The 288,358-nt window shown below is 44.5% G+C and overlaps 6 protein-coding genes, 1 long non-coding RNA gene and 2 other non-coding genes across 21 annotated transcripts in view; 4 read left to right on the plus strand and 5 right to left on the minus strand.

Moving 5' to 3' along the window:
* Positions 1-821: 821 nt before the first annotated feature.
* Positions 822-109,541, minus strand: CPEB1 (cytoplasmic polyadenylation element binding protein 1). Of its 5 annotated transcripts, none has more exons than XM_065906113.1 (12): positions 109,403-109,541; positions 79,349-79,523; positions 25,169-25,357; positions 12,979-13,205; positions 11,415-11,667; positions 9,098-9,211; positions 8,692-8,781; positions 7,709-7,845; positions 4,451-4,649; positions 3,156-3,250; positions 2,528-2,608; positions 822-1,192 (listed from the first exon to the last, which is right to left on the minus strand). In XM_065906113.1, the coding sequence occupies exons 1-12, from the start codon at positions 109,538-109,540 to the stop codon at positions 1,082-1,084; spliced, it is 1,809 nt and encodes a 602-aa protein (XP_065762185.1). In that variant the 5' UTR covers position 109,541; the 3' UTR covers positions 822-1,081. The 5 variants fall into 5 exon arrangements, with proteins under 5 accessions (XP_065762185.1, XP_065762186.1, XP_065762184.1 ...); XM_065906114.1 differs by having other exon boundaries at positions 8,728-8,781; positions 25,169-25,360; XM_065906112.1 differs by having other exon boundaries at positions 25,169-25,360.
* A 10,901-nt stretch (positions 109,542-120,442) lies between these two features.
* AP3B2 (adaptor related protein complex 3 subunit beta 2) lies at positions 120,443-157,246 on the minus strand. 2 transcript variants are annotated; one of them, XM_065906331.1, is made up of 26 exons: positions 149,936-150,026; positions 148,376-148,451; positions 148,164-148,238; positions 147,795-147,890; positions 139,666-139,826; positions 139,357-139,423; positions 139,075-139,257; positions 138,665-138,948; positions 138,314-138,368; positions 137,899-137,970; positions 137,559-137,621; positions 137,085-137,217; positions 136,695-136,804; positions 135,407-135,583; positions 128,798-128,984; positions 127,401-127,519; positions 126,676-126,784; positions 126,181-126,304; positions 125,635-125,818; positions 125,430-125,490; positions 124,999-125,105; positions 124,570-124,798; positions 124,057-124,141; positions 123,753-123,850; positions 120,797-120,935; positions 120,443-120,694 (listed from the first exon to the last, which is right to left on the minus strand). In XM_065906331.1, the coding sequence occupies exons 2-26, from the start codon at positions 148,430-148,432 to the stop codon at positions 120,544-120,546; spliced, it is 3,126 nt and encodes a 1,041-aa protein (XP_065762403.1). In that variant the 5' UTR covers positions 148,433-148,451; positions 149,936-150,026; the 3' UTR covers positions 120,443-120,543. The 2 variants fall into 2 exon arrangements, with proteins under 2 accessions (XP_065762403.1, XP_065762404.1); XM_065906332.1 differs by lacking the exons at positions 120,443-120,694; positions 120,797-120,935; positions 123,753-123,850; ... (18 more) ...; positions 139,666-139,826; positions 149,936-150,026 and adding exons at positions 147,082-147,129; positions 157,134-157,246.
* An 81-nt stretch (positions 157,247-157,327) lies between these two features.
* LOC136147488 (uncharacterized) lies at positions 157,328-159,884 on the minus strand. 2 transcript variants are annotated; one of them, XM_065906897.1, is made up of 3 exons: positions 159,486-159,884; positions 158,943-159,232; positions 157,328-158,034 (listed from the first exon to the last, which is right to left on the minus strand). In XM_065906897.1, the coding sequence occupies exons 1-3, from the start codon at positions 159,763-159,765 to the stop codon at positions 158,002-158,004; spliced, it is 603 nt and encodes a 200-aa protein (XP_065762969.1). In that variant the 5' UTR covers positions 159,766-159,884; the 3' UTR covers positions 157,328-158,001. The 2 variants fall into 2 exon arrangements, with proteins under 2 accessions (XP_065762969.1, XP_065762967.1); XM_065906895.1 differs by lacking the exon at positions 157,328-158,034 and having other exon boundaries at positions 158,823-159,232.
* A 26,687-nt stretch (positions 159,885-186,571) lies between these two features.
* LOC136147371 (uncharacterized) lies at positions 186,572-189,974 on the plus strand. Of its 2 annotated transcripts, none has more exons than XR_010659175.1 (3): positions 186,572-186,635; positions 187,565-187,719; positions 189,873-189,974. It is a non-coding gene; the product is annotated as an uncharacterized lncRNA (long non-coding RNA). The 2 variants fall into 2 exon arrangements; XR_010659176.1 differs by having other exon boundaries at positions 186,574-186,630.
* On the plus strand, positions 188,938-189,065 carry LOC136147700 (small Cajal body-specific RNA 15). Its single transcript, XR_010659354.1, has one exon. It is a non-coding gene; the product is annotated as a small Cajal body-specific RNA 15 (non-coding RNA).
* A 1,716-nt stretch (positions 189,975-191,690) lies between the features above and the next one.
* Positions 191,691-233,137, minus strand: FSD2 (fibronectin type III and SPRY domain containing 2). 5 transcript variants are annotated; one of them, XM_065906752.1, is made up of 15 exons: positions 232,829-233,137; positions 228,510-228,712; positions 227,189-227,374; positions 212,490-213,195; positions 212,248-212,343; positions 210,374-210,604; positions 209,155-209,177; positions 207,747-207,868; positions 204,733-204,888; positions 202,076-202,210; positions 201,195-201,345; positions 199,006-199,139; positions 197,782-197,914; positions 194,776-194,952; positions 191,691-192,627 (listed from the first exon to the last, which is right to left on the minus strand). In XM_065906752.1, the coding sequence occupies exons 4-15, from the start codon at positions 213,123-213,125 to the stop codon at positions 192,375-192,377; spliced, it is 2,247 nt and encodes a 748-aa protein (XP_065762824.1). In that variant the 5' UTR covers positions 213,126-213,195; positions 227,189-227,374; positions 228,510-228,712; positions 232,829-233,137; the 3' UTR covers positions 191,691-192,374. The 5 variants fall into 5 exon arrangements, with proteins under 5 accessions (XP_065762824.1, XP_065762825.1, XP_065762823.1 ...); XM_065906753.1 differs by lacking the exon at positions 232,829-233,137 and adding an exon at positions 231,610-231,754 and having other exon boundaries at positions 227,189-227,333; XM_065906751.1 differs by lacking the exon at positions 232,829-233,137 and adding an exon at positions 231,610-231,754.
* On the plus strand, positions 231,969-251,225 carry WHAMM (WASP homolog associated with actin, golgi membranes and microtubules). The gene is made up of 10 exons (XM_065906750.1): positions 231,969-232,697; positions 235,353-235,526; positions 236,267-236,417; positions 238,294-238,463; positions 239,634-239,799; positions 242,511-242,698; positions 245,672-245,758; positions 246,000-246,095; positions 247,719-248,199; positions 250,437-251,225. Exons 1-10 carry the CDS (start codon positions 232,095-232,097, stop codon positions 250,739-250,741), a joined length of 2,421 nt encoding a protein of 806 aa, XP_065762822.1. The 5' UTR covers positions 231,969-232,094; the 3' UTR covers positions 250,742-251,225.
* Positions 240,533-240,639, plus strand: LOC136147730 (U6 spliceosomal RNA). The gene has a single exon (XR_010659376.1). It is a non-coding gene; the product is annotated as a U6 spliceosomal RNA (small nuclear RNA).
* A 13,897-nt stretch (positions 251,226-265,122) lies between the features above and the next one.
* HOMER2 (homer scaffold protein 2) overlaps positions 265,123-288,358 on the minus strand; it is a 126,097-nt gene continuing 102,861 nt past the window's right edge. For both annotated transcript variants that reach the window (XM_065906038.1, XM_065906037.1), the window contains exons 4-9: positions 279,979-280,071; positions 275,154-275,260; positions 270,978-271,134; positions 268,692-268,802; positions 267,446-267,526; positions 265,123-266,018 (exon numbers count right to left, since the gene is read on the minus strand). In XM_065906038.1, the coding sequence (XP_065762110.1) occupies positions 265,830-266,018; positions 267,446-267,526; positions 268,692-268,802; positions 270,978-271,134; positions 275,154-275,260; positions 279,979-280,071 (738 nt within the window). In that variant the 3' untranslated portion in view covers positions 265,123-265,829. The remainder of the gene's footprint in view (positions 266,019-267,445; positions 267,527-268,691; positions 268,803-270,977; positions 271,135-275,153; positions 275,261-279,978; positions 280,072-288,358) is intronic.

The raw sequence follows: 288,358 nt of genomic DNA on the forward strand, positions 1-288,358 counted from the left end.
AGTAGTTTTGTTTTTTTTAAAAAAAAAAAAAAAAAGGAAGGAAAGAAGAAAGAAAAAGTCAAGTTTTCAAATTCCAGTAGCATTTCAGTCGACCGCAACTGTTGCTTCATATGCTTCTCAAACGAAGGAAATCAGGGTAGGGTACTTGTCCCCTCTGAGAGAAAGGGCTCCTGTGAGCCTTCATCTGCCCCCACCAGAAAGCAGCCCTTTTTAGCTCAGTTACAAAAGAAAAAAGTCCTGTGACTTTGTGATTAAAAACTTCTATCAACCCTCCCCCCCCACATAAGTGCAACTTAAGAAGGTGCAATAAACCATTTTAAAACTATATACAGCAGCTGCTCAAACATCATTCATCCAGTCCAGTTTCAAATCCAAAAAAAATTTTTTTCTTGGTTGCAAATGCCTTGATTTGCAACTGTGAGAAACAGTGACCAGCAGTCCCCCAGACACAAATTTGCTGTAATGTTAAAAGCTGCCAGGAAAGAAAAAAAATCTCTTGTTCCAAACGACTTAAAAACTGTTTTAAGGAGTGTAAAAAGGAACCGGTAAAAACCCTCGAGCGTAAAATATGAAATATGATTTTGGTTTAAATGAAGAGCAAAGTCTCCTTGTTGTTTACAGTAAAAAACACCAGCTGAACACTCAGTTTATGCCGTTCAGGTGGGGGTTAAATAAATGGAAAGGCACTGTATGGCAACTGCAAGAATGAAACCAATGAGACCTGCACATCATCACCATCAGTATTGCAAGGAATGTAAAAAAGCGCTTTTAATAAATAAACCTAGGTGTAGGTGTCGTGTCAATACCTTCTGGACACGTAGTTCTTTTTTTTTTTTTTTTTTTTTGCTTTTCATCGGCAAAATGAGGAACTAAAATCTGGGAAAACTACAGAGTCGCTTGGAGGGCGAGCCAGAGGGTCCTTGCCCTGGCACACCCTCTGAAAACAAAACCCGACAAAACTCATTGTGCATTAATTAGTGCAGAAACAAAGACAGATTCAGCAAGTGCAAAGGTGACTACGATCTCCCTTGTCCTCGGGAAGCCAGCTCCCTGGTCGCCGGTGGCAGGCGCACAGGCCCCTCTAGCTGGAGTCGCGGTTCTTCTGGTTCCGCATCAGGGGGCTGTGGTGACGCAGGCCCTCCATGCTGTGCCGCCAGTGCCAGCAGCTCCGGCAGAAGTACTTGAAGCACACCTGCAAGGGGAGAGAGGAGAGGAGCCAGGCCTGGGTCAGACCCGCCGGGGGGCTGCGTGCACTGGTGTGGGCACTCCTCGTGGCCTTTGTGGGCCCCGGGGACTCCTCTCGTCCCCAACACGAGGCGTGGCTGGCTTCTACGGGTGCCTGCACTCAACTGCGCACGCTGGGCTCCTAGTATGTAGCGGCCATGCCAGCTCCCCTCCTCAGTTCTGAGCACCAGGTGCTCTTCTAGTCCCTGCCCATCCTACCTCCTGTGGGGCACGTGGGTCACACAGCCACGCACAATACAGGAGAGCGTTCAAAGACAGTGACTCCAGGCCCTAAGGCCAGGCAGCGTGGCTTCGTCGTCACACTCAGTGAGGAGCGGTGACTGCGCATGCAGACCAACATCTCATTCCCAGCCCCTCACTCCTACTGGCTGTGTAACCTCAAGCAGGCCACTAACTTCCAGATATCTGAAAATGGGGACCATCTGGGAAACACACTGATACACACAAGCCGCGAGAAGAGGCTCATCAGGCTCACACGTGATCTCAAGCTCTCCCCGGCAACCCACATTTACTTCACATCCTCCTTTTGCAGCCTCGGTTTAACTACCATCTACTCAGACTCCAAACCTGACTGACAGCTCCACTGCAAACATAGCTGCAAATACAGACACTGTGCTGGTACCTGACCAGGTCCCTAACTCCTGTCAACAGCAACACGGACGCCACTTGGAGACTTGTCACAAACAGGGAGTCTCGGGCCATGCTCCAAACCTGCTGAATCAGACTGTGAACTGGCACAGATCCTCAGGGCATGAGTACACAGACACACTACAGAGGACGACAAGCTCCGTCCAATAAATCCAGATCTGTGCTCCATCACCCAGAAGCATGCAACAAAGCTGCCAGGCTGCTTTCCACCTGCTTCTGACAACTGGGTACAAACCAGGTAGCAGCACCAAAGCAGTGCAGAGATTCAGAAGTCAACAGAGACGGATGCCTCGCCTAGGAAGAATCCACCTAAAGGGCTTAGAGCCAGAACGGCAGGACCTGGCTGGCTCACAGGTAGTGCTGGCCACACCCGCCTGGGTCCCTGTTATCCTGAAAACCACCCATGAGCAGCAGTGCCGCATTGCACAGCATGGCCCGAGGACGGGAGGCCACAGCACCAAGACAGCTCCACGGGCTTTCCCCGCAGCTCAGGGTCAGCACCACTGCTGCTTCTGCTGCGCTCTGAGACAACCACGAGGAACCTGAGACCTCCGTGCTCCATGTGACGAACCTGACACAACGTCTAACTGAGGGCAAGGGCTCTGTAAACTGCTCACGTGCCCAGGGTCCTCACCTGATCCCGACAGAAGAACGGGCCAGGCTGGGAGCTGCAGAGATGGCACACAGAGTCTTCCAGGTAAGGGTCGATCTGAACCTGCAGACAGAGGCAGAGCAGGGTCACTAGGGGCTGCTTCTCACGGGGAGCCAGAGGGGCCACAAGAGAAGGGTGGGTGTGGGTCACCTATATGAGCACAAGGTGGTTCCTATTTTAAGGGGCCCAGAGAGAAATAGGGCAGAGGACCCAGAGATCCTCAAGAGAGACGAGATCACTGCAGCAGCTTCCAGGCTGGCTGTGCACGGCATGGCGACCCCACCTTACTGCCTGGCCTTCTCGGCAAACCTGACACGGAACACTATTGCCCAGCAAAAAAAAGTGCTTGGAGGACGCAGGTCAGGATGAAGTCAGCTTAGCTCGCAATGCTGGTCAAGGACCACAGTGAGGGAAGGTGACCCCATGCTGAGGCTCTCATCCATTCTCATCAACCGAGACCAGGCCCACCTCCAACCCTGACCCTCAGGGGCGTCAGTGGAAGCCCGGCTCACAGCCAGCATGGCACCGCTCTCGTCTTGGGCCGGCCCTGAGTAGTGGCCACCCAGACCTCTCAGATGGCCCAGAGGAGGGTGCAGACCAGCTCACTCACCTTCTTGGTGAACTTGGTGGTCTTGATCTCCACAAAAGCAGCACTGACTGCTTTCAGGTAACTGCGCTGGTTGTTGAAAGTCACACGACCAGAGCCTACGGAAGACGGGAAACTCACCCTTGAGCCCAAGTCTCCCAAAGGCCGCATGTCAACACTCAGGAAAACCTGCTCCTAGATCAGCATGGTGCTGCCCAACAGAAACGTAAACGCAGGCTACTTGTGTAAATTTAACAATTCCCAGTAACCACATCTAAGGAATGTAGTGGAATGAATGAAAAGTAGGGGAATTAATTTCAGTAATATTTTCAGTAATATTTTTTCTTTAACCCAACATATCATCATTTCAACAGGTGGCATTCAACATGTTCAGCTGGTGGCACCACGTCAGACTGCAACTGCAGACCATGGTGGCACAGCCCCTCGGGAATGGCCCCTCGGGGGAGGAGAGAGACTCCTTTGTGTGGGCAAACCCACAGGCGTGGTTATTCCAGTTCAGAGCGGAAAGCCAGACACAGGCAGAGCGCAGCTGACGGCAGGCCAGGCAGGGGAGTCAGAGCAGCATCTCTGCCCAGCGCCGCCTCCGCCCCGAGGGCTCTGAGGTCCCCTCCCCAGTGTGCAGTTCCACTGCGATGCTCACACCGCGCTCCTTCCTGCCCAGACGCGCCGTGGGTGGGCAGACGGTGCATGGGGGGGGGGGAGCCGGTGTTGATCAGGAAGGCCAGGCTCTGTTCCACCTCCGAGCCCCAGCACTGAGACGATTCTGTCACGACTGGGAACCTGACCTTTCTCAGTGGCCAGGCCCCCAGACTCCCCTCCGCTAGGACAGCGTGAGCTGTGACTACACTTTGCTGCCTGGGTCACCCTGAGTCCTGCCTCAGCCTGGCTTGGTCTCTGACCCTGGACAAGACCACTTTTCAAGGCCTCTTAATAGAGGAAACCAGGCAAGTTCAGGAAAGTCCCAGCCTTTTAATAAAGTATTAGCTGTTGTCTGTCTCAGAATGGTTTGGCTGTGAATGCTGACCTTCAAACCAACATTCCTGTTTTGTTCTCACCTCCTATCACCTCCTATAGGGCTCCTATCAACTTCTTTCCCCTTCAAGGGAGGTGGGGGGAGAGGGGTGGATACAGAGAGGTCAGTACTGGTAGCATATCTAGAAAAAGATGCTATACTGCTGGTATATGCTGATGAGTAGGCCTGGGTCAGGCCTCGCCTCCACTCCCATAGGAGAGTGTCACAATCTTGGTCTACACCCTGAGGGCCGCCCAGCTGTCCCACACAGAAGTGGGACACTCACCAATGGGATACTTGTGCTTATCTGTGTCAATCCCAGCATACACCACACCACCAAATAGGTCGTTGAGAATGGCAGCCAGGGCCTCAGCGTTGAGCATCCCGTGCAGAGCACCCACGAACACCGTCCTGCTGGGGTCGAGCCTCTGGGAGGGACTCTGGACAAAGTTGCTGTCGGCCAGGACCCAGGGGATCACCTGCACCTGAAAGCACCCACAGGTGTGTCAGTTCCAGCAGGGAGCCATGGTGGGGCTCCCGCATGGGGAGGCCCGTGCTGCAGATGCGAGGTTGAGCCCCACACAGTCCCAGGCACCCTCAACCCCAGTACAGCTAGACCTGAATCTCACTGAGGCCGTGAGTCCAAAGTGGTGCAAAGACAACAAATGGTATAGTAGTAGTCACTCATCCTGAAGAATAAGAACTGTCCCGGACTATCACATTCAGGACCTTGGTACTCTGTCACAGCCTTCAACGGTGGGGTTCCAATGAAGGACCATGGACATTGATGAATACAGAGCATGGTCCCGAGTCCCTGGACAGGAAGGGCCCACAGAGAAATGACAGGACAGGAGCTTGAAGGACAGAGGGTGGGGACCCTTAAGGTATCTGCGTGGAATGGTTACTGGCCCAACATGCATATCAGAGGGCTTGGACAGGAGCAGTGGGATAGCCAGAGAGACGCAGGGTCAACGGTCACATACAGGAGGTCACTGTGGTTCAGCAGAGCAGAAAGACACCAGGGCAGGAGCAGACTGTGCCCTCTGCCTCCAAACCCCTTGAGCCTAGAACAGAATCTGGCAAAGCAGGCAGGAAGCTCCAGAATGAAGTGGGTTGACAGATGATCACTAAGTGTTCTTGGAAGATTAATCTGTGAAGTTGTTTGTTTTTTTTAAAAAAAAAAAAAAGGTCTCAAAGCAGGAAGAGATTTGAGGCAGAAAACCAGCAAGGAGGCAAAACAGTAGTACAGAGGACAGGTGATGAAGACCAGGAGAAGGTTGGGGGAGCTGGGCACAGAACAGGCCACAACCAAGAATATTCTTCTAGAGGAAAATCTGCAGAATCCAGACCCCCTGGGCATGGTGGGAAAACGAGAAGAATCAGGACTGATGGGTTGGAGACTGAGGTAACCTTGGAATGAGACCCTGGCAGAAGTTCATTACCATGGGGAGCTGATTTCACTGAAGATGCAAAAGCCCATCTTGTTTTTACCATTCCCATGGGAAAGTATCACATCCCGGGTGCCACCAAGCTTTCCAAAGTGAAAAGTGAAAGTGAAGTCGCTCAGTCGTGTCCGACTCTTTGCGACCCCACAGACTGTAGCCTACCAGGCTCCTCCATCCATCCATGGGATTTTCCAGGCAAGGACACTGGAGTGGGTTGCCATTTCCTTCTCCAGGAGATCTTCCCGACCCAGGAATCCTGTATTGTAGGCAGACGATTTACCGACTGAGTCACCAGGGAAGTCTCTTCCTTAAACATCAGAGTATAAGATCACAGGACATCCTGAAGAAAGGCCCTGTAGGATGGTGGGGCTCAAGCAGGACATGAGCCTAGAGAGGTGAGTCTCGGTCGAAGGTACGAGGAGGGCCACAAAAGTGGGTAGTTTGTCTGATTGGGAAAGAAGAGGGGGCATCGAATACCTACTACTATGGAGGGGAGATACAAAGAAGTAAGAGGGTCAGAGAGGGATGAGAACCAGGGCAGCCCACAGTCCGTGCACCCAAGAGAGACTACAGCACTGCCAGGTGATGAGGAGGCAGGAAGGTGTCTGCAGGGGCACTGGAGGGGGGGAGGGTCCATGGTGGCCTCTCAATGCGAAAGCAGTGATAGCTGTGTGAACTCCACGCAGCAAGAAAGGGGAGAAGGTGGGGAAGCTGTGGGTCCCTGCGGGCAGCCAGAGGACAAAATGCGTACGAACACCAGGAAACATCTGTAAAACCAAGAGTCAGCTCTGTAATGTGGACCTCTTACTTTAATTCAATGTGACCATCTCAGTGAAGCGGGCATCTTCCCCCTTACCCCACAGTTTTCAGTAGACTTCACTCTCTAGAGCAGCTTTAGGTTCACAACAAAACTGAGCTCAAAGTGTGGAGTTCCTATATACCCACTGCCTCCACAGCCTCTCTGACTCTCAATGCTCCGCACCGCAGTGGTACGTTTGTTCCAATCACGGAGGCTACACTGACATCATTGTCCCAACTCCACGGTTTACATCAGGGTTCACACTTGGTGTCGGTTTTCCCACTGGAACTCTATGGGGTTTTTGGCAACTGTATAATGGCATGTTGGACACGACTGGGCAACTGAACAACAACAATCTACCACCTTAATATCGTAAGACGGCACCTTCACCACCCTTACCATCCTCAAAATCTTCTACGCTTTGCATGTTCATCCTCAACCCTGTAAGTCCTGGCAACTGCAGATCTTTTTACTAATACAGGCATTTCAATTTTCCATTTTATAAATGAGGGAATGAGGTTTGAGCGATATTGACTATCTAGTCCAATATCACAAAATACACTCTAGAATCAAATTTTTAAAAGTAACACTGATTCTTGAGTTCAGAACTTTCGTTGACAAGTGATTCTCAAACACCATCCACTAGCACCACCTGGGGAACTTGGTTAAGGTGGAGATTCTCAAGCTCCAACCAAACTGACTTAGAAATCCTGAGGCAGGGTCCAAGAACATGCAGTGAGGCCCCAGGTAGGATGACTCCTTGCTTGAGACTCATGATGCTAATCGCACACAAGGCTGACACAGCAGAGATGCGGAGGGAGAGACAATCAGACGGAGAGAACCGCGTATTAAGGAAGCCCTGAATGGCAGTGCAGAAGTCACCACGCGGGGGGCGGCAGCTATAGAGGGATTTACCCACCACAGGTTGGGAGGTCAGCAGGCACAGCTCAAGGGCAGGACTAGAAGAAACAACCGTAGATGTTAAGACCAAGCAGAGCCCATCTCAAGTCTAAGAGAAGAGGTTTGGGAAGGAAGTGTTGGTTAGAATAGGAAGGAGAGTGAGAGCTGGGACACAGTCTGATTTCCATGAGCAGGAGCACACACAGACCATTAATGCCTGGAGGTGGCAGCGGCGGCTTTAATACCTCAGAGAGTGTTCGCTGCACTCACTGCGGGGCAAGAAGAGCAGCCCTCTCCCCTCAGTAGGAATTCGCGTCTGCACCTGCGTACCCACCTCCCCATGAAGCCTGCCTCCTCACAGCCAGGCCCCTGATCCAGCAAGGGCTCTGCACCAGCTCACCTCCTTGCAGCGCATCCTCCGGCTGGACATCTTGAAGTAGTACTCGCTCAGACCATCCGGGCTCAGCGGGTCATGAGAGCAAGCCTGAAGCAAGGCCCGGACAGACTTCTCCAGTTCGAAGACCAGATACACATACCCTGTTACCAGGGAAGGAGAAACTGCATTAACATCCCTTGGAGGGGGGCGCTACTCCTCAGCCGGGCATTTACGGCAGAGTGTTGTTGCTGGTTTTTTTTCCCCCCAAGAAAGATGGCGTATGGGTAAGACACATTTGTGTCCTACTTCCAATGGGGGGAGGGATGCTCACCATTTCCCATATAGTAAGGGAAGGGTGGGTGCGGCAGGACAGAGGGTCCCATCGTCACCACACAGCTCTTCACATCACAGCACAAAGCATGCTCACATCAGCAAGCCTGGCTTTCCTGGGGGAAGGAGTAACACCAGGTCTGTGGCGAGAGGGCGAAGGTACTTCTTTAAAAGCCTAGTTCGATCACTGGTTCAGTACATCAGTGAAGATGGGGCAGCATGAAAATAGCACCTGCTCCTTTCTACAGGGAGGGAATCTCATTTCAGACCAGTGAGGACTCAGACACTTGGTCCTCATTCCTGCTAACTCCAGAGGGATCTCAGAATCAGGTCAGGCGACAGCGTCACTGGGCAGGAAAGGCAAGTACAGGAAAGCTTTTCAAACACCTCGCTTTGAGAGAACAGGAACTGCTGGGGTTCAGGTTGGAGGGAGGTGTGCAAGGGCTTTTCCAGGCAGCCCCCAATGCAGTATGAGTCTGGATGGACAGGTGGAACAGTAGCTCAGAAGGAACACAGGGGCGTGCTGGGTGAGGAGAAGTGCCAAGAGCTCTGTGCTCTGGAACACCCGAACCACATTACCAGCATGCGTGTGCCATCCCAGCGTCCCCCAGTGCGATCAGGTACTGGGGAGGGAGAAAAAGCTCCTACCATGTCTGCATTACCTTTCGGCATATTACCTTTGGGAGGACACCGGGGGTGCTTGCCATCCTTACCAGGCCACTCCACACTCAAAGAGCCGAACACACGGAAGGTGTTAACCAATCCAGCTGCAGAGAGACGGAAAAGCATGGCAGACGCTGAGGCAGTTTTCTCCCCAGGAGGGCACGAGCACAGGGCCACCAGTGTCGCTTGTCCTCCTAGACAAACAACTCTGAACTGGCCCAGGTCTCCGGCGACACATGTGGGCACCAGACCCAGCAGCACTGCAGGGTCTATGAAGGCACCTCTCCCCTCACAGCTGTTCCTGTCACACCCTGGGCCCGGGCAGAGGTTCAGCTCCTGGTCTGGCCTCAAGGCCAAGTTTCATGCTCTGGAAACACAGGGCCGCCTTCAACACCTGAAGCAGAAGGACTCAGAGCTCACCTTCCGTAATGTCCCAAGGGACGCCTCCTAGGAACACCTTGCAAGAGTAGATGGGGTTCTTGTAGTTCCGGGGAGGGAGCTGGCCGCTCCACGTGCAGGTGGCTTCATTCACAGCTTTGGCAGAAGACAAAGAGAAACAGGAGTCAGAGAAGCCACAGAGGCACTACCCTTGTCCGTGGTGAACTTGCTTGTGAAGGAGAGACAGGCCACTGTCCCTAGCCTGGTTGCTGGGCGAACGTCCATGACTACTCTGAAAGGCAAGACACCAGACACCTCTCCAAACCTGCCAGCCCAGGATGGTAACCCTGATTCACCAGTTCTGTTTCTCCACTAAAACTGGGACGAATGGCAAACCACACGTGCAGGTGAAAACGATCACAACCTGAGCAATTTTCAAACATAAAACTGATACACTCGCCAGAAGACCATTCTATCTAGTCACTGCTTACAATACCAATTAATCTGAATTTAGAATCATAGGCATACCTTGGAGGCATTTCAGGGTTTTGTGCCAAATCACCACAATAAAACGAAGATTGTAATAAAGTTGATCATACAAGTTTTCTGGTTTCCCAGTGAATATAAAGGTTGTATTTATACTATACTATCGTCTATTAAGTGTGTGACCACATTATGTTTAAAAAAAACAAAACTTTATTGGCTAAAAAATGCTAATCATCATCTGACAACACAGGTCACTATAAACCTTCAATTTGTTAGGGGGAAAAAAGCAATCTTGACAGATTTGAAGTTTGGGATTGACATGTACACACTGCTCTATTTAAAATAAATAACCAGTAAGGACCTACGGTATAGTACAGGGAACTCTGCTCAATACTCCGTAATAACCTAAATGGGAAAAGAACTTGAAAAAGAATAGATACATACACCCCTAGAACTGGATCACTTTGCATACACTTGAAACTAACACAGCAGTGTTAATCAACTGTACTCCAAAAAAATTTTTTTTAAATTCAGTATTTGTAAAGTGCAATAAAGTGAAGTTCAATAAAACAAGGTACACCTGTACTTGAAAGCAAACTGGACAATTTTTCATACAACATCCTAAATGCTTCCTGGGCCAAATGAACCTTCTCTGCAAATGTTCCTATAAGGAACGTCATTCTGTTCTCCTGTCTGCTCCGTGAGCTCATCACTCACAGAAGTCAGGACACTGACAGTAAGAACCACCACCAGCAAGACAAGTATGTGGTCACAACTGCTTCAAGTCAGAACCATTCCGCACCATCTCTAGACCTATCCTTACGCTGAAGGACACACTGGGCCTTCTTGATGCCAGCACTGTAAGATAAGAGATTTTCTCCCAATCTCCCAGCTTCCCGTTTATACCAAACGGAACTCTGTCCACACCTCTTATAAAGTTTCTCTGACTCAGTTAAGAAACCCTTGAGAAAACCTTGTTGCTGTATAGAGTTGAAACTATCTTCTGTTTGGCCTGCCCTAAACTTTCTCGAGTCCCTGCTGTTCTTGGTGGCTGACCAGTCCAGCCTTCTCTCGTACCACTATTCAAGCCTGCCCTGACTCAGCCTGTGCCCCTGCAGATCAGAGACTGACCTCAGTGGGTACCAACTAGTCCTTGCCTGTGTTACTCTCCTCCTCCACAACTGGACTGCACAGCCAGTGAAATGAACCATCATTCTCATTCAGGACAATGACACAGAAGGCCACTCTCTGAAAGGCACAGGTCCAATGTGTTGCTACAGCAGGAAATTTAGGCACCATCAGCAATATTTTGTGAACAAAAACAGAAGTCAATATAATGGCCTCACCCAAAAGCATGGTAAAGTTACTTCATAGGGAAGCAATGGCAACACACATCCGTTACCTTGGAGGTGGACAAACGGACAACCCACACATCCCTTGGATACCAATCAGAAAGTCTTGGGGAAGGAGGCTCCAGTGCGGGTTGTGCCTGACATGTCTCTGAATGGGGAGGGGTGGAGGGGGGAGGCAGACAAAATTCTAGGCACCACTGCCAGGGTTTCTCTTGAAGCATCCACCCAGGCAAAGACTTAAAAGCAACAGTAGTGCATGATCTCCATGGAAGAGAACAAGTCAGAGATGGATCCAAATGCTAAGAGGCATGACCCTGTGGTTCTCGGTCATCTCGTTCCCTCTCTGCTCCGACTCAAAGACATTCCCGAGTTTGTCCCCATTAGCACTTACTCCTCAGAACAGATCATTCTGTGCAGATGCAGAGACTCCACCATGCAATCAAGTCCTCTTCTGGACAGTTCATTTGCCTGCCCCGAGAACAAGGGCTCGGGCCCCACCGTAGGTGCACGCCCACACTTACCAGCAGCTTGCCTGTGTAGCCTGGCCTCTCTCTCTATGCTGAAAGGGTCTTTGGGAGCTTCGAGGAGGTCCCAGGACGGCCACACAGAAGCTCCTGGCCATCTCTTTGATGCACTGGTTGGGGAGGGAGTAACTGCAGCCAGAGCAGCTTGCTCTTGGTCCATCCGGGACCCAACCCCCATCTTTAAAGGGTCTCTGGGGCCACCCCCTGTCAGAGACAGGAAGGGCAGGGGAGGGGAAATTCGGAGGCTTGACTAAGGAAGGAAAAAGGAAGACAGAGGTTTTTAAATGACAGGTGTTATGAAAGTAATAATTACACTATAGAGATTATGAAAAATACCATTTAGTATTTGATATATTTTTAGATTTTCTTCCTATGCATTTTTAAGAGCAGCTGCTCTTATATCATAATTTAAGAAATTTTTTTCTTCCCAATTCAGTTTTTTCCTTCATATTGCCAATCTTCATAACCATTTTCAGTTAATTTATGATATTCTTTTTAGGGAACAAGTTACACTTCACTGACCTATTCCATCTACTGCTAAACATTTAGATACTTTCCAAGTTTTCAGGATTATAAATAAAAACTTTAAGGTGTAGCTTCTTCTTATTTTGTGTCTTCTCTGGTCACAGTCCTGGACATAAGATGTCAAAATGCTTTCTACGAGGGTTCTGTGTTCTGTCAAAAGCGTGTGAGAACACAAGTTTCACTACACATTTGTGTCAAGGCTTTAAATTCTACTAATTTAAGTGGGTAAAAATATACCACATTATCAAGAAATAAACTGAAATAATTACTCAATAAAGTATCTCCTGTAAGTTGAAATACTGCCTCTATTTCCTCTTCTGTGAGTTGTCTGTCCATATCCCTTCATCAATCAACCTTTGGGGCAGGGATCTGAGAAAATTCTTTAAACAAAAATCTCAAAGTATCAATATTAAAGCTGGTTACCAGGCAGATTCCTAAGACTGAGCCCCATCTAAAGCAACAAACAGAATTAGGAGCATCTCATCTAATTCCACTTTGGGAAGTGAAGTGAAAAGTCACTCAGTCGTGTCCGACTCTTTGTGACCCCATGGACTACACAGTCCACGGAATTCTCCAGGCCTGAATACTGGAGTGTGTAGCATTTCCCTTCTCTAAGGGATCTTCCCAATCCAGGGATCGAACCCAGGTCTCCCACATTACAGGCGAATTCTTTACCAGCTGAGTCACAAGGGAAGCCCAATCTTTACAGCGGAATAAACTGCAGCCAGAGAATCAAAGGGACCTGTTTGTGGTCACCGTTTAACTTGTTAGGGAACAAATTACACTTCAGAATCCTTCCAGGACTCTCCTATTTACTCTCAAAACTGTTTCCTAACAGCTCATGCAGTAACTGGTGAAGAGGTCTCAGCTCAGGTTCCGAGTGCGCTGCTCACTGGGAGGAGTGGGGACACAGGGCACCCTTTGTTCTGCCGAGGTTCAGAAGTCCTAGTGCCTCCCATCACCCCACCTCGCAGCCCACACCCCACATGCTCAAGCTCACCTGCCCTCCCCACCAACCCCCCAGTAAGCTACATACGATCAAATCTGAGAGATGATCTGATCCCGAGCTGAAGCCACTGGTGTCCGAGTCAGAAGGGCTGCTAGAGCGAGAGTCCAGGATGGGCCGGGTGTCCAGGCGTGGTCCTCTAATGGAGGGTGCTGGAAATTTGTCCACCAAGTCAGATCCAAGCGGGTCCAGAGGCAGGAAGCTCAAGGGGGGCTTTCCCAAAACATTGCCCAGTGGGTTATGGAGCATGCTCAGTACTAGGAAGAGGGGGGGAAAAAAATCTCATGACCTCTTAGTCTTCTTCCCAGACAAGAGCTTTCCCTTTAACACCCAGAGCAAGACACACTGAGGCAGGACCACCAAAAGCCTGAGAGGACCACAGTGATGAGCACAATGAGCAGATGTACACCCAGGGTATCTAATGAGAGGCAGGAATAGGATGGCTTTCTGAAGAGCCAAGTCCCTGGGTCAGTAGCATTTGGGACACTCCGTGCCACTGGGGTGCCCTCGTGAAAGCCACTACCAATGTCTGGATACACATGCCCATGTCATCACAGGAGACACCACCAGCACAGTTACGAAGTCCAAACCATACTTCCTTGCTGCATGCCAACGTGTCTATCAGAAGAATGACCCCGCCCCTTCTTTCTAACACTATGTAGCTAAAACACAGAATTTCATGCTACGCCCCAGAAGTCCGGCAGAGCATGAGCATCTATCTCATTTGAGAGGCTCCTGTATGCAGAATTCCAGCCCATGCAGAATCTCTCCTAGACAACCCTGGACTTCAAACATTTAGGATGGAAGCAGTGACGTTGTGGTTAAGCTGCTCTGGCTGACAGCAATCCTGGCTGAGCCTGATACCACCTTCATACAGTTGCCTGCTCTGGGAAGCTCTGAGTCTCCCTTTTCTCATGGAATCTTGGGTGGAATACCAACTGCTTCGTAACATGGTCAGGAGGGGTCAGTAATTAAGATAGCAGATGGAAAGTGCTCAGCACAGCAGAGCCCAGTGCACAATAAATATTTAAATATTAAATATCAAAAAAAGAGTGAATCCGAGGCCAGGAGAGATAAGAGAGGTAAGTGGACAGCAGAAGACAGCAGCATTTTCCCACACTTGGCCCTGGGGAAAAAGGAATCCAGAACAAAGCAAAACACCCTTTAATCCACTAAAAGGGGTGGGGGGGGATGGGAGAAGGCTTTGGCCATAGTGGTACGGTGGCACTGAGGTTAGAAAGAAGCCTCCTTACTCTGATTTTTTTCAATTTCATCTGCAGAAAGGGGAAAACACTCCCCTCAAAAAGGCTATGAAGTGAAACCAAAATAATGTGTTTACGTGTGAAACTGTTCAATACACGGTGGCTATGAGTGGCTCCACCTCACAATTAGTCACTAGTGATTGAGTGAGACACAGGTCACCTAAGCTGGTTTCCTCGAGGGATACAAGTCAGTCTGAGTGTCTGGCTGGGGCTGTGGTGGGTCTTGGGAGGCATGAATAAACCTCTCCAAGCATGAAATCAAAGTGAAAGCATGCTCCCAGGGTACACCATTCACCACAGAGCATTTGTACAGGATCAGATCGGCCTGCTCCCCTCTCAGCCAACCACGCGTCCCTCTCAGATCAAGAGAGGTAGGGTATCCTTAACTTGATCCACAGAGAGAATCAAGAGAAGGCAGTGTAGCCTTTTTTTTTTTTTTTTTTTTAATGCAGGGAACGGTCTTGGATGTATTTCTTTATTTTATTGCATTTATCCTTAACGTTTAATGAAACCATCCTACCGTCCTCCAAAGCAGACATTCCAGTCTACCTTCCCGCCCGCACAGGAGAGAATCAGGGCCTCCACTTGCTGGCCAACACTCAAGAGGGCTGGAGGCCAGTCTCGTATGTGTGTGTGTTGGGGAGTTTATCACTTCATCTTTTAAGGAAACATTCTTTTAACTAGTTTCCTGAGCACAAGCACTTAACTGCATACTGAAACCAAGTGTCTCTCACGCTTGAATTCCGACACCCATCAGAAATTATCTGTCAAGTTTCTCAAATACGCCTGACAAAGCCCTGTCTCAATGACACACACAGTCCAGGCCCCTGGAACTCATGCTGAGGGGGTAGGGGGGTGGGCGATGCAAAGATTTAGTCCAGGCTCTTCCTGGGAGCTGCAAGATGTGGAAAAAACCAGACAAACAAAAAGCACTGTGAAAACAGACAGTTCTCTGACAATACAGATCACCTGTACTGGTCTTAAAAGTGGTACCACTGCCCTGAAGGGCCTCATCTTTCTTCACATTTTACGGAAACAAGTTTATGGTGGTGAATGAAGAGGTAACAATCAAATCTTAAGAGAGCTTTGAAAGCCAGGTTAGGGCGTTTCAACTTTATCCTGAGGGAGGGTGGAGACACGTGGCAGCGACTATGGGGACAGCCGAGGGGGCTGACCAGGGACCTTGGGAACATGGGGCGGGCAGCCAGCACCCGGCTGAGGCTGAAGGTCAAGTCAGACATGGGCAGCTTGCACAGGCAGTGTCAGGAAGCTGCTTACACATGGGCTGTGGGGTCTTTCCAAAGAGAATGTGGAGGAGGAAATGCGTCCATCGATGGGCTGATGGACCAGCCACAGAGAGGATGGAAGACACAGTCATGTGTCACAGGTGAACGACACTAGAGGCAAACGGAGAACCAGCAGTGGCCATGTGCTGTCGGCTACCAGGGGAGTGAGGGGCAGACAGGAGAGACAGGGGAAGGGGACCGAGAAGACTGAGTCCCGAGGATGGTGCCGTCAGCCTGTGTGATCACAGGTGGCTGAGAGGGGTGTGTGGAGGCTACACTGCTGGACGGCGTCCTTAAACGGACCCACAGTGACAAGCAGGCCTGGGGTTAAAACCTAACATGGACACTGAGCTCCTCAGAGAAGGTAAAGGACCGGGGAATGGTAAGAATAATGGAAAGAATGTCTGTGAGGGAGACGAGGCTTGGGGGAGAAGTCTCCACCCAAGAAAACAGCATCCTGAAGGGAACAACCATCCATCCATCCATCCTCCAGGGACAAACAAGATAAAGGGCAGTTTGTTGATCCCAGAAAAGGGTGGCACCGCAGAGTGCTCCAAGAGTTGTCGAGGGAAAAACGGCATGAAGCAGGATGCAGACAAATGCTTAAGGAGATGTCAGGCCCAAATGATTTGTGTCTGGAGGCACCAAGGATGACAAATATGGACTACAGTGACTGTCTTCAGCCAACATGTTAAAAAGGTGTATTTGAAAGCAATGTGCGTGCCAGTGTAAACCACATTTCTCATTCATGTTAATCTGTGTTCACGACTGTATTGATGCATCTCATAGTCACAAACCCATCCACCTCAACTAGCTTACAAATTTCTTTGACATGCTCACAAAGATATCTTGAGGCTTTGTCAAATTCCTGTGTCAAAGCTAGAGATCATGTCTGTAACACTCCAACTGGATAATAAGCCTGTCTAAGAAGAAAATGGGATGACAACCGATGATGGCTACTGATGAACTTCATTTCCTTAAGGGCTCAGAGTTCATGGTCAAATCATCTGTTGGACAATCTGGACCAGGTTCAAGGAAGCTCCAACCACTCACTCACAGCAGCTTCCACTCCCTATACATCTAGGGTATTCCAGATACTGAGTCAGGACCACTTTAGATAAATACTCTTAAGCTGAATCCTAAGAACGGGGTATTATTGCCCCATCTTAACAAAAGGAAACCAAGGCTCAAAGGCCAAGTGTTTTTTGTTTTTTTTTTAGGCCAAGTGTTTATAGTGAGTTTGTCAGGTAGTGAGTAACAGAGTGGGACCCAATCCTTTCTGATTCTTTGATTTATCCTCTGCAACACACCATTCACTACTTTTTTTTTAATACTCAGGACTTTACATCTTCTGGTCTTGACACTTCTCTTCTGTTCAAATTCCTTTAAGATCATCAACTACAGATAAGCTATCTCTGGATTCCAGAGGTCAGTACCTTGGGATCTAAATCATCCAAGTCTTAAAACTTCTCTAGGACCTTGCTGCTGTAGGAACTCATTAAAAATGTATCCTGGGCCCCACTCCAGACCTATGGAATCAGAACCTGCATTTTAACAAGATCCCCAGGAGATTTGTGTGCACATTAAAGTCTGAGAAGCGCTAATCTAGAAAAACCCGAGGCTTGCTACTTCAAGCTTCTAATCAGTTCCCCTTTACCACACCCCTAAACCTTTCCTAAGTAATTCTTTGCTTGACTTAAAAAAACTGTATTATTCGAATACAACTTTTACAGCACAACAGCAACTGACATCCAGGAGGAAAAAAGAAACCAAGGTGGCTACATATGACATGACCCAGGGAGCTTGATCTCTGAGACATCCCCTTAGCCTGCCACCCACACTATGGGGGAGATGAAAGAGGGAAAGAGGCCTAACCAGGAACAAATAAAGAATTTTAAAAAGACTGGCATGGATTGTGATAATAGTTTCAGGAAATGTGACAGCCAGGAACAAGCTGAACATTGTGAAAAACGTTCAAGACAAGAACTCCGTAAGCTCACACCCTCAAATGGAGCAAATACAAAGAGAGCCTGGGCCTAATGCTTCAGGCAGACAACTGCTAAGAGACAAGGAAGAGAAAAATGCTGTGTGGACACTACTGGGTCACTGGGCAAAACTGGAATGTGAACAATGAGAGCATGAATTTAATGAGAGTACGCTTACCAATTTTAAGTTGACTGATGTTCATAGCTTTTGTTGTATGTCAGTGTATTTTAGAACATCTCTAGTCCTTATGGTACAGAAAGAAATTATATAAAGAGACATATAAAGAGAGATAATTGCAAATGAGGTAAATGTCAACAACAGGAGAATCTAAATAAAAGAATTTCGTATAATTTTTATACTTGTGACTTTCTGTAAATTTGAAATTTCCAAACAAAAAAAAATTTTTAATGACAGGAAGGAAAACTAATCAATTCTCATTTGACTTTCTTCATCTTTTTCAAGGCAACTGATCTGACCAGAAAAGGGAAATCAAGCACAACTAACTGGGACTAGAATCCCAAAGGGAAAAATGGCAACAGAGTACCTTTAGAGCCTCTGCCTATAAGAGAAATCTTCTTTTAAACTAGCTTTTTACCTCCAACTAATAAAAATAAATGGGAAAAAAATAAACTAACTTTTTAAAGGGTCAAAAACACTTGTATAGATATTTGCAGGCACACATGGGTACAGAGTTCTGCCTTCTCTACGAAGCACACCAAGGACCATCTTTACCACTCATTCCATTAGTAACTAGTCAACAGCTGGCAGAAAGCAGGTGATCATGCTTGCTGAGCAGCACTGCCAGAAAAGCAGTACTGTATCCCCAGGAGCAGTGTGCTCACTGAAGCTATGCCCTTCCCTATAAAGGTTACTCAATTTAAGGACACAGTGCTGCCTTAGATACAATTTGGAATTAGAGGAAAAAACCTTACTTACTTCATCCTGACCCTGCCCATCACCAAAACAGAGGTTGAGAGAAGAACAGTTACATATCAAATTTGTGACAATATTCCTTCCACTAGTTTCAAATACTTTCTCCAAAGAGAATTAAACACATACAGATACAGGCTGAAGAGGGTCACTCTCCCCAGGAGCCTCACGGCCACTGAAAAAACACTTCTACACCGAGAAACAAGAAGCACGGAAGAGCCCCCACTGAACATTATACCAGCCACACAGGCAAACGGGAGGGGGCAGTGCCATCAGACAAACATGTAAGATCAGCGTGTACCAGAGTTAACACACCTAGTCCTGTCAGCACCTCCACACATCAGTTTCCTGCAAATACTAAACTGGAAGGGGCCAAGAATAGAGGAGTTTGACTAGAAGATACGAGGAAGACAAGAAAACCTATTATCAAGAGGCAAGGATTTTCTAGGGGGTTTGATATTTCCTTCCACCCACAGAAGGAGCCACGTTTCCAGAAACTGTCACTCATGGTCTGATGCTCTATGGTGGCCTGAGTGTCTTCAGCCCAATCTCACGAAGGACCTGGCCAGACAGTTCTCTTGAGCACCTACAGATCAAAGGGAGGAGAGCAGCAGAGACACTGGGCTCCTCAGGGAGCTGGCACCTCACCTCAGCCCATGAGACCACATCTCCCCTCTACAAGGATGTTCAGTGAGCAGCACTGGTTCCCACCAGCCAGGAATCGAGATGGAAGGAGCCGCCATGTCTTCCTAACTTTAAGAATAAAGTGTACCTACTGGAAAGTCACTCTCTTCAAGCCATACAACCTAAAATCCAGTGGAAGTGACAGGTCCCTTATGCTATAGGCCAATGACTGATCTCAACCTCCACTACCCATCACAGGGCAGAGTGCTTCATCAAGGTCAGATGTTGAATGTTAACCTAGATGGATTAAGGGTGGGGTAGGGAGTGTCCTCGGAGAAGGCAATGGCACCCCACTCCAGTACTCTTGCCTGGAAAATCCCACAGACAGAGGAGCCTGGTAGGCTGCGGTCCATGGGGTCACTAAGAGTCCGACACGACTGAGCGACTTCACTTTCACTTTTCACTTTCATGCATTGGAGAGGGAAATGGCAACCCACTCCAGTGTTCTTGCCTGGAGAATCCCAGGGACGGGAGAGCCTGGTGGGCTGCCATCTATGGGGTCACACAGAGTCAGACACGACTGAAGTGATGCAGCAGCAGCAGCAGGGAGTGTCCTATAGTCACCTTCCAGTGACTCTGACTTCTTTGCTCTGGCCAAGGCCAAGGACCTGATCTCTTTGCTCTGTTCCTATCCTGACCTCTACAACTTAGGGAACACGGGAAGTCTTGAGGTTTACCAGGTGCCCCCAGCCCTGGTGGCCAAGTGGATGGTGGATCCTCATTTTGCAAATGTGACTAAGGAGAACCATGTGCTCTGCTGGAGCCGAGGACCCACCCTACCCACACACTGGCAGGAATCCGCAGCAGCTATGGACGGCTCTCAGCGAAGTCACAGGGAGGAGAGGACCTGGCAGAGGGTTCCAGCTCATTAGCACTACCTCAGAGGGTACAAGAGACCAAATCAGCAGTAGTATTTTTAGACTGATTGTTAACTTTCTCCACTTTCACCCTTCTGTGCCAGCTCCTGTGGGTTTTACAGCTGAGTCACGGCTAGAGTTTTCGGAAGCCTTCCCTGAGAGCACAAAGGCATCAGAGTCTGACTGCAGTGGCAGCCAGGAAACAGGGGTCCACACTGTCAGACACCGAGCCTGAGCTCCGCTCAGAAGAGCCCATCACAGCTGCGTGCCACCTGTCTAATGGGAGAAGTCGTGAGAAACACCCAGACCCGGAACCATTATCTCTAGCCTGAGATGATGATGATGTTATTTAGTCATTCAGTCCTGTCTATAGACTCTATGTGACCCCATGGACTATACCCTGCCAGGCTCCTCTGTCCACGGGATTTCCCAGGCAAGAATACTAGAGTGGGTTGCCATTTCCTCCTCCAGGGAATCTTCCTGACCCAGGAATGCAACCCGTGTCTCCTGCATCGGCAGGAAGATTCTTTACCACTGAGCCACCTAGGAAGATCCCTAGTCTGAGACACAAGGCCACATACCTGGAAGCTTTTTTCCTGTACCAACCCTTGGTTCTAGGCTGCCTGCTCAAAATCTACCTGAATGCACAGGACAAAGGCGGGGAGAGCAGCATGCATTGCAGACATAACAGAAAGCTAAGAGAATGCTCTTTTCCTGTGACCCCAACCCTGAAACTCCACATCACACCCCAGCTCAGCCGGTGCTCTTGTGAGTGTGAACTCCATCCACCAACTCTGGATCCCCACAGGTCCAAGGTGGTACCCAACACAGCCTTTCTGCCCGTCTTAGTCACTGGACAAGTTTCATCACCTGAAGAAATGACCTGCTTGAGTCCCAGGTAAGGTCAGCAGTACCTGGTCCCTGCACCCAAGCTCCTCAAGTTCCCTCTCTGCAGGGAGGTATCCTGTTGTCAGTGCTTCTCAGGTCCCCTCCTCTCTGCACTGAAAGTTACTCCTCAGTAAACTACTTGACTCCACAGCAGAATTCATGGTCCAGAGCATGACAGAAACCTTCTGCAAGGGCACCATCATGCCCTAAAAGCTGTGGGGGCTCAGAGATACTGATGGTTTGGAACCATCTGTCCGTCAGGATGATCAACACACGTAGGAGGCAGAAGAGAGAGGGACCTTGTCTGAACTCTGCAGTTCAAACTTACCCAGAATTAACTTAGCACTCATCATTCATTCAATAAATACCTGCTAAAACACCAGGACCAGGCACTGTGCTACCTACCGGGAACAGAGCGGTGAAGAACTGCACAGTCAAGGTAGATGTGAGGAGAACTTGGCTGGGCCCAGAAGGCCATGTTCCACAGGGAAGAACCCAACCCTGTTTTGAATGTTGCCTCAGAAAGGTTATCTGGAAGCAGAGCAGCAGCAGGAACAAATTGCTGAAGACTTCCTTCTCACCTCAGGCTCAATCAGCCTGCAGACAGCGGGGAGCCTGCAAGTTCTCCAGCACAGGGAACATGCTATTCACTAGTGAGCAGCCGGGACAGAAATCAAGGAGGGTGAACAGGTTAATCCCCAAGGACTTCTAAGGAGAGTGGATGGGAACAGGACGTGTCCTTTGGCACCCTCAGACTGAGCATCTGGTCAGCCCACTGTGCTTCTGCAGAAGGCATTCGTTAGAAGCCCTTATTTCCAGGTCCCCTGAAGTAGGTTCTCAGTCACCCCACTTCCTGCTGAGTAATGCTGCATGCAAAAGAGTCACTGGGGGAAGGCAGGGAGACAAACACATCAGGTGCACAGCTGACGGGCTGAGACACAGTGTGAAGAGGGAGTCAGAACCATCTGCCTCGTGCCCTGGCCTTGGGGACCTCTGCAAAGAAGACCTCGTGGCCCAAACAACCCTGGAGTTGTACACAGAGACAACCCACTGTGAGTGTTCCTGCTCAAGAGTTTGGGCTCTGCCCACAGGAGCCAGGTAGGAGAGATAGCACAAGAGGCTTGGGATCAAAGAAACCCAGGTTCAAATTCCAGTAGCTGTGTCGCTTTTGGCATTCCACAAGCTCTGTGAGCGTTACTTCCTCATCTTTGAGATGGGAACAATAATAGTACCCATTTTACAGGACTATGAAAATATTAAAGCCCCGTGACACACTTCACATAGGAAACAGTCGCTAAATGGTGATTAGTCACTCTCCCCCCAATCCCAGGACATTAAGGATCAGGGCCTTCACGGCCCTCCTGTTCCATTACAGGACTTAAGACAGTGCAAGCAGGACATGCCACTGGGGTCACTTCCAACGTTCATCTTGCCCTCATGGGCAGGAAGGCTTCCTTCCCAGCCTGAGTTGAGGCCTCATGGGTAGGCACAGTCTGGAAGGGAGGTGCCTCACACAGCACCACACCCCAACCAATGCTGGCCTTGCAGGCACAAAGCTCAAAAACAGATTCCACCCCAGGGTCTTCCTGCAGGTCCCCCAGGCCAATGAAACCCACAAGGCAGAATGACTCCAGCCCCCGGAGACAGGTCCCCATGGGAGAATCCAATAAAATGTTGCCCCAATGCCAAAAAATTCCTTAGGGGAGAAAATGGAGCCCCTGAGCAGAGCAGCTGCCATGTTGTATTCAGTATATATCCCATTTATTTCTCCTCAACAGTCAAGGGCACTTTTAAGGGAAACAATTTTATCACTGGTGCACCTTCAGTGCCTAACATAGTGCCTGGCACACAGCCAGTGCTCAGTATGTGTTGAATGAATTTAGCCAAGATTTCTCCGGCAAGAGCCCTGCTACCTCCAACCTTGCCCCCTACATGCTGCTCAACCTCAGAGTTGTAGAAAATGGTCAGATGTGAGCCAACAGTCACATGGGGCAATATATCACCCAGCAGAGCTCAAGGAAGAAGCCTGCACCATGAGCTCCTCACAGAAACAGCAAGGTACCAGGCTGTCTGCAAGGACGACTCCCCGATTGTCCAGAGCTGCTGAAATGCCTCCTCCCTCCCTGGAGAAACCGAGTTGGCTGCTCTTCAGATGGGAAGGCAGTGTAGGCACTGGAATGTGGGCTGCATGTTCCCGCATCGCTGGCAAGGGTGCAGCTGGCTGGTGGGAGGGCTGCGTCCCACTCCAGGAGGCAGTACCCTCCCGTGGGCTTTCCAAGAAGGCCCAGGGCTCAGGGAAAGAAGAGAGATGGCCATCACCCCAGCTCCCAAGTCCAAGGATAACATGGGGATCAGGGATGGGTGGGTGTGTCCTCAGCCCTCGGAAAGGAAGACAATACCCACACTAACCCTGCCCAGGGCCATTTAAATCGTACCACTGGAATAACCTGAGTTCCCCATGGATGCTAGGGCCACAGAGTATAGGATCTCTCTGATGCAGAAAATCACATAATATTTATAACTAAAGTGGGCTTGGGATATGGGGAAGTAAATCCATCTCCACTTTAGAGACAGAGCTACGAGCACAGGCAGGTGGGCTGCTGGGGAAGCCGAGGCAACTGTGGCTGGACACAAGTTTTTTTTTTTTTTCAGCCTGATTTCAGAATGACTTTCAGGCCAACCTCTCCAAACCCCAAGTTGGCCTCCCCTGCATTTCTATGTGCTATAATACATTCCAGAAGGGCCCCTGTAGCTAAGAGAAGCCAGAGCCAAGGAAGGGCCACACCCAATGTGAGACCAGGGAAGGACGGTGCCCTGGTCACCTCCTGTGCAGTGGGCTCTTCGGTCTTCTGCTCAGTCAGCATTGAGGGTGGGGACAAGGTCAGATTCACACGCCCCCCACCCCCTGGCCGGCTTCAGGGTACCAATGTGAAACAAACTACCACGGCCTTAAAGCCGAGATATCCAGGCATAGGACACCAAGCAGTGACACCACAGTTCCCAGCCCAGGGAAAATCCTGAGTCAGCTAAAGGCTAGTACTTCTAGAAAGTCTACCTTAACCCAGAGGTAGTTACTTAAGGTAAAGCTCTTCCTCACCTGAGAGAAGGAAAAAAAAAAAAAAAAAACCCAGCCTCTACCCCCATCCCCCCAATCAAATGGGATTTACCAAAACAACTGGGCACTGAAATGCCAACAGACACAACAGTCCTAGGCTCTGCAAAGCATTCTAAAAAAAGACTTGCGCCAAACAGGGTGGAGGCCAGAGGAACCTCGCTGCCAGGTTCTGGAGCGGAGGTGGTAGCGGGGGACAGCAGGCTCCGTGAACCCCACTGTCAGCACCAATGGTAAATGGCTGCCCCCACCCTCGCTTTCCATCATTTAAAGTATCTGCTGCCAAGATGCTCCTTATTAAGGTGTAACTCACATAAAGCAAAATACTTAAGATTTTTATGTATAGTTACAGTTATTTCTTAAGTTCACATTTCTTCCTGAATGCTCCAGGATTTGCGTCTGGCCAACCCACCCCCTTGAACCATGAGAGGGAAATTAATGGGCAGTGGGGAAGTCTGAGCAGAAACAGTTAGAGGGGTTGCCAAGAAGCCCCCTTCAATCTGTCCCCATCGAATTCTTCCAGGATGACAAGCGACCCTAAGGGGAATGGCTCTTCCTTCATCCACTTGGACACCCTTAACACAAAGAAAAAGAGAAAGAAAAAAGGCCTCCATAGCTCAGAGTTACTCCACCCGGCTCACCCTGCCTACCCCCTTTTCCAGGATCAATGCTCTCAGCCTTATGTGAAGCCAATTCCAATACCCTAGGATTACCCAGCCTCACTTATGGCTAAAATTCTTCCCTCGCCATGATTCAGGGACCACCCATCCTTTACACAGAGCCCCCTAGTTTTAAAAGCCACTGGGAAACAGAATCTGGACATCCAGTCATCAGCCCCTAAAGTCCCCTCCCCCGCCTAAAAGTGTTTTGCTTCATCATCTCCAAGGCAGGCCTGGGCACTAGGGGCTTTGCTGGATCTTTTCTGCATAAGGCTATCACCTTGGGGACCCTTCTCAGGGCCACTTCAGGTACAGACTAACAACTCCAGGGAATTTATCAGGGTAAGTGGGAAAGCGGTGCCTGCCTTTACGAGCCACCATCTGTCCTGCCACACTCACAGCCAGCATTTCCATCTTTTGCAAAACAGCTCCATGTTGTATGGTGGGGGGGGGCGGTGGGGGATGCAAAGGGGAAGAGAACAACTGTTGCTGTGGATATCCTTGCTCCACACCCCATGCGCCCCCTCCCCCCGCCAGCTCATCTTCCGGCACTCACCCGAGTGTGTGCTGCTCTGGGCTGAGGAGTCTGAGTCCTGGGTGCTCCAGGGTCGGTCCCAGCCTGTGAGGTTCAGGGACTGCAGGCCAAGGCACAAGTCATTTGCATCTGGGAGGCCACGGGAAGAATCTTGCGCAGAGGTGGGGAAAAGCATCCTGCTTGTGACTGTTTCTTCTGAGTCCTGGAAGTCTGCTTTGAACAGGAAAACACCAGAAGCCCAGAGTTAAGGGCTGTTTCCCCAGGATTATCAACAATAAATAATACTAAGAATAGTTTCCTCAGGCTTGAAGACCAGACATCCAAGCTGGCCGGATGCTGCAGCCACTGCCTCTGCACTTTTGGGGGTGTTAAAGCAGGAGCGGCTGCCATACAGCCCCCTCCCCACACACACACCCCTATCCCGTCTGCATTACAGACTGGGCCAGCATGTGATCAGGCTGCTGATGCTCCCCGCTGCCAGTGACATCAGCCGGCTGAGCCGTGCAATGGAGAGCGGCATCACCCCTCAGAGAGCGGGGAGGAGCAGGGGACGGCAGGGAGGGGACTTGCCTCCCAGGGAAGAGACGGCACAACAGCCGCTGGGAACAGTCCGGGTGCGGTGCTGGTAAGTCTGGCTGCGAGGCAGCGCCCTCCGGTCTCCAGCAATGGTGGCCAAGCGGCCCGAGGCACGACTGAAGTCCTCTCTGCTGACAGCGGAGCCGAAGCTCAGGCTGCTTGGTCGGCCAGCTCTGCCCTCCTGCCCCTCCCTCCCCTCCCTCTGCTCTCCGCCCCCAAACCCAAAAACACTCTAGTCCTGGACTCTCTCCAGCTGCTTGCTCAAGCCCTGGTTTTGCAGCCCGATGCAAAGCTTCACAATTCTGCTAGCAAAAATCTGTGTGCTCCAAGTGGCCCCTGAGCCCTACCCTGACACAGCAGTGTTTACCGGCAGGGATGGGACAGGCTTCAGAAAACACAGCTCGCTCGGACCCTGGGGAACGACACCCGGTGCTCCAGGCTTGTCAGCAGCAGCTGATCACCAAGAAAGGGGTCAGTTTCAGCAGAGGGCAGGGGAGTCATTGGGCCACCCAAACGCCAGAGTAAGATCTGTCCTGACAAGGATGTGCTCAATCGCTCAGTTGTGTTCGACTCTGTGGGACCCCTTGAACTGTAGCCTGCCAGGTTCCTCTGTCCATGGGGACTCTCCAGGCAAGAATTCTGGAGTGGGTTGCCATGCCCTACTCCAGGGGATCTTCCCAACCCAGGGATTGAACCCAGGTCTCCTGCATTGCGGGCAAATTCTTTACCATCTGAGCCACCAGGGAAGTCCCCTGAGTAGGACACATACTCCCTATTCCCAAGTTCCCTCACTCCAAAAGGGTGGGCATCAATCTCATAGCAGGACCAGCTCCCCCTCCTGCAACTGCAGGCACAGACGAGGAAACACTCCCCTCACAGAGTCTGATCAGACCAAAACAGCAGAAGCGATCTCGGAGGTAGTATGTGCCTTGTCAGAAGTCCCAGGTTTGGGAGCTCACAGCCCCTGGCCCTGCTCCTCCAGAGCACACCGGCCACGGGAGGGGCTCTGGTGCCTCTGGCTACCCAGACCCTCTCTCCAGGCAGGGGAGCTGCTTGGGACCACAGCCCTATTCCCATGACCAGTCACAGCCCCAGCACCAAGTCCAGCTCTGCCCAGAGCCTCTGGGACCTCTGCCACTTCCCATCTGCCAACGTACTCCCCTATATGCGTCTCTTCCAACATGACCTCCAGTCACAAGGCCTCGTCCTTAGACAGGAGGGTACAGTTAGGGTCCCAGCTGCATGGCAGGCAGGCTGCTCACACTGAGACCAGGGACCCTGCTCGCTCCGCCATGCTACAGCGATGAGCAACCAGACATAGGAAGCATGCCCACCTGGGACCACCCCGGACAGGGTACAAGGTGGGCAGAGTGGGAGCTACTGCTGTTAGCCACAGGAACGGCTGGCCAGAGCCTCCAGAGTGTCCCTTTCTGTCCACAGGCGCTCAGGCACAGCCGAGAAGGGGAGAACGGCCAGTCTGTGAGAGGGACTCCTCCTCTTGGAGGGTTGTTTTTTTTTTTTTTAAACGAGCTTTGCTGCTGTGTCATCCATCCTCGTTATTCCTGTCTGGCTGTAGATACTCTGCCTGCTCCAAACCTGTGTCTGTCAAAACCTCTTCACCACTGCACAGGCTGAGCAAGAACCCACCCATACTGGTGCTGCCCCCACCCCAGACCATGCCCCCACCAGCTTCTCTGTCCACTCTTACCCCAAGCTTACGATATACTTTAAAAATAATCCATATGTAATAGTTATAAAACACAATGCTTCCTTTAAAAACATCCACATGTAAGTGCCCATTCCCCCTTACAAACTCTCTGTATGGTCCCTTCCACCACACCGTGAGCACACCCACATCTAGAAGCAATCATTTCTCCCATCCCCGGCTAAAATCAGGGCCTTTGTGTTTATGGGGACTCCATGCCACAGGCAGAGAGAATCTAGCCATCAACTATGCTCTTGCTACCCAAAGTCTAGCGTGGCCGACCAACAAAATCAGTATCACCAGAATCTTGTTATACAGCCTCTCAGCCCCCACCTAAGACTTATGGAATTAAACTACATCTTAATAAGATTCCCAGTTTACATTAATTCACATAAAAGTCTGAGTAGCACTGGTCTATACAACTACCACAAACTTCCAAACCCAAGCAGAAAGACTCCAGTCCTGAGCAGCAGGTCCATTAAAGGTCAGTTCAGTTCAGTCACTCAGTCGTGTCCAACTCTTTGCAACGCCATGAATCGCAGCACGCCAGGCCTCCCTGTTCATTACCAACTCCCAGAATTTACTCAAACTCATGTCCATTGAGTCGGTGATGCCATCCAACCATCTCATCCTCTGTTGTCCCCTTTTCTTCCTGCCCTCGATCTTTCCCAGCATCAGGGTCTTTTCAAATGAGTGACCATTAAAGGTCACTTAGGAACAAGTGGCTGCAAGCCATCCAGGAGCTTGGCGGTCTCAGTACAGCATACCTCTCCTTTTACTGCCAGCACTCCCACTGACACATCACCTTTACCTTTATCCAGACATTCTCCATTCCACTGTTTCTTTCAGATAAAGGCTTGCACTACCATTGTAGAATTCCTTCACTAGTTCCTCCAATTAACAGAAGACATACCTGTTAAACCTTTAGTGTGGTAGGCTAGGAAAAATTAAGTGGCTTTAAAAGTTTTATAGATCTTGCTTTACTCACAAGATCTGCCATTTCGTGATCTCAAGTCAAGTTACTAAACCTTTCTGAGCATCCTTCACCTGTAAAGTGGCAACAGCAGCTATCTCTCAGGTGTTTTGTTGAGGATTACATACAGAGTTTGGTACAGTGTCTGGCACAAAGTTTTGTATTGGTATTTTGCTTTCAGTAGGTGACCATATTATTTATCATCCAAACCAAGGCACTTCTGAGAGAGAAAGGGGGCAAATATTAATAACCCTACCAATGCAGCAAGTTCAAACACTGTCCTAGGTGGACTGGCAGGCATGATTCAGTCTTATCTGTGGCTATTTGAGTTCAGAAACATTTTACCCCCAAAGCCTCTTTTCTAATGATCCTAGCTCTACAAATTTACCCACTGTGCTCTACCCCTTCGATCTGTATTGACAGAAAGTCTGAGAAGCAAACTGTCAACATGGACGAATGCTCAGTAAGCTGAAAGGTGTGAAATTCAAAGACTGATTTTACTGAGGAAAGCCTGTCTTTGCTTCTCAAACTCACATCCGATGCTGGGCAGGAACTTGACCTCTTTTATTGGAGGATAGTCCTTGTAATCTTTAGCCAAGCACACACCAGACACTCCGAAGATACTAAAAGCTTGGAACCAGCACATGATGAGGTGAGACTACTTCTAAGGCAATCTTTGAACAAAGACTCTCAGCTTAAACACCTTCTATATCAACCCTAACCCTGCAAGTTTCCATATCAATACCTACGCAACATTTATGATTAAGTTTCTTGATTTGGTTCAGAATTTTAAAATGATCTCCCTTTGAAAATATGTTACTTTCTTCATAATCGGCCAAATTTCTTAGCAACTGAAAAACTCAAGTAAACTGACCCAAAGTCCAAAGTTTGTCACAGTCTAGAACAGAATGACTGCTGAGGATATCAAAATGCAGAGGTGACCCAAGGGCTCTAATTCTAGGGCTCAGAGTTGTATGCATGCAGGCATGCTCAGTCTTATCCAACTCTCTGCAACCCCATGGACTGTAGCCCACCAGACTCCTCTGTCCATGGAATTCTCCAGGCAAGAACACAGGTGGGTTGCCATTTCCTCCTCCAGGGGATCTTCCTGACAGAGGAATCAAACCTGGGTCTCCTTGCATTGGCAGGCAGTTTCTTTACCACTGAACCTCCTGGGAAGCCCTCCAGAGGAGTACAGCCTCACCTCTAATCTTTTCCATCCTCAGTCTAAGAACCTGTCTGTCCGCTGATGACTCCTTTGTCAACAAGACTTGGCATGACATTGCTTATGGTCCTCTGCAACTATCATTCTTGAGCATCTGGCAACTAAGGAGGTGAAACAAGGAGAGAAGAGTGACTTCAGGCCTCTATTTATGAAACCATTAGGCAGGTTCCATAGTATAAGGTCCATGGTGCTTGCAAGAAGTCAGTTGAGGCCCCCAGGATACACAAGCTGGCTTCACAGAACAGATGCCGCATGAACTGATCCTAGGGGAAAGAGGATCTAGTTCAGATGAGTTAACAGGAGAGAAGATAAGCAAGGTTAGTTTGGGCCAACCAAGCCAGGAAGAACTGAGGCAGGAAAATGAAACTGATTTCATCAATGAAACAGATGCTCAGGAGTGTAGTGAACCATCTCTTTACACTGTTAAACAATAATTAATGTGGTAAAGAGCTCAGGATGAACCAGAGATCAGAGCTAGTGAAGTGGTCAAGGGTATATGGGAAGAAAGGAAGGAGGAGGAAGACGGCATAAAAGCAGATGGATAAGGAGGGAAGAGGAGGGTTTGGGGGCAGAGAAATATGTTAAATGACTTAACAGACTACAAAGCTGCATCTACATCATGACTGTAACTATGTGAAAATGTTGTTTGTTGACAGATGTTGTTAAGGGAACACAGCTTAATGTGTGAGGGTAGCAGGCCATTCATGGATTTATCCTCCTTTAGTCATTGTACAAACAGTATCACCAAAGTGGTGTTCTCCTTTCTTTTTCCTTTTTAGACTTTCGACAAGCACACTATTACAGTCTATACAGCAACCACACTTGAACTCTTTTACAAAATCTCAGCTTCACCTCCAAATCCTGTCCCTGGGAACAGGCGAGAAGGACACTGCATCACTGGTCCCCATTAGATTTCTTCTGAATAACTGACTTTATAGTAAGCTGAGGCTAATTAAATCAATGTTTCCTGTTCTTAAAAGTTTTTTTTAAAGCTCATAAAGTGGCATTTCTAAGAATGTATTTCTAAAAAGACCATTTGAAAGACTATCCCCCAACCCTGCCACTTCTGCCAAATCAGGAAAATAGAAACGATTCTGTAAATCCATTTTGGTAACCTGAAGCGAAAGAGCCACCATGCAAGAAGTCAGACACCTGTCAATATCATGTCGACCACTGTGTGCACTGGGGCCCTTGACCACTCACGCCAGGAAGACTGCATGTGGCTCTAAGGCAGTGCTTCTCAGACTTTCAAGGGCATAGGGATGACCTGGGAATCGACAACACTGACCCTGCCTCAGTAGGTGTGGGCTGGGCCCTGGAATCTGTGTTCTTAACCTACTCCCAAGTGATGCCTACACTACTCATGTGCTGACCACACTTTGAGCAGTCCGAGTTTAAAATGGTCTTCCTACCCTATTCTCTCTCTTCCAGGTAGTTCACCTCATTCTTACTCAACACCCCTCCTCACAGTGTTCATTCTCCCCAACAGTGCCCTGACCAGTTTCCTGCTGCCTCTCTCATCAAAGCCTATCTTCAGGCTGCAGCTTACTTATTAATCTTTCCTCACACTCATCACCAAACTTTAAAGGCTAAACTTGAGTCAATCACAACCCCCTGGAAGTTCACACTTTAAGAGACAATGTGCTGTTAACCTGAGTTAATTACAGTAGTTCAGAAGATAGAGAATGCATGAAGCACAGATGCTCAAGGAAACCTTCCCTGTAATTTCGGCTTCACCCTAAGTCACATCACAGGTCAAGGTACGAGAGAAACCAGGTTCACTTTGTACTTCTGACCACAAAAGTACAATCATTGGCTTATTTTAGTCTTGACCCCACTAATAATCTTCCAATGAATTCTGCAATTTATTTCAAAACGATTTCTATAATGTTTCTGGAAACAAATACTAACAATGTTTAAATTTTAAAATGGCATACACCGTGTTCACAAAGTGGAAAGTTCAATACTATTAAAAAGCTAATTCCTACCAAATTGATTCACATATTCAATGAAACCCCAATAATATACATGCCTTCAGGTTATTCAGGGAGGAGGGCTTTTTAAACAAATGGTGCTTGAACAACCAAATATCACTGGGGGGTAGGAAATGAACCTTGATCTCCAACCCACACCATATACAAACATTAGTATGAATCAGAGAGATCTAAAAGTTTTAACTTCTTAAAACTTCTCTAAGAAAATGTAGACTATCTTTGTGAGCTTGGGTGGGGGGATGCATAACAAGGTTTCTTACGGAGGACACAGAAAGCAATCATCATCAGAGAAAGTTTTGATACACAGGACTTATGTCTGCTTAAAAATGTCTGCTCATCAAGACACCATTAAGAAAATAATTATGCAAGCTACAAAATGGTAGAAAACATCTGCAACCATACCTAACAAATAGCTAGTATCTAGAGTATATAAGAAATCTTAACAACTCAAAAGAAAAAAAAATTTTAAAAAGCACACTTAAAAGAGCCCAGAATCCTCAAAAAGGCATCTCACACACAGATACACAACTGGACAGTAAGCACCTGAAAACCGCTCAGCATTATTAGTCATCAAAGAAATGCAAATTTAACCACAATGAGATACCACTGCATACTCACCAGATGGCTAAAATTAAAACAGACTGCTCCACAGTTTGCCAACATTTGGTGTTGCCGATCAGAACTTCCATACATTATTGTATGATGGTTCAGTCGCTTTTAGAAAAGCTCTGCTGATGTTTTATACAACTAAACATATACAATTCTATGACCCAGCAATTCTACTCCAAGGTATTCAACCAAAAAAATGAAAGGGTATGTCTACAAGGAGACCTGCACATGAATAGTGACAGAAGCTTTATGCTTGATCACCAAAACCTGGAAAGAGCTCAAGTGACCATTAACAGGAAAATAAAATGTGGTGTTTATACATATATGCTAGAATATTTCTCAGCAATAAAAAGGAACAGACTACTGATGCATGCAACAACAGCCTTCCCAGGTGGTTCAGTGGTAAAGAACCGCCTGCCAATACAGGAGACATGGGTTCAATCTCTGCGCTGGGAAGATGCCCTGGAGAAGGAGATGGAACCCACTCCAGTATTCTTGCCTGGAAAATCCCATGGACAGAGGAGCCTGGCAAGCTACATTCAATGGGGTCACAAAGTGTCAGAAGAAACTGCAACTAAAACAAGATGCAACAACAGAGATGAATCTCACTACCCTGAGTGAAAAAAACCTTATGTAAAAGTACCTACAGATTATGATTCCACTTCTTTGAAGTTCTAGAAGCAGCAAAGCTAATCAACAGTGAAACAAGGTGGTGGCCTCCAAGGGAGAAAAGTGAGAGCCAATTGGGAAATGGGATAAGGAAACTTTCTGAAGTGATAGCAATGTCCATTTTGTGGGGAGTTTCATCCACACACTTGTCAGAATGCACCTAATGACACACATTCTTCTGCAAGTCTTGTGCGTGTCACTGTTTATTACTTTTACCTCCAAGAACCTCTAAACAAATACTGAACGTTAGAGTCAACATGCATACTCAAGGATCAGGAGTAAACTACACCCGTGTCTCCAATTTACTTTGAAATGCATCATAAAAGGAGATGGACTGATAAATGGCTGTGTGACTGCACATGTCACTCAGTCACGAATGACACTTTGCGACCCCATGAACTGTAGCCCACCAGGGTCCTCAGCCATGGGGTTCTCCAGGCAAGAATACTGGAGTAGGTTGCCATTTCCTCCTCTAGGAGATCCTCCCAACCCAAGGATCAAATCAGTGTCTCTTACGTCTCCTGCACTGGCAGACAGGCTCTTTACCACTAGCACCACCTGGGTTACAATAAATGGTTAGAGGGATATATAAGGACACTTAATAAATGATTAGGGGGATATATAAACAGACATGTCATAAAGCAAATATGACAAAATGTTCATTGTAGGATCTAGGTGGTAAGTATTATGGGTGCTCACTTTACGATTTATTCATCTTTTCTGTATGCATGAAAATGTTCACAATAATGGGCACAATAAAATGGTGGTGGGGGGATAAAGTTACTTTTTCTGACAAAAAGCAAATCTGAATGAAGTAATTGGTTTGATGGTAAGAACCAATTTCATTAAATCAGATTTTACAGTTGACATCTCCCATAAGCAGAACAAGTTAAAATCTATAGGCCCAAGGTGTTGACAAAACATAAAAACATAATTAAAGCAAGTGATAAGATAGAAAGCATTTTAAGGGAATTCCCTAGCAGTCCAATGGTTAGGACTCCACGCTTTCACTGCTGAGGGCCTGGGTTCAAACTCTGGTTGGGGAATTAAGATTCTGCAAGCTGCACATTACAGCCAAAAAAAATTTTTTTTGTTTGTTTTAAAATATTGTATTTGTAAAGGTGTATTTTAAATTTAACAATATTTTAATCTTCTCAATCCTTTAAGTAATCTGAGTTAAACACGGTCTCTAAGTGAAAAAATAACAATAGTCATTTGAAATCTCCATTAAGCATTTTTGGTATACTTTCCCCAAACTGAGAAATTCAATGACCGATGTCTCAAGTAACAAATCTTTTTACAAGTTAGATGGTTTCCAATTCCTTCAATAAATATGAAGGAGTGAATGGAACTGTCAGCAAGTAAATGACTAAAAATAGATAGATGACTCATTTTTTGCATATAAGTTAAGCAGTTCAAACAATTGAGTGACATTGCTCTAACAAAGCTTTCATGTCCCCTCTACTTATTTATGTGAACAAGTTTGCTCAATAGGGCACAGATCTGTAAAAACAGAAAATAGGAATGTATTTGGTGTTGAAATCCTGAGTCATTCTGGCAATAAGTGAGTCATCCAAAATTATATGAGTTATAAAAATGCCTCATTTATCTCATTAAGAAGCAGTTCCAATAAATAATTACTAAAGAAAATTTTTATCAAAAATTTTAACCTTTAGATAGTCTTAATCAATTGTCCTAGCCATCAATGGCCACAGCAATCCAAAACACTTATAAGCCTTTCAGTCACAGGAAATAATTTAAAATTTCAATTTATGTACTGCTTTTGTTGCAGAGAAGTATAACATGGTATCAACGGAAGACTGTTGATTTCATTATATGTAACATTTCATTAGTATAAAATTCTGTGGGAGAAGTAGACTAGAAATACAAATAAAGGAGAAAAGGAATAATGAGAAATTCTCTATGATTAAAGAGCTAATTTACAGGTTTCTAAACATAATAAGTATAAAAATCTCTACAAATTTTGATTCCACTAGATACCTTTTTCCAATGAAAATACAGATACAAAGTTAAACGTGCAAGGTGTACATTGTATTTTTTTAAACTTTTTTATTTAAACATTTTAACCATTTTGAAGTGTATTATTTAGAGGCATTAAGTACATTCATGTTTTTATGCACCTATTACCACTAACCATTGCCAGAACTTTTTCATATCAAAATAAAACTCTATACCCATCAAACGCTAACTCCCCACTAACCCTTCCCGAGTGCCTGATAACCATCTTCTGTCTCTAAACTCAACTATTCCAAGTACCTCCAAGAAGTGGAGTCATGCAGTATTTGTCCTTTATGTCTGGCTTATTTCACTTAGCAGAATATCAGAGTTTATCCATATTGCAGCATGTATCAAAATTTCCTTCCCTTTTAAGAAGGAATAATTTTCCATTGGATGTATATACCACATTTTGTTTATCCATTCACCTGTCCATGGACATCTGGGTTACTTCCTTCCACATTTGGCTACTGTGAACAGTGCTGCTATGACTATCAGTATACAAACAAACAGGTTTTTCCATCCTTGAGTTCACTTCTTCTACATATATATACTTAGAAGTGGAACTGCTGGATCATATGGTAATTCTATGTTTATTTTTTTTTAGGAACCACCATACTATTTACCACAACAACTATACCATTTTGCATTCTGCAAAAGCACAAGTGTTTCAATTTCTCTACATCCTTGCCAACACTTACTATTTTCTGGTTTGGCTTTTTTTGGCAGGGGTGGGGGGTGGGGGGGTGGACAATGACCACCAGAGTGGGTGATGAGAACCAGATCTCATTGAGGGATACATTGTTTTTTAAAATTGGATATATACAAGCAAGTGTTCAGACTGCTGCTGCCTAGTCCATGATTCCCCAAAGATGATGCTTTTAAAATTCTGCTACACCCCAGGCTTTTGTTGAACTGTTTTTCTTCCTATACCATCCAAGTGGTCCTAACGGCAAATGCCACCTTTCTTGCTGGTTTCTGCACCACTCATTACAGTGATGATCCACAGGTGGGCATCTGAGTCAACCTGGGTTATAGTAACCCGTCCCTGTGACTACAAGAGTCCACTCCTAGTATGGGCACAGCTCAAGACAAGCTGAGACTCCTTCCCTAAGGTTTTTCTAACTGGGTACTGGAGAGGGAGAAGCATTTCCTGACCTCATGATGCCAAAAGATGTGAATGAAGCCCCTTCCTCAGTTAACACAAAACTGTGCAGAGGGCGAAAATGAAACTCAGAGAGAGGCAGCAAAGAAACAGAATCTCGACAAAACATTGTCCTATTCTGTGAGCTTCATACCAACAGCCTCCCAACACATCCCACATTCTGCTAAAGTTAATTCTAATTAGGTGTGATCATTTGCAAATTAAGACTGCTCTGTGTAATTCAAGCCCCTCAACAAGGACTGACCAAACAAGTAATGGCTACAGGCAGGTTGAGAATCTCTGGACAAAAGTCCCTGATGGCCTGTCAGCAGCAAAAGAGCTGGAAGACCACCCGGTTAAATCTTTTTTCCCCCCTTTCTTTCTTTTTTAACTAGTGAGCAAACAAGGCTTAGACAAGGCCAAAGTGCCAAAGATGCTAAGTGGCAGAGGTGGGGTCATAATGCAGGGACCAACCTAACTTCCTGCCTCATCCCTACTCTGGGCACTTTCTCGGACTCAGGTCTACACTCACATATGCCCCAGCTCAGACTTGCTTTATCAGTAAATTATTTTCTGAAAACAAGTAATTCTAACCAACTTCAGTAGAGTTGGTTTCTTTGAGCTGATTCAGACAAATAAGCCAGCCACAGTGGAAACCTAAGCACTCGTACCTTTTTTTTCCTACATGCTATGTACTTTTTCTGTGTCATGCATCCTCCAGCCATCTTTCAAGATCTGGCACTCCTACCATCATTAAATCATTAATGGATTCTGTTCTCACCAGTTAGATTCCCATGGAGCTTTGTCCTAAACCCATCCCATCCTACCAGGAGTTCAACTCTTAACACTAGCTCCTCCCTATTCTTATTATCCTTGCCCCAATCACCTACTTATTCAGTAAAATGTCAACTTCACACTTTGGTGTTTCCAAGATTCCACTGCCATGTACATACACAGTTTTTGAAGTTGACAATTTAATTTCTTCCTGGTGGAGAACAAAAAAGAAGACTGATGACTGAAGTCTAGCTCCACCTACTTTATGGCTTCTGGTATGGAGTTTCTGAAGCAGAATGTTTTCAAGACTCCAGTCCAGAGTCCTGGAATACAGCATGCTGTCCATGTGGTATCCCCTACACTAGTTTTATGTTACACTAAAATCTAGTATAACCTAATTAGGCTTCCCTGGTGGCTCAGATGGTAAAGAATTTGCCAGCAGTGGAGGAGATGCAGGAGCTGCAGGTCAATCCCTGAGTCGGGAAGATCCCCTGGAGAAGGAAACAGCAACCCACTCCAGTATTCTTGCCTGGAGAATTCCATGGACAGAGGAGCCTGGTGGGCTACAGTCCATGGGGATGGAAAGAGTTGGACACAACTGAGTGACTAACATCTGAACACAATGAAATGTTACTTTCCCTGATGCTATGCTGGTTCAAATTTGGGGTTTGTAGAAGTTCCTTGAACATTATACCATATTAGAGACCTCTTACAGGGCCAAACAATAATAATGTTGCTCGGTCGCTCAATTGTGTCCGACTTTTTGCAACCCCATGGACTGCAGCACACCAGACTTCCCTGTCCTTCACTATCTCCTGGAATTTGCTCAAACTCGTATCCACTGAGTCGGTGATGCCATCCAACCATTTCATCCTCTATCGTCCCGTTCTCCTCCTGCCTTCGATCTTTTCCAGCATCAGGGTCTTTTCCAAATGAGTCAGTTCTTTGCATAAGGTGGCCAAAGTATTAGAGCTTCAGCATCAGTTCTTCCAATGAATATTAAGGGTTGATTTCCTTTAGGATTGACTGGTTTGATCTCCTTGCAGTCCAAGGGACTCTCAAGAGTGGCCAAAGCACGGGAGCATCGGCTTCTAGAGAATATAAAAGCTAGTGATTTTAAAAGGACAGTGTGGGACTTCCCTGGTGGTCCAGTGGTTAAGACTCCACACTTTCAACACAGAGGGCACGGGTTTGATCCCTGGTCAGAGAAGTAAGATCTCACATGCCCTGTGCTGTGCTTAGTCGCATCTGACTCTTAGTGACCCCATGGACTGCAGCCTGCCAGACTCCTCTGTCCATGGGGATTCTACACGCAAGAATACTGGAGTGGGTTGCCATTCCCTCCTTCAGGGATCTTTCCAACTCAGGGATTGAACCCAGGTCTCCCGAATTGCAGGTGGATTCTTTACCATCTGCAGAAAAAAAAAAAAAAAGTAAGAAGAATTGGGTGTTTCAAGTAAGAGAGCAAACTGGTACATTTCTGAAGGGCAACCTAACATGTGCACTTAAATGCTTTAAAAATAGCTATTTGATGAAAAAATTTTGCTTTTAGAGATTTATCCTATGTCCAAATAATCACAGATATAGGCAAATGTACTTCTACTAGTCTTTAAAGTAGACACCTATTTAAGTAAACTATCTCTAACAATTTGAAATTCTTAACTTTTTGTACTATGAACCATTTGGCAATGTGCTGAAACCTACAAACAGATACCTTCTAAGTATGATGGAAAATATGTAAAGTAGTGATAATTTCATACGGATGGATGTAAACACTTCAAGGTATGTGCAATGACTGTAAAGGAATCAGACAGGAAACGTCTGATCATCCTACTGATGGTTATTATTGCCAAAGAATTAGATCCTGCTAGTATTATTGTGACTTTGTGCACACATTTAGGAGGAAATGCTACATTTCAGTTAAACATTGGTGACAACAAATATCTAAGTTTTTATCTGCCCAAGATATCTGACTCCCTGAATTCTATCCATGGACCCAGGTTAAGAATCCCACAATGCATCAATCATACAAAGTAAAATGCTATGCAACCTTGAAAAAGAAAGTTAATGACACAGAAAGATAAAAGGAAGAGAAAGAGGCAAATTACTATATAGTACGTTCAGAAAGCTTTCTCTTTAATATGTTTTAAAAATATTAGAGAGAGGTACTAAAATAGTAACAGTAGTTGTAACTGGATAGTGGGATTACATATGATTTTTTTCCTTCTAATATATGTTTTCTTCAAAAATTTTACAGTGAACATATTACTATAGCCAGAAAAAAAGTGTAAGTTATTAAGAAGGGTGAGGTAACTCAAACTTAATATCCCTGAAATCAATTTGAAAAATTAAAAATTTCTATACAGAAGTCTATACTGAGACTTTAAATTTAATGTTAGAAGTTCAATGACAATATCAATTAGGATTAAAATCCTATTCAACTAGACTAAACCACAGAATATTAAAAACAGAAGAGAGTTTGGAGTCTACTTAGTCTAAGCCCCTTACTTCACAGTAGAAACACCCTATCTAGAACCTATTCCAGAAGCCTCAATCATTGACCTCTATACTTTCCCTCTTCCCCTTAAACTGTACTCATTTCTTCTTCAGTCAAAAAGATGGAAAAAACATCTACATTCAGAAACTGGAAAGCACACACTAAAATGGGGTTAATTCTACCTGTGATCAAGACATAACCAAGCCTTAGGCTTTTCGTGGCAAAGCCCTGATATTCCAGCAGGTGGGGATGGTACTACAAAGAACAAGCCTTTCAGAAATTAAACACTACATTCCCTACTTAATGAGAAAAAGAGCAGCCTGTGGAAAGTCTCTAGAACAATCACACAAGATGCATCTTTTCATGGCCTGAGTCTTAAGGTTGGCCCCCTCCTACTTTCCACTGCAGCGCTTCCACCTTTGTACTTCTCAAGTCCAAGTGCTGTTCTGCCCACTGTACCTGGAAGTGGCTGAGAACGTAAGAGGGCATCAGGTCAGCAGTGCTGACACAGTGAGGGTCAGACCCAGAGACGCTGGCAGCATCCAGCTCTGCTTGTTCTCCGCTCCTCTTGCTGACAGCAGGCCCTGAAGACAGAAGTGAGCAGAACTGCCACCAGGTGCAGCGGCAATCGCCTCCTCCAGAGGCCCAAATCCACAGCTGGAGGGGCCCAGCTTTCTGGAGTGCCCCGTGGGCCCCAACCGTCCACCTGTACAGGGCTTCAGGAAGTCGGCTGGTGAAACCACCCTGGTCTTTCAGCACCCCCTGTTCCTCTCTCTACTGTGTAACGAGAAGGTCCTATAACAAATCCCTTAGTTCATAATATTCATTGTGGTTCTGCCTTCTGACCATCAAGACACTGAATAGTGGGATGGAAGTCATTCCCACGGGAAACATGGCAGCCGCCGATCTCTCTTAGAGAGCCAAGGGCAGGAGCATGCCTGGGCTGCAGAGCCCCAAGGTGGAGAGGGGGAGGCTGCTCGCTGTCCTGCCAGCCTCATACACATTCTTCTGGAGCGGTCAGCGTCAACTCAGAAGCCGCTGAGCCCTTCAAAAGTAGCTGTGACAAGTGGGAAATGAATTCTAAACTTTAATTCATTGAAATTTAAGTTAAATATCTGGCAGTTCTAGTCTGTTACCAGAAAAGTTTTCAGTATGCTTCAGAACAACTTAAAGGCGTGAATCTACATTTTCAACATTATAACACCTAAATCATACTAACTATTTCTGATGAAAATGTATAGTTCAAATCAAGATGAGCTGTGAGTATAACATATAATGCATATCATGAGAATAAGTCGCATATCATTTCACAATAAACATGTGTCCAATCACTAGGCTGTACAACTAAAACTAATAGAATGTTATATCAATTATCTCAATTTTTAAAATTCCTGCATTTTGAAGACATAGTATAAAAAATCAAAAATCAAAATATCTCAATAATTTTCTATATAGAACACATGTTGATATTTTTACATTGAATAATATATATATATTAATGAAGTATAGTTGATGTATAATCTTATATAAGCTACAGGTGTGGCACATGGGTACGTGCTCAGTCACGTCCAACCCTTGGTGACCCCACAGACTGTAGCCCACCAGGCTCGTCTGTCCATGGGATTCTCCAACCAAGAATTACCGCAGTGGGTTTCCACTTCCTTCTCCACGGGGTCTTCCCAACCCAGAGATCAAACCTGTGTCTCCTACAACAGCAGGTGGAGTCTTTATCACTATTAAGGGTGTATGACACAATAATTCACAATTTTTAAAGGTTATGCTCCATTTATAATTGTTATAAAATATGGCTATGTTCCCTGTGTTGTACAATATATCCTTGTAGTTTATTTTATACATTACAGTTTGTATGTCTTAACTCCGTATCTTATCTCTCCTTCCATACACACTGGTAACCACCAGTTTGTTCAGTTGTTCTCTGCATCTGTGAACATGTTTGTTTGTTTTTTTTTAATTAGCAACCCAAATGTCCATCAACAGATGAATGGATAAAGATGTGGTGTATATGTGCGCGCATGTGCACGCACACACACACACACGCACACACACACAGGAATACTACTCAGCCATAAAAAAGAATAAAATTTTGCCATGTGCAACAACTTGGATGGACCTGGAGGGTATTATGTCAAGTGAAATAAGTCAGAGAAAGACAAATACTGTATGATATCACTTACATGTGAAATCTAAAAAATAAAAACCAATGAATATAATAAAATATATTATTAAATTTAAAAAAATACCATATGTAGAAGACACTAAACCCATTTTACAGGTACTGATTCCAAGGCTCAAAAGAAGTAAAGTAATGTGAGCAAGGTGAAGCTAACACTCAGTGTGGATATACACATTATGTTTTTAAAAAAGACAACACACAAATCGTGTAAAAAGTAAAAGATCACTTTCACGTTCCTGCAACACTTCTCCATCCTCAATTCTACAGTTTCTGAATTAACAGTTTACTCTATATTCCTCTCATAACATTTCCTATGCATTTTTGAACACCTCTATCAACACTGATACTATCCAACTTTAAGTTCTGCCAAAATAACGGGTTAAAAAATATATTTACCTATTAAAGGAGATTCTAGTCTCCTAGCTAGTCAGGCACTAGCTAGGAAACAGAAATATGGTAAATAAGGAAAATCAGCTATAGCTCCTGCCTGTATGGATTTACAATCTAGTGGTAAAGACAACCTACATAATCACAGAAGTGATAAACTATCATGTGAGCCAAGTGCAAGGAAGGAAAGAGACATGATGATATAAAAGTATTAACAGGGCCCCTGGCCTAACAGGAATGTTGGTTAAGATTTCCTTAACTACGCTTTTCAAATATCTTGCTAATCTAACTTATAACATCTCATATTAGATAGTTGAGGCATTCCCCCCACTCCAAACTGAAGAAATAAAAATAGACAGTAGCTATCAATGTAATTTCCTCTGCCCTCTTTTGAGGATGAGTTCTTACTCGGTGGCCTTTCCTCTACTTTAGCAAGCTAGCATTATTGTGTTCTGTAAGGTTAAAAACAAAATTCTAAAAATATTTTGACAACATTTTTCAAATCACTCTAGAAGATTTAAAGCACTTTAAACTATAGCACTGTCCTAGAAGCCTCTAGTTTTAAATATTAATTCCCTTTTTAAAAGGGCACATTAAATAAATTTGATCTCTCCCTCTCTGGGTTTTGGTCAAAATGAAAAGGTACTTAAGTTACATTTTGTCTAGGATAGCCAGATAGATGGTAAAAACCAAAACTCAACTGATGCATAAGAATAAACAGCACCACTTACAAGTCAGCTTGTACTTTTGTGTTTAAAGGGAAAGGAATTTAAGGATATAGTTAAAATTGATTTCACAGCTATTCTAAATTTGGATTCTCACCTGTACACACACTTTTGTACACAGGGATACAGAACTATACAGGTATGGCTTTACAATGATTTCTATTCCCAGCCATCATTAACATTTCAGTTTAAGCTGCCTTTAAGTAGTATCTCCAGTCTAAACCCACTTGAAAGCATTTTCTCCCTGAGATTTGATTCATTAGAAATAGGATAACAATGAATTAAAAACCTACATATCTTGTTTTAACTATTTAATAAAGGAAGGAACCACAGCTATCTTTAAGGTAGTTTGATTTTTCAGAGCCCAGTGTAGTTTCCAGGCCAGTAGGAAAAAGAAAGGTCTGGGGACTTTCCAGGGGGTCCTGTGCTTAACACTCCACGCTTCCAATGCAGGAGGCATGGGGTGGATCCCTGCTTGTGGAGAATCCCCACAATCCGTGATGCTCAGCCAAAAAGAAGAAGGTAAAAAAAAGGTCAGCAGGAAATTCAACAAGGAAAAATAACAAACTTACAGTGTTGGTTTTTTAAAAATTTGTATTCCACCTTAAAAGAAACAGAAGTTAAAATAAGAATTCTAGTTACCAAACCAGAAAACTAAAGGTATGGTAGTCAATGGTGCTCATTTGATAGTCACTTTGATAGTTTTCTTCTCTGCATATGTGGTGAGACAAGCATTTTCATCTGCTAGAGGGCTCATAAAAGGACAACATATCCAAAAAACATCCAAAATGTTAAAAATATTAACTGTTCAACTTAGTAATGTTATTACTAAAAAAAAATCTCTAATTAATTATACTCATAAATGCAGAGAAATATCTACCTATAAAGATGTTTGTCACAAAGGCAGATGGTGAAAAATTAATTCCTTCATAATGGAGTAGGAACTTAAAAATATTAAAATTCATACCTCAGCACACGATAAAATGAGAATGCAATAAGAGTTGGGAACAGAGAATAAACTATAGAAAGCATGATCATAATTGCATAAAAATATCCAGAAATACATAGAAACAGACTAACAGTCATCTAAACAACTGAAACAAGACTGTAGGGTACACTTGTACTTGAATTTTCCAAATTGTCTACAGCAAAGGTAAATTACAAAATCAATTCAGAAGATGATTTTAAGAATTTAAAATCTGGGTATGACTCTCTGACAAAGGAACTCACAATATAGTAAAGCAAAAACCAAAAAAAACAAAAACACAGAACATTTAAATAAAAATTAACTATCTTCTTTTAAGAAACAATTTTGTAAAACTTCTGAGATGCTCTTAAGTCTCTTTATATTCAGAACAAATTGTTAGTAGTGTAGTACTTCTGGGATTCTATTAGAATTAAATACAAAGACTTTCTTATAGGGAAGCTTTGCCACATGAAAAGTTATTAGTGGGACTTCCCTGGGGGTGCAGTAGTTAAGAAACCACCTTCCAACGCAGGGGAGACATGGTTCGATCCCTGGTCAGGGAACTAAGATCTCATATATCGCAGAGCAACTAAGCCTGCACACCACAACTAGAGAGTCTATGAACCCAAAGTCTGGGAATCCGGAGTCCATGGGGCACAACTAGGGAATCCATGCACTGTAACAAAGGATCCTGTGTGCTGCATCTGAGACCCAACACAGCCAGATAAACAGACTTCAAAAAGTTATTAGTGGGATTCCCTGGTGGTTAAGAATCTGCCTGTCAATGCAGGGGACACGGGTTCAATCCCTGGAACAGGAAGATCCCATAGGCTGTGGAGCAACTAAGTCCATGTGCTACAACTACTGAAGCCCTGACTCCCCAGAGCCTGTGCTCCACAACAAGAAAAGCCACTGCAATGAAAAGCCTGTGCATTACAACTAGAGCAGCCCCCACTCACTGCAGTTAGACAGCCCGAGCACCAGCAGAGACTCAGCAGAGCCCAAAATAAACAAGAAAGTTAACCTTTTTAAAAAAGGTTATTAGTAACAGTATGCACAACTTCATATTCTTCTTTCTTACCTAAAGTGAGAATAATCTCCTTCCTCAAATTCCCCAGCCCAGAGGTGCCTTTCAAATATTCTTTCATGCACACAAACATATAAATGAACATCTCTCTTCTTAATGTGCACAAGGCATCAAATATATTATTTCAGTTTTTTTCCCCCCAAATAATGTATTTTGGAGAGCTTCCCATATGTGCATATAGAGATTCTCTTTCTTCTTTGGTGACAAGTAGTTCATTCTATGAACATAATATTGATAATATATATAATTAATTCTCTATTGATGGACATTCAGGTTGATCCTAGTAGCTGTTATTCTTCTTCCATAAATTATAATAGGGCAATAAACATTCCTCCACATTTATTTTTACTTTCTCAGGCAAACATACTTGATAAGTACAGATACCAATAGGTTTACATTTGATAAAGCACTGACCAAATTACCCCAAAAGTCAAACCAGTCTAAATTTTCAACTACATGAGCACTATTTTTCCATGGGTTTGGCAAACTTTACTTTTTATGAATCTGACAGGTAAAAAACTAAAATATCATTGTTCAAGCTTGTGATAAGATTCCAAGACTGAATGGCAAAGGTCTACCATACCTCCTTAATTTACTTTAAAAAAATTCAGCATTCTTTCATTTATTTGTCCCCATTTTCCCTATAATTTCTATCTCATAAAATGATCCACTAAGTATGCCAGAAAAAATTTGATTCCCCCTCACAATCAGCAAGTCTTGTTAAACCGACTTCTGAAATCCACACTGAATCTGTCCGCTTACCTTGTCTGCATTATCACCAAACCAGTCCAAGTCCACACACACTTCCTGTGGCAGCCTCCTGACCCTTCTCTGCTTCATCACCTCCCATACCCTCACAGTCCTGCCACCCCTTAAATGCACCAGATTCAGGCCCATCCACCTACTCCAGGGCCTTGCTGTTCCCTCTGCTTATACTGATTTTCTCCTGGTATTAATCCAGTTTCTTCTCTACATAGCTGGCTCATCACTCAGGTCTTTAGCTGAAATGTCACATCCTTAGAGACAGGCCTTCCCTCAGTAGTACATAGGGAAATAATTTATGCAACCACTAACCCCCACCCCCATGGTAAGTCATTCCTTATCCTGTCCCCTTGTTTAGTTTCTTTTCCTATTACTTAGCATAAACCGAAATATTATGTCTCTTACTCCCCACCATACTTCTGCATTTATGTATAGTTCATACCTCTTTACAGAAGCACAGATGTTCACAATTGTATTCATAGCACCTAGCACAGTTTATTACATGTTGACTAAAAGAACTGTCTCTTCATGTGTGTCTTAACCATTTTACCAGGGTTGTTAGTCTCATTAATTCATAAGAATACTCTTAAAAAAAAAAAAAAAAGAATACTCTAAGAAAGCTAACCCTCTGTTATGTAATGCAAGTATCTTTTCTCCTTGATCAAATATTCACCCATTAAAAGCACACAATTCAAAGGTTTTTCATATTTCCACCCAGTTGTGCAATGATCACAATTAAATTTAGAACATTCTACCACCCCACAAGGAAAACCCTTCATCAGTCACTCCCTTTCTCTCCTACCTCTCCCAGCCCTGAGCAACTCATTTATCTCTTTCTGTATTAGCCTACAATGGGCATCTCATGTAAGTGGAATGACAGAACATGTGGTCTTCCTTAACTAGTTTTTTTCACTTTAGCACACTATCTATGGTTCATTCATGTTTTAGTATGAATCTGGTCTTCATTCCTTTTTACTGGCAACTATTCCACCCTATGGATATACCACACTTTGTCACACCACTCATCAACTGACATCTGAATTGCTTCCATGTTTTGGGTATTGTGTGGACTCATGTTTTCACTACTCTCAGGAACAAACTTCTGGGTCATTCAGTAACTCTATGCTTAACCTATGGAATAACTGCCACACTGTTTTTCAAAGCAGTTGTAATATTTCGCATTAGCAATGCATGACTCCAAAGAAAGACAATGCCAAAAAGTGTTCAAACTACCAAACAGTCGAGGGCAGGAAAAGAAGATGGCAGCAGAGGGTGAGATGGTTAGATTGCATCACCAACTCAATGGACATGAGTTTGAGCAAACTCCTGGAGATAGTGAAGAACAGGGAAGCCTGGAATGCAGCAGTTCAAGGGGTTGCAAAGAGTCAGACACAACTTCTTAACAGCTGAACAACAATGTATGGGAGTTCTAGCTTAACAACTTATTACCTGTCTTTTTTTCCCCTTTCTTATAGCCATCCTACTGGGTGTGAAGAAGCTCAACTGTTCAAACACTAGACAATTTCAGCCAAAAAGGATGACTGCAATGGGTCAAGACACAAACACACTAAATCCATGAGTCCTCAATGACACTGAAAAACAACTGACTGGTCAGCTTTGGAGAAGTCTGGAAAACCAGCTCAATATTTTGAAAGGAAATAGAGAAAGATAATTAAGCATTTATCTGCCTTTTCTAAGGGTCATCTTTTCAGGTTAACCAAATAGTTGATGAAAGTAAGCTTACTTTTGTAAAAGCATGTCAGCTAATAAATGAATGCATGAGAATTAGAAAATTGCTATTTGGCAACCCCTAATAAATTAGTAATGATCAATAGCTGCCAAGATCACTTTACAGAAGTATGCAGTATCCATTATGGAATATTCTTCCCATTCAGACGGCAGGCTGGTGTAAACTTATACAGTATCTGCAAACACACTTTCAGGCAATCTCCAATACAAAAACCCATTTTAAAACACAAATTATTATAATGAGAACCTATTGCACAGCACAGGGAACTCTCCTCTGTGCTCTGTGGTGACCTAAGTGGTAAGGAAATCCAAAAAGAGGGGACATATGCATATGGACAGCTGATTTGCTCTGCTGTACAACAGAAAATAACACAACACTGTAAAGCAACTATACTCCAGAAAAAAACTTTTTAAATAAAATTGAAAAAAAAAAAAAAAAAACAAATTACAAGCAGTATTGACCAAGTATTTTCAGAAAACCAACAGATTCAATGAAGCAGCAATCTTACCATAAAACATACTTGAGGAAATAAAGGATCATAAAGCCAAAAACAAGATTTTAAAATAATTATTGGGCTTCCCTTGTGGCTCAGCAGGTAAAGTATCCACCTGCAATGCGGGAGAACTGGATTCAATCCCTGGGTTGGGAAGATACCCATGAGAAAGAAAAGGCTACCCACTCCAGTATTCTGGCCTGGAGAATTCCATGGACTGCTTAGTCCATGGGGTCACAAAAAGAGACATGGTTTTTCCAGTAGTCACGTATGCATGTGAGAGTTGGACTATAAAGAAAGCTGAGCACCGAAGAACTGATGCTTTTGAACTGTGGTGTTGGAGAAGACTCTTGAGAGTCCTTTGGACTGCAAGGAGATCCAACCAGTCCATCCTAAAGAAAGTCAGTCCTGAATATTCATTGGAAGGACTTATGCTGAAGCTGAAGCTTCAATACTTCAGCCACCTGATTCGAAGAACTGACTCACTGGAAACGACCCTGATGCTGGGAAAGATTGAAGGCAGGAAAAGGGGACAACAGAGGATAAGATGGCTGGATGGTATCATTGACTTGATGGACATGAGTTTGAGCAACCTCCGGGAGTTGGTGATGGACAGGTAAGCCTAGCGTGCTGCAGTCCATGGGATCACAAAGAGTCAGACACGACTAAGAGACTGCACTGAACTCAAAGTCATTACTGTATCCCCAGAAAGATACTAGAAGATCCACTGGAGACACTGAAAGGTAACATTTGATTATGCAATAAAGCCAGTATGTGGTCTGACTGGTAGGAAAGACAGAGCAAGAGAATGTAATAGTGAGGCGGAAACACAAAGTAGTTTTCTCAGAACTATATTAAGCAGGACAATGCAGGTTGAAAAGTGAAAGAACACTGCAAACACTGCCCCTCAGGTGGACACTTCTAAGCTCTTCACTTGTGCTGTCTCACTTCTCTGGCAACTATTCACAGGAAGTACTAGTACCAGAGGACAATTAAAATAAGGGTTAGTAATTTTTAAACCATTCAAATTTAAATTGCAGTAATGACTGGCAAGTTTACTCAGACTTATCTTCATCCTAAAAGTAGAAAATCCTTTAATTAGTTAGTCATAAGTTAAAAAAAAAATCACTATAGATCTTAGAATATAGTAGAAAACTACCAGTCTAATCCTGGGGGGAAAAAAAAAGCCAAAATCCAAAAGAGAAAGCAAATTACCAGAACAGCAAAATCACTGGTCCTATGAAGGTATCTGCCCATTCAGCAAAGTTTGCTTTCGGTTCTGAGGCTTGAGGAGGCAAAGGGAGAGAAGTCAAGACCCAAAGCCTGTCCCAGCACCAAGTCTTAATAGGACACAGTATTTACTGAGCTGAGACCTGGGAGTACCTTAGGTAAAAATGAAACAGAAAGAAGTCAAGGCCCAAAACTTCTCCCAAGATACTGGAAATTTAAATCTCAAAGGTGGACTGTGGCAGCAAATGAGGCACAGTTCTGCAAAAGAAGTAAACTAGAGCATAGGACCAAAATGTCCAAAATGAAAGGGAGAAACCAAGAAGAAAAAAAAAAGGAGAGGGGGGAGAACCAAAGAGAGGATGAGAGGACAGAATGAGAAGGTTGAACACATGTTTAATCAGACGCACAGAAGAAAACAGCAAAATGAAACAGAGAAAATACATGAAGTGATATAAACTGAGTACTGAAGATACCAATCCATACATATAAGAAGCCCAAGAACTCATAAGCAAGAAAACAAAGATATCATATGTAGACTAAAGAGTGAAACAGCAGAAAAGACATAGGGAGAAGTAAAACAAACAGAATAAGAGATGGAGATGAAAAGAGATTTCAAAAAGAAAAGAGTGATTTGTCAAGAAAATCCTGAAAACCCTAAGATAAACATCTTATACAGACTGAATGAAAAATGTCAAGCAAGAATTCTATAACCAGCAAAAACAGTCTAAAAAGGAAGATGAAATGAAGACATTTTCAGGGAAAATAAAAGAGAATTCATTACCGGTATATTTACACTAAAGAAAACACAAAAGATGTTTTTCAGCCAGAAGGAGAATAAACCCACATGAAAGCACAGAAAGTCAGAAAAATAAGCATGATGAAAAAACAATATATATGAGCAAGACTAAGTAAATGATTATGTAAAATAATTCCTAATGGAATTTAAAAATACATATACAATTAAAATGCCTATTAGCAACAGCACAAAAGCTGTGGTGACAAGGTAACTGGAGTTCCATAAGGTCCTCCCATTTTCCAGAGGCAATGAAAGCACTAAATTTGTGAGATACTAAGAAGTCAAAGATATGTGATGTAATCCCTAAGGTAGCCACAAAAAGAAGAGTAAAACGATATTTAATCACAGAAAGGGTAAGTTTGAATAAAGAACACTTGATTATGCAAAAGAAAGCCACACAGAATATGAAGTACAAAGAGAAGACCCAGTAAAGGTGATAAATTCAAGCATAAAGCATACTAATAGTTTGGGCTTCACTGGTGGCTCAGACAGTAAAGAATCCACCTGCAATACAGGAGACCTGGGTTCGATCCCTGGGTTGGGAAAATCCCTTGGAGGAGGGCATGGCAACCCACTCCAGTATTCTTGCCTGGAGAATGCCCCTGGACAGAGGAACCTGGTGGGCTACAGTCCATGGGGTTGCAAAGAGACAGACACAACTGAGTGACTAAGCACAGCACATATAATAGTTCAACTACATGTTAAAAAAAAAAAAACAACCCAAACTGCAATTAAGACACCTTTTAGAAACATGAGTTAAAAACAAAAATCTCAACTGTATTGCTGCTTACCAAAGTCACGTCTTAAAAATATACAAGGTTACTGACAAGTTGAAAAATGTGAGAAAAGATATACCATGCCAGAACTAATCAAAGAAAGTTCGTGCAACTGAACAAGTATCAAACAAAATAATGCTAAGGCAAAACCATGAGAGATAAGAGGAGCATTTCACAAGTATAAAAGGGACAATCCCAGAGGAACAATTCTAAAACTTAAGTCTACAAAAATCTATAATGGGAAAAAAAAAAAAGAATCAACAAATCTAAAACAAGAAAACAGTCAAGACTACAATAAAAGCTAGCAATTTAAACACATTTCTCTTGGCAACTGACAGAATAAGATGACCAAAAATAAGGATCTATAAGATTAAACATAAAATTAACAAATTTGGCCCAGCATAAAACACAGCACCACATCAAATGTGGTCCTACACTTTCTCTACAACTGCACATAAAGCCTCTAACAAAGGGCATAAAGGAAGTCTCAACAAATTCTGAAGACCAAAATCACAAGGAAGACTTTCTATGAATACAGTAGAATTAAGCTAAAATCCCATCATAAACAGACAACAGTAAGGGACTTCCTTGGTGATCCAGTGGCTAAGACTTCGTTCCCAATGCAGAAGGCCTGGATTTGATTCCTGGCCAGAGAACTAGATACCAATAGCTGCAATTAAGAGCCTGCATGCCAAAACTGAAGAACCTGCATGCTGCAAAGACCAAAGATCCCACAGCCACAACTAAGAACCAATACAGCTAAATAAACAAACATTTTAAAAATAATTTTAAAAATAAGCATACAACAAAGTTCCAAATTTTTTATGTTAAACCACACATTTCTTTAGGGGTTAACAAGATAATCAATAGAATTTAGAAAGTGTTTTTACCTGAATGAGAATTAGAAGACATCACAAGTCATAGAATGCACTTAAACCCATGTTCAGAAGGAAATGTACAGCCTGTGGTGCTAGTATTTGAAAGATCAAAAATCGGGATGATGTCAGTGAAATGGCACAGAAAGGACCTCTTGAAAATTCCTTCCTCCATAAAAGCGGTGGCAATGTAACAGGGAAGAACAAAACCGGACTCCATGTTAGATCTGTTTCTTCCACTTTAACCTTTGGTTCCTTTTGTTACTGATACTCTCTTCACTCAAAGGATGCTGTCTGTAGCTGTAAGCATACAAAATGGCCTGCCTCAGGGAACCCTGCCCTCCACGTGATGTTAAACTAAAGTGCCTTTGTTCAGCTCACAGGGAGACACCCTGGCTTTGCCCACCTGTGAGTGCCTGCAAGAAGAAGAAATAAACACATCCCCTTCCAGAGGTTGGCTAAATTAGGAGATACTTTGCAAGACTCATGGCCTTTTTACTTTACTTCCTCCTTCCCTTCTCTGTTTCAAAGAAGAAACTGGCATCCAAACTCTAGGACTTTTAAGTCCAGTATCTTCTCAGACACCCAGCTTTCCAAATACAGTTGCTATCCCTTGCCTCAACACCTCAACTCCCGATTCCTGGCCTGTTGTGTGGCAAGAAGACTGAGCTTGGACTTGGTGACAAGAAAATCAGCAGAAACTGTCAGATGAACTTTTTCAGAACTCGGAAAATTAAACAAAGGCTTGCAGGGATCGAAAACATGATTTAAATCACAACTACAAAAGATCTGAATCCCAGTAAAAACAGCACACTTTGTGGCCTTTTAATTTGGACTATTCCCATCTCCTCCTCCCTAGCTCTCCAGCAAGCTTGAAAACCAAGAGCTCACTGTCACAGGAAAGATTATTAATAGCATCCTGGAAGCCACCAAAAGGGGCAGAACAGGATTGGAGCTCAAATCCCATTCCCAGAGGTTGTCATTACTTGATTTTTCTGGTAGTTCTGTGGAAGTTTCCATTTTTCCAGGCTGTCTTTGGAGCTCACCAAGAATGAGAAAGCTTTCTCTAGGTTAAGTTTGTCAAACAATCAAAGGCAACTGTTAAACATCTGGTGCCTCAGGTAGTAAATAACAGTTCAGGCAAACAGACTACCAATAAAGTTTACTGGGAAAAGCAGGGGAATAAGATACCCACAGGGGACTTGAAATAGCTCAACATGCTCCTGTGAAATCTGGAAGGCCCTGAGCTCTCAGTTCAATTAACTTTGAGGCTCTGCACCACCAGGGAAGTGAAGGCTACTATAGAGTCAGTAAGCTATAAGGCTCAGTGAGGAAGGCATGCTGGACCCCTTGGCAAAGACCAAGGGACTGACCAGTTCTAGGCATGTAAGGAGATTTCTGTCCAGTCATTAGCTGACCACTAAGATAACCAAAAAGATTTCAGTGGACACATAGAAAAAAAAAAACAACTTCACAGAATTAGCTGAGAAAAAGTTACTGTGTAACAACAAAGAGAACGGCAAACTCTGAGAACAGGTAATCTGATTTTCAGACTTGTCATTTAAATAATTTAGTGTCCCCCTTTCAATTCAAAAATTACAAAATATGCAAAGAAAATGTTTTTTTCTCATTTACGGGGGGTAAAAAAAAAAAAAGAGAGAGAGATGAGTTGACTTAGATTAGGCATTTCAAGTAATTAGACCAAGACTTCAATCAGCTATAATATTTTAACTATTTTTAAGTCTTTATTGAATTTGTTATAATGCTTCTGTTTTACTTTTTTTTTTTTGCCAGAGGGCATGTGACAGCTTAGCTCCCCAATCAAGGATTGAACCTGCACTCCGTGCGTCAGAAGGTGAAGTCCTAACCACTTGACCACCAGGGAAGTCCTTATTTTAACTATGTTTGAAGAGCTAAGAGAGAAAATGGCAGAAAGACTTAGTATAAGAACAATGTCTTACCTGTGAAAGGAAAATCAATATGGAGTTTGTACTGCTAAAGGAGCTCTCTACAACAGTGCCAGAAGCCACTGAGCAAGCGAGTTACACATGCCTCAGCCTAAATGGAACCTGACCTTCTGACCGTATTTTCTTAACATACGCATCCAGAACATTTGCCCATGTTTCAACTCTATATACTTACTGAACCCTCCAGACAGCCTATCCCTTAGAAGCAAATATTTCCTTTCTTGTGTCAGGGCCAATCACAATGTTTGCTAGACAATTCTGACAACCTTGTAGCCCTTATGGCTTTTGCCGTTGTCATCCCGACTACTTCTCTTCTTTGGAGCACTCTTTCAGTTTTACCTAAGTCTGTGTCTCCTAAATTGCAATTACTAAGACTCCAAGTAAACTCTTATTTTTTCTTCTGTTTTTCTTGGCAGACAAGCCAAACAGAAGACCACTAAACAAACATAAATTTTATATATATATATATATATAAATAAATATATGTGTGTGTATACACACACACACACACACACACACACACACATTATATATATAAAGAGCCAATTAGGAATTGTGGTACTATACTGACAAGTACAACAACTGAAATGAAAAATTCCCTAGTAGAGGGTCTTAGGGCTTAAACAGGCAGAGGAAAGAATCAGTGAATCTGGAGTTAAGTCCACTGAGATTATCCAGTCCGAGGAAGAGAAAGAAAAAGGAATGAAGAAAAATGAGCAGTCTCAGATACCTATGGGATACAATCTAGAAGTCCCAAAAAGAGTGGACAGAGGAAAAGGGAGAAGAAGAATATGTGAAGAAAAATGACAAAAAATATCCCAAATTTGATGAAAACCAATCGAAACATCCAAGAAATTAAATGAACAGTAGGATGAACTCACAGAGAACCTAACCTTAAGATAAAGAGAATCTTGAAATGTGCAAGAGAAAACCAACTCATCATATAGCCTCCATAAGATTAACAACTGACCTCTCATAAAAAATCATGGAGACCAGGAGACAGTAAGACAGCATAGTCACAGTGTTAAAAGAACAAACTCAACCAAGAATTCTATGACTAGAATCTTTTGAAAATAAAGATATTCCCAAATAGAACCAGAAAGAGTTTGTTGCTAGCAAACCTGCCCCTACAGAAATACTAAAGGCAGTCAGTCCTTCAGATTAAAATGAAAAGACAACCGAGACAGTTACTTTAACCCACACAAAGTAACAAAGACATCACAAAAGGCAACTACATAGGTAAATGCTAAAGACACCATAAAAGTATCTTTGTTTAAAATTTTCTCTTATTAAAAGATAACTGAATAAAACAATAATTTTAAATCTGTGTTGATAGGCATACAATGCATGTACTGTAACTTGCATGACATCAGCACAGAAGAGGGAGGGAATGCAGCAATACCGGAACCGAGTTTTTACATACAGTGCAGGGGTTAACCTTCAGATACCTTCTATTCAGCCCTCCATCTCCATGGTTCCTCCACATTGCCAGAATTCAACCAACACTGAAAAATATCTGCATGTGAATGGACCCATGCAGTTTAAACCCATGTTCAGAGTCAACTGTACTACTGAAATTAAATTATTATTAATCTGAACTAGACTGTCATGAATTCAAATGCTAGTTGTAACTTCCAAGGCAGCCATTAAGAAAATAACTCAGAGAAAATAACTCAGACCATACCATAAAAGGGCCTCCCTGATGGTCCAGTGGTTAAGAATCTGCCTTGCAATGCCAGGGACACCAGTGCAATCCCTGGTCCAGGACGATCCCAAAGCCACTGGGCAACAAGGCCTGTGCCAACTACTGAGCCTGTGGTCTGGAGTACATCAGTCGCAACTACTGAAGCCCAGGCACCACGAAGCCCATGCTTCTCAAGGAGAGAGGCCACCACAGTAAGAAGCCCATACGCTACAACTGGAGGCGGCCTCTGCTCTCTGCAACTAGAGAAAGCCCGCCTGCAGCAACAAAGTGCAGTCAAAACAAAAATACTATAAAGGACAAGGGAATTAAAATGATACACTATAAAGTATCTACTTAAAGCAGTTAATGAGGCATAGAGAAAGAAAAAAACATGATACCTGGAAAACAAACAGCGGAATGGTAAAATGTATACCCTGCTGTTGCTATTTAGTCTGAAGTTGTGTCTGACTCTCACAACCCCAGGGAAGGTTCCTCTGTCCATGGAATTTTCCAGGCAAGAATACTAGCGTGGGTTTCCATTTCCTCCTCCAGGGCATCTTCCCGACTCAGGGATCAAACCCATGTCTCCTGCTTGACAGGTGGATTCTTTACCACTAAACTACCAGGGAAGCCCTAGATGTATATCCTACTTTACTATTAATTACATTAAATGTGGACAGACTAAATTGTCCAGTTAAAAGATTTTTTTAATGGCTTTTAGAAAACCATGATCCAAATATATGCTGTGGAGACACTTCAGGTTCAAAGAAACAAACAGGTTAAAAGTAAAAAGATGGAAATACATACACATATATATCCTGCAAAGAGTAACTAAAAGAAAACTGGAGTGGCTACACTAATATTAGAGAAAATAAACCATGAGACAAAATTGTTATTAGAGACAAATAAGGACATTTTATAATGATAAAAGGGTCAATCCATCAAAAGACAGCAGTTATAAACACAGATGAACCTAAAAGCAGAACACTAAAATATATGAAGTAAAAACTGACAATAGGATAAATAGGTATTTCACAGTAATACTTGGAAACATCAATACCACAATTTCAATAGTGAAAAGGACAAGGAGATAGAAGATCAGCAGGAAAAAGAAGATGTGAACACTATGAACCAGCTAGAACAAAAGCCATCTCTAACACATTCCATCCAATAACAGCAGAAATCACAGCTTTCTTAAGTGGATACTGAACATTCTCCAAGACAGACCAAATGTAATTGCATAAAACAACAACAAATTTGAAAGGTCTCAAATCATACAAAGAATATTCTTGAACACAACAGAGTCAGCAATCTATAAAAGAAAAAAAATGGAAAATTCATGAATATATGAAAATTAAACATAGGCAGGAGCTCAAAGAAGAAATCACATGGAAAAAACAAAATGAATGAAGAAACAAAATATTAAAATTTAAGTCATATAGTGAAAGCAATACTTGGAAAGTTATAGTTATAAGTGCCTATACTAAAAAAGACCTTTAATTAATTACCTAACATTATGCCTTATGGAACTAGAAAAATAGCCAGGAAACAAACAAAACCAAAAAGCAAGCAGAAGAGACAAAGTAACAAAGGCTAAAGCAGAAATAAAGACTAGAAAAACTATAGGGAAAGTCAATAGAACCAATAGTTCCTTGAAACACTTGCAAAACTGACAAACCTTAACCTAGACTTATCATGGGGGTAAGAAAAGGATGAAGGACTCAAATTACTAAAATCAGTAGTAAAAGTGGCAACATTACTACCAACCTTAAAAGAAATAAAAAGGGATTACAGAAACTAAAAGAGGTCACTATCTCTTGTATAATTGTATGTCAAATTAGAAAACCTATGTGAAATAAATATTTACAAAGGCACAAATTACTGAAACTGATATAAAAAGAAATAGGCAATTTGAATGTATCTACAATAAGCAAACAGCCTGAACAATAATCAAAAAACTTACCACAAAGAAAAGTCCAGGGCCAACAAATGGCCTTATTGGTGAATTCAAGGCTTAAAAAGAAATTACAATGCTTCATAATTACAATTATAATTCTTCATCTTCCCACCCAAAAAAAAGGAAGAGGAGAGAATATTTAACAACTCAGTCCTCAGGTCAGTATGCCCTGATAACCAAAAGTAGACAAAGACATCACAAGAAAATCTACAGCCCTTATAACACATAAATCCTTCACAAAATGCTAGCAAAACAAATGTGGCAGCATATAAAAGGATTACACATCATGACCCAATCAGACTTCTCCCCAAAATGCAAGGCTGATTCAATACTTGAAAATTGATCAGTGAAATATACCATACTAGGACAGAAAGTAATCTCAACAGACCCATAAAAAGTATTTGACAAAATAAAACACCCTTTCCTGATTTAGAAAATTCCATAAACTAAGGACAGAAAGGAACAACCTCAACATGATATGGGGTTTTTGTAGAAGCCCTTTATCTAACCTTATACTTAATAGTCAAAGACTGAAAACTTTCCCCATGTGACTGGAATAAGACAAGAATGCCTACTTCTTATAATTTTTATTCAAAATTGCATTGAAGGTTCTAGTGAGAGCAATTGGACAGCAATCTAAAAAGACATTTAGATTGGAAAGGAAAAAATAAAACTACTTGCAGAAGACATGATCTTAGATAAAGTTCTAATGAATCCACACACACACACACACACAAAAACAATGAGAGCTAACAGTTTAGCAAAGTGGCAGGTATTAACACAACATCAATACACAATAATAGTTCTAATTTCTATACACTAGCAGCGAATAACCTGAAAATGAAATTAAGAAAAAATTTCATTTACAATAGCATTAAAAAAAAAACCTTACAAATAAAGTACAGAGACATACATAGAAAACTATAAAGCACTGTTGAAAAGAAATTAAAGATATCTCATGCTCACTGGTTGAAAGACTTACTATTAAAATAGGAATAGTCTCCGTATCAATCTACAGATCAAAGTCTCAACTATTTGTTCTGCAGAAACTAACAACCTGGTCTTAAAATTCATATGGAAATTTAAGTGACCATGAATACCTCAAGTCACCTCAGTGTTGGAAGACTTATATTTCCTAATCAAGACTGTGTGGTACTGGCTTTATCAATGGGATAGAACTGCAAGTTCAGAAATAAATCCTGATGTTTATGGTCAACTAATTTTCTACAAGAATGCCAGATCATTCAGTGGGCAAAGAATATTCTTTTCAACAAATAGTTGTTGGACAATTGAGTATCTGCATGCAAAAGAATGAAGTTTGGATGCTCATCCTACAACATTTTTAAAAATTAGCAAAAATGGATCATAAAGCTAAATGCGATAACTAAAGCTAGAAAACTTTTAGAAGACAACATAGAGATAAACCTTTGCAACACTGGATCAGCCAATGGTCTCAGATATGATACCAAAAATACTAGCAACCAAAAAGATGCAAAAATAAACGAATCAGACTTCATCAAAATTAAAATCTTTTGTGCTAGAAGAGAAGACACTATCAAGAAAGTGAAGAGAAAACCCACAAAATGGAGAAAATATTTGCAAATCATACACCTGATAAGAGTGTAACATCTAGGCTATATAAAGAACTCAAAGCTCAAGAGCAAAAAAATAAATAAATAAAATTAGCTAGGAATTTAAAGATAAATTTGTCCAAAGAAAATACAAAATAGCCAATAAGCTCAACATCATTGGAAAAATCAAAGTGACAATGAGATAACATTTCATACCTACTAGTTCAGTTCAGTCGCTCAGTCGTGTCCGACTCTTTGCGACCCCATGAACCGCAGCACGCCAGGCCTCCCTGTCCACCACCAACTCCTGGAGTTCACCCAAACCCATGTCCATCGAGTCAATGATGCCATCCAACCATCTCATCCTCTGTTGTCCCCTTCTCCTCCTGGCCCCAATCCCTCCCAGCATCAGGGTCTTTTCCAATGAGTCAGCTCTTCGTATCAGGTGGCCAAAGTATTGAAGTTTCAGCTTCAACATCAGTCGTTCCAATGAACACCCGGGACTGAACTCCTTTAGGATGGACTGGTTGAATCTCCTTGCACTCCAAGGGACTCTCAAGAGTCTTCTCCAACACCACAGTTCAAAAGCATCAATTCTTCGGTGCTCAGCTTTCTTTATAGGCCAACTCTCACATCCATACATGACCACTGGAAAAACCATGGCCTTGACTAGACGGACCTTCGTTGGCAAAGTAATGTCTCTGCTTTCTAATATGCTGTCTAGGTTGGTCATAACTTTCCTTCCAAGGAGTAAGCGCCTTTTAATTTCATTGCTGCAATCACCATCTGCAGTGATTTTGGAGCCCAGAAAAATAAAGTCAGCCACTGTTTCCCCATCTATCTGCCATAAAGTGATGGGAACAGATGCCATGATCTTAGTTTTCTGAATGTTGAGCTTTAAGCCAACTTTTTCACTCTCCTCTTTCACTTTCATCAAGAGGCTCTTTAGTTTTTCTTCACTTTCTGCCATGAGGGTGGTGTCATCTGCACATCTGAGGTTATTGATATTTCTCCCGGCAATCTTGATTCCAGCTTGGGCTTCCTCCGGTCGAGCGTTTCTCATGATGTACTCTGCATATAGTTAAATAAGTAGAGTGACAATATACAGCCTTGATGTACTCCTTTTCCTATTTGGAACCAGTCTGTTGGTCCATGTCCAGTTCTAACTGTTGCTTCTGCATATAGGTTTCTCAAGAGGCAGGTCAGGTGGTCTGGTATTCCCATCTCTTTCAGAATTTTCCACAGTTTACTGTGATCCACACAGTCAAAGCTTTTGGCATAGTCAATAAAGCAGAAATAGATGTTTTTCTGGAACTCTCTTGCTTTTTCGATGATCCACTGGATGTTGGCAATTTGATCTCTGGTTCCTCTACCTTTTCTAAAACCAGCTTGAACATCTGGAAGTTCACAGTTCACATATTGCTGAAGCCTGGCTTGGAGAATTTTAAGCATTACTTTACTAGCGTGTGAGACAAGTGTAATTGTGCGGTAATTTGAGCATTCTTTGGCATTGCCTTTCTTTGGGACTGTAATGAAAACTGACCTACTAATGGCTATAACAAAAAAGATAGTTAAAAGTACTGATGAGGATATCGAAACCCTCATACATTGCTGGTTGGAAAGTAGAATGTGGCAGCTGCTTTGGAAAACAGTTTGGCAGTTTATCACAAACTTGAACAGTGAGATACTACATGATCCAAAAACTCACTCTAGGATGTGAGGGCGATCTGGTTGCGACATCTGTCACCCCACTGATGGCCAGGGTTGATTCGGCTGATCTGGCTGGCTAAGCGGGTGTCCCCTTCCTCCCTCACTGCTTCATGTGTGTCCCTCCCGAATCTGTGCGCTCGGTTGTAAAGGGTGACCACCCCCGATAGAGGAGGACCGGTCTTCAGCCAAGGGTATACGAGTAGCTGCGCTCCCCTGCTAGAACCTCCAAACAAGCTCTCAAAAACTCACTCTAGGTATGTACCTAAGAAGACTAGAAACATATTTCCATGTAAAACTTCTGTATAAATGTTCTTAACAGTGTTATTCATGATAACCAAAACCAGAAACAACCCAAAATAGTCATTTTGATGAATGGATAAAGAAAATGTGACAAGTCCATATTATGAAATATTATTCAACCAGAATGAGGAATGATGTTCTGATTCATGGTACAACACGGATGATGTTGAAAATACTATGCTAAGTGAAAGAAGCCCAACATAAAAGACCAAATATTCCATCATTCCATACATGAAATACCCAGGGTAGGCAAATCCATTGAAATTAAAAGCAGATTAGTGGTTCCAAGGTATGGGAGAAGAGTAGATAGGAGTGACATTTAATAGGTATGGGGTCTTCTTTTTGATGTGATGAAAATGTTTTGGAACTAAGAAAGGAGTGATATGGTTTCAAAATTTTTTGAGTACACTAAAACCAATGAATTGTACATTTTAAAATGATCGAAACATTATATATGTGTCAACCATTATATATGGTATCTAAAATACCATACTCTAAGTACGTCCACTTCAAGAACTTAGAAAAACAACAATAAATAAAGCCCAAAGAAAGCAACAGGAAGAAAAGAAAAAAACTAACTGACGTAAAAATACACTAGCCTGGGGTACAAAATTCAAAGACAAAAGTTCATCTTTAAAACAATAAACTAAAAGGAAAAAAAGTACAGATTATCATTATCAAGATGTCAGTAAATATACTGGCAACAAAATGAAACAGTGATCTACTGACTGGAAGAAAGTATTTGCAAATCATATATCTGGTAAGAGGTTAATGTTCAAAATACATAGAAAATATATACAACTTAAAAGCCAAAAAAAATTTTTTTTTTAAAGAAAAAAATGGGCAGAGGACCAAAACAGACATTTTACAGAGAAGATACACAGATGGCCAAAAGGTATATGAAAAGATGCTTTACACATCACTAATCATCAGGGAAATGCAAGCCAAAACCATAATGAGTTATCGCCTCACACTTGTTAGAAGGGTTATTATCAAAAAGATAAGAAATAATGAGTGTTGGTGAGGGTGTGGAGAAAAGGAACCCCTGTGCACTGTAGTTGGGAACTGGTATAGCCGTTACAGGAAACAGTATGGAGGTTTAAAAATTAAAACTGGACATATCATATGATCTTGAAATTCTATTTCTGGTTAGTTATCTGAAGAAAATGAAAACACAACTTGAAAAGACACATGTATGCCCAGGTTCACTGCAGCATTAGTTACAAGAGCCAAAATATGAACACAACCAAAGGGCCTATCAATAGATAAATGGATAAACATAATGTAAATAGAATATTCACCAGAATATTGCTGCTGCTTAGTTGCACAGTTGTGTCCCACTCTGCGACCCATGGACTGTAGCCCACCAGGCTCCTCCATCCATGGAGATTCTCCAGGCAAAAACACTGGAGTGGGTCGCCATGCCCTCTTGCAGGGCATCATCCCAACCCAGGGGTCAAAACCAGGTCTCCCACATTGCTGGCGTATTCTTTACCGTCCGAGCCACCAAGGAAGCTCGAATATTATTCAGCTGTAAAAAAAAAAAAAAAAGAAATCTTGCCATTTGTGACAACATGCGTGGAGGGCATTATGCTAAGGGAAATAAGTCAGACAAGGACAACTATTACATGATCTCACCTTACACATGGAATCTAAAAATGAAAAAAAATATTGCCACCAACTTCACAGATACAAAGACAGATTGGAGATTGTCAGATGTGGGGTGGGAAGAAATGGGGAATGAGTGAAGAAAATCAAAAGGTATCAACTTCCAATTACAAAGAAGTCAAAGGGATGTAATGTACAGCCTGGTAACCACAGTTGGCTCAGCAGTAAACAATCTGCCTGCCAAGGAGGAGGCGTGGGTTAGATCCCTGGGTCAAGAAGATCCCCTGGAGAAGGAAATGGCAACCCACTCCGGTATTCTTGTCTGGGAAATCCCATGGACAGAGGAGCTTGGCTGGCTACAGTTCACGGGGCTGCAAAGAGTCGGACACGACTTAGCGCCTAAGCAGAGGCAGCAGCACTGCATACTTTAAAACTGCTAAGAGAACAAACCTTAACGTTCTCATCACAGGAAAAAATTCTGTAACTATGTATGAGGATATGCTACTTAGACTTACTGCGGTGATCACGTCACAATATAAATACAAATATCAAATATGTTCTATACCTAAATTTAGTAGCATTGCAAATGTCAATTATGCTTGAGTAAGTAAAAGGAAATAAAGAATACTGGTAACTTTAAAACAAAGAATGGCTATTATATATAAATTTATGCCAATGAACCTGAAATTTTAAATGTAATGGAGAAATTCCTAGAAAAACTCAACTTACCAAAACTTAAGAGAAAAAGTATATAAATAATTCTTTATCTAGTTAAAAAAAACTGAACCCATAATTTAAACCATTCCCTCAAAAAATAAAAAATAAACAAAACACTCCAGGCATAGGTTGTTTCCCCACTAAATAAAACCAAAATTTAAGGACAAGTACTGTAAACCGTACAAACTTTCTCCCAAAGAACAGGAAAAAAAGGAACTTTCTCATTTGTTTCAAGAAGCCCTGATACCAAGATATTTTAAGGAAGGAAAATTATAAGCTGATCTCTTAAATGCATTAATACAAAAATCCTAAAGACAACATTTGCAAATCAATTCCAGCAATACACTAAATAAAATATTTAATCACCAAGTTGTGTTTATTCCAAGTGTGGTTTAATGCCAAGTTGGGCTTACTTGGGTATTCTTTTCTAAATGTTATCTACACGTGTTTTGTTTTTAAATTGCTTTAAATTTTTTGGCTCTGCTGGGTCTTCATTGCAGCACGCAGGCATCTCTTGTTGCAGGTTTAGTCATCCTGCAGCACATGGGATCTGAAGTTCTCCAACAAGGGATGGAACTGCATCCCCTTCATTGAAAGGCAGATTCTCAACCACTGGACCACTAGGAATGTCCCAAACCCACACATTTTTTTTTTAGAATGAGAAAAGTCAAATGAACAGGTGCAAGAAAACCTGAAAGCATTTAACACCCAATCATGACTTTCAAAAAGCCTTCTCAGCAAATTCTAAAAATAAATTAATTTCCTTAGCCAAGGAAAAGACTATCTAAAAAACTTCAGCTAACACTTAATGGTGAAATGTTGAAGATGCCCATTCCTGTAACCCCTCCCACAAGACTGGAAACAAAACAAAAGATGCTTGTTATTGTCACTTCTATTCAACACTCTACCGCATAACCGAAGCCAGTGAAATAAGTAATGGGAAAAAAGTAGGAGGACTGGAAAGGAAGAACAAAACATTCATACTCTGCAGACAACGTATTTGTGTACACAGAAAATTCCTTAACAATCTATAAGTAAACTCTTGTTGGTGTTTAGCAAGTTTATGAAGAAACTTATCAAGTTCACTGAAGGTAACATGCAAAAAGTTTTTCTATGTACTAGAAAATAATTAGGAGACAAATTTTTAAATAATTCCATCTACAATATTATCCAAAGAGTCAACCAAGAAGGCTTCTTAAAGATTAACACAAGAAACATCCTCATTTCCTCAAAAAAGAGAAAGATTTCTGACACATGGCATGAAAATGCTAACTGAAAATTTAAAAAAATCAATTAATTGGAACCATCGTAAAATGAAGAACTTCTCCCCATCAAAAGACGACATTAGGAGACTAAAAAGATAAGCCCCAAATGCAGGTAATATTAGCAATGCATGTATCCAACAAAGGTCTCCGCCAGAATAAATACTGCCTACACATCTGACTCAGCCAGCTGAGAACAGCATCCACAACTCTGCATAACTACATGGCAGAACAGTACTTGAAGTGGCCAACAACAGCATGAACATGTTAAAACCTCAGCAGGTATTTGGAAGATACAAATTTTAAACCATGACAAGAACAGCTACATGAAAAAGAGTTGATAATTTCAGTACTTGATGCTGGTATAAAGCAGCTGGCACTAACACAACACGCCCTGCTGGTGGGAAAGTACTATAAAATACACAGCCTCTTTGGGGAAAGTTTGGAATTATCTATTAATTTTAAAGAATCTAAAACTTAGGGAGCCTGTGTGCCAGGATTCATGCCCAATAAAATAAATTCATTCCATCACTGTTTAACAGCCCCAAACTAGAAACAACCTAAATGCTGAACATCAAAACTGAAAAACTGTTAGGTATTTCATGACACTGTATACAGCCGTCAATGTTAACAAATTACAGTTGCATGCAACATGGGTGAGTTTCATAAAAGCATATAATAAAGTTCAAATTTTAGACACATTTTAGTTTTATAGGCATGGGAATAACATACATCAAGGTAAACAGAAAAATAATGGTTGCTTCTGGAGAAAGGGAAATGTTTTAGGGAAAACATGGAGGTCTTTGGGGGTTCTGGTAATGTAAGCAGTACTTATGTGGGTACTGTATAATTTATTAGTGTGTACAATGGCTTTAGCAATTTCCTAGATAAGTATGCTACCCTTAATTTAGGAAAGTCAAGCAAACCAGTCCAAAAATGAATCAAGTGAAAAATGATAATCTAAGAAACCAGTGGAAGTTACTAAAATCTAAATACATGATGCATGCATATCACACATATTAAAACTACAACTAAAATCCTAAGTGTTAGGAGGGTGCTGGGAAGACAGAAGAAGAAGAAGCACCAGGAATCTGTCTCACCAGCTAGGCAACAACTGTACTAGCTGAATCTATAAGGATGCGACTATTTCAGGACCCTGGAGTCTGTTGAAGGTTTGCAACTTCAAAGGCAAAACTCAGAAGGTAAATTGCTGTTAATTTTAGTCAATTTCAGCTCTCAGCACAGTAAAAGCCATCTATGCCCACATGTTCCTGTAACAGTTAGGACACAGTTTGTGGGAGTAAGAGTACGCAAAAAGGACCATCTCCTGCAAATACTACAATCTGTGCTCTGATCACTGACTGTTCCTTCTGATCACAAAGGTCCAGATGCAGGAAGGCAGCCATTCTTGCACCTTGCTGTTGCACTATCCAATTGCTGCAAGACCCACCGCCTCCAGCGGAAGATTAAATGGGTTGGTGCCATTCCCCCAACCTTGCCTACCACTTTCATTCTTTATTTTTCACTTTTTCTCATGGGAGCCAGATATTAAAGACTAGGGCATTCTAAAACAACTGCATGTATGGGGAAAATTAGAATGTGGCTGCATGTGCCCAGGGAAAGGCTCAATAAATACCTGAGAAGACACCTCAGGCTGATCCTTGACAGAAGCAGGCTACAATCATCAAAACAAAGCAAAACCATAAAAAAGAGCAAACTATGGGGAAGCAGGAGAATTAATTTTCCAGACTTATCATATTATTAGATTCAAACATACAGCATCCAATGAAAAAAATCACAAGGCATACAAAGAAATAGGACAGTATGGCCCATTCAAAGGAAAAAAAAAAAATCAGTAAAACTGTCCCTGAAAAAGACCTAATGGCAAATATGCCAAAGAACTTAAACAATGATCTTGAAATACTCAAAGAACTAAAGGAGAATGTAGAGAAAATCAAGAAAACAATGTGTGAAATGAACAATGGAAATGTCAATAGAGAGAGAAAACCTAGAATTTCCTGGCAGTCTGGTGGTTAGGACACTGAACTCTCATTGCCAAGGGCCCAAGTTCAATCCCTGGTTAGAGAACTCAGATCCCACAAGTTGCACAGCATGGACAAAGAAAGAGAGAGAGAGAGAGAGAGAGAGAGAGAAAGAAAGCCTACAAAAAAAAGAAAGAAAGAAATTCTGCAACTGAAAAATGCACTAACTGAAACGAAAATTTCCCTAGATAGTTTCAACAGCACATTTGACCAAGCTGAAGAATCAGTGAACCTACACATAGCACAATGAAAACTGTCAAGACTTAAGAACAGAAAGAAAAAAGATTTAAGGGATTTCCCTCACGGTCCAGTGATTAAGAATTTACCTTGCAATGCAAGGGCATGTGTTCTATTCCTGGTCTGGGAACTAAGATCCTACGTGCTGCAACTAAGCCCATGCACTCTGGAGCCTGTGCTCTGCAATGGAAGAAGCCACTGCAATGAGAAGCCCACGTACCACAACTAGAGAGTAGCCTCGACTCGCCACAACTAGAGAAAGCCCGTGCACCACAACGAAGGCCCACCACAGCCAAAAAGTAAATAAATGTTTTTTAAAAAAGATTTAAGGTAAGTAAACAGAACACCAGGGACATGTGGGACACCATCAAGTAGACTAACAAATTCATCCTGAGAAGCCCAGGAGAAGGAGGGGGTGTAGGGATGGAGGCAGAGAGAATTATCTGAAGAGATAATCGTTGGGAACTTCTGAAATTTGATTAAAATGAATATAAACAATGAAAATAGAAAAACTCCAAGTGAGGTAAACTCTAAGAGACTCACACCAAGCCACATTATAATCAAATTTTTAAGAGACAAAGACACAGAGGACCTTAAAAGGAGCAGAGAGAAGCAAATCATCACATACAAGGATCCTCAATAAGATTATCAACAGATTTCTTATCAGAAGCCATTGAGGCCAGAAAACTGAGGGCTGAGAGTCAAACTGTTAAAAGAAAAAGAATTCTCAACTGAGAATCCTGTACCCAGCAAAACTGTCCTTCAAAAGTGAGGGAGAAATCAAGATATGTCCAGATAAACAAAAGCTGAGGGAACTTGTGAACAACCTGCCCTGTAAGAAATGCTCAAAACAGCCCAGCAAGGGGAAATGAAAGGACACTGGACAGTAAACCTGAAACCACAAGAAGGAAAAAAGATCTCAATACAGGGAAATATATAGGCAATTACAAAAGTAAGCATGACTGTTAACGGTTGGTAGCTGTACCCTTTCTCTACATGATTTAAGTTAGTTAGTTAAGTTGCTCAGTCAAGTCCGACTCTTTGCGACCCAGTAGACTATAGCCCACCAGGCTCCTCCGTCCATGGGATTCTCCATGCAAGAATACTGGAATGGATTGCCATTTCCTTCTCCAGGGGATCTTCCCAACCCAGGGATCAAACCCAGGGCTCCCACATTGCAGGCAGACACTTTAACCTCTGAGCCACCAGGGAAGCCCTACATTTAAGGGAAAAAAAAAACAATGTATAAGCTAATATTACTGTAACTTTTGTTTATAACTCTCAATCTTATTGTCTACATAATTTAGGGGACTAACACATCTGCAAGAATTTTCAGTTTATCTTTTGAGGTATACACTAATATAAAGACATGATTTTATGACATCAAAAACAGAAAGGGGTGGTGACAGAGCTGCAAAAGAGCAGAAGTTTTTCTATGTTATTGAAGTTAAGCTGCTGTAAACTCAAATTATAGTCTTATAACTTTGACATTAAATGTAATCCCCGTGGCAGCCACAAAAATAGCTACAGAATTTACACACCAAAAAATTAAGAAGGAATTTAAACATGTCACTACAAAAACATCAACTAAACACAGAGGATAAGAATGCAGGAAATGAGAGACAAAAGGCTATAAGGCATATAGGAAAAATGGCAAAAGTCAGTCTTCTCCTTTGTTGTTGTTTTCCAGACACTCAGTCATGTCCGACACTTTGTGACCCCATGGACTGTAGCATGCCAGGCTTCCCCATCCTTCACCATCTCCCAGAGCTTGTTCAAACTCGTATCCATTGAGTCGGTGATGCCATCTAACCATATTGTCCTCTGATGTCCCCTTCTCCTCCTGCCTTCAATCTTTCCCAGCATCAGGGTCTTCTCTAATAGAATCAGATCTTCACATCAGGTGGCCAAAATACTGGAGCTTCACCTTTACCATCAGTCCTTCCAGTGAATATTCAGGGTTGATTTCCTTTAGAATTGTCTGGTTTGATCTCCTTGTAGACCAAGCGACTCTCTTGAGTCTTCTCCAACACCACAGTTCAAAAGCATCAATCTTTTGGCACTCAGCCTTCTTTATGGTCCAACTCTCACATCCACACATGATTACTGGAAAAACTATAGCTTTGACTCTGTGGACCTGTGTTGGCAAATTAACATCTCTCCTTTTTTATATGCTAAGTTGGTCACAGCTTTTCATCCAAGGAGCAAGCATCTTTTAATTTAAAGGCTGCAGTCACCATCTGCATTGATTTTGGAGCCCAAGAAAATTAAGTCCGTCACCATTTCCACTGTTTCCCCATCTATTTGCCATGAAGTGATGGGACTGGATGCCATGAACTCGTTTTCTGAATGTTGAGTTTTAAGCCAGCTTTTTCACTCTCCTCTGTCACTTTCACGAGGAGGCTCTTTAGTTCTTCCTCACTTTCTGTGATAAGGGTGGCAGAGATGCAGATGTGCATCTCTGAGGTTACTGATATTTCTCCCCCTGATCCTGATTTCACCTTGTGCTTCATCCAGCCCGGTATTTTGCATGATGTACTTTGCATATAAGTTAAATAAGTAGGGTGACAATATACAGCCTTGACGTACTCTTTTCCCTACTTGAAACCAGTCCATTGTTCCAGGTCTGGCTCTAATTGCTGCTTCTTGACCTGCGTGCAGGATTTGCAGGAGGCAGGTAAGGTGATCTGGTATTCTCATCTCTTTAAGAATTTTTCACAGTTTGTTGTGATCCACACAATCAAAGGCTATAACATGGTCAATGAAGCATATGTTTTTCTGGAATTCTCTTGCTTACTCTATGATCCAATGGATGTTGGCAATTTGATCTCAGTCTTCTCTTTATCAGCAATTAAATGATGTAAATGAATTAAACTCTCCAATCAAAAAACAGAGATATGCAGAATGGATAAAAACAGTTGATCCCATCGGTCTCACCTACAAGAGCCTCACTTGAGATCCAAAGACAGAAACAGAAGGAAAGTGAAAGAACATAAAAAGATATTACATATGAACAGTCATCAGAAGAGAGCAGGGGTGGCCACACTAATGGCAGACAAAACAGACTAAGTTAAGAAAAAGTTAATACAGATAAGACAAGACTTTATATGTTAATAAAGCCTTCAATATAACTACACAATATATAATTATTATCAAAATACATGAAGCAAAACCTAAGAACTAAAGGAAGAGAAATAATTCTACAATAACAGAGACTTAAATATCCCACTCAGAATACTGAATAAATAACAGAAGATATTTAAATAAGGAAGTACAGCAGCTGAACAACAAAATTAACCAATTAGATTTAACAGACATATATGGAACATTCACTGTGTGTCTGAGTTCAGTCATGTCAGACTCTGCAACCCCATGGACTGTAGCCCGCCAGGCTTCTCTTGTCCATGGAAATTTTCAGGGAAGAATACTGGAATGGGTTGCCATTTTCCTCATCCAGGGGATCTTCACCACCCAGGAATCAAAACTACTCATCTTGTGTCTCCTGCACTGGCAGATAGATTCTTCACCACTAGTGCCACCTGGAAAGCTTATGGAACACTCTACCCAACCACAAATACATGTTACCAAGTGCCTATGGGACATTTTCCATACTTGGGGCAACAAATAAAGTCTCCATAGATTTTTAAAGATATCATACAAAGTATCTTCTCTGACAACAACAGGATGGAGATAGAAATCAGTAACAAAACTGAAACTGAAAAATTCACAAAACTGTGAAAACTGAGTAACACTTTTAAACAATCAAGGGATCGAAGAGAAATGAGAAACATTCAGGGACAAATGAGAACAAAAACACAACATACAAAGACTAAAGGGCCACAGCAAAAGCAGTGCAATGAAGGAAATCTGTATCTAGAAAAGATGACATTAAAAAACAAGAAAGATCTCAAAGCAACACCCTAACTACAACTAAGACCTAATGCAGTCAAATAAGTAAATAAATGTTATTAAAATTCCTGAACAAACCCTCTTTTTTAACAGAATAGGAACAGAATGAAATTACCTTAACATAATAAACACCAAATATGTAAAACCCACAGAAAACATCATATTCAATGGTGAAAGATTGAACAGTTTTTCTCTTAAGATCAGGGACAAGACAAAGATGTCTGCTTTCACCACTTTTATTCAACATATTACTGGAAGTTTCAGTCAGAGCAATTAATTAAACAAGAAACATACAAAGCATCCAAGTTGGAAAGGAAAAAGTAAAATTATCTGTTTGAGGAGAATACACTCTTATATGCAGGAAATCCTAGTCTCCACAGAAAATGCTGTTAGAGCTAATAAATGAATTCAGCAAAGCCAGCAGATACCAAGCCAACACACCAAAATCAGCTGCATTCATATACACAATGAACAATTTGAAAAGGAAATTACAAAAACAATTCCATTTATAACAACATCAAAAAGAATAAAATACTTAGGAAGTAACAAAGAAGGTAAAAGACTTGTAAATGAAAACTACAAAACACTGCTGAAAAAAAATTAAAGATAACATAAATAAATGTAAACACATCCCACATTCATGAATTGGAAGACTTCATATTATTAAAATGTTAATGCTATTCAAAATGATTCAATGAAATCCCTATTTAAACCCCAATAATTTTTCGTAAAACAGAAAAACCCGTCCTAAAATTCATATTGAATCTCAAGTAACCTGAATAGTCAAAACAATTTTGACAAAGATCAACAAAACAGGACTCAACATTTCCTGATTTTAAAACTTACTACAAAGATATGGTAACCAAAACGGTGCAGTATTAGCATAAAGACAGACATACAGACTGAAGAGAAGGTCTGGAAATAAACCCTTGCAGACATGGTCAAATGACTTTTAACAAGAATGCCAAGACTACTGAATAGGGGAAAGAACAGCCTTCGATAAATGGTGCTTGGAGAACTGGACATCCACTTGCAGGAGAATGAAGTTGGACTCTCACCCAATGCCACTTTACTCAAAGTGGATCAACAAACAAAATATAAAACCCAAAACAATGAAACTTAGTAGAAAACATAGGACAAAATTTTCACAACACTGGGTCTGGCAATGATTTCTTGAATATGACTTCATAGGCACAAGTAACAAAAGAAAATAGACAAATGAGATTTCATGAAAATGTAAAAACTTTGTACATCAAAACACACTATTCTACAGAGTAAAAAGTCAACCTACAGAATGGGAGAAAATATTTGCAAATCAACATCCAATAGGGAATTAACATCCAGAATACAGAGAGATACTCCTAAAACTCAATGAGAAACCAAACCACTCTATTTAAAAGTGGGAAAAGGCATGAACAGATACTTCTACAAAGAAGATACAGAAATGACTGATAAGCACATGAAAATATGCTAAACATCACTAATCACAAGAGAATGCAAACCAAAATGACTATGAGATACCACCTTACACCCATTAGGATGGCTACTATCAGAAAAAAAAGAAGAGAAAAGTGTTAGTGAGGGTATGGAGAAATTGGAACCCTTAGGCTACTAGGAGATGATGACAAACAGTGCAGCCCCTGTGGAAAATAGTATGGCAATTAAAAAAACAAATTACTGTGTGACCCAGCAATTACACCTCTTGGTATATACCCCAAAAGAGTTGAAAGCAAGATCCCAAAGAAATACTTGTACACCTATGTCCATTCACAGCAGCATTACTCACAATAGGTAAAATGTGCAAGCAACCCTAGTACCCATCTGATGGACGAATGGATACGCAAAATGTGATGCGTGTGTACAACAGAGCATACTATTCAGCCTGAAAAAGGAAGAAATCTACTATATGCTACAACATGGATAGACCTTGAGGACATTATCCTAACTGAAATAAGCAAGTCACAAAAAAGACAAACATGTGTATGATTCCACATATTTGAGGTTGGTCAAAACCATAAAGACAAAGTATAATGGTGGCTGCCAACAACTAGTGGAAGGAAGCATGGGGAACTACTGCTCAATAGGTACAGAGTTTCAGTTTTACAAGATGAAGGGTTAGGCCGATAAATGGTGGTGACTTTTGCACAACTATGTGAATGTATCTAGTATCACTGATCTGGTACACACAAAAATACTTTAGATGGTAAATTTTATTTTTGCCACAATAAACAAAATCCTAGATGTTATCAACATTGAATGTGCGAACAGAATTTAAAGTAAAAAATTTTTTCTTTTGGCTACGCTGCACAGCATGTGGGATCTTAGTTCTCTGACCAGTGATTAAATCTGCACCCCCTGCAGTGGGAGTGGAGAGTCTTAACCACTGGACCACCAGGGAAGGCTCAGAAGTTCACCGTTTAAAAAGACATGACCCAGGTAAGTTTGGGGGAGAACAGATTTAAGTGTATGTATGGCTGAGTCCCTCTGCTGCCCACCTGAAATTATCACAGCATTGTTAATAAGCTATGTGTGTCCATATTAAGTCACTTCAGTTGTGTCTGACTCTGTGTGACCCTATGGATTGTAGCCTGCCAGGCTCCTCTGCTCATGGGATTCTCCAGGCAAGAATACTGGAGAGGGTTGCCATGGTCTCCTCCAGGCGATCTTCCCAACCCAGAGAGCGAACCCTGTCTTCTGCACTGACAGGTGGGTTCTTTTACAAAATAAAAAGTTTAATTAAAAAAAAAATACATCAACACAGCAATGCTCTCATGACTGCATGCTATATATACACACACCATCATAATCATATACTACCAGCATTTAGTAAGTGCAGTTACAGGCATTATTCTAGGTATTCAATACATGTATCTTATTCAAGCATCACAAAAATCCTATAAATGTGTACTATTACTACTCCTGTGTAATGAAAACTTAACCTTTAAGGTTAGAGCAAGTCAGTAGCACCGCCAGGATTTGTTCTCAAGGAACATGCATAAAGAATCTGCACTTTACTTTGTTGTAGGTTTATTATGAGATGGGCAAACTGAATATGTTTTTCTTCAAAACTATAACCTCCCCACTTAGAGAATATACATGTTTATATTTATAACACCACATAGTGGGTCAGTAACAATCTGCAACAGCCAAGAAAGATCCTGCTCCATCTGATAGAGCCAGACAGACAACAGAATATGTGAGAAGCTTTTCAGAGATGAAAACCAAGTCACTCTTAAATAAGGGTAGGATTTTTAAAGGTAGAGAACATTCAATTAAGGACCAGAACAGCATTCCTGCCATGATTTCATCTAAGTCAGCAATTTTAATTATACAACATATAGAAACACACCAGACAATATAAAGGAAAAGAACTCTGGGGCATAGTTCTGGAGACCTTTTTGGGTTGATACCACAGCATATATGCTACATGTATTCTTTTAACTACACAAAGTATTTTTTAATATAAACAAAAACTTTTGCATCTCCACATAGTCATGGATTCAGCTTGTGAAGTGTCATGTCATTCCACCCCATGACTATGTGGAAATTCAAATGTCCAAGAGGAACCAAGTATCACGAAAGACAAAGATAGAGCACTTTACAACCAAGTATCAAAATCAACTAGAAAGCTATTGTCTCTAAGACACGAGGACAGATAAACAATGGAAGAGAAAAGTCTCCAGAAACAGATGTGCACATGTAATACAGATGCTTGACTTACGAGAAAGGTGACAGGAGTACAGTGAAAAGAAATTTTTTTTCCCAACGTGGTGCTGGGTCAACTGGCTATCTATGCAGAACAAAATGAACCTTGACCTTCCACCCTACATTGTGTACAATATGAAATCTAAGACAGGTTGCAAATGTTAAGACTGAAAGGTAAAACAGTAAGTTTTTTTAAATGAAATGCAGAATATCTTCATGACTTTGGAATAGGAAAACACTTCTCAAACAGGACACAACAAAGTGTTAGCCATAACTGAAAGTTGATAAACTGCACTCCATAAAATTTAAATTATGTTACTAAAAAATACCAATTAAGAGTATAAAGACAAGTCACAGGTTTGGAGAAAAGATTTTTTATTATATATTTCAGACAAAGAACTCATAGTGTAGAATATATAAAGGAGCATACAAAAAATAGCTATAGCTAAACAGGAAAAAGGCAGGTAATTCTAAAGAAATATTAGAGTATAAGACTTGAAGAGGCACTTAAGGAAAGAGGATATGTGAAGGTCAACAAACATTATAAAGAGATGCTCAAGTTCATAAGTCATCAGGGAAACGAAACTTAAAACCACAAGAGAGATGCCACTACATACTCACCAAAACAGTCAAAGGGAAAAAAAAAAATACCAAATCTTGGTGAGGATGTGGAACTAACCCAAACCATCTGACAGTCTGAGTGTCACAACTGTAAAGTGGTGCAACTGCTGTGATCAACTGGCATGCACTAATGCTGAAATCACAGACACTCTACCAGCCAACGCTCTCCCAGGATACACCCAATAGAAATTCACCAAAACACATGTTCAGAGTAGCACTACTCAGAATAGCCCTAAATGTCTATTAACAGTAGAATAAGCTGGAATATATTCACACAACAGATTACTGTACAGCAATGGGAACAAATGATCCACAGCCACTGGCTGTGACACGGGTGAATCTCACAGCTGAAGAGCACGCATTTATAGTTCTATGTATGTAAGTTTAGAAACAGGCAGGACATACGCATTTAAAAGCACAGTGGTTTACCCTTCACTAGTTAAGAGACTGTAGAGCTGCCGGGGGCTTCTGGTCTACCATCTCTACATACAAGTGGATATACAAGACTTGTTCAGTGCGTGAAAACTCACTAAATTCACATATTTATCCTAATAAAAGTATCATACTTTTAGGTATATATCATACATACTTTTTTGTATATAGTGTTATACTCAGACTGAAAGTTAAAAATTTAACTGTTAAAGCCATATATTAAAGGTTTCAGAAAAAAAATTATTTTATGGGAAGTAAGACTTCCCAAGAGTAATTTCAGCCGTCTCCTGTTAGCTGGGACTGAATGTATTAAAATTTATTTCAGAACAGCTTTTCAGATAATTTAGTGATGATACTCACAGAATAAAAAAGGAAACCATCTCAGCCAGAAATTCAATATATCCGGCTATAATTATACACTTCTTTGGCCTTAAACTGAAAGTTGGCAGCTCATCTAGATCTGCATTGCTGGTTACCTGCCTGTGCTCAGCTGGAGACAGTGTGAGCTCTTCACTTATGATGTGTACTTTTCTGAATATGTATTACAATAAAAAATATTAATCAGCGTTTCAGTCCCACACCTTACTTGCTGTGAACTACTTTAACTTATGTATCCCTCTTCTGAGCTTCCAACTATTTTAACTAGTCCCTGAGAGGTCTCATCTCAGTGAGCTAACATGAAACTTTTCCCTCCAGACACTGCCTCAGGCCCATCCCATAGTTAAGAAGTCTCTTAATGTCATCTTAACAATTTTCACACTTGACAGACACTTAACAATAACTCAGTTCATTTATGTTTCAATCACATATCCATTTAGGCCCATTTCCTTCCCTCCTCAGAATTTTAAAGGACTAGGTGGGGAGTGGGGAAGGGCCCCTGAGGAGGCAGGCACGCTCTGTGAGGAGCTGCCTGGATGAGGGGTCCAGCTCTGACCTAACCTCCCAGCCCCACCCCACCCCCGCCCACAACAACCAGGGTCTTGGCACAATACCAGCCAGAGAACTCCAGCCTCCCTTAACGTCTCCTGAACCAGGGGAAGTCACTGTTTCCCTGTGCCTCAACTGGGGGGCATTCAGACAGCTCCAGCCTCCTCCCACCCTCCCTGCCCCACATCATCTTCTCAAGTTCTCTCTCACCTCTCCTCAGTCAAGAACAGACAAGTCTGCTGCCTTACAAGGGGTTCAACAACCTTGTGTTCCTTCTTAGAAGCAATTTCCATCTACACAAATGCTCCTCTCTGGAGACACTCCCCTCACGTGGCTTGACAGCGGGAGCAGTGCCCGCCTTGCTGTGCTCCACCAAGAGCGGGGAAAGTCACCCTGCATGCTGCCCGCCCCAAGCAGTCTTCCTAGACAGCCCAGGGAAAGGTTGAGGTGAGGTCTGTGGCCTCTTTGGAAGCCCTCAGTGAGGTATCTGGCTCCCACTCTTGGGGACTGTCACTGTACCACAGGTCATCTAACACATCTTTCACCTCAGCTTTGGACCCCAGTGTCAATCCTGAATCAACAACAAACCTACTCAATATCCAATTACACTGAAGTAACTTTCTTCTTCAAGGCTTATTTCAAATGCTGCTTCATCCAGACAGTGTTTCTTTACTCCCTAACCAACAGTCTCTCCCTCCTTGGACCTTGTTCACAGCACTTTTCCAATAACACCTTATCAACTGACTTGCAAAGTTCTGATATGACTCTCACTGCATACTATATGCAATGAAATTCAGTCACAGCTAACACAAGCCTTCTAAGTGATAAACCAAACATTTGCTCAAATGAAAAAAACAAATAGCATATAACTATTGCAAAGTTAAGTGTACCTATATGAAGAAAGTTGCACAATTAAATGTACCTATGCAAAATCCAAATATCAATGCTGAAACCCTGTGCCAAGATATACTCTTTTTTTTAACAAGTTGTTCTATTATAAAACATGTTTGTTACAGAAGAATCAGTGGGGAAAAGCACACAGAAAAAAAAATTGCCTGTTACACCTTCACTGTTACATTTACGTCTTGTCATTCCAGTCTTTATATGCATATATACATCCCTGAGACCACACTGTTTTGTACTTTGCTTTTTCACTTCAGGTACTGTGACTATCAACATTATTAAGTAGTCTACTACAAACGTATTAATAACTGCAGGACATTCCACTGTATGGCTACTTTACCTCTTGTTGTCACCAGATTGCCCCTAGTTGTAACATGGTTATAACCAATCTTGTTCTTGGGTTTCCATAATGCTGATTATCTACTTAGGTAACAAGATTACTTCTGACCAGAAGCTACAAATTCAGGTTAAAGTGCTTCATGGAAAATACACATCCAGGTTTACTTGTGCATTAACCACAAGGTGGGTTTTTCTCTGCCGCGAAAGCCTGGGAATGCTGCTCTCTGCTCCAGGCCAGCAGCCCTGCCTTACCTCTCAAGATCCAGAGCCCACACTCCGAACCAGTATCTGAGGCAGGGACAACGACAGAGCTGACCACACAGCAGGGGCTAGGTACGTGCAAAGGGCACAGAGCACCAGCTACCTTGACCAGAACCTCTCCTACAATTCCAGGAGGTCCCTTCAAGCGGCAGCACTCCGTCCTTACTGAGCATCCCCACCAGCCCCCACCAAGGGGAGCCCTGTGAGACATCTGGGGTAGGCACCATCCTGTCCTACAGCTAGAAAAAACTATCTACTTTGTCTCACTGCCCAAGGTCAACCTTACAACCCAGGTTTCCCCTATTCTTCCAGGTACTCTTCCCATTGCACTTCTTGAACCTATGCCCTGAAAAGGCCCCCCCCCATGGAGCTCAAGAAGTCTACACCTTATAGTTTGGCCAGTCAGTGACCAGAGCCTGGGTCTTACCACTGAGGCCACTGGGTGCCCTGGCCAACTGTGAACATGCACACCTCAAAGCTCCTGTTTCCCTGACCAGGAGTCCTTCCCTTACTCAGGTCGACAACCTAGCATTAGCTGAAAAGCGCTCTGATATAAACCATAAATGTTCTAGCATGTCTGAAGCAATCCAGTGAGATTTAAGTCACTGTTGACTGTCATTCTTAATGGAATATAACTCATGCAACTTTCTCAAAGAGAAAAACACACACATAGAACCAGGTAGGTTCTCTGAATCTTTCACTTGACATAAGCTTAAGAATAAGACTTAGCTCATGGCTTACTCCAATTAACAGGAAATATTATACATATACTTTTTTGGAAGTCGGAAGAGACAATACCCACCTGTATCCCTCAGTTCCCATTTTCTTCTCTCACTTTTCTCCCAGCACAATTTAATAAATAAATTTCTATGGGGCCATCTCCTTCCTAACAAATTTCCCCCTTAAACACTTACTTTAGGTTCACATGCTTCTGCATTTTTGTGGGAATTATTTTCAAGGCAAAGTTAAAGATAAATCAATTGAGTTTACAACTAGATAAACAGCAATTACCAGTCCTTGTTCTGAAAATCCCTGTTTTACCAAATATTTTCAAGGTCCATTTAAAAAATTTAAAACATGTTTGCTTTCATCTAAAATAAGTCAAAGGAGAGTCCAACAACATTCCTATAATATGTTGCAACTCCCACAAAAAGATTATGAAACACTGTTGGGACATCCAAACCTCCTTAAGAACTGTCTTCAGGAGACACTGCCCTCTCCCTCCACTGTTCCGTGGAACACCCTAAATATCAGGAAAACCAAATGCTTGGTGACTTGCACGCTTTTTAAAAGCAATTAAAATACCCAAGAACTGCACCATCCAGTACAGTAGCCACTAGTCACATGTGACTACTGAGCCCTTGAAATGTAGCTAATTCAAACTGAGCTATACTATAAATGTAAAATATACATTGAATTTTGAAGTCATAACACTTAACAAAAGAATCTCTCATTAACAGCTTTTATACGGATTATACATTGATACACTATTTGACTATGCTGGGTTACATCAACTATTAATCACTTTTCAAAATGTTTCCAATGTAGCTATAAGATAATCTACCGTAACATGTAACTCATAATTGTATATATAAAAAGTCTTGTCACCTCTGACCTACTTTTTTTCATATAATTGTTGTGTGAAAGTATTTTAATCAAAGGATATCTTCACCCCACTGGCGTCCCAATCCACAAGGCAAACAAACTACGAAAGGTGTGAAGTGCCACCTGAGATTCAAGGTCACTCCCAGACTTCACAAGGAAGCGGCCTAGAAACAGCAACGCGTGCATGTCTAGCACATCCAAGTTTTCAAATCTAAGTCACCTGGCAAATGATCATGAATTCCTCGATTTACGGGTGTAGTGCAGACTCTACTGAAATCCAGAGAATTATCCAATATGGCATTTATCCTTCGAAAGATATTGGCATTTCTACACGTGGAGAGTGCAGGTGCTTCCTGGTTGTCCCAGCAATCTTTTATCCTTCCCGCTTCTTCTTCCTAGACATAGAAAAAAGGTGTTTAGGTTTTCTATTCTCCCTGTTGATAAAGACTTCACACCTCCTTTCCTCTAGCCCAATACAAGTTAGATAAAGTAACAAAGACTTGAATTTCTTGCCTGTATACTAACATACTTAACTCTCAGCAAGGCACCCTGAGAGAACAGTAAGAGGAAAAAACACTGACATGTAAGCTATAAGAACCTTCTAACATAATGGGACTTGTATAGAAGTAGAAGGGCAGCAACATGAGCTTTAAGAACCAGACACACCTGGTTCAAATTCTGAGTTTACCTTTACAGACTATGTGGCAATAAAAGAATGAAGTACTGATACATACAATATGGGTAAACCTCAAAAACATGAGGTTAAAGAAGCCAGTCACACAAGACCACATACTATATGAGCCCAATTATATGAATGTACACAATAGGTAATCTAAAGCAGATTAACTGCCTTCAAGTGGGAAGGTGAGGAGGTGGTTAGCCAGTTGTGTCTCAAGGGTACAAGGTTTCTTTTTTCAAATGACAAAAATATTCTAAAATTAGATCATCGTGAGGGTTGCAAAATTCCATAAATATACTAAAGATCAATGAATTGTACTTTGAAAAGTGAAACTTACAATTATGTAAATTATATATTAATACAATTGTTTCAAAAGTTTGATTCTGCCATTTATTGGCAGTTACTAATCTCTGTGCTACAGTCCCCAATTGTAAAGTGGGGAGAGTACCTGCCAACCTTTTGATGGGATGTATACAGTACTCAGCATGGTGCTGGCATATGGTAGCTACTATTTTTACATTTTAAGAAATACCTACACGAAAAGACTTGGGCAGGATCAAAGTGGTACAAAAACCACCCAAAGGGTTGTTTAAATAACTGATACAATCTATGTGGTCATTAAAAGTGCCCACAACCCATGTAAGACATCACTGAATGAAAAACGGACTCACAGGTACATAAAAGTGAACTGAACCCCCACACAAGTGATTTTTGGGTGTTCTCTATCTCAGTCAATAAGACCACCATCCTCCAGGTGCCTGAGACAGAATTCTAGGTACCATTCTTCTCTATTCAATCTCCCTCACTAACCACATTCAATATGTAAGCAAAGAAATACTGGCTGACAGACTGAATATTCTAAAGGGAGTCAGACTCATCGCTTCTATCAATCCCAATTAACTTGGGGAATATACAAAAACAAACAACAAAAAAGTCCAAGTAATGAAACTAGTAGGGCTTCCCTGGTGGCTCAGTGATAAAGAATCTGCCTGCAATACAGAAGATGCAGGTTCTATTCTGGGTCAGGAAGATCTTCTGGAGTAGGAAATGGCAACTCACTACAGTATTCTTGCCTGGACAGAGGAGTCTGGCAGGCTATCGTCCACGGGGTCGCAAGGTATTGGACACTACTTAGTGACTAACAAACAACAAAAAAAGAAACTAGAACCTAAGACCCTGTAGCTGAACACGTCAAAACAAAATTTTTAAAGCCTGGTGTTATTCCGTGTAACTTATTAAAATCCAGGTGTAAGCATGAGAATGACCAGAGATATTTAAGACTATAAACTCTGCAGCATGGCCTTAAGGGAACAAATCTGAATTTCACATCATTTTCAAGCTCTTGAAAGACTGGTTGGTATTCTTCGCAAACTGTGAAGATAACCAGAACACAGTTCTGTTTCCCAAGCGCTCCAGGGAGGTGCCATTGAGAATAGTTAAATCCACTGACACAGGCCATTTTCACAACTGCAGGTTTCTAACGTTAATATTCAGCTTCACTAATGCAACTTTACAAAGGCTAAAATACAAGGATTTATAACCCATCTGCATACCTTAAGGCTACATGCTTCACTCATTCACTGTCTAACATACATTAACCAACTGCCTGCTGTCCACAGTAGCATTCTAAGGATAGGCAGATTAGACGGAGGAAAAAAAAAAGATCAAATCCAGGAACATCCACTGGAGAACAGACGTATCACTCTCCCCACGTGTACAATAGGGATAAAAGTAACAATATTATCTCAGAGGGCTTTTTGTGAATTAATACACAAAGTGATTCACACAGTACCTGGCACATAACTATGTGCCGAACAAATAAATGCTGGCTCTCAGTAGTGTTTTTATTGGGGTTAGAAGCCACCACAAGGATCCTTGAAGAAAAGAATGTACCTGCTCATTAAAAGGAGAAAAATGAACTAAAAATCTATGTCAACTATTCCTTTGAAGACCCCAAGCCCTTCCATGCCTAATTTCTGTAATCATTTGATTTCAAAAGCTTAATTAGGAATCTCTTTGGTGGCCCAGTGATTAAGAATTTGCACTTTCACTGCAGGCAATAAGGGTTTGATCTCTGGTAAGGGAACTGAGATCCTGCATGCCACCCGCATGGTGTAAATAAAAACTAAAAAACTTAATTAAAAAAGACTAAAGACATGATTAAAAAAAAAAAAAGATCAAACTGCCCAAAAGCTAGACCTACCACAGAATACAGTGATCCTTTTAAAATTCTTCAGTTACATAATTCTTAGTTTCTCATTTTTTAAACAGAAACCTTTTATCCATCCCTACCCTTAACAGGCCCATTACTCTGCATATTCTGATCAATAACTCTGATCAATTTATAGGTCTGAGTTCATATCCATGTTTTACCATAACCAAAAATGTACATTTTTCCTTGACTTTCTAGTACTGCCTGATAAGATTTCACTGCTATCTGTGGCATTTTTGCCATGAAGTGAGATCACCTGCAGCTTTTTTTGAACTTTATCTTTCACTATAGTCAGGAAAGCAAGCTTTAAAGACACATTACAGACTCAAAGGAGAACACAAACATTAATACTACTGAGAACCATGGATCAATAGGAAGGATTACTTGGCAGGGCTAGGGAAAAAAAAAAAACAACAACAGTAATTCTCTATCTTCATACCTAAAGTAACCAGAGAAAGGAAAATAAAACCCAAAGTCAGTATAAGTAAAGAAAACATTTAAGATCAGAGTAGAAATAAATGAAATAGAGACAAAGAAAATAAATAGCAAGTGTCAATGAAACTAAAAGCTAGTTCTTTGAGAAGAGAAACATTGATAAACCTTTAGCCAGACTTGTCAAAAAAAAAAAAAAAAAAGGAGGATTCAAATCAGTAAAATTAGAAATGAAAAAGGGGAAGTTACAGCTAACACCGCAGATATACAAGGAATCATAATAGACTACTACAAGCAACTATATACCAATAAAATTGACAACCTGGAAGAACTGGACAAATTCTTAGAAAGGTATAACCTCCCAAGGCTGAACCAGGAAAAAACAAAATATGAACAGATCAATCACAAGTACTGAAATTGAAACAATTATTAAAAATCTTTCAACAAACAAAAGTTGAGGACCAAATGGCTTCACAGGCAAATTCTATCAAACATTTAGAGAAAAACTAACACCTGCCTTTCTGAAACTCTTCCAAAAAACTGCAGAGGAAGGAACACTCCCAAGCTCATCCACTATCACCCTAATACCAAAACAGACAAAGATATCACAAAAAAGAAAAATTACAAACCAGTATCATTGATGAACACAGGTGCAAAAAGCCTTTACAAAATACTAGCAAAATGAATTTAACAACACATTAAAAGGATCATACAGCATGATCAAGTGGAATTTATTATCCCTGAGATACAAAGATTTTTCAATATCTGAAAATCACTGTGAAATATATCAACAAATTAAAGAATAAAAAACATGTGATCATTTCAACAGATGTAGAAAAAGCTATTGACAAAATTCAACATGCACTTATGATAAAAACTTTCCAGAAAGTGGGCTTAGAGGGAACCTACCTCAATTTAATAAAGGTCATATATGACCAACTCACAGCAAACATCATTCTCAATGGTGAAAAACTGAAAGCATTTCCTCTAAGATCAGAAACAAGACAAAGATGTCCACTCTTGCCACTATTATTCAACAAAGTTTTATAAGTCCTAGTCATGGCAGTCACAGAAGGAAAAGAAATACAATCCAAACTGGAAAAGAAGTGAAACTGTCCCTGTTTGCAGATGGTATGATACTATACATAGAAAATCCTAGAGATGATGCCAGAACACTACTAGAGCTCATCAATAAATCTGGTAAAGTTGCAGGATACACAGTTAATGCACAGAACTCTACTGCATTCCCATACACTAACAGAAGATAAGACATCAAGGAAACAACCCTATTTACCACTGCATCAAAAAGAATAAAATACCAAAGAACAGACCTGCCTAAGGAGACAAAAGATCTGTACTCTGAAAACGATAACATATGGATGGAAGAAATCAAAGATGACACAAACAGATGGGGAGATACACCACATTCTTGGAATGGAAGAATATTGTCAAAATAACTATACTACCCAAAGCAATCTATAGACTCAAGGCAAACTCCCTAACTACCAATGGCATTTTTCACAGAATGAGAACAAAAAATTTTTAAATATGTATGGACACACAAAAGATCCCAAAGGGAAAAAAAAAAAGATCCCAAAGAGCCAAAGCAATCTTAAGAAAAATGGAGCTGCAAGAATTAGGTTCCCTGACTACAAAGCTACAGTAATCAAGACAGTATGATATTGGCACAAGAACAGAAATATAGTTAAATGGAGCAGAATATAGACAAAAGCCCAGAGATAAACCCACACACCTATGGTCACCTAATCTGTGACAAAGGAGGCAAGAACATACAATGGAGAAGAGACAGTCACTTCAATAATAAGTGGTGCTGGGAAAACTGGACAGCCACACGTAAAAGAATGAAATTAAAACACTTAACACCGTACACAAAGATAAACTCAAAATGGATTAAAGACCTAATATAAGGCCAGAAATCATAAAACTCTTAGAGGAAAACACAGGCAGAACACTGACATAAATTGCAGCAAGATTCTCTTTGACCCATCTCCTAGAGAAATGGAAATAAAAACAAAAATAAACAAATGGGATCAACTTAAAAGCTTTTGCAGAGCAAAGGAAACTATAAACAAGATGAAAAAACAACCCTAAGAATGGGAGAAAATATTTGCAAACAAAGAAAAAGCATTAATTTCCAAAATAAACAAACAGCTCATGCAGCTCAATATCAAAACAACCCATTCAAAAAGTGGGGGAAGTATCTAAATAGACATTTCTTCAAGGAGACATACAGATGGTAAAAAAGCACATGAAAAGATGCTCAGCATCAATAATTATTAGAGAAACACAAATCAAAACAATATACAATGAGGTATCACCCCACACGAGTCAGGATGGCCATCAATCAAAAGATCTACAAATAATAAATGCTAGAGAGTGAATGTGTGGAGAAAAGACAACCCTTCTACACTGTTGGAGGGAATGTAAACTGCTACAACCACTATGAAGAACAGTATGGAGATTCCCAAAAAAACTAAAAATAGAGCTACAATATGATTCAGCAATCCCTCTCTAGACATATATCCAGAGACAATCTTAATTCAAAAAGACACATGCACCCCAATGTTCACTGCAGCACTATTCACAATAGCCAGGATATGGAAGCAACCTAAATGTCCATCAACAGAAGAATGGATAAAGAAGATATGGTACATATAGACAATGGAGTATTAACCCAGCCATAAAAAGAATGAAATACTGCCATTTGCAGCAACATGGATGGACCCAGAGATTGTCACCCTGAGACAAGTTAGAGGAAGACATATATCATATGATATTGCTTATATGTGAAATGCTCAAAAAAAGGGGGGGTTACAAATGTTGGTAAACAGAGACTGAGTTACAAATGTAGGAAATAAACTTATGGTTACCAGGAAGTGATTGTTGAAGGGATAAACTGGGAGACTGGGATTGTCATACCAGTTCAGTTCAGTCGCTCAGTCGTGTCCGATTCTATGTGACCCCATGAATAGCAGCACGCCAGGCCCCACTGTCCATCACATTTACTCAAACTCACGCCCATCGAGTCGGTGATGCCATCCAGCCATCTCATCCTCTGTCAGCCCCTTCTCCTCCTGCCCTCAATCCCTCCCAGCATCAGGGTCTTTTCCAATGAGTCAACTCTTCGCATGAGGTGGCCAAAGTTTTAGCTTCAGCATCAGTCCATCCAATGAACACCCAGGACTGATCTCCTTTAGGATGGACTGATTGGATCTCCTTGCAGTCCAAGGGACTCTCAAGAGTCTTCTCCAACACCACAGCTCAAAAGCATCAATTCTCCGGCACTCAGTTTTCTTCACAGTCCAACTCTCACATCCATACATGACCACTGGAAAAACCATAGCCTTGACCAGATGGACCTTTGCTGGCAAAGTAATGTCTCTGCTTTTTAATATGCTATCTAGGTTGGTCATAACTTTCCTTCCAAGGAGTAAGTGTCTTTTAACTTCATGGCTGCAGTCACCATCCGCAGTGATTTTGGAGCCCCAAAAAATAAAGTCTGACACTTTCCAATGTCTCCCCATCTATTGCCCATGAGGCGATGGGACCAGATGTCTGATCTTAGTTTTCTGAATGTTAAGCTTTAAACCAACTTTTTCACTCTCCTCTTTCACTTTCATCAAGAGGCTTCTCAGTTCCTCTTCACTCTCTGCCATAAGGGTGGTGTCATCTGCATATCTGAGGTTACTGATATTTCTCCCAGCAATCTGGATTCCAGCTTGTGCTTCTTCCAGCCCAGCGTTTCTCATGATGTACTCCGCATATAAGTTAAATAAGCAGGGTGACAATATACAGCCTTGACGTACTCCTTTTACTATATGGAACCAGTCTGTTGTTCCATGTCCAGTTCTAACTGTTGCTTCCTGACCTACATACAAGGTTTCTCAAGAGGCAGGTCAGGTGGTCTGGTACTCCCATCTCTTTCAGAATTTTCCACAGTTTCTTGTGATCCACACAGTCGAAGGCTTTGGTGTAGTCAATAAAGCAGAAATAGATGTTTTTCTGGAACTCTCTTGCTTTTTCAATGATCCATTGGATATTGGCAATTTGATCTCTGGTCACAAGCCAGATAATCACAATGGTGTGATCACTCACCTAGAGCCAGACATCCTGGAATGTGAAGTCAAGTGGGCCTTAGAAAGCATCATTACAAACAAAGCTAGTGGAGGTGATGGATTGTCATATACATACTACTATATATAAATAGACAACTAATAAGGGCTTATTGTATGGCACAGGAACTCAATACTCTGTAAAGACCAATATGGGAAAAGAATCTTAAAAACATACAACACTGCAAATCAACTACACTCCAAGAAAAATTTTTTAAAAACAGTAATTCTTACTGTTACTAGCTAAAAATGGTCTCAAGATAAAACTACTGATAGCTATATTTACTTCTATCGGGGGAAAAATGGTTCACTAGGAATTTCTACTAATAGAAGCTATTTTACGGCAGGTCACAGTTTTTGCCTCTTCAACAGAAAAGGGCTGACATCCCCATCATGAAACAGTGGCTTTCTTTCTCAATAATCCTTAACTGGAAGGGGGGATGGCAAACAGCCTACAATCTGAAAAGAGCATTTCCCTTTTCCACAAAGGAAGAATCCTCCCTCAGAACTGTGAATCACTGTTTTGAAAAGCAGAAAGAAAGCCCCTGGAACACAAACACTAAGTTTACCGCTTCAGTATCTTCTCTAGCTTCTATTGGCTCAGGTACAAAAGTGGAGTGCTACCTATTTGCAGATTTTGTGATAATGAGAAATATATAAAGTACCTGAAAACACTCAATTACTTATTAAGGACAAATGTACCCCAACTCCATCACTGTTATTCAGAAGTATTCTTTCAATTTATCCTAGTCAAGTTCACCAAGAAGCCTGCAGCACACAATTGAAGGTTTTTTGCCTTTGTGGCTTGAAACTACTCATAATACTTCAAAATCTGAACCCTCACCAGGCAGCTATGTCTATTCAAGAATAAAATCACAAAATGTTATACCTATTTGTATGCTCTTACAAATCTAGACTTGCCTTATTCGGAAATCCCCAGCCTTGCTTTCACATACCATACAACCTACAATCAACATGGTGATGAAATGGCCATTATTTTAGGTCAGAATCCTGGTTTGGTAATTGTCATAAATGAATGCCAACTTTACTATCCCTGGTTTATTTTTATTGTCTTTAATCAACAACAAAAAAATATCTACACTGCAGACCACCTCAAGACTATTACTATTAATCATCTGTTATGGAGTCTTCAAAAGCCAGGTGAAAGATTTACAGAAGACTGACTGAATGGCACGTGGTTTATCTCCTGATGGGAGTTTTAGCATGGGCTTCCATGGACAGGAATCCACGAAGGCCCCTGGCAAAACTGTTCATCCTAAAAATTTTGCTGAGAATAAAATTTTCTAATTAATCACTTATTTTTTAGTTAAAAGCCCTGGTCCTTAAGTCTCTTTAACAAATGGGGTTGAGAAAACTGGACAGCCTCATGTAAAAAAATTAAACTAGATCTCATCCTTTAACACAATACACAACAATAAGTTCAAAATGGATTAAAGGCCTAAATGTTAGACCTGACACTATAGAACTTCTACTAGAGGAAAACATAGGCAGAACACTCTGACATAAATCAAAACAGCACCTTTTTTTATTGTCTCCCAGAATAATGGAAACAAAAGTAAGCAAATGGGACCTACTAAAATCTTTTGCACAGCAAAGGAAACAATAAGCAAAACAAAAAACAACTCACGGATTGGGAGAAAATATTTGCAAATGATGTGACTGACAAGAGATTAGTCTCCAAAATTTACAAACAGCTCAAGATGCTTAACATCATCAAAGCAAACAACCCAATCAAAAAATGGGCAGAAGACCTAAACAGACATTTCTCCAAAGACGACATACAGATAGCCAAGAGGCACATGAAAAGATGTTCAACATCATTCATTATTAGAGAAACGCAGATCAAAACTACAATGAGATAGCAGCTCACACCAGTCAGAATGGCTGTCATAAAAAAATCCATAAACAATAAATGCTGGAGAGGGTGTGAAGAGAAGGGAACCTGCCTACACAGCTGGTGAAGTGTAAACTGATAGTCACTATGGAACAGTATAGATTTTTTTCCCCCAAATGTTAACTTGCATTTTTAACTTTGTTTTTTTTGGGGTTTTTTTTTCCATTTATTTTTATTAGCTGGAGGCTAATTACTTTACAGTATTGTAGTGGTTTTTGCCATACATTGACATGAATCAGCCATGGATTTACATGTGTTCCCCATCTCGATCCCCTCTCCCTATGGAACAGTATAGATTTTTAAGGTTTCTAAAGGTTCCTTAAAAAGTTAAAAGTAGAGCTACCACATGACCCTGTAATCCCACTCTTGTGCATATATCCGGAGAAAAACATGATCCAAAAGGACACATGCTCCCAATGTTCACTGCAGCACCGTTTACAACAGCCAAGATATGGAAGCAACCTAAATGTCCATTAACAGAGGAATGGCTAAAGATGATGCGGTACAGGACGTCCCTAGTGGTCCAGTGGTTAAGAATCTGCCTTGCAGTGAAGGGGACACCAGTTCAATCCCTGGTCCAGGAAGATTCCACATGCCGCAGAGCAACTAGGCCTGTGCTCCACCACTGCTGAGCCTGAGTGCCTAGAGCCTATGCTCTGTAACGAGAGAAGCCACCACACTGAGAAGCCCATGCCCTGAAACAAAGAGTAGCCCCATGTGCCACAACCAGAGAAAGCCACCATGCAGCACTGAAGACCCATCACAGCCAAAAAGTAAAAGGATTTAAGATGTGGTACATATATACAATGAAACATTACTCAACCACTAAAAAGAATGAAATAATGCCATTTGCAGTAACATGGATGGATACAGAGATTGTCATACTGAGTGAAGCACCTGAGAGGGAGAAATATCATGTGACATCCCTTGTGTGTGGGATCCAAAGAGAAATGATACAAATGAACTTACAAAACAGGAAGATACTCAAGACTCAGAAAATGAACTTGTATGGTTGTTAAGTGTTTGGGAGTGACATATACACACTGCTATATTTAAAATGGATACCCATATGACCCAGCAATACCACTTCTGGGCATACACACTGAGGAAACCAGATCTGAAAGAGACACATGCACCCCAATGTTCTTCGCAGCACTGTTTATAATAGCCAGGACATGGAAGCAGCCTAGATGCCCATCAGCAGATGAATGGATAAGGAAGCTGTGGTACATATACACCATGGAATATTACTCAGCCGTTAAAAAGAATTCATTTGAATCAGTTCTAAGGAGATGGATGAAACTGGAGGCCATTATACAGAGTGAAGTAAGCCAGAAAGATAAAGAACATTACAGCATACTAACACATATATATGGAATTTAGAAAAAGAGACAGAGATGTACAGAACAGACTTTTTGACTCTGTGGGAGAAGGCGAGGGTGGGATGTTTCGAGAGAACAGCATGTATATTATCTATAGTGAAACAGATCACCAGCCCAGGTGGGATGCATGAGACAAGTGCTCGGGCCTGGTGCACTGGGAGGACCCAGAGGAATCGGGTGGAGAGGGAGGTGGGAGGGGGATTGGGATGGGGAATACATGTAACTCCATGGCTGATTCATGTCAATGTATGACAAAACCCAAAAAATAAATTAAAAAATAAATAAATAAATAAATAAAATGGATACCCAACAAGGACCTACTGTATAGCACAGGGAACTCTGTTCAATGTTATGTCACAGCCTAGGTGGGAGGGGAATTTGGGGGAGAATGGATACATGTATATGCATGGCCAAGTCCCTTTGCTGTTTGCCTGAAACTATCACAACATTGTTAACTGGCTATACCCCAACACAAAATAAAAAGTTAAAGAAGAAAAAAAGCACTGGTTTTCCAACATTTTTTTTAACTTATTACACAGCAATAGAAAGTAATATACTTAAGATAGCCCCAAAACACTGGTTCTGAGAGGTAGTTTGGCAATCTGATTTTAGTTTTTAGTAAGTAATGATAAAGCTGAATAAAACCTCTTTAGCACTTACACTCAGTATTTTAAGGATGTCGTCTACAACAATTTGAACAACACTTACATGACCACCCACTCAGAAAAGTGTCACTCAGACTAAGATCAAGAAATGCCAGTTTCCTCTGAGGAACTGATATATCTTCTTTACATTCATTTTTTACAGGAAAATGTAAATCTAGCCAAGTTCCCATGTTTGCTTTTGTCACTGGTTACTTGAAGCCAGTTGTGGTTGAATTTCAACATGACTAGACTATTGTTAAGAAATGCTTCTCTAACTTTCTCTTTGGTTCTTGTCCATTCTTAACTGAACTTTCACCTCAAGTCTTCTGTGCAAGAATATAAGAAATAAAAATGTATTCGCTTGATCCATATGAAACTGCCAATATCCTCCCTTTTCAGACCAACAAAATAACAGCTTAGCATAGCTCAATATTTCACAAATACTAAAAGACCTGCTACATCAGATGTTGAAATTACTGAGATAAATAAAACATAATCTGGGCCCTGGGGAGAACTAGGTAAGTGGGGGGAAAGAATTTCCACAGCTAGGTAAGTGGAAATGAAGACAAGTTTGTACAAAACACTGTAGAAGAGAGGAGCATATTAAGGTATCTGGAATTATTTGACAACTCAGACTTTTAAATTGAAGAATAATGAAAAAGCAGAATTTCAATAAGCAAGTCTGAGAAAGAACATAACAGACAGGCAGAGAACAAGCACAGAGTGGATACAGATCACAGTAAATTCAAGGAAAGGAAAGGCAGGCCAGGCTGGGCAGGAAGGCTTGCCAGGAATACAGGAGAAATGGCAGCAGGTCCTTACCTGCAGGAAGAAAAACTGAATCCATCCAGAAAAATAAAGTGAGCCCATTACCAGACAAAAGACTCAAGAAACCCCTCCTCTTCATTAACGATCTCACATCCCCCTCTCTCCTCCACTGGTTCCTTCCCATCTGTCTGTTAAGTAATGCCCAAGGCGCTCCCATCTTAAAAAAACAACAACAAAAAACCACATCTGCCTTGACTTAAACACTCTCTTAAACCACTGTTTTCTTCCTTTTGCTCTACCACCTAGAAAATACGTCTATTTCTCAACCTCTTGTTCATCCTTCCTCTCAACCCACAATACCCTGCCAACATGTCCCTCTCCCCCTTCAAAAGACACCACACAACTGTGCTTACTCACTTGAGTTGCCAGATCCAACCCACACTTCAAATCTATTTCACCTGGCATCGTTGGGGATCTGATCCTCAGCTACTCTCTACTCATTTAATTCAGGAACCACTTTCTCCTTCCTGGTTCTCCCTTCACTTTTCTGATTATCCTTCGGTTTCTACAGGATGCATTTAATGCCCAATATTCCTTTTGCTCTCTAAATTCAGTCTGAAAAAGGAAATACAACAATTTCAAGGACAGGCTTATAAGAACACTAAGGAAAAATGTAATAGCAAAACTGCTCAGGAATACACAGAACACACGGTCACTATAATTGTAGCTCCTGTCACATCTGTCAAACCCTTTGCTGTATGCATTGTTAGCACTGCATTTGATAAACTGTAGGATCTTTCAAGGCCTTTATCAAAGCCAAACCCAACATACTACCTGCTAAATTTACAGGCACTCAATACAGATACCACAGAAAAGGCAAACCCATATCATACTCCTTTCATAGGTATTTTTACCACCTCCATCACAACCTCTGTAAGCTGTAATTTCTTTATTAAATGATAAGACAAGATCAAAATTGTTATTCACTCATCAATTCTTTTCACTGTTAAAGCTCTTGGCCACTCATTTCAGGATTTGTGATTTTAAGCTTGGAGCAGACACAATTCCACATGAACGAAAAACAAGGAACCCATGAACAATATGACCTGATGCCTAGGGACCCAGAAATTACAATTACTGATTTCATTCTCACACACCTGGAGCCATTCTGGGGACAGATGATAAAGAAGACAATCCCAGCTCCCAAGAAATTAGTCCAGAGGGAACATAAGCACATCAACAGGTTATATGCTACATTGTAAGCCTGGGTTTCCCAGGTGGCACTAGTCATAAAGAACCTGCCTGCCAATGCATGAGATATAAGAAACATGGGTTCGATCCCTGGTTCAGGAAGATCCCTTGGAAGAGGGCACAGGAACCCACTCCAGTAGTCATGCCTGGAGAATCCCATGGACAGAGGAGCCTGGCAGGCTACGATCCATAGGGTTGCAGAGAATCAGACATGACTGAAGTGATTTAGCATGCACATAAGCCTAATAATACATACACATAACAACTAAAAGAGTAGTAGATAGGTAGATAAAAATTCAGACTTAAATTGAAGAAAGTAGGGAAAACCACTAGACCATACAGGTATGACCTAAACCAAATCCCTTACGATTATATGGGAGAAGTGACAAACAGATTCAAGGGATTAGATCTGATAGATAGAGTGCCTGAAGAACTATGGATGGAGGTTTGTAACACTGTACAGGAGGAGATGATCAATACCATTCCCAAGAAGAAATGCAAAAAGGCAAAATGGTTGTCTGAGGAGGCCCTACAAATGGCTGAGAAAAGAGAAGTGAAAGGCAAAGGAGAAAAGGAAAGCTATATCCATCTGAATGCAGAGTTCCAAAGAACAGCAAGGAGAGATTAAAAAAAAAAAAAAGCATTCCAAAGTGATCAATGCAAAGAAATAGAGGAAAACAATAAAATGAGAAAGGCTAGAGATTTCTTCAAGAAAATTAGAGACCAAGGGAACATTTCATGCAAAGATGGGCACAATAAAGGACAGAAATGGTATGGACCTAACAGAAGCAGAAGGTATTAAGCAGAGGTGGCAAGAATACACAGAACTATACAAAAAAGGTCTTAACGACCCAGATAGTCACAATGGTGTGCCCACTCACCTAGAGCCAGACATCCTGGAATGCGAAGTCAGGTGGGCTTCAGGAAGCATCACTACAAAGCTAGTGGAGGTGATGGAACTCCAGTGGAGCTATTTCAAATCCTAAAAGATGATGCTGTGAAAGTGCTACACTTTCCAGCAAATCTGGAAAACTCAGCAGTGGCCATAGGAATGGAAAAGTTTTCAATCCAATCCCAAAGAAAGGCAATGTCAGCAAAAGTTCAAACTACTGCACAACTGCACTCATCTTACATGCTAGCAAAGTAATGCTCAAAATCCTCCAAGTCAGACTAAACAGTACATGAACTGTGAACTTCCAGATGCTCAAGCTGGATTTAGAAAAGGCCAAGAAACCAGAGATCAAATTGCCAAAGTCAGTTGGATCATAGAAAAAAACAGAAAATTCCAGAAAAACATCTACTTCTGCTTCACTGACTATCCTAAAGTTTTTGTGTGGATCAAAACAAAACTGTGGGAAATTCTTGAAGAGATGGGAATACCAGACCACCTTACCTGTCTCCTGAGAAGTCTGTATGCAGGTCAAGAAGCAACAGTTAGAAACAAACATGGGACAACGGACTGGTTCCAAATCGGGAAAGGAGTACGTCAAGGCTGTATACTGTCACCCTGCTTATTTAACTTATTAGCAGAGTACATCATGTGAAATTCCAGGCTGGATGAAACAGAAGTGAGAATCAAGATCACAGGGAGAAATATCAATAACCTCAGATATGTGGATGACACCACCCTTATGGCAGAAAGCAAAGAACTAAAGAGTCTCTTGATAAAAGTGAAAGAGGAGAGTGAAAAAGCTGGCTCAAAACTCAACATTCAAAAAAATAAGATCATGGCATCTGATCCCATCACTTCATGGCAAACAGATGGGGAAACAATGGAAACAGTGACAAACTTTATTTTCTTGGACTCCAAAATCAGTGCAGATGGTGACTGCAGACATAAAATTAAAAGACACTCGCTCCTTGAAAGAAAAGCTATGACCAACCTAGACAACGTATTAAAAAGCAGAGACATTCCTCTGCTGACAAAGGTCTGTCTAGTCAAAGCTTGTGGTTTTTCCAGTAGTCATTACAGATGTGAGAGCTGGACCATAAAAAAAGCTGAGTGCCGAAGAACTGATGCCTTTGAACTGTGGTGGTGGAGAAGACTCTTGAGAGTCCCTTGAACTGCAAGGATATCAAACCTGTCAATCTTAGAGGAAATCAACCCTGAATGTTCACTGGAAGGACTGGTGCTGAAGCTGAAGCTCCAATACTTTGTCCACCTGATGCAAAGAACTGACTCACTGGAAAAGAATCTGATGCTGGGAAAGACTGAAGGCATGAGGAGAAGGGGACAACAGAGGATGAGATGGTTGGATGGAATCACTGACTTGATGGACATGAATCTGAGCAATTTCCAGCAGTTGGTAATGGACAGGGAAGCCTGGTGTGCTGCAGTTCATGGGGTCACAAAGAGTCGGACACGACTGAGCGACTGAACTGAACTGAGGTAGATGAAAAGATTTTGTCAAACAAGCATATTGAGGATGGAGAGGGCATTCGAGACAGAGTTAACATGTACAAAGGTCAGAACTACTTAGGTGACTGGAAGTACATGACTGCTAAAATTTTAAATTCAAGGGACACTACCCCCTGACCCAGCAACGGCACGCAGTCTCCTATACGTGAGAGAAATGAATACAAATCGATGATACAAGAGTATGCACAAGAACAGTCACAACAGTTTTAGTCACTACACTCAAAATCTGAAAAGAAACAAAAACTGAAGCTCATCATGTTATGGTCCCCAAGACCACCCTAAGATTCGGTGACTCAGGAGGACAACTCACAGGACTCAGCATTTAGGTGTACTCAGCATGTATGAGGAAGGCTTACTACAGCCGGAGAACAAAGAGCAAAACCAAAGGGAAGCAGCACGTGGCGCAAAGCCTGGGATAGATACCAGGTGCAAAATTTGCAAGGGTCTTCCTCCCCAAGGGCATCACACAGTTCACACTTAATTCCCTGGCAACACACTGTGACAACACGTTTCAGTGTTGCCAACAAAAGCAGCACAGCACCCGGGGATTTTACTGAGGGCTGGTCAACAGAGGCAGCCTGTGTCTGTAACGTACCAAAATTCCAGACTCCAAGAGGAAAGCAGATATTCAACACAAACCATATTCCCTGTGCAGTTGAGGCACACTAAATCATTCTTACCAGTTCTTGGAACAGTGAGAACTCAAAATATAAGTTCCCAGACACTAGTCAAATGGCAGCCATGACGCCTGACATGTTACGTCTTTTCAGCACATCCGTGAGCTTCAGTGCAGATAAGCCGTCCACATCTGTAACACGCACTAGACGGATAACTACTCACAGCTCTAATGCAGTACTTACTATACAGGAAAGATAACTGCATCACCTCTTACAGAAACCTCACAGATACTACATTAAGTGGGGGGGGGGGGGGGGGGCCGGGGCGGGGAGCTTAACTCAAGAGTACATGCTACATGATTTCATTTATAAGAAACTGAAAAACAGCCAAAATCAACTGATGACAAAGGAAAACAGAGAAGTATTTTAATTGTGGGATGGGGTGGGGCCCTGGAGTGGAAAGGGCACAAAGGAGCCTTAAGGAGCGTTAGAAATGTTCTGTGTCTTCATCTGTGTGATACATAAAAAGAACACATAAACATGTAAAAGTTGATCAAACCATACGGTAACAGCTAATGCCTTTTACTTCAAGTATGTCATCACTCAATTTTTTTAAACATTTCTTTTTTTGAGTATTTATTTGGCAGCACCAAGTGTTAGCTGCAACACGCAAACTCTTTAGTTCCTTGACTAGGGATCAAACCCCTGCACTGGGAGTGTGGAGTCATAGCCACTGGACCACCAGGGAAGTCCCTCGCTCAATTTTCTACAAGTTCAAGGAGTTGTAGACCAGGGCTAAAACTTGGCCACTAAACTGAAGTCACACCGTCATGGACTCTGTATGCTAACTAAGGAGCTTGACCTTATTGTGTGGCAGCAGTTCTCAAAGCAAGGTCTATGGACCCACTCTTTCTGAGGTTCACCAAATCAGAAAAACATTTTGTAATTCTAAGATATCAGCTTCCTTTTTCACTACACTAACACTTGCAGTGAAGGTACAAAAGCAACAGGAGTAGATAAAACCGGCACCTTAGTAGGAATCAAAGGCAACGACAACCAACTGGAGCAGCAGTTACTGTGTTCTTTATGCTATGAACTGCCAGAGAAAGCCAGATTTATTTACAAATTTCCTTGGGTAAACAGGAAAAGTTTTATTAAATCTCAACCCTTGAGTACATGTCCTAATATCTATGAGACAAATGGACAAGAGTATAAGGCCCCTGCTTGATACTGAAGTATAATCATGGTCTCAAGAAAAAGTGTGTGTGATTTGAGTTTCAAGAAGAATTAACCTCAGAATTTCCCTGGTGGTGCAGTGGATAAAAATCTACCTGCCAATGCAAGAGACAAGGTTTAATCCCTGATCAGGAAGATTCCACATGCTACAGAGCAACTAAGCCCATGTGTCATAACTTCTGAGCCCACGAGCCACAACTATTGAGCGTGCATGCTGCAACTACTAGAGCCTGCATGCCTAGAGCCTGCGCTCTGCAACGAGAAGTCACCGCAATGAGAAGTCCACACAGAGCAACAGAGCAGCCACAGCTCACTGCAACTAGTGGAAAGTCCGTGCTCTGTGATGAAGACCCAGTGCAACCAGAAATAAATTTTTTTAAAACAGAATTTTTTTTCAATGAAACATTTTTTGTACTTGAAAATACAACTGACACACTATGGTTATCAACTTTGGGTATTTAGCAAACATTATATATCTGGAAAACAGAGTAAGCCTGTAGCCTCAAAAGATAAGTAACTGTCACTATCTGTTGCTAATGATAAAACTAGAGCCTTGGAGAAAAAATAAGAATTCTGGAAACCCTGGATTTGCCACCACTTGAACTTGACACCTTACTCAATACTTTAGAAGACTCTTCTGAGGAGACTGGTGATGCTATTAACCAGTGCGCGACATAACCACATAACTTAGTGAACCCACATTTATCAGATGATGTTACAAAATCAGGCATGAGTAGACAAGACAACCAAAGTGCAACATGGACCAATGCATTTGGATGTAACACCACATGAACAGTACATCCATATGGCTTCAGATTTCATGTTGCAACTACAGTCAATCCTTTGTATATCTGAGTTCGTCATCTGCAGATTCAACCAACCACAGAGTAAAATTATCGGGGGAAATATTCCAAAAAGTTCCAAAAGGCGAAAGCTGATTTTGCTGTGCAGTGGCAACTATTTAACTGGCATTTACATTGTATTTCCAATTATTTACGTAGTATTGGGTATTATAAGTAATCCAGAGATGATCTGGTGTAACATTTACAGGACTGCATATGTTATAGGCAAATACTATGTCATTTATGTAGAGAACTAGAGCATCTGCATTTTGGTATCCACAGTGGTCCTGGAACCAATGTCCCTTGGACCCTGAAGGATAACTCTGACCTTTAAGAAGTTACCACTTGTTGGCACCAATAACCATAATTATCTGAAAAGGGTTCTCTTCTCTTCTTCCAAAAAAGACCCACAGGACAATCCCAAAACAATTTGGAAAATGATAGTAGAAACATACATGTCAACAACTACCTTGAATGTAAATGGATTAAATGCTCCAACCAAAAGATACAGACTGGCTGAATGGATACAAAAATAACACTTGTATATATGCTACCTACAAGAGACCTACTTCGGACCTAGGAACACATACAGACTTAAACCAAGGGGGTAGAAAAAGACATAGACATTCCATGCAAATGGAAATCCAAAGAAAGTTGGAGTAGCAATATTCATATCAGATTAATAAACTTTAAAGACTGCTTCAAGACACAAGGAAGGTCACTACATTAACAGCAAGGGATCAATCCGAGAAGAAGATATAACAAATATTCATGCACTCAACATAGAAGCATCTCAATACATAAGGCAAATGCTAACAACCATAAAAGGGGAAATCAACAGTAACACAGTAACAGTGGGGGACTTTAATGCCCCACTTATATCAATGAGCAGATAATCCACTCAGAAAATAAGGAAACACAAGCTTTTTTTTTTTTTTTTTACATTTTTCTTCATTTATTTTTATTAGTTGGAGGCTAATTACTTTATAATAACACAAGCTTTAAATGACACAACAGACCAGACAGTCTTAACTGATACTTATAAGACATTCCACCTGAAAACAGCAGAATACACTTTTTTCTCAATTGCATATTGAATATTCTCCAGGATAGACCACATCTTGAGTCATAAATCAAGTCTTGGGAAACATAAGAAAACTAAAATCATATCAAGCATTTTTCCAACCACAACACTATGAGATTAGAAATCAATTACAGGGGAAAAAAATATAAAAATCACAAGCACATGGAGGCTAAACAAGACACCACTAAAAAACCAAGAGATCACTGAAGAAATCATTTCCTCTCTTACATTCCTATACACTAACCCCACAAGACCAGAAAGAGAAATTAAGCAAACAATCCCATTTACCACAACAAAAAGAATAAAATATCCAACAATAAACCTACATAAGGAGACAAAAGAGCTCTACTCAGAAAAGTACAGTAGTAAAACGCTACCTTTTTCTAGTGTAAAAAACTTTTTTTTTTACAACTACTTTTTAAACAAGTAGTTTAAAAAAACGACTAAAAGCAGAAAAGTCAAACACTGATGAAAGAAATAAAATATGACAGAAACGGATAAAGAGATATACCATGTTCTGGGACTGGAAGAATCAATATTGTCAAAATGACTATGTTAACTAAAGCAATACAGATTCAACGCAATCTCTATCAAACTACCAATGACATTTTCCCCAGAACTAGAACAAAAAACTTTACAACTTGTTAAAAAACACAAAGACCCCAAACAGCGAAAGCAATCTTGAAAAAGAAAAACAGAGCTGGCAGAATCAGCTGCCCTGATGTCAGACTCTACCATATACCACAAAGCTACACCAATCAAGACAGTATGGTACTGGCACAAAAACAGAAACACAAGGAGTGGTACAGACAGAAAGCTCAGAGACAAATCCTCACACCTACACTTACCTGATCTACAAGGAGACAAGAATATACAATGAAGACAAGACCGTCTCTTCAGCAAGTGGTGCTTAGAAAGCTGGACAGCTACATGTAAAAGAATGAAATCAGAACACTCCCCAACCATACAAAAATAAACTCAAAATGGATAAAAGACCTAAATGTAAGGCTGGACACTGTAAAATTCTTAGAGGCAAACATAGGAAAAACACTTTTTGACACAAACCTCAGCAAGATCTTTTTTGACCCACCCCCTAGAGTAATGAAAATAAAAACAAAACAAATGGGACCTAATTAAACTTAGAAGCTTCTGCACAAAAAAGAAACCACAAACAATATTAAAAGACAAGCCTCAGGATGGGAAAAAGACCCATTTGCAAATATTTGAAAATATTTGCAAACAAAGCAACTGACAAAGATTTATCTCCAAAATACAAGCAGCTCATGCAGCTCAATATTAAAACAAACAACCCAATCAAAAAGTGGGCTGAAGACCTAAACAGACATTTCTCCAGAAAAGACATGCAGACAGCCAAGAGGCACACGCAAAGATACTCAACATCACTAATTTTTAGGGAAATGCAAATCAAAACTACAATGAGTATCACCTCACACAGGTCAGAATAGTCATCATCAAAAAAATCTACAAATAACAAATGCTCAAGAAGGTGTGGAAAAAAAGGAACACTCCTACACCACTGGTAAATGTAAACTGATACACCCACTATGGAGAACAGTACTGAAGCGCCTTAAAAAAGAAAAAAGAACTAAAAATATAACTACCATAGCAAAAAGAAAGTGCTAAGTCATGTCCAACTCCTGCGATCCCATGAACTACAGCCTGCCAGGCTCCTCTGTCCATGGAATTCTCCAGGGAAGAATACTGGAGTGAGCTGCCATTTCCTTCTCCAGGGGAACTTCCCAACCCAAGAACTGAACCCAGGTCTCCCACATTGCTCTCCCTGGTGGCTCAAACGGTAAAGAGTCTGCCTGCAATGTGGGAGACCCTGGTTTGGGAAGATCCCCTGGAGAAGGAAATGGCAACCCACTCCAGTATTCTTGCCTGGAAAATTCCACGGACAGAGGAGCCTGGCAGGCTATAGTTCATGGGGTCGCAAAGAGTCGGACATGACTGAGCGACTTCACTTTCTTTCTCCCACGTTGCAGGCAGATGCTTTACCGACTAAGCTAAGTGGGAAGCTTCAAAACCACCATATGACCAAGCAATCCCACATTAGGCATGTATCCTGAGAAAACCATAATTCAAAAGACACGCATACCCCAATGTTCACTGCAGCACTATTTACAATAGCCAGGACACAGAAGCAGCCTAGATGTCTGTGTGTGAGAGTTGCTAAGTCGTGTCCGACTCTGTGCGACCCCATGGACTGTAGCCTACCAGGCTCCTCTGCCGATGGGATTCTCCAAGTTAGAATACTGGAGTAGATTGCCATTCCCTTTCCAGGGAACCTAGATGTCTATTCACAGATAAATGAAGATGTGGTATATATTTACAATGGAATATTACTCAGGCATAAAAAGGAATGAAATTGGGTCATCTGTAGACACATGGATGGATCTAGAATCTGTCATACAAAGTGAAGTAGGTCAGAAAAAGAAAAACAAATATTGTATACTAACATATACATGTGGAATCTAGAAAAATGGTACAGACGTACCTATCTGCTGAGCAAGAATAAAGATGCAGACGATGAGGACAGACATGTAGACACAGGCAGGGGAGGAGGGGAGGGCGGGACAAATTGAGAGGGTATCACTGATGCATGTAAACTACCACATGTAAAACAGACAGCTAGTGAGAAGCTGTCGTAAAGCAACAGGGAGCTCAGCTCAGTGCTCTGTGATGGCCTCCATGGGTGGTGTGGGGTGGGGAGAGGTCCAAGAGGAAGGGAATACATAAAGCTGATTCACTTCATTGTACAGCAGAAACACATTATAAAATAATTACATCCCAACAATAAGGACTTCCTTATAGCTCAAATGGTAAAGAAATCTGCCTGTGATGCAAGAGACCAGGGTTCAATCCCTGAGTTGGGAAGTTCCTCTGGAGAGGGGAATAGCAATCCCCTCCAGTATTCTTGCCTGGAGAATTCCATGGACAAAGAAACCTGGCGGGCTGCAGTCCATGGGATCACAAAGAGTCCCAACATGACTGAGAGACTAACACACATACACGCTCCAATAAAAATTAAGTAACCCTCCAAAATTTTTCCTCTTCCAACTACATACTTGTGTGAGAGTAAAATTTCCCCCTATATATCAACTAAAATGACACATGGCAACAGATTAAATACAAAGGCAGACAACAAAATTCAGCTATTACAACAGATACTAAAGAGATTAGCAAAAAATGTAGAATGCTCACTTTTCTCATTCATTTTTTTGTTTTGGGAAATATAATTGTTAACTTTGTAATAGATTTGTTATTTTTTAATGACTAGTAGGTAAATGTTTTCAGTTTAAATTTCTAATGGGTATTAGCAGATATGATCCACATGCACAAAAGCTCCTGAGGCCCTCAAAATTTTAAGAAGTGTACAAGAATCCTGAGATGAAAATGCTTGAGAACCACTGCCTTATGGAGTAGCTGATCAAATTTGCACTTTTCAAAAATCTTTTAAGAACATCTCAGAAGGAATGCAAACATCCTGAAAGGCTCAAAAAAACATCTATAAGATTTGATACGGCACAACGAACTTGGTAAAACAACAAAAAAAAAAAGTTCCAAAATAGAATGTGAGAGAGGAGAGAAGATCATAGGATGTAAGAGGTGAAGAATTTAAGAGAGGACTAAAGGGTGAGGTAGTCAGGATTGGAGGAGGAATCTGTAGGAAGAGAAGGAAAGCCAGTGAAGCTGGTTGCTGGCGGAGGCTGCTTAACCAGGAAGATGTACTGCTCTCACATCTCTGTGAATGAGAGAGAGACATGACCATGTTTGGAGACAGAGATGAATCATGTGGTAGGGACAACTGACCCAGAGGTCCCAAAGGTATCAGAGAAGACGGACACCAGGACACAAAGCTGCTCTTTGGACAGGGAGGAGGGCATTCCTTCAACAGCCAGAGAAAAGGGACAGTAAAGGAAGCTCAGTTCAACTAGAAAGGGCAACAACAGGGCCTCTAAGGCCAATCGCCCAGAGCCTTCTGACTCTTGTGTTCATCAAAAGAACAGAGCCTGTCTCAGTCTCAATACAAGACATGCTTAGCAAAACTGAAAATATGTCCTTAAGCCAATGATTAACAAGGTACTAGGACTCAAATCAGGATCCCATACCACGAATCTCCTCTTCCTTCTGCACCAAGTCAGCCTGAGAAACATGAGAGGAGGACAGGAAAAAGCAGGTCAGGGAAATGCTCTGTAACAACTCTGAAGCTGTGGGGGAGCCTCTTACAAGGACAGAGAAAGACTGTTCTCAGCTTCCTCTGAAACATTCAGAAGCTTCAACACGAAGAGAACCTCCGGAACTCAGGCAGGGCACTGGGAGCAGGAAAAGCAGCAGGACAGTGGAGCTGGCATAAGCACCTGACCGGCAGAGATAAATTCAGCCTCTTCAAGCCCAGAGATCCAAGGGAAATCTGAATTTCCTCTTAAAACTCCTGTATTTAATCAGTGACACCTCAGTAGTTACTCCGTGCAGGGATGGATAGGGGGTTAGAAAGGATACAGGGAAAGACCCTCTTATCCAGAGTTTACCATTCAGCTTGGGAGATACAACTATCCATTAAGACCCAAGAACCGAGGGTCTGAGGGATATGTCTGGGGAACAATACGGCCATTACTATGGTGTAGCTCCACAAAGAGTGGTAGCTGTGAATAGGCAGGAATAACTAAGGAGAAAGGCAGGAAAAGCAGACTGAAAATATTCATCCAAGGGAGACCTGAACTAGTGGCAGCAATGGGAATGGAGAACAGATGAAAGGATACATGGGCCAAGAGTTAGATCACATCAAGGCTTTATTATTACAAGAGCTGGGGAGAGGTTTCTGGAGGAAAACTATAGGTATTTGTTTACCTAGTATCCATCTGTACTGGGGCCTTCAGGATTAAAAGAAAAAGAAAAAGAAAAAAAAGAAAACCAAAACACCCAAACACAGTTCTTTCCCCCAAGAGGACACTAGCATCTAGTCAGAAAATAGACTCGTAATTGGAGGGGACAGAACTAGATTAGCCCCAGGAGGAGAAGAAAGGGAACAAGTTGGCTGTTTTGAGATTGTCTGCATTTAATATGCCTCACAAAAACATTCATTCAGTGGGCTAATCAGAACCATGGCTCTTGAGAACCATCAGGACTATATAGAGTTCAACCTAAAATGTGATAAGCAGTGCTACAGGAATACACCGGCCCCTGTGAAAGAGTAGAGAAATGAGCAATAGAATGAGCCACAATGAATGTGGGCTTCCGGGGGACGGGGGGCTGTAAGTGCCAAGCCAAGAAAAGATCAGACAGAAGAAGAGAAACTAGGAAAAGGAAGCCATTGAGTCTTAGGAACCAAGTGGAAGTTTTAAGTAAGATGAGATAATCAGAGACCTACATAGCAAAGGACAAGGCGAGTGAATTCCAGAAACAACACTTGTTTGGAAAGAGAGAGACCTGGGTTCCAGTTTTGGCTCTATCATCGTCTCACTGTATAAATCACCCCTTTTCATTCTCAGCTTAAATCTCCTTGTCCGTGAAAATAGTGAGACACTATCATCTGGACTTGGTGTCAACTCAGAGTTATACCAGGGAGGCAGACAGGTCTCCAACACCTCCTGAGCTTCAAAACAATTCCAAAATTACAGCTTAAAAACAAAGTCTCAGGAGAAAGGGCAGACTCAGGAGACAGATGGTGTCAGATCCAGAAGCACAAAGCCAGAATGCAGAGAGCACAGGTGTTAAGCAGTAAGAGATTAAGTGTTCAGTCAAAAGACACCAAAAAACCCCAACCTGCCCTTCAAGGTAACTGCTTTGATTCCACAAGGGGAGAGCTACTCCCATACCTCATCAAAGGAGATTACAGGCCACTGTGCTAAACCTGTCAGGATGGGACCTTTGTCAGCATATTACGCCGGCCAAGAATAAGGAAACCAGTAGCACTATTGAAGTCAAGTTACTGCCAGAATCAGCAGCTAGGTGCAACTGTGACCCATTTTTAGCACACAAATCAATCTTCAGGTCTGTCCTCTGGGAATTCTCCAGTTACTTCAAGGAAAGTCATCACAAAATGCCTTAAAAATCACGAGAGTGTTAACTCACTGTAGTCGAAAATGAAAACAGTACCCTAACCATACAGAAATACTGAAAACTAAAGCAGAATGCAGAGGCTATACATGCCTAAGCATTCTTCTGCATCACTGAAAGCAAAGCTCAACCCTACTTAGTCAGGAATATTTCCTCCACACCTGTGTTACTGAAAGCTGCATTCTACTGGGTTGGCCAAAAAGATGTTGCAGAAAAACCCAAACTTTTTGGCCAACCAATATATTAAGAAGACAAACTAATCCCTAACAAGAGCCTTTTTAAATCCCAAAAATGAAACTGAAAACTATGCCAACAATGTAAAATTAACACTCTCAAATTTGGAAATGGCTTATGGGAAATCATATAATTTTCCTATGAGAAATATGAAATGTTTATTTATCATATATACCTTCAAGTTCAATCGTTTTAGCCAGTTTACTGTAATTGAAAAATGCCTCATTTTGGCAGTCCTATCTTGAACATAAAAATTTCCAGCATTTGGAATCTGTGAGCTTACAGAGGATAACAAGCTCTCATGCAGGTATAACTAAAATCAGGCTGCAACACTGGCAGGAAAGAAAACAAAGAGCATTCCCAAAGCAACAGGTGTGGGGGGCAAAGGAGGTGCGGCCAGCAGAATGCAAATACTGAAAGGGTGCAATGAGTGCCTCCTGGTTTGATTCAAACAGAGAGGAGCAAAAATTCTTTATGTGACTTCCTCCACTTCAACCTCTAAGCCCAACCCTCTTTCCTATCCCGCATCCCCTACCCCAGGGCTTTCTGGCAAGCTCTTCCCAGAGTCCATACAGCTTAGATACTGCCCAGGAAAAGCAGATTTGCAGAACAGGATGGGATCAGCACAGCTCTTCCACAGCAAAGAAAATACCTTGCTATTTGATCTCATGATTCTCTTACTGCCTCCAACCACTAGCTACTGAAGACAGCAGCCTAAATGTGAATATCTGGGTTTGGTATGCATCTCTATCCCAAACTTTAAAGGCAGAAATACTACCCACTAATTAACCTGCCCTTTAAACAAACACATAACAACTTGAGGAAACAGTCATTTAGCTGAAAACAATGAATAAGAAATTCTGCACACTTATTATCTAGCAAATAAACACTAAAATTCCAGGGCAGATCTACTCCAGTCATCTCACCCTTCCCCTCCACCACCAGATTCACAAGAGTGAATTCATGGCTGAGTGACCTGTAAAGCTAACTAAAACAGCAGGAGGGAACAGGTAACACTTTAAAGTTTTCATCTTCCCCAAAACTTCCCAGACCACAGGTTAAAAAAGAAAATAAGTTATCTGGTTTGTACTTGAGTCTGCATTCTCACTGAAAAAATTCCCTCTGGCAAGTCTCTGAACATGGTCTTTACTTCTTTATGTTTAAATCCTTTGGGAATAAGATACAGAAATAAAGGCACATATCTTTTTACATCTGCTAGTGTGGCTTACACATTGCTAGAAGGATTCTAACTGTTGTCCAGAATGAAACCCCAGCCCCTCATTTCTGGTACAGAGCTCCTTTTATGTCCTAGGAGCTTATTCCAGATTTTACCATGCACTGCTAAAATCCTTATTAATTCTTCCTGGGAATCTAAGAGACAGGATTACGGGAATTTTACCTAAGACAGAAAAGCTAAGATTTAACACGCCCCATTCTACTTTTATAGGTCTGCAACAATCATATGATTTCACATAATGCCTTTTCTCAGAAGGAAAAAGGTGGCTGAAATTTAACTGTCCTGAAAGAGGACAGTCTTTTGTGCAGAGGACTAGGAGGGTCACCCCCACAGTGGGAGGAGCCTGACTTCTCCAGACCTCTGGCTCTCTCAGAATGGCTAAACTGCTCTGACACATATCATGGAATGATAGACACAGCACATTCCTCTTGACATCAGCACCACAGCACTAATGCTCGGAAGACCCACACTGACTTCCACAGCAACCCAGGTTCCCTCCAATGCAGTTAAAGCTCGCTCTTGCCTATGAGTGAGACCAGCCCATAGACCACTACCTTTTCCGTACAATATATACCACCAAAAACCCTCTTGAGCCCTCTAACATACTAGAATACACCCAGTATCATAGGCTGAACTACCGCACCAGAAAGACCTAGGTTCAAACAACCAGTTTTCTCACTTGGTGGCCTTGTGACTTGACTTCTAAGCCTGTTTCATCACCTGCAAAATGGGGAAGGGGAAATCTAAAAGAGACCTTTTGAGACAAAAGATCCCAAACTAGCTCTCAGGTTGAACACAACCTTCAGAGACAATGATTGATTCAGACAATGTTGTAAATTTTTTAATTGTTACATTTAAGAATTAAGAGACTGGCAGCTTAGCTAGGAAAAAACAAAAGATCCATGAACTCTGGCCCCACATTTCTGCACAGCCAACCAGCCACTGGCTCTTTACGCAAATTCTGTAGTTCAGGGGGCACTGCTCTTCTTTCTTTCCCTATACTCGTTTATGTTACCTCAGGCCCCTGTAGGGATTTGGGTCTGTAGCCCATTTTAATGATTCAAAACAAAATGAATAACTTGGGTAACCCCATGAAAATACTTACAAAGATCGCTATTATCATTAGCCTGGAGTCTTACTGCTGTGATCACCTTCCTCCACCTCCTGCCTCACAGACACTGGAGTGCATATCACAGCAAAGACAAGATCACAGAACCCTGCCTTCATCGAGTGCCTAAAGGCCCAATCTAAGCTGCTCTGTGTTTCCACGATCCCTCAGCACACGCACCAGCTCTCTAACCTCCTGCCTGCTGCACAGGCTGGCACAGCTCCCCTTCCCCAAAGGGGAGCCTGGCCAGGGAGATTTCCTAAGGCCACCCACGGGAGGACGGAAAACAAGTATTTCCACACCGTTAATACAAAGAGTGACCTACACACAGGGCAGTCAACTTCACATCCTGCTTCTAACATACTGAGCATATACTGCGGCCAGACCACTGCTCAAGCTTAGATTACATCACCGTGGCAAGAGCCAAACTCTAGAGCAAGAGGCTCTGGGAACACAGTGTCGCCCCAGGCAAGCTCGAAGAGGAGGGTTGGCCCTGAACTCTCCTGTCCCCGAGGGGGCGGGGGAGGGGGGGTGGAAGCCGACGGCCCAGAGCTCCGAGGAGCTCCAGAAGCAAAACTGCCTTCCACTCCCCTTCCACCTACGAGCAAAACTAACCAACCAGGGAAACCACCGCCAGCCCGAGGTTTCCAAGGTTTCCTTCTGCTTATTTGGATGTATTTTTGTTTTTAGCCCAGCGTGGGTCCCTAAGCTCAATCTCAACCTGAGCCTAAGGGTGCACACCCTCCTCAGGAGACACTCGCGGCCAGCTAACACATGTCACTGCTGTCACCTGGGGTGCAGACCCGAGGCGGGCGGTGCAACTGGGGCTTCCATTTCCGACCCGCTCGCCCCTCACCAGCACATGACGCTGACCAGCCGCGTACTCAGGTGCCAGCAAGAGAGCGAGGCGGCTGATCGGTAGCCAGGGAGACCAAGGGAGGCAGCTGCCAGCAAAACGCAGCGCTAAGCACAGCCCAGCCCGGCCCGCGGGGAGGCTGGGGGAGGGTGTCAGGCCTCCGCGTCCCCGCCCCCCACCCCCACCCCGGGGCTCTGAGCGCTGCTGTCCCAAGTCCTCGTGCTTCCCACCCGCCTCCCGAGGGCAACATTGTGCAAACTGGGGCAAGGCCCGCAGGGGGCTGAGCGCCACCAAAAACTAACCCGTGCACACCAAGACCTTCTCCAAAGCCCCAAGGTCGGCTTGGACTTTCTAGGTCCCGGGGGTGGCACTGAGCCACTTACAAGGACCCTGGCTTGGACCCTAGGGGGATGACGCAACAAAGTCAGGGTCGCCTTGACCGTAAACACCACCCACACGAGGAAAAAGCCAGAGAATGAGGCCACGTGGGACAACCCACGGGGAGCAAACTTTCCTGGGTCTGCGTCCCCACTCCCCCCGGGGTTCCAGGCAGGCACAGGCCTTCCTAACCCCTGACTGGCCAGGCCAAGCAAGCCGGCTGTCCCTTCAGGCAAACCCGGAACCAGAGCGGGGGGCCCGCGTCAAGCCTCCCACGCGAGTCTGGGCACCTGGTCCGGTCCAGGGCTGAGGGGAGAATAACAACGCCATGATCACTTGCACGCTTCTCCGCTACCTAGAGAGCCCGGGTTAGAGAAAACGAGGCTGGCACGGCCTAGCTTGGCTCCACGCCTGGGGCGCCTCCATATCCTGCAAGACCAGTTCCTATGCCTCCAGGACCCAGCTCACCTGCGCGGCTCCCCAGCTCCAAGCCGCGCTGCACGTGCGGGTCGACCCACCCACTGGTGCTGGACCCCACCTAGCCAACCACGCCCCAGTATTCGAGCTCCAGCCCAACGTGTGAAGCCACGTGACCTCCCGGGCCGAGGAAGCGCGTGCAGAAGGCACGAGGGGACTAATCCCTCCGCCTTAAAGGAGCCGCGCCCACTGCCGTCGTGGAGATCTCCCGTGACCCGAGGCCCAGCGCGAGGGCCTACGCCACCAGCAGCCCCGCCCCACCCTCCCCCGCTGGCCCCTGGGTACGAACGAGGCTCGCGTGGGACGTGGCGAGGCAAGTGAGCTCCCGGCGCCGGTGGCTTCGGCTCTCACGTGCGACGGCTGCGGGAGAAGGAAAAGTTCCGGGCGCGGAGGCGCCCTTGCGTCCGGTCAGCTCCCGTCTGGACATACACTCGAGGGCGACAGGAGTCTGCAGCGCAGCTCGGAGGCCTCACCGGCCGCCCCCGGAGGGCCGCGGCGCCTTTAAGCCCAAAGGCCCTGAGTCACGAGGAGGCTCCCTACCCCTCCTTCGCCACACACCCCTCCACGAGGCCCCACGCCCGCAGGCACGTGACCCGCGCCCCGCCCGGGACTCGCGCGCACGGGTGGGGGCGGGGGAGGAGGGGACCGCGGTACCGGCCGAGGCTGCGCGCGGACCGTTAGCTACCGCGGCCCTGACCGCGGCCCCGCCCAGCCCCGCCCCGGCGGGCGGCGGGCAGCTCTTACCAGTGGGAACGCCATGGGGCTGGCGTGGCCCTGCGGGACGGACGGACCGGCCGGCGGGCGGCTGACCGGCTCGGCGAGGGACGCGCAGACACGTGGGCACTATTTTTGCAGCGAGCCGCTCACAGCGCCGCACTCGCGGCAGCTTATAAAGCCCCACCGAGCCGCTCTCCCCCCCCACACCCCCCCCACGGCCGGATGCGAAGCACCTGTGTCGGCCCCGCCCGGGGCCCCGCCCCTTCCAGCGGGCCGGGCCGAGGGCTCAGCCGCCCACCCAGAGCCGGGCGCCCTGATAGGGGCGCGCTCAGCACCTCGCACCCTGCCGCCCGCCCCAGGAGTCCAGGGTCCAAGCGGAGCATGCCACTCACCTAGTGACCCTGATCACGTCCTTTCGCTCTTAGGGCCTCAGTTTATCCCTTACAGAGCGCCATTCACAAGCCCCTGCGACGGGGCGGCAACGCGCTTTGTCAATAAAGCCGTCTTTACGGTGTCCACGCTCCTTTTCTGCCAAAGAACCCCTCCTTGGAGAGAGCCTGCGCGACGCGCCTCTGCCCAACCCCACTCCCGGGTTCCAGCAGGCGCGCTCACCTAGTCCGGCTGCTTCGTTTGCTGGGCCAGGGCTGGAGTGCGCGGGCGTCCGGGGATTCCGGAAAGTTCCAAGGACATCAGGAATCCCCTTTTGGATTGTAGTTCCCTGGGAAGCCGCTTCCGACGCTTTTTCCAGACTGCGAAAGGAAAACTTACTGGAGAGCGGAGGAGGGACCCGGCGGTGGGTCAGACTGTGGTCAGGGAGGGCGTCTTTGGGGCAGGAGCGGACCCCTCGGCTGAAACCCAGGGCAGGCACGGAAACGGAGGTGGCGTTCCAGGCGGGAGGGCAGGCGAAGGCTGGGAAGGAGTGCAGAACAGAGAGGCTCCTTCTGACCAGGACAGAGGATAATGCGTGCTGATACCGCAAGAGGCAAGCCTGGGCCCAGTTCGTGAAGGGCCTTTATTTTGCAGACATCTGGGAACTATTCAAAATGGTGAACCGAGAATGATAGTGTCAGATCTTTTTTAAGATGTTACTGCAGACGTCGTAGAGGTCTGACAGTAAATGGGGAGAAATAAAGGACTGCGGTAGGGACAAAAGGGATGGGCGTTTGTTGAGCCTAAGTGTTCCACTTGTGTTACCTCAGCATCACCATCATACTATTTTGTAAAGCAGTCTGCTTAAGGTTCCTCCTGGCAGTTGGGGAGACAGGTCTGCTGTCTTCCTGGCAGGCTGATGAGGCTGGCAGGATCTAATGGATGAGAGGAGGGAGTTAAGGTCTAGCTTCTGGTGGCAGAGGATTAATGGGAGAAAGGGTAGGAACAGACGCTGGAGTAAAAGTCGGCAGGAGAACTCAGAGTGGCAATGAGAGCGGGCGGGTCTCCATCCGTAGAATGTCCCCGTGCAGAAGCTCCCCTGAGTTGCTGAGGTTCTGAGCAGAGAGGTGATGGCGGCAGGGGAGGGCAAGAGGGGACCCTGGCACCCCCTAGCCATAAACTGCTCCACTCTCTCTTCCCCTTGAGCGTTTCCCCCTCCCTCCTGAAGATGCCCCATTTCAGCTGCCCAGGAATTCCCTACTTCCTGGTTTAGTTTCCATGGAACCCTCCCACACCAGCCCCGTCTGGAGCTCTTCCTTCTCTAGGAGCAACACACCCACAAGTCCCACCCTGGCCCACAAACAGCGTAGGACAACTCAACCGAGGTGATGTATCTTGCTTGTCCTCTCAGGGAGTGCCACACCCAGATACCTACAGCACAGGAGCCAATGGAGGGTGAATGGCAGCACCAGGAAGGCCCCAGTTACATCTAAAGAGGATTAGCTGATGGATGCTGTGCAGGAATGACATCGCAGCTCAGCCAAATCTTTCAAGACAGCTGGAAAAGCAGTTTTCGTGTTTTTGGGGGGTTTTTTATGTGCAATCTTCCTAATTTTAAGTTTGGTCATTAATTCAAAGAATCAAGCCCAGTCTGTCCAGGGGCCTCACGAAGCTCATGCTTTTCTCTTCCCTGACCCAAAGCTGAGCAAGAGAAGAACCGGAAACTGGAATAGTGCCCAAGGCAACAGTACCTGGGACAGCAGGTACTATTTTAAAACTCCCATCTGTAAGAAAAGGAAGGCATCTTTCAGGGGTCTTGTAACAGAAATTTCTGCTGCATAAAATCCCTCTTCTTAAAATTTTCTGTTGCAGTAATAATGAGAATATAGTTGACCTTCACTGAGTACTTGACCTGTGCTTGGCACAGTCCCAAGTGTTTCACCTGCATTAACCCATTTAACCCATTTGCAGACAAGGAAACTGAAGCTCAGAGAAGTAACTAGCTCAAGGACTCCTAGTTTGAAGTAGAAAAGTGAGCACTCAAACCCAGGCAGTTTTCTGGCTTCAGAGCCTAAAGCTTTAACCAGGTAAGAACAAAATGTCCAGCACCCTTACATGTGTACAACCTTCTGACTGACCCCAGAGCTCAATGTAGGCAATGAAGGAAGGGGTGGGTGAGTGCACATACCCTCGTGCATCTGGTGAGTCCTGGCTCCCTGCCCTGACTTGGCCACGCTTGCAGGTTATACAGGAAGAACAGTACCCCTGACTAGATGCCTACAGTACACAGGGCAGGGTGCGGAAAGAGGCCGAGGTGGAGGTATTACATGACTTGGTCAAGTCCCCGCAGCTGGTCACTGAAGTAGCAGGAACAAACAGGCAGCATTATCCATTCTCCTAGTCAACAAATAGCCTTTGAGCCCAGCTATGCCTGGCACCATCTCTGCAGTCAAGCCCCAGATTTATAACACAGGTTTTGAGTGTAACTGTAGTTGGCTAGACTAAGTTTTAAATGCATGCACCAGGAGGGAACCTGTATTCCTTTATATGCTCAGGTGTTCAGTGCCTCCACAGCAGGCAGAGAGCTAAGAGAAGAAAAGAGATGGCAGGGAGAAAGTAACTTTCCTGGCTGGAAAAGATCAGAAGGGTGATTCCTTTAGGAATTCAAGACCACAAGGTAAAGTAAGCATATAGTGTCTACTCAGCTTTTGCCAAGCTCTGTGCAAAAGAAAGCACATTGTTTTTTTGAGCTTTTTTTCATGCCCTTTTAAGTAGAATAAAAGAAACTAGATCAGTCCCACCTTTCATCATACACAAATGGGAATTTTAAGTGGGATAAAAATGAAAATATATACAGCATTACTTGGAAATTTTTTGTTGTTCGGTTGCCAGGAAATTTTTTTAGAAAACAATATTAGGAAAACATTTTTATTACACTGGAGTACAGACAAAATTTGTGAATGTAGAACAAGCATAGGGCATAAAGGAAAATTGATAACGTTGACCACATTGAAATTAAAACCTTTAGGTTATCAAGTTTAAAACTTGAAAAGTCATACACTAGAGAAAGGTATTCACAATACATGATCTACAAAGGACTAGTTTCCAAAATATATAGGAACTTCTACAGTGAGGCAAATAGAAAAATAGACAAAAGATGGGAATGGGCCATTGACAGGAGTGGAAGCATAAATGTCCAACAAACCTATCTCAAGATGCCTGTACTCACCCACAACCAAGGAAATGCAAATGAACACAGAAGGACACCATTCCACACTCCCCAGACAGACGCAATGAAAAGACTCACTCTCCCAGTGGCAAACTCACTGCCAGTCAGGTTGTAAACTGGTTCAGCCACTTTGGTTATGGGTTTTATTTTCTACATTTTTCTTTTTTTTTTTTTCCCTGTATTTTTTAAATCGAGGGCTAACCCCATATAGAGTGCACAGAATACACAGTCTGGTATCCAGTTTGATGCTTTTTTCCTATGTATACACCCAGGTAACCACTACCCACACCAAGGCATGGACTCCTTCTAGAACCCCATAGGGTTCCATCATGCCCCTTTCCACTTCATCCCCTTCTCCTTGAGGTAACTAATCTTCCAGTCACTTTTCTCACAGATTCATTCTGCCTGTTTTAGGACTTCATCTAAACTTTTAACTTCTTTTATTCAACAAGATTCATCGATGTTGATGCAGGTAGCAGTAGTTAAGTCCCTTTTATTGCTAAGTGGTATTCCATTGTATTGATATACCATATTTGTTTCTCCATTCTCCTGGTGATTAGCAGTGTGAATTGTACTTTTATGAATGATGATACCATGAATATTCTTGATGTGAAGTACAGCTACCCTGGAAAGCAATTTGGCAATGTTAAGTTGCAGGTGTGTATGCGCTACCACCAGGAATCCCACTCCTCGGGTAACGTGTTAGATAAACTTGCCCACATGTTAAAGAGGCAGCAGTTGGGGTTAAAAATTCTGATAGGTATTATTCAAAATTGCAAAAATAAATACCTTACATACCTATCGACAGGAGAATGGATTGATAAATTGTGGTGTAGTCATACAAAATGGCAACCCACTCCAGTACTCTTGCTTGGAAAATTCCATGGACAGAGGAGCCTGGTGGGTTACACTCCGTGGGGTCGCAAGGAATCAGACGCCACTCAACAACTGAGCATGCACACACATACACAATGAAATACTGTATATAAGTAAAAGTAAATGAAATAAAGCTAATCGTATCAACATGGATGACTCATACACAACATTGAATGAAAAAAAGCAGAATGTCGAAGAATACATACTCTACGATACCATTTATATAAAATTTCTAAACAGGCAGTACACTACAGTCACAAAGTACAATATATTGTTTAGGAATATATTTATATGTAGTAAAAGTACCCCAAAATGCATGGCCTTGATAAACATAATAACATTCAGAACAGTGATTTACTCCAGGTGGGGAGGGAAGCGCTTGTGAGACAGGAATCCAGTGGGTATGTGCTGAATTGATGAGTGCTTTAGTTCTTAAACTGGGTAAGCAGACACAGATGGTTATTTTACTCTTTATACTTGAAATATAATTGTTTAAGGAGATACAGGGATGGGGACAGTTCAGGGCAGAGGTGTGCTGGTAAGTGTTGACAGTTGGCCACAGGGAGGGGAGTGATGCAGTATTCACCAATTTCTGTGGCATAAAGACCATGCATGCATGCTAAGTCGCTTCAGTCATGTCCGACTCTTTGCAACCACCATGAACTGTAGCCTGCCCGGCTCCTATGTCCAAAGGATTCTCTAGGCCAGAATACTGCAGTGGGTTGTCATACCCTTCTCTAGAGGATCTTCCCAACCCAGGGATCGAACCTGTGTCTCATGTCTCCTGCATTGGCAAGTGGGTTCTTTACCACTATCCCCACCTGGATAGTGGCTGATTTCAAACTGCCAGTGTAATACCAGCAGAGGCTCCCAAGCCAGCTCCAGCACACCACTGACACTGAACGTGGGAGAAATTTGCTCCAAAGGCCAGAGCTGGGAGCCCAGACTCGCTCTGAGGACATTTCCAAAACCCTAAGACCTGGGTCGAGGGCTAGATTGTATTCATGTACGCTGTTAAGTTACCCGGAAGCGAGGCTGGTTAGAACAACAAATACTCATTCTCACACAATTTCTGAGAGTCAAGAATCCAGGACTGAATTAGCTGGGTGTTTCTGGCTCAGGCTGTCTCCTGAGGTTGCAGTCAAGCTCTCTGCCAGAACTGCAGTCATTTGAAGCTTTGCCTGGAGCCGGATCTGCCTCCCAACTCCACCCACCCCAGACTCACTCAGTTCCTCCTTACAGGGACTGCTCCAGGGGACTGCTAAGATGGAGGTGAGGGGAGTGTCATAAGCTCATTTCCAAAATAACAGACTCTACAGCTTCTACAGTATTCTGTTGTTTACACACACCAACAGTGATGAGATGCAGGAGGGGATGACTCCAGGGGGCAAATGCCAGGAAGCAGAGATCACCAGAGGTTGGCTCACTCCTTGGTCACAGTGGAAGGAAAGCGCTGGTTGTCCTGAGATGCTTGTAAAGGGGTGAGGGGATGCCTAGGGTCTCAACGAAAGGAGAGACAGGAGAACCTGAGGGGCCCTCCCCTTCATTTTATAGCTGAGGAGACTGAAGTTGAGGGGTTTCCTGGAGCGCAGGGTCTCCGTCTGGCCTTGGTCCAAGTGAGAAGGACTATGCCTTACCTTCTCCCTGCCTTCCCTCTGCAGGTGCAAATACTGGGGTCCTGGCACATCAAGACCTCCATCAAGGTCACCTTGCCCAAGAGTTCCTTCTTCCTCAGAACTGTTTTCTCACATTCTCCCTCAGCCAAAACAAGACAACCTCCACTTATTTCCACACACCTCATCCCCTGCCACAGGGACCCCAGAAAGCGGCATATGGCATCATGTTGGCACTACCGGACACAAGTCTATGCTGGCCTTCTGGGATCCCACTGCCACTTGCAGACTGGGGTAGAACTGTTTCAGAGCTCTGTGATTGATCTCTGACTGAAATATCAACGCTGCTATCTGTTTCTTGATCTGAATACTAATTACACAGATTACTCAGTCTAGGAATAAAGTTTTGTTGTTTTTTTTTAAATAGTCCCAAAGACAGGGACACATGTCTGAGAAGATCCCAGACAGAAGCATTTTACTGAGCTGTTAGCAACCTTTATTCTCCAGGTACCACTGGGAAGTACCACTCAGGTGGACTCATGGGCAGATCTGAAAAGGGACTCAAGTTAGGGAGTCCTTGGCAGCAGATAAGAAGTGACATTCAGGGTGAAGGTGCCACTCAGGTAAGTAACCCCCAACATCCCTCACCTTCCTCCACACCATGCCGAGGCCCAGAGAACCCCCAAGCATCCTCAGTAGTCATGGGGCCATCAGGGTGGGGTTCCCAGTGGTCAGGATTAACAATGCAGGCCCCAAGTGCTCTTTCTTAGTAGACAGGTTAGTGGGACAGGGGAGAGGGGAGACAACGGGGTAGAAGAAAACAGGTTCAACCCAGCACCATCAGGTAGAAGATCTAGGAGGGTGCACATTTCTAACCCCTGTCCTGAGCCCCACCCTTCCAGGCACTGGCTCACCATCCTTCTCTTGACCCTGGGAGACAACACTGACCGGGCCATCAAAGAAGACCAGCTCATCGCCTTGAGGACGCTGGTCCATGCGCACCCTCCCCCAGCAGCTCTCCTGGCCCACCCCTGAGCTGGGACTCTCCCAGTCCACCAGGCTCTGCAGCCAGTTGCAGGCTGGTGTCATGAGACAGGACCTACTGGGCTGAGCAGTCCCTCCATGGTTCACACCACAGTCCTGGGTGGTTATCAGCCCACAACCTCTTTGCCACCACAGTGCCAAGCCCTTGTTGGCTGCTCAGATGCTTGAGGAGGAAGGAAAGACCTGAGGTGGGCCTTTCCCCGCCCCCACCCTGCTTCATGTGTAGCCACAGTAGAAGTGGGCATGATGGAGAGGGACCTGAATGTGGCTGGGGAGGCGGGGAAGAAACTGATGGTGAGGGGGACTTCCCTGGTGGTCCAGTGGTAAAGAATCTGCCTTGCAATTCAGGGGACATGGGTTTGATCCCTGGTCGGGGAACCAGCACTCCACATGCCACGGAGCAACTAAACCCCTGCATGTGCCACAACCAGAGAAGCCAAGTGGCATCTAGTGAGCCTGCGTGTGGCAACAGAAAATCCCATGTGCCACAACTAGGACCTGACACAGCCAAATAAGTATTTTAAAAAAGAAACTAGTAGTGAGGATCCTGGCTATCCAGGAGCCAGGCCTTGGGGCGGGGGTGGGTCAGAAGTCTCCTTTGCCCAGTAAAGCCAGGGGAAATTCTGGCACAGTGAGTTACAGACCCAACATCCCCTCCCTTTGATCTGAAGACTCTGCCAAAGAGGTGACTCTCAAGATGCCCAGGAAAAGGTGCTGAATTAGCCTAAGGGCTGGGGCGGGGTAAGTGCAGACCTGGGCACAGCTAGCACCCTCCCCCCACCCTCCACTCTGGGACCCTTGCTGCAGACACTGCCTTAGGGTCCCTAGATGGATCTGTCCCCCAGACATTGTGGCTAGCCAGCTACAGCTGCCTGGCCAGAAACTGCACCCATTCCTTGTACGCATTTGCCAGGGCACTGCTTTGAAGCCATCCTGGAGTGGGTTCCCATTCTCAACCCCTCATGGAGTTCATTGTCCTGTCAAGGCCTGTGGTCTGGCTCAGACCACACTCAGACCTTCTGGTTCTCACTAATGCTCTACCCGACCCTCACCACGGGCACCTTCTGCCTCGGTGCCAATCCCTGGGCTTGTGTCCATTTCCACCCCCACCCCAGTCTTCCCTGAGTTCCAACAGAGCCCTTCCTAGGCTTCTCTGTCATCCCGGGCCCCATGTGAACCACCTAGTCCTGGGCCCAGATCTCTGGCTGCCCCTCAGCGCTGTCACAGGATACATGAGATCCAGGAAGCCTGTGGCCACAGTGGCAAAGACTTGAATCAGTGACATGATACAGGATATGACAGGGATAAATAAGAATGTTCTGGGGAGAAGAGAGCCCCTTCCAGGTCCTACGTGTCTGACTTGTGTTCACCAGGGAGGCTCATCCCTCACTCAGGGATGCCCACGTGGCAGGGCCATGGGAGGTTCCGCCGTTGACCTAGAGGTTTTAGAAGACACAGGTTGGGCTGAGGGTGGGGCAGCCTAACACCCTTCCCGTCTGACTGATATTTTCTCCCTACAGACCATCCCCTAGAACAGAATGGGGCCCTTTTGCTTTCCTTGAAGGGTAGAAGACTGCTGCTTCTGCCCGTTTCCTCAGTGCCAGCCTTCCCAGCTGGGCTCCTCCTCCTCACCAGCTGCAGACCCAGACTCTCTCTGCTCACGCCCAGCTCTCCTGCCTCTCCCCTGAGACTGTCTCATGCACGAGAACCATCTTCTCAAGAAGGGTTGCTGCTGCTAACCCCACAGCCTGGGACTTGCTCCAGAGGAACCAGCACAGGGCTGTGACTAAGATTCCTGGACTCTGGGCTCTCACTTAGGGGCTGGAGACCCAGGTTCCCTTTCTACAAGGTTCTGGGAACCTGGGCTATGGGCTCCGTGAGGGATGGCAGAAGACATATGCATTCTGTGCTTCTGGTTCCTACAGAACCCACTCGGGGGCCTGCGCTGCAAAGTCCAGGTTGGTAAGGAATTCTCGGACCGTCCTTGTTCTGATTTCTTAAAAAATCGCCTCCACGTTCTTTCTCCTGTTGCGGGCAATGCTGATTTAGAGACACAGCAGGAACCAGTCCACCATTTGAGTGACCCCTGAATGGTGGATCAGTCCCGTCTCAGAACCTGCAGTGACAAAAACAGTGATCTCAGGGGGACTCTGGGGCCCCAAGGCTCTCACACAGGTAGCAGCCCCAGCTGCCCTCTGGTGCCACAGAGCCCGGCAAGTCTCCGGAGGTGGGGGCAGGGCTGTCCCCTGGCACCGCCTTTGTTCTCCTTACCTGAGAAGAGGGCCACACCGGCTCCACCCTGTCTGTCCCTAAACAGACCTGCTCAGGGCCTCTTCCCTGACAGGGCTGGGGGGTGGGGTGATCAAAGGACTGAAGTCTTGGTTATGGAGGATCAGGACTGAGGTCCTACATCTCCCAACTGTCACCAGAGTGTTTCTCCTGTAACAAAGTCCATCAAAGGGTCCTGGGACAAATGCATCCTGAGGTCAAGAGCAAATGGGGGTCACAACGCACATTAGCATAGTAAAGGTTCTGAGAAGGCCTGTGGGAAATTACCTTACTGTGTTTCAATCTGTGATTCCTAAACTTATTTGATTACAAGCTTTCTATTTGTTTTTGGCAGAACATATGCTTATGGAACCCCTTTTATCCATTTAGGAACCACTGCCTGCTCAGGCTCTTTCCGCACCAGGAAAGGGCCCTGACCCCCACAGCCATCCCCCGGAAGGCTTGTCCCAGGGTGGGGGCTCTATACCTTATTCCTCTAGTGTGTGTGTGAGCAGCAGCCATAGTTGCTGGGATCTCAGGATTGCAGACTCTCAGGCCCCTCTCCAGACCCACAGATCTGAATCTGTACGTTAACAAGACACCCAGGTCATCTGATGAAGCACTGTTCTACATCTCCTGTTTTTCCCTCTCCAAGACAGTCCCTTGGGTCATCTCCCCAGCAAAGTGGGGGCTCTAGGCCCATCAAGATGCAGTTGCCATACTTTGAACCTTGCACACCTATGTTTGGGAATTCCCCACATTATGAGCTCTCCTTCTCCAGTGCCCATGAGGGGAACCAAAAGGGACAGCTAGACGTTGAAGAGGAATCTTTGCTAAGGCTTGCAGAGGAACAATGAGTTCCTCCAGATTGGCCTCCCCATCCTGATCAGGTGTCTCTTCCATAGAGACACGTGGAGACTTGAAGACAGTCATCTTGGGGTTCCAAAGTAGAAGGCCAGTAGCAGTCATTCACAAGGGTCAAACTGTCAATCTTGGGAGCTTGCCCCCCCAGACCACCCCCTTAGGTAGAACCCAGAAGAAAGGGAAGGTGAGCCAGCCTCTAGGGAGAAGATATTTTATTGAGCTTTTCCCACATAAATAGCCACACCAAGCAGGGAGGGCTGAATGGAATCCTTCTGCACAGATCACTAAGGAACCCTTGGGCGGGGGGACCAGAAGGGAGCCTGGTAATGACCAGAGAGAGGACCCCCTGGATGCTACATGGGATGAGGAGAGAGCGAGAGAGAGAGGCTAATAGCCTACATGTCACGAGGGAGGGACAAGAAGGGGTCACACAGGTCACAGCCCTTGGTATCACTGGGTCAGGGCCTGTACCACGTCCTTCACCAGCATGGTGCCAATCACCATCTTCTCGCTGTTGACCGTCAGCTGGGCAGCTCCAGTGGGCCGGGCATCCAGCGTCAGCAGGACTAGGCTCCCACTGGTCAGCGTCCTCCCTGCAAACCTGGGGTAGGAGTGGAGGAATGGGCTCAACACTGGGGCTCGGGGCCCCTCCTTCCAATCAGGCCCAAGAGCCCATCTCGTCCCCCTGGCTGGCAGTCAGTACCTGTACTCGTCAGATGTCCCGCAAGGGACACGACCCAGGTTGGCTGTGGCCGTCACTTTCTGCACCACAACGTGGTCACTCCGACAGGTGTCTGGCAGCGTGAGCTTCTCTGTGATCTCGTTCATGCCCGTCAGCTTTGCTGTGGGCAGAGGTCATGGTGAGGGTGAAGGCCATGGTGGGTGCCCCTGGGTCTGCCCACTGGGCCTTCTCACCAGGGTCTACGCAGGTCTCCCTCACCAGTCTTGGGGAGGGGCTACTTCCCTCTCGGGCTGTGTCCTTCCTCACGGAGATTTTGTCAGCTTCTCCCCGCCCCACCCCAGGGTCTGTCCATACTGCCAACCAGAGACTGACTTGGTGCTTCCCCACTGTCAGACATCTGGGCTACCAGCCCCTTGGGAGTGGCCGGTGGTTTTGGAGGCCAGTCAGTTCTCAGAGGTTTCCTCTGCCGGGCCCCCACATCTTTTGGTCTTTCCTGGTTGGCCCTCCAACCCAAGTTCAACTCTCCCCCAGCTCCTGGAGGCTGACTTCTCGCAGAGAGGTCACTGGTAGCTGCTGTGGGTCCTCACCAGACAGGCCAGAGTCCAGGGGTCACAAATAGCCCTCATGGGTGGACCCCTGATTTCACACAGGACAACAGCTCCAAACATGGCCCAGGCTCGTGACGTCCCCAGGCCTTCACAGCATCCCCAGAAACCCTCACTCTACTGACATCTCCTCTGCACTCCTAGCTCTCCGCAGCACATGAGCTCCTCCATCTGTCCTCCTGCCCACCTTCTCCCCAGCCTCTCTTCTCCCTTTGTTGCTCCCTCCATTGTTCTCCTTTGGAGAACAGACACACCCTTCCTGTTTCTTTCATCCCCTCCATTCCTAACTAGTGACATTTTCTTGTCCTGTACTTTTAGTTTCTCCTTATCAAGTCTCCCCATTCTTAAGTCCTCCCTAGAAGCCAGACATGCCATGATGCCAATACTGTTGCCCCTTCACTGTTGACCTCCAAGGTCCTCCAAAGAGGATTCACTTCCTCAAGCCCCGCTCTCTCTAAATCCACTGCAGTTGGCCTCGGTCTGCCCTTTGGCAGTAACCCGCTCTCTCTGATGTTGGCAGCAGTTTCCTATCTGCTGGACCTGAAGGTCTTTGGTCATCTTGGCCTGAGGCTATCCAAGACACATTTCTACCTCCTCATCCCTCCTCCTACCTATACTCTGTTCCTTCTTTTTCCCCTCCCTCCTGAAGGATGCAAGTTTTCCTCAAGAAAGGTCTGTGGCCTCCTTATCTCCCCATTCATCTCTCCCTCAGGGTGATCTCACTTATAGTCACAGCTTCAGTTATCACCTTTATGCTCCTGACTCCAGCCTAGAAGTGTTTCCTGGGCACAGACCCACATTTTTCAGTTGTGTATGAAACACCTCCTCCTGAATTTCCCACGTATATTTCAAAAAGCAGCTCATCCAAAACTATCCAAGATCTTCCCCTCTCCCTTGCCTGATTCATCCTTCTTTCTTCTAGATTAGGGGTTTGGCAAATTATAGCCTGAAGGCCAAATACAACATACCACCTGCACAGTCCACAATGTGGTTTTTGTTTTTTTTAATATTTTTTTAAGTGTTGGGGGAAAAAAAATCAAGGCTAGCTATTTTATGGCACATGTAAAGTATATGAAATTCAAGTCTGCGTCCATAGATAGAGTTTTATTGGAATACAGCCACACTCATTCATGTATGTATTATCCATGACTGTTCCTGGGTTACAAAGGCAAATTGCAGCAGAGACCACATGACCCAGAAAGCCTAAAATGTTTGCTGGGACTTCCCTGGTGGTCCAGTGCACTCTCAATGCAGGGGGCCCAGGTTCAACCCCTGGTCGGGGAACCAGATCCCACATGCCACAATCAAGAGGTCACATGCTGCAACTAAAAATCTTGCATGTTACAACTAAGACCCAGCACAGCCAAATAAATCAATATTAAAATGTTTAACATAAATAAAACATTTACTTTATGGCCCATTACAGAAAAAGCTGGCCAACCCCTGGTCTAGGTGAACAGCACTGCCATTCTCCCCGCTCTCTAAGCCAGATATTCTAGAGACAGCTTCCATGTCTCTGTCTCCTCTTTCATTTGGCAAATGCCCATGGAGTCCCTTTCCCCTACCTCAGCCTTTCATTCTTTTTGCTGTGGCTCTAATCCTGGTCCTCACCATCTCTCATCAAATCTACGTCAATAGCCTTATAACTAGTCACAGAATTTAGTCCAAGGTGACATACCAAGCAAGTGGCAGGTTCAGAACTTAAATCCAGGACTCACGAAGCCCCATGATTCCTTCCACTTACACTGTTCTGCCCTTTTCCTGCTGCACATTCTCTCAATTCCAGTCCTAATTGTAAATGTTGCCAGATTTCACTTTCTGAAGCCCAAGACTGAACTTGGCCCCTTCTTTGCTCAAAAAAACTTCAATAATTCCTCTACTGCTAGAAAAATGAAATCTGCACTCCTCAACCCTCTATTAATGGAGTTGGTACCAAATAACCTCTGTGACCCCTTTCAAATCTGAAATTTTAGGACGGAAATATTTTAGCACAGCATTCAAGGCTTCCAGAAACTAGACAGAACATATTTTCATCTTTGTTTTCCTTACTCCCCAGTGTTAAGGATCCCTAGGCCCCAAAGCAAACTGCACCCCTGCTTGCTTCCTGTAAATTTTCACTAACACCTACTCATATTGCTTCCCCCAGCTGGAATCCTGGCCTAGAATCTTCTGCCTGGCTGCATCTCAACTCTCTCTGAAGTCTCACTGACGTGTCCGAGGGTCTGGGAAGCCTCTGCTGGAGTCACAAGGGGCGAGGCCTCCCTCTATGTGCAGCAGCTGAGGCTCCCGCAGCATGCCTGTACAGTGGAGCTGAATAAGCCCCATCGGAGGGTCCTGAGCACCCGTCCCACCCACCCCCAGGGAGCACTCACCCTGTTCCTTCTTGAACTCATTCTCACTCAGGAACACGGGGGCCATCAGCTCCCCAACAGGTGGCTGAATGGAGACATAGAACTGTCGGGTTTGGGTGCTGGGAAGGCAGGAGGAGAGAGAGAGAGGGAGTCAGGCCGGCTTCTCTCCCCTCACCTCGCACTGTGTCTGGAGGTAAGGCCTGAGGTCCTGAGATGCCTTCCAGATCATGATGCCTCCCCACCTAACAACACCTCCAGTCCCAGTTTATTTTGACCCCTCCTCTCCCCAGCCGCCGTCCCGCTCCTCTACAAGCGGGATACATACCATAGCTGGAAGTTGGCCGCCTGGGTTGAGTCACAGAAATTAATGCCCATGACAACAGTGGCAGACTCTCCAGGTGCCAGGGACTCTGCAGCAGTGGGAGGTAGGAGCAGGGGGAGACGGAAACCCCATCACCTGATGGGTCTGGAACCCAGACTCCTTCTCCCCTCCACTGCCACAGCTGACTGCCTTCTATGGAACCTGGCTGTCTGGGCTGCTGGAGACTCTTCCTGGTTTCTTCCTGAAATCTAGACACCCGCCCCCACCTGCCCTCACCCCACGGAAGTCAGTGCTGAATCAGTCAAGCCTCAAGCTCCTCCTATCCTGATACGGACTTGCTCGTTTCCTAGTTTGTATTGTCCACCAGGGTGTGGATTATGGCAGATGCCATCTCTGTAAGCCTAGCCCCTGGCTGGGCACAGAGTGGACTGTCAGCAGCCACAGGCAGACCCATGGGCCCCCCTCCCCCCGTCCTCCAGAGCTTCCTCCACCACTGATTTCAGGGCCCTTCCGCACCGATTTCAGGGAACTCCTGGATGCTGATGCCGGGAGGCAGTTTGGGGGTGCCCACGTGCAGGCCCTTGATGGGGGTGTCTGAGCTGTTGGAGAAGTGGATGTGCACAGACACCATGTGGGGGTCCCCGGAGAAAGGCTGGCGGCTGAAGGTGTAGTCCACAGCCAGCCCCTCACCAGCCACGCGGTGCAGCAGCTCCTGTCTTCCAGCTCCCGACACGGGACTCAGCAGCTGGCGGGGATTTGGGGGGGTGGGGGGGTGGTGGTGATAAGGATGGAAATGACTCACCAGAAAAGGGCCAGCCCCAGCCTCATCCCTGCCTGTGCTCACAAAAACGGGGACTCAGAGCTACCCACTCCATTGCACCCTCTTCACACAAACCCACACCATAGGACACACCACAGAGATGTATTTCTGCCCAGCCCACTCACCGAGGGCACCAGGGGGGAGTCTGTGAGTGTCAGGCCCTCCAGGTCAGCAGCCAGGCTGGTGGACACGACTGTGGGCGGGGACACAGGCTGGATGCTGGGCGGGGTGACTGTGGGGCATACAAGGAACGTGATGATAAAGGAGAGGTAAAGAGGAATTGGCTTGGATACGGCCATGGAGCCTAGGGCTCAGGGAGCAGACAGTTCAGCACCATGGACAGCGAGACATGGCAGCTGGTGCCTCCAGAGCAATGCCCACCTTTGACTTCAACCCTGCACCTGAGAAGGTTGCCTTGCTGCCCCCTCAGGCTCAAAGACGTATTCTGTCTGCTCCCATTACCCTGAAGCCCCAGGGAACCTAGTCCAGAGCGCCATGGACCTTCCTACATCATCCTCCCCTGGCCTCCTTCCCCCTGACTTCTACCCAAACTCACAGTCCTCTAGGTCAAGCAGGGAGACCTCCTTGGTTGCAGGGGCACTTTTGCTACTGGGAGGCTGGAAGAGAAAAATGGGGTGTGAGTGCGGAAGGGAAGTACCCTGGCCCATTCTGGGTTGTGAGCAGACGCCTGGGCCTGGCCCAGAGGGTGGGTTGCGTGGCTGGTCCATGAGCCAACCCCCTCTCTGCCCCAAGGGTCTCACTGTTTTTTTCCTCCAGGAGGCAGGTTCCACCTGCTCCTCCTCAGTCTCTGATGTCATCTCAGACTCTGAGGAGCTGTTGCTGGAATCGCTGCCCTCATCTGAGGATGAACCGCCTTCTTGCCCTTCTGGCACCTTCTTCTTCTTCTTCATTTTCTTCTTCTTACCTTCCTCCTCACTCTGTTCACTGGAGGAGAGGGGGCAAACAGGGCTTGAGTCCAGCCTGGATGGCCCCTTCTTGCCTCACAGAAGAGGAGGGAAAGCCTTGAAAACTGGGGGTGAGGGTGGGGAGCCTGGACCACAGCACACCACACCTGGGCTGCAGTGAGAGGTTCAGACCAGCCTGTGCCAGCAGGCCCCTTCCCCGACTGCTTCTCCAGGCTGCGGCCCTGGTACAGAGACCTCCTATGGCCCTCAGGTGAGCAGACCTGGGGGACTGCAGGCCCCAGCAGCTCAGGAGGAGGCTTGGGGGCTCTCAGGAGACTGATTAAGGCTGAGTGTTGGCCCTTCTTTCCCAAGGGAGACCCTGAAACCCCCCAGTCATCTCACCTCTCACTGCTCCTCCCTTTCTCCTCGTCCTCATCCTGGTCTTCATTGTCAGACTCGCTGCTGGACTCCCCGGAGCCACTTTCACTGCTGCTCTTACTCTCCGATTCACTCTCGGACTCGGGGTCTGTGGAGGGACAGTCTCAGTCTTCTCTCTTTTCCAAGCAGGCCTCCTGGGGAGCCCTGGGAGCTCAGCTTCAGACTCTGCACTGATGCAGCAAACTCATCTCTTCCCCCTCCCCCCCGCCGCCCACACCCTGAACTGCTCCCAGCCAGACACCAAGCAGACCAGCTGGGACGCAGATGGACCCGTGTGAATGGAGACCTACCCAAGAACACACGTGTCTGGGACATGCAGTCAGTCCCTCCGGTGCATAAACACACATACTGGTGCATGCTCCCTTGGACCCATGACCATGTAACACAAGAGCACACGCTTGCACCAGACAGGTAGCCACAAGACGCACACACAGGCCCCAGCCCTGCCCATCTCCTCACCACTGTCTGCAGACTCTGTGGGGCCCGACTCTCCCTCTGAGTCTGAGTAGAAGGGTTTCTCCTTCTCCTTCCTCTTCTCCCTATTGGAGCACTTGGTCCATTCAGGTACCTAGAGATGAGGAAAGTTGTTAGTCGCTTCAGTCGTGTCTATTTGAGACCCCATGGACTGTAGCCCGCCAGGCTCCTCTGTCCATGGGATTCTCCAGGCAAGGATACTGGAGTGGACTGCAATTTCCTTCTTCAGGGGACCTTCCTGACCCAGGATCCAGGTCTCCTGCATTGCAGGCGGACTCTTTACCATCTGAGGCACCAGGAAAGCCCCTCTTATCCTTCACCCCAGCTCTTTTGGGGGCCCCACCTGGCCCTGGCCCCGAGAGGGAATAATGGGGGGTGGGCAGGGGCACTATCCCTGGAGGGTAGGGGTGGTGCTCACAGAGCCTGGCTGCCAACAAGGAAGGATCAGGGTTCGGGGCAGGCACGGGGTGCAGCACACAGGGGGAGGGGGGCACTGGAGGCTGGGGGAGAACACTGCACGCAGGGCAGGGCACACGGCACACGGGGCGGGCGACCTCGGTGTACGCGCCCAACAGGCCCACGTGGGTCTCAATAAGGGAGAGGTCTTCTTCCTGCATGTGGGGAGGGTGTCAGGAGGGCCGGGCACACCCCCAGGGCTCCCTGCTGTCCACCTCTCTCAGCATACCCCGGCCCACCCCACTCCTGCTGACCTCCACGTTGCGCACAGATGGGTCCGGGGCTTCCTCTGGCCAGTCTGGCAGCTCCTGGTAGCCCGTGGCCTTGGCGTTGAGCAGGTGGGACAGGGAGCCCAGCTGGAAGTGGTCCCGGTCTGAGGACAGGGTGAGAGGTCAGGCCAGGAGTGGCAGTGAGGAAATGCCCTGGGGGTGGTTTCCTGGGTGAGGCGGGGTGACAATTCTGGTGGGAACATCCGGAAGAGGGGGTGGACGTGTCCCCTAAGGGCTCTTCAGCCCTGACCAAATCTGCAGCTCCACAGGCTGGAAAGAAGGCTGTATGACTGACAAGAGCAGGGCTGAGGGGCGGGGGAGGGGTGGGGGCAACTGGGACCTCAGAGGAGATGGGGGGCACTGTGGGCCCAGAGCTGCTGCAGGCCTGTCTGCCGGGGCTGCCTGCTGAGATGGTGGCGGGGCGGGGGGAGCAGAAATGTGGGTGTGCTTCTCCCAGGGCACAGTGCGGGTGGGGTGAGGGCTATGTGGCTGCAGGGCCAGGCTCAGGAGGGAGGCCTGCTTGGGACAAGGGTATCAGCTCTAAGAGACTGGCCAGGCTGAGACCAAGGGCAAAGAGCTGTGTCTCTTCAGGCTCTGGCCTCCATGGGGAGAGCTGAGCCATCTGAATGGGAGTGGGACGGGGTCAGAGCCAGAGGAGGGCAGCATAGAGACCTGTGGTGGGGATGGTGATGGGGAGGAGAAAAACACCGCCCGCTTCCTCCCTGGGGGGTTTCCCATCTGCCCCACCATTCTGAATCTCCTCTCTCCAGGGATCCAGGGTGGAGACTAAGCAGGACAAGAAGCTACGTAGGAGAACCAAGCTTTATGAAGGAAGCTCCTTCCAGAGGAGGTTCCTGGGTCCAGAGAGCCAGCTGGGCCCCCCACCCCTCGCTGTCGGAGCCCTTGTCACAGGAGACCTGCCTGAGAGATGAAGCAGGGCTGAGGACCTGGGATCTGGGCTGACCTTCAGGGACAGCCCAGCCAGTGCTGGAAACCGCTTTCTCAGGACCCTTACCAACATACACCCCCCCTTTGTATGCAGTTCTACTTCCTGCCTTCCTGGGGCCTTGGTATGTAAAATCTTGATAGATATGCCTGCTCAGGGAGGTGGGAGGAAAAGGGAGAGCTGAGGAGCCAGGGGCCCATCCTGCCTGGGAGGGCAGAGACCAGGTGAGATGATGCTAGTGGTCGTGGTGGTGAGTGGGTGAAGGAGCAAGCCCAGGGTGCCGCAGGACGAGCAAAGGTCCAGCCAGGGGCACAGGAGTTCTGCCCAAAGACTGGTGCCTGGCCGAGACTGAGACCTCAGGAGGAAAAGCCAGGACTGGGGTGCTGGCCAATTCTCCCCTTCCCCCAGGAAGGCACCTCTTGATTTCAGCTCCCACCTTTGAAGGACGACTCCAAGACTGGGGCTGGTTTGGGTGCCAGGAAGAGCTTCTTGGCATGGCGGCTGAGGGCTCCGCCCTGCTCCGAAGGGACAATGAGCTGCCGGGTAAAGCGTGCTCGGTCTCGAATATCGTAGTTCTGGTCATATTTGGCCAGGCTCAGCACGTACTGGGTCAGCAGCTTGGTCTGGGACACGAGAGGTGAGTCAGCAGCCATCACAGAGGGTGGGGACACACGAAGTCTCCAACCAGATTCTTTTCTTTTTTGGCCATGTCCTGTAACATGCAGGATCTTAATTCCCTAACCATGGCTCGAACCTGTGCCCCCAGCAGTGGAAACGCTGAGTCTTAACCACTGGACTGCCAGGAAAGTCCCAGAACCAGATTCTTTAAGTCAACAGCTCCAAGCACTGCGGCCTCCACCCAACTTTCCCTCCAACCCCACCACTGTGTCACTGTGTCAGAACTTTCCTGGTGGCTCAAATGGTAAAGAATCTGCCTGCAAAGCAGGAGAACTGGGTTCGATCCCCGGGTCAGGAAGATCTCCTGGAGAAGGAAATGGCAACCCACCCTAGTATTCTTGCCTGGAGAATTCCATGGACAGAGGAGCCTGGTGGGCTATAGTCCAAGGGATCGCAAAGGGTTAGACATGACTGAAGACTAACACTTTCACTTTCCTCTGTTGTGTCAGACCTACATTTTCCCTCACTACCCCGGCCCTGACCCCTGACCCTGACATTGACAACTGCCTTGGCCAGCACAAGAGGCTGCCCTTTTGGAACCCTCCCTCTTAGCCCTGGGGAAGCCATTTTTCATCCTCAGGTTTGTGGTCCCCACTGCCTTCGGCCCACTCCTAACTCACTAGTCCAGGCTAAGCCAATGTCTCCACCCTGAGGTCTGGAACAGGTTTCTAGACCCCACCATTCCTAGGCTCCATCACCCCGGGGAAACCAGACGACAAAAAAACCAGACGCAGGAATCCCCTTGGCCGGGGCTGTCCTCATACCCCATGGACCCACAGGGTAGAATCTGGGCAGCCCAGGGGTTTCAGAGGCCATAATCCCCTGCTGGAAGGTTTCAATGAGATTGGAGCAAACTGCAGTCACTTCAGGGTCTGCTGAAGTAAACATGGGGCTCACAGTCTGCAGTCAAGGGAGCCCGAGCCCAGGACCAAGTCTCAATTTTTGCGCTGCTCCTGACCTAGTGTCAGCTATCTTCACAAAATGAGAGTGGGAGCCACCACTTATGGAGTGCCTTCTAGTGACGAGTACTGTGCTAGGCGGCCTTTCCCTGCCTCATGGACTCTCCACAGCCCTTCGGAGAGGTGGCGCTACTGCCCCCATTTCCAGAGGAAAATCAGAAGCACTAAGTGACATTTCCTGGGTTCTGGAGCCAGTCACTGCTGCACCCAGGCCTGAACCCACCCAAGCTGGCACTCTGTTTACCTGTCCCTCCCACTGCCTACCCTCTGTGGCTGACCTCATCCAGGTCTCCATCCCTGTGGCAAAGACAATCAAAATCTACCAAGTACATATATCCTGTGTCACCACGACCAGAGTATCTGGGAATATTCTGAGGGACAGGACCAGTGAACCGACTCTGGTTTTCCTGACATTCTGGTTACACAGTGTTACATCCAGCCTTGGACACGGCTGAGCCAGGTAATCTGGCAGGGCCATCGGCAAGACGCTGGCCCAGAATCAGAGTAGCTGCTGTGACAAAACTCTAGAGAGCTTCTGTGACTCCACCCCTACAACGGGGGCTTTCGCAGCCTCATGTTCAGCTCAGTCCCTTCCAGCACAGCACCACCTGCAATACTGTTCCCATCAGAGGTAAGTACTCCAAACCCCACACTTCCCTAGGACACCCCCATCAAAATGGACTTCATTGTAGACCTGCCTCTCCTTGGCCAGACACCACCCTGTGTGCCAAGGCTATCAGAAGTCCTTATCTACACCGACTGTTATCAAAAAGCTGCTGATCCAACTCTATGGATTTCCCAGCTGGCCGATCATAGACCCTCTTTCCCTACCCTCAAGTCCTTGCCTAATTCTGAGAAGAAGGTTCAAGGTTTTGATCCATCTGTCCACAGCTTTAACTGCCCATCAACAACCAACCAAAGAAGGGGCTAGTCCCGCCACCTCAACACTGTTGGATTTGCCTATAGTCCATTATTCCGCTCCTTACTAAGGACCCATTCCCCAGGGGTTATCGCATCCAGTCTGCAGCCCCAGGACAACTACCTTGCCTAGCCAGTATGCACAAGAATTCGAGGCTGTTTAAGAAGGCCTATGACACAAGCTCCAGTGCACCAAGAACTGAACAAAGCTCCCAGTTGGACCCAAGGGCTCCGACTGCCAGGAATAATTTTAAGTGGGGAGCATCGATGCCTTTTCAAGAACCTGTGCCAGGACTTCCCCAGTGGCTCAGTGGTAAAGAATCCACCTGCCAACGCAGGAGACTTGGGTTCGATCCCTGGTCTGGGAAGATCCTACATGCCACAGAGCGACTAAGCTCACGCGCCACAACTACTGAACCTGTGCTCTAGAGCCTGGGAGCCGCAGCTACCAAAGCCCATATACCTAGAGCCTGTGCTCCACAACAAGAAAAGTCACAGCAAGGAGAAGACTGCACACCTCAACTAGAGCACTCATCACAACTGGCGAAAGGTCCTCACAGCAACAAAGATCCAACACAGTCATAAATAAAGAAGCAGAATTACTTTTTTAAAAGAACCTATGCCAACATACCTGCTACCTTGCAAACACCTGTTAAATCATGCTAGGGAAACTAGCTCTTCAGAAAAAAAAAAAGAAGGAATTAAAATACGTTCATACCTGACATGCTACACAAAAACAAGCTCTAGATGGATGCAGAGGACAGATGCCCAGGTCCTCTCCCACGATCCCACCTCCTAAAGCCCAGTCTTGCTCCATCCTGAGGATGGACATGACCTAAAATGTAATTCTGACCAACAGAATATGGCAGAAGTGACCATATAACCCCATGACAATTTCCTTACGTTCAACTCCAGTTTTGCTAGCAGACTGGCTCTAGACACTTTTATTCCTTGTGACTCTGAAGAAGCAAACAGCTATGTTCAGAGACCATGTGGCAGGGAGCTGAGGATGGTCTCCAGCTGACAACCAGCGAGAAGCCAAGGCCTCAGTCCTACCATCAGGCATGTGAAGTTGGATATGAATGTTTGCCCAGCACAGCCTCCAGAGAATCCCAACTTGACCAGTATCTCAGCTATAACTATGGCCTTGCATAAGACCCAACCCAGGTGGTGCTAGTGATAAAGAACCCACCTATCAATGCAGAAGATCTAAGAGATGTGGATTCAAACCCTGGGTTGAGAAGATCCCCTGGAGGAGGAAATGGAAACCCACTCCAGTATTCTTGCCTGGAGAATCCCATGGACAGAGGAGCCTGGCAGGCTACAGTTCATGGGGTTGCAAAAAGAGTCGGACATGACTGATGGTGTGCACACACACACACATACGCATACAAGACCCAACTAGACCATACCTGGATTCTTGACCCATGGAAATAGAAAGTAAACATGTTGTTTTGACCTACTAAGTTTGTGGTAATTTATTACACAGCACTAAAAAACCAATACAGTGGATTAAAAATAGAAAAAAAAAAATGGAGGAAATTATGTATGAAAATTTTAATTGATATGTAAACGAGGAAACAACTTTCTAAATATAAGGCATTATGAGAAAATAGAAACGAAAAGATTAATGTATTGAACAAGACATAAATGTACAATTTCTGGATGATTGTATGTAGAAAACAAATTTTAAAAAAAACAACTAAGAAAATATAAAACCAATGCTGGTCTTTTCTAAGTGGTAGACCTATAGCTAATTTAAATATTTAACATATAATATTTCTCTGGGTTGTCCAAATGTTTTATGATGAACATGCATTATTTTTATGATATCAAAGAAGTTATTAACTCAAAAAAAAATGTAGAACTTAAACTCTTCCACTCACTCTAGAAGCCAGATTTTAGCTCCCACCATGACCTAAGCAGACTCCCCTCCCAGGTATCTCATCAAGCAAGCAAAAGCAAACCTACCTACCAAGAGCATTCAAGCAGGCAGTTGCCCGGAGTGGCTGTAATGGTCACCTTTCACTATTCCTGCCACCCCAAGACCTCTGCCAGTGCGTCTTCTGTTAGACCCTCTGGTTATCTGCTCATCCATCATCTCCTCGACTCAGCCTGGGCTAGGGCCTGGCATGCAGTGGGGGTCAGCATGTGGGGGAGGGGGCAGTAGCTGGGATCATTGTGGCCTTGTGGCAGGTTGAACAAGTCACCCTCGTACTGGGATCAGGGGAGCATCCTTGCTCTTTTGCAAGGATAAGGATGGCCATGGGCACATGCAAACACCTCCCTCCTGGTGTACAGAGAATTCCTGTTCTCCACCACTCTCAGCACAGGCTGAGAAGGAAGAAAAGACAAAGACAGGGAGGGTAGGAAGGAGGAAAGTTCTCTTTACTGAGTCAAAGAACCATTCTAAGGGGCTTGTGCCTTGAAGGACTGGCCTTAGGATGAAAGGTGTGTGGAGGTTCCATCTGCCTGAACAGCCTACTCAGGGTGCCCTGATGGGGACCAGGACCCCCGTGTCCTGCCTAGGAGAGGGGTTAAGCCATCTGTACCCATGGCTCTCTGTGCCAACCCTGACTCTACCCTTTGTTGTTGTTGTTTAGTCACTAAGTCATGTCCGACTCTTTGTGACCCCATGGACTGTAGCCCGCCAGGCTCCTCTGTCCATGGGATTTCCCTGGAGTGGGTTGCCATTTCCTTCTCTAGCGCTTCTTCCTGAACCAGGGATCAAACTCGTGTCTCTGGCATTGCCAAGCAGGTTCTTTACCATCTGAGCCACCAGGGAAGCCTGACTGCAGCCCTTACTGCTCTGCATTGTGTGCTGTTTCCTCTACTTGGCTGTGAGCACCTGAAGGCTAGTAAACATGTCTCGCTCGCTGTCATCACCCAAGGACATAGCTCAGTGCCAGGCACAGTAGGCACTCGGGAAATGTATGTTAATTATGGTCATGAAAAAATGCACAAGAAGCTTACAGGGACAACTTAGGGAAGAGCCATGTGAGCACACCCAGACTTACGCAAACATGCTGACATCACTATGCTGGGGCTCAGGGCTCTGGTGTGGTATTGAGCCTTTCAGACGCCCCCTCTACCCAGCAGCCACCCACCTAGTCTGCTTCATCTCTTCAGACCTTCCTCCCACCTGCTCTTTTCTCCCGTTTGCATAAAGGAGGCGCACAGATATTTGTTCCAAGGCTTTCCTGTGGTGCCTTTCCCTCTAACTTGTCTCCAATCTGCTTCTCCCACAATACCGACACCCACAGACCCAGCCCCTCACAGATTCCACACGACCACTGTCCATCGCAGCTCCTGACAAGAGGCCCCACATGTGACAGCCCTGCCCCCAGCTGGAGGCCCTGGGGCCCACCCTGTCCACCGTGGGTCACAGAAGATGCACGAACACCACCATCCAAAGACTCCATGGGATGGCAAAGAGGCCACCTTCAGGCCGGCAGAGATGTCACCGCCTCCAGGGGATGGCCCACATGCTTTGTTTGCTCTGAGGGTTGCCAAATCGTTTCTACAAAAGGCCGAGGACCTATTTTAGGCTTTGCAGGCCATATGGACTCTGTTGCAGCTACAACATCCATAGACGATAAACAAATGAATGAACATGGTTGTAGCCCAGTAAAAGTTTATTTACAACAACAGGCAGCAGGCCAGGTTTGGACTATGGGCGGTGGTTTGCCAACCCCTGCCTCGCCTGACTGAGCAGAGCAGAGAGCGTGGGAACTGTCATGGCACCTGGTGTCCTAGCACCTTGAAGTGCTCTGGCACATTACACTTGACTCATAGCAACGTCTCCTGGGACCATCTCAGAGGATGCTGGACACTCAAAAGGCTGTTAATATCCTGATATTCCAGCTTAGCTGAGCTGTGTTCTTGGCTACAGTGCCTCTCATAATATTTCAGCATGGGAATGACAATGAGCACCAATACCACCCAGGCTTGTGCCCCCTTATTGCTGGCATAGACTGGTGAAGCATCACCAAGCTTTGGGAGGAGGACAGACCACATCTCCTGGGACATGTGGTCTCCCACCAAGGCCTGTCACTGCAGGTCCCTCCCTCTGGCCCCAGCATCCCGAAGGCAGCAAGTAGGGACACTCCCACTGGCAGACTGGAAGTCACAGCCCCACAGAAGAGTCTCTTCAACATGGCCACCATCTCTACTAGGCCCTTGGGCCTCCAGAGTAGTCGTGGACTCTGGGCAACATTGGGTTACATGGGTAGACCAGCCACCGGTCCTGAACTTTCTCCAGAAAGAGGTGCTGATCTATGTATAACTGAATCACTGTGCTGTACGGCAGAAACGAACACGACACTGCATATCAACTATACTCCAGTAAACATTAATGAAAACACACAATGAAAAAACTGACAAAAAGAAAGAGGTACTCAAGTTCATACTACCTGGTGAGGACCCACAGAACACTCCCTGGGCCGTTTCTGGGGCCCAGAGGGCTTTGAGGGGCATCTCTCAACCAGTACCTGCTTTGAGTTGGTCAGGTAGAGCTTGGCTGCCAGGTTGATGACCTGCAGCTTGACAATGTCTTCCTCGGCAGTGAAGGATTTGGCCATCTTTCTCAGGACGTCAGGTGCGATCCTGGGGACGTGCTCACAGTACTCGCCAATGAGCCACAGGATGCTGGCTCGGGCCATGGGCACCTGTGTGGGTGGGAGCGGAGTCAGGACTGCGGAGGGTGTGGGAATGCAGGTGGGCATGTGGCCTGCCAGGGAGCCAGCACTCCTCCCATCTGTGCTCGCTTCTCTAGAAATGGGAGTGGGAGGTGGTGGGAGAGAAAATACTAGGTGGGCATTTCTCAGGCAGCATCTTCCCTCTTCCCCAGGGTTTCGAGAGCATGCACAGAGCCTTGGAAGTTCAGTCACAGTTTGGTATAAAAGACTGGCTTTCTGGATCCACTGTACCCTTGATGATTTCTGGCCATGTTATCCTTCCTGAATCTTCAGGAATGCCTTGTCTGAATGTTTCAACTTGGCAGCGCAACACAAAAACACTCGCATGTCAACCAGCCACCCTGAGCCAGAGCTTTAGAGAAAACATGATCATGGACCAGGCTGGAGCTCAGCAAGGGGTCCCCAAAGGGAAGGCAAACCAGGGTCACATGGTCTCATCTTTCTCCTTCTCCCACCCAAAGACCTTCCAAGCCAGTAGAAATGGTTTGGAAGTTGATTTTTTTATTAAAAAAGTGAAAGTGTTAATCACTCAGTCATGTCCAAACTCTTTGAGACCCCATGGTCTATAGCCTGCCAGGCTCCTCTGTCCATAGAATTCTCCAGGCAAGAATACTGGAGTGGATAGCCATTCTCTTCTCTAGGGGATCTTCTCCACCCAGGGATCGAACCTGGGTCACCTGCATTGCAGGTGGATTCTTTACTGTCTGAGCCACTAGGGAAGCCCCTGATTTTCTTCTTATTTCTTTTTGATTTTTATTAAAGCCAGTTTAATTAGAGGATCTTTTTTTAAAAGAATTCATTTATTTGGCTGCATTGGGTCTTTGGTTGTGGATGTGGGGTCTTCGTTTGCTTCATGCAGGATCCTCTGTTGCAGGGCACATGCTCGTTAGTTGTGGTGAACAGAGTTAGTTGCCCCTTGGCATGTGGGACCTTAGTTCTCCAACCAGGGATCAAACCTGGGTCCCCTGCCTTGCAAGCCGGATTCTTAACCACTGGACCACCAGGGAAGTCCCTAATTATAGGGTCTTAAAATCACGGGGAGGATCCTGGGTTGGGGAAGCCAGTGGGGTCACCCCCTTACCTGGATGTTGTCTGTGAGCTTCGCCAAGTGTTTGATGATCTCTCCATGCTGGGCTGGCTGCATTTGCAGCAGCTTCTTGATAACCACCACTGACTCTGCGACCACAAGCTCTGTGGAACAGAAAACGAGCCCAGGACAGTCACATGGCCACACACAATGGGCAGACACACCTGCAATGCCCCCAGGCCCTTCGCTCCGCTCCTCAACCTCCTGTACTTCCCCAGTGGCCCTCAGAGAGGCACAGGTATGAGGATACAAACTGAGGCCGATGGACTGATGAACACGAACTGTCGCTGGCCAGACAGGAGAATACCTGCTGGCCATCAGTCAGACATGCAGGCAGCACCCACTAGTCATCAAAGCCGGACATGCAGACAGACAAACACTAACCATCACGGTTGGACAGCAGCTGCACCAGGCCGTTGAGGCAGGTGTCGCGGACTCGGCCTATGTTCGTTGCACAGCGCCCAATGGCCTGGATGGTGGCTGCCACAAAGTCCTTGTCCATGCTGCGAATGTAGGTCTGCGGGAGGCCACAACAGAGTGAGCCCCAGAAGGTGGTGATCCCTCAGACTTGACTCTGCAGTGATTCTGCAGACTTGAGGGTGACCTTCCGGAAAGCTGTTACCTGATCATGCCAGAGACTAAACTCTGGGAAAAGGAATGACACCCTCATCCATTACCCAGAGACTCCCTGACCCAAAGCCGGCAGAAGGGATTGGGAAGGGATGTGAAATAACAGCTTCTCCACTTTGGGTTCTAAAGAGAAGATTTAACCCACCAAGATGATTCTCACTGAGCATAAGGAGCTACGGGGCAACTCTCATGGGCCTCTCTGGCTACAAGCTGATCCCTGGCCAGTACCTGGAATTCCCGGAGGACAGTAGGAATGTTGGTCTCATTGGCGAGGTTAGTCAACACTTCCAGCTGCAGGGAGGCAGAAAAGGGGCAGGGGGTGCCAGTGGGCTTCTTGTGCTTTCATTTGTTTTTAATATTTATTCATTTGGGTGCATCAGGTCTTAGTTGTGGCATGGCAGGCTTAGTTGCCCTGTGGCATGTGGGATCTTAAGTTTCCTGACCAGGGTTCAAACCTGTGTCCCCTGCATTGCAAGGCAGATTCTTAACCACTGGACCACCAAGGAAGTCCATCTGTGCTTTCCTTAACCCTTCATTAAGGCCACAGGCATGACTGTCCTTCACTCACCTTCAGGATCTTGATTTGGGTGGGGTCAGTGGACCTGATGTAGAAGCTCTTCAGGTACGGCTCAAACATACCCTGGCACAAGAGAGGTGGTCACAGGGGGCTCCACCACAGCCCTGCTTCTCCTCCAGAGAGCCCCCCTCCCTGCACACCCTCCCCCATCCCAGGGCCCAGCGTCCTTCCTGCCCCTGCACTGTCTCCACTGTCAGTTCTTCCTGCTTCCTCAGCTCCTACCCTATCTTCCTTCATCAGGGCTTCCGTCCCAGGGATCCGGGTCTTACACCTCCACCTGCATTTAGGGTCTCCCCCTCCCATGCTCCACACCGGCAAGGCATCATCCCATCCTGCCTTCCCCAGCGTCCCTGCCCGGCAGAGCCACCTGTCGGACCGTGAAGGCAGGCCTGGGTCACGTGCTCACCCGGCGCTTGATGGACATGGTGGCCACGTTCTGGAGCACCACGTACTGCACTTCACTGCGGAGAGGAGCAGCAGAGGAACCCGGTCCCTAGGCCAGGGCCAGGGCAGGAGGCACGGGCGGGGAAGGGAGGCGGGCCCGAGAGGAGGGAGGAGAGGGCGGGTGTCGGGGAAGGTGGGAGGAGGGTGGGACTGGAGTCAGTGTGGAGGGGCCGGTGGGCTGGGATGGAGGGCAGCGCACTCTAGGTAGCTGAAAGGGGAGAGGCCGCCCCCGTCCAGGCGTGGCTGGGCCGTGGGCGGGGCGTGGTTGGTGTGGGCGGGGCGTGATTGGGGTGTGGGCGGGGCGGGCACGCACCTGTGGCTCCTCAGCAGACGCACAAGGGCCTTGGCGATAACGCCCACCTCTGCCTTGGGCGCCAGGTGGAAGTAAAGCTGCGCCACGGCCATGACCACGGCGGCGCTGCGGCTCTGCAGGAGCGGCTTCGTGTTGCGCAGCAGCAGCCGGTGGTCGGGGTCCATGACATAGGGCTTCCGGGCGGGCAGCGCCGTGGAGGCTGCCTCCTCAGACCCCGGGCCCTTGGCCTCATCCTCCTCGGAACCATAGAAGGCTTTCTCAGGGTTCTCCTCCAGCAGAGATTCCTAGGGATGGGGTGGGAGGGGTGCGGGACAGGCGGGTGGGGCAGGGGATACCTCCTCCTGGAGGCCCTCCTACCCACTCTGCTAGGGCGCGGGTCGCAGTCGCGCCTGGGGGTCCGGGCCACTCACGTTCTGCGTGGGGCTGAGGAACTGCGTGCGGGCGTAGCGGGTGAGCATGCTGATGATGACCACCTGGCCCCACTCCTCCACGTCGATGAGCAGGTTACAGAGCTTCCGGTAGTTCTTGTGGATCAGGTCGATGCGCTCAGGGCACACCTCCTCGAAGGCCATCACCACGCTGCCCGCCACCAGCTGGGGAACCCACATAGGCAGGAGTGCATTAACAGAAGGACGTAAGGGGCTCGGCCTGGCACCTTTCCATCACCCACCTCTGTGCGTCCATATACACACCGTGGTCTTGTCAGCCAGAAGCTTCTCGATGACCTCTATCAGCTGGTCCTTCTGGTCAGAATCCAAACTGAGGGAGAAACTGTTGTTTGTCCCTCCCTCCTCTCCAGCCTTCCCAACACTGGCTGGAGTTGTGCTCCCCTCCCTCCCCCCAACCCTATTCATCAAAAGGTGTGAGCCACTGCTCCCAATGTCCTTCTCTGTCTGTTCCCCAAACTGCCTTAAACCACCTAAAGACTTAAAAACAACAAACAACAAAAGCGGCCTTCAAGACTGGGAGAGGCCAGGGATGGGCAGTGGCTTGGGGCATACCTGTAGAGCTTAGGGATGGCGTGGGCAGCTGTTTTCCGCACATAGGGAGACATATCTGAGGCAGCTTCCTTGATGGCCAGCATCATGATGGGCACGATGATGGGCACACGGATGCTAGACAGGACGCGGAGGGCACTGGCGCGAATCAGCTGGTTGGGGTCCTAGGGCAGAGGTGGCAGAGGCAGAGCCATGGGAGGGCAGCGGGCGCGCTGATGGGAGGGGCTCACTGTCCCTGGTTGCCACCCACTCTTGTTTCCCTGTCTCCTGTCTTGAGCCTAGATGATGAGGTGCCTGGGGGGCCCTGCAGCAGAAATCTGGTATCTGGAGGGATGTGGCATGGGGCTGCTTCACTTTCAGGGAGAGCGACACTTTCCGAATGCCTAAGATTCTTGAAGCACCTTGTTTCTCAGGAGTGTCTGCAGACCGGGAGGCTGTCTGTGTTTATGGTGGAGGAGACTGACCAAATGCAACCTGCTCTCCCTTCCCAAGAGTTCATCCTTTCAGGGACTTCCCTGGTGGTCCAGAGGCGAAGACTCTGCTCTCAATGCAGGGGGCACAGGTTTGATCCCTGGTTGGAGAACTAGATTCTGCATGCTGCAACTAAGACCCAGCACAGACAAATAAATATTCTTTTTAAAGTTCACCCTTTCAGTCTTCTCTCCCAGCAAACTCTCAAAAGCTGCTCTTCTTCCCCTTCCTCCACATGTTTAAAAGAGAATAGGTGTGTAAGCCCCTCCTCTTTGCACCTATTGCATCCTATAGACACCTGAAAGGAGTACATCAAGGCTATGTATTGTCACCCTGCTTATTTAACTGGTATACAGAATACATCATGCAAAATGCTGGACTCGATGAAGCACAAGCTGGAATCAAGAGTTGCCAAGAGAAATATCAATAACCTCAGAGACAGCCACCACCCTTATGGCAGAATGCAGAGAGAACTAAAGAGGAGAGTGAAAAAAACTGGCTTAAAACTCAACATTCAAAAAACCAAGATCATGGCATCCAATCCCGTCACTTCATGGCAAATAGATGGGGAAACAATGGAAATAGTGAGAGACTTCATTTTCTTGGGTTCCAAAATCATTGCAGATGGTGACTGCAGCCATGAAATTAAAAGACGCTTACTCTTTGGAAGAAAAGCTATGACAAAGCTTTGACAAAAGCTGTGTCAAACTTAGACATAAATTTGACAAACTCATGACAAAGCTATGACAAACCAAGACAGCATATTAAAAACCAGACATTACTTTACCAACAAAGGTCCATACAGTCAAAGCTATGGTTTTTCCAGTTGCCATGTATGGATGTGAGAGTTTGACCATAAAGAAGCCTGAGTGCCAGAGAACAGATGCTTCTGAACTATGGTGTTGGAGAAGACTCTTGAGAGTCCCCTGCACTGCAAGGAGATCAAACCAGTCAATCCTAAAGGAAATCAATCCTAAACATTCACTGGAAGGACTGATGCTGAAGTTGAAGCTCCAATACTTTGGCCACCTGATGAGAAGAGCCAACTCACAGGAAAAGACCCTGATGCTGGGAAAGATTGAGGGCAGAAAGAGAAGGGGATGACAGAGGACAAGATGGTTGGATGGCATCACCGACTCAATGGACGTAAGTTTGAGCAAGCTCTGGGAGATGGTGAAGGACAGGGATGCCTGGCATGCTACAGTCTATGGGGTAGCAAAGAGTTGGACAAGACTGAGCACCTGAACAAGACACCTGAGAAGAGCCTTAGACACAGTATACTGTAATCATGAGATCATGAGAGCAGCAGCAGATGTAAATTACTGTTCATCTTGAAGGACAGTGGGCAAAGCAAGAGGTCCTGGAACAGTAAAGAGTAGGGGCTACCATGAGTTTCTAAAATGGAGAAAGAGGAGAGCCACAGAATTACAGGTGAAAATGATGGTAATCTTTGCTAAAATTCCAGAATTAATTTTTAAAAAGGAAGTTTCAAAGCACTTTATTCTTAAAATATCTTATGAAGTCATGATTTTACTTTATTTTTTTTATTTGGTTGCACCGGATCTTAGTTGCTACATGCGGGATCTCCCCCAACTGGGACAGGACTCAGACACCCTGCATTAGAAGTCTGGAGTCTTAAACACTGGACCCCCAGGGAAATTCTTCAAAGCACTTATTTTATTTATTTATTTATTTATTTTTATTGTATGTTTTCACTTACATGTAGAATTTTATTTTTTAATTTTTTTCCTTTTATAATTTTAATTTTTATTTATTTATTTTTTTCAATTATTTTTATTAGTTGGAGGCTAATTACTTCGCAACATTGCAGTGAGTTTTGTCATACTTTGACATGAATCAGCCATGGAGTTACATGTATTCCCCATCCCGATCCCCCCTCCCCCCCCCCATTCCCCTGGGTCCTCCCAGTGCACCTGGCCCGAGCACCTGTCTCATGCATCCCACCTGGGCCGGTGATCTGTTTCACCATAGATAATATACATGCTGTTCTCTCGAAACATCCCACCCTCGCCTTCTCCCACAGAGTCCAAAAGTCTGTTCTGTATATCTGTGTCTCTTTTTCTGTTTTGCATATAGGGTTATCATTACCATCTTTCTAAATTCCATATATATGTGTTAGTACGCTGTAATGATCTTTATCTTTCTGGCTTACTTCACTCTGTATAATGGGCTCCAGTTTCATTCATCTCATTAGAACTAATTCAAATGAATTCTTTTTAACGGCTGAGTAATATTCCATGGTGTATATGTACCACAGCTTCCTTATCCATTCGTCTGCTGATGGGCATCTAGGTTGCTTCCATGTCCTGGCTATTATAAACAGTGCTGCGATGAACATTGGGGTGCACATGTCTCTTTCAGATCTGGTTTCCTCAGTGTGTATGCCCAAGAGTGGTATTGCTGGGTCATATGGTAGTTCTATTTCGTTTTTTAAGAAATCTCCACACTGTTTTCCATAGTGGCTGTAGTAGTTTGCATTCCCACCAACAGTGTAAGAGGGTTCCCTTTTCTCCACACCCTCTCCAGCATTTATTGCTTGTAGACTTTTGGATAGCAGTCATCCTGACTGGTGTGTAATGGTACCTCATTGTAGTTTTGATTTGCATTTCTCTGATAATGAGTGATGTTGAGCATCTTTTCATGTGTTTGTTAGCCATCTGTATGTCTTTTTTTTTTTTTTTTTTTTTTTTTTTAAATTTTCAGTGGGTTCTGTCATACATTGATATGAATCAGCCATAGAGTTACACGTATTCCCCACATCTGTATGTCTTCTTTGGAGAAATGTCTGTTTAGCTCTTTGGCCCATTTTTTGATTGGGTCATTTATTTTTCTGGAATTGAGCTGCAGGAGTTGCTTGTATATTTTTGAGATTAATCCTTTGTCTGTTGCTTCATCTGCTATTATTTTCTCCCAATCTGAGGGCTATCTTTTCACCTTACTTATAGTTTCCTTTGTTGTGCAAAAGCTTTTAAGTTTCATTAGGTCCCGTTTGTTTATTTTTGCTTTTATTTCCAATATTCTGGGAGGTGGGTCATAGAGGATCCTGCTGTGATTCATGTCGGAGAGTGTTTTGCCTATGTTCTCCTCTAGGAGTTTTATAGTTTCTGGTCTTACATTTAGATCTTTAATCCATTTTGAGTTTATTTTTGTGTATGGTGTTAGAAAGTGTTCTAGTTTCATTCTTTTACAAGTGGTTGACCAGTTTTCCCAGCACCACTTGTTGAAGAGATTGTCTTTTTTCCACTGTATATCCTTGCCTCCTTTGTCAAAGATAAGGTGTCCATAGGTTGGATTTATCTCTGCAAAGCACTTATTTTAAAAGCAGGAGTCTATTTTCTTAGTTAAGTCAAATCATATCCACTGCTAAAACCTATTTTCCTTTTTTTTTTTTTTAACATTTGGAAATGATTATGGATTCAACAGGAAGTTACCCCCCAGAAAACCCCTTTCCTTTTTAGTAGGGTAATTTGGCTGGCATATATTAATACTATATATTTTGATTTCAGCAAAGCACTGTGGGAGTCTCTCATAGCATTTCCTAGACTGCCATTTTTGATGTAGGCCTTTTGTTTCATTTACTACGTAAGCATTTTAAGAGCAGAATTCATGTCTATTTTATCTCTAGATAACCATAGCCCTTTGCACATAGAAGGTGTTAAGAAATTTTTTTTGCAGTTGAGATCCTTCCTAACAAGATGGAAAAATACCAGCTGACTGCAATTAGGTGGATCCACAGTTTGGTAAAATGCAATACTTGGGAAAGATTTACTAGCAGATCAGTGTCAACCTGTAAACATGATACATGGGATTTAGTCTGTTGCCCTGGTTGGAATAGCTTATCAACATCTTAGAGGAAGACATAAAACCAGGAGGACAATACTAAGATTCAGATCCACCCTGGCTTGAATCTTGTGCTAAACCTAAACAATGAAATACAGAAGGGTCTCACAGGGGATCCAACGAACCAACTTCATAAAGACAGGATATAGGGACACCTGGATTATCTGCTTGCCAATTGGAGGTTTGTCAGAATTGAGTCAACAACATTAGCCGGCTGCAAAGCAAACAGAGTCTCAGTCTGGGATGACAGAAAAGGTTGGTACTATTGTGCAGAAGAGCCCCCTAACCAATAATAATAACAAAAAGAAAGTGAATTTTAGAGGAACACATATAAGATGGTGTTTATAAAACAGCATTATACATTATTTAGGAACACATAAATAAGTAGTAAGAGAATAAATGCACACATATGAATAATATTCTTTATGCCTTTGGTGGATCTGATATAAATTTTTAAAAATTAAGGTGATAGACGTTTCAACACAGTATAATGGTTTTTAAAAAGTTATAATCACTTCACATCTATCAGAATGGCTGTCATTAGAAAGACAACAAATAACAAGTGTTGGTGAGGATGTGGCAAAAAGGGAACCCTTGTACACTGTTGGTGGAAATGTAAATTAGCACAGCCACTGTGGAGAACAGTGTGGAGGTTCCTCAAAAAGCTAAAAAAGAACTTTCATATGATCCAGCAGTATCACTCTTGGGTATATATTCTGGGTGTTTTCATTAAACAAATGAATGAGTATGACAGAACAGAAACGCCTCATAGAGAACAAGCTAGTTGTTATGAGTGGGGGTGGTGGTGGTGAGGAGAAGCAAGATGGGGTAAGGAATTAAAAGGTACAAAGTATTAATACTATGTATAAAATAAAAAGCTAAAAGAATATATTGTACAGCACAGGGGATATGGCTAATATTTTGAAATACATTTAAATGGAGTATTAGCCACAAAAATGTTGAATTAATGTATTATACACCTGAAACTAATTTAACATTGTGAATTGTCTATATTTCAATAAAAACAAAAATGAAAAACAGTGGTAGTTGTCTTAAGATGGAACTGCCTTATGATGGAGTAGGTCTGTACCACTGGAGATGACCTGTCAGAGATGTTCTAGAGCAAAGGTTGGCATACTATAGTCCACAAGCCAAATGTGTCTTCTGCCTTTTTTAATAAATAAAAATGTATTCAGGGACTCCCCTGGTAGTCCAGTGGCTAAGACTCTGAGCTCCCAATGCAGGAGGCCTGGGTTCAACCCCTGGTCAGGGAACTAGATCCCATATGCTACCACTAAGACCTGGCACAGTCAAATATTTTTTAAAATATGAATTCAAACCCAGTCATGCACACTCATTCATCGCTGCTTTCATACTATTAAAATACAAGGGCAAAGTTGAGTCGTTGCACGGTTGAGACTAGATAGTCTGCATAGCCTAAGCTACTATCACCTGACTGGATACAGAAGTTTGCTGATTATTGTCCTAGAGAAATCACTGCATTGAGTTGAACTAAATGAGCTCTGGTTTTCTAAAAAGGGTAGAATGTGGAAAATTCAGGTCAATGTAAAAATTTGTGCAAAATGTTCAGAATGGTTCTTATAAAACGATTTTAATCCCGGTTAAACCAATCTGAAAGAGAGAGAGATCATATAGTTTTGACTTGCTAAAAAATAACCTAGCACAAGGACTTCCCTGATGGTCCAGTAGTCAAGACTCCTTGTTTCCACTGCTGGGGGCAAGGGTTCTATCCTTGATGGGGGAACTAAGACCCCCATGCCTTGCAGTGTGGCCAAAAAATTTAAAACAAACAACAAAAACCCCTAACACAGTGTGAGGCATAGAGATACCCAAGTATTTGCTGAATGAAAGAATGGTAGGAAAAAAAAAAAAAAGAATGGTAGATGCAAGTGCCCAGGCTTTCTGCCCCACCTCAGAGGAGCAGACTTTGCCATCACCTCCGGCTGGCCAGAGCAGACTGAACCAGGGGTAAGCCCCCAGTTTGGGCAGTCAACTCAGTCTGCTCAGCTAACCTATGGAATCAGCTGAACAGGAAAAGATGAGCCATACCTTTCAATGTCCCTCTCACAGGAATCAGAACTAAACGTGCGCAAAGACTAGAGGAGTTAATGGCTGTAATCAGAGCTGGAGAGTCTGATTGGACAAAAAATAGAAAGACAGTGATGCTGACTTCTTTACCCTGGAGATATCTTATCCTAACCACAAAAGCACCCAGTGGAGATTATCATGCTTGCATTTAACATACAAAAGATGAGAATATTCTGTTTAAATATGTGTGTGTATGTGTGTGTTTGTGAGGGGTCAGCCTCCACTGCATACAAAAGGACTCGAATCTTCCCACTGTTCCTTTTCTTAAGTGATTCAGTTTCTACCTGCCTCAAAGGGCATTTTATTGCCACAAAAGTGATCCAGGTCTTTAAATATGTGTGTATATATATATGTATATATATATATATATATTTTTTTTTTTTTTTTTAATTTGAGGCCATGCAGGATCGTAGTTTTCAGTACAGGGATCCAACCCATGTCCCCTGCATTGGGAAGGCAGAATCTTAACCACTGGACCACCAGGTAAGTCCCAATCCAGCTCTTTAAAGGTGGATTTTTTACATACACTGGGGCATCTAAGACAAGTCAATTATTTCTTCTGGTGCTAAACAGAATAATCAACTTGTTCCTACTTTGAAGGAATCACTGGCTGTACTAACCTTACTGAAAATGGAATGGTCTTGTCTTTATGTTCTCTCTGCAGCCTGTCAAACCCAGTCTCCACGTCTGAGGCCGCTCTCCAGCTTGGTGAGCTTTGTGGTTTTCCTCTCCATGGAGCTCACTTGTTTCCAATAAACCCTTTTGTCCTCCTCACCCAGTTTCAGGTGAAAAGGTTCCAAAGCCATTGTTCCTAGCAGATACTCAAACCAGGTGAGCTTGCCAGTGCCAAGGCTCTGACACCCAGAGGTGAGGAATGCAGGTCAGCGGGCTCCCCACGCATTCCTCTGTCTTAAGAAGGCTGACTTCTGCCTGGCTGTGGGCCTGAATCCCTTAACATCAGTAGGGTGAAGGCCAGTGTCAGGGGCTCAAGTGAGTCATAGTTGAGGCAGCCGTTAGCACAGGCTCCTCTGACTCTCCTGACTTTAGGCAGGTAGGAAAGGCCCTCCAGTGCCTGGCCCCCCGACCCCTGCACTCAGACCTCTCCCTGGGCCCACTCCTCTGACAAATGGAATTTATTTCCTGCCCTATCGGTAAACAAAGGATGTCACAGTCATCAGCAATTGCAGCCACCATGGACAGTGAGCTGGTGATCCCTGAGGGAACTCAGGAAGAAAGGACACCTGCCATCTAGCAGCCATCAGACTGCAGTCACTTCCCATGTGAGGCCTGGAGAAACTCAGGATATGGAAACATAGGATACTGGCCCCAGATAGCTGGGGTGCATATCAAAGGAATGATTTCAGTGAGCCCAGACTCTTGCATCTTCCCATACACAGAAAAGCACCAAACTCCTTAACCTGGGTTATCTGATTTTCTTTCATTAACAACTGTCTTTTGATGTTAGACCACCTGCCCTTTGTTGCAAAACTTCTATATAACCTGACTCCTCCCCTCGCCTCCTTGGAGCAGTTCTGTCAGGGTTACTTAGATGCTGCCTCCTAGGCTTGAAGTCCTAAAAACTCCCCCCTAATGAAACCTAACTCTCAACTTTTAGATTGTGAATAAGTTCACACCTCCAATACAGCCCCATCAAGGCCCAGACCCCAGGGAGGCAAATGGAGACCTCTGACCTTCAGGCCACGCTGGAAGGTGGAGATAGACAGCAGGGCTAAGTCTTGCTGCTCCTCAGCGTAGCGCACCAGGTACACGTAGACGAGCTTCTTCACCTGGGGAAGAGGGGGTTTCTCCACAGGGACTGGTGCCCCTGCCCTGAGAGATGTCCTCACCCCGGGTAGCTGCAATCCATGGGAAAGCACCCAGGCCCCATCATGCTGATCCACATCTGGTTCAGGGACATCTGGGAGGTGTTTTTTCCTGGACCAGGGACATTCTGAGCGGATTGGACCTCCAGGGACTGGGCTGTCCCCTTTCTCACCCCCAACTAGCTCCAGTTTACTCCTGGAGGTGGACATGGGAGACCCCTCCCTGGTAGCACTCACCTCTATGTTCTTACAGGCCACGTTCTTCACCACGGCGGGGAACAGGTCTGAGGCATTCTTTCCCCGGGCAATCATCTGGGTGGTGGGGTCAGGGTAGGGGGAGAACGAGAAGGGAGATGCCAGCACTCACTGGGGGAAGGTCCACAAGCAGCCAAGGAGGGCTTCTGGATCCTCAAGCTCCTCCCCCAAGGGATCCCCTCTGACCCCCTCACCGCCACAATTCTCTTCATGGCCTCCAGCTTGAGGGAATCCTTGTTGGTGTCCAGCATCGCCTTTAGGTCATCGTGCCTGGTGAGGACAGGAACGGTCAGCTGAGGGCACAACGGTGGGGACGGGGCTATCAGTCAGTAGGATTCAGACAGAAAGAAGGAACCTGGGCAGGGAAGGCAGGACTCGACCGGAAGGGAAGGTAGTAAAATACAGATCAGGGGACTTGGGGTGGGGAGAAGCATGTGGGTCAGTCAATGTTACGGGGCTGAGCTGTGATCCCCTCAAAAAAGAATGTACCCAGAATGTAATCTTATTTGGAAAACAGAATTGTTTCAGCTGTAATTACGATGAGGTAATAGTGGAGGAGGGTGGGTCTCTAACTCAGTACGTCTGGCATGCTTTAAGAAGATGGCCCTGTGAAGACAGAGATGCAGGGAGAATACTGTGAATACAGAGAACTGGAGTGGCTCACCTGCAAGCCAAGGAACATCTGCAATATTGCTTCTCTCTTAAGGTTTGGTTTTCGGCTGAGAGGCAAGTAAAATCTTAGCTCCCCAATCAGGGATCAAACCCATACTCCCTGCATTGGCAGGCTAAGCCTTAACTACTGGACTGCCAGGGAAGTCCCGGGTAAATGACGATGTAAATAAATAACCCCTTGCACTTGGTGGAGGGGAATAATGTTGGTCTCCAAGCCAGTATCTAAACGTCATGCAATGGTCAATGAAATTTCAAGGGAGACCTTTCGTCAGACTTCCTGAAGTGACTGCAAAATTCATCCAGAAACAAAAATCAAGAGGTAAGAACTCCAGAGAATTTTGTGGCAAAGGAGGATGGAAACGAGAAAAACGGAACAATGACAGACAATTCACCTGACCAGAATTTGAAACATAAAACAAATGACCATGATAAAAGCTGTGTGGTGCCAGATTAAAAATTTCACAAATGGATCTAAGTTGATACATTAGGAACAATTAACACCAATCAGAGAAAGAAACTTTTGCCTCCCCTTAAATGCTGTTGGGACAACTGTTATGTAGCAAAGAATTTAACTTGTACATGTATTTCACACAAAAATAAATCCCACATTTGTTTAATTAAATTATGTTGGGCTTCCCTGGTGATCCAGTGGTTAAGAATCCACTTTGCAGTGCAAAGGACATGGGTTCGATCCCTAGTCTAGGAAGATCCACATGCCTCAAAGCAGCTAAGCTCATGTGCCAGAACCACTGAGCCCGCACTCTGGAGCCCATGAGTTGCAACTACTGAAGCCTGCGAGTCTAGAGCCTATGCTCCACAGGTGAAGCCACAATGAGAAGCCTGCACATGACAATGAAAAATAGCCCCCTATTCGCTGCAACCAGAGAAAGCCTGCATGCTCCAACAAAGTCCCCACCACAGACGAAAGTAAATGAATCATTTTAAAAAATTATTTTACTGTATGGAAGAGGGGGAAATTTTAATTTTCAAGGTCATAAAATTATCAGTAATAAGATGGCTAGGTTTTTTTTTTCTTCATCTCTTGTATATAAACTAAATTTAAGAAAAAAACCAAGGCAAACCTGTATTTGTTCACGAGAGCTGCTGTAACAGTACCACAGAGTGACTGCGGGGCTTAACCACCTCAACGGATTTTCTTGCAATTCTGGAGGCTAGAATCTGAGATCAAGGTGTCAGCAGGGCTGGTTTCATCTGAGGCCTGTCTTCTTGACTTGCAGATGACTGTCTTCCCATATCTTTACATGGTCTTCCCTTTGTGTTTCCTCTTCTTATAACAAGTGAATTGTATTGGATTAGGACCTGCCCTAATGACATCCTTTCACTTAATCACCTCTTAAAAGACTGTCTCCAAACACAGCCATATTCTGAGGTACTGGGGGGTTAGGACTTCAACATATGAGAACACAATTCAGCCCACAATAGCAACAGAAAGGAAAATATTTGGAATATGGTGAATACAAGTTTAAATAAAGTACTGATATAAGTTTAGGGTCTATATTCAGGATTCATTGTCAGGGCTGCCCATCTGTCATCCCCTTGCCCCCCCAGGTAGACACAGCCCTGAGCTGCTGCTCCGCAGTCAGCTGCTGCTCCGCAGACACTGCTCCGCAGTGTCTTTATCAGACAGAGAATGGTCTGATATTCCTTGGCCATGTGCCCCTGAGCAGTGAACAACCTGCCCAGCCATACTCAGGTCCAGTGGCTGGTGGTCAAAGAAGTAAGCAGAGAAACGTGAAATCACCTCATGGAAACATGTGTCTCTACACAGCTAACAGAGCTACGGGACCACAGATGCTCTCACATTGTCCAGGCAATTCCAAAATGTGATGAGCAGCTGTGAATGGAGACCTGTACATTCTCTGATCTCCCAGATGATACTCAGATAACCCACAGCTTTGACCCAGGCATGAGAACCCTGCCAGGAGAGGTATTACCAACGGCAGGAATTAAAAAGCAGTGTCTGCAAAGTTAGTCATAGAAGTTAAACACCTAGAAGCAATAGAAAATCAGAAAATAGACGTAGCCATTTTAGGAGAGGGAAGAGCATGCTAACAGTCATAAAGAGGCAAGTGTGACTGTTGCTGATGCTGAGACATGAGTAAGTGATAAATGCTGAGAGGAAGGAAAGAATCTGACGTAACAGACACCTAGTCACAGGGCTGCATTTTGCAGAAATGTGCAAGTGCTTAACAGATAAAATCAGAAAAGACAGGAGGAGTGCTAAGAAATCAATGTTCCCAGGATTTTAAAAGTGTCTCTTGTGAAGACATTTTTGATGGGAAGCAAAGTAGAAAGATGATGACTTGCAGAACACAGAGGACTTGCTAGCTGTCAGATGAGGGTTGGAGAAGATGTTGATATTGATCTAGAACCCCTCCAGTCAGGAATACCACTCAGCCATAAAAAAAAAAAAGAATGAAACAATGCCATTTGCAGTAACATGGATCAACCTGGAGGTTATCATATTAAGTGAAGTAAGTCAGAGAAATACCATGTGATATCATTTGTATGTGGAATTTAAAATATGACACAAATGAACTTGTCTATGAAACAGAAACAGACTCACAGACATAGAAAACAAATTTACGGTTACCAATGGGGAAAGGGGGTGGAGGGGAGATAAATTAGGAGTTTGGGATTAGCAGATACAAACTACCATATATAAATAGGTAAACAACAAGGCCCTACTGTATAGCACAGGGAACTAGATTCAATATCCTGTAATGAACCATAATGGAAAATAAAATGAAAAAAATATAATAAAATATATGTATGTGTGTTTGTGTGTGTATGTATCTCTAAATCATTTTGCTATTCAGCAGAAACTAACACAACATTTTAAATCAACTATACTGCAATTTAAAAAAATAAAAAAGGACGAATATCTTCCGTTCAGGAAGATGTCCCCTCAAACCAGAGGACATTTTCTACAGTCTATGGCCAAGTGAGGGTCAGAAGACAACCACCTCATCCCTCTCCCAAACACAAACCAGGTGGTCAAGTCCTAGGCATGCTGAACTTAGGACAGATGGCTGGAGACAGAGGTACAGACCATTCAGCGGGGCCTGGGCAGCACAGAGGGCATGCGGAGAATGTCAGAGCTGGGTACCACCTTCCCCAACATACAAATGCACATCACGTGCTCCCAGGACCCTCCATACGTACCTCCATAGTCAACTCACCCCCATAGATCCCTACATAACCCCAACACCCCATCAAACACTGGTACCACTGATATACTCTCACATCTGTCCCCACAGACACACCTACACCCCATAGACATACTCATACCCCCAAAGACACACTAATAGCCCTCAGATATATACAGTTCTTACATAAACCCACACACACTCAACAAAACCCCTGCAGACACACCCATAATCCTCACAGAAACGTACAAAGACACATATACCACACATACACTTCCCACAAAAACACTCAGCACATACACCCACACACCTGTGGACCCACATGCCTCACCTGCAAATGCCTACAGACACCCACAGACACCCACCCACCACAGGCTCTCTATACCTCCCCACACCCTGACCTAGACATGCATACCCACATGACCCTCCACAGACACACACACACCACCCACATCACACACACATATAGCTTTTTGACAAAACTGAGTCACTCCAATCCCTTTCACCAAAGTGGCCTGTGAACTCCTATGTGTGATTCCTGATGATAAATTTAGGCTTCTAAGAGCAAATATATCCAGCCTCACAGATCCTCTGACCTCCTTAGGGGTCAGACAGGCACCAGCTGGAGCTGACACCAGGGCCCTTTAACTTCAGGAATTCTCTGCAGCAGGTTTCCTCACACTCAGGCGTCCTCACTACCCCTACAGATGCCACAAGCCCATTCAAGTGCCCACACCCAGGGTGGTGCTGGGCACCCACACTGATCCTGCCCTCCCAGCCTAGTACCCACCTTCTAGGCTCCTGGGAGGGTCCGGGACCCTAGGAGAGGGGAATCAAGGGAAGAGAGGGACTGTGGGGACCCAGCACAGGCAAGACTGTCAGCTGCCCACTAGCAGAGAGCAGCTAGGGTGTGGCCACCCTGGGTCCCTCACATTCGCTCCCACCAGCCGATGTTCCCAAGATGGAGAGGAAGGGAGAGATACACAGCAATGCTCTAAGGCCATGAAACATTCATCTCCTGGAGTCAGATCCCTTTACAAGGCTCTCACTGTGACCCGAGCCCTGGCCTGACCTGAGGGACTGTGGGTGACTGGAGCCAGCAGGCGGGGTGGGAGGAAGGTAAAACCTGGCATTTGAGGCCACATACTCACTTCATGTGATAAACACCTTCCTCCCTCCCCTCACCACCCAAGTTCCAACCCACTAGATGGGATAGAGTGGTCAAACTCTTTATCCTGTTATCCTGTCTCCAAACCTCATCTGGAACCCTCACCTAGCCGGGGCCTGGGGGGAGGAAAAGGTAAGGTGTTTTATTCCATCCTCAAATATTTTACTATCCTTCTCCCCTCAGAGCTACCAGGGAGTTAGGAGTTAGGCTCATCTTCCCCCTTAATCTTTCAGTCCCCTGTAACACCCCCCACGCTCCCTCCCTCTTGGACACTAAATGCTGGTCCAGTCCTCCTGCTAAAGAGGTGGAACTTAAATGGTTCCTGCTGGAAGAGGCAGTTTCCCATCCCTGGCCTTCCTATCTGTCTGGGGGAGGGTCCCTGAGAGCTCCTCTGTACCGTAGTGGCTGGCTCTGGCTCTGGCCTTGGCCAGGCTCTGGGCAAGGTCCTTCCAGGGACTCTTCTGGGGTCGCGTCTTCTTCTGGGGCTTGCAGCCACCGAAGCTCCTCCGGCTGCAGGGCCTGGTACCAGGCTGGGGGCCCGCCTTCGGGGGCCAGCACAGGGCTGGCAGCCTCCTGATCGGCCTCTCTGCCCCCCGGCCTCACTGCTGCCCCCGGGAGCTGCAGGAATCGCTGCATCAGGGCACCAGATCCTGCTTCGAAATGAGACTGAGCTGACTGGGGAGCTAGGGGTGCCTGTTCCTGTCACCAGAGGGCCCGCCCCAAAACTCAGAAACTGGACACTGGCGGGAGGGAGGCTCTGGTTTCTTTTTCGCTGCTCAGAGACAAGGACTCACGTGGTGGAGGAGGGCAGGGACTGGGGACAGAGCCAAGCCAAGTCTGCAGGCAGGGACCAGCAGGCAGGGGAGCGGATCCAGACACAGGTGAGGCATCTCTCACTTCCCGCTCAGGCCACAACTGAACCTCTGCCCCCTCAAAACTCCTCCTCCTCAACAATCGTGTTCACCCCCTTTCCACTCTGACCCCCACCATCTTGATCCTCGCCTGTCTTTCCATGGCCAGGTCCTTGATTTTTTTCCCTTCCTATTGGCGTTCTCTTACCTCTACTTCCTTCATGCCTAGCTGAGGCCCCTCAAGTGCACGCCTCCAACTGCTCTTCACTTACATCCTCGGCCCTCTTGTCCCTGAGACCCCTACCCTGCCAGGAGTGGTTGACTTTATTTGTTGTATTTGGATGCTCCTCAGATTCCCACCATCCTTGCCCTTGCAACTTCACTATTTGCCTCTCACAGAAAATAAAGGCTTTAGATCAAAATCCCCACAGCTCCCAAACATCTCCATCTAGTCTTTCCTCTCCTCTTCCCTCTGGGCAGAGCCGGTTCTCCTTGAGGCCAGGCCAGTTCTCCTACCCAGCTCTGGAAGCCTCCCCTCCCATCAGTCAGGGATCTATGTCTCCTTCAATTCTTTCCAGCCTCTCCCACACTATTGACTTCTTCCCAAAGGCAGTTAAACTTGCTCTGGGCTCTCCCAGACTAATAACAGACAAACAAAAATAACAATAAAAATAAACAGACATTCTTGAACCAGTGTTCTCCTCTGGCAACTCTTTCCCTTTCTCCTTCATTAAAAAAAAATTTTGTTCATTCATTTTGCTGATCTTAGTTGCAGTGCACAGGCTCTCTAGTTGTGATTCATAGGCTTAATTGCCTTGCAGTAAGTGGAATCTCAGTTCGCAGAGCAGGGATTGAACCCGCATCCCCTGCATTGCAAGGCAGATTCTTAGTCACTGGACTACCAGGTAAGTCCCTACAGTCATACTTCTCCAAAGCGAAATTCTCATTCACTGTGTTTTATTCATTTACCTCCTCTTCACTCTCCTATTCACTTTTAATCTGGCTTCAGATGCTGATTAGAATTTAAGGTTCAGTGGCCATGGCCATGATGTCTACAACTTAAAGGGGTCAGCCAAAAATATTTATAGATAGATGGTTAGATAAAGCAAATACCACAGAATGGCAACAATGACTGAATTGGATCTAGGTAGAGGGTATACATATATTCATTGTATTATTCACTCAACTTTTCTGTATGTTTAAAATTGTTCCTCAAAGAAAGATGGAGAAAATTAACCTAGCTCCTCCTCTTTTGACTTTGCCAGAACTAGTCTCTCAGGGGTGGAGGTGGGGAGTGGAGCAGGAAGAGGTAGACCTGCTCTTTGTCAAACCAGTGGGCATGATTTCTTTCCTTGTTTGAATTGACCTCAGAGGGCATTGACACTGCTGATGGCTTCCTTCTTGAAACAACATTTTATTTTTCCTCCTGCCTTTGGTTTACTTTTTCTCAGTTATTTTGAAACACTTTCCCCCTGCTCTCTGGTCACTCTTATTCCATGTCTTCAGGGTTCTTACTTGTGCTTTGTCTGAATTCATTTTATAAATGCTCCCTAGGTTATCTGGCTATCTTCACTTTCTTCTGTGGCTTTGATGGATGGATACGCACCTGTGTGTGTGTGTGTGTGTGTGTGTGTGTGTATACTAATCTCTTGGAATCCAAATTCTAATATCCAGCTACCTACTGGATTGTACCTCAGAGTTTACAATCTCAGCATCTCAAAAGCCAGGCTCAACATAATCTCCACAAATTTGCTTGTAATATCTTTATTTCCACTTACCCTGTCTGGCACCACCACATATCTAATACAAGAACTAGTAACCTGAGATTATCCTCATCTTCTCCCAGCCCCTATTACCTTCCCCCCAGGAAATCATCAAGTCTGTAGCTTCTACCATCTCAAGAGGCCCCCAAGTCCTGGGCATCACCCATAATCTAGGCCACCAACACACCCACCTCTCCAACTTTAACACCCCTTCACCTGTCTTCTGCTGAATCCAGCACACCTCCGATCTCTTCTTCACAATTCCGCCTGGGACCCTTCTAAAATGCAAATCTGCTATTGCCTGCTTAGAAAGCTTCAGTGGTCCTGTGCCCCCCTCCCTCCACCTTGGCATCTCTCTACCTTCAGTTCTGGCCATTCCAGTGGCTTGGACAGAGATTCTGGCCACACCGTATTAGCACCTACAAAACCTGTGATCTGGCTCTCCTTCACCTCCACACCTTGCCTAAACCTCTTTGTTCTGCCTGAAACATCCTTGGCTCTCCCCCACTCCCTTCTCTCCAGGTTCAGGGACCAGCTCCTCTCACCCCTCTGAGAGCCCCACCACACTGCACTGTCACAGCCTCTTCCCTGTACCAACTTCTAGAGGGGTTTGAGGACTCAAGACTGTTCACGGCGGCATCCACACTGACTAGGATGAGACTCGAAACAGCAGGCCCTTAACAACGCTTGTTTCAGAATTTACAAATAAACAAATGAACGATGGACTGAGCCAAAGGTGGAAGGGAAAGGTAGGAAGTTAAGAAAGGGTTGAATCATAGGGGCAACGTGGGCAGCAGGAGTGGGAGCTCCAGATGCGAGATGGGGATGAGGAGAGGGGGACCAGAATGAGGGGAAATGGATTTGTAGGAGCGGCCAGGCCTGGGAGCTCCTGAGTCTATCAATTCCGGGACGGGCCTTCCAGGACAGGCCTCCAGGCTCAAGCTCGCAGATCTGACCCCTCCCCCGCGTTCTTCCGGAGTCAATTCGCCACAAGCGAAAAAAGGCGGAGACCCTGTAATCCAAGCCCACAAACAGGAGAAACACCTGGGGCGGGAGGATTGGTCTCTCAGAAACGGAGCTGGCCGGCCCATCCCCCACCACCCTCCGCCCTCACCCTCACGGGTCCCAGGCCGGCCCCTCGCGGGGCGGGGAGCGAAGCGGGGACAGGGGTCACCGAGGGTCTGTGTCCACGGCGGGAGGGGGCCGTGCAGGATTCCGGTCCGCGCCACCCGGGCCGCCGCGGACGGGCCTGGGCGCTGTCCATGGTACCGCAGCGCGTGTTCCCGGGCCGGGCCGGGCCCAGCCTCCCTCTCGCCCGGCTCCCTCACCGCTTGTAGTCGGAGGAGAAAATGCCGCCGCTCGCCGGGTCGTGGCCATACTCGGGCTCCCCGGGGCCGGCAGAGCCGCCTTTGTCTTCGTTGTAGGCTGGGGCGGCCGACATAGGGCAGCAGGGCAGAGGGCTTCGCTGGGGAGGACGCGGCGCCGCCGGGATGCGGCAGGGACCGAGGAGGAGCACGCAGGCAGTGCAGGCGAAGTCGGCGGCGCTGCCGGGGCTCCGCAGAGGCCGCAATCTGCGGCGGCGGAGGCAGCGGCGCGCGGATTTATCAATCAGGGCCGAGCGCGTGGTAGATCTTAAAGGCACAGGCTCCGGCGGAGCGGAGGGCGTGTCCGCGGAGGGAGCAGGAGGGGCGGTGCAGCAAAGCCTGGCCCCGCCCCGATGCCTCGGAAATCCCTCCACCCCCCAGTACGAAAGGTTCCAGCCTTTAAAGTTATCCTGCACCTCCAGGTCTGGGGGTGGGGAGGTGGGGTGCGGGGTTGGGGTGGAGTTGCTGGCCTGAAGTTGGGACAGCCGTCTGGAGATGCAGAACGCCAACGCCATTACTCACCCCTGACCACCTCGTCTCGGTGGGACGGTCTCTTGGAGGTTCACTCATGCCAGATACTTCGCGGATTCTCACCCACGCTGTGGAAAGAAAGGCTGGGTCTTGGGAGAGGGGCGGGTAAAAGACAACTGTGCACGACAGCTTCCTAGAGATGATGGAATTTAAGGAACTTTGGTCCAAGAGCGCCGAGGATGAAGATGTACAGAGATGCGGACTGAATAGAGGGAATGGTGAACCTCGAATTTGGCTTCGGAAAATAGTTTAATGATCATTTCTGAAGCCCCTTGCCCACCAGGAGTGCCTGAGGTCACAGCTAGTCCACGGTCAAGTCCACATCCACGGAAACCTAGGAAAGAAGGGGAAGGGAGGAGGTTGGGTTCGGGTATGGTGTGACTGCCAGGACTTTTGGATCCTATGAGGCCTCCAGCTCCTCCCCCTAGGTTCAAGGTACCTCCAGAGAAGGCAGCCTGGATCTAGAGAGAAAGTAGTGATTGGGCTGGGGGAAGGGGGTGGGTTCCAGTAGAATTAGGGCATCAAGTTGAGTGGGTGGGGTGAGGGTGGGGGGTTGGTCTTTTGCCTGGGCTTCCGTGGTGGCTCAGACGGTAAAGAATCTGCCTGTAATGCAGAGACCTGGCTTCGATCTTGGGTCAGGAAGATCCCCCGGAGAAGGGAATGGCAACCTACTCCGGTATTCTTGCCTGGAGACTCCCATGGACAGAGGAGCCTGGTGGGCTACAGAGTCCGACAGGACTGAGAAAGAGTCCGACAGAACTGACTGCATTTCACTGCATTTCACTTTTCGGGAGGTGAGGCCTGGATTCGGAATGTGGAAGGGGCCATAGGACTGAGTCTTGATCTGTAGGATACCGGTGTCTCCAGAACCAGAATTGGAGGGTCTCGGTGGAAATGGAGGACCAGAAGGGTAGGGCTTGGCTTCTTAGGTAGGTTCCATTGGAGAATGGGAATGGGGGTTGACCAGGACCACCGTAGCACCTGGCCGAAGGAGGCTGAAGTTAATAGATGTGCCTGTCATCTGTGAGATGGGATCTTTCTGGAGTGGGCCCAAAAGAGTTTCTGAGGAGTAGAACCTTGATGAATTAGCAGGCCTAGTTTGCTTGTGGGGGCTTTGGTTATGCCAGAGTAAAGTAGATCTCCATTTTGAGTAACGCAGCCTGGGTGGGGAGAGAGGGCCTAAACTGTCCAGAAGCTCATAGTTTAGCTGCAGTTGTATGTGGGTAACTGAGCCGTGCTCACCGAAGTCATCGGACTCCGGACTACTTGTACGGGGTCCAGGTTGGGCTCTGGACCCAGCAGTTGCAGAGCAAAGTGCACGCAGTTGCTGCATGTGGGGTGGTAGGGAGGCGGGTCGGCGTCCATGGCTTCGCGCACTCGGCGCTCCAGCGCTACGCGGTCAATGCCACTGCGTCTACGGAGCACCCGCCAAAGCAAGCGGGAGCGCTGCATCGGGCGCTGCCCTTGTTTGGATACAACACCTTCACAGGAGCCGAGAAACAGGTTCGGCATTTGGCCACGAGGGTTCTTGCCTGCAAGGATCACGGGTCAAGTGCAATCAGAGCTGGGTTCGGTCCTGTGACTCCAGCCCCAAGCTCCCGCCCACACCCCCATCTCCCAGGATTGCGCGGCCCAGAGCCCCATGCCCTGGATGCCCAAGGACTTCTTTCGGAGACCTGCGCCACGCGCTGGGGGGTGGCAGCCTTCGTCCCTGTGAGGCCCACCCACTGGTGGAGCGGGCTTGATGGGCAGCCTCTGTTACAAGCCCAAGGCCTGTCCTCTCACCCTCAAAGTGGATGATCTCTCCGTGGCCGCAATACACACCAACGTGGGCCCCGCACCAGCGTCCAGTGGGGGACATCAGCCTGAATAGGAAGAGGTCTCCTGGCTCAGGTTCACTGCCCTCCAACTCCACAGCCTCGAAGTGCTGACCCAGGAAAGCCTCAGAGATGAAAAACTTAATGGTGCTGACTGCCCCTGTCATGGCCTGGGAGGAAAAATGGACCAGACCACAGGGAGACTGCAGGCCGGGATGAAAGAGAAGTTGGTTACTTCTACTGTTCATTGTGTCAGATGGGCCACCCAGGGCTCAAGGAGACCTGGCTTGAGGGTAAGCCCCGGGTGAAGGTCTTGCCTACCCCACACCTGCCTCCCTGTGCTGAGGAACTTCAGAGGCCTGGGCATCGTGAGTGAGTTCAGCCCTGAGCCAGCCTTCAACTTCCAGCCATTGAGAACTCCTGAACTGTTTTCATCTCATCTTAAATCCCAGCCTTGCCCTATCCCCACCCCTATCCCCAACGCCCATCCCCTCATCAAGATCCCCTTTCCCACTCATCTCCTATATTTCCACTCCCTGGAGGCAACACAAGGAACATGCCTACCTGAGATGAGCTGAAGTCCTAAAGAAACAGAAACAGAAACCCAGGTGAGATCTGGACCCAAGACAGGCATTTCCTCCCAAGTCTGGGAGAGAAAGTCCCCTCCACAGCCTCAGTCATCAACATCTACTAAGCAGCTACTCATCTGATGCTTAATACAGTCCCACAAGGTGGGCACAGTATCTGTATTTTCAGGATTAAAAAAAAAAAGACAAAACACAGGTTCACATTCATCTGTCAGACATTTAGGTGGTTTCCACATCCTGGCTACACTATCATGTGTAAAACAGAAAGCTAGTGGGAACCTGCTATAAAACACAGGAAGATCAGTTCAGTGCTCTGTGATGACTTAGAAGGGTAGGGTGGGGAGGGGGTAGGGGGCAGTGAAGTCAAGAGGGAGGGGATATATGTATATTTATAGCTGATTCACTTCACTGTACAGCAGAAGCTAACACATTGTAAAGCAATTATATTCCAATTAAAAAAAAAAACAGGTTCACATGTTATATGTTGCTGGAGTGCACACAGCTTAATGTAGGTCTGCTTCTTGTGCCCTTCGACCTAAACATCAGTCACCTGGTACCTTCTTTTTCTCTATGTGGAAGGGAGCAGTACCTTCAGAGCAGGCTTCTCCTATCTTTACTGGGAACAAAGGGCTTTGGGGACTTGGGAGGATAGCCTGCTGAAATTGAGCCTGGGCTTTGGTCTCAGAGAGAGCCTGGAAAAGGAGGTGAAAGCAGGGCCGGCCCTTCCTGTCCGGGACCCTCCCCTTCGCCCCTGGCCCCACTCCATAGTCTCCCTCTCCTCTGTGTATTACAGAGCGAATCTCATTTTCCCGAACTGGGAGCTGTGAAAGACTCAGGGGACCAACTCGTCGCAGTTTGTGTGGGGCTTTGCAGGTTCTAAAATCGAAAACCCAGCATCCCAGGAACCCAGGAAAACTTGGGACGACTGGTGACCTTGGGCTCCTCTCTCCCTGCTCTCTTGACCTCAGAAGACCACAGGGAGGACCCAGTCATGTGAACAACTCTTTGGTCACACTCTCCTGCAATCCACCAGCAGCCTCTCTTGCTTCCCACTCCCCCCATACCCATCAGGCCAAGCAGAGATCATAGCTGTGGGCGAGAGTTGGACTGTCCTGGCCCCTGCTAGGGCAGCAGGAATCCGACCTGGAGAAAAGGTAAGACAGACAAGCTGAGGACTTCTGCTTCAGTCACCTGGGATGTGAAGCTCATCTAGGGAGGGGGAAAAAAAAACCAAAAACAGCTGTCACCCCCTGGCTCCTAAGGAGTGAGGGTCCAAACCACCGCCCCTCTCACCTCTCCCCACTCAGGTTGTGCCGTTTGCATGGGGGGCTGTCTGTGTGTGTGTTGATGCATGGCTGTGCATTTGTTGTGCCCGTGAGTCTGTTGCAGTACCGGATATAGGACTAGGAGGCTGAGTCTGGGCAGTGCCACTTCTCGGTAAGGGACATCAGATAAGCCACTCCCTCCCTCTGGGCCTCAACTTCCTCATCTGTGAACTGGGGATAATAAGCCTGGAAGACTGCACATCAAAGGACCATTGTGAGGCACTGAGAGCTCTTTGTGAGCAAGACAAGGCCAGTCGGGCAGCGTTTATCTCCGTCTTCATCTGAGCATGCAGAGTTGGGCATCAAGGGAGGAGGGGTGGGGAGAAAGCGTCTGTCTCAGCTCAGTGGAGAAAAACAATGGGCCCTCAGAGTCGGGCTGCCTCCCTGTGACCCCTGCCCCAGAGCGCTCAGTAAGTCGTCCAGTTGGAAAGGCTCTGGAGAGCAGGGCCCCACCCCTGACTCCTCCTCTGAAAAGTTCCCCAGTGGTGACCTGGGTGATGAGGCGCTTTGGCCACCACCAGCTGGGCCCCTGGACTTGAGTCAGGGTCCAGATGAGGAGCTGCCCCTTCAGGTAGGGGATCTAGGTCCACACATGGGGCTTCATCCGTAATGATAACGTTTATTGCCAGAAACTGTGATAAAGTTTTTGTGCTAAAACGCCATTTAGCCCTAACAGTAATGTCATGAAATGGGTACTGTTGTTATCTTTCTAATTTAACAGAAAGGGAAACAGGCTTGGAGAGGTTGCCAGGGTTCCAAACTAGTAAGTGGAGGAATGAGGATTCAAGCCCAGGTGGGTCTGGTTCCATTGCCCAAGATCTTAACCACTGTACAGGACTGCCTCTCTCACACTGCTGGCAGACAAGCACCCCCTTCTCCAGACCCCACCACCAGGAATTACTGACCCCCTGTGTTCTTCCTGACCTTCCCCTCGGCTTTCATTGAGCCAAGCCGCCACTCTCTTTGTAAGAAAAGGAGTAAAGAGCAAGAGCCCCGGGGACAGACTGTCCCACTCTGGGCACCTGGCCTGGCAATGCTGCCCACCACACTGGGGCTTCTTGCTGGGGACCTGGGCTCTTTCTCCCCTCACCCTGATGGAGAGTTTCAGAGGACCAGTTGTGAGAGTGGCCCTGCAGCTGGGTGTGGGGGTGACAGGTAGTGTCCTTGGGGCCCTGGGCCCTGCCCTTCCCCCAGAGATCCCTGAAGGACCTCTCAGTGGGGTTCTACCACGGGGCACAGGGTTTGTGGTAGCCCTTGGTGGTGTGGCTGTGGTCTGGCCTGAATTTCTAGCCTCTCTTGTCCCCCTTTGGTCTAGCCCTGAACAAAGGTCTCTGTCGGAAGCAAGTTTCTGGGGTCACTGCTCTCAGCCAGTCATCTCCAGCCAGAGGCTCCCCACTGGGCAGAGCAGGCCCTTCCTTTAAGCCCCCAGCACACCCTGGGGCTGCCCCTTCCTTCCTTTAAAAGCCTTTGGTCATCCCCTCCCTCTTGGTGCAGTGATCCCACCTGAATCCTAGCCCCCAGCTCGAGCAGCTCACCTTGCAGCAGTCGCCTCTGTTCCTTGGTAGGTGCTCTCCTTCTGTGACCAGAGAAGGGAAGGCTAGCTGTCCGCCCCAAAACAGATAAGGGAGCCAAGCAGGAAGCCCTGGGGCCCTGTTCTGAGCATCACCGTCTGCACCAATCTGATGGCAGCCCTCCCCGCTCCTGGCAGCTCTGGGAACAGGCAGCAGCCAGAAACTGAAAGGCTGGAGCCAGGAGTGGGTAACCGGTGCTCTCACGCACCTCTTTCCCCTCCTCCTGGTGTTCAGCCCCCACCCCGCACCCGCTTCTGCTGGGACTGCCATTGGTACCTGCTCTCTGCACCTACCTTTCTTCCCTCACTGGCCTCCAGGGTACCCAAATGCCCTGAGAACAAACTCCATACAGATTTCAGTTCTTTTTAATTTGTTGATACTTGGTTTTATTGACTAACATATGGTCTACATTGGTGAATATACTACATGCACTTGAAAATGTTCATTACACATTTAGGGTATGGTATTCTGTAAATATTAGCTAGGCCAAGGTGATTGACAATGTTGCTCAGATAGTCTGTGTTTTTACTGACTTCTTGTATAGATTTTCAATTAATTGAGGGATAATAAAACTTTCAACTATGATTGTGAGACTGTCCATTTCTCCCTTCAATTCTGTCCAGTTTTGCCTAGTGGATGTTAAAATTCCATTATTAGATATTTGACTATTGTTATGTCTTTCTGATGAATTGACCCTTCATGGTTATGCATGGGCTTCTCTCGTGGCTCCAACTGTAAAGAGTCTGCCTGCAATATGGGAAACCCAGGGTCAATCCCCGAGTCAGGAAATCCCCTGAAGGAGGAAATGGCAACCCACTCCAGTATTCTTACCTGGAGAATCCCATGGAGGGAGGAGCCTAGCAAGCTACAGTCCATGGGGTGGCAAAGAGTCAGACATGACTGAGGGACTAACACACAAGATCACTTATGCATGTTGCTCCTTTCTCTGCTAATAAATTTTGCTTTGAGGTCTATTCTATCTGAAGGGGCTTCCCTAGTAGCTCAGTTGGTAAAGAATCCGCCTGCAATACAGGAGACCCCGGTTCAATTCCTGGGTCGGGAAGATCCGCTGGAGAAGGGATCTACTCACTACTCACTCCAGTATTCTGGCCTGGAGAATTCCATGGACTATACAGCAGAGTCAGACAGGACTGAGTGACTTTCACTTTCTCTGATATTATGCTATTTGTAGTTGTATCTTTTATCATTCACTTTTGACCTATCTTTATCTTTTTTAAAGTACATCTCAAAAAAAAAAAAAAAAAAGTACATCTCTCCTAGACAGAACATAGTTAAGTCTTGCTTTTTTATTCATTTTGGCAATCTCTGCCTTTAAAACTGAACCATTTGTTCCATAGATATTTAATGTAATAATTGATATGGTTGGATTTTGATGTAGTATTTGTTTTTTTCCCCTCTGATAGTTGTTCCTTTCCTTTCCCTATCCTCACTTCTTTGGGCATATTCAACTTTTTTTTTTAAAGAATTTAATTTTGTGTGTTGACAGCTGTACCTCTCTGTATATATTAATTTTTAGTAGTTTCTCCAGTATTACAGTGTAACTGTTTAAATTTCCACAGTCTACTTAGTGATGATATTGTATGACTTAACATAAAATATAGAAGCATTGTAACCAAACAGGTTCATTTACTACAATCCTCTATTGGTTATATGCATCATATCTAAACACATTATAATCTCCACAAGATAATGTCATAATTTTTGCTTTAAACTGTCCTGTATTTTAAAGAAAGCAGGAAGAAAAGTCTTTCATATTTACCCAGATATTTACCATTTCTGATTCATTAATTCTTGAAAGTCTAAGATTTTCCTTGATATCATTTCCCTTTAGCCTGAAGAATTTCCTTCAGCATTTCTTGTGGTGCACATCTGCTGGTGATGAATTCTCCTAGATGAATTCTTTTATCTGAGAGTAACTGTATTTCATCTTCCTTGATACTATTGGATGTTGAATTCTCTATTAATCTTTGGTTTCAGCAGTTTGAAGATTTGCCCCCACTGTCTTCTGACCTTGATAGTTTCCGGTGAGAAGTGAAAGACAACTATTATTAAGTTATTAAAGATAACTCCAGCACATCGTGTACTATTTATCTTTGCTATTCAGATTTCATATTCGTTTTCAGGAGCATGACTGCGACTGTACCTAGGAATGGTTGTCTTTATATATAACTCATTGTGGTGCCTTGAGATTTTTTATTTTATTTTATTTTATTTATTTATTTATTGAGATTTTTGAATACATATATTTTTGTCTTTACCAAATTCAGGGATTTTTTGCCATTATTTGTTGACATTTTTCTGCCTTGTTTTCCCTCTCCTCTCATTTTAAACTCCAATTAATATCATCACCTTGATGCTGTTTGATATGTCATTTTTTTTTTCAATCTTTATTCTCAATCTTTTGACTGAGATGTCTCTTGGTATTTCTTTAATTTCACTGACTCTTTCTTCTGACAATCTTGACTTACTGTTAATAAACTCACTCATTTAATTATTTTCTTTTCAGTTTTAGAATATTATTTTAAATATAATTTTCCTTTCTCTAAGATTCTCTATTCATTATTACTGTCTTTTGCTTAAAGTTTTTTGTAGATATTTAAAATAAATGCTTAAAGGTTTTTCTGCCCCCCACATTTGGGTGGTGTGGGTGTACACTGTCATTGTCTAGTTTTTCTAATGATGTTATGTTTTCCTTTTTTTTTTTTTTTTTTTTTTTTGCATGTCTAGGATTTTAAAAACGTGTATAATGGACACTGGAGATGATACATTATACAGATTCTGTATTCTTTTCTCTTCCCCTGAAGAATATTGATTTTTATATTAGCAAGCTCTCAAATTAATAGCTTGGACTTGATTTCAAGCTTGTGGAGTTCTGGTTTAACCCTCTCTTATGGCAAGTCTAAGTTTCACCATTTTTATTAGGGTGTATTCCTTAGTCCTAGCCCATGGTCTCGTAAGGAATAGCCCCTATGGGATTTCAGTGGGCGATCCAAAGGGATTCACCAAGCGCCTTTAAGGTTGTTGAAATCAAACTACAAATTCCATCTCCCTTGCAGTTGACAGCAGCTGAAATATCTCCCCAGTGTTGCTTTCCACTGGGTTCCTTGGAGTCTCACCCAGTGGGTTGCAGTAAAAGAGTTATCCAAGGATTTGTAGGGACTTTATATGCAGATTTAGGGGATTCCCCTCTCTGTAGATACCTTCTTTCTGGGATACTCCCCCCTCAATTTCCAGATGCTCCATTCTGAAATTTATCCATTGATGTCTTGAGCCAAGAAGTTCTGTGGCTTTTTGCATGAGGTTTAGCTATCCCCTGCTGGATAGATGGGGGAGGGCCCTAAAGAGAAAGCTTGAAATTTTTAGCCTCACCTCCTATTCTTCAAGGAGGGGAGGAGGACTAGAAATGGAGTTAATGATACATCATACCTACTGACCCATGATGCAGCCTTCCTAAAAATTCCAAAAGTATTGAGTTCACAAAGCTTATAAGTTGGTGAACACATGGAGGTGTTCAGAGAGTGGTGTCCAGAGAGGGCATGGAAGCTCCCAGCCCTATCCCATATACCTTGCCCTGCATCTCTTTCATCTGAATGTTCACCTGTATCCTTCATCATATCCTTTCCTAACAAACTGATATATGGTGATGACTTGAAACAAATAGACTGCCAGGTATTTCTCAGGCAAAGATGGGTTTATTTGGGATCAGCAGAGAACTGCAATCCAAGGTCTGCAACCCTGGTAGAGCCACATGCATGTCCCCAACAAACAAGGGAAAGAGAATGCTTTTATTGGGAAGAAAAGGAAGTTCAGAGGGCTAGAGCAAGCAGAGTCCAGGGTTTTTCATTGGCTGACTGCTTTCCAGGAAAGAAGAGCCTGCTTTCTTTCTAGTAGGCTTAGATACCATTACAGGACCAGTCCGGTGTGCTGCAGGCCATGGGGTCGCAAAGAGTCGGACACAAGTTAGCAACTGAAGGACAACCTTTACAGGACATGAGAGCTCCCCCTTCTGGTTTCCCAACTCTGCTTAGTAAAGGTTTCTGTTTATTAATTTTTTTTTTACAACAGTAAGTAAACTGTTTTCCTGAGTTTTATGAACCATTATAAAAATTAATTGAATCCAAGATGGAGTCAGGGGAGGACATAGGAAGCTCCAATTTATAGGCAAGTCAGACAGAAATTGTAGGAAACCTGGGGACCTGGTATTTGAGATTGACAGCTGACATGGGGGGCAGTCTTGTGGGGCTGAGCCCTTAACCTGCGGGATCTGAGGCTGTCTGTTAGACAGCGTCAGAATTGAGTCAAATTGTAGGACATGCAGCTGGTTTCACACAACTGCTTGGTGTGGGCAAAACTCCACACAGTCTGGTGTCAGAGTTTTGTGAATGTGGTACTAGTGCGAGGGTAAAGGAGACTCACACCGGGGAAAAAGTGAATTCTTCCTGTTCAAGAAGTAACTAGGAAGATAAGGGTTGGTTTAACAAAGTTTTCTCCGCCCCAGATTCCCCACCTCTGGTGGCAAGAATGTCTTCCTTCCTCCTGGTACAGAGAAAGTACTTTTCATGTGGGAGTTTTAGCTCCAGCTTTCAGAAAGAAAAGGAGGGTCAGAGTGTTCTTCTCATACCTGCTATTTCCTCTTGCCTTTAATTCAACATCATCAACATACCACAGTGGCATATTTGGAGGTGACAAGGTCTGGTTTTCCTTCACTAATACAGTGTGTGTGTGTGTGTGTGTGTGCACGCTCAGTCATGTCTGACTCTTCTGCAACCCCATGGACCATAGCCTGCAGGCTTCTCTGTCCATGGGATTCTCCAGGGAAGAATACTGGAATGGGTTGCCATGCCCTCCTCCAGGGGATCCTCCCAACCCAGGGATGCTACCCATGTCTTATGCATTGCAGGGGGATTCTTTATCTGCTGAAGACATCAGGGAACCTCCTCAATAATATAGTAGGAGAAGAAAAAGTAGAAGGCAAAACAAATAAAACATGTGGTCCCACCTCTCTTGGAGGTTACAGTCTGGGACTGTATCACATGTGTCACATGTGTCTCGGCTTCTGCCCCATCCACTAGGCTGCCTTCAAGAGCATGATTTCTCTGGATTTATAAGAATGATTTTTCTGCAGGTATTCTCTTTTAGATACTGAAACTGATGGTCCTCAGTCTAGGAAATGAATTTAAATGAATTTTTAGCCTACAGCTACTGTTGTTGTTGTTGTTATTATTTCACTACGCCAGATATATGGAATTCTATGTGTCAGACATTACAAAGTTAATGTTTAAAACAACCCTGAAAAGTACATTGCAAGAGACCTTAAATATCATGGAGAGAATCTGAGTGGAGATAAGTTTTAGAGAATAACAAGTGGCCAGTTTGAAGGATAATAGAGAAGTAGGTTTTTGGGGTGGCTGGGTGAGAACACAAGAATAATTAAGAGATAGATGACTGTGAACTGAGGCAGTGGCAGGCAGAATAAAAAGATGGGGACATAAAAGACAGATTGAGGTAAAGATACATGAGAATACTCTTAACTGGGTTGTCCTAATTAAATCTCCCTTCCTGAATGAAACAGGTTAAGGTTTCTTCCACCCTAGTTCTTTACTCATGTTCACTTCATACTCTTTCAAAATGCTGTACCATTAATTGATTGCTCTCAGTGCAAGGACAGGTAAGCATTTTAGAGAGAATGATTTTAAGGGGTCTTTTTCAAGGTTCAAAAGGCACAATCAAGACCAGACCACTGATGTTCTGACAGTTCACCCCACGAATAAAAGAGGAACTGGTTTGCTTGGCTGATAGGCTACTGAGAGAACAGAACATACATCTTTATGAGGTTTCACTTCTGTTTTAGTACACATAAAGTTCCTTCTCTCACCTTTATTCAATGTCATCCTGTGAGAATATATTTAGAGATCTTCAAATCAGGAAGATCACCAACAACATTGTTCTTGTCTTTCATAATCATTCCTAACTTCCCCAGTGGCCAGGTGGGGCTTCTCTCATAGCATCTTGATAAGAAGGTGGTGTTTCACCAACTGACCCCTCCCATAGCCTAGGAAAAGCACAGAGCACCTATCTATCCCTTGCTCTGGGTTATGTCACTCTCCCTGCCCCACGGCTGGTTCCTCCTCCAGTGGAATGCTAAATGGTTGGTTGCCCAACCAATAAACAGGCTGTAACAAAAGAGAACCATCTTTCCTCTAAAGTACTGTTTTATCATGGATCATTGTCATAATATGATCTCCTCAAAAGATAATGAGTTTTTATCTGTATGTAATCCTAAATGAAACATTCAATGTTTCAAACATACAATGAAGACACATATAGATGAGAAATGATCACACTGAGGTTTGGAAAGTAAGCAGTAAAGCTAGCTATATGTGAGGCTGAAATGGAGAATCCTATGAAAATCTCAAAAAAGACAATTGTGGGATCAATAAAGGAACTCATAGTACATGTATACAGTTTATTTGCTTCTAAGTGGTAGTTTAAGCAGAAAATTTTGCTTTTAATCCTAATACTTATACAATTCACAAATCACAAGTTCACCTTTATTTTTAAAACTTTTGGTGAGCTAGTGTTCTAAATTTTGTATCTCAGAGTGAAGAGAGAATTTGTTCATTTCATAACCATAGAAACAAACGAGGTGAAACACTGAAGGCAAATTAAGAAAACAATTTGCCTCCTACTGCTTTGTACACTCCAAGTTAGTGAAGGAATGGATAATCACTAAGGAACTGTTGGCTAAAGTCACAGAGATGACTTTCCAAATGTTTTCTCTCAGTCAGGGAAGTTATACTGCAGGAGGAAACAATCCATGTCTAATCCCAAGCAGAAATTGGAAAAATATAGTTATCTTAACTCTGTTTCAGTTCTGTGGTGACTAGCTCTTCCTAAGAACAGGTTGTTCTGCTTGAGAAAACATATACCCATTCATGTAGTTATCATTGCTGAGGTGTTTCATTTCTTTAAGTAGATCTAGGTTTCCATCTGGTGCTATTTTACCTCTGCCTGAATGGCTTCTTTTAATATTTCTTGCAGGGAGGGTCTGCTGCTGATGAATTCTTTTAGCTTTAATAGGCCTAAAAAAGTCTGTATTTCACTTTTTGTTTTGGAAAAAGATATAGAATTGGTAAAGAATTCTAGCTTTGGAGAAGGAAATGGCAACCCACTCCAGTATTCTTGCTTGGAAAAGTCCGTGGACAGAGGAGCCTGGCGGGCTGCAGTCCAAGGGGTTACATGACTGAGCATGTGTGCACGAGGGAGGGAGATGGATTGGTAGCAATAAAGTGGTAGAACTAAAAAAAAAAAGAATTCTAGCCTGACAGTTTTTCTTTCAGTACTTATGGTGAGAAGTTTGAGATCAGGGTATCAGCACAGTGGAGGCCTGCTGAGGGCTCTCGTCCTGGCTTTCAGATGACTGTCTTCTTGTCATTGCTATTTCCTCACACTAACGGGGTGGGGGGAGAACTCTTTGGTTTCTCTTCTCTCTCTCTCTCTTTTTTTTTTTGTTTCTCTTCTTATAAGGGCACTAATCCCACCACAAGGGCCCCACTTTCAAGACCTCATCTAAACTTTATTATTTCCCAATGGTCCCACCTCCAAATACTATCACATTGGGGGATTATGGCTTCATATATAAATTTGGCAGGGGAATACATTCAGGCCATAGCATTATAAGGTCACAATGATAACAATAATAAACATAACTTAAGAGCTTCCCTTATGGTTCAGTGGTAAAGAATCTGCTTGCTAATGCAGGAGACATGGGTTCGATCACTGGGTTGAGAGGATTCTCTGGAGAAGGAAATGGCAACCCACTCCAGTATTCTTGCCTGGAGAATCCCATGGACAGAGGAGCCTGGGGGGCTACAGTCCATGGAGTTGCAAAGAGTCAGACACCACTTAGCAATTAAACAACACAACAAGTGTTTGTTATGTACCAGCACTGTGTCACATGCTTGTATGGATAGTTTCACACAATCCTTATTACACAGATAAGGGAATGAGTTTAGTTCACTGACCACCTTAACAGATGGTTAAGTTGTTATAGAGCTGGAATTAGAGCTCAGGCAATCTGACTTCAAGTCCCAAATTCCTAGTTCCCTCCCTATACTGCCTCAACCAGGGGGAAAACATTTTGAAATCTAATGAACTGAGTTCAGGAATTTGTTTTAGTTGTCACATTTTTATGGACTCAGTAGAGAAGGGCTCCAAATATTAATGTGGTTCTTTTGATAACTACTCATAAGAAAGTAGACCAGGGCTTCCATGGTGGCTCAGTGGCAAAGAATTCGCCTGTCAATACAGGAGACACGGGTTTGATCCCTGGTCTGGGAAGATTCCACGTGCTGTGGAGCAACTAAGCCTGTGCGGTACAACTACTGAGCCTGAGCTAGAGCCCAGGAACTGCAACTATCCAGCCCGTGTGCTGTAACTACTGAAGCCCCACACCTAGAACCCATGCCTCGCAGCATGAGAAACAAGGCAATGGGAACCCTGCACACTGCAACTAAGGAGTAGCCCTTGCTCGCAGCAACTAGAGAAAAGTCCCACGCACAATGAAGACCCAGCACAGCCAAAAATGACTAAATAAATAAAATTATTTTAAAAAAAGAAAATAGATCAGACAGACAAAAAAAAAATGTTGACACAAAAAGAGCCAAAAGCAAAGGAAAACTCTGGAAAGTGTACAAACACTAGTTTGTACCAAGGACCCATCATTCCTTGGCTCTGGTATGGGTCTGAGAAAGCAGCACAGTCAAATACTGCTGCAAATATGTACTTGCATCCTCTCTGGAAAGGAAATTTGAAAAGATGGATTAAAAACTTCAAGGAATGTGTTCTCCTGAACAAATAACTTAAATATGGGTACCTAGCTTAAGGAAGTCAAGACGTACACAAAACTGTATGTACCCAGATAGTCATTATTTCAAAAATAGACTTACATATATTCTGGTTATTAAAAACATGCTATGGTTTTTCCATTGCCATGTATGCATGTGAGAGTTGGATCATAAAGAAGGCTGAGCGCCAAAGAATAGATGCTTTTGAACTGTGGTGTTGGAGAAGACTCTTGAGAGTTCCTTGGACTGCAAAGAGATGAAAACAGTCGATCCTAAAGGAAATCAGTCCTGAATATTCATTGGAAGGAGTGGTGCTGAAGCTGAAGCTCCAATACTCTGGCCACCTGATTAAAAGAACTGACTCAATGGAAAAGACCCTGATGCTGGGAAAGATTGAAGGCAGGAGGAGAAGGAGACGACAGAGGATGAGATAGTTGGATGGCATCACCGACTCAATGGACATGAGTTTGAGCGAGCTCGGGGAGTTGGTGATGGACAGGGAAGCCTGGTGTGCTGCAGTTCATGGGATCCCAAAGAGTTGGACATGACTAGCAACTAACTGAACTGAACTGAATTGTTCTAAAGTTCAGAAAATACAGAGATGTCTAAAGAAATTAAAAAAACAAATAACTTTGGCTATTACTTCTCAGATTTAACCATTGTTATAACTGGGCTCCCCTCTCCCCTTAGTCACATGTATCTAATTTATATTTCTATAACTCAGTGCTTTGTAACTTGCCTTTTTTCCCATACTCATCTTGCCTAGTTATTGATGCTAAAATGCAGTCACATCATTTTTAATGAATGCCTAGTATTTCTTGCATGAATAAACCCATTAATTCATGATGGTCTTTTAGTTGTTTTTAATGGTAAGGATTATAAAGCAGCGATATAGAATTGTCTGGTTATATTTGGGAGACTAAAAACATTGATTTGTCATCTCACTCTCTTAAGATCTTGTTAAAATAACACCTAAGAAATAAAAAGAGCCATAAAGATCTAAACAGAAGAATGGGATAAGAACCATCAGTGAGAAATTAAAAAAAAAAAATCCGGGACATAGAAAGGTGATGGGGGAATGATACTTGATAAGGAAAAGGAGAAGGAACTGTAGAGGGTGAGAGACAAAGCCAAGGAAGAAGCCAGTTAGCCCTACACAACACTAGAAGGATGCAGACATAGGAAGTATCAGGAGCCACTGAGTCAGGAGGGCAACACAGGGCCGAGACTCCACATATGAGAACAGTGATCCCTCCCTCCTACCAGCACGCCTTACAGTCAAGTACCTACTTCAAGACTGAGGGTGTGACCGGAGGAACAACATGTAGAACTTCCCAAGACGTTTATACACATTAAACACTGAAATGTTATTCACTAAATAAATTCGCTGGCTCCATAGAAAATATCCTGCATCCTTCCATTCAGAATATCAGCATTCCTGTCCCATTATCTTGACCCAGTGACAAGTCTCACCCAGTACAGAGAGCTCATATCCACCTCATTCTTCAATATACACAGTCAAGATTCCCCCAGACAGCTGAAGAAGCTTTCAACATAAAGTAAAGATTGAAACAACAGACCCTAAAGGAAATAGTTACTTCAGGGAACAGGAGAGAACATGCATCCATATGTGCGCACACACACACACAGAGTGAGAAAACTGCACACTTAAAATAATAACATGCTATGAAAGAGTAACAAAGAACAAAAACTCCTGAAAGTTAAAGCTAGTGCTAAAATCAAATCAACGGAATGGGAGAAGATATTTGCAAATAATATATCTCGTAGGGGGTTAATTACAAAGAACTCATATAGCTCACATCAAAAGATAAATAGCACGTTTAAAAAATGGGCAGACGACCTGAATAAACATTTTTCCAAAGATGACATACAGATGGCCAACAGATACATGAAAAGATGCTTGACATTACTAATCTTCAGGGAAATGCAAATCAAGACCACCAAGAGATACCACTTCATGCCTGCTATCCAAAAGACAAGATACAAGTGCTGGGGAGGATGTGGATAAAAGGGAACCCTCATGCACTCTTGTTGGGAATGTAAACTGGTGCAGGCACTATGGAGAACAGTATGGAGGTTCCTCAAAAAAAACTAAAAATAGAACTACCATATGATCTAGCAATTCCACTTCCAGGTATTTACCTGAAGAAAAAGAAAACACTAATTAGAAAAGATATGCATACTCCTATTTTTGTTGCACCATTATTATTGCCCAGGTGAGGTGCGGGAGGTGCAGGCACTTGCCAAGAATCCTACATCCCTAACTCTTAACATCACTGGCACACAGGACATCATTTAATGATTCACCCAAGAATGCTCGTCCAGAGTACTGGCAGCACCTACTGTTAAAATGGGTCTCCTTTCTCTTGTCTCCCTGATGCTCTTACAAAGATGTTTACAAAGATGTCCTGAACTGGTTGAAAACCCATTACACACGGAGCATCCCGGTGTTTTCTCCTGTGTTCGTCATACGGGAAACCTGTTATCATCTTCTCTTCCCATCAAGATGTCGCCCTTGCTCTCAGATGAAGCTTACACTGAGACCCCAAAACTGATGAAAATTTACAGATAACGAATGATGGGAGTTTCTACAAAGCTCACACAGGTAAGACAGTAGAAATAACACTCTGCTTTTCTGACCATCTGTAAAACAAGATGACCTTGATGCTAAGGTTTCTTTCACGACTCTGAAATTCTATGAGTTTCAGCGGAGGAAGAAAGGGCGGTGTATGAGGTGCTCAAAATTTACCGCTTAAAGAGAAGGAGACAGGCATGTAAAGAAAAAAGTCCAGGGAGCAAGATAAGCATCGTTGGTGCTAATCTGGAGCTTCTTCAGCAGGAAATTGAGGTAAGCCCCCAAGAGGACAAGGGCCGCCTGGCTGCGACCTGATTGGCTCTTGCACTTCCGGTTCTGGAAATTCTGTCTTCCAATTGGCTGTTGTTGAGAGGGCGACCAGGGTTAACGTGGATGGAAATGATTTGTTTCTTGTTCTCAAGCCTTATTGTGCTCAGCCTGCTGCTGCTGCTGCTAAGTCGCTTCAGTCGTGTCCGACTCTGTGCGACCCCACAGACGGCAGCCCACCAGGCTCCCCCGTCCCTGGGATTCTCCAGGCAAGAACACTGGAGTGGGTTGCCATTTCCTTCTCCAATGCATGAAAGTGAAAAGTGAAAGAGAAGTCGCTCAGTCGTGTCTGACTCTTCGCGACCCCATGGACTGCAGCCTACCAGGCTCCTCCGTTCATGGGATTCTCCAGGCAAGGGTACTGGAGTGGAGTGACATTGCCTCCTCCGTGCTCACCCTAGGGCTTCCTCATTTCAAGGAAATGAGACCTCTTTTTCCTGTCCACTGCAAAAGCCCTCGTAGGGCCTCTGATTCCATCCACTCCTGATAACTGAGAAGTAGGTGGGCAGCCTAAAGGTAGGGTGTGAAGAGGCTGGCGTGATCTCTGGCAGGGAAAAAGGGAAAGCAAAGAGATAGTGGACCTGGGTTTTAGGAACCTACTGTCAATGGAAAAAAAAATATCAGTAGTCAAACCAAGAAAGAAATGGAAAATTTTATTCCAGCCAGCCTGAAGAGAGCTTTTTTTCAGAAAATTCAATTATCTAAGAAAATACAATTATATAAGTTTTTGAGACAAAGGGTTATACATCAAGTGACGTATCATTTACAGTTTACACAGTCCAGATGTACAATAAAGCAAGCAGTGGGTCATGGGCCAGTGACCCTTTACAAGATTAAGAAGGAATACTCTCTCCTTAGGAGGTTTGGTTAATGAAGATGCACAACAAATACTAAAGGGAAGAGAGAATGCCAAAGTGGGCAAAGAAAAGTTTTATATTTAAATTACTCTCATCTGACCATAAAACATGGATTTCATTTCATCACCACAAAGTCCTTTCCCAGGATACCTGAAATATATAAAGAAGGAATATAATCTTTACCAATGGAAAGTAAAAACCATGACTCCACACAAATCGCCTTGTGACTCATTAGAATAAACTTCCAGCTATACAGCATAGCTATATGCTAAACTGTTTCTGTCAAGTAAACTTTGAAATCATAAACATGGTGTGAGGGGCTGGCTGCACATTTAGACCTCAGTGTCACTAGTCAGTATATGTAATCTTAACAAGGTTATGCAGGAGGTGGAGATAAAAGAAACACACTGAAGTTCAATGAACTTTGAAGAATATACTTTAGACATAGAAATACAGATGGAATGAGTGGCAGTGTGGAGATGTCAACTATGGTACAAGATGGCACAATGAACTCATGTGGAAATGAAATCTCCCATTTCAAACATACCAAAAGATTGTTTGTTTTCAGTGTTCAGTCATGTCTGACTCTTTTGCAACCCCATGAACTGTAGCCCGCCAGGCTCGTCTATCCATGGTATTTCCCAGGCAAGACTACCGGGCAAGACTACCAGAATGGGTTGCCATTTCCTTCTCCAATGGATCTTTCCGACCCAAGTTTCCTGCATTAGCAGGCAGATTATTTACCACTGAGCCATATGGGAAGTCCAAGATGCTAGATAAAAAAACTTAAACAAAAAAGTAAACATATATTTGAGCCTGAAAGCAGGCTTTAAATATGTATATATAAAGCAGGTTTTCTCTCTCTCTCTGTATCCTGATTGCTTCTAATATATATACATATACATACACACACACACACACACACACACACACACACACACACACACATATATACACATAAATAACCTGCCTGCTTCTATTTTATATAAATATAAATAAATATATAAAACACGTATGTATGTGTGTGTATATATGCAATGTATATTTTACCAAACCAAATTTGGATATGTGTGCCTGCATGCTTAGGAAAGCCAATCTATCACACCAGGTTGTGATGAAGGAAAAATGCAGCATTTATCACAGAGAACCAAGCAGTCTGTCCAGGTAGCTAATGTTCAAAAGACCCAAATTCCCGAAAGGCGTTCAGGGAACCATTTTTGAAGACAGGGTTGGGAGAGGGGTTGGGGGATGCACGGTCAGTTCGGACCTTCTTCTGATTGGTGGATGGTGAGCTCATCGGGAGTTAACATCATCAGTCTTCTGGTCTGGGGTCTATGTGCTCGGGGTCAGTAGTCAGTTAACTACTCCCACCTGGTGGGGGTTTCAGTGTTTGCAAAACAGCTCAAAGGATTTGGCTCAGAATATTATCTACAGGCCTTGAGAAGGAACTAAAGGTCCTTGACTTTGTTTAATGGTTAGACTATTATTATTTTGTCTTGCTGAAATGTTTTCTTTCCTTTCTGCATTTTCTCACTTCTCTGATTTTTTTTTTGTTTTTGAACTTGTGGAAGGCCTAGGAGACTAGAGTTTTTCTAAAAAGAGGAGGCAGGTGGAGTACACGGTGGGGAGGGGGTGTCTGTCCTCCTTATGGGGGAAGGCCCATAAGGCCTTATAACAGTGAGGAAGCCGAAACTGAGTCAGGAGCCAGGAAAGGGTAGTCCCTTCCATGAACTAAAGCAATAAAAGCTCTAAAAAAGGGCAGTTTAGCAAATAAAAATACAGGACAGCCATTTCGATTTGAATTTCAGATAACAAATATTTAAGACATACATACTAAATAATTATTCATTGTTTATCTGAAACTCAAATTTAACTGAGATCCTGTATTGTATCTGGTAACCCTACCCCAGAATGAAGTAAGGGGGCAAGTCATGCATACATTTTAGGAGAATGGTGGTTCCAGGCAGAGACAGTTGCAAGTACAAAGGCACAGAGGTAGGAATACAGTTGGTATATTTGAGAAATAAGGAAGCCAGAAGTGGTGAGAGAAAGGGGGACAGTGGTAGAAGATGGGTTGGAGAGGCAGTCTGGGGCAGAGATCTCATAGGGCCTTGCAGCCCATGGTAAGGATACAGGATTTTATTTGAAAGTATGATGAAAATCATTGGGCAGTTTTGCACAGGGGAGTGACTGGTGATTCAGTAGGATTACTCTGGTTTCTGTACAGTAGTGACAAGGGGATAAAAAGAGAGTTCAGTTAGGGTGCTCAGCCAGCAATCCAGGCAAAGACGCTGGAGGCTAGGACTAGGTTACTATTTACACTGGGGATAAGAAGTGATCAGATTCAGTATATGTATTTTAAAGTAGAACTCATTTGCTGATAGGTTTAATGTAGAGTGTGTTTGAAAGAAAGGCATCAAAGATGACTTCAAAGTTTCTGACCAAGTGACTGGGTGAATGCTGGTATCATAAGGTGAGGAATACTATAGGAAGAACAGTTTGAGGGTGGCAGAAATCACGAGTTTAATTTTACACACATGAAGCTTGAGCTGTGCGTTAAATATCAACTGGAGAAGGGAGGTTAATGTCTGGATGTGGGAGTAGAGAGTTCAGGGGAAAACTGCCAAGACTAAAGAGTTAATTTGAGGCTTATCAAAATAGAGATGATTAAGGTCATCACAAGATTTCCATAGTGGTTCAGTGGCTAAGACTTCACACCCCCATGCAGGGGGCCTGGGTTCAACCCTTGGTCAGGGAGCTAGATCCAATACGCCACAACTAAAGATACTGTGTGCTACAACTAATACCAGGCGCAGTCAAATAAATAAAGTTATTACACTGGAGAAAACGAACTAGAATGTTGGGGTAGAAGGGAAAGAGGGCTGCAACCTAGACTGAGGTATTCAGAGGCACATTCATGCCTTTAAGATGGCTTCATTAAAAACAAAAGACTAAAAGTGAAGGCACTTTAAAGAAATAAAGAATCTTAGGTTCATGTTTAGGGACTCCCCTGGTAAGTTCAGTGGTTAAGAATCTGTCTTCTGGGGCTTCGCTGGTGGCTCAGTGGTATAAAGGATCCATCTGCCAATGCAGGACACACACAGTCAATCCCTGGTTTGGGAAGATTCCACATGCAGTGGAGCAACTAAGCCCGTGGGTCACTACTGAGGCTGTGCTCCACAGCCTAGGAGGCCAATCTACTGAGTCTCTGTGACCTCCAGCCCGGGCTCCACAAGAGAAGCCGTTGCAATGAGAAGCTGGTGCACTGCAACTACACAAAGCAGCTCGGGAACAGCTATGAAGACTCAGCACAGCCAAAAATAAATAAATGAATATAAAAAGAGAACCCTCCTTCCCATGCAAGGGATGGGGGTTTGATCCCTGGTGGGGGAACTAAGATCCCACACGCCTCAGGGCAACTAAGCTTGTGCTGCAACTAAGGCCTGACATAGCCAAAAATAAATAAATAAATAAAAATAGATTCATATTTAGAAGTTAGAAAAGAACAACAAATAAGAGTAGGAAGAAGAACTATCACAAAAACTAAAACAGAAAAATACTAGAAAAACAAACTCCAAATCCAATTCCTTGAAAAGTTCAAGAAAATAAATCCCTTATGCGCCTGATTTAGAAAAAAAGAAAGAAAAAAAATATGTAATGTTAGGAGTGAGAAAGGAAACAACCACATATGCAGAACAGATTTTTAAAATCATAAGAGAATTCTATGTCTAACATAATGACAACTAATTTAAAAATCTTTTTGGAAATGGATGACTTCCAAGCAAAGTATAAATTATAATTGACACCAGAAAAAGTAGGAAAGATGAGTAATTCAGTTATCACAGAAGAGAGCAGACACTTTACTTAAAATTCACATATAATAATGCTTCACACAATATAGTTTCACAATCAAGCTCTCTATTTAGTCTCAAAAGAGCAGATAATTCTAAAGTTACTTCAATTATTTCAGACCATAAAGAAATGAGAAATGCTCCCTATTTTAAGGGATCTCATTTAATTTAAAATACCAACATGTGCTTAATATAGTACCGAAAAACCTTACATGCCAATCTCACTAATAAGAAATATATTCTAAATAAAATATCAATAAATTGCACATAGGAATATATAAAAAAATAATATACTTTGGCCAAATAAAGTTATTTGGACAGCCTATCAATATTTTAATAGGCACAGTATCAAAAACTTTTGCCATAAAATTTTATCTTTAAAACACTGAATTTTTCCAATCCTGGAACATGAAAATCTTCGTTTAATTAAACCTTTCATGTCTTTCAATAATATTCATATTACTGTACATCTTTTGTTCAGTGTATTCTGATGGATTATTTTTTCTATTTTATTATTGACATATAACAAAATTCTAAGTTTTTATATATTGTTAGCCACTTTGCTGAACCATTTAATTAGTTCTAAGTTTGTCATTTAATTCTGCATTTTTTAGAAAGAAAATCACATCATCTGAAAATAATATTTTTGCTTCTTCCTTTCCCAATCTTGCCTTTTTCTTGTTTTGCTGCATTAGCTACAAAATCTAACACCATGTTAAACACTAGCAGTGAAAGAGGCTATCTATTTTTTCCTGACTTCAATGTCTCTAATGTTTCATCAGTATGCACAATGTTTACTATAGATTTATGGTGCATTTTATCAACTTGCAATTTATCCATTCCCATTTTGCTGAAACTGTTTTAAGTAGATACTGAATTATTTCAGAAAACATTTTATCAGTTGAGGTGATCATATAGTTTTTTAAAACCTCTAAACTATATAAATGATTTGTAGCAACAGATTTTTCTAATATTAAATCATTGCATAAATGCTTTCTTGTTCCAAATGGAGCATGGGATTAATTTGCAAATATTTTACTTTAGAAGACTGTATCTATGTGAGTTTGGTCTCTACTGTTTTTTGTTGTTTGTTTGCTTGCTTGTGCCATCAGGGGGATATTAACAATATAAAATAAGGATGAACTACAAAGAAGTATCACCTCACACAGATCAGAATGGCCATCAACAAAAAGTATGCTGGAGAGGGTATGGAGAAAAGGGAACACTCCTATACTGTTGGTGGGAATGTAAATTTGATGTAACCACTATGGAGAACAGTCTGGAGGTTCCTTAAAAAATCCTTAGAGTTACCATACGATCCAAAAATTCTACTCCTGGATGTATACTCAGAAAAGACAAAAGCTCTAATTCTAAAAGATACCTGTACCCCAATGTTCACAGCAGCACGGTTTATAATAGTCAAGACACAGAAGCACTTAAATGCCCGTTGGCAGATGATGGAGAAAGAAGATAATATTCCATATATGCAATGGGATATTACTCAGCCATAAAAAGAATGAAATAACGCCATTTGCAGCAACATGGATAGACCTAGAGATTAAGTGAAGTCAGTCAGACAGAGAAAGGCAAATAGCATATGATATCCTTTATATGTGGAATCTAAAAAATTGATACAAAATATTTTTTATTTACAAAACAAAAATAGACACAGACATAGAAAGCATTTTTTATTTACAAAATAAAAATAGACACAGACATGTAAAGCAAACTTATGGTTACCAAAGGGGAAGAGGGGGGATAAATTAGGAGTATGGGATTAATACATACACATTACCATATATAAAATAGGTAAGCAACAAGGGAACACATAGGGAACTAAAGTACAGGGAACTATATTCAGTATCTTGTAATAACCTATAATGGAGAAGAATCTGAAAGAGAATCTATATGAATCACTTTTCTGTAACCTGAAACACAACACTGTAAATCAACTATACTTCAATTTAAAAAAATAGTAAGTTGAACAACTCTCCTCCCCACCTCATATCATAGCACAATTTCCATGACAAAAAAATATACATATATATACATATACATATATATATATATCTCCTCATATCATAGCACAATTTCCATGACAAAAAAAATACATATATATACATATACATATATATATATATATATCTCAACAAGTGAAAATCACATGGCCTAAAAGCAACATTCCAGAAATAAAGGACAGCATGAGCAGGGACACCAGGAAGAAAAAGCACAGGGTATTAGAGGATGGGATTAATACTCATTAAATTGGAGTAAGTAACACAACAGAAGTTTGGATCAAGTTACTAATTAATCTTCAAAGCACAACCCCCACATCCTGAAACATTTCAATTTATTCTTTTAACATACAGAGCAGACTCCAAACTCTTCAGCCTGCATTCAAGATCCCTCCTGCTTTAACCTAACTTCTTTTTACATTTCAACCAGTGCTTGTCAGTGCTGTCTGTTTGCCAAGCATGCTGTGATGGTCTACGAATGACACCTCCAAATTCTACCCACCCCCCACCGTGTGTGTGTGTGTGTGTGTGTGTGTGTGTGTGTGTGTGCGCGCGCGCGCTAAGTCATTTTGTTCATGTCTGACTCTTTGTGACCTCATGGACTGTAGTCTGCCAGGCTCCTTTGTCCATGAGGTTTTCCAGGCAAGAATACTGGAGTGGGTTGTCATGTCCTCCTCCAGGTGATCTTCCTGACCCAGGGATGAAACCCTGTGTCTCTTACATCTCCTGCACTGGCAGGTGCGTTCTTGACCATCAGCGCCACCTGGGAAGCCCCAGTGTCCATGAAAACTTCTCAGATCCAATTAAAATATGTTTCAAGTTCACTTGTACTACAGCTGTTGATTGTCATTATTTGGCTTGCCTACTTCTTAGGCTCTTTGACAGCTATTCTGGGTTGGATAGTGTCAAATCCTCTCCCACTCATGTCCTTCCTGGACCTTCGAATGTGACTTTACCTGGAATCAGTGCCACTGCAGATGTAATCAGTTAAACTCAGGTCATACTGGAGGAGGCTGGACCCTCCATCCCATCTTTTAAGAGAAGAAACATAAGGAGAACAGAGTTAAGAGACTGGAGTAAGGAGTAGCTACAAGCATAGAACATCAAGGACTGTTGGACAGCACCAGAAACTGGAGAAGGGAATGGCAAACCACTTCAGTATTCTTGCCTTGAGAACCCCATGAACAGTATGAAAAGACGGAAGATATGACACTGAAAGATGAACTCCCCAGGTTGGTAGGTGGCCAATTTGCTACTGGAGAAGAGTGGAGAAATAGATCCAGAAAGAATGAAGAGATGGAGCCAAAGCAGAAACAATGCCCTGTTGTGCATGTGACTGGTGATGGAAGTCTGATGCTGCAAAGAACAATATTGCATAGGAACCTGGAATGTTAGGTCCATGAATCAAGGTAAACTGGAAGTGCTCAAACAGGAGATGCCAAGGGTGAACACCGACATTAAGGAATCAGTGAACTAAAATAGACTGGAATGGACGAATTTCATTCAGATGACCATTATATCTACTACTGTGGGCAACAATCCCTTAGAAGAAATGGAGTAGCCTTCACAGTCAACAAAGGAGTTCAGAATGCATTACTTGGGTTCAGTCTCAATAACGACAGAATGATCTCTGTTCATTTCCAAGGTAAACCATTCAGTATCACAGTAATCCAAGTCTATGCCCCAACTGCTAATACCAAAGAAGTTGAAGTTGAACAGTTCTATAAAGACCTACAAGACCTTCTAGAACTAACACCAAAAAAGATGTCCTTTTCATCATAGGGGACTGGAATGCAAAAGCAGGAAGTCAAGAGATACCTGGAGTAACAGGCAACTTTGGCCTTGGAGTACAAAATCAAGTAGGGCAAAGGCTAACAGAGTTTTGCCAAGAGAATGCATTGGTCATAGCAAACACCCTCTTCCAACAACACAAGAGTTGACTCTACAAATGGACATCACCAAATGGTCAATATCGAAATCAGATTGATTATATTCTTTGCAGCCAAAGATGGAGAAACTCTATACAGTCAGCAAAAACAAGACTAGGAACTGACTGGCTTTGATCGTGAACTCCTTATTGCAAAATTCAGACTTAAACTGAAGAAAGTAGTGAAAACCACTAGACCATTCAGGTATGACCTAAATCAAATGCCTTACAATTTTACAATGGAAGTAACAAATAGATTCAAGGGATTAGATCTGATAGAGTGCCTGAAGAACTATGGGTGGAGGTTTGTGATATTATACAGGAGGCAGTGATCAAAACCATTCCTATGAAAAAGAAATGGAAAAAGGTAAAATGGTTGTCTGAGGAGGTCTCACAAATAGCTGAGAAAAGAAGAGAAGCAAAAGGCGACGGAAAAAAGGAAAGATATATCCATCTGAATACAGGGTTCCAAAGAATAGCAAGGAGAGATTAAAAAAAAGTCTTCCTCAGGGATCACTGCAAAGAAATAGAGGAAAACAAAGAAAGGGAAAGATTAGAGATCTCTTCAAGAAAACTAGAGATACCAAGGCAATATTTCACACAAAGATGGGCACAATAAAGGACAACAATGGTATGGACCTAACAGAAGCAGAAAATATTAAGAAGAGGTGGCAAGAAAACAGAAGAACCATACAAAAAAGATCTTCATGACCCAGAGTGATGGTGTAATCACTCACCTAGAGCCAGACATCCTGGAATGTGAAGTCAAGTGGGCCTTAGGAAGCATCAGTATGAACAAAGCTAGCAGAGGTGATGGAATTCCAGCTGAGCTATTTCAAATCCTAAGAGATGCTGTGGCTAAAGTGCTGCACTCAATATGGCAGCAAACTTGGAAAATGCAGCAGTAGCCATAGGACTGACGGTCAGTTTTCATTCCAATCCCAAAGAAAGGTCATGCCAAAGAATGTTCAAACTACTGCACGATTGCACTCATCTCACATGCCAGCAAAGTAACACTCAAAATGCTCTGACCTATGCTTCAACAGTACATGAACCATGAACTTCCACATGTTCAAGCTGGATTTAGAAAAGGCAAAGGAACCAGAGATCGAATTGCCAACATCTGCTGGATCATAAAAAAGCAAGAGAATTCCAAAAAAAATCTACTTCTGCTTTATTGACTACACCAAAGTCTTTGACTATGTGGATCACAACAAACTGTGGAACATTCTTCAAGAGATGGGAATACCAGACCATCTTGCCTGCCTCCTGAGAAAACTGTATGCAGGTCAACAAGCAGCAGTTAGAACCGTACATGCAACAATGGACTGGTTCCAAATTGGGAAAGGAACACGACAAGGCTGTAAACTGTCACCCTTATTTAACTTACATGCAGAGTACATCATGTGAAATGCCCGGCTGCATGAAGCACAAGCTGGAATCAAGATTGCTGGGAGAAATATCAATAACCTCAGACATGCAGATGACATCACCCTTATGGAAGGAAGTGAAGAAGAACTAATAAGCCTCTTGATGAAAGTGAAAGAGGGACAAAACCCACTGAAAATAAATAAATAAATAAATAAACAAAAGAGAGAAAAAAAAAAAAAGAAAGTGAAAGAGGAGAGTGAAAAAGCTGGCTTAAAACTCAACATTCAGAAAACTAAGATCATGACATCTGGTCCCATCACTTCATGTCAAATACTTGGGGAAACAATGGAAACAGTGGCAGACTTTATTTTCTTGGGCTCCAAAATAAAAGCAGATGGAGACTGCAGCCATGAAATTCAAAAGAGCTAGCTTCTTGGATGAAAAGGTATGACCAACCTAGATGGTATATTAAAAAGCAGAGACATTACTTTGCTAACAAAGGTCCGTCTAGTCAAAGCTATGGTTCTTCCAGTAGTCATGTATGGACGTGATAGTTGGACCATACAGAAAGCTGACCCTCTAAGAATTGATGCTTTTGAAATGTGGTGTTGGAGAAGACTTTTGAGAGTCCCTTGGACTGTAAGGAGATCCAACCAGTCAATTCTAAAGGAAATCAGTCTTGAATATTCATCGGAAGGACTGATGCTGAAGCTCCAATACTTTGGCCACCTGATGCAAAGAACTGACTCACTGGAAAAGACCCTGATGCTGGGAAAGATTGAATGTGGAAAGGGACGATAGAGGAGGAGATGGCTGCATGGCATCACCACCGACTCAATGGACATGAGTTTGAGTAAGCTCCAGGAGTTGGTGATGGACAGGGAGGCCTGGCGTGCTGCAGTCCATGGGGTTGCAAAGAGTCGGACATGACTGAGCGACTGAACTGAACTCAACTGAACCAGAAACTACCAAGAGGCAAGTGGGGAGGGGGTTTACGCAGGGTCTCAGAGGAAACATGATCTTGTTGACACTTTTAGTCTTTCGGGGTTCCAGCCTCCAGAACTGTGAGAAAAGGAATATGTTGCTTTAAGTCACCCAATATGTGTTACTTCTTTATGGCAGCCCTAGGAAACTAAGACAACAGTAACTTTAACTTCTACTTTACGTTCCGGCCCCAAGAGTGTCATACCCACAGACCACTCCAGTACTACGTAGGCCCTCAATCCCGTTGCTGGTAAAGTAATGAGTTGAGATTCAGCAGTCCTACTAGCCAAGAATTACCAGGCATTTATGAACTAACTGCTGCAAGATGCAGAGCCAACGCTCTGCATTACTGAAGCAAGATATGTGACCACAGAGAAAACCGAAACACAGTGAGAAACTAAATACAGCATGGGGCAGGTGGAGCAAAGCGAGAAACACAAGCAACTGACGGGGTACGGGGGCCTCGATTTCACGGAGGACCCCGTGGGAGAAGGGGGTTCTTTTCCTTAGAAGATGGCGTCTCCAAGTCGCTCTCCCAGGCGCCGCTGAATGGCTCCCAGGCCTCTACCCACGGCCGTGGACCTGGCAACAACAACCCACTGTCCAGCGTTCCTCCGGTCTGTACTGCCCAGGGGAGAGCATACCTCCTACACTGTCACAAGCTTGATTCTAGGCGCCTGCGCAAGGCGCCTCGACGCGACGCACCGCCTTACGCTGCCGCGTGGGGCAGGACTTCCTCCTGGCGCCCCGGAAACAGGAAGGAGCTCTTTTCTGCAGGAAGGAGAAGGGAGTTGCCACCGACATCGGATACCGGAAAGCAGACTCCTTGTGTTGCGTAAGGTAAGGCTGATCTCTGGCCATTCGGCGGGGCGGATGACTGCAGCGACCTTGTAGGCAGTCTCTCTGTAGCATCGGGCTTCAAGGGATGCGGCAGGGAACCGGAGTTAGAGGTGAGGGGTCGGTGTATCTGTCGCCGGGTCAGACCTCCAGCGACCGAGGTCTCGTTACTAACTCACTGTCCTCAGCTCTTTCGACTTCGTCTGAAAAACGAGCTTGATAGCTCACGGAAAAGTCGTGAGGATAGATACGGAAGGGAGAAATCCACACTCAGAATGAAGTTTAAGAAAAAACTTAAGTAGGTGTAATTTCACGGGGGCAAGATCTGTGTTGCGTAAGTTACGTAACGTAAAAGTCTATACGAACCCTGCCTTTCTGAGTCGATGATTCCTGCCTGGTAGCAGCGCCTGTTGCATTAATTTGAAAAAGTACTCTCACAGATGGTCATTTTTAAGCTTCCCGAATTGGCCAGCAGCGTCATCGTTTGGTATTAGAGGTGGAACAGGATCGTCTATGTCATACCCCTCCTTTCATCTTTTTTTTTTTTTTTTGGTGCCGTGACTCGGACCCTCCTTTCATCTTAAATTGAAGCACAGTCTCTGAGAGGAGACCGACTGAAAGTAACACAGGTTGTTAGTGAGACAAAACTAGAAGTGAGGTTTCATTTCCAACCCAGAATTCTTTTCTCCACACCGTGCTGTCTCTGGATTGCTAAACAAGTCTTTGGGAGAAGAAATGAGCGGGAATGAAGAGGGAGGTGTTGTACATTTAGGTGCGTTATGAATCCATCCAAGGTATACTGGGACAGAAGAAAGGTTGAGAATCCTTCTCCCTGCTCCTGCCTGGACACGGAATTTGACACCCACTTTCTAATAAAGAGACTTATAATTTTGGAAGACAATTTGATGTCTCTCTCTCTTTTTTTTTTTCAGGTATATGAGCACTTTGAAAGCAGAACACCGTTGTTTCCATGATTCGATCATTCAGAAATTATGAAGGCACAGTTCTTGGCTTTGATTGACTTACAGTCAAGTGGAGTAGACATAGGTCACAGTGGCAGTATAGCCACTTAAGTATTCTGAAGGAGGTGAGTGTGTGGCACTTAACTCAGCCTGAGAGAGGAAAAATTAGTCAGTACTTCTAAGAAGCGACTTTTATACAGGCATTTATACAGGTGAACAAGGATCGGGGAGGGTCATTCCAGATTTTCAGGAATCTGTGGCTGAATTCTAAATTGTACAGAAGACACTGCCGGGTGTTTTTCCCGGAGCATTAGCCTTAGTTTTGGATCATGCTTCTCTTGTTTTCCTTCTCTCGCTGCTTGCCCCCCCCCCACCCCCCCCCAATATCTGGATGGGTATTTGGGATATGAAGGGAAGTCAGAGGGTAGTAAATCTTTCTGAGTAGCAGAATAATAGAATGGCTTTACCAAGAAGTAATGTATGTATTCAGTAAATCCATTTGTAAAAAGTAAGTTCCTGCTTTGTTTAAATGCATAGCTAGGAAACCTCAATTTGTTGGATTCTTTCCCAGTGAGTGGATTATATTCTTGTCTCCAGTTCAGTCTTTTTTTTTTTTTCTTCAGTCTTTTTGAATATAAGGACATTTAAGGTACTTTCAAAGAAGAGACCCCCACATTTAAGCTTAGGAATGAGCACGGGGGAGATGGCAAGATTAGAATCCAAGTTCATACTACAAAAACATTTTTGTTGGCTCTGTCCGGGTGATTGCATGTTGTTTTAATCAGTTGCAAGCTGTTAAATTGAATTTGCATAGCTCACATAAATGACAGTTTAATTCCACCAGGATTTGAGTGAGGTGGAAATAGAGCAGAAAAACCTGAATCTATCAAACTGGGGAAAATGAAGAAAAGGCAATCAATTAGTAAGTTGGGCTTAATGTTTTTTTCTGGGATTGGGGAATTGCAGAAAAGAAGCTCTGTAGTAGTAAGACACGAACTGTTCAGAAGCTCTGAAGTAGTAAGACATGAACTGTTCAGTAGCATTTCTAAAATACTTGGGAGCATTTTACTGACTTGGGGCATAGTTGTGCCTCACTCATGGTTAATGCTCCTTGCAGGAGACTTCCTAATTGACAGAAAAGATGCTGACTGGGTGGACTTTTTCCAAATCACAAAGTGTTATCTTGCATTTAGGTTCATTAACCATTGGTTGCTGTGAAGGAACCATATGTAAGAGTTCAAATTTCTTAAAGCTTTAAGTTATAAAAGTAATAAATGACCATTCCCTCAGTATCTTGACATGCTAGAAGACAGTGTTCTGAAAGCTGGACTTGTCATGTTCTTCTGGAGACTAACAAAATAAGAGTCCTTGAAGTCAAGCTGACTCTGCTTTTAGCCTCCTAAATGAAAAGGTAGATAGAACAGGTCTTGTGTGCAAAATGAATTCAAGACCTACTTATCTACCAACAGCAATAACAGTTTGTATCATCTTCCTGTAGAAAATAGGAGTAGTAAATACAGAGATGAGTGAGGGTGAAGAAAGACTTAGCGAATCCATGGGACTCTTACTCTTAATTGATAGGAAAGCGATTGGACATTGGAGAGGTTGGTTAGGAAGGCGGAGGAGAGGGCCTTTCCTGTAGTACAGGCTTCAGAGCGTCCAGGAAGCCTCCAGATGGCTAAACCTCCTTGGATGGGGACCAGCATAGTGTTGTTTACAGAATGCTGCATCATGGTGAATCGTGCTGGGGGCAGCTATCAGTGGGTGAGCCATGTGAGGTTTTCACACGTGCTGGAAGATGGAAAGAGCAGACTGATGACCAAGCACAAGCTTCAGAAATATTTTATTGGACGTGTACAAGTGCTTGCAAACTGTTGTTTGAATCAACAGGAAGTCAGTTATTAAACATAATACTTCTCCAAAGAAAAGGCGATTCAGTTTTACTAGAAACCAGTGTCAGTTTATATCCCAAGTCGCTAATCAACTTTGCAATCTCATCTAATAAGGGTGTGTTAGGTTCTGAGTGTTCTAAATGTCCGAACCCCTGTTAGTCTACACCAGGATTCTATGGCGATTTTACATATTCCCTTTCCCCTTTGTTAAGGTGGGGAGGCCAAAGCTTATGTTAAATTACTTGCTCAAAGAGTTATACGGTGATATAGGTAAAGCTAAGAAAAGAACAGATTTTGATACCTTTTGTCTTAATTGCCCATTATGAAGGATTGTGGCTACAGTGGTCTGATTTTTTTTAATCTTTTTCTGTTTTGTTTTTTAACAGACTTATCAGCAGGTTGCAGGTGAACATGGCCTTGAGGTAAATCCTGCCCCTTGTTGAAATGTAGTTTCAGTAGATAGTTCTTGGCATTTTAAGGAATTAGAATATTTTACAAAAAAACAAACGTTTTGGTTCTTTTCTAGACTTTTTTTTTCCTTGTAGAAGATGAGAAACATGTTAAAGGTTTTTTATGCTGAGTAATTGTGATGCTTGAAGTTGGTCATCTGCCTTGTTTAAATTAAGTGGATTTTAAATGTCAAAGCTAATTGTAGACCATTTTTTCTTGTCAATGTATGACAAAACCCACTGAAATGTTGTAAAGTGATTGGCCTCCAACTAATAAAATAATATTTAAAAAAAAAAAAAAATAATAAATAAATAAATGTCAAAGCTAATTGTAGACCATTTTTTCTTGATTAAAATCTTATTAAAACCTTATACGTGCCTAGTTTTTATTCATTTTATCTTATATGTGAAATAAAGCCTGTTAGAACTGTGTGTTCAAACTTATTTGATCTATGAGGTCCAACTTCCTACTCAGTTTTTTTAGTAGCTGAGAGCATTTTTGAATACACACACACACACACACACACACACACACTTGCAACTTGAGCCATCTCTTGTGCTACTTCCTTATTTCAGGGTAGGGCAGAGATATGTGTGTGTGTGTAAGGAGGTTTAAGATTGTCAGGTTGAGTTGTGAGTTTAAGAATCGGAGTTCTTATTTATAGGAATAGGCAGGGTTTTGAGATAGGAGATAAGAGGGGTTCCTTGTGTCAGACTCAGCATGCACTAGGAAGCATGAAAGATTTTTCAGTTAACACAAAGCCCTAAGTGATGGGATCCAGGCATATATGTTTAAAGAAGCAACCGCAGAACATAATACAAAATTGTCTCTGAGAACTGGCATCTGGAAACTTGAACTCAACAACCAAACCAGAAATGCAGCCAAGAGGGCTGGGCATGGAGCTCACAGAATGCAAGAGAGCAATAAGGCAGGAGGCCTCAAAGCCAGTGGCTGAAGACTACCTCTCCCCATAGTGCACAGCTCTGCACTTGGCGGACGGATGTTTTCTCCTAAAAGACTGTTGTGCGTCGCTCTCTGTCATACATGGTTCTGCATTCTCATGTTTGTCATTAAATCTCCTCTCCTGTAGGACAAGGGGCTCCCCAGGTGGTGCTAGTGGTAGAGAACCCACCTGCCAATGAGGGAGACATGAGGGTTTGATCCCTGGTGGGGAAGATCCCCTGGAGAAGGAAATGGCAACCCACTCCAGTGTTCTTGCCTGGAGAATCCCATGGACAGAGGAGCCTGGCGGGCTACAGCCCATGGGGTTGCACAGAGTCAGACATGAGTGAAGTGACTTGGCATGCATGCACACACATAAGTGTTATTTTTCTCTTTGTTCAAAGGGAGAAGCTCAGGGAGATAGTGTAACTTTTCTAGCGTCTAAAGCAAAGTGGCTATAATAGCAGTAAAACTCGGGCCTTCCAATTTCAGATATGGTTCTCTTTACCTTATAGGTCAGTTCCTAGAAGCAGTTGCAACTACTGGTGTCTATGTTGACCAGACCTATGAGGGCCCCCCGGCCCCACACCATGTCCCCAACATGCAGTGAAAGCAACACGTTTAGTATTTGTGTGTGACACCAGGAAGCACGTGATACTGCATCTTTACCGACCTGGCCACCAAGCCCCAGGTGCCCCTTTTCTGTCACACTGCCTCCCTTCCCATCTCCTGATTGTAGGTCTTTTGCCACAGCTTGAACAAGCCCTGCCATCCCTCACATGTAGAGCAGTGATAGGCTGAAGAGCGGTGGGTGGATGAAAAAGAAGCTCTTTTATTCAACAGATACTCTGTGCACGTGTCAGCCCTCGGGGACTGAGTGCTGAACAAGACAGACACTGTCTTGCCTTTGTGGAATCAGGCATTATAAAAGTCACTTCAAAATTAGAGAACATAAATACCATGGAGAGGAACAGGTTTTTAGAAAGTACTTGATGGGAGAAACCTCACCACCCAGACTGCTACTGACCACTGGGAAAATGAAAACGCCACTGAGAAGAGCATATGGCTTCCTTGGTTCTCCTTGCAGATGGCCTCTTCTCAAGCCAGTTCTTGGCCAACAAATGAGATGTCACAAGTGCTGGGGCAGCCAGAACCACTAACATGAATCTTCCCTCCTCCCCCAAGCTCCGCAGGCCTTGGGGACTCAGATACTTTTCATATACACAAATAGACCAATGCAGTTTGACAACCTTAAAGACCTTTGAGTTTAGTTTGAGCCTTCATTTTAGAGCCAGGACTAGAACTGAGTAACCTAGCCTCACACAGGTGGCAGTGCATAGGATCCAATCAGGTGAAATGAGTGCCAGAACACCAGTCTGCCAGATAACATGAGCCAGAAGTGACACTGGGTGCACGGTGCTTGAACGCCAAGTTCAGGCAGCTGAGGTGTGAGTGGCTGGGAGAGGGGTAGCTACGGAAGAGACAAGCGGAGTGGGCTAATAGAAAGTGACATGCTCTGGCATCGAAATACCGTTGTTTATCTTCAGGCAGCCAGGCTTTTCCAGGGAAAAACAAGGATGCACAAACTGGTGAAGCTGACAGCTGAATGTATACAGATGCTGAGAAATGTCCACATTGAAAAATGACAACTTTGCATTTTCATAGTCTAACAGAATACCAATCTTCTTTGGGGGAACCGTTATTCTTATGTCTGGAGTCGTCTTGTTGTGTAGAAATTCATACTTATGCCTGAAGATTAAATGTTGATATAGCAAAGCTTCAGAAACTCTGTGGAGAAGCTTCAGAACATTTCAATTTTCAAATACTCCTATGATTATTATTTTCCTTCCTTAAATGACTATCAAAGTAACAGGCCATTTCTAAAACCATACATCTTCTTTGTCCTAAGAAACTTACATTTCAAAACTCTGTTTTTGAGCAGCCACTTAACCTAGAAAACTTAACACACAGTATCATAAACTTATACTGCATCAAAATTTGTATAGAAATTATGTTTAAAATGTGGATTTCAAGGTTCAGATGTGTAAATCCCCTGAAATAAAAGACATTTGAAACAGGGAGCTTCATGGTCTTTCATGCAGTAAACGGGGCCTTTACGTATAATCTGCACATTACTGTAAGGCATCCCGTTAAACTTTCAAACCAAGTGGGGCGCCTGGGGGCTGTCACCACTCAGTACTGTACGCACTGGCACCCTCTCCTGCTGCGGAGGGTTTCACCACGAAGCGAGGCTGCCTCTCCTGGGTGCTTTGGAAATGGCTGAAGCCGAAGCCAAGGGAATTGCCTAAAGCTGCCCACTATGGACATGTCAAGAGCTCTGTGGGCCAGCATGTGGGTCCACACAGTTGGGGTGAACACTTAAGAACATGCTGGAGCAAACCAGCCTGTTTCCATCCCAGCTCACCTCATTTTTTCTCAACAGCAGTCACTCTCTACTTCCCTCCCACCACCTATAGAGTCTAAGACTGTGAGTCAATAAGTGCAAGTCCTCCATTGTGAACACACACACACACACCCCGACATCTTTCCAAGGGAGGACTACAAACCTGCTCAAGCGCTCAGCTTTTGCCCTTCCTGTCCTCTGTCTTGCGTTTCCACCCTTCTTTTAGCCTTACCCCTCCCACTCCACACAGATGCCCACGCTTCCTTTATGCCCCTTGTTCTTAACTAAGAGAGGAGACTGATTTTTAGTCTTACTTCAGGCAGAATATTCAAAAACAGTGTGTGGCTCAGTGCACAGTGTTTCTTGCATTCATCAAACTGGGTCTGAGGTCTAGCAGAGTGCATTTTAGAGTGCATTTTAGTCCTAATAGCTTACAGGAGGAAGGTTGCTCTTCTCACCTTTGCTTGGGCATGGCAACATTTAACTAACCATGATCGAGGCTACACTGCGTGAAACATTAATAGGTTTCAGCAGGCTGAGGGTCAGAGGCCTTATAGTACAAACAATGCTGGGAAAGTGGGGTGATAAAATTTTTTGCAATTTTTGAGATGGAGGGAGGTTGCACTCATGGCCTTCTAAATCTGAAGTGTCTATTGACCTGGGCTTTGTGGATTTTTCTCCATTAGAGGACAGAATGCTTTTAGCAGCAGAAGCAAACCAGAATTAATCATAACCATTAAGCTTCTGCCCACATCTACCCAAAAAGTTGGATTTGGAGCTTTAAGTCAAACTTCATTTAGTAACACTGAAGTTGAACATAAACGTAAAACCAACCACTTAGTGGTAAAGAATGCTGTCTTTGGAGCCAGACTGCCTGGGTTTGAATCCAAGCCCTGAATCCATGTTGGCAGTGGCTCTGTGTAAAGAATCCACCTGCCAGTGCAGGAAACGCAGTTTCCCTCTCTGGTCTGGGAAAGTCCCACATGCCATAGAGTAACTAAACCCGAGTGCTACGACTATTAAGCCTGCGCTCTAGAGTCCGGGAACCACAACTACTGAGCCCACACGGTCTGGAGCCTGCGCGCCGCAACAAGAGGAGCCAATGCAATGGGAAGCCCACACACTGCAGCTGGAGAGTAGCCCCTGCTTGGCGCAACTAGAGAAGAGCCCGAGAAGCAATGCAGACCTAGCACAGCCAAAATAAGTAAATGGGATAACACAACTGTGAGAAGTAAATGAGACAGTATGTGTAAGGTTGTTGAGCAATGCTTAACACAGAATAAGTGCTCTAAAAATTTTAGCTATTTTATCAGAAGTACCCAGAGCTGCATTCTCTTTCTAGCTAGACCAGGGAAAGGGGCAGGAAATGAGTCCTGAAACATCTTAGTGTATTTTAGAAAACATAGCGTGGGCCTTAGTTATTACAGTGAAAACCTCTCGCTCTATTCTTAGCAAAGCACGTTTTGATCTCGGGTACCCAGATTTCGCCTTACCTTGATGACGCAAATGCATGCCTCATGCACCACGAGAGGCGGTTTGCCCCCAGGTCCTCCAGTCTGGGGACATCTTCAAAGGCCACACCCACCGTGTAGTCCAAACACTCGTCCACCTCCACCTCCCAGTAATGGCGCCCTCGGACTGGAATCAGGTTTCCCATGACTGCAGCACACCTGGTTTTAGAAAGTAGACTTATGTGTCGTTTGGGGTGACCCACGCCTGGCTGTGCAGGTGAGTGACACCAACTGCTGGGGTCAGTCAGTGAGTGGTCAGGAAGGGTGCAGGCAGGTGGTCAAACACCCCATTTGCAAGGCGGCACAACCTTTGCTCTCAAAGCTCAGCTGCCCGATGCTGAAGAGCAGAAGGTTAATGCGCTGCTGGTCACAGGTGAGGAGGAGATACGCCCACCCTGTGTGCTTTTTCAGCAACGGGGCTTTTTACAGTAACAAAAAGGTTTGGTTCACTTGTTCCTTAAAAAAGAAAGAGACTGAGGACTTTCCTTGTGGTCCAGTGGTTAAGACTGTGCTCACAACGCAGGGAGCCCAGGTTCGATTCCTGCCCTGGAACTAAGAATCCACATGCTGCAACTACGGCTCAGTGCAGCTAAATAAATAAATATTAAAAACAAATGAGCAAGACCACAGGCCCAAACGGGCTCTGTGCCAGGCCCCATGTCACCCGTCAGCGGCAGCTTAGTTACAGCTTTACCTTCCCCTAAACGGAATTTTAAACCAGTCAATAAGAACATTAGTTAGGTAATATGCCTGAGAGACCCCTGACCTTTCCTAAAGGAAAGTAACCTTACCACAGTTAACCTACTTTTTAAAAAACTTTTTTAAATTTTGTATTGGGGTATAGCCAGTTAACAAACAATGTTGTAATAGCCAGGTGAACAGTGATGGGACTCAGCCACACATACCTGTATCCATTCTCCCCCAAACCCCCTTCCCATCCAGGCTGCTGCATGGACAGAAGGTTCTTGTTGGCCATCCATCTTAAATATAGAAGTATGTACATATTCATTCCAAACCCCCTGACTATCCCTTCCCCACATCCTTACTCCCTGACAACCACAAGTTCGTTCTCTAAGCCTGTGAGTCTCTGTTTTGTAAGTTTGTTCATGTCATTTCTTTTTAGACTCCACATAAAAGGGGTGTCATATGATATTTCTCCTCCTCTGACTTACTTCACTCAGTAAGACAATCTCTAGATCCATCCATGTTGTTGCAAATGGCATTATTCCATTATTTCTAGTGGCTGAGTAATATTCTATTGTATATATGTACCACATCTTCTTTATCCATCCCTCTGTCGGTGGACATTTAACCAACCTGCTTTTTTTTTGCCTGGAAGTATAATTTCCTTGTTCCTGATCCCCTCCACCTGAAAAAGTCTTTCATTCTGTACAGCTCTTTGGACCTCCTTTCTACCTGCTGGATTAGGGGCTGCCCAACTCAAGAATTATTGGAAAAAAGTCAATAAGAACTTTAAGATTTGATCAGTTTCATATTGTTTCTTAACGCAGGTAAGAACTTTATTGTTACTTATTCCTCTCTCCCCGCCAACCCAGTGTTGAATGGCTGAAGGCAAGGAAGGATAAAGTTGTGTTCCATTGTACTCTGTGCTGCTCTGCTGTCACAAGCTGGCACAGACGTGTGTGTTAGTCGCTCAGTCGTGTCTGACTCTATGTGACCCCGTGGACTGTAACCCACCAGGCTCCTTTGTCCATGGGATTCTCCAGGAAAGAACACTGGAGTGGGTAGCCATTCCCTTCTCCAAGGGGTCTTTCCGATCCAGGAAGCGAACCAGGGTCTCCTGTGGTCTTTACCATCTAAGCCACCAGGGAATAGATAGCAGGTGCATAACACACATGCAGTAAGAAGGTCAGCAGGGAGCCAGCGTCAGAGGAAGAGACAGTTACGAGACAGTCCAGGATGCAGGCAGGGAGGCTAGATGCAGTTGTTCATCGGTAGCCGCTCTGGCACCCTAAGCCCTTTCTTCCTTAGAAGATCCTCCTGACTTTGAGACCAGCCCACCAAGAATTCTTTCTATCTTGATTACCAAGAAGCTGAGAACTGTGTTTAATATTTAATCCTAAAAACATAAATTAGCCCTTGAAGTTAAGCCATGTTCTTTTTTTTTTCATCCACTGCTGTGATTTTTCTATTTCAGTAGAGTACATTTGCCCCGCCTCCCCCCCTTTTTTAGATTTTTTTAATGTGGATCATTTTTAAAGTCTTTATTGAATTTGCTACAATATTGCCTTTTGGGGGGGGGGGCAGTGAGGCATGTGGTATCTTAGCTTCCCCACAAGGGATCAAATCCACATTCCCTGCACTGGAAGACACAGTCTTAACTACTGGACTGCTAGGGAAGTTCCTTGGCCCCTATTTTAAGTCTTCTTTAAGTATTTGGAAAGAAGTAAGGTATATATGGGGGCTTCCCAGGTGGCACCAGTGGTAAAGAACCATGGACAGAGGAGCCTGGTGGGCTACAGTCCATAGGGTCGCAAAGAGTTAGACATGACTGAAGCAATTTAGCACTGCATGCAAGGTATTAATACATCATTTCGACCTTAAGTACTAAGCTCTGAAAATAGCATCAATCCAGACCGACAGGGCGCATCTTTGATGGACACCCCTCCCTCAGATCTTGCACCTGCATGATCATCACTCCTTCCACCAGCTTTGGTTTTTCACCAGGAGTTTTGTTAGAAAGTATTGCCCAGTGGGAGAGAGAGCTCTGGGCTCTGCACTGAGGGGCTGGGTCCTTGTTCTCCCACTGCTCTGGAAGCCCAGCACCCCACTAAGAGGCCACGTCTCCCCTTCTGACATTGGTCAGACCCCTACTACCCCTCCCAAGCCTCCCACCCTCCCTCATTTCTGGGAGTCAGAGCCTGAAGCCCCTTTCAAGGCTGCATCAGTCATAATCCACCTGTACCCGGATAACAGCACGTATGAGGGGGGTTCAAGAACTGTTCGGGTGAGGGGCTGACACAGTACCTGGTAAACTGGGTGTCGCTGGGGACTGGCTCCCTGGCGGGGGCTCTCCTCTCACTTCGCACAACCGTGAGCCCATCTTCGGATACAGTCAGCCAGGGATGGCAGGTGTGCTCGTTCAGGGGGAAGTAGCTGCCTGCGAGGGGAGGGGGCACACAGAGACCCCCCGAGCCAATCACTCCACTGCCTTCTCCACGCTGCACTCCACACAGGCCGGGGCCTTAGCACGCGCGGCCGGCATTAGCTCCCTGTCTGACACTGGTGAGCCTGGACCTTGCCTGATGATGCCCCTCGTGCTAATCACGATGGCGGTTTACATGGGTCGGGCGTTACTGAGTGTCTAGTACTGAGCTAAGCGGTTTGTTGAGTCTTATCTCATTCACACCTTACAAGCATCCAGGTGTTAGTGTTTCCATTTTGTAGAAGAGGAAACAGAGGGGCAGGGTGGTCCTATCATCAGGTGTAGACAACAGAACTCAAATTGGAGTTCTTAGCCACCAGAGACGTCCCTGGTGGCTAAGACTCCATGTTCCCAATGCAGGAGGCCTGGGTTCCATCCCTGGTCAGGGAAATAGATCCCATGTGTCACAACTGAGACCCAGTGCAGTCAAATAAATAAACACTTCAAAAAACAAAATAAAAATAAACATAAGGAATAAAAATAACAATAACAACAAAAAACCCAAACCCCAAGCCCATCTGATTCCAGTGGCTGTGCTCTTCACTGGGAGGCTGTAAATACCTGCAGGTGAGCAGGAATTTCTAACCTGCTTGCCAAGGGGAATAGGAATTGAGGGAATTATTAGTGATCAATTTGACAAAGGTTAGCAAAATCCAACTTTCAATGAGGGCAGCAGAGAGAAGGGAGGAGATCGTACAACCATCTCTGAATTATGGTTAAAACAAAGCACGTTAAAAAAAAAATGTTACAGAATGGGGATTTCCCTGGCAGTCCCTGGCTTCCAATGCAGGGCGTGCGGGTTCCCTGTCTGGATGGGGAACCAAGTGCCCACACGATGGGTGGTGCGGCCAGAAAAAATAAAGTGACCCCCTTCTATAAAATGGGCCCCCAGGGCTTTGATCGCCCCCGAGTCCCTTCCTAGACTGATTCGCCATGTGTTCGTATTAGTAAACATTCGTCGATTTTTCCAATGAAGTCACAGCAGCACTGGGTCTGTCATGAATGGGTAACTCTGGGTCCAGTGAGTGTGTGATGGGGGCACAGACCTGTGGTGTGGACGGTAGCGGGCTCACTCCTTGCACTGGGGCCGCCCACGTTGAGGGCTCTCACATAGATGGTGTAGTTCTGTCGGGGCTGCAGCTGCACCAGGCACTCGCAGGTCGGGATGCCCACAACAGACCTGGGTGAGGAGGCATGCTGACATCACCGAGGGGCTGGGGCAGACAGACCCAAGCATCAGCCGCTCCCCGCTGACCCCCAGCAGCGGCACAGGCAGGAGTGAGGCTCTCCTCAGTGCTGCCTCCCAATTGGGTCCCCTTTTCTCATTTTCTTGTACCCTTTCTGTCTGTGGCTCTCGCCCCTCCAAGTTCCCCACCCCGTGTCCCAGGGACCCAGCACTGCACTCAGCCTGTGTCTAACGCTGCATCAGTGGGGCGCGCATGCAGTTGAATCTAGTGTGTGTCAGCCTATCTGGCAGGGCCACAGCCTCTCTGAGGGCAGGGGCCAAGTGCCACAAGCTGAGCACAGCGCTGGGCTCACAGCAGGCTCTCAGTCTGTGTTTATGAACAAATGATCTGACTAGAGCTGATATAGAGGGGCCCTGGGGGAAACTGAATGTAGCTGCTGCCCTCATAGACTTTCCAGTCTAGAAGAAAGGCATTTCTCAAGCCATCACTGGAAGAAACGTAAGATGGTAACATGACAAGTTGATGGTGTATTATGGAAGGTACACTAGCTGAGAGGTGCTTTTGAGCTGAACTCTGAAGAATGACTGGGAGGTAAATGGATAAGAAAGAGAATAGAGGAGTCTCTTTCATAGAAGAAGCATGTGCAAAGGCCCTGTGGCAGGAAGAAGCATTGAAAGTAGAAGGAACTATTAATAAATATGACCCATGTGGGTGAGGGAGGGTGAGCTGGTGGGGATAAGCTGGACAGGCAAAAAGGGGCCAGAGCCAGTGAAGGAATTTTGTGTTCTTCAGGGATGCCATGATTCGATCTATACTAGGAGAGTAAGCACTGCCCAGGTCACCTCCGTCCCTGACCAGCCTTCTGATGACCCCCAGTGTAAAGGGTTTAAAGTATCAGCACAAGTTGCAAAGGAAATCCAAACCATTTGGGGGAGGGGGTCAGACCACTGAACTCCCTTGCCTGCTCCTGAGGATCCCTGGAAGTAGATAACCCAGGTTAGCAAGCCCTGATGTGGTTGTGGACACATGAATTCTACCTGGGACAAATAGGCTGGGGGTGGGGGAGGGGACAGATGGCTAGGTCCCAAGCCCTGAATTTAGTGTAGAAGAATCTGGCTCCCTGACAGTTGACACCAACCCCTCCTCCTCCATTTCTCTAAAGTTGGGTTGGTGCACAGTAGGGCAGCCCCTGGACTTGGCTGCCTTTCATAAGCTTCTGGACCGCCTGGTCATAATCCAGAGGCCTAGCCATAATTCCTCCACTGTACACAGCTGTAGACTTGTACGATCTGCAGGACCTTGTGGTTCCTGAGTCCAGCCCTCTTCTAGCTGTGAAATCCTCCAGATCTCTGCCAACCAGAGGGGAACATGAGCCTCCAGACAGCTGGCCACCAGGGACATGATGTTCTTTGTACGTTGAATTCAATTCTCTTTCATTTCTGGTTCTCTTGGTTCTTTCTCCTCCTCAAGTTCCAGCCAGGTGGGTTTCTTGGCTCCTCCAGTGCAGGAAGCTCACTCCTGCCCAGAAGCCAGGCCTTGCCTACATCCACTCTTCTCAGGCCTCCTCCCTTCCCATCCATCTGGTCTCAGTTCAAATGTCTACTCGCTCCAAAGTAAGCCTCCACCTCCACTGCATTCCCTACTTCATTGCATTTCTTTTCCCTTCATGTTACTGTCTGTCTTAAGCATTTATTTTCTTGGTTTTTGTCTATTTCCTCCAACTTAGACTGTCAGCTCTGTCAGGGTGGGGAATTTGTCTCTCTGGGTCACCAGTGCCCAGGCACCATCTGTACACTCAATACTTGTTGAATGAATAATGGGAAACCCTGGTTGGGCTAAGAAAGCAAACCTGAGGTTTACCACTTATTCCCTTCTTCACTCATCTATCATTTATCTTCAGTCACAACGTTTCAGTTACTTCTCATGAAACTAAGCAATCTAAAATCAAGGTTCCTGTGTTTAACTTTCTCTCCAGATGCCACACTTTTCCTAAGCTGTGTCACTGTGTTGAGGCCTCTCGTGCCTAGCCAACGCCCCTTGTGACTCACTCAGTTACACCCGAGGCCCCCGGCGTCTCTGCCTGGGTCAGCTCCACCGTGTATGAGTCCACAGGGTTCAGGTTTCCAGACTCCCAGGAGATGAGCGCAGCCTCCTCGCAGCTCCTTATCTCTTTGCTTTTTATAATGGGGGGACAAGGCGCTAAATGCAGGGGAAATGGAGAGAGGAACAACCCTTCTGTTCACATCCAGCCTCATGCTCCAGAACACAGCACACATCACAAGCCCTCTCTTCCTACAAGAGGTTCAGGGCAATAAAAGGCAAACCCGGTGTTTCAGCCTAGACAATCATGTCCCCCTCCAAATTCCTATGTTGGAACCTACTCTCCAATGTGATGATACCTGGAGTCTCCCAGAAGTGCCTCGGTCCTGAGGGTTGAAGGGGTTTATTATACAAGGAAACCCAACGAACGCTCTTGCCCAGTCTGTCATAGGAGGACACTGCAAAAAAAGGCCACTCTGAACCAGAAGTGTCCTCCCTAGACACTGAACCTGCTGGCACCTTGATCTTGGACTTCCCAGTCTCCAGAACCACAGGAATAAATCTCTGATGTTTATAAGCCATCCAATGTGCAGCACTCTAACAGCCCAAAGGAGCACCAGGGAATCACTTGCAGATTATTTCTGGAGTGGAGGATGGCTGCATGTGTGTCTGTGAAACTGGGTCCAAGGGCAGTGCTTTATCTTCTTTTGAGACGAACTGTGAAAAAATGTCCCTGCCATATCAGGCATACAGATTTGGTGTGCTAAATAATAGGAAAGAAGTGCCAAGCTCTTCCTGTCCTTCCAAGTGACATCAAAGCCCTGCCCCCATCAAGAAAGCCGAGACTTCTAGGTCCCCTTCAGTGAAGGTCCTACAAGTGGCCCCTTACCTGTCATGTACACCGCACGCTCACTGGTGGGGCTGAGGCCGGCCCTGTTCTGAGCTGTGACCCAAAATTCATACTGCGTGTTTGGCAACAGGTTTGTCACTGAGCAGTATGTTTCTTTGACAGTCATTGTAAACTCTGGGGGAAAAAATGATAGGATTTAAAGTCTAGAACTTCCCTGGTAGTAGTGGTTAGGAATCTGTCTGCAAATGCAGGGGACACCAGTTTGATCCCTGGTCTGGGAGGATTCCATGTGCTGCGGGGCAACTCGGCTCATGTGCCACAACTACTGAGCCTGTGCTCTAGAGCCCTTGAGCCACAACAAGAGAAGTCACCACAATGAGAAGCCTGCACACCACAACTAGAGGGCAGCCCCCACTCGCTGCAACTAGAGAAAGCCTGTGCACAGCAACCAAGACCTAGCACAGACATAAATAAATAAATGGAATTCAACCCCAAAATAGGTCAACTGGCTCCAAGTTCATTGCACTATAATCTATTTTCCCTGAGGTAGATACAGAACTGGCTACCAATCCCCGTCGGCTGTGTATGCATGCCCCTCTGCAATGAGACTCTGCTGACCCTTCCATTGAGAGGACTGATCCTTCCCATTATACATTGCAGCTGGGCTTAACCACGTGACTTTCTTTGGCCAACGGGACCACTTCAAACATGGTGCAAGAGAGGTCTGGGCAGTGCTGGAGCATGGGCTCCTTGTCCTCTTCCTGCCAGGAATGCTTCCACTTCCATGGAACGACCTGGACCAGCCTCCTGAAGAATGTGATCATGATGTGAACAGAGGCCCCCAGCATTGTAGCGGATGCCCTAGACATAACAGCAAGGCCATCCTAGCCTGTCCAGATCCACCCAAGCTGGTCCAGACTAGAACTATCTAGTTCATAGAATTATAATAAATTCTATCTAATTCATAGAATTGGATATAGTTTATAATAAAACTATCCAATTCATAGAATTATAATAAACAGTAAATGTAATTTAAAAAGTTGAAGTATCATTGACTTACAATATTAGTTTCAGGTGAACAACACAATGATTCAATATTTCTATAGATCATATTCCAGTTAGAGTTATCATAAAATATTGTATATATTCCCTGTGCAGTACAATATTGCCTTGTAGTTTATTTATTTTATACATAGTAGTTTGTACCTCTTAATTCCCTACTACTATCCTGCCCCTCGCAACAAATGAATGAACATAAAATTTGTCATTTTTAGCTTATAGGTTGGGTATATGTGTGTGTCGGGGGGTGTTGTTACACAGAAAAAGCTAACTGATACACCTCTAAACATGCCCAGACTCTTAAGGCAGTGACAAGTCATTAATCCACTCTCTGATATCAGTTCCTTTATAACAAAGTGCTCATTGAAAAGATCTTTACTAGGATGTCCCCAGCAGTCTGGTGGTTAAGACTTCACCTTCCAATGCAGGGGGTGCAGGTTCAATCCCACGTGCCTCAAGGCCAAAAACCCAAAACATGAAACAGAAATAATATTGTAACAAACTCAATAAAGACTTTAAAAATTAAAAAAAAATGTGATCAAGATATTAAAAAAAAAAGATCTTTATCAATCACCAGGACAAAGCCCCCTAACAATGGCATTTTCTGCAGAGGGTGCCAACAGGGCTGATTTGTGGCAAAAACTGCTATGAATCAAATCTGACTTTCTGGTCCTCAATCTCCCCTCCCATGCCCTCTTTAGTCCTTATTCTCTCCCTCATCGTGGATTAAAGTTACCTTTTTCAAGGACTCCCGTTCCTTCCTAACCCCTGGGCAGACAAATCATCCTCACCTTTGGCATTCAGAAACCTTCTATCTGCATGAACTGGTACAAGGGGAAGAGCTCCAGGCAGGGTGCCTGCGGACTCAATTCTCATTCCGGTTCTGCCATAACTTATGGTGTCCCCACGTGTCTGCTCATCTCTCTCTAGGTCATCCATAAGATGGAGGTCTCTGAATCCCTTTCCCACAGTCTTGCTCTGACCCCATGCACACAGAACAGGCCCAGCCAGGCCCTGATCCTTCAGATGCTCAGCTGGAGCTCCTCTGCTGTCTGGCCCCCTTCTCAACAGGAGCCTGGCTTATCTACAAAGAGGGGGCATCTCCCTCAGCCCTAACCCTGCGCCAGCCAGCTCCACTGCCCTAGGAAAAGGATGGGCGAGGGCTGCACGCAGTGGAGGCCAGGGCCTTTCCACCTAGGAATGTGGGTCAGATTAGCAGCAGCCCTTCCAGGCTGCAGAGCCCTCCTCAGCCCCTTGGGGGTCTGCAGACTAACCTCCCCCTCAGGTTCTCCCAACACAGGGGGACCTCAAGGAAAGCCCAGCCACCCTCGCATGCCAGTACCTGCTAGAACCCAGCCAGTCCCACTGGGCCTCCTCGAGGAGGGGTGTCCCCATGCGTCCTGCAGCTAGAGACCCATCATCCCCAGGACAACCCCGATCTGATGGCTGTGGATACACTCCACGTATCTGAGCCCTATGATTCTCCCCAGCCAGGCCCCAACTTGTCTTCCCAGCCCTTCCTGCCATGCTCACCTGCCTGCACGACATCCTGCAAGGAGCTAGGTGTGCAGATTCACCCCATCGCCACCTCCCCAGGGCCCATGCTGGAGTTTGTTGCTGCTCCTGGCAGATCGCACCTGTTTGCTCCTTCCCAGGCGAGCCATCCTGCACTGGCCGGTAGGACAGCTGATAGCTCTCCACGGTGTCATCGGAGTACAAGCTCCAGCACACTCGGACTGAGGATCCCGTGGCTGAGTTAGGGGCCTGTGGGTTTATCACTGGAGCAGAAGGAGCTAGAAGAGGAAAAGGGAGGAAAACAAGGACAAGTGAGGAGCCGTCAGTTAGAGGCACCAGATGGGAACGGCCGCTTTTACAGGACAATCCATCCCTCAAAGCATGCCATGGGCTTCAGAGATGGGACAGGCAGCCGGGTGACCAGGGGGGGAGGCCAGACCCCCCAACCAGGAGCCTCAGTAAGAACCGTTTGTGTCCATCTTGCTCTGACCAACCCACACGAGCTGGGGGAGGCGGGGTTTCTGACAGCGGCTCAGGCTGGGGTGTTTGCAAGTCCTGCCGGGAGGGAGGGATGGGTCCTTGGACTCCACCACACCATCCAAAGAGACAGGATGGCCAGGACCACAGCACCACCGCTCTCAGTCCTACAGTGAACAGAGGAGGGAAAGAGCCTGCCACAACTGGCTCCTTCATTATGATTTCATTAGGATGAGAGATGATTAGGTATGGAAACACTGCTTTTTCAGAACCAACTTTTTTTTTTTTTGAACTGCGCTGTCTTCGTTTTGGCACGGGGGCTTCTCTAGTTGTGGTGTGCAGGCTCCAGAGCACATGGGCATAGTTCAGAATCAAACTTGTGTCCTCTGCACTGGAGGTGGAGTTTTAAATTATTTATTTATTTATTTATGGCTGTGTTGGTCTTTGTTGTGGCACAGGCTTTTCCCTAGCTGTGGCGAGTGCTTGGGCTATTCTCACTGCAGCGGCTTCTCTTACTGTGGTGCACAGGCTCTAGGGCACACTGGCTTCAGCAGTTGCAGCACATGGGCTCCGTAGTTATGTCTTCTGGGCTCTGGAGCACAGGCTCAGTAGTTGTGGGGCATGGGCTTAGTTGCTCTGTGGCATGTGGGATCTTCTTGACCCAAGGATCGAACCTGTGCTTCTTGCATTGGCAGGCGGATTCTTGACCGCTGAGCAACCGGAGAAGCCCTGGAAGGCAGATTCTTAACCAGGGGCTCACAAGGGAAGTTCCCAGAACCAACTTCTTTCGAGTCCATCCACTGAGTTAATACTTTTCTTCTCTGTGGGTTAATAATTCTTCCTACCCCACCCCCACACACATCCAAGAAACATTCCTTGTTTGTCTTCCGTAATTCTTCACCCATGGCAGCATCTCCTTCCATCCGGGGCTTTCAAGAACATCCTTATTTTCAAATGCTGAAATTGTTCAGACCAGGTAGGACTTCATGGAATGTACTCAGCTTTTCCTTGCTGGTTACGGGGTGGAAGGCCACTAACATGACAAAAGTGAGAAGAAGAGAAAGAACCTGTATCCCCACGTGATGTAGCTCAGGATGCACAGCAGATACCCTGTTATACCCTGCAAAGAAGAGTCCCCTCCGGGGAGGCAGTAAGAAGAGGGATGGCCCTGGATACAGGCTGGGGGCTGATGATCTGCCTGGGACCCGGACATAGGAGGGTGAGGAGAAACCACCACTACGTGTCTCAAGCACTGACTTAGGCAATAGGGCCTTTCCTTCCAAATGACTGGGTCTGATTATTTGGGCAATACTGTCCTGAGACCATCTAAAGGACTTCACACCTCAGCGAAATCTCTCCTCAATCTGGGGAGTCTAAGAATGGCCTCCAAGACTCCAATTAAGGATGTTCACTGTAGTATGGTTTATAAGGATGGAAAACCTAGAAGCATCTTGGCACCAACAGTTGAGGATTAAGGTATACAGCCATTAAAATGATGTCGCAGAAGAATTTATCAGTGAGAATTAAGCCCACAGATTAAGGTATAGAGCCATTAAAATGATGTCATAGAAAAATTTATCAGTACAAAATAATATTCATCACAAATGTTTCACTAGGGGAAAAAATAGATTATAAAACAGGATGATTTCATTTTTATTAAAAAAAAAAAAAAACACTTGTGTAAAGGAAAAACTTAGGACTTCCCTGGTGGTTCAATGGTTGTGAATCTGCTTGTCAGTTTAGGGGACATGGGTTTGATCCGTGGTCCAGGAAGATTCCACACGCTGTAGGGCACCTAGGCCCATGTGCCACAACTACTAAGCCCATGCTCTAGAGCCCATGAATATGTGCTCCACAAAAGAAGCCACTGCAACAAGAAGCCTGTGCACTGCAACTAGAGAACAGCCCCTGCTTGCTGCCGCTACAGAAAGCCTGCACGCGGCAATGAAGACCCAGCGCAGCCAAAAATTAATTTTTTAAAAGATTGTAAAAAAGTCTTTTGAAGAAGGAAAACCTAAAATGATAATATAAAACATTTTTCATAACATTGCTGGGTGTTGCTGGATGAGAAAGGAAAGATGATATTAAATTCTAGTATCAATTTTAAAAAATGAGTCCTCACAATAAGATTTTTAAGAGCTACCTGGCACCATGTGACATGCTATACATACATTACTTATTTATTTCTCACCATGTCCTCATGAGTCATTGTTATGTCCATTTTACCAAGGAAACCAAGGCTCAGAGAGGTTAGGTAAGTTGTCTAGGGTCACACAGGTAGGAAGTAGCAGGGCTGGGATTCTTGCCAGCTCCATAGGATTCCAAAATCCATCTCTTAATCCTATGCTAAAAACAACCACTTGAGAGGGACATAAATACAACATTCAAGGAAATAAACTTCGGGACACTTGTTTGGAGTAAGATAGGCTGATGGGGGCTGGATGCTGGCCCCTAGGAGAGGGAGGGGGGTATTTACCCCAGGAAGGCCAACCTCTGTTTTCACCCTTACAAGCCATAAAGACAAAAACAGGAAGCTCATGCAGCTGGTGGGGGAAAATGCCTGTTTCTAGATCTTTACGATTTTTTTTTAGTCATCAAAGTTTTTAACTCAAAGCTCAGGGAACTTGGTGTCAAGTATGCACCCAGGTGAGAAACGCACCTGGGATGGTGTTAATGGAGCCCATCAGCTCCTCCACATCAGAGAAATCCAAGGTCTGGTCTTCAAAGTCAGGCTGCGCTGAGATCTCCACGTCTGTTTTTGTTTGCAGGAATTTTCCGAGTCTATCGGTATAAAAAGACACACTGACAAGAATGGAGGGATACTCTTCCCCAGGGTCACTAGTGAGCAGCAATGAGGGCCTCTTTACTGAATTATTTTTTTAAATAAGCATTTTATTTTTGGCCGCACCAGGTGGCATGTGGGATCTTAGTTCCCCAACCAGGAATCGAATGAACCTGTACCCCCTGCATTGGAAATGTGGAGTCTTAACCATTGGACCTGCCAGGGAAGTCCCCAACTGAACTCTTATTTCCTTATTTTAAAATGCTGCGGGCGGCCTTCTGGCCTATGCTTCAGTGACTGACCTATGAAGTCACTGGAGGGGATAGGTGTGGCTGGTTTACACCTTTGAGGAGAGAAGGGGTAGGGTCATGTCAGAGGGTGGGGGTCTGGGGATGTGGGCCAAAAAGCCCCAGATCCACACCTTCTGGCAGATCCTTAGATGCTGACCTGGGAGCTCCCACCTCCACACCACCCTAGGACCAGAGACACGCAACCTCTCCGCACGGTCAAGCACCCTCAAGTCGATGAGCATGAACTGGGGCTCTGGGTCTTCCGCTCCTGCCCCCAGCTGTCGCAGGGTTTGTAAGGAGCAGAGGCAGAATTTGAAACTATGTCTGTCTTTTGCCAAAGCTTATGCTCTTAACCCTGACATTATTAAACTTCACTGTTTGTGTTGCTTTACAGACACTGTCTGATTTTATTCCCACAAAGTTATCCCTGTTTGTCAGTAAGGAAGGTGAGTCCTAGACTGGTTGGACTTGCCCAAGGTCATGGGGGTATCAGGATTTAAATTCCTGTCTGACTCCATAATGTGCATGCTTTTTGCAGCACACAGTCTGGGTCCTGGCTTAGCTGGGGGACGCTGGGGACACTGAATTTTTTGCTTTTTGACCACGTGGCATGTGGGATCATAGTTCCCCAAACAGGGCTCAACCCACATCCCCTGCAGTGGCAGTGTGGAGTCTTAATCACTGGACCACCAGGGAAGTCCCACTCTCTGGATCTCTGTTACTCCTGGTGAAAGGAGGGGCTCGGGGAAACCCCACCCCAGCTTGAAGGCTGAGTCTCACCATATGCTCCCTTCCAGCTCTGAGATTCTAAGATTTAGTACCAGAGGGTCCTTGTGGTCCCACACTGTCATTCCAAAGCCAGTGCTATTTACTCTTAGGTGCAGACACAAAAGCTGAACCTGGGAACATATAACCAAAGGGAACTGATACCTAGTCAGGTATCTAGAGGTAAAAGGAACAGAAAAAGAAAATACATGTCAGAACAAAAGTATTACCTGTCAGCCATAGCCACAGCATCCTAAAAAGGAGGAGAAAGACAAAAAAATATTAAACTGATTTTGGAAATAAATTTCTTTTTCAAACTATATAATAATATAAATGTATCTTAAAGCTTGGAAGTTAGTAGAAGAGAAAAACCAGTCACGTCCACACCCTAAACAAAAATAACTCTTATGACGCCTATGCAGTTTCTTCCCATTAACATGACGTGAGCATGTTTCCAGGTGACAAATGGTCTTGGGGATCATCAATTTGAAAGACTGCATCACGGTTCATTGAATGGGAACTCCATCATTTACTCTATTGTTATACATTTTGGTTGTTTCTAATTTCTCACTACTATAAATAACAGAGAAGACATACTCATATATCTCACTTTCTCCACATTCTAGATTATGTCTGTGAGCTACAGTGATACTGTGGACAAATTGGTTCAAAAGGTCTGAGTGTTGAGGGCTCTGATGGTGGCTGCCAACCTGCTGTCTAGCTTCCATCACACACCCCACCCTCACCCCAGGCATGGCAGGAGGGAGGGACTGTGGGGCTTGGAGGACCACTATGGGCATGGCCAATGGAAAGGGCCTATTTGGCAACTAGGAAGCTCTGGAGGCTAGGGGCCCCTCCCTCACATCCTGGATCCCACGTCTGCCCCATATTCTTGTGGGACCCTAAAGAAAGGAGACCCCAGCTCTGGCTGAGATTGAAATTCCCAGTCTGGCTGCATGGGGACTTGGAGTCAGATTGAGGATTTTAAGGACTTTTTTTTGCATATCTGAACTTATGAACTAAGATGTCTAATGGCGGCACTTGTAACTGAGAAACAGGAGGTACCTTTCTAGCCTGGACATCTTTCTCCCCCGACCTCTGAGAGATCATCTGAGATGGACAGAAAAGTCCCAGAGTCCTGTTTTTGCCCCACTCCACGGTGAGAGCACCTATCTCTGGGTAACCAGGACAGAGGAAGACAGACTCTGGTGTTTAGCTGAGCAGTGGTGGAGGGGAGGGTCAGCTGTGTATGAGCCTGCTTGACTACCCACGGTGAAGCTGTGCAGTGAGATGGGGGATGTGTTGTCATGGTTACACATCCAGTGGAATCAGATGGATGCTGACCATGAAAGTCGATTCCAACCCCTCCAGGCAGAGAGGGGACAATCTAACCTACTCTGGCCATGACTGCCATTCCAGTTCATTATTTCATTTCACTTCATTACTGACCTTTATGAAATCAACCTTCTCTTCGTGACACATCTCCTCTATTGTTTCCATCAGTTCTTTGCAGGTGTCAAGATTTTCTCCACAGTTGACCAGCTGTCCATACAAGGCTTCCAGCTTCTCTTTCTTTTTCTCCCCTAGAGCTTGTATTTTTTCTTCATATTTTTGAGAAAGTGTTTCCAAGATCTCGTTGTAATGAGACTCAAAGTTTTGTTCTTGTCTTCCAAAATTCTCCTGTAAGATACAGTTGATCTCAGCTGTCATTTCAGTGCATGTATGTTGACTACAGAGTCATTTGGGGCATGAAAATGTATCTACTCAGAGATGTTTTGGTCCCTCCCTGTTAATCTTATTGTCTCTTGTCAGGATGCTGAGGTGGACAAAGGTGGAATTAGGACCAGGAGTCTCCAGCTAGAACCCCAGGGATAATCTTAACAAGGAGTATTGCTTTCTTTGCTGGTGGCATTTTACAATCCTCTTCCCCATACCCCACCCACCTCTGGTGTAGCCACTGCCCATCACCATGACAACCGACCCAGAAGATTATCAAGATTATCATTACCATAATGAGTCTGCCACTGGAACTCTGGACCTTAACATGAAGACATCTGCCCTGGGAGAGTCGTACCTAACTTGCTTTCCCTCTTGAGCTCTCAACATCTCATGACACTCACCTCCACTCCTTGATGGTTGAATTATACAAACATCAGGATCACACAGATCCTCATAACAACCAAGAAAAAGATGCAGGGGGAGGGGAATAACCCAGGTGGTGCTGCCTAATAGATCAGAAAAAGCAGGAAGACAGTGAGAGGGCTGTGCCAGTATTTAATCCTAGAATGCAATGAATGGGAAATATTAATTAAACTTTATCAACTCCTGGTCCCCCTTAGACTGGAAATCCAGGACGGCTCTGCAGGTTCAGGGAGTATTTACTCTTATCAATCATTCAGGGAGTATTTACTGTGTATGTAAGACTTGCTCAGAATGCTGGAAGAGAGGGAGAAGCGGTAGGTGACCCCCACCAGTGCTGAGTGTAAAGGAAGAGGTCAGAGTCCTCACAGAGGGTGGAGACACTGTGAACTGAGAGCAGCGGGCAGCACGGAGTGTGGGCGCTTTTTCCTGACTGCCGTACACTTACCCTCCTATCACCCCCCACCCAATGCTTAGATGTGGAAGGGCTGGTCCCTTCCCTGTGTCTTCAATAGGAAATTAATGCAATAGCTACCCTCCCTTTTAAGACTGGGGGTGAGGAGGGAAGTCTAGCTTCATGGGAAAGGAACCCAGGGCTCAGTTCATTCACACAAGATGCTCCCATTGATGCAATCTGAGACTGCTTTAACAGAGGTAGAGCACCCACATGAAGGGAGGGGACATAGGAAGTCCTCTGGTCCCATTCCGGGCTACTTCATCCTGATGGCTAGGTTGTGTGCTGGTGTCGAGCAGTAGGTGATACACCACTAGGCACACCCAGGGAACTGTGACATGTTTGGGGACAGGCACAGAAACTTACTGGCCATGTGAGAAACAGGTACCATCTAAGGAAAAGAAGACATCAGTGAAATGATGGGTGTCTTGCAATGTCTGTTTGGCTGGCCCATGAAAGAGTCCTAACTTATAGTGTGAGTGGAGACATGAAGATACTGAAGACCCAGCCCATGAGAGCTAAGAATTCAGTAAGGAATGCTGCCAGGTAATTGGTTCCACAGGTTTATGCCCCTGTGCTACAGGAAGACAGACAGAGGGCTGAGGGAATGGGAGCTGCATCAACGCCATACATTCCAAGAAACAGGTTCCCTAATTCACACCAGACACAGCTGCTGACTCAACCACTCACAGCTGCATGTGTCTGATGGAGGCACTGAGCGTGCTCTTACCTCCACCGTGATGAAAACCTCTTCTAAGTGACTTGCAAAGTTTTCCATCTCAATAATTTGCTTTTCCAACTTGTACATATTTTTGTGAATTTCATCCTGTCAAATAGAGGATCCCAAGAAGGCATTAACACTGTGTTTTCTTTTTCTCTTTTGTAGAAGGCACTTTAGATTCATCCCCCGCCTACATACTTGAGATACAAATACAATCTCAACAGAAAGAAGACCTAAGCAGACCTACTTACCTTGGCACTCTCCAGGGCTTTACTGAGTGGGGTCACCTCATGCTGCTTGTGTTCATCCTGATCCTTCTCTGATGCTCTTATTGGAGTTTTGCAAGTGACACAGAAGACGTCAGCTGCTTCTTCCTCGTCCTCCTCCTCTGGGATGACGTAGCACTCATACTCCTCGCTGGCACGGCCGTGGCTGTACCTATAGGCTTCCCGCAAGTCCTGGCACTGGCCTACTGAGCCCCACCCCATGAAGCCCAGGTCCTCACCCTGAGCCGCCTCACCAGTAAGTCTCCAGTCTCTCTGCTCACTCCCCATCATCATATAAGAAGGATATTCTGAAACCTCTATTCTGGGTGTGTTTTCCTCAATAAACTCATCCCCTAAATCGTGATCATCTTCAAGCCCATAGAGATGGACAAGTTCATCCACTTCCTCTCCAAGGTCTCTCTGAGCCTTCCCTTTCACACCCCCTCTCATGGGCTCATGGGTCATTTCAGCTTGGACACCTTCTCTTCTCATCCGAGTATTCTCTTCTGGGAAGATCTGCAGTCTGTCTTCAGAGTCATACAGATCCGTGTGATAGAAGCGGAAATCCTTAGAAGCAGCAGACCTGCCCACCCCTGGTGCCTCCCCAGCTCCCTCCTCCATTGCAGCTCCAGGCAGCTCCTCTGCACAAGGAGGACTCTTCCTGGACAGTCCTTAGTGGATCTCCTGGGTCCTAGGACACAAAACCCCGTTTCTGAGAAGGTCGTTGCAGCAGATGGTTATTTCATTGGACTCAACTCATTCACATTAAAAAAAAAAAATCTCATCTGAACATCTCAATTGTAGTTTCACTTTAAACAACCTGTAAGGAAAGGTTTGCTTTCTGCAGGAGGATGGACTTCCTGAAGCCAATACTTTGGCCACCTGATGCCAAGAGCTGACTCATTGGAAAAGACCTTGATGCCGGGAAAGATTGAGGGCAGGAGGAGAAGGAGGCGACAGAGAGTGAGATGGTTGGATGGCATCACTGACTCAATGGGCATGAGTTTGAGCAAACTCTGGGGAGTAATGAAGGACAGGGAAGCCTGGCGTGCTACAGTCCATTGGGTTGCAAAGAGTTAGACACGACTGAGCAACTATACAATGACAACAAAGCTTAAAAGAGACAGGAGAAATTATGAACAAAAATATAAATTGGGGGCTTCCCTGGGTGGCTCAGTGGTAGAATGCCAATGCAGGAGACACGGGTTCAATACCTGATCCTGGAAGATCCCGCATGCTGCACAGCAACTGAGCCCATGTATGAGCCCGTGACCACAACTACTGAAGCCCGTGTGCGCTAGAGCCCATGATCCGAGACGCCACGCAGTGAGAAGCCCGTGACCACAACTACTGAAGCCGCGTGCGCTAGAGCCCATGATCCGAGAAGCCACGCAGTGAGAAGCCCGTGCATCACAACTAGAGAGTAGCCCCTACTTGCTGCAACTAGAGAAAGCCTGCAGAACAATGAAGAAAGAGCACAGCCAAAAATAAATAAATAATTAAATAATTTAAAACAAAAAAACTAACTGAGCAGCTCAGTTGCAGTTTCACTTTAAACAATCTGTAAAGAAAGGTTTGCTTTCTACAGGACTATGGGCTTCTAAAGCTTAAAAGAGACAGGAGAAAAAAAAAAGAGAGGAGAAATTACGAAAAAAGCAAACAAACCATAAATTGATTTGATTAACAAATGACCTCTATACATTTAAAAACCTAAAAAATCCCAAAAGGCAAAATAATAGGAAGTGTTTCAGGCAATTATTATTAAATAAATTATGTAAATTAATTAAAAAGAAAAATCTCAGTAGTAAGGAATATTCACAAAATAATTTCCTTTGCATATACTGTTACCTATACAAAACTATTTGGAAAATAGTTCATCCTTATGAGTAACAGGGGCTTCCCCAATGATTCGGTGGGTAAACAATCCACCTGCAATGCAGGAGACACAGCAGATGTAGGAGATTTGAGTTTGATCCCTGGGTCAGGAATATCCCCTGGAGGAGGAAATGGCAACCCACTCCTGTATTCTTGCCTGGAAAAATCCCATGGACAGAGGAGCCTGGCGGGCGGCAAAGCGTCAGACATGACTGAGCACATAAACTCATGTATGAATAATAGAGAATAAACATGTAGATGATGTTTTGCCTTTTGAACCCCAAGACTAGGGAAGGGTCCATGAAGTGAATACTCTTACATGTTGTTGGTTAGAATGTACACAGTCTCACCTTTCTGGAGAGTGAATGTGGCAACATGGATCAAGAGCCTTAGAGATGTTCACACCACTCAGGGACTTCCCTGGTGGTCCAGTGGTTAAGATTCTATGCTTCTAGTGCAGGTGGTGCAGGTTTGATCCTTGGTGGAAGAACTAAGATTCCACATGCTGTGAGGCCAAAGATAAAAAACAGTTCACACTTTCTAACCTAATAGACCTTTTCTAGGACCCTAAAGAAAAAAATCTCAAATATAGCAGAAAACATTATTTCTATATAAAAATGTCCACCACAAAATTTTTTATAATAGCCAAAAAATAAAAACTGTAAAGCCCTAATAATTAGGAGAATCATAAAAAAACTAGAATATGCACACCCAGTAAAATATAATGTAGCCTTTAAAATGTTAGGGAGAGCAAAAGATACCTTGGGGAAAGACTTATAATACGATACTAAGTAAAATAAACAGAGTACTCACTATATATAGACTATGAGGCCTACTATTTTAATGGAGGTGCATAAAATCTAGAAATAAATAATAATAACAGCAGCAAATACAGTGAGTAGTAGCTACTGCATGTTGAGCACTTACTGTGTATTTTCTCCTGTGCTAGGTAGTTAATTCATTTTTTTTAGCCACAGGGCATGTGAGATCTTAGCTCACAGACTAGGGATTGAACCTGTGCTCCCTGCAGAGGAAGTGCAAAGTCTGAACCACTGGCCCACCAGGGAAAGCCCTGTGCTAAGAAATTTTACATATATTTCTTTGTGCGGTAGCCACTACTATTATCCCCATTTTACAGATCGGGAAACAATCGACTCCCAGAGGGTATCTTGTGCAAGGAAGGTCACGTGGCTGGTAAGTTGTTGAACTGGGATTTGAATCTGAGTGTGTGTAGTGGCCATAAGACTGAGCCTCGCAGACATCCAATTATAGGGGCCATAACCAGGGGTTTCAGCTACACTCTGAAAGTCGCTGTCACATGTGCATGGAGGACACACTTCCTGTTGGCATCTCCCGTCTGATGACAAAGGCAGGGACACTAAGGCAGATCCATTTCTGATTGACACTAAACTACCCTGGCGGCAAATCTTGGCTGCAGGACTCCTTGACAGCCATGCCAGACCTCTCCTAGAGTGTGTGGTAGGCTAGGATGCTTCTCCAAGCCTTCCTTCCTTCTATCCATATCTGACCCCAGCCTTTCTTACTTTTTCCCCCTTTATAATCTCATACAATAAAACAGTGTGAGATTATAGTTTATAATTATAGTCCCCTAATAAAACATAATCCCCTATGTTTTATTTATATTTTTCCAGTCCTCTAGATTATAGTCCCCTAATAAAACAGTGTGTATCTAACTTCTAATTTGGTGCCTGCTTCTTGGAAGGCCTTGTTAACAGAGTCTGTTGGACTATAAAGTCCCTGCTTGGTTCTTGGCACAGAATTGCCATTACATTACTTTTTGGTAATACTTTAGTGTTCGTTGCTCAGTCATGTCCAACTCTTTGTAACCCCACAGACTATAGCCCATCAGGCTCCTCTGTCCGTGGGATTCTCAAGGCAAAAATACTGGAGTGGGTCGCCATTTCCTTCTCCAGGGGATCTTCCTCCAGGGGAATGAACCTGAGTCTCCTGCATTGCAGGCAGATTCTTCACCATCTGAGTCACCAGGGAAGCCCCTTGCTTTAATTGATACATAGTTTACATGAACAGAGGAGCCTGGCAGGCTACAGTCCATGGGGTCACAAGAGTTGGACATGACTTAGTGACTAAACAACCCACCTGCCTAAAGGCTATATTTCAATGGTTTTTAGCATAGTCACAAAAACGAGCAATGATCTCCACAGTCAATTTTAGACCATTTTAATCAACTCAAAAAGAAACTCTGGGGACATCCCTGGTGGTCCAGTGGCTAAGACTCTGAGCTCCCAATGCAGCAGGCCCGTTTGATCCCTGGTCAGGAAACTAGATCCCACATGCTGCAACTAAGGGTTTACACACTACAATGAAGATCAGTGATTTCGTGTGCTACAACTAAGACTTGGCACAGCAAAATAAATAAAATAAACATTAAGAAACTCTGCACTCATTAGCTATCATGACTCACACCCCCTCATTTCCACTAGCCCTAAGCAACCACAAATTTATTTCCTATCTCTACAGGTTCTCCTATTTGGACATTTCACATAGATGGAATTGTATTGTATGGTTCTTGGTCTTCGGTGACGAGCCTCTTTCTTAGTGTACGAGCCTCTTTCTTAGCGTAGTTTTCAAGGTTCATCCAGGTTGTTGTATATGTCCAACATTTCTTATTAGAACTGAATAATATCTGACTGTATGGATATATCACATTTTGTTTATCTAGTCATCCGTTGATTCACACCACTTCCCATTTCATTTGGGTTGATTCCACCTTTTGGCCATACTAAATAATGCTACTAAAACATGTACAAGTTTTTGTGTGCATATATGTTTCATCTCCCTTGGGTAGATGCCAAGGAGTGGGATTTCTGGATCGAATAGTAACTCCCTGTTTAACTTTTGGAGAAATACCAGATGGTTTTCCAAAGTGGCTGTATTATTTTACATCTCTACCAGCATTGTATGAAGGCTCTGATTTCTCCATATCCCTGTCAACATTTGTTACTGTCGATTTTTTTTATCATAGCCTGAAGGCAGAAGTGAGCCAGGTTGGCAGGCAGGTGAGCAAAGAGGAGTAGGAAGCACTGCACAGGCATAAAGTGCATTGCATTCCAGGATCTAACGCCTGATGATCTGAGGTTAAGCTGATGTAATAATAAAATAAATAAAGTGCACAATAAATACTATGCCCTTGAATCATTCTGAAACCATCCCCCACTCCCAGTTCATGGGAAAATTGTCTTCCATGAAACCATCCCTGGTGCCAAAAAAGGTTGGGAACTGCTGTGGGAGGAATGACAGAGAGTGGTCACCAGGCCTCATGAGAGACCCTCAGCTAGAATCTTGCAGATGAGCTGCTTTCAGATTCTTGGCCCTCAGGAACCATGCAAGACAATGAACATTTGTTTCCTGTTTGAAGCTACTAAATTTTGGCAAAAAATTATCATGCAGCAATAGACAACTACTACACTGTTCCAGCCTGAAATAAGCTTTTTCGCTCGTTAAACTTCTCTCCCTCCTCTGTTTTTCTTTTCTTTCACATTTGGGCTTCTCTAAAGGGTTGCAGTTGTGCTTCCCAGGTGGCTCAGTAGTACAGAATCTGCCTGCCAGTGCAGGAGACACAGGAGTTGTGGGCTTGATTCCTGGTCCAGGAAGATTCCTAGAGAAGGAAATGGCAACTCACTCTGGTATTCTTGCCTGGAGAATCCCATGGACAGAGCAGCTTGGTGGGCTACAGTCCATGGGTTTCTAAGAGTTGGATGCAATCAAGCTGCTGAGCACCAAAGGGTAGCAGTTAAACTGTTGATCTGCAGACTACAGCATTTGAACACTAAGACTTTCCAAGGGGGACATGGACATGGATAGTTTTAAGAGTACCAGTTTCCAGATGTGCAACATAATATTTAATCTTTCCCAGAACTGCTCAGCCTGGCAATCAGCCAGTAGTCAAGGCTTCCTGCAGGTTATCTTTTCACAATAGCCCTTCATCTTTTTATTAGAAACGTAGAGCTATAACTCTCACTCATCCTGAATATTACATTCCACTGTGAGATTTCATTGCTTTGGAATTAAAAACACCCCAGTGGGCTAAATGAAAGGACAATTTGAAGTATTGGTATTAGTGTCGAAAGAGTGAATGACATTTATTGAATGGATAAGAAATTTTTTTGCAAGTTGAGTGGTTTCCAATTCCTTGTTTTCAACAAAATTGAAGGAAGAGCTAATCAAGTGTCATCTCATACATGGTCTAAAATGATTTTCCATGATATATTACTATGTAATTTTTGGCATACACTTCGGGGAGAGTTCAGAGAACTGAGTGGCACTGCTGTAGCAAACAGCGTCATTTTCCATCTGCTTCTGTAGGTGAACAAGTTCGCTTGGTACTTACAACTACAAAGTGAAAAACAGAAAGACAACTGGCAATAATTTCTGTTGCATTCTAGAATATGTCATCTTCAGCCATGGATGCACAAATTAACTTTTAAAAAAAGTTCCATCCACTTTATTAAGAAATGCATTTCCACTTTACTTTTTTCTTTTGTTCAATAATTATTTGCCAAAATGTGCAATGCATTATGTCTCATACTGCTTGTGTGAATGTGCTCAGGTGCTCAGTTGTGTCCAACTGTTTGCGACCCCATGGACTGTAGCCTGCCAGGCTCCTCTGTCCATGGGATTTCCCAGGCAAGAACACTGCACTGGGGTGCCATTTCCTTCTCCAGGGGATCTTCCCAGGGATCAAACCCCATCTCTTACGTGTCCTGCACTGTTAGGCAGACCCTTTACCACTAGCGCCACCTGGGAAGCCCTGTGATTAAAAACTGTATTGATAAATTTAATCCAGAAGGAAAAAATTATTTTATTATTTTATTTTTTTGGGGGGCCAGTCCTCTCCTATCCTCCTCACTGCCCTTAGCCTTTCCTCCTGGCTCACAAAACAGCACTCAGAGTGCATGGGGACAGGTGGCAGGAGAAGCCTGGCGGGCTGTCTCGGGAGTGAGGATGGAGGTCTGGGCCAACTGGGCAAAGTGTATTCTCTGAGCAGCCTTGGCTGCACGGACAATTCTTTCCCCCAAGGATATGGGTAGAAGAGCTAAGTGATCCTTGGGCTCTGCAGGCAGAGACTGAGAAACGAGGATGAACCTGAAGGCCAATAGCAGGAATATCCAGGGAGGGGACTGGGACCCCAAGGATCAGTTCAGGACCTCATAGACACTAAGGCCAGAGAGCGGAGAGGCTGAAGAACGTGGGTTCTCTTGACAGCTGCTGAGCTAACTGGGCCTCCAGGTGTCTCCTAGCGTGGTCTACAGAGATGGTTGCAGGCGTGTGGCTTGAGAGACAGGGTCAACGTCCTACCACACATAAAACTAGAAAGAAGAGAAAAATGAGAGGTGAGAACTTTGGCCGCCTGATGCAAAGAGCCAACGCATTGGAAAAGACCCTGATGATGGGAAAGACTGAGGGCAGGAGGAGGAGGGGGCAACAGAAGAAGAGATGGTTGGATGGCATCACCAACTAGATGGACATGCGTTTGAGCAAGCTTGGGGAGACAGTGAAGGACAGGGGAACCTGGAGTGCTGCAGTCCATGGGGGTGCAAAGAGTTGGACACGACTTAGTGACTAAACAACATGTGAGGGTATCAAGTCTGAGGTGATGGGGGCTGTTCAGGAAGGTGGCTCCTCCTCTGGGCTCTGCCTGCATTTGGGGAGATGTGAGGGCCAGAGACAAGGGTTTGGAGTCATTTTCAGACCACGGGACATGGAAGCTGTGAGCGTGGCCAAGATCACCCAGAGCACATGGACAGTGAGCAGAAGAACCAGATGGAAGCCTGGGGACTGCCAACACATGAGGAGCAGCTAAGGTGGGGAGTCAGCAAAGATTCCAGCAGGCGGTGGCCTGAGGTGATCACAGCTGAGCCAGGGGAGAAGGAAGGGTGAGTAGGAGCAAACGACACACAGCAGTCAAGCGAGTGCAGGGCAGTGCCCCTGGATTTCACAGTTAGGCCATCAGAAAATGTGAATTTAAGTGGCAATCAGGACTTTCTTGGCATTAGTGGTTAGGGCTCTGTGCTTCCACTGCAGGGGGTGCAGGTTTGATCCCTGGTCAGGGAACTAAGATCCCACATGGCATGGCTCTGAAAAAGTAATAATAAATAAAATATTATTTTTTTCTTCTGCATTAAATTTATCAATACAATTTTTAATCACCAGGCTTCCCAGGTGGCCCTAGTGGTAAAGAATGTGCTTGCCAGTGTAGGAATCCGCAGATTCAATCCCTGGGTCAGGAAGATCCCTTGGAGAAGGAAATGGCACCCCACTGCAGTATTCTTGCCTGAGAAATCCCATGGACAGAGGAGCCTGGCAGGCTACAGTCTGGGTGCATGCTTAGTCATGTTAGACTTTTCATGACCCCATGGACTGTGTAGCTCTCCAGGCTCCTCTGTCCATGGGATTCTCCAGGCAACAATACTGGAAGTAGGGTGCCATTTCTTCCTCCAGGGGACCTTCCTGACTCAGGGATTGAACCCACATCTCCTGAATTGGCAGGTGGATTCTTTACCACTGAGCCACCTGGGAAGCCCCTCCTTATCTGGGGGCATTGCACCAAATGTCGCTCTCCCAGTCATCATGGTCATGACCCTGCTGGGAAGCCCCTTACACACCCCTCCATGGTGTCACCCTGGTTTCTGCTGACAGCAAGACAAAAATACAAGAACCAAGTGCCCCTCTCTGACCATGGTGGGGACAGTGGGGATGTGACCACACAGACAAACCCCTGCTGAACTCCTGTGGGGCTTGTCTCTTCCCTCCTTCACTCTGATGTGCCCAAAGGATGCTGTTCCTCCATCTCCTCCATCAGTACCACACAGAGAGGTCACTTCTAGCAGCTATTAGGGGACAAAGATGCTGCTATCCTAACCACCCCCATACCATGCAGGCAACTGGTTTCTAGGCTCTGGATCCCCATCAGGAAATTTCACTCCTGAAACTCCAGGACAGGGCACATAGCACTTGGGGGCCAGAAAAGCTTCAGTCCCATCCTCTAGTGCCACCAAACTCTTCATTAGGAAGAGAATGGTAAACATCGCTTCAGTCATATCTGCTAAGGCTGAGTACAATGACTACGCAGGATTGATGCAAAAGATACTGGCTCCACAGTGTGCTGGTCCACCGCTAGGTCCAAGGACACCTGGCCACTTCCTGGGAGGAGGAAGGGATGGAGGAAGGTCCCAGAGGCAGCATCACCAAGCAAGAGGCTCTGGGACTAGTGCTTTGTTCCCAACCCCAGCATCCAGGACTTATGAAGACGGCGAGAGCCTGGATGTTCTTTGGGGTTGCTGGTAAGAACCCTGCTCACTACTAGACCCTGGCTGGATGGTCCTGGAATGTTCTCATCAACACAGCCTGTTGTACAGATGTGTCAAGTGAAGCAGGACACATCCCATGATAAGTCTGTATCCCAACAGAAACAAAAGCCAGGGACACACACACACAAACACACACACATATACAACAGACCCAAAGGATTGCTAATTCTTCCTGGGTAGCATGTTCATTGCCAGGGACTACTTTAGCCAGGGTCTCCCTTAAAATGTTTGCAAAGTCAAAGAGTGAGGGGCTTCCCTGGTAGCTCAACGGTAAAGAATCCACCTGCCCATGCAGGAGACAAGAGTTCGATCCCTGGGTCAGGAAGATCTCCTGGAGAAGTGAATGGCAACCAACTCCAGTATTCTTGCCTGGGAAATCCCATGGACAGAGGAGCCTATAGTCCATGGGGTCACAAACAGTTGAACATGACTTAGTGACTAAACAACAAGGCCAAGGGGGTCATACAACCACAAAAGCACCACTTTGCCTTCTCCCTGGATTATGATCCATCCTAGGTCCCCACATTCATTATTTGGTTAGCAAAGCAATCAGAGTCTGCTGTCCGAAGGGGCTCTAGGTACTGCCTCCACTCTCCTGTGTGTCTGTGTAACTAAGCAGAGTTACTCTATTGTGTGAAGGGACAGACTCTTCAATAAGCAGTGAAGGGGAAACTGGATAATCACATGTAAAAGAATGAAACTTGACCCCTATCTTATGCCACTCATCAAAATAAACTCAAAATGGATTAACGACTTAAATGTAAGAACTAAAACCACAGAAGTGCTAGAAGAACACATGGGGGGAAATTTCCACATATACCAAAAGCACAAACAACAAAAGCAAAAATAAACAAGTGGGACTACATCAAACTAAAAAGCTACTGCACAGCAAAAGAAACAATCAATAAAATGAAAAGGCAACCTATGGAATGGGAGAAGATATTTGGAAACTATCTCTATGATAAGGCAATGGCAACCCACTCCAGTACTCTTGCCTGGAAAATTCCATGGATGGAGGAGCCTGGTAGGCTGCAGTCCATGGGGTCGCAAAGAGTCAATCATGACTGAGCGACTTCACTTTCATTCATTGGAGAAGGAAATGACAACCCACTCCAGCGTTCTTGCCTGGAGAATCCCAGGGATGGGGGAGCCTGGTGGGCTGCCGTCTATGGGGTTGCACAGAGTCGGACACAACTGAAGCGACTTGGCATATGATAAGGAGTTAATTTCCAAAACACAGAAGGAACTCATACAGCCCAACAGCAAACCCCCCCTCCAATAATTTGATTTAAAATTGGGCAGAGGACTTAAATAGACTTTCACCTTACATCTTACATCTTAGCATGGCTATTATAAAAAGACAAGAGATAAGTGAGGCAGTGATCAAGACTAGCCCCAAGAAAAAGAAATGCAAAAAGGCAAAATGGTTGTCTGAGGAGGCCTTCCAAACAGCTGGGAAAAGACAAGCTAAAAGCAAAGGAGAAAAGGAAAGATATACCCATCTGAATGCAGAGTTCCAAAGAATAGCCAGGAGAGATAAGAAAGCCTTCCTCAGCGATCAGTGCAAAGAAATAGAGGAAAACAATAGAATGGGAAAGACTAGAGATCTCTTCAAGAAAATTAGAGATACCAAGACATTTCATGCAAAGATGGGCACAATGAGGACAGAAATGGTATGGACCTAAGAGAAGCAGAAGCTATTAAGAAGAGATGATAAGAATACACAGAAGAACTATACAAAAAAAGATCTTCATGACCCAGGTAACCATGATGGTATGATCACTCTAGAGTCAGACATCCTGTAATGTGAAGTCAAGTGGGCCATAGGAAGCATCACTATGAACAAAGCTAGTGGAGGTGATGGAATTCCAGTTGAGCTATTTCAAATCCTAAAAGATGATGCTGTGAAAGTGCTGCACTGAATACGCCAACAAATTTGAAAAAAGCACAGTGGCCACAAGACTGGAAAAGATCAGTTTTCATTTCAATCCCAAAGAAAAGCAATGCCAAAGAATGTTCAAACTACCACACAACTGCACTCATCTCACACGCTAGCAAAGTAAAGCTAAAAGTTCTCCAAATGAGGCTCCAACAGTACGTGAACCAAGAACTTCCAGATGTTCAAGCTGGGTTTAGAAAAGGCAGAGGAACCAGAGATCAAATTGCCAATGTCTGCTGGATCATCGAAAAAGAAGAGTTCCAGAAAAACATCTACTTCTGCTTTAGTGACTATGCCAAAGCCTTTGACTGTGTGGATCACAACAAACTGTGGAACATTCTTCAAGAGATGGGAATACCAGACCACCTTACCTGCCTCCTGAGAAATCTGTATGCAGGTCAAGAAGCAACAGTTAGAAACAGACATGGAACAACAGACTGATTCCAAATCAGGAAAGGAGTATGTCAAGGCTGTGTATTGTCACCCTGCTTATTTAACTTATATGCAGAGTATATCATGTGAAATGCTGGGCTGCATGAAGCACAAGCTGGAATCAAGATTGCCAGGAGAAATATCAATAACCTCAGATATGCAGATGACACCACCCTTATGGCAGAAAGCAAAGAACTAAAGAGCCTCTTGATAAAAGTGAAAGAGGGGAGTGAAAAAGTTGGCTTAAAGCTCAACATTCAGAAAACTAAGATCATGGCATCTGGTTCCATCATTTCATGGCAAATAGATTGGGAAACAATGGAAACAGTGACAGACTTTACTTTTTGGGGCTCCAGAATCACTGCAGATGGTGATTGCAGCCATGAAATTAAAAGGCACTTGCTTCTTGGAAGAAAAGCTATGACCAATCTAGAGAGCATATTAAAAAGCAGAGACATTACTTTGCCAACAAAAGTCCATCTACTCAAAGCTATGGTTTTTCCAGTAGTCATGTATGGACGTGAGAGTTGGACCATAGAGAAAGTTGAGCACCAAAGATTGATGCTTTTGAGCTATGGTGCTGGAGAAGACTCTAGAGAGTTCCTTGGACTGCAAGATCAAACCATTCAATCCTAAGGAAACCAGTCCTGAGTATTCATTGGAGGACTGAAGCTGAAGCTTCAATACTTTGGCCACCTGATGCGAAGAACTGACTCACTGGAAAAGACCCTGATGCTGGGAAAGATTGAAGGCGGGAGGAGAAGGGGATGACAGAGGATGAGATGGTTGGATGGCATCACCGACTCGATGGACAGTAGTTTGAGTGAGGTTTGGGAGTTGGTGATGGACAGGGAAGCCTGGCACGCTGCAGTCCATGGGTTGGACACCACTGAGTGAGTGAACTGAAGTGTGGATAAGGATGTGGAAAACAGGGAATTCTTGTCCACTGTTGGTCTGAGTGTAGAAAAGTATGAAAAACTATGAAAAACATGAAAAACACTACGAAAAACAGTATGGAGGCTCCTCAAAAAATTAAAAATAAAACAATCATACAATCCAGCAATCCCATTTCCGTGTATGGATCCGAAGGAAATGAAGTCATAATCTTGAAGAGATACCTGCCCTCATGTTCATTGTAGCTTTATTCACAACAGTTAAGACATGTCCATCAATGGAGGAATGTGTAAAGAAACACACACACACACAATGGAAAATTAGGCAGCCACGAAAGGGAAAGAATTTCAGTCAGCTGAACCGAGGTGGATGAACCTAGAGTCTCTTATACAGAGTGAAGTAGGTCAGAAAGAGAAAGACAAATATCATATATTAACACATATATATGGAGTCTAGAAAAATGGTACTGATGAAATTATTTGCAGGGCAGGAATAGAGATGAAGACATAGAGAATGGACTTGTGAACATGGGGGGAAGAAGAGCATGGGATGAATCTGGAGATTAGCATTGACATTTATACATTACTGTGTGTAAAATAGATAGCTAATGGGAAGCTGCTGTATAACATAAGGAGCTCAGCTTGGTGCTCTGTGAGGACCGAGCGGGGTGGGATGGGGATGGGTGGGAGGGAGGCTCAGGAGAAAAGGGACATATATATGCAAAGCAATTATCATCCAATTAAAAACTTTTTTAAAAGAACCAAATAAATAAATAAAAGTACTAGATGGGAAATACAACAATGATTTAAAAAAAAAAAAGAATAAGAAGGAGTTCTTCCACACCAACTTTCATCCTTTGAATGAACAAACACAAACTAGTTTGGGAGCTTGGCAGCAACAGGAGAAATATTGTGACACACCCCACAGTTACATTCACTTTTCCCCTTAATATCTAGACTCTTTCCATTTCTTAACAAAATATTCAGAACTGGGGGAGAGAGGAATAGTAACACTAAATTGTTATTTGATAAGTGTAAAACCAAGGCTCAGAGAAATACAGTAATAAATCATAATTTATAAAAAATATATTAGGGATTTCCATGGTGGTCCAGTGGCTAAGACTCTGAACTCCCAATGAAGGGGGCCCAGGTTAGATCTCTTGTTGGGGTACTAGATTGTACATGCCACAGCTAAGACCTGGCACAGCCAAATAAATAAATTAATTAAATAAATGTTAAAAAACACATTAGTCTATGCAATTGATCTGCAGTTAAAAAGAGAGACTTTTGCCTAAGTCTTACATAGGTGTGTTCCTACACTTTAATTAGAAAAATTTCCGATAAAAACAAGTCTTTTAACTTTTTATGGGTCATGGATATCCCTGAGAATCCACTGAAAACTGTGAATTCTTTCCCCAAGAATAGTTGATAAGGGCACAGATATAGTTTTGTGTACAATTTGAGAAGCTCACCCGTGTATCTCCTGGCAATTTCTGAGTCAAGGCTAAAGAAACCTGCTTTACAGTGTTAGCTCTACAGTGTTTTTTTTTTTAATTTATTCTGGCAGTGTGGCAGGTGGGATCTTAGTTCCCCAAGCAGGGATTCAACCTGTGTCCCCTGTACCCCTCCCTGCATTGGGAGCACCGAGGCTTAACCATTGGACCATCAGGGAAGTGCCCAGGGGTAAAGTTTTGCAAGATGGTTCAAATCTGCACAGCCTACACCTGAAAATTTTATAAGGGAGGAGGGGGATGCATAACAAGTAAAAAGTGATTATGATGCTGTTTTTCAGTATTTGAATCGAAGCTTAAAATTATGGTTTGGCAGCATACACATGCAGGTTAAAATAAAAGGTATTTATCAACCTGATACCATAGCCAAATAGTATCAGCATTCAAGGTTCCAAACTGTTCTGACAAATGGACCCCTGCACTAAAAATACCCTAAGTACACATTGCAAGAACCACTAGCTTCTCTCTATCTGTATCTGAGGCTTTCACGCCCTGTACTGAGGCCACATTCTTGAATCCTTGCTATAAGAAGGCACAGGAAACGTTCACATTGTTTACTGCAATGTACACACACCTGCAATTTAAGATGACATCTCTTCCCACCTAAAGGAAGACATTGTGGCGCTAAGTTACTGGGGTTCTAGTAAACATTTTGCATTAGAAGACTGACTACACAAAAACTTGCCTGCTAATTTAAGGATCCATAAAGTCTTCTTTTAACTTGGAGGCTGTGGGTAACTGCTAGAAACTTCGTTCGTGTTCAGCAGGCTTTCCCTCCTGGTGACCTCTGCGTGCCCAGCAAGCCGCTCCTGCCCGTTTTAGCCACAGTTCTACAAGTGGTAAAGGTGATGGTAACATGAGCTGGCTCCAGCTGCAAATAGCAACAGGCCTGCCATGAGTGAAAGCCCAAATATAGACCTGCCCGCTGCTGACCGCTCAAGTGTCACCAGCAGAAGTTACATACTGTCCCCTGAATTACTTCCATTACCGTGGGGACTGTAGTCTGGTGCCTCCATGGAGGGGATCAAGATGTCTAGTCAGGTATAGAGGGTGGAAGGCTGTCACAGCAAGGGCAGGAGGCTGGCTGCAGGCCACAAAGAGGAGGAGGACTTCTGGGAGCCCCCAGGTATCCACCTGGCCTGAGGGGCTTTACCCAGAGCCTTTTCAATAAGCACAACTCCGAAGGTAATCAAACACAACTTAAGTTTTTCCTCCCACAATTCCTTGAACATTTACTCATGTATTCTCCTCTCAGGATAAAAATCCAGCACACCGAGGACTTCCTGCTCCCTCTTAGGTAACACACAGTCCTAGGGTCATTTGAAGGCATAGTCTCCATTCAGTAATGGAAGGTACAGTCCAAAATGTTAATTAAAATGACAAACTAAGTTTGTCAAACTTAGTGGCACTAAAAAGTGCCACTTTTTAGGTGGCACTAGTGGTAAAGAACCTGTCTGCCAATGCAGATGCAGGAGATATAAGAGTTGTGAGTTCAGTCCCTGGGTTGGGAAGATCCCCTAGAGGAAGGAATGGCAATCCCCTGAAGTATTCTTGCCTGGAAAATCCCATGGATGGAGAAGCCTGGTGGCTACAGTCCACAAGGCTGCAAAGAGTAGGACATGACTAAGGTGACTTAACACCTAGAACAATGCACAAAATTAGTTTGGCCAGCATCAAAATCTCCTCTGCTCCCCAGCTGAGGCCTCTGCAGCTAGAAATCTTCCTTTTCTCCCTGCACCACCTCCCAAAGCTGCTGGTTTGTTTGCCAGGGGCAGGAGGTGCCTATCTGAGCTAATGCCACAGAGGGTGGGTGCTAGCTTCTTCTTCTCTGGGGCAGACACTCAGATCTCTCTGAGCTTTCCTACATCTCTGGGGTTCCCCATGATGCTTTCAGCTGGAGTTCCCACTGCTAGACTGAGAACCCCTCTATTTCAGGGGGTCCCTTGCACTCCTCCTCCAGGCTCTGGGGGGCCACCTCTAAGATTCCTCAAATGAGGTCTACTCACCCATGCAGCTGGTTCTCTCAGGCAGGATCCAGGTACCTCCTTGCTGGCTCGGTGGTCTAGCTGGCCCACATCTGGATCTTGGGATGCAGGCTCCATCCTTGGTCCTGGCAAACTCCGGGATGCAGACTCTTCCAACGCAGCCACTCCACCAGCTCAGCCACCAGAGCAGCCAGTCTTCTCTCCTCCCGCCACCACTGGCCCACCTGCAGGAAATACAGCAAACTCTCTGAAGGGTCCTGTTTTTGAAGACCCCTCACGGGGCTTAGGGGTAGAGGGTAGGATTTCCAATACTGACCCTTCCCCTGCCAGTCCAACCACAGCTCTCTCCAGAAAAATTGTTCCACTAGTCTCCCTCCTAGACACCCTCTCTTCTTCACTCTGATCCCTTTTTATTTTTTCCCATTGGTGCAGGGTTCTGGACCATTTCATTGATAAGTCTGCACGTGGTGATTTGATCTTAGAATTTGACATCTATTGCTTTTTGAAACCTTAATCAAAATTTTATTTTAAAAAACATTGTTACTGCCAAGTATCTATATGGCAAAAATATTGGAAGCAAATAAAACATCAAAAGCAAAACATTTGAAAGAATAAATTATGCAAAGATGCATGTTCAAGAAGGTTCACCACAGCATTATCTCTATTGGCAGAAAACGGAAGTTAATCTATTTCTACCAAAATAGAATCATTTAAATAAATCACAATAATGTCAACTGAGTATTGGCAAGTATTAAAATAATGCTGTAGATATCTATTTTTTAAATGTGGGAAATGCCCACAATATATTTGTACAAAGAGTAGAAAGTAGAAAGACTATGCAAAATATTAGGGACAGGGGTGTACCTACAGCTGATTCTTGTTGATGTATGACAGAAAACCACAAAATTCTGTAAAGCAATTATCCTTCAATTAAAAAAATTAATTAAAAAAAGAGTATGAAAAATATTATTATAGTATAAAACCACCTGATGCAAAGAACTGACTTATTGGAAAAGACCCTGATGCTGGGAAAGATTGAAGGCAGGAGGAGAAGGGGACAACAGAAGATGAGATGGTTGGACGGCATTACTGACTCGATGACAGACTCTGGGATTTGGTGATGGACAGGGAAGCCTGGTGTGCTGCAGTCCATGGGTTTGCAAAGAGGTGGACGTGACTGAGTGACTGAACTGAATAAATATATATACACACACACAAAGTGAAAGCAAGGTTTATGTCTTCTGAGTTATATTACTTTTATCTTTTTATCTCTGATGTGTCCATTTTATAATAATTATATTTTCCATGTGCTATGTTTAAAAAGTCTTTATTTCCTGTTTTAAATAGTATATAGTGTTTGACTTAGAAAAAAGTAAATACTACAAAAGAATCAAACCATAAAGTAAATGTAAACCAGTCATACATCCTGGTAACAACAATTATTAGGTTTGATGTATACTTATCCATATTTTTTCTAAGAATATATACTTATTCCCCTCACATGAAATAAAAATTATAGAAAGCCTGCTAATTTCATTTTGAAAAAGCAAATAATTAGAAAGACTAATAGAAATGATAAAATAATATAAAAAATACAGTTAAAAGACATTCTATAAAGAATATACAGGGGCTTCCCTGGTGGCTCAGTGGTCAAGAATTCGCGTGCCAATGCAGGAGCCAGAGGTTTGGCCCTTGATCCGGGAAGATCACACTTGCCACAGAGCCACTAAACCCATGCACCAAAACTATTGAGTCTTTGCTCCAGAGCCTGAGAGCTGCAACTACTGAGCCCATGTGATGCAACTACTGGAGGCCACATGCCCTAGAGCCAGTCCTCTGCAACAAGAGAAGCCACCACAGTGAGAAACCGGGTGCCGCAACTAGAGAGTAGCCCCTGCTCACTGCAACTAGAGAAAAAGCCTGCTCAGCAATTAAGACTCAGCACTGCCAAAAAGTAAATTATTTTTAAAAAGAATATACAAAAAGATATTAAAACAGACTAGTTCAGTTCAGTTCAGTCACTCAGTCATGTCCAACTCTTTGCGACCCCATAGACTGCAGCATACCATGGTTCCCTGTCCATCACCACTCCCAGAGCTTACTCAAACTCATGTCCATTGAATTGGTGATACCATTCAACCATCTCATCCTCTGTTGTCCCCTTCTCCTGCCTTCAATCTTTCCCAGCATCAGGGGGAAATGAGTCAGTTCTTCACATCAGGGGGCCAAAGTAATGCTCAAAATTCTCCAAATGACAACCAGAGCAGCTGTTAGGAATCCAAGACCCAGGGCCCCACCTTTCTTTGGTATTAAAGGGAGGGACTTTCAGATAGAGGTAATTTTACCTTCAAGCTACTTTCCTAGAGTCTCCTAGTTGCCTTGGGGCTAGATCATCTGCCTTGGGATTGTCTTCAGGCTGGCAGATGCCCTAACCATAGTTTCAGCCTGGCCCTGTTTTTCTTTGCTGGGGGGAGGGATCATTGTTGGAAATCTGATTCCAGGTTTTCCTAGCTCAAAAACCAACAATCCCTTCACTGGTTCCTGAATCAAACTTTCACAAACCCTGTTTAGATGAAGGGCTTCTTCCCTGCTCCCTGAGCTTCTTGTTCCTCTCTGTCCTCCAACTCCACTACCACCCTAGCAGCTCTCTCAGGATGGGAGCTGACATGTACTGTATTTCTGTCTACACTGTACATTTCCTAGGTAGAGACCAGTGCTGCCTTATTCCTTGTATGAACAGGTTCAGCTCCAACCCACACTCCATCCCCACCTGAAAGTACATCACCCCATCTCCTTAAACAGGTCTTCAGTAGCCAGGTGGTCTGAAGTGTCTGAATTGCCTGAGTGTCTGGGTATCTTAAGAAAAGTTTCTTTTCTGGATCTCAGTTTCCTTATCTCTAAAATGACAAGTTAGGACATGGATTGTATTTAAACATGTTGGTTGGGAGCCAGAAGGCTTTGAAAATGGAGGTATCTTTTTTCTTTTTTGGGGGCATGCCCCCTTCGTGCGCAGCCTCCCAAAACATTATACATTCCATAAAAGCTTGCTGAATTGATACCAACAAACTTGTGGCTTCCACCTAGTGCCCTCAACAAGTAACTACTAAGTTTAATGTTTTACCTCAACGTTCTTGAGCTCAGGAACGATGCACTCACTAGGGCCCTGATGATAGAAGACCCAGTCAACCGGGTTTCCGTTCTCAAGAGGCTCACAGTTTAGTGTAGGAGGCTAAGACAACAATTAGTTCGTTTAACAAATATTTTTTCATTGTCAATATATATATAGGTGGAAAAGGTGAGGAAAGAGTGGTAACCCCAGGATCCGGACAAGGTTGCGACAAGGATTGATCACGAGTGGCGACCTCCTGACCATTTCATTGGTTGTCGCGAACCCTCCCATCTATCATCCATCCAATCGCGGAAGCGTTGTTGGAAGCCTCCCAGGCAGCAGACAGCCAATCAAAAGTGCCGAGGGTGGCGGTGGTGGGGCTGCTGACGCCAATTCCAGTTCAGCGAAAAATGACGCGGTCCGGGCTGTTCAGCGGCTGCTGGTGCGAGACCAGGCTCCGGGGAGCCAAGCACTCCGGGCGCTGACCGCCGGCGGCCATGGAGGACGAGCAGCCCGACAGCTTGGAGGGCTGGGTGCCGGTCCGTGAGGACCTCTTCGCCGAGCCCGAGCGGCACCAGCTGCGTTTCCTGGTGGCCTGGAATGGTGTGGAGGGCAAGTTCGCCGTGACTTGTCACGACCGCACGGCGCAGCGGCGGCGGCAGCGCAAGGGGAGCCAGCAGGGGCCCGAACTCGCGCCCGAGGCCGCCGCGCCCCCGCCCAGTTGGGCGGGCCTGCTCTCGGCCGCCGGGCTCCGCGGCGCGCACCGGCAACTGGCAGCGCTGTGGCCGCCGCTCGAGCGCTGCTTCCCGCGGTTGCCGCCGGAGCTAGACGCGGGCGGCGGCGGGGCCTGGGGCCTGGGGCTCGGGCTGTGGACGCTGGTGTGGCCGGCGCCCGCGGGCCCGAGCGAGGCGGCGCTGCAGGAGCTGTGCGGGCAGCTGGAACGCTACCTCGGCCAGGCGGCCGACGGCTGCGGCGGCGCGGCGGTGCGCGACGCGCTCTTCCCCGGCCAGGGCTGCGCGGCCGATTGCGAGAGCACGCGAGAATTCCGGGAGCGAGCCCTGCGCGCGCGGCGCGAAGAGGCGAGCGCGCGGCTGCGCCAGGTACGCGCCCGCCGGGCCCACGCAGGTCCTTTCCGTGTTGCTTTGCCTGGGGAGGGACGAGCGCGAGAGTGGGGCCTTCCCGTTATCTGCGTGATGCGCGGAAGGGGCGCGCAGCCTCGCAGGTGCCTCACCTGTCGGGCAGCAGCGAGGTGACTTCCGGCGGAACCCGCACGGGGCCTGGCGAGAGGACTGAGTTAAAGTTTATTCGCAGTTCAGAGCCAGAGTAGGCTCTTAAACCTTTCCCCTGGAGATATTGGCGGAGCAGGCTGTTGTGACCGGAAATGCCAGAGAATACTGAAAGAGGAACTAGAAACATCCCACGAGTGTAGGAAGTGATAACAAGGACTGAATGTAACCAAAAGCAGGTTCCGCGTATGAGGGGAAGACCCATAAGGGAGACAAGATGTGTTAGAGGATGAAGGGACTTCTGGGACCAGGCTTTTGAGGTAAGAAAGACTTGGTGAGGCGATTTCCTTGGTAGTCCAAGGAAAGAACTCCCCGTTTTTCTCTGCGAGGGGGCACTGGCTTCCAAGACCCCGTATGCGCAGTGGGGCCAACAAAACAAAACAGACTTGGTCCAGTGGAAAGCCGATAGAATATGAGCTGTATTCATTAGTTTGGAAGAGCAGCAATAGGAAAGCAGTTTTAAGCTTGAAAGAGGTTGTTAGAGCGATTGAACGATTCATTTTTTGAGCGCTAAATTTACAGAACTGAAGGGGATTTTAAAAAGGGCTTAAGAGGAAAACATGGCTCATATATCCACAACGAATTGACTGTCCTTAAGTCAAGACTGAGTTCTCTATGCTGCACCCCGACATGCCTCTCGCTTGCCCTTTCTCACTATTTGTTGTTTTAGTTGCTAAGTCGTGTCTGACCCCATTGACTGTAGCCCACCAGGCTCCTCTGTCCGTGGGATTTCCCAGGCAAGAATACTGGAGTGGCTTGTTATTTCCTTCTTCCAGGGGATCTTCCCCACCCAGGGATCGAACCCGCGTCTCCTGCATTGCAGACGGATTCTTTACCACCGCACCACCAGGGAAGCCCTTTCTCACTTTAGGTCGTTCTTAATCAAAATGATTTTTCTCTGCATTCATTTGAGGAAGGGGAGGTGTAAGAAAAATTTATCCACGTTCCAAAATCTTAATTATATTCTCTTAAGCTAAATATAGAATGAGCTTTGTATACACCCACTTCTGTTAGGTTTATTCCACTTGATAATATGAAGAAACCACAGGGCAGTTTCAGGCTAGTTAACCTTTGATCTTCAGCTTTACCATGTTGAATCACTTATTTTTCAGACACCTGGTTTCTCACAGAAAGAAGTGGTTTTCCCCTAAACTAGCATATGTTACTATTGTAAAAAGTATATACACTTTATCCAAGTTTGAGTTCATTCAGAGGTATTATGGCACTAGTATAGTTCATAATGTTAAGCTAGCTGTTGACACTGGTATAGTTCATCTGTTTACCTGGAACATGTGGGTGGGGTGAGGGCTTAAATTCACTGCATCCGTGGAAGTGCATGTAATAATTTTAGTACTCAGCTCATATTTAGAACAGGAAAGCAATTGATTCTAGAATTAGACCAATTACTAACATTGCTAGAATATAGAAAGTGAAACTGAATGTTTTGAAGTTTGAATTGTCTTAAGTTTACTTTTTCACGTGTTTTAATTTTCTTGAGGGAAACTTTTGCTTTTTTTGGGGGGGGTGGATAATCCTACTGTTAACACCTGGATAAAATGACTACTGAACATAGATCACTTTATCCTTAACTGGAGGGAAGGAAATAGAAGAATTTAAGGAGGTACTGACCGAGGCGGGGTGGGGAGTTTATATTATTACTTGATTTTATTTCTCTTCTCCTGGGCAGTAGTTTCTTACCAAATGAGTTTTTCTAGATTATAAGGGCTCAATTTATTTCTTGCCCTGCCTCAGAAGCATTCTTCAGAGGCTAGAGTCCCATTTGTGAATGGGGCCGTGAATGGGTCTACTCTGCTGGGGAATTGGTGGGAATACTAACCTGGGGGAATTGAGAGAATCAACATGCTGGCGAAGTACTTAGAATCATCTCTATGTCCTTATGAGTTTGTCTGTTTGTTTTTGTTTGTTTTGATCGCATCACATGGCATGTAGGGTCTTAGTTCCCTGACCAGAGATTGAACCTATGCTGCCTGCAGTGGAAACGCAGTCTTAACCACTGGCCCACCAGGGAAGTCCCTTAGCAGTTTTAAAAAAGGAGTGCATTCTCAGAATACCTTTATGGTCAAAAAAGTGATGGAAAAATATCCTCTTTCAGGTCCCTTTCTCTGAGTCCTTAGTACATGTACTACATACTTAGGACATAAATTTTCGACTCTACATCCTTCTCTGTCTCCCATTTATTATTATAAAAGTGCCCAGATTACTGAACCGGGCAAAAGCACAGTGCTGAATGAATGATTACAGTAATAATATTTCTACTATGGATGTACCATGATTTATTTAACCATTCTTACTGGGCATTTTGGTTGGAGGACAATAGCATTTTCATGTTTAATCAGTATTTTAAATTGGTATGTTAATGTTTAGAACATTCAGGTTTCTTTAGCTCTGTTGGTTTGGTGTGATCTCATACTGTCCATACTTGAATTTTATTTACATTTTGCCTTCTAGTTGCTTCAGGGGCATGAAAAAGCCAACACCATGGTAGCATTAATGAATGTGTATCGAGAGGAAGATGAAGTATACCAGGAATTAGTTACTGCGACAACCATGTTCTTCCAGTATTTACTGCAGCCATTCAGGGACATGCGAGAACTTGCAACTTCATGTAAGCTTGCTATTTTGGTACGTTTTATGTTTTTACTTTATCAGATTTACTGTTTATGACATACTGTTTCTTTAGTTGCATTTATGATTCAATCTGTGTTTCCACTTTGGGTTCACCCTGTGTTTCAATAATATTGTAGATACATCGAATTTATTTTTTAAATTGATTTAAAGATGAAGACATTTAAAAAATGTATTTATTTATTTTTGGCTGTGCTGGGCCACACACGGACTTTCTCTAGTTGAGGTGAGCAGGGGGCTACTCTCCAGTTGTGGCGTGTGGCCTTCCCTTGTGGCTTGTGGGCTCCAGAGCATGGGCTAGGTAGTTGTGATGCACAGGCTTAGTTGCCCCACGCTTGTGGGATCTTCTCAGACCAGGGATAAAACCAGTGTCCCTGGGATTGGCAGGTGAGCCACTGGTCCACCAGGGAAGGTCTCCAAACAATATGTGTTATTATTAACAGAGAAACACAGCTTGACAGTATTCCCTTCTAGAAAAAGTTATTTGAGTAGTACAAAGTAAAGTAGGGTATTTTTTTCCTTTATGCTCCAGAGTATCCCTTTGTCTTTCAGAGGATGCTGCACTTAGAGCCTTATTTATACTCAGTAAGGAATTGATGAATGAATGAAATTTAATTGACTAAGTAGTAGTAATAAAAGTAGTTTAAATAATCTACATGACCAGTTTCCTTTCGATTTTCTAATGATTCTACATGACTCTTCTCTATTACTGATACAACTTTCCCTTCTTTCTGTAGAAGTCCTTGGATGAGGATGATCTGGGTCCTAAAAGGATAGTTGCCCTGCAGAAGGAAGCCCAAGAATGGACCAGACAGGCTGAAGAAGCTATAGTCTCTATTCAAGATATTACAGTGAATTATTTTGAAAAAACGGTAGAAGCATTAGCAGGTAATAATTTTAAAATGCTATACTAAGATACACGTAATTTTCATTGTACTCAGAAAACACTTGAGTGCCTCTTAAGCACCAGATTCTGTATTTTCTAGGTACTGGGGATTCACTATAAGGATAAGCATAGACACTGTAAAGTCAGATGAGGGAAGAGAAATCTTAATTATATTATATATTCATTCAAACATATGGAAAATGGCAGTGGCGGCAAGAAGCCATATGAGGAAGAGAAACATGGGGCGCTGAGAGCCTAGAAGAGAAAAATGAGTCTCAGAGTGCCTCTCAGAAGTGGTATTTGCCCTCCTATCTGAAGGGTAAATGGAAGTGGAGAACAGAAAATGGTGGGAGGCTGTTCCAGGCAGGAGTAGCATTTATGAAGGCCCTCTGGTATGAGGGAGCTTGACAAGTATGAGGAAGCCATGGGCTGGAGCACAGCAGAGACACACCTCATCTCATTGCTCATTTCATGGTGCTATACCTTACCCCACTTCACAGATAGTATGATTTTTACAGATTGAAGGTTTGTGACAGTCCTACATTGAGCAAGTCTATTATAAAATAGCAAGTGCTGAGACCTCCCTGGTGCTCCAGTGGTTAAGATTCTGTGCTGCCAATGCAGGGGGGTGTGCAGGTTTGATTCCTGGTTGGGGAACTAAGATCTCACATGCCATGTGGTGCAGTCAAAAGGTAAAAATAAATAAATTTTAAGAATAGCAAGTACTGTTTTTCCAACAGCATTTGCCCCACTTTGTGTCTCTGTCAGTCACATTTTGGTAATTTTTCCAATATTTCAAACTTTTACATTTTGTTATGGTGATCTATGATGAATGATATTTGATGTTACTATGCCAAAAAGGTTACAACTCAAAGCTCAGATGAGGGATAGCACTTTTTAATAATAAAGTAGTTTTAAATTAAGGTATGTACATTTATTTAAAGACATAAAGCTCCTGCACACTTAATAGACTATAGTACATAACTTTTGTATGCAGTGGAAAACAAGAAAATCTGACTTGCTTTATTGTGGTATTCACTTTACTGTGTTGGTTTGGAACTGAACCTGGACTACCTCTGTGGTCTGCCTGTACAGAGAATGTGGTGTGACAGAATGCTGGCAAGACAGGCAGGGACGAGACCATATGGTTCTGTAGGCTGGGTAAAGTACTTTTTGTTTATTGTTTTTTTTTGGCCACATCACATGGCATGTGGGCTGTTAGTTCCCTGACCAGGGATTGAATGGGCGCCCGCTGAGGTGGAAGTGCAGAGTCTTAACCACTGGACTGGTAGGGAAGTGCCTGGGTGAGGTACTTTTGTCTAATCTTCAGTCATTGTTGATAGTAGCCACAAATAGCAACAACTTATTATCTATCAGTTTGTGGAATTATAGTATGTTCATAAAGTGGAATACCATGTAGCTATTAAGCATGATTCTCTATAACAATTTTTATGAATAGCAAGAATTCTGTGATACAGTAAGTGAAATAAACAAGATATAAAGCAGAATGATATCCTGGGTGGGGGGAGGGGGGTTGGTGGTTTGTTTTCGTCAAACTGTATGTTCCTGTTTGTCTAGTTAGACGCAGAAACAGTCTAGAAATACTTGCACCAAGATGTAAGAAGCAACTGCTGTGAGATTCATGATTTTCTTTTTTTAAATGAAGTTATCTAAAATTTTATACTAAATAGCCATGTATTATTTTTGTGACAATAAAAAGTCACTAAAATACAAGTTTTCTTTTAAAAGGGATGTTTTGCAGGTAACATGGAAGGCAATAAATAGAATTCGTTCAGGATGAATTTTTCCTTTTTTAAAAAGTTTCTTTTTTATTATGAGTTGTACTTAAGTTTTATTTTATTAATTACAATCCAACAGGAATGAAGAAACAGATGGCTCAGGATGAGAAGAGATTCGGCCAGGCTGCCTGGGCCACAGCAACTCCCAGGTTGGAAAAACTCAAGCTGATGTTAGCCCGGGAGACTCTACAACTCATGAGAGCCAAAGAGCTGTGTTTAAATCACAGAAGAGCTGAAATTCGGGACAAGGTGAAACAAACATAACTGAAGCTTTGGTTTACAAATATACTTTTATTTTATGTAGCATCCTTGCTCACTTGTTCCAATACCATCTTTTTTATCTTAAAAAAATTTTTTTTATTTAAAAAATTTTTTGTAAGTTTCACCATTTTATTTATTTATTGGGTTGTACTGGGTCTTAGTTGTGGCTCACGGGATCACTGATCTTCCTTGCGGCATGTAGGATCTTTATTTGCAGCATGGGAACTCTTAGCTGTGGCATGTGGGATCTAGTTCCCTGAGCAGGGATCGAATGCAGGCTCTCTGCATTGGAAGTAGAGCGTCTTTGCCACTGGACCACAAGGGAAGTCCCTAGTACCATCTTCTGTTGTTGTTGCTCAGTCACTAAGTCGTTCCAACTCTTTGCAACCCCATGGACTGCAGCACACCAGGCTTCCCTATCCTTCATCATCTGGAGTTTGCTTAAACTCATGTCCATTGAAGTTGGTGATGCCAACCAACCATCTCATCCTCTGTCACCCACTCCTCTTCCTGCCCTCAATCTTTCCCAGCATCAGGGTCTTTTCAGAATTTAGAGACTGGGAGTTTGGCTGTGAAGTTTCAGTTAAAATGTTTTTCAAATATTATACTGTTGCAGTCACTTGATGATCACATTGACCTCAGAACCAAAGTAGCTAATATACTTGAAAATCAGTCAAGCCATGTTTTCAGCACAATTTTAGAATAATCAAAGACTATGCTCTTAGGAGCATAGTCAATTTCATTTCCTATAACATTATGACTTTAAGGCAGAAACATCTGTGAATACTTCATTGCCATTTATTTTCTCAAAACCTAAATATTTTCATATGTTTCAGAGATGAGGTAAAGTATTTGTGATTAACGCTGAAGAAGGCATTTTTATCCCATTAAGTGAAATGGAAAAGTGTCTCTTCTCTCTTTGCTTTTTTCATATTTGATATTGAGCAGAGAGGGAATGGCAACCCACTCCAGTATTCTTGTCTGGAGAATCCCAGGGACAAGGAGCCTCACAGGCTACCGTCCATGGGATCTCAAATTGTTGAACACAGTTGAGCAACTAACACTTTCATGGAATAGAAAATAACTCAGATGCTTGTAAAGTTTGCTTTTAATGTCCTAATTATTTTAACTTGCTCATATCTTTTTCATGAAAACAAGATGGAAGATCTTCCAGAACAAGAAAAAAAAATAAACATTGTAGATGACTTAGAATTACAATATTATGAAGTTCAATTAGAATTATACGAGGTTAAATTTGAGATATTAAAATATGAAGAAATACTGCTTGTTACACAGTTGGACTCCATTAAAAGACTTATAAAAGGTAAAATTTATATTTCAGTGTATATCTTGGTATGTTTAAATTACACAGTCAAGGAAATATCAATTATTTCTTGTATATTGTATATTGAAAGTTTCTAATAAAGTTTCCCTTCAGTATTTTTGTTACTGAAATAATATGTTCATTGGTAAACACACAGCAAAACAAAGGGAAACTATTATTACTCCAGTTCCATCATCTAGAGATACTTTGTAGACCCTGTAGTTTTGTAGCTTTTTTGTATGCTAATGTTTAGAAATATCTATCTATTTCTTAAACCAAAACTGTGTATTCTGTTCAGTAACCTCTTTTTCATTTAATATATAATAGTCATCTTTCTGTTTCAAAAAGTTATAAAACCATCAAAATTTTAATGGCTGCATAGTATTCCATTAAATAGATATACTAGGATATCCCGATTTTCACTGTTGTGAACAATGTAGTGAAGAACCTTCATTTACATATGTCTCTGTGTATAGGACAGATTATTTCCTTGGAATAAATTTCTAAAGACGGAATCAGGTCAAGGACAATGTACGTTTTACATTTTGACACCTAATTGTTAAAACAACACTATAGCAATCATTTGATATACATTTTTCCATACCACTATTATTTTCTAATTTCTAAATTTCATTCTAGTTAATGATGCTCCTATCAGCTGATGAAAATATTTCCCTGTACTTATTCATTTAAATTCTTTGCCTATGTGATGGGAAAGAAAATGGCATCTTTTGTGCTCACTTTGGCAGCACATATACTAAAATTGGAATGATACAGAGAAGATTAGCATGGCCCCTGTGCAAGGATGACACGCAAATTCATGAAGCGTTCCATATTTTTTAAAAAATGGCATCTTTTAATTTTCATTTATTTCATTTACAAGTGATGCTGAACACAATTTTGTATGTTTACTGGTCATTTGTTTTTATTTACTGCCTATTCATGGTCTTTGCCCATTTTTCTTTGGAATGTTCCCTTTTTGTATTAGAGATGTTATTATCTGTCATATGTTGCAAATCATTGCTTTGTCATTTGCTTTTTCGGAATATTTAATCTTTATGATATCACCTCTCTCAGTCTTTCTGCTTTGGTGTTGTAATTCCTTTATCCCAAAATTACACCGGTATTTACTTGTGTTTTTAGTATTTTTATGATTTTGCTTTTAAAAACATTTGGCTCTTTAATCCAGATGAAGTTTATTTTGATGTGGTAGCAATCTACTTTTCCCTCCAAATTCCTAGCAGTCCCACTCACTGGTTTTAAAAACATTTCCCCTGTTGCTTTGACTTGTCACCTGTCCCATATCCAGGATTATCATACTTGTTTTGATCTATTTATGAACTGTTATTTTCTTTCACTGATTTGTGAATGACTCCTCATAGCTGGTACCATGCTGTTCCTATTACTATGTAAAGCAAGTCCTTCCCTCATTAATCTACTTTTCCAAAAATTTTCTTACTCTTTCTCACTCCTTTATTCTTCCAGATGAACTTTAGAATCATTTTGACAAGCTCAAAACAAAAAACCCAAAAAACTCGGAATTTTTATTGGAATTGCAGTTAACATTAGAGATTAATTTGGGAAGAATTATCATCTTTTCAATTTTGAATCTTCCCATCCAAGAACATGGTATGTCTCTCCATTTACTCAAGTCTGTTTTTTTCCCTAAAGTTCCTCCAAGTTTAGTTATTTTCTTCATACAGATCCTGAACATTTAATTGAATCCTAGGTATTCAAGAAACTTTAGCTTCATGTTATAAGCACTTTACATATTTAGGAAGAAGCTCTATTAGAAAAAGGTTAATCTGGATGGATGCATGCCAAACTATTCATATTTTCCTCTGGAAGTAAAAGGACAAAGAGTTGGTGAGGAAAGAGGAAAATTTTACTTTCTATTTTTATGTACTTCTTTAGGACTTGAGTTTGTTACAATCAGCATGTATTTTTAAAAAATCAATATGTAATTAAGATTAAATATCACTAAGGCACCTTAATGACATACTGCTGGTAGAACATGTTTCCTTTCTCGAGGAGGGTGATTTGACAACAGTGATCAGGAGCCTTAAATATTCATCTGCTAAGGAAGTAATAAAAAATGTATACAAAGATTTATATTCAAAGATGTTCATCACAGTGGAAATGATAATAATGGAACATTGGGACATTCTAAGAACAGAGAGTGCTTAAATTCAAGAATACTGTGTTGCCATTAAAATTGTATTTCTATCACATGGAAAAGTTTCTCTAAGAATTATCTTTATTGATACATGTAACTATGTAAGGGGTGTGTGTGTGTGTGTGTGTGTGTGTGTGTGTGTACACAGACACATATATAAACCTGTTAATGATAAGAACATTTAACTATCCTTACATTAAAAAACGTATTCATGGGCTTCTCTGGTGGCTCAGTGGTAAAAAATCCACCTGCCAATGCAGGAGACACGGGTTCGATCCCTGATCTGAGAAGATGCCGCGGAGCAACTAAATCTGTGTACCACAACTGCTGAACCCGAGTGCCCTAGAACCTGTGCTCTGCAACAAGAGAAACCGCTGCAATGAGAAGCCCATGCACTGCAACTAGAGAGCAGCCCCCACTCTCTGCAACTAGAAAAAGCCTGCGCAGCGATGAATACCCAGTGCAGCCAAAAGAAAAAAAAGTGTGCATTATTTTTAATAGAACATGTTTTTAAAAATCATTAATATGCTTCTAGATAAACAGGATGAAGTGATCTACTACGACCCATGTGAAAGTCCAGAGGAGCTTACGGTCATGGATGGTGTAATGGGGCTACAGGAAGGCAAGCAGCTGGAGGTGGGGGTGCTCAGCCGGCAGTGCCAGCAGCTGGAGTCAAAGCGGGGCAGCATCTGTGCCAGGAGAGCCCGTCTCAGGAACAGAAAGGTGGGAGCGCCCGGGCGGCCTTCTTGTCTCACGGCTTCGGGGGATTTCTTCTTTTACAAAAGATAGGTTCAAAAATAAGGCTTTTATAAATGATTCATTTTATGTGTGTTTATGTAGATATCGGTGGCTACAATTAAAATACACTACAGTTGTTTTTTTCTTAAAAAGATTCTTTTTTCCTTTTGGATTTAACCATCTTTAGATTTTAATTAAGTCTTTCAACAACTATTGATTGAATGTCTATGACATACATAGGCATTTTTATTTATTTTTTAACACACAGCTTATTTTATTTATTCATTTTTATAGATATGCAGACATAGAAAATGGATGTGCAGACACAGAGGGAGGGAAGGGGAAGATGAGTTGGGAGATTGGGATTGACAGTATACACTATAGCTCAGTTGGTAAAGAATCTGCCTGCAATGCAGGAGACTCCAGTTCAATTCCTAAATGGGGAAGATCTGCTGGAGAAGGGATAGGCTGCCCACTCCAGTATTCTTTTTTTTTTTCCCATCATGAAAGAAACTTCAAATAATAGATTTGTTTCTATTCTTTTTTTTTAATTAATTAATTTTACTTTACAACATTGTATTGGTTTTGCCATACATTGACTTGAATCTGCCATGGGTGTACATGTGTTCCCCATCCTGAACCCCCCTCCCACCTCCCTCCCCATCCCATCCCTCTGGGTCATCCCAGTGCACCAGCCCCAAGCGCCCTGTATCATGCATCGAACCTGGACTGGCGATCCGTTTCACATATGATAATTTTCGTGTTTCAATGCCATTCTCCCATATCATCCTGCCCTCACCCTCTCCCACAGAGTCCAAAAAACTGTTCAATGTATCTGTGTCTCTCTTGCTGTCTCGCCTACAGGGTTATCGTTACCATCTTTCTAAATTCCATATATATGCATTAGTATACTGTATTGGTGTTTTTCTTTCTGACTTATTTCACTCTGTATAATAGGCTCCAGTTTCATCCACCTCACTAGAACTGATTCAAATGTATTCTTTTTAATGGCCGAGTAATATTCCATTGTGTATATGTATCACAGCTTTCTTATCCATTCATCTGCTGATGGACATCTAGGTTGCTTCCATGTCCTGGCAATTATAAAGAGTGCTGCGATGAACATTGGGGTACATGTGTCTCTTTCAATTTTGGTTTCCTCATTTGTGTATGCTCAGCAGCGGGATTGCTGGGGCATATGGCAGTTCTATTTCCAGTTTTTTAAGGAATCTCCATGCTGTTCTCCATAGTGGCTGTACTATGCATTCCCACCAACAGTGTGAGAGGGTTCCCTTTTTTCCACACCCTCTCCAGCATTTATTGCTTGTAGACTTTTGGATAGCAGCCATTCTGACTGGCATGTAATGGTACCTCATTGTTGTTTTGATTTGCATTTCTCTGATAATGAGTGATGTTGAGCATCTTTTCATGTGTTTGTTAGCCATCTGTATGTCTTCTTTGGAGAAATGTCTGTTTAGTTCTTTGGCCCACTTTTTGAATGGGTCATTTATTTTTCTGGAATTGAGCTTCAGGAGTTGCTTGTATATTTTTGAGATTAATTCTTTGTTGCTTCATTTGCTATTACTTTCTCCTATTCTGAATGCTGTCTTTTCACCTTGCTTATAGTTTCCTTTGTTGTGCAGAAGCTTTTAATTAGGTCCTATTTGTTTATTTTTGCTTTTATTTCCAATATTCTGGGAGGTGCGTCATAGAGGATCCTGCTGTGGTTTGCATTGGAGAGTGTTTTGCCTATGTTCTCCTCTAGGAGTTTTATAGTTTCTGGTCTTACATTTAGATCTTTAATCCATTTTGAGTTTATTTTTATGTATGGTGGTAGAATGTGTTCTAGTTTCATTCTTTTACAAGTGGTTGACCAGTTTTCCCAGCACCACTTGTTAAAGAGATTGTCTTTTCTCCATTGTATATTCTTGCATAGGCATTTTTAAAAATCACAATAGGTAGAAACTCCTAAGAAGCTATAATAAATGATAAAATTAATTTTATTTTAAATTGATTATAAAATGTCAGTCAGACAATATTTGGCTTATTTCAGTCCTTATAATTGGTGAGTGATTTTTTTCTTAATTTTTAAAAACTGTGATTACATAAAAAGGTAACATACTAAGAGAGGGTAAGCATACTTGAGATATAGTTTTATTTATTTATTTATTTTGAGATATAGTTTTTTTTAAAGTTATTTACCTATTTTTTGGTTGCACTGAGTCTTCATTGCTGAGCAGGCTTTCCCTGGTTGTGGGGAATGGGGGCTTCTCACTGTGGTGGCTTCTCTTGTTGTGGAGCATAGACTCTATAGAGCACAGGCACAGTAGCTGTGGTGTTCGGCTTAGTGGCCCTGTGGCATGTGGGATCTTCCCGGACCAGGGATTGAACTTGTGTTGTGTTGGCATGCAGAATCTTAACCGCTGGACCACCAGGGAATTCCTATATGATACAGTTTTTAATATAATTTTTCAGATATTGTAGTTTGGATGTGTTATATAGGTATGTTTGGAAAGTAGACTGGATGTGTCATATAGGTATGCTTGAAAATATTTAGAACATTAGGGGGAAATGTGTTTATAACAGTTGCGCTGAAACAGATCCTTAGGACTCTTCCCACTTAAGGATGTGGGGCTGCCTGTATATCTCATTTCTACTTGGTTGGAGGACTTGCTTTTTCATCTCTCAAAGCACATGCATCCCAGCCATGACCTTCTGACCGGGAACAAGGGATTTCTGTAAGTAGCCAATCGGCCCATGTCACGTGACTGAGGAGGAGGCGGACGTACTGAATCACACCGTAACTCCTATTAATAAATGCCTTATGCTGCAACCCAAATGCAGTGCTTTTTTCTTTTAACCTTTTATGCTACCCCATGGTAATAGTAAAAGCCATTCAGTTTTCAATTTATAACCAGGTTAAAAAAACAGATCAGTGAAATTACATTATTCCCCTAGGATCAATGCAAAGAAAATCATCGACTCAGATTACAACAGGCTGAAGAAAGAATAAAATATTTTCATCAGCATCACAGTGTTCAGAGGGTGAGTGGTCGAAGAAAAATGTTTTATGTTTGCATTATGTGACCCACGGGCTTCAGCTTGTACAGAGTGGAGCCCCACTGCCTGGTCAGCTGGATCCTGAGGCATGGTGCAGTGTGGCCCTGAAGCTGGGGTGGGGACGGGGGTACAGACATGGTAGTGGGTGGGGAGGTGGCAAGAATGTCAGGTTACAGTCCCTCAAGACTTTTGGGAAGCTTACAGATATGTGTTTGTCTAAATATAGAAAAGAGACAAGAAAAAAGAGGAGGAGCAAAAGAAAAGAGAATGGATAAACCAAGAACGCCAAAAAACCCTCCAACGATTAAGAGCATTTAAAGAGGTGAGTTCTATAAATCCTCGCTTCTCCTATGTTTTCTGGAAAAATAAATGAAGATCACCCGCCCTAGGAGAAAAATACAAAGTATTAGAGACAGATGATTTGGGACCTAAAATGTTCCCCAAATGCCATGATTTATAGTCTATAAATAAAAAACAAAAGTATTAGAAATATCAAGATGTTTTTGACCTTGCCACTCACCCTGCTGTTAACTGGCAGGGAAAACCAAAAATAGTTAAATTGCCCTCAGCTCTAGCTGGCTTTTTCCTCATTTATAATAAAGAAGGCTTATAAAATTTGGCCGAGGAAACACTGTGACATAAGTATAGTTAAGTGACCTGTTAAAAGTGAACAGGTTTAAGAGACAGAGAGAACAAACATGGATACCAAGGGGGTGTGCACATTCCCTGCATTGCAAGGTGGATTCTTAACCACAGGACCACCAGGGAAGTCTACTCTGACCCCTGCTATATAGCAGGCCCTGTGCTAGGCATTTACATTCGTTCTCATTATCTTTTTTTTTTTAAAAGCAGCTTTATTCATGTGGGTTGCACATTATACAGTTCTTCCATTTAAAGGTTTACTATATTCACAGAGTTGTGCAACCATCACTACAATCAGTCTGGAACATCTTTACTGTTCCCCAAAGAAATCTCATATCCAGTAGCCATCATTCCCTGCTACCTCCCTGGGTCTGGGCAACTATTAATCTGCTTTCTGTCTCTATGGATTTGCCTGTGGTGGACATTTCATATAAGTGGTCCTTTATGGTGAGTGGTCTCTCAGCATAATGTTTTCAAAGCTTATCCATATTCCAGAGGGTACTGATCAGCGCAGCAGAGTCACTGTGCAGGAGGGGATTCAAGGGATCCAAGTCCAGCTCCACGACCCTGAACTAGTCAGAGCCCTGATTTTCACATTTACATGGTATGAAGGTGAAAGAATCCATCAACACACTGGAATGAGTTGACCTTAAATTGGTAAAAGTTGCAGTTTTTTTGGTCCATGGAGGTGTACACCCCTCAAGATTAGTTCTTTGTAACGTGAGATTTTTCTTTAGCACACTATACCTGTGAAACTACAACTTCTTTAATTAATGTTTTTAAATTATAAAATTTACTCTAAGTCTAAACATTAGAGAAATGTCTGTAATACCTGTTTTAACTGTCACTTGGAGGTCCACACTGCTGGTATTTTTCATAGATCTGTTTTTTATATGGTTATACATTGCACACCGTATCATCTGCATTTTTTTTTTAAAGATGTTACACAGACTTTGTACTATTTATGATTTTTCATGGCTGCCTGATACTTTAAACTCACCATAATTTTTTCAACTAACTTTCTTTTGTTTGTAATTGTCTTCTGATATGATGAGTGTTTTCACCTGTATGTATCCTTCCATATCTTTATTACAGAGAAAAGTATTATATGAAAGTATATAAATGCTTGTTCCTCAATATATAGATTCAGTAGTAAGGGTGCCTGTGCAAAGTGAGAAGCAGCTGCTTTGTGAATTAGAATGATCCACACAAAGAAACTCTTTGGGTTTCCTTTATAGAAAACTTTAGCATTTTGATGGTTTGTGAACGTAGCCAGTTTGTCAGAGTGGTTTTTCATTTTCAGAGATGTCCAGGCCAGCCTGTCCTAAAGAGCTCTCGCTCACAACCTGTGACTTCAGACCTGCGGAATGGACTACCCAAGCAGACACCCCTGCCGACTTCTCAGATGACAGCCGTGCTCCATCCATCCTCTAGGAAAACCAGAAGTGCTCCCTTGTCTGAAGTCAGTACTGTGAAAACCCCTGAGCGTGAAGACTGTGCTGGAGATAGCCCTGTCCTGACTTTTGTTCCAGCTGGTGACCAAACACATTCCATGTCAAGTGAAGAACTGTCACTGCCGCCGTCACCACCCCCTCCACCTCCCCCGCCACCTCCTCCCCCTCCACCACCACTGCCCCTCCCTGCTCAGCCCTTTTCTTCTCAACCTGCACATCATCGGAATTTACGCTTTGAGACTTCAGTGAAAGATGATCAGCCACTTCCACTAGTGTGTGAATCACCCACTGAGAGCCCACGTGGTCCCACAGACAGTTTTAGTGGCCCAGGTAATCTTCCCAACTGTCCCTACTCACCAGGGGTGGTTAAGTGGTTAGAGGGTTCCAACTTTAGCAGTCATCATCTTCAAATCAAAATCTTTTTCATAACGCTCTACAATCTTAAAATATTCTAGTATGTGTTACCTTGTCACTCTTTTATTGCAAAATTAGAGCCTAAATCTGAGCCTAAATCGAAGAAAAATCTCTATATAATTAATGGTCACATGACTTGGGATCTCTGAGGCTGTTCAAGAATCAACCTATCTCAGGTTCTCTCTCTTTTTTTAAAATTTATTTGGCTGAACCAGGACTGCGTTGCAGTATGTGGCATCTTTTTAGTTGCAGCATACAAACTCTTAGTTGTACCATGTGGGATCTAGTTTCCTGACCAGGGTTTGAACCTGGGCCCCCTGCATTGGGAGCTCAGAGTCATAGCCACTGGACCACTAGGGAAGTCCCTATCTCAGGTTCTTAAGACATCAGTGTTTGATTTCTGCCATATGTTTCAGTGTCGCTTTGAATTAAGCTCACTGTTGCATCTCTGAGTCCTTTATGCAATTAAATTGTTACATCTTAAGCAGAATACTGGTTTGGAATTATCTTGGAGGCATTTTAGACTATGGAGGCCTGTTCTTGTAGTCTGAGTGGTGGTCAGAGAAACCTTACTGCGGGAAATCTTTCTAAAATGAAGTGGTCAAATACAAGGGGACTATGATAGATGATGGGAATTATATAACAGTTCTAACTGGTTCTGGTTAATGTGTATTCTGGTCATTCTGAATTTAAGGTTTCACTGTACCTAGAACCAGGTACAAATGAAAATGTCCACACTACTAAGTGGAGACCAGATGGCCCATTTCCATGGGCTTTGCTGCAACACTGGTAAATGAAAGTGAGAGCTCAGGGGCCTGGACAAGAACTAGGACGTGGCAGGTCTTTGTGGGGGTGCCTTCTTCCGGACCTGGGATTCCCTGGTGGCTCAGTGGTAAAGAATCCGTCTGCAGTGCGGGAGACCCGGGTTCAATCCTTGGGTCAGGAAGATCCCCTGGAGGAGGAAATGGCAGCCCACTCCAGTATTCTTGCCTGGGAAGTTCTATGGACTGCGGGCTGTAGTGCATAGAGTTGCAGAGTCAGATAGGACTTTACCTGCTGAGCACATGTGCACACATTGTTTCCTGACCTGACTTGTAACACACACTGCCTCACTGCACTGAAAGAATAAGAAAGTGTGAGTTAACACCATAAAGTGCCCTCGATGGTGCAAGTCTATCTTATTACTCCTAGAAGGGAAGTGGAATAACAAGTTATAGGTTAAGATCCAAGGTGTTTTGTTAGCCATGGCATACCTTTTCAGTTCTGAACTAGAAATGACTATTCACCTTGAAGTCTCACACGGAAGATTCCTAAATTAGTGGCCACGGTCACACCCTTCCAGCAGGTGGTAAAAGATTTTACCCACCACAGGGGGCTCAAGGTGCCAAGAGGGAAAAATAGCTTCTCCTCAGCAAGGCTTTGAAACTCTGATCTAATTTGTGTTTTGACAGCATTTCACACCCTCCAAAGTAGATAGCACATTAAGTTACATCAGGATAATGTAGGTGGAATTAAAACACACTATATACAGAGACGTGCCAGAGCCACCCGCTCTGGGTTCACTGATTCAAGTTTTCCTTTAAGCCTCATTGTGTGTGGAAACCTGCTCACTTCAGTGTCACAGAACAGGTAATCACTGACTAATATCCAAGACTGAAGTTGGAGAATTACTGCAGGGTACAGTCAAGAGATTTTTAAGTGGGAAAGGAAATGGAGGAGATAGAATGTCAGAGCTATCGATGCACACTGGGTTGGACTAAAACACCCCAGCTGTTCATAACTATCTTCAGAGTCACCTGAAAAGGTGATAACACCTGTGATTTCAGAAATATTCATGCTAGCCAGGAGGTATGGTGACTTTCAGCTATGCCTGGGAGTTGCTATGGATTTGAAGAAGTAGTGGAAAATCAGTGGTTAAGGTAAAATATTAGCAATGAGACTATCCTGGATTTAAACAGGGAGCTGATACTAGCAGATAGCTGATATCCTAGCAGATGCTCAGAGCATTTGTCTAATGGGATGATGACCATCTGTTTAAATCATGACTTAACTGATGGATGACTTGACACCTTTAACAAGTACAAAATCATCTTGGCACTTTGGGGAGAAAGAGTATAATTCCCTGATTCCTTGCTCTGTTTACTCAATTTCAGGGTCGATGGACGAGGTGCTAGCCTCCCTAAGGCACAGCAGGACCCCTCCCCAGAAGGTGCAGGCGCCCGCTTTGCCCCCTCCCCGAGCCTCAGTCAACGAGCACATTCTGGCTGCCATAAGGCAGGGGGTCAAACTGAAGAAGGTCCACCCTGCCCCTGGCCCGAGCGCCAGCAGTAAACCCACCAGCGACTTGGAGAAGAGCATCAAGGCAGCGCTGCAGAGAATCAAGAGGGTGTCTGCTGACTCGGAGGAAGAGGAGGAGGAGGAAGGCGATGAGCAGGGCCCCCGTGAGTGGGATCATTAGGCTCCTCTCCAAGGGCCCAAGGCCTGTTCTGATACAGCATGTGATGGGGTACTGGTAGACAGGCTGCACAACACCCCGGGAGATCAGCTAGGGCATGGTGTGTGATGCTGCAGCTTTATTTAATGCTGTGGCTCTTCAAGTCAGGGAAGGAAGGAGACACATGGTGCCTCTGGCACATCTGAGAACCCACGGTGAGTACTGGTGGCATAAGAAATGGTAATCACTGTTCACCACAGATAACCTAGAATCATTCCCTTATTCTGAAAATTAAGTTTACGCTGCTACTGTAGAAAGCACTGCTGACCAAGCGTGTGCAGTGGCTTGCTGGGGTTGAAAGGTTTGAATGTGGACATTATTTTAACAATAATCAGAGTAAATTGCTTATAAGCAAGACTTATTTTAAATATTTTAAATGAAATGTATTTCATGTATCAAGCACAATATAAACTCATAATAAAGAACTATTTATAATGCCTTCGTGTAACTCATGAAGAAATGAAACCGAATATCTTAACACAGCCCTTCCTGTCTTGGCTGGGTGTAGCTGAAATCTTATTAAAAACATTGAATGTTTTTTTAAGCAAATACTAAGGGTAGGGAATAGTGTCATTCTCCTCAGGCACTCAAGCTGGAATCTTTTCTCCTTCTTGCTTTGTGTTAAAATTAGGAAAGGAGTGGGACTTCCCTGATGGTCTAGTGGCTAAGACTCACTGCTCTCAATGCAGGTGACCTGGGATTCTATCCCTGGTCAGGGAACTAGATTCCACATGCCGCAACTAAAGAGTTTGCATGCTGTAACTAAAGATCCTGCATGCTGCAACTAAGACCCAATGAAGCCAAATAAAAATAGGAAAGGGGAAAGAGACCAATACAAGGCAGTCCACTCATTTCTCAACTTGTCCAGAGCATCCTTACTAACCTCATCGCGTCACTATCGCCATGGCAACCCTGGGTTTCCACAGAACAAGATGAATTGACCCTTGGTTTCACAGAGAAGTTCTTACAGACCCAAACCATTCCTACTTACAGCTTCTTCACTGACGGGCCTCAGGTGGCACAGCTGGGAGAGGCTTGGGTGTTTCTTCAGCAGGTGCAGCCTGGACCTCCGTGCGCAGCCACTGACAGGGGCACTACCTTCCCTGACCTTGAGTGATGCAGACCCAGATCCAGCTCCCGGGCATGAAGGTGCCTCACTCCTCTCCCTGGGCCCAGGCCCTGGGCCACTGACACGGCACAGGTTCACTTTCCTTCCTGTAGGTTCCCGGCAGGGTTTAGAAGTGTGTGTTGCATGGGGCCACACTCGTGTATAGCATCTTGCTGGTACTCGCTGGACCTGTGTTGAAAACCTCAGAAGCTGGCCCAGTGGCTGTGTCCCTGGCCTCCTTCACCACCAGAGACAGGCCAACCTCAGCACAAAACTCTTCTCTAGAAAGAATTTGGTATTTTTAAAAATGGCCAAATCAGAGCTCTGTTGGACTTTGCCAGTGCTTATTTTGCAGTTCAGTATTTTTAATTATTGTAATTTCAGTATTTTGAGACACGAGTGAGCTTATTCAGACTTGGATAATTCTCAGAATTTGCTTTCTAAGGGCTGCCAAAAATGAGAAGCTTTTAAAAAAAATCCTTTTCAGAGAGTTCTCCAAAGAAAATTCCTCACTCAACCATCTTTAGTGCATCAAAACTTCTCTGGAACCTTCTCTCCTTCATTTCTCTCCCTTTTCCCCGCTTCTTCCAGCCAAGCTGGGAATTAAGTCCAGACTCTGGCCTCAACCCTGAATACTCATTGAAAGGACTGATGCTGAAGCTGAAGCTCCAGTACTTAGGCCACCTGATGCAAAGAGCCGACTCATTGGTAAAGACCCTGATGCTGGGAAAGATTGAGGGCAGGAGGAGAAGCGGGTGGCAGAGGATGAGATGGCTGGATGGCATCACCAATTCAATGGACATGAACTTGGGTAAACTCCAGGAGATGATGAGGGACAGGAAGCCCATGCCACAGTCCATGGGGTTGCAAAGTCAAGACATGACTTGGCAACTGAACACACACCTTGGTCTCAGAGGATCCAGAGTCACAGTGGGGGACAAGTATTGTCTCCTACTGTCTGGCTTCAAACCTCCCTAGTCCACCCTCCAGAGTGCTATCGGTCAGTCTCCACTGCTCCCTGTGATGTCCTTCTCCGCTCTCCTACCCACACGGGTAAAGGCTGCCCCTTGGTGCGCTGTGCCAAGCCCTCAGGACCTGGGCGTTTCCCCCCACCGCCCCTTCCCCCACCACACATTTTACCCCAGCAACACCAAGCAGGTTGCCGCCAGCTCCCACACGGCTCTCCTCTCTTGAGCCTCAGTGCCTGGGATGTCCCAGGCCTCTGCTACCCGGTCCTGGAAAATCCACACCCACCTTTCAGTCTCAACTCCACAGCATCCTCCTCTCTGAAGTCTTCTCTGGCCCCTCTAGGATCACTGTACCCTGTCCAGGACCCCAGTCACAATGCCTCCCCAGTCCATAGTCCCAACCACAAGAGCAGCCTGCTCTGGCCAGGTTTCATATCCCACGATGGGCCCTCTGGCCAAAGCTGATTCTAGGACAGCCAATCCCTAACTGGAAGCATCCTGTGGATGGTCCCAGAGTGAAAGACCATGAGTTGGGCCAATCAGAGTGACTTATTCATGTGTTCTTTCATTCCCTCTCCTGCATCTGAACTGGGGGATCAAGCAGGTAGTAGTAGCAGGAGCCAGAATCAAGAGGTTTTTGATTAATGACCATCCATCATGTGAAGCCATGTAGTTGACTGAATTTACATAGCAGAGTTTCTCAACTCTCAGATATGTAAACTCATGGGAAGAGTATATTGGTTTATATATTTATAATAAGATTATTATTATATCTATTAGTATATCTATCAAGAGTATATCTATTGCTGCCAGAACTAACTACAGAAAATATATTATCGACCTTAAAACAGCATAGATTTACTTACCATTCCATGGGGCTGAAGTCCAGTGTGGGTCTCCTTGGGCTAGTATCCTGGTGTCAGCAAGGCTGAATTCCTTTTTTGAAGCTCTAGGGGAGAAGCTGGAAGCGCTTTCAGTTTCTGGAGGTGGCCTACAGTTCTCGATTTGTGGCCCCTTCATTGATCTTCAAAGCCAGCAACACGGCATCTTTCTGATTCTTCTTTCATTACCATCTCTTTCTGACCACAGCCAGGAAAGGTGCTCTGCTTTTAAGAACTCATATGAGGACTTCCCAGGTGGTCCAGTGGTTAAGGATCCACCTTTCAATGCAGGGTACGAGGGTTTGATCCCAGGTCAAGGAACTAAGTAAGATCCCACATGCCACAACTAAGGGTTCACATGCTGAAATTAAAAAATGATCCCACAGTCACAGGGCAACTAAGCCCATGTGCCATAGTTACTGACGCTCACGCGCCTAGAGCCCGAGAGCCACAACAAGAGAAGCCACCTCAGTGAGAAGCCCGTGCACTGCAACTAGAGAGTAGCCCCCACTTGCCTGAGCACAGCAACAAAGACCCAGTGCAGCCATAAGTGAATTAAATAAATATATATATATATTTTAAAAGAACTAGAAAGGAAAACTTCATTCATGGGAAGATTATTGCAAAATTGAGGTCAATTTTCCCAAACATCCCAGAGAAGGGGCGTTTGGTGTTTGATGCCCCAGACACAGGGCCTGACTGGTGTAAGGAGGCCCCTCTGGGAGGTGGTTCACGTAGCACTTGAGGCCACTCACGAGTGAGCTGGGAGGGTCTGGAAAGCAAGTGGACATGGGTGGCCACAGAATCACTTCCACTCAGTAGTGTGCTTGCTCTTGCAAACACGCATCAGCTGATCCAGCTAGCAGCCTTCCAAGTTAAATCAGGGCTTCCCAGGTGCCTCAGCAGTAAAGAATCCGCCTGCAATGCAAGAGCTGCTGGAGACACGGGTTCAATCCTTGGGTCAGGAAGATTCCCTGGAGGAGGGCATGGCACCCCACTCCAGTATTCTTGCCTGGAGAATCCTATGGACAGGAGCCTGGCGGACACTACTGAAGCAACTTAGCATGCACACATGAAAGTCAAATCACCATCCACTCAACCTTTGCTGTCAAACGGGATGGTGCGTAGAGGATCTAGGGTCAGAGCCCAGAACAGCCTCATGGGGATTTCTGCAGGACAGAGACAGCTGGGGAATTGTGAAACAGAGGCGGTGGAGTGAGAGGGCAGGGGCGGGAACAGGTGACATCTCAGCAGACATAGGCTCCCCACCACCATCCTGGGACTACGTAAGCCCTCAGCCTCTGAAAACTCACCTCTGGAGAAAAGGGGGTCCCAGGAGTGACTGAGATCAAATTGCATGAGGCTGGTAGACCGAGGCCCCAAACAGAAATTTTCTTGAATGAAGGGATGATAGAGAAGGTGGTATTTCTTTTACTCCTGAGCTGTGAACTGAGATTCACACCTCCTCCATGTATTTGGGAAAAGTTGCGTTCTCTGCCGGGCACAGACTCTGCTGTGTGAATAATCTGCTTGAACAGCTCTGGAAAAATCTTTCCCAGTAGAATGAGTCTCTAAGATTAGCTTTTCATGCAATAGCCAGGAACACAAGCATAACACTCTCTACTGCTTTCTGCTCAGAAGGACAGCCCTGCAGCAGAAAAGTGCCTCTTGGGTTAAGAAAAGCCTTGGGGAACTTCCCTGGTGGTCTAGTGGTTAAAACTTCACCTTCCAATGCAAGGAGTGTGGGTTTGATCCCTGGTTGAACTAAGATCCCACATGCCTCCTGGCCAAAAAAAGTGAAGTCACTCAGTCGTGTCTGACTCTGTGACCCCATGGACTGTAGCCCTCCAGGCTCCTCCATCCATGGGATTTTTCAGGCAAGAGTACTGGAGTGGGTGCCATTTCCTTCTCCAGGGGATCTTCCCAACCCAGGGATAGAACCCAGGTCTCCCGCACTATAGGCAGACACTTTGCCATCTGAGCCACCAGTGGAGAAACTCAATAAAGACTTGAAGAGTGGTTCACATAAAAAAAATTGTAAAAAAAGAAAAAAAAGGAAAGCTTCGGTATTGACTTCATGAAGGCAGAAGATAAGCAGCTGGAGGGTAGGTGATCTCCGAGCATACCAAGTGTGGGGCTGCCTTGAAGCAGGAGCTGGAAATGATGGCAACTCCCCTAAACCCTCATTCTGTTGCAAAGGCTTAAATGCCTCAACGCACACTGTCTTCCTTGCTTGGGCACAGGAAGTCACCCTGGAGAGTATCCACCTACCCTTGGGAAGAGCCAGAATTTCCAAAGTATCTTAAGACACAGAGGGCTTCTCAAAGATTTTTGTTGGCTTAAAAACAGACACAGACATTTTACTGAACTATGTATTTCTACATAAACAACTGTTACAACAAAATCAGGTAAAATCCACAAAAGTATACAAGTCTTTGAAGGAAAATACCTTTTCCCTTTAAGTATAAAAAGATGTCAAATAACATTGTACTGAAACACATGAAGCAAAAACTGTTAGAAACACAAGAGAAATAGAAATACAACAGTAGTGGGAGACTAACATACTTTCCTTAGTCTTTAATGAATCAGGTAAGCAAAAATTAAAAGTCCATAGCATTAAAATTAATAAGGTCAAATCAATACATATAGATTGAATTTTGTTCCCTTCTGAGAATATACCTTCCTTTCCAGTTTCCTGGGAATATTTATTAAAATAAACAATTTATTAGGTCCCAAGAAAACATCAATAAACTCTTGAATGCAGAAATTGTACAGGCCACACCCTCTTTGACAACAAGGCAGTAAAAGTAGAAATTTATAACAAGTGTTAAAAACAACAACAAAGAGTATCAAACTATCTGGAAATTTAAAAGTATAATTTCAAATAACTCTTAAGTAAAATATAAAGTCAAATCTGAAATTACAAATTATTAGAACTTAGAACACCATACCTAAAAATGTAAGGGTTACAGATAAAGAAATATTCAGAAGAAAAGTCATATAGCCTTATGAATGCTAGTAACTATATCTCGTATTAAACAGGAAAAAGTTAAAATGGCATTCAACTTGAGAAGGTGAAAAAACATCATAAGATACAGGAAGAAATTAATAAAAACAAAAAGTAACCAAAACATCATAAAATGGTAAAACAGTAAATTAAGATTTAAGCCCTAAAATAAAAAGCACAGGCATAGAACATTATGAACGAGAAAAGAAAATACAATAGTGCCAACCCAGCAAATTTGAAAGTCTGAACAGAATCATTATTTAGGAAGTTTAAGTTGCCAAAAACTTACAGAATAGGAAGAAAGTTTAAAGAGACTAACGAATGTGGAATAACATTGAGTAAAATGTCAAAGAACTATTTCCTAAAAAGGCACTAGACTTGGACAGATTTATATATGTTATAAAGACTTCAAGGAGCAAAAAATTCTCAATATTATTTAAACTGCTCCAGGGCACAGAAAAAAGAGATAGAGCTTCCCAAGTCCTTTTTTAAAGAAGTTAACACAATACCAACATCAATACCTGACAAAGGCAGTGGGAAAAAAGAATTATACAAGTATCCACTTTAACATTTGAAAAATTTCAAAATAACAAGAGGAAACCAAATCCAGAGCATTTTCCTTATTTTAAAGCTCCTATTTTTATTATACAAGTCATAGCAGAGTCATGTAGAAAAATCAGAAAAGATAGATAACAACAAAAAATAAAAGTCTACCATAAACCAACCCATCATAAATAACCACTGTTAACACCAAGAGGAGATGTACATGAAAGAATAATATACCATGACAACATTAGATTTTTCTAGAAATGCAGAGACAGTCTGACATTAGCAAATCTATTAAAATGATTCATATTAAGTCATGATAAAGAAAAACCATTTGATCATCTTGAAAGATGTGGGGGAAAAAAGGCATCTAATAAAATGCCAACATCCATTATGGATAAAACTTTCAGCAAACTTAGAGAAGGGCTTAACACTATACAAATTTAACCGTTAAGAATATCTCATACTAAGAGTCAAATCTGTACTTCTAGAGAAACAATGGAGGTATTCTTGCCAAGTAAAAAATATATATAAAGAAGAATGTACAATATCGGCACAATTTATATAGGTGTTATTTACCATTATTCCAAAAGTGCTAGTCAATGTGATAAGGTAGTGAAATAAGATTACTAAAAATATGGAGGTAAAGTTACCATCACTACTCAGAACTATCATCTATATGAAAAAGGCAAGAGAATTAATAATAACAACAGAACAATTAAAAGGAAATTCGGTAACTGGCTAGCTACAAAATACATAACCAATTATCAGGTTAGATAAACAAATAAACAACCACAGAACTCTCTATGAAGAGTTAAGAAAAATGAGGTAGATTGATATGTACAGACAGGAAAATGTCCATGATCTATTGCCAAGGGAAAAATGCAAGTAGCAGAAGGGTCTATCATATGGTCAAAATGATAAAACATATTTCAGGAAAAAAAGATTTGAGCACCAGGGATCCCTGTTGCGGAGAAGGCAATGGCAACCCACTCCAGTACTCTTACCTGGAAAATCCCATGGATGGAGGAGCCTGGTAGGCTGCAGTCCATGGGGTTGCGAAGAGTCGGACACAACTGAGCGACTTCACTTTCACTTTTCACTTTCATGGATTGGAGAAATGGCAACCCACTCCAATGTTCTTGCCTGGAGAATCTCAGTGACGGCGGAGCCCGGTGGGCTGCCGTCTATGGGGTCGCACAGAGTCGGACACGAGTGAAGCGATTTAGCAGCAGCAGCAGATCCCTGTTGACTGTTTTATCTTGGGGCAGAGGGATTTTTAATTATGGGGGACTTTCAGTTTCCATATTATGTTTTTTCATAATCTTTACATTTACATAGCTTTTATGTAATATTTTAAATTTAAAAAATCAATGGATTTAATTGATTTAATCGGTGGTGTACCTTTATGTGAACAATTAGCAACTGGAAAATATAATGGACAAAGAGCTCATTTACCATAGTAACCAGAACTACAAAAAAATGATCTATACCAGAAAAAATACACAGAGGAACACAATACTTTATAAATTTACTGAAATGAAAGGTTAAATATTATGAAAATGTTAATTCTCACTATGTGTTGTGCTAAGTCGCTCAGTCATGTCTGACTCTTTGGAACTCCATAGACTACAGCCTACTAAGGCTGTCCATGGAGATTCTCCAGGTAAGAATACTGGAGTGAGTTGCTATGCCCTCCTCTGGGGATCTTCCCAACCGAGGGATTGAACACAGGGCTCCCACAGTGCGGGCGGATTCTTCACTGTCTGAGCCACCAGGGAAGCCCAATTCTCTCTGTAAGTTTTACATAATTCAATTTCCAGTTCTTCTATAAACATTACAAAATGATCCTGATGTTCTTTTGGAAATATCAACATACAAAAGTACTAGGGCATTTTTGAAGACATTTATTTAAACGGGGACATTTAAATTTGAGATGATCAAACTATGTGGTACCAGTGCCAAAATGTACACAATGGACCACAACAGAAAGTTCAGAAGAATGTTTATGATATTTAAGGATTGTGTACACAGTGAAAAATGGGGTCTTGTATCAGTAGAGAAAGGAAAGGTTTCCCTATAAGTGACGTTGGGGTAATTTGGAAAATAAATTCCAAATTTATTGGAATTCGGAAAACAAATTCCAAATGGATCACAGATTTAATTGCTTAAACAAAATGATAAAAGTACACAAATAAAAGACTGGTGAAAATTCATACAAACTTGAAATCAGAAATGCAAAGATCTTTAAAAGTAGGCCAGTAAAGGCAGCAGTCATGAAGGAAAAGATAAAGTTGACTAAAAGAAACCATTTTTTTTAGTCCAAGTCATACATCGAACTTAAAAAAAATTTTTTTTAGGGGAAAAACAACTTCTTAGAAATCAATGAGTCAGCTAATAAGGGGGCAGTGAGGGCGGCTGGGGAAACAACTTAGAAATCAATGAGACAGTTAAACACCTTGTGAGAAAACTGGCCAGAGAAGATGAATAGGTAAACGAGAAAAGAATATAATCTAATGACTATTTCAGCTAGGGAGAGTCACACCTTCAATTAAAAAAATGCATATCAAAACTAGCCCCGTGGTCCCCACAGTAACACCAGTGCAAAAGAGGGAGTCAGACATTCTCACACACTGCTGGCAGGAGTATAATTTGGTATCGTCTTTCTGGAAGGCAATTTGAGGCGAGATATTTACCAGCTGAGCCACCAGGGAAGCCCCATATTAAAAGTCCCCAACATGTGCATACTGTATTCTTAGTCAGGATACATTATGTGTGCTGCAGTAACAAAATAACCCTGACATGCCAGTAGTGTTAAGACTTAACATTTATTCTTTATTCACACTGTAGGTTCACGCAGGTGGGGCCATGTCAAAGTGGGAGAAGGGGAGCTATCCACACAGTCACTCAGGGACCCAGGCTGATAGAAGCTCCAGCCCTGGGATGTCACCAAGGCAACAGGGAGTCTGCAGATCTGCCCAGGGGCATCTCAGAGTCTGAGCCTGGACATGTCACATGTCACTGCTGCTCATACTTCATTGGCCATAATTAGGAACAAGACCTGAATGACTCTAGGGGCTGGGAAGTGGTGTCTCCTGTGTGCCCAGGAGTGGGGGAGAAGACAGGGCGTGCTTGTACCACCCTTCATACTTTGAGCCAGCAAGTCCAATTTTAGAAAGTTATCCTAAGTAAACATTCTGAGAAGTTCATGAAGATGTTAGAAGAAAGGATTTCATCATATCCTTGAGCATAACCATATGAAATTGGGAACAACCTAAGTACCAAAAGTACAACCTACACAGATGGTAAATATGAGGCTGTTACACATTTACTGACATAGAAATATAGTCACAATATAGTGTTAAAAGGAAAAAAGCAAGTTAAAACAGTACAATATGTATAACATGGTTGCATCTCATGAAAAAAATAAAACTTATATAGATGCATACAAAAATGTCTGAAAAGATATATGCCAAAATGTTAACAGTGGTTATAATCAGATGGTATAACAACAGGTGATTTTTTTCTTTTCACTCATCTGTAGTTTCTTCTTAAAAAAAAAAAAAAAAGTATATATTATTTATGTACCAAAAAGGCATGAAAAAAAAAACCCAGTATTTTGGGGAGAGTCCATTTAACTACCTCACACTTATCATTAAATTCTTATATGTGATGCAAGAAATGCCTAATTGTCTGTCACACCATAAGACACTGCTCTAACAGTTTGTTTAAAGTCAGGACTTTGAAAGTGGAACACAGGGTAAGAACAGTAACACACTCCCCATAGCTGGGTATCATCAGACCTGTCAAGCATCCCACAGTCTGGACCCCATCGTGGTTTCTCTGGGCTCCTGCCAGGTGCATCAGGGTCTGTGTGGCCTGGGGGTGGGGGGCGCCCCCCTTCACAAGGCTCTGCATTCGTCAAAGAGAGTAGGGCACTGTACAATTCCGCTCAAAACAAAAGACTCACAAGCTCTTCTTCTCAAAGATGGATATCAGAATATATAACATCACCACCAGGATTACTGAAGACTCCTCTTAGCTACACATATATTTTATAATTGAGAACCCTTCCTTGTTTCTCCTTCATCTCCCTTCTGCTTCCTCCCCCAACACATTCACCCCCCCACCACCAGCCCCCACACACAGACACTCTCCAAAGTTTACTAGACCATTTCACTCAGCTGCCAGATTCTTACCATAATCACCTTCTTCCTGGCTGGTGTTTAAAAACAAACTGGGAAACCCATATTCTTGAGATAGATGTATGCAAAAGAGACGTAACACAACACACGTTTCTATACAGGATCCCCCTCTCCATGCCGTCCGTCACACTCACCATCCCCAGAATATATATATCTTTTGGAGAAAACCATGCAATCAGAAATCAGGGTCCTTTTCAACCATGCACATCATTTAAAAATCTATACGGACGTTGACTTGCAGGCTGCTAGTTTACATCGTCAGTGCTTTAAGACCCAGTGACGTTTCAAGTGAATAAAAGAATCATCATAGCTTTTAGAAAGACAAATGACCAAAATAGCCACTTTCAGTGGTGAGGAGAGCGCGGTGGCTGGCTCTGTCTTAAAGGGCACCCTCTGACTTAAGAGGGCAGCCTCCATCGAGTGCCTCTGCTAAGTTCCACCTCGGCTGCCTGCCTGCCTGCCTTCTAAAGGTGCACCTGGCCACACCAGATGTCCCACAACAAGGTCCCTGGCATGGTCTGTGGTTGGCTCTGGCTTTCACTGAGAGTGGCCCCTGATTTCTTTGGAAAAGCAGTCTTTCCTACAGAAAAGGAGTCTTTTCACAATGGGCAATAGTGACACCTCTGGACAGCACATTAACTATATCCCCCCTTTGCTCGATGTTTTATGTCAGATGCGGTACCCACTGGTCAGGCATCAGCCAACCACCCTCCAGGCTGTGCCCGTGGGCTGCCAAGCCTAGAGAAGTCCACAAGGAGCCTGCAGGATGGAGACCAACAGCCTGGACAGTAGACAGTCCTCCCGGGGGCGGGTCAGATCCCACTCAACCTGTTCTAACCACTGGCCCACCTGCTCCCTCCCTGGTGCTGGCTCCAGTCTGGGAAGGGGGTGGGTAGTGATGGCCATTCCCCCAACCGCTCCCACCCCCGAACCAGCATTCTGTTTACTGCTCTGTAAACATCTTGGGGCCTCCTGCTTGTTTTGAACAAACAGCTCCGTCTCCATGAAAGCCACTGATGAAAGACTCAAAGCATTTGCATCTCATCACTCTTGCCTCTCAGAGCACCCACATCATTTTAAACAATGATCTCTTAAAAAAATCCCTGCAAAGACAGAATCATTCAAAAGGGGACTCACTGCTGTAATGAACACAAATGTAATTCTGGTTTGCTCATTTGTAAGTCATCACTTGCTGTGGACATGTGTAGGAAGACACAGGACCAGGGTCTCCAGGAGACCCAGATGCCACCCAAGCCATTGCTCACTCACTAGCTGGTTGACCCTGGGGGAGTCGCTTGTCTCTGCTTCCTCTGCAAAATGGGGAAAGATCTGTGCCCTGTTCTCTCACCCAACCATGATCCAGAGTAACAGCCTACAAGGGAGTGTGGAACAGAGGGAGCACCCAAGTTCCGGGTCTTGGGTAGACACTCACCCTCTTTCCAGGCCTGATCACGCTGTTCTGGTCTCTCACTCGGGTGGTTTTCTTTTCCCTGGGCACTAGGAAGATTTCACCTCCCCTCCTCACCCTCCACTGGACCACATACCCAGTGGTTCTTTACTTGAAACGAAAATTATTTTTAAGGATCATTATGGCTGAAGGCTTCTAAATTTTACTTCGCTTGTTTTAGTCCCGGGTTTTACAGATGCAGAAAGAAAAAAAGAAAGCGCATCAGGATTTAGGCAGCCAGTCTTGGAAATGTCAAATCAGGAGACACCACTCAGAACAAAGATGCAGCCCTGGCTATAAACCCTCCAGCAGCACAACGTGGCCAAGGTGCCTGCAGGGGTAGGGGTGGGGGTGGCGTTTATGCCCTGCCTGCGTTTGGCTTAAGATCGAAACAACCGAAGGGTGTGAGTGCTTAGAGGGGAGCTGGACTTCCTAATAAACAAGGGCCCGGTTAACTGACTCACAGGGAACTGCAACAAATTCGGTGGGTCATTATCATGACATCCAGAGGCTGTTGGATAGGGCCAGGCTCTCGACAGACTGCCGAGGTTGTCCTGAGCCTGTTTTTTCCTTTTAAAGAAAGCAAATGAAGAACCATTAAGATTTTCAGAGAAAAGCAGAAGGAACTGAGAGTCCACGGTTTCTGCCCCTGCTGAGCCCACGTCAGCTTCCCCGTGAGGGGCACCCCTCCTGGGCTGCATGGTGTAGAGCCAGCTGGGCCCACCCCATGGGGGCTCGCAACTCCTCACCTAGACCTGCCAGCACTCACCCAGCTCTTTAGCCGTTGGCAAACAGGGGTCAGGGGTCTCAACCACACAGGGATAAAAGCAGCCCACCATGCTCAGGGCCCTGCTGCTCTGGAACATGCTGGTGGCTCAGACAATTCTGTCCTCTAATGAATACGTCCCCTGAGTATATTCAGGGCAGTCAGGACGGCTCCTTCTAGATGAATAAACCGCCTCACAGACAGGGGTGGTGGGCGTCAGATGACCCAAGCTGAGGTTTCGGAATCCTGGTGTCCGCTGCTCCTGGACAGCAAACTTGCCCCACCTTCTGACAGGTGGATTCGCTTGACCTGAGAAGAACACCCTTTAGTCTGATGCTGGGCCACGGGGCTGACCCAGGACCAGTCTAGCTCTCCAGGTCACCATTGTCCTGAGAGCTGTCTGGAGCACCAGGGAGGGGGGTGGCCAGCAGCCCCACCGCCCATCAGGAGGGCTGCCTCCGGCCCAGTGGACCTCACCAAAGCCGCCCACTCTGCTTGTAGGTCTCCCCGGCATGGCCCAGTGCTCCAGACCACCAGCCTCCCATCTTTCCCCATCCCAAACCAGACCTCCTCGCTCTGGGAGATGTCTCAGCGACACAAAGAACAGTAGGACGTGGGCAGTCTTATCCTTGTGTCCCCTGCCCACATCCTCAGGCTATTGTATTGCTTATCTACATTCAGCAGGGATAAATTCTAACATGTGAGAAAACCTTTCTAGAGGGAGAAGTTCTCACAGCGGTTCTCAAAGCAGGTATGGAGGCACCAAGCCCTCCCCCTCCATCAAAGGCATTTAGAAATGCCTACAGTCAGGCAAGTTCAGACAATTGTGTCATGCACAGGGCAAATGAGATGCCCACTTACTTGCTCCACTAAGAAACTCGGTGAGAGAGGAGAGGCTTACGGCTCTGGTCCCTTCCTTCCCAGGAACAGATGGACGCAGGAAGCAGACTTTGGCAGAACTCCTCTAAGGCCGAGGTTTGGTCACTTAGAGCCCACTCTCCCTCATGGGCCTGTGTGATCCCATGTGATTTCTTTTTCAATTATGTAAACCCAACAGAGGATCCTATCCTAAATCCCAAGCCCTGGGCAGCCCCTCTACCAGGGACAGTCGGCAGTCCTGGAATCCCCAGACCTCACGCTTGGAGAGGAAGAGTGGTTGCAGTGTTAGAGGTGCCCCCCACCCCTACCCCGACAGAGAACCAGGATGGGCCCCTGTGGGGTTGGGGGTTGGGGCTCAGACCACTTCCTGCTGCTTCCACCGCCACCTTCCCAGCCCCAGGGCCAGCTGAGCCAATCCACGAGTCTGCTCACAAAGTCACATTCATGGCTGATAAAGAATGACCCAGTGCACCAGGACGGGAGACTTTCCAACAGGGGCTTTGGCAGGAGGGGGGTGGGCGTTGATTAAAACACTAAATTCTGTGTATACGTTTAATTGAACAAATATTTATTAAGCACCTACTTTGTGCTAGGCACCCTCACTGTGTGCTGTCCCCACAGCACAGTATCCTGTTCAGAAATTAAAACCAAGAAAAGGAACGTTGTTGCAACCTTATAAACTGGAGGGCCTGTGGAAGTGGGCTGAGTGGATGTAGGTGATTCCCCAGTCAGGAAACACCCCCACGAGACACTTGTCTCCTCTCAGGACAAGTATCTACTAAGTCATTGTTTGAAAGCATCTCTATATATTAGCTGAGAGGGAAGTTACTATAGCCACTAGAGCCTGGTGGACACTCGAATACTCCGAACTCTACTCAAAACAAAACAAAACAAAAAGGAGGTGGAAAAACTATTCCTATTTGGATTAGAAAATACTATTTTTTTTTTCCAGTTCATATGGTTGCAACAGCCCTTAAAGAAGATATAAACATCCCTGCCCTAACTGCGTAAACGTTTAAGGTAGACCTAGTTCTGGATTCCTGAGTCAGAATCGTCCAGTCATCCACGACCTCGCGAGGCCAGAGAAGAAGCGAGGGGGGATTTCTATTCTGGAGAGGAGAGGGTGGACGGCACCCCTGGTTTGGAAACACGACAGACCGCGCCTGCATTGACAGAAGCCACGCGAACGGGAGGATGTCCTAGCACTACTGCGGGTCACACACGCCCTGGGGACTCACGCGGGACCTAGTTGTCGGCACCCAGCTTGGAGAGGCCCCGGCGGAAGTCGTGGAGGTCGTCAATCTTGCCGTCCAGCACCTCCAAGAAGCTCTTCAGCTCCACCTTCAGGTGGCGCTGTCGGTACTTGCTCTCCTCGATGTCCGTCTTCAGGGACTGCACTTTGTCCTCCAGGTTCTGGTTGTCTCTCTCTGCCGCCTGCAGCGGAAGGAGAGAGGACGGACTGCTGATACAGTGGAGGAGAGTCCTGCCAATGCAGGGGACGCAGGTTCGATCCCAGGTCTGGGAAGATCCCACAGGCCTCCGAGCAACTGAGCCTTTGCTCTAAAGCCCGGGAGCTGCAACTAGTGAAGCCCACATGCTCCGCAGCAAGAGAAGCCACTGCAGTGAGGGGCCCACGAACCACAACAAAGTGTAGCCCCTGCTCGCGACAGCTAGAGAAAGACCCAGCACAATAATGAAGACCCAGCGCAGCCAAAAACAAACACATAATTTTTTTTTTAAAAAAGAGGAGACAGGAAGAAGGGTCTGGGAACAAAGCAGGAGGAGCCCACTGAGACCTGTGACAGTCAGTCAGTCAGTCCCCGCGGGTGGGCCTGCCTCTCTGGAGGTGTCAAGTGCCCTCCCCAACCCTGGACATCAGGTGTGTGCCCCTCCTTCCTGCTGTTTGCCAGCAGAGATCTCATCTTAAAACGATGCCCACAGAGAACGCAGAACTCGGAATTCTGCCCAAAGCAGCCTGGTGCCAAGCGATGCTTTTATAAAGTGCCTGGCAGAGGAAATCTGACATCCCAGCCCATGGACTTTTCAGCCCCAGGCCCAGGGTTGTCGGCAGGGCCCCCTTTGGGGTCCATTCTGGGGGAGAAACAGCATGAATGGGAGAGTGACTTGTCTCCACTGAGAAGGCGAGGCCTCCTTGGCCCCAGGCCAGCCGCTGGCTGTCTGTGAGGGAGGACTGGCCGTGCCAGACGCAGGGATGGTGGGTCTGTGCGCCGTCTGTCCTGTGGTGTTGCCATGGAGACATTCAAGCTTCCAATGGCGGGACTGCTGTGAGTCCTTACGTGAGCATTCTTCATAGCAAACAAGAGCTTCCATCTTGTGGGGATAAAACGAGGCCTTCTAAATATGTGTTATAGGAACCAGTTACTAATACTGAGGCTGTGTACCTGAACAAAGTGCTCTGGAAGTGAAGAGACCCTCGGAGGTGAGAGAGGACCTGAAAACACTCCTTCTGTGGACCAGAAATTGAGGCCAGGAAGGGGCATGCCTGCCCAAGGTCACATCCAAGGTCACTGGCTGGGGCAGTGGAACAGTCCCTGGTCTGAGGCTCTCCCTTAGCCCTCCCTCTGTCCCCTGCTCCCTCCTCGCCCTTCTGCGGGTCTGCAGGGACTTCTGCTGGCAGGAAACAGCCACCTGCACTACAGTTTCGCACACGACACCTTTGTGTTAAGTGGAAAACCCGGGGGCAGAGCAGGCATCCAGCAAGCAGTTACGCTGACTGTTTAGGAATCTGAAGTCACTCTTCTTCACCAAGCGAGGTGAGAATGGGAGAGGCCTCCGAGAAACGGGTAACATGACGGATGCCTTCGCGCCTGAGTCAAAGTGCATGTGCTCCCTGCTCTTACCTCTAACTTCTCAGAGACGTATTCACACTCTGACATGAGCTGAGGTATGATTTCACTTTGTTTTCGGAGGTCTGTCAACTCCTACAGGAGACAGAAGTTTGAAGAAGCATGTGAGAGCATGTCAGATAAAATGTATTCTTGAAAATCCCTAAACGTGTATGCACAGTCATGGAAGTGGCTTTTGGAACCTGTGCTGTCCATGTAAATAATGGTGATGATGTTATACCTAAAACACATCAGGTAATTCTAGAGGCTGAGTATGTCCCGTGAATTAAAGCATGAAGCCTGCATGCCACCATGAAAAGAGAAGTTTGATTCCTGTTTTTGTAGGGAAACTGAGGCTGAGAGAAGACTGGTAACTTGCCCACAGTCTCCAGCCTCTGTGGACAGTGAGTCCCCTCCATACGAAACTTCGAGCTGCAAACTTACAAAGATGAGAATGTTCATTCGCCTGTCCAGTTGCATACATTAGTTCATGTGCCTGGTGTACATTGTCACATGCAAGCATCCTCTACACATGGTTGAGCTTTTGTGTACTTTACTACACAGGACTGTACGGAGGACAGTAGTATATAATCTTTTTCAAGTCCAGGATGTCCAGAAGCAAGTGTAAAAGCAGTGGTGAGGTAGCTGACACTACTGTACTTTTCAAGGTACTAAACTGCAAGATTAAAGATGTTTTATTTTTTGGGTTTGCCTTTTATGTATTATTTGTGTGAAAAGTATGATAAACCTATTACAGCACAGTACTACGTAGCCGATTGTGTTAGTTGGGTACCAAGGCTAACTTTGTTGGACTTAGGAACAAACTGGACTTTTGAACAGGCTCTCGGAATGAGACTCGTTCGGACAGAGGGGAGTCACTGTACTTAGCTGTCCTGTCCCCCAGGAGATAAATGACGGTGTGACTGGGGGTTCTTGCTGTGTTAATTTGACAGCAGAACTCAACTTCTGATGAGGGACCATCTATGAAAGTTTTCAAGAGCATTTGAAAATGTCCAACTCCTCTGGGATCTGAGAGCCTGACTCTATGTAATAAACACAAGGAGGCTGCACAGGGTAATGGTCAGGCCTTTGCTCTGGGCTCTTTGTGCCTTGGTGTGGCTCCTGGCTCTGTCTCTGTGCTGCTGTCTGGGCAGCTGCCAGGGCTGATCACATGTCCCACAGCCACGTGCCGTGTCCCTGGGTGATCACCCGCCGAGGCCCAGGGGACATGAGCAGCACGGCTCGGAGCTCTGCCACTCACCGTCTCCTTTTCTCGGAGTTCTGATTCTAGCTCCTCAATCCTTCTCTTCAACTGGGTATTCTTCTCCTTCTCTCTGTTGATCTCGCTGCACTGCTCTTCCAGCTCGTCAATCTTTAATAATAAATATCACATGTTAAAGCAGGGGTGCCAGTTTACTTTGGGCTTCTCTGGTGGCTCAGATGGTAGAGAATCCGCCTGCAATGCAGGAGACCTGGATTTGATCTCTGGGTTGGGAAGATCCTCCGGAGAAGGGAATGGCTACCAACTCCAGTATTCTTGCCTGGAGAATTCCAAGGACAGAGAAGCCTGGCAGGCTGCAGTCCATGGGGTTAACTTTAATCATTAAACAAGGGATTGCCACAGCTCTTTTAAAATAAACCCTAAATTAACCCACTTACAAATGTTTCCTTGTGGCTACAAATGAACTCTATGGGGCTGCCCCAGGCTCCTTGTGGCTACAAATGAACTCTATGGGGCTGCCCCAGGCTATTTGCTCATACTGGCATAGGGCGCCTCACTTAATACCAGTGAAGCCATGGAAGTCACACAACCTGGCTTCAGGATGCTCCAGGATTCTGGTTTTCTCTTGTAGCCACGGGACAGTAGTTCTAGATTTGCTTTTAAGGATCTGTCACAAGTAGGGGCCAGATGTCCCATGAATCTGTCTGCTTCTCCCCAGAATGATGTTCACATTATTTTAATTGTGCCCTGAATGATTCTGTAGCATCTCCAGAGCTGAAGCCAGCAGGGTAGAGAATCGAGCAGCTCTGTGGGACTCAATGACATTTCCAACGCTTTTAAATCAAGATGACCTTTCCCCACTGATGCATGCAGAAGGGTCCTGGCCTGTGGGCCTCTTCCTGGACAGATGACAGTTGCTGGCTGACCTGGCACTTCCTCAGAGTGCCTCTTTCTCTCCTTCTCCAGCTTGACCCCCTGGAAGGGATGTACAGGTCTGACAACCTTGGCATTGCTGTCTGATACTGGACAATTCCCAGGGGCCAGAGTGGACGGCAGGAGTGGAACCAAGTAACACAAAAGCGCCAGGTCAATGGCGTCCCTGCTAGTGGACAGTGGCAGTCCTCAGGGTGAAGGGCACTGGGTGGTCACCTTGAGGACCGTTCTCAGAGATGACTGCAGCAACCCTCAGGATCTGCACCCCCAGCCTTGGGGGCTGTCGGAGGTCCCCCAACATCCACATCCCACCCTGGAAGTCAAGTTCCCAGGGTTTCCCATGCAGCGAGCAAGTTACATAGCAGGCACTTCCTCCACACACCATCACCCTCACCCCCCAACATAGCCTTTTGGTTCTTACACTCAGATGTGAAGCAAGAAAACTCAGCTCTTGGCTTGGGAAAAGAGGGCGATCGATCCCTCTGCCAGGCAGATGAGCCCAGCCCAGGAGGGAAGGTGCAGAGTCAGCACTTGGCCTGCGCCCCTCACCATCAGCACTTGGTGAAAAAAGGACACGAGGCAGTTTCACGTGCCATCTGTACTAAGTGAGACATGGAAGGCAAGCGGTCTCCAGGGGATCCGCCCAGAACAGTGTGGGGGGTTACAAACGGGGGTGAGGGGGGCAAGTCCCCGTCTCAATGTGGTGCAGACCCTGAAATCTGCAAAGCAGACCATGGTCACCAACTGTGGGGAAAGTGCTGACCAGCAAAACAGCATGGCAACCCCGGGACCTCAACTGGGGGCCCCCAAACCTCCATATCAATTCAGCCCAACATCAGAGTGTGAGGGACTGATTACAGAGAATGGCACGGGTAAATCCTGAAAAAAAGTCAAGATGCTCGGATGTCAAGGTAGGAGGGTGGAGGGCACATGAGGGCAGTGGGCACCCCGTCCCCATCTCACACTTCCTGTTCCCGCTTCCTAATTCATGTTTTCAGAAATAGTGGTCTGCACAGAGCAGGGTTTCTGAGCAATCACACCTCACCATTTCCCCAGTCTGTTTTCTTCTCTCACCCTCTGGAAGGTCACTGAACCAACAGAAAATACCAAAAGGAGGCTGCCCACGAAAGGCCAACCTGCAGTGCACATGGGAGGGTGCTCTTTGAGAGACAAAGCTGCTGTCTCCCATTGATTCCTCTTCCCTTTGGCAACACAAACTATGAGACTTGGTTCAATAGAAGGATTAAGTCACTTCTGTGCGTGGCTACACTCCCCTTATGAAAGCAGGTGGGAGGTGGAGGGATGGGGGGAAGGAGTGGAAGGAAGGCCCCGGCTGCCCCGTCCCATGCTGGCCTCCCACCCCCTGTGGGTTGGGGTCTCAGCTGAGCCCACCTTGTTCCGGAGCCGGTCGTTCTCGTCTCTGCACAGTGAGAACTGGCGCTTCCACTGCTCCACGCTGGCCGCTGACTCCTGCAGCGCCGAGGTCAGCCGCGCGTTGCTTTCTCTCAGGGTCTGCAGCTCAATCTCCCACTTCTTCACGTTGGCGGCACTGTGGGGCAGGGGCCAGGCGGTGACCGGGGTGGTAGGTGCCATCCACCCCACTGCCAGCCACCCCCTCAGCCCAGCCCTCAAGGCCACATCCTCTCCCTCCGTGGCCTGGCCACAAGGACCACGGGTCCCGCAGGCCTGGAGCTTCTCTTTAGTGGGAACATATTTGCCCCACTAAAGGGGCACCAATTTGCCCTGCTGGGTGATTTTTCTCAAGGCATCACTTCAGAAAGGACAGAATTCTCAGAGAAGGAAGAGATGAAACTAAGAATGAACTGACCCATAAAAAAGAACGAAATAATGCTACTGGCTGCAATATGGATGCAACTAGAGATTCTCATGCTAAGTGAAGTGAGTTAGAAAAAGAAAGGCAAATATCATATAACATCACTTATATATGGAATCTAAACTATGACACAAATGAACCTATCTCCAAAACAGAAACAGACTCACAGATGTAGATAGCAGACTTGTGATTGCCAGGGGGGAGGGGGCTGGGGGAGAGATGGACTGAGAGTGTGGGGTTAGTAAGATGCAAACTATTACATACAGAATGGATAGACAGCAAGGTCCACCTATATAGCACAGGGAACTCTGGAGAGAAGGGAACCCTTGAACTATATTCAACATCCTGGGATAAACCATAATAGAAAAGAATATTAAAAAGAACTATATACATATATGTATAACTGAGTCACTTTGTTATATGGCAGAAATTAACACAACATTGTAAATCAACTCTAGTTCAATTAAAAAAAAAACTATGAATGAAGCCACACACTGGTAGAGACCCCCCTGCCTGCTCCCTACTGACTCCTGGCCACAGGAGGGGTCCCTCTTGCCCCATGTCTAGCTCCTTCCTGAAATGAGTCTCAGGGATAAAGGTTCTGAAGTGCTGGGGTGGAGCCCAGGCCCCCTGAGACTCTCATGAAAGCTGTGGATCTTTCCAACAAGCTCCTGACGCCCCACTCTCTGGAGCCCAATGACCCCAGGTTTAAACAGACAGCCTGGATCCAGCTGAGGACTAGAGGACAGAGGGGACAGGGCTGGGAATCCCTGTGGGGTTCCAACCACAGTGTGTGTGAGGGAGTCCTGGCCAACCCCATGTCACCTCAGGTCTGAGGGATGCCTCCATGTTATCACCAAACCACATGATAATCTCTGATCCTCTGTGATGAGGGAAGTTTTCAAAAACAAACTGCAGTTAGGTTCCCCTCAAGCTGCTGTTCCCATTCAACACTTCCCTTTGTTTCCTTGCTCTGGAGCCCAATGTTCACTGCAGCACTATTTACAATAGCCAGGACATGGAAGTGACCTAAATGTCCACCAATGGAGGGATGGATAAAAACGACGTGATACATAGATGCAATGGAATACTACTCAGTCATAAAAAGGAGCAAAATAGTGCCATTTGCAGGAATGAGGACGGACCTAGAGTCTGTCATACAGAGTGAAATAAGTCAGAAAGAGGAAAAACAAGTATCTCATAATATCACTTATTCATGGAATCTAGAAAGATGGTAGAGGTGAACTTATTTACAGAATAGAAACAAAGTCACTGATGCAGAGAGCAAACATATGGACACCAAGTGAGGAGGTTGGGAGCGGGATGGACTGGGAGATTGGGACATATACACACTACTATGTATAAAACAGATAACTAATGAGAACCTTCTGTATAGCTACTGTGACCTAAATGGGAAGGAAATCTAAAAAGGAAGGGTAGAACTGATTCACTTTGCTGTACAGTAGAAATTACCACAACATTGTAAAGCAATTATGCGCTTAGTCGCTCAGCTGTGTCTTATCCTTTGTAACCCTATGGACTGTAACCCACCAGGCTCCTCTGTCTATGGGGGTTCTCCAGGCAAGAATACTGGAGTGGGTTGCCATGCCCTCCTCCAGGTGATCTTCTCAACGCAGGGATCGAATATGCCAATAAAAATTAATTTTTAAAAAACCCAACGCATCAGACTTAGCCACTAAGAAAAAAAAAGTTCCTGGATTCTAATCTATACTGCTTGGCTAAGGAAAGCTCTCTATCTAAAGTCTTCTTTAAAAAAAATTTTTTTAAGTAAATGCAACTGTATTTTAATAATCTGCATTATCTTTCATTCACCTCAAGGTCCTAGGAATGTGACTGGAAAATACATACTTTTGGTTTCAAACACCACAGACTGAAAACACAGCAGATACTATCATGTGATTAATTTCAGAGTTGACGAGTGAGAATTTGACCTGATTTAGGGAAATGACTTCACACTCATTCCTGTAATTCACTTGTCCATTAAACTGGAATTAAAAAAATACATTTATTTTTAGGGGTGAAACGTTTTCAACCAGGCAGTCCACTGTGACTTAAACAACCAAAAACAGTCCTCACGATTGCCTGATGATTAAGAGAGACTGGTCACAGTTTTGTCCTCTGAAGCACCTGATAAAACTCACAGTCCAAAGCAGGTGCTGGGTCTGTGGATCTCACATTCCTTCTGGAATTCCTAGGTCAGGTCACGGGAACTGAGTTCCAAGCACCGGTCAGGCCACTGGGTGGCAGAAGCGGGTGGTAACCCATCGGCTCCAGCTGTGGAGCACGACTGGCTGCCCCGGGAGGATTCCTGAAGGTTCCTGCCTTGAGTATAGACAGGCAGTGTGGGACGGCGGAGAATCTACCAGCTGTGTGACCTTGGGCAAGGACTGGCTGTACCACTTGGGCCTCGGTTTCCTTATCTGTGTAGAACGGAGGGATTAATATGACAGAGCTCTTACACAGGGCAGCTCTGAAGAACGCAGCCACAGGGGGGCTGGGGGAGCTGGCAGAGTTCCCTGCCAAGAGAACAGAATGACCCCAAAGACAGTGACCCTGAGGGTGCTCATGGGGCCAGCGCACATGATGAGGTCCAGCCTGGCTCTGGGAAAGGGGCCACATTCTCGAGATACGAAAACACAAGCAAGGCTACTGTAGTCATTAAAAATTAAAATCTTGCTGATATCATTATGGGGACTGCATTAACTTTAGATATCAATGTAAGGGAAATTGATACTTTTTTAAAATATTAAGGCTTCCTACTCCTTTCCAATAGAATTTTTTTTATATTTGTTAAATTATTCATGTATGGTCCTCAAAATTATTTGAATTTTCTTCACAAAGATCCTGTACATTTTATAAGTTTATTCCTATGTATTTTATGGTTCATATTATATTTAATAATTCATACTATAAAGGAAGGGCTTCCCAGGTAGCTCTAGTGGTAAAGAACCCCTCTGCCAATGCAGGAGACGTAAGAGATTTGTGTTTGGTCCCTGGGTCAGGGAAGATCCCCTGGAGGAGGAAATGGCAACCCACCTCAGTATTTTTGCCAGGAGAATCCTAGAGACAGAGCAGCCTGGTGGACTACAGTCCATGAAGTCACAGTGTTGGACACGACTGAAGAGACTTAGCATATAGGCATTATCAAGGAAATCTCTTCTTCAAATATATAGTCTATGTGATGTTTGCATATAGAAAAGTTACTGATTTTTGTGAGACTTTATATTATTTTAAAGATAGTCTCTTAAGGTTTCTATATGTTTCTCTTGGATGTTCAAGACAGTCTATCATATACAAATAAATGATAAATTTGGCTTCTCAAAAAACAAAACAAAGTGAAACATAAGCACAGGGACCCTCCTGGCAGTCCAGTGGTTAGAACTCCACACTTGCATTGCAGAGGCCCAGGTTCAATCCCTGCTTGGGGAACTAAGATCCCACATGCTATGCAGTACAGCTGAAGAAAAAAAAAAGCATAGGGTCACATTTCTCTTTCACACACACACACACACACACACACACACACACATGCTGATGTGGACAGGGAACAGCCACGAAGGCAGCTGGTCTTCTTCTGGCCGGCAGACAAGACCGGCTATTCTGAACAGAAGCCAGTCTCCTCCCCCAAGTTCCTGAAGCCCTGCCCAGTGGGAGAGGCTGCAGGGGAGTGCTTGACTCTGGAGACGACAGCGCCTGGATTTGCACATGCTCACCTCTGGGTCAGGGCGATCTTCAGCTTGTCATTCTCGGACTTGAGGTGTGTATCGGCAGGACCCGCACAAGAGGCCTTCTCATCGTCTGTCCCATTGACACTGGATGCCTGAGTGGAAGATGGGGTTACCTTCGCACCTTATCACTTGTCCTGACAGCGGCAGGAGCTGTGTGTTTATGAGTGTGGGAGACTCAACGCCTCCAACCAGAACATGCAACACAAAGACTAATAACAAGACTGGCCCTGGAAGAGTCCACGTGGAGTCCAAAAAGTCTGTGTGTTTTATTCACAAGACAGCATCTGGGGCCTTTAGGCAGAAACTTTTTAAATCAAACTTTATAGATAAACCTACAAGTCAGGATACCTGGTTTCCTTAAATAACACAGGACAGAAGCCACAGATTAAAAAGGCAGTGGGGGTGGGGGTGGTTATAATAAGAAACAGTGACTGAGTTTGGAGAAGGAATGGCAACCCACTCTAGTATTCTTGCCTGGGAAATCCCATGGACAGAGAAGCCTGGCGGTCTATGTTCATGGGGTCACAAAGGAGTCGGACACGACTTAGCGACCAAATGACAAGAAGAAGCTGAGATAACTTTTTATCCTAAGGCTACAGAAAGATCATTAAAAAAAAAAAAAAAAACTACCAGGAATCAGATATGGGTGTCTGCTGTCTCCATTACTATTAGCATTGTTATGAATATTCTGTAATGCTTTCTGTAACAAGACATACCACATGGAGTTCAATCTCATCTGGTCTCGGATAAGGTCTTAGAAAGACCTTATTTAGTCTCCCAAGAAGCATAAAGGCAAAGGGAGGAACCATGAAGGGAATGAATTTCTGGCTAAATTTCTGCATCACAAAAAAATGCCAAAAACTATATCAGAATGTAAACAACAATGTGGGGGAAATATTTGAAGTGGATATGAAAAACAAAATGCCAATACTTATATTTAAAATAAACTCTTAGAGTTCTCAGCTCTTAGAGCTACACTCTGAAATATTTTTGGATGAAATTGTGTCTGGGATTGGCTTTAAAACAAAGGTGGAGGGAGAGGGTGGGTGTAGATGAAATGTGAAGTGAAGTGCAAGTCGCTCAGTCATGTCCAACTCTTTGTGGCCCCAGGGACTATACAGTCCATGGAATTCTCCAGGCCATAATACTGGAATGGGTAGCCTTTCCCTTCTCCAGGGGATCTTCCTAACCCAGGGATCAAACCCGGGTCTCTCGCATTGCAGGTAGATTATTTACCAGCTGAGCCACAATGATTGGTCATAAATTCCTAATTGTTAAAACTGACCTATGGGCCCATGGGGTTCAGTTACATAATTTTGCCTAGTATTGTATAGATTCAAAACTATCCATGTTAAAAAATAAAGTTCTTGGAAATGAACATAAAAAAGGGAAATGATATGCAATTGACATTATACAGACTCAATAAACAAAAAAATTTAATCTTACTAGTAAAGAAATGCAAAATGAAAAAAAAAAACCAATAAAATACATTTTTCTTCTGTCAAATCAACAAAACTCTGTGGGTGAGGGTGTGGGAGGAAAAACTGCTCTCACTCACTCCTGGTGGGAGTCAGAATTGTTCATTTCTGCAGGGATGTTTGCAGTATGCGTCAAAAGCTCACAAAACCTCCTACCCTTAGTTCAATAGGTCCATTTCAAGAATTTATCCTGCAGTATAAGTATAACTGAATCACTTCGTTGTAGACCTGAAACTAACACAGCATTGTTGTCAACTATACTGACGCTGAAGCTGAAGCTCCAATACTCTGGCCACCTGATGCAAAGAGCCAACTCACTGGAAAAGACCCTGGCACTGGGAAAGACTGAAGGTGGGAGAAGGGGACAACAGAGGATGAGGTGGTTGGATGGCCTCACTGATGTGATGGACCTGAGTGTGAATGGGCTCCGGGAGCTGGTGATGGACAGGGAAGTCTGGTGTGCTGTAGACCATGGGGTGGCAAAGACTCAGAGACAACTGAGGGACTGAACTGAACTGACACTCCAATATAAAATGAAAAGTTAAAAAAAATTTATCCTGCAGAAACCATCAAATGCACAAAAAGTACCAAAGAACGGCTTATCACAGTGTTATTTATATTAATGAAAAATTAGAAATAACATAGATGTCCCAAATTACAGGAGTTTGGTGGAATAAGTTCTGATATAAACAAACACTGGAATACAATCTAGACATTAAAATAGTTTTGAAAAGTGATATCTGAAAAACACAAGGAAACAATTACAACAAACATAAGTTTAAAACAAAGATGAAAAAGAATAATACAAAAATATACTGGAAAACTAAATTAGTAAGAAACAGTTTAAAACATTAACAAAATGTCTTTGGTAAGAATATAGGTAATTTTTATTCCCTCCTTTATAGTATGGCATATTTTAAATTTCTGCAATAAATATGTATTGCTTTTACATTCAGAAAAAACACATTAAAAGTTTTTGTAGTTAGGTTGTTTAAAATCTTCAAGTATGTAGAAAACTTGGCCAAACTGCTCCTTCTCTAAGAAATTCAAAAGACCAAGCAACTGTGTGATTTATAATAAAAAGAAAAATGGACAATGATCTCCATATCTGGGAGGGTAAGTAAAAACTAAAGCTTAGAAAAGCCATTTATATTTAATTAATATATATCTATATAATAACATCTTCTCTGTACACTTGACTTTTTTAGGTTTAAAATACTCTAGGGACGAAAATAAACATTGAAGCAAAAACCTTATATAAAGAAATTCAGATATTAAAGATATCACTATAACAAGACATTTAGAAAAAGATGGTATATTAGAAACTTTGTACCATAAGTTATCGCTTATATGTAGAATCTAAGGTAACAGTGCAAATGAACCTATTTGCAAAACAGAAGTTGAGTCACAGAGGTGGAAAACACACTTGTGGTTACCAGGGGTGGGGGTGGGGGATAAATTAGAAGATTGGGACTGACATATAGACACTAGTATATATAGAATAAATAGCTAGTAAGAGCATAATGCAGGAGACCCCAGTTCGATTCCTGGGTCAGTAAGATCCCCTGGCGAAGGGATAGGTTACCCACTCCAGTATTCTTGGGCTGCCCTTGTGGCTCAGCTGGTAAAGAATCTGCCTGCAACGCAGGAGATCTAGGTTCAATCCCTGGGTCTGAAAGATCCCCTGCAGAAGGGAAAGGCTACCCACTCCAGTATTCTGGCCTGGAGAATTCCATGGATTGTATAGTCCATGAGGTCGCAATGAGTCAGGCATGATTGAGCGACTTTCACAAGAACCTACTGAAAAGCACAGGGAATTCTATTCAGTTCTCTGTAAAGAATCTAACTCTGTGTGTGTGTGTGTGTGTATGTATACACAACTAAATCACTTTGCTATACAGCAGAAAGTAACACAACATTGTAAATCAATTATATTCCAATAAAAAATTAATTAAAAGATAGATTTTCCTCTATCTAATGAAATAAAATTTAGCATTCTAAAAAAAAAAAAGAAACTCCTCAGACTCTGGACCACTTCAAGTGCCCAATTTTAGAGTGCCTCAGATATTACTCAGTACAGACATTAGTATGCTAAATCAACAGTATCATTTAGATGATATTACAGATTATTTATAAAGATTCAGGAAAGTTCCTGTTCGCTTGGAGTCTAACACACATTCATTTCCACAGGGACATCTTTTTTTTTTTGGGGGGGGGGGCATCTTTTATATGATCCAGGTTCGGCTATGGCTGATGACCAAGCCTAGGGTGTTGACCTTGACCACTCAGGATGCCCGTGCCTCCAGGTTCTCTTCCAGGAGGCAGGTTCTCATCTCTGCCCCAGAATCCATCCATGGCCATCCCGACATGGCCATTCTCCATCCCACAGCCTCCTCGCCAGTCTTCCTGCCCTCGGCTGCTCCGTGACTTCCTCACCACCCACATGCAACCATCGTGTCAATTCCTGATCAGTGGCCATAAAACACCTCAAGTGTCTTCTCACTATCCAATAGTACAAAATTAGGTAAGAAGGGATCCATTAATGAAGAAGTCTGGGTCCTTTACAGTCCCTCCAAGTGCATCCCTGGTTCTCCCACCGCACTCTTCTCCCCCAGGCTGGTAGACTCCTGGCTTTCACTTACATCATTTTTATTCCTAACCCCAGATGCTTGCTCCTCATGTCTCTCTTGCCCTGTCTCTCTACACATAATTCTGTCTCGAGGTCAAGGCTTCTGCCTAATACTGCATACCCCACCCTAGACATCAGGAAGGCAGATAGTTTTATTTCAGGTTAAGATAGGTCCCTTTTAGTCAGTGATCACACTTGTCAGTAGACAGATGACTCAGTTCCTGGCAAAGCCACATTTTCGTTGACTAAACTAGAGCTGTTGAAATACCACCTCCCACCCGACTTTGTTATAATAGGGAAACAGACGGGGAGCCTCTGGCGTCGACCAAGTTTTCTCTGTCACGGGCACAGGTAGCTGCATTGGTCCATGAGCATGCTTCATGGAGACCTCCCTTCCCAACACAGAAAGAAAACACGTCCTCTTGGCATTGGTATTTAAACAATGACCAGAGAGAATTCCAGATGAGGGACATGTATTAACTCTTATCTCATCAAATGTTTTCCATCCAAAATGTATCACCACATCTTGAAAAATTCAAGTCTCATAAAAACATTTCACATCTTTCTCACTGTGAACAGGCTAATAGTTGAAAAGCCTTCAAAATGCCCTACTGTGAAAATTTGCTCTTTCCTGTCAAAAGTGACAAGGAACAAAGTCCCAATCACTGATCACACTCATTTATTTTACGGGCAAATTACTTACTTGGGAATGATTGCTCGAAGTCTCAATTTTCTCCTGGGATTTGTCTCTGGCTAGTCTGGCAGCTTCTTTCACTTCCTGGAATTTCTCTGCAAACTGAACATCAAGAAGAATTATTAGAGGTATCCTTAACCTTATACATGGCTGATATTCAGAACCCACCTTTATTATTTTGCATTCATTTGAAGTCTATAAATTCTGTATAAATCCAGGAGAGAGATTTTATTTGAGATTTAAAAGAAGTGAATATAAGAAATGCTTTTTCCTGAACAACAACAACAAAAAACAACAAAAAAGCCACAGTCAGATCTAAATGAGTTTTTAAGATACTGAAGCAAGATTTGATGGTGAAATATTAAAAACACACACCTCTGGTTAAGAGTGCCTAGTACAAATGCAACAAAAGAAATTTAGCTATTGCACAAAAGGAATCCCCCCAAAACTTCATAATCTCTCGTGAAAGATACAAGAACTCATCCAAGTCAATGGCATGAATAACAAAAACATCCAAAAAGCTGGGGGGAAGGAACGGTCTAGATTTTAAAAGCCTAAGATGCAAAATGTAACATGTTAGCCTAGGACTAAGTCCTCTTTAAAAAAAAAAAGTTTATTTATTTGGCTGCGCCAGGTCTTAGCAGCAGCATGTGGGATCTAGGTCCCTCACCAGGGATTAAACTCAGGCCCCCTTCATTGGCAGCTCAGAGCCTTTAGCCACTGGGCCACCAGGGAAGTCTGAGTTCTCTTTTAAACAGACCAATTATAAGATTTCTGGGCAACAACAAGGGATATGTGAACATGGACTGGATAAGATGACAGCAAAGATTTACTGTTTTATTAGTTTTGTTAGAAGTGCTGCTGATGTTGTGGTTATTGGAAGATGCCATTATTTAGAGATAATAATGAAGGATTTGGGCTTCCCAAGTGGCACAGTGGTAAAGAATCCACCTGTCAATGTGGGAGATGTGGGTTCGATCCCTGGGTTGGGAAGATCCCTTGGAGAAGGAAACAGCAATCCACTCCAGTATCCTTGCCTGGGAAATCCCATGGACAGAGGGGCCTGGCAGGCTATAGTCCATGGGATCGTAAAGGGTTGGACACAACCAAGCGACTGAGCACACACATACACTCTGAAGTATTTAGGCATGAAATGTCTTTATGTCTGTAATTTAAAGTACTTCAACAACAATTAAAAACAGGTGAAAGTGAAAGTAACTCAGTCGCGTCTGACTCTTTATGACTCCATGGACTATATAGTCCGTGGAATTCTCTAGGCCAGAATATTTCTCTTCTCCAGGGGATGTTCCAAACCCAGGTATCCCACATTGCAGGCAGATTCTTTACCAGCTGAGCCACAAGGGGAACCCAAGAATACTTGAGTGGGTAGCCTATCCCTTCTCCAGGGGATCTTCCTGACACAGGAATTGAACTGGGGTCTCTTGCATTGCAGGTGGATGCTTTATCAACTGAGCTACCAGTAAAGCCTGATAACAGATGAAGAAGTGTGGCAAAGTGTTCACTATTAAATTTATGTAATGCATCTGTGGGTGTTCATTCTACTATGCTCTCTGCTTAAAGGAATGTTTTAATATTTTATTAAAATTAAAAAATTATTAAAATCCCAGAGCAATCATATCAGTCAGTCACTGCTTTATTGTCATTGACAAAGCAACTGATTTTAATTAGCAAATACACTGAACAGAGAACTGCCTGTGATAGCTAATGCTGACATCACACAGCAAGAGAGCCCAACGTGGTTGCTGAGTAGCAAGAAAAAGCCAGCCAGTGCCAATGCCACCGACAATGCTATGTCTTTCACCAAGAACTCGATTTCTGAGCATAGACTGCCCCTTGAGTGTCTCACAAGGTCAACAACAGCAGTCTGCTTTGGGAAATCCTGCCGGATGACAGCTGTTGGTAAACCAAGCACCTGGCGGAAGCAGAAAAGGTCAGCCTTGCAACGCTGGCTGGCGTTGCTCCTGCAGGTCTGTAAATAAAGCCACTGACACAGGGCTTCATTTAACCAACCCAGAGCTACCAGAGAAAAACCACATTACCTGTTGCTTAAAAGGTCTGAGGTCCAGAGGGGATGGACGAAGCATCCCCCTTTCTTTTAGGGGCCCCGTAAGTAAAAGTATCAAGTCATGAGTTCCTGGATGGCAAGGCCCATGCTTTTCCCCTTTGCACCTTCCCACGAGACCAGGTGGAAAGCAGGTGTAAGTAAGTTTGTTAAGAGAATCAATGAGCTCTGGGTTTTAGATTTGCACATTTCCACCGTCTTGGGAAAAAAACCCCAAAACATGTCAAAGTATGACCGAACCTAAGGACCTGGGGAGGTACCATGGTACTGGAGGTACCCACAGGCATGGGAATACTTCACCAGGCTCCCAAACCAAAGGCATTAGTTTTTTTACAGACCCTTCTTGCACCTTTCAGGGTCTCTTTCTCTCGGGGTCTTATTTGAAGTTGCTTATACACTAGATTAGAAATGTCATCACCAGGGTCATGTTTACTCAGTCTACAAACATGGTCTGAGCAAAAGGACTTCAGCAAACAAATATGGGACTGTGGCCTAAGCTGGGTGCTGGGGTATGAACACTGTAAGCATCAGAGAGAGCGCCAGACCTGGGTAGCAGGAGAGAGTGACAAACAAATGAGTAAATAAAGCCCTGCCAGGTTTTGATAAAACAAGCGGCCTCTGGATGAAGCTTGGGGGCCTCCATTCTGTCTCTTCCAACCTGACCCTGACCGTCGCGATGACCCTCAGCTCAACTCCTGGAGACTCAGTCCTCTCTCGGTCCCCTGACACCCATCATGCTGGCCCCTCCAGGTGTCCCACAGTTTTGCCTTGGGTGGGCATAACTATCACCCTCTTCCCCTAGACCCTCAACAGGGCCACATTTACAAAGTAAGGAGTCTAATGGCTTCTTTTATTAGGTTTTATTTATTTTTTGGCCATGCCTTGCAGCGTGCAGGATCTTGGTTCCCCATCCAGAGATTTAACCTGTACCCCCTGCAATAGAAATATGGAATCTTAACCACTGAACTGCCAGGGAAGTCCCAGAAATTTAATGACTTTCCATACACATTCTCCTGTTTGTTACCCTCTCTTGGACAGGAATTCTTATTCATAGTTTCCTCATAAGAAAAGAGAGTCTTAGAGAGGTTAATATTTGCCCATGGTCACATGGCTAGTAAATAATAAACCTGAACTTGAGCCTAGATCTGATTTCTACATGATCATCTACACATCCATTACTTTCGTGTGCCTACACGAATGCCAGAGACTTGCACAACAGTTGTTAAACATTTATCAATTGGATTTTCCATTTGCAAAGAGAACTGTACTTAAAATAGAATTGTACTCACTTCCTCTTTAAAAGAACATTATAAAAGCTTTAATTCCAAGGCAGGTCATGCGAACCTTTAAGGCAAAGACAAGGCCTGAGGATCAGAAAATCAAATGCTAACGGAGTGAGTGGCCTGGGCAACAGCTCTATCATTGCTAAAAAAATTTGTGACTTGCTTTAATGCAATATCTGCTTCATTGCAGTGGTCTGGAACCAAATCCACAGTATCTCTGAGGAATGTCTATGAACATAACAGCCTAGAACATCTCAAAAGGATGTCACCGTGAGGTGACAGCGCTACTACACCGGCACACCTCGCTTTATCGTGTTTCACGGATACCGTCTTTCTTACAAATTGAAGCTGGCAGCAACCCTGCACTGAGCAAGTCTATCAGCACCATTTTCCCAACAGCATTTACTCACTTTGTGCCTCTGCGTCACATTTTGGTAACTCCCACAGTATGTCAAACTTTCATGGTGATCTGTGATAACTGATCTTTGTTGTTACTACATTCACTGAAAGCTCAGATGACGGTTGGCAGTTTCTAGCCATATAGTGCTTTTATTTAAGGTATGGTGGTGGTTTAGTCCCTAAGTCATGTCCAACTCTTGCGACCCCATGGACTGTAGCCTGCCAGGCTTCTCTGTCTATGGGATCTCCCAGAAAGAATACTGGAGTGGTTGCCATTTCCCCCTCCAGGGAATCTTCGCGACTCACAGATCGAACCCGGGTCTCCTGCATTGCTGAAATACGAATACTTTTTACCAACTGAGCTGTGAGGGAAGCCACTATGTATTTAAGGTATATACATTATTATTTTGGACATAATCCTAGTGCACACTTAATAGACTACAGTATAGTGCAAATAAAACTGTTATGTGCACTGGGAAGCTAAAAAATTTGTGACTTGCTTTTAACGCAGTATCTGCTTCATTGCAGTGGTCTGGAACCAAATCCACAGTATCTCTGAGGGATGCCTGTGAACAGTAACAGCCTAGAACATCTCAAAAAGGGCAAAACAGTACATGTATTCTCGCAGTCAGGATGCACAGTCGTACTATGCACTCACAGCCACTCTGAGGTCCTCTTACTACTGTCAATATACAAATGCAGCACAGATAGGTTTCATAACTGGCCAAGGTCACACTGGGACTGAACACAGGCCACTTGACGCCAGTGCTGGACACTCCAGTGTCCGGTGATTTACCTACTTAACTGCTACCTTAGCTAAGATGCCCAGCTCTAACCCTTATCCTTCTTTCAAATGCAGGCAAATGAACCACTCTGTACTTTGCTTTCTTCATCTGTGAAAAATGGGTAATAATAATGCAATCTCCAAGGATCCCTGGAGGATGAGAGTTGGGGCTTTGCAATGGGCATTCAACAAAGGCAAGCACAGCTTCTCATGGCCTTGATTTGACTTAAAACCACAAACTTAGGACTTCCCTGGTGGTCCAGTGGTTAAGACTCTGTGCTTCCAACATAGGGGACATGAATTTGATTCCTGATTGGGGAACTAAGATCCCACATGCCATGAGGGGAAAAAAAGCCAGATTTTTATTAACAGAGCTCCACAAAAGGGTGAATTCACTCATTCAAAAATATTAACTAGCTATCTCTAGGTACACTGAAATACTTAAGAAGGACTTAGTTCCTGTCTTCAAAGGAATTCTGGGTCTGTAGAGGACTTTATATTCAAATGGATGATAATCAAAAGAATTTTTATCAGAAAATAAGCTCAAAATGTCATGAAGTAGGATAAGCCCTATCAGATAAATTTTAGGTAAATAAATAATCACTTATTTATTTTTATTATATTTTTAAAGCTGTGCCATGTGGCATGTAGGATCTTAGCTCCCCGGCCAGGGATCACGCCTGTGCCCCTTACATTGGGAGAGCAAAGTCTTAACCACTGGACCACCAGGGAAGTTCCTGAATAATCATTTAAAAAACAGTGGCAAAAACCACTACAACATTGTAAAGTAATTAGCCTCCAACTAATAAAAATAAATGGAAAAAAAATAAAAAAATAAAAAACAGTGGCAGGATGGGCCCTACAATTTATATAAAGATTAGCTATGACAAAGGAGGAATCATAAATTAATGAGGAAAATTATTCAAAATATAATTGCAATAATTTTGGTAAACTGATGGGAAATGGATTTAAATCCTTACACAAACCAGTAGCATGATAAATTAATGATGAGTTAAAGGGGTAAGTTGTTTTATATTTTTAAAATCTGGATGCAAACAGAGTTGAACGTTCATCAAACTTCTGCTTGAGGGGTGTGAGGGTAATTTTCCAAACCTGGAAGAAATAAAAGAAAAATCACAAAGTGACAGACTTGACTGCCTAACAATTTAAAGCTTTTGTATATAAAAAGAAAGAAAGTAATGCAGAAGGGAAACTACAGCCTGGGGAAAGTATCTATCGCTAGACTAGTACAACAGAAAAAGGGCCATTATCTTTAGCATAGAAAGAGTTTGTACAAATTGAAAAGGAAAATATGAAAATCCCAATAGATAAACTGCAAAACTCACAAATAAAAAAACATAATAAGTATGCAACTTAAAGAAAAGATTGTTCAGCCTCGTTGGAAATGCAAAAGCAAAATAATGGGGCACCATTCTTGGCCTGCTAAATTAGCTAACACTAAATACAATTATAATACCCTGTGCTGGCAAGGTATTCCTGGCAACGTTGTGACTGTACAGCCCCTTGGAGAAGCAGTTTGGAACAACTGATCATAAGTGAGAAAAAACATTTATACCCACCGACTTAGTGGTATCACTTTTGGGAAACTATCTTACAAAAATAATTGAGAGAATGAAAAAAAGAAAGGTCTTCTATACAAAGATGTTAATCCTAGCATTATCTATCATCATGAAACACTGGAAGCAATTCAGGGAGTCCTGGGAGAAGGATGGAAGAAGGTTTCCACTCAGAGCCTCCAACTGTTGGGACACAGGTAGTCTCACTGTCCTTTGGTGAAAAAGCTCCTCTCTCCAAGTCTTTAGCTTTCTAATATTTCCCCACTTATTATGAAAAAGCACCTATGCTTGTACATTTAGAAAGTATAGTTTAGGAAAAATATTTTTTAAAAACATAGAGTCGCATCATCCAGAGATATGCACTAACCACGTGAATTTTTTTTTTACTTTTTTCTATCTGTACATATGCATCCACTACATACATATTTAAAAAACAGAATGATATTGTATGGGGTTGGCTAAAAGGTTCGTCTGTGTTTTTCCATAACATCTTACAGAAAATCCAAATGAACTTTTTGGCCAACCCAACACATCTGCTTTTATCGCTACTTTTGATATTAATATGACAATATTTCTATGCAATTATCTTTTATTACATTATCTGAATTGCTGTACAATATTACCCTGAAGGGTATACTGGAGTTTATTTAACTAATTTCTATAGCTGGACATTTAGGCTGGTGTATTATAAATGATGCCATGAAGAAAATTCTTGTAGCTAATTCTCTGTACGCAGTTACAATTATTTCCTTAGAAGAGATTCCTATAAATAAAACCCATGGATCAAAGGATATTCAAACTATAAAGATTTCTAAATAGATGTCAAATTCTCATGTCTTGACTCATTAGGATCATTTTCTGTGGTTTTTAAATGTGTGGCAGTAATTTTCTAATCAAAATCATCATATTATGATAGAAAGTGAAAGATTATTGTTTTATTTCGTTTTTGGGGGGAGGGGGGCCCTGGTCATTGAAGACCCTATGGCAGCAGACATCACCTATTTGCTTATTCAAAATCCATTTCTTCTTTTCCTTTAGCTTAAGAGAATCTTGATTTGTCTAGAACAGAAATTTCCTAGATGGTAGAGAATAAGAACGGATCTAAGCTGATCATGATAACTCATTTCCCTGCCTCTGTTTTACTCCTGAAAGTGGGTATGGGAGGGTGGTCCAGGGACCCAAGACTGACATTGGGATCCCAAACGAAATCTGCCACAGGAGTTTACAGGGACGTTGTTGTGGTACCATCCTCCTGCCCCCTCCCTTTTGCCATAAATGCAGATGTGACGGACAGAGTTTGAGAAGCCATTTTGTCATCATAAGGAAAAAGGATAAGCAAAGAAACAAAACACACAGAGTCCTACACCCAAATCATGAAGCACTGTACTGCTGGCAACCTCTTGCCTCAGGACTTCTTTTCCGTATGAAAAGAATAAGTAAGCATCGTGATTAGTTCTTTGTTACTTGTAGCCACCAAACATTCTAACTAAAACCTATCAAAAGAATGGTCAACATCCTTCACTGGAAGAAAAGTGAGTCTTTTAAATCAGAAAGGTAGGAGATCAGGAAATATTCTTACAAGGACACTGAGTTAATGAAGTAAGCGTCAAGAATGCAAATTTGAATTAGCGATAACTGAAAGGCAAACGCCACTTAGGGGGTCAGGGTTTAGCTGGACCAACTACAGAGCGCTAGCAACTCCATCCTGGATCACTGCCCTTTGTGACAGAATGTGCTCCAGGCAGCTGACAGTAACCCTCAAACCATCCTGGGCTTCCCGTAAGAACTCTTGCTGGAGGAGACCGGGTGACCCAGGGAGACGGGCACTCCTCTTTAATGACAGGATGCTTTCTCCTGCCTGGGAAAAAATTAGAAGCTACCCTCCCCAGCACGTTGAGGTTTCCAGCCTATCACTCTGGATATGAGACACTTGGCAGGGGAGGTATCGCTCCCAGCGCCGGCCTTCTCCCACCAGGCGCTTCTTCACAGGGACAAGGCATGCAATCCCCACTAGTCACTTCAGACAGAAGTTCTGGTTAATTATTCTTTCAACAAAGAATAATGGATCAATCACAGCACAGCCAGCTCCAACCTGATTACTCCCCTTCATGGCAGGATGAGACGGAGCCAAAAGTATCAAGGTCAGATGCCAGGAACCATCTAAACTTGGATGACTGGCTCGTTCTTACACTTGGTTCTCCTTCCTCTGATCTCTTCAGAAGGCTTTCTAGTTGTCGAACAGGCAAGTCCCTTTTCAACACTC

Source organism: Muntiacus reevesi, chromosome 15, assembly GCF_963930625.1.
Source record: "Muntiacus reevesi chromosome 15, mMunRee1.1, whole genome shotgun sequence".
Lineage (NCBI taxonomy): Eukaryota > Metazoa > Chordata > Mammalia > Artiodactyla > Cervidae > Muntiacus > Muntiacus reevesi.

What these genes read in the sequence shown, in the direction of transcription:
- FSD2 (XM_065906752.1), bottom strand. Translation starts at nt 213,125, where the DNA reads ATGGAGGAGGGAGCTGGGGAGGCACCAGGGGTGGGCAGGTCTGCTGCT. An exon ending in AAGCCCTGGAGAGTGCCAAG is followed by an intron (nt 212,344 to 212,489) that starts GTAAGTAGGTCT and finishes TCTATTTGACAG; the next exon opens with GATGAAATTCACAAAAATAT. An exon ending in AGGTTTTCATCACGGTGGAG is followed by an intron (nt 210,605 to 212,247) that starts GTAAGAGCACGC and finishes TGTATCTTACAG; the next exon opens with GAGAATTTTGGAAGACAAGA.
- LOC136147488 (XM_065906895.1), bottom strand. Translation starts at nt 159,765, where the DNA reads ATGAACAGTAGAAGTAACCAACTTCTCTTTCATCCCGGCCTGCAGTCT. An exon ending in AGAGATCATCCACTTTGAGG is followed by an intron (nt 159,233 to 159,485) that starts GTGAGAGGACAG and finishes TGATCCTTGCAG; the next exon opens with GCAAGAACCCTCGTGGCCAA.
- WHAMM (XM_065906750.1), top strand. Translation starts at nt 232,095, where the DNA reads ATGGAGGACGAGCAGCCCGACAGCTTGGAGGGCTGGGTGCCGGTCCGT. An exon ending in AACGGTAGAAGCATTAGCAG is followed by an intron (nt 236,418 to 238,293) that starts GTAATAATTTTA and finishes ACAATCCAACAG; the next exon opens with GAATGAAGAAACAGATGGCT. An exon ending in CATTAAAAGACTTATAAAAG is followed by an intron (nt 239,800 to 242,510) that starts GTAAAATTTATA and finishes ATATGCTTCTAG; the next exon opens with ATAAACAGGATGAAGTGATC.
- CPEB1 (XM_065906111.1), bottom strand. Translation starts at nt 109,540, where the DNA reads ATGTCCAGACGGGAGCTGACCGGACGCAAGGGCGCCTCCGCGCCCGGA. An exon ending in GCTACACAGGCAAGCTGCTG is followed by an intron (nt 9,212 to 11,414) that starts GTAAGTGTGGGC and finishes CTTCTGCCAAAG; the next exon opens with CTGTGAATGAAGCCACCTGC. An exon ending in TAAGCACAAGTATCCCATTG is followed by an intron (nt 3,251 to 4,450) that starts GTGAGTGTCCCA and finishes CGTCTTCCGTAG; the next exon opens with GCTCTGGTCGTGTGACTTTC.
- AP3B2 (XM_065906331.1), bottom strand. Translation starts at nt 148,432, where the DNA reads ATGCTGGACACCAACAAGGATTCCCTCAAGCTGGAGGCCATGAAGAGA. An exon ending in TTCTGGCTGACAAGACCACG is followed by an intron (nt 139,258 to 139,356) that starts GTGTGTATATGG and finishes TGGGTTCCCCAG; the next exon opens with CTGGTGGCGGGCAGCGTGGT. An exon ending in CTTGGAGTCGTCCTTCAAAG is followed by an intron (nt 127,520 to 128,797) that starts GTGGGAGCTGAA and finishes CCCTGTCCTCAG; the next exon opens with ACCGGGACCACTTCCAGCTG.